Raw genomic sequence first — 222,500 nt, forward strand, 5'->3', positions numbered from 1 at the left:
AGGTTCATAAACTCGCAAAAAAAGAACGAGGCCAATATCCAGCCATCTTGACCGAACAAGCTTGGTCAATAAAGGATTTATTATATCGCTGTTGCGGAAATTTTCCTTGCGGGACACGGCGGGTAGTCCCGAGCGGGCAAGATAGCTCCATCTTGCCCGCTCGGGTAGCCAATCACAGCGCAGGATTTGATTCATCTTGCCCGCTCACGGAGCTAGCCATATAATAAGGGACAATAATTCTATTTTTAGAACAAATTGCGCCATCACCTGCGGCACACGCGCGTACATGCTGCGAGGATTTCTGCGGATGTCGCGCGGGGGAAATGGCGTCCGAAATTCCGAAATGTTTCATGTTTTTGCCCCACAACTCAACGCGTTTACGTCTGTTGGAATTTTGCTTAAGTATTTTCGTCGTAAGCTGCTCCAGTTTGAGTGAAGTAAGACAGTGTCGAATTTAGGTATGTTCCGCTGTAAGCTTATATATATCGCTGACCAAGTTGTGTTCCGACGGATGCTTCTTTTACATGAACTGTACATCATTCCACTTTAAATTTCACATATGTTGAAGATTAACAGCTTTTCCATTACACAGCAAAAAACTAGCTGGATATATTTAGATATAGCAGAGCTTCAGGACTTCATAGTTTCCTAGGTCCTCTTGCCACACGCTTGCGAGGAATTTGCCAGTCTATCGCGACCGAAAAGTAAAACAAAATAATTGCTAGTTTGAGTTTCGCTTGAATTGTAAGCAACACTTGATGTTTCACTGGCATCAAGGTCCAATAACTTTACGTCCGTAGATACTGCTAAGTTTTACTCGTGTAAAAATCCAGTAAATTCTGTGTTGTCGATGAATGAGAGCGCCCGCCGATGCGTGTTTTGTACGATCAGTAAACATGACAAATTGTACTTCCGCCGCAATTTCGTGTGAAAGCGTACATCGAACTCAAACAATAACTCTATAGTTTTTAAATATGTTTAAGATTGATAAATGTTTGAGAACATATTAAAAGCTAAGCTGAAAATATGTGAATAAAGCAGAAATAATCAGCGAAGTTTCGATGACGCTTTCTTTAATCAACTTCGAATAACGATTTCGATTTCATTGATCGAGTTATCAAAACTCGTTGTCTATTTTCATTTTTCGCTGTATAAAACTTCACTATGCTTATGTTGAAGAACACACATGATGTTAGTAGCCTTTTTTGCGTTCGTGAAATTTGTCGAAGCATCTCAGCACAAAAGATAACGAAAGAAATCTTTGTCAAGATTTGTTGACAACTGAAAACACCGACTCGGACTTGAAAGTGCACGAGCTGCACTATGCAAATGAGCTAATTGTACGCGTCAGACTTTCCTTTCAAAAACTTTTGCAAACTCACCAAACAAGCAGAAGTTAAACAATAAGAAACCATCAAAACAGGTTTTGGTTATGATTAACCATTGTCTGAGAAACTCACAAATTAACTCGATACCAGAGTAGAGAGTTTTCTTGCTATATTCTTAAGTCAAAACAAACGCAAAAGTATACGCGTAAGCTTACAACTAGCAGATAACTAACAGATCTTATTATTCATTCCCAGCGCGAGATTGAAGTCTTGTTTTCGACCCTGAAAAACCCACCTTTTCCGTTAGCTCAGAGCATAAAACTACATATAAGCGCCCTGGTTCGTATTCGCTGCCTTATCCCCTGCCATCGCTGTGAAAAATACGTAAGATAATCTTTCAAGGTCTCTCAACTCTCACCATTTGATCACGCAACGTGACAGCATCCACACGAGAGCCCCCGACATGTGCGTGGATCCGCGCGGATATATGACGTCAGGATGGCGCAATTTGTTCTAAAAATAGAAAAATTGTCCCATATCATAGGTACGCGCGAATCCCGAGACTTACGGTCTCCGTCCCCGATTATGGCTCCTGATGTAAATGAATACAGATTTAATTATGGCCAGGTCATCATGGACATTTTTGGGAGAAATCCGGAGCACCCTTCAAGGTGCCACTTCCGGTTGCCTTATGACCCCGCTGTCAAAACGAAAAGAAACATCCCGCTATAAACTTGGCACTCTCTCCTCCGCAGAGGTTCCCAATGGGGCTTTCGTTGTAAAAATCCGCTGGGCAAGGTGGGTGCAGGCGCAAAAGAACGGGATCCACTGAGCGGGGGGCAGAGGCTCTCGCGGCCGCTCTCGCCATTTTATTACGCCTGCACTCACTACGTACAGCGGACTCTCCCCACCTAAAACCTGTCAGAGCCTCTGCGGAGGAGAGAGAACTTGGCATACTTATTGCCATATTCCCACGCCCTTCTGGACATACCAATCATAGTCACCAAACAGGAGAAGCTTTGGTTGATCATGCCTGGGCAAAACGTTTTGTGTAGCTTCCCAGACTTACAAAATTTAACTTCTACTTCCACTTGAGCAATTCAGCAATGGTTACCAATTTTGGAGTTGAAACCTTCTGAAAAGGAATAATCTTTTATGGAATCACCCTACCCCTCCCTAGCCAGTGGTTGGGAAGCGACCTAAATTGGCTATGATCGTCATAGGCGACGAGTGCGTCGGTGTGTATCGAAATGGTAAGCCCTCTTACGTTTAGCTGACCTTTTTTCTTAGCAAAAAGTGTGCTTTAAATTTGAAAGTTACCACTACTCCTTCAATGAAGTATGAACCAAGGCAACGCAAAGTGGCTTGCTTGCTCGAAAAGCCGATTTATGTTGGCATTTTTCTTTCAGACTTCTGTCTATCTCCAAATGAATTTCAGTAGTTTACATTACAATCACGAAAGTGAAACATAATGTTCCTTCGAGCACGAGCTATATATTGTATATCTGAATGATCTGGCTATTTTCACGGTTTTAAAGGTGTATTCCGGTATTAACCAAGAAAAAAATGGCCGGTGACTTTGAGTATCAGAAGTATGTTGATTTCAAATTCATTTTGACAGCTCACAATCTCAGAGTGCAATAATGTTAACATGTCTTTGTCTTGTAACTTACGTAGAAAACGTCCGCGGGATAGTTTTGAAGCCATTAAAAATTTAATGCTTCTCAAATCGCAGCTAATCTAGCGTTCTTTACTTGAAATGTACAGGCCTACGTATCGACAGACGCTGTTGGAAATGGTTCAACTCTTCGTCAGAGTGGAGGTGGCTTAGTCAAGATTCCGTATCGTATTTTTGTCGGTGGAATTGCGTTTAATGTAAGTAGCTGAAGCTCTTTTTTAAAACCTAGTTTAAATATTTCCTTGCAGATGTGACAAGATCGGGCTTTTGCGAAATGCGACGCTTTCCAAATAAAAGTGGAGTTTAACGAACCGGCGCGCAATTTTAGCAGCAACGGTCGCGGTTTCTTTAACTTACAGTTAACAGCTGAGTTTGTGTCGCTTTGTTGCTGTTTGTTTTTTAGACTACGAAAGAAGAACTCAAAGAGTTCTTCAGCAGATATGGAGCTGTTCGAGACACCAAAATTATCAGAGACCAGGAAGGATTAAGTAAGGGGTAAGTCCTTTTAAAGTACTTGTGGCTTTGAAAAAGAAACTTTTGTCAATCACAGTATGTCGAAGTGTTTGTGGGCTTCTTCCTACGCGCGTACCGGTTAGAAAACAGCCCGTTTTCTTTTCTTATCACTGCGATCTCATTGTGTATGAATTGCAGCAAAAACTTCTAAACTAACTATATACCACTCAATCAATTACTTAATCTCTGAATTCTCTGAACTCTGACAATGGGTTCAAACTTTAATTGTACTTTACATCTCTTACCACTAAACAGCAATAAACCTTAAACGACTTTCTAACCAACAAAACAGAAGTTTTTTCCTTTGCGTGCAGCTGTTTACAAGTTACAAATAATGACCGCTTTTTTAGAATGTAGATAAGTGACACGTTTTACAAATCAGCTGTGATTAGAATCGCCATTGCTGCCCGCAATACTTGAGGGCAAGTGTCAAGTGTCTGCCCCGAAAAAAACTCATTATTAAACTTCCTTAATGGTAAGTTAAAGTTAAAACGCAGCAGTTGTTGCTTGTATAGCCTGAAATCTAATTACTAGAGAAAACAAACTGGCACGGAAAAACCGTAAAAGAACCTATCAAAGTGGGTATTATAAATCAAGGCTGGTCTGAAACTTTCAATATCTGTCAATGTTTAATTCCGTAGATACGGTTTTGTAACATTTTACCGAGAAGAAGACGCCCAAAAAGTAATGAATATGGTAAGCTACTTGAGTGTAAAGGTTTTGAGAACGAGTCGGCCCCAGCGGGGATGATGACAATTTATCAATTATTCCGATCTTTTTAGTTTCCGATGTTTGTTTATTTTTATTTCTCAGTCAGTGGGGGAATGCCATTGCTCGAAAGACCTGCTCACATTATCCTGGAAAGCCTGGGCAACGTACCAAGCATGGATAGAAAAATTCAACACTCTTTTTTATTCTCTCTTTCTAAAACTTTCTGCTCTCCAGAATAGTCGAAACAAGTCAAATTTTCTTTATGTCTGTAATGAAGGCAGATAGTATCACTTGCTTCTTTTCTTTACTTGTCAATAAACCAATTGTACTTGCCACACGTGATTAAGGTAAAATCCCTAACCTTTTTGAAGGATTGAACTGACTAGTGTACCACCCTCCCAAAGCGCGTAAGTCTGCAAAAAAACCCGAGGTCTAACTTGCTTTTACTGCTAATAAACGAAGTAAAAACGCAACGCTGATTAAACGGGAAGGAAACTTGGTCTAATGGTTTGAACCCAGCAGTATCGCGATTTCTAGTTTGGTCCTTCAGATGAAGATAGTTCTGAAAAGAACTTTGTTCCGAAAAAAAGCCAGCTGCGTTCGGAAGTCATCTACAGAGTCAAGTAAAGAGCCTGCGGAATAAAGGTCATGCCTTTTTGTTATATGATTTCCATGCCGTTTAAAATCAGCACCTTCTTCTTCTGCTGCTGCTGCTGCTGCTACTTGCCTACTACTAGATTCGGCATCCTTGATGAGAGAAGCCAAAAATAAGGGAGAGAGGAAAATGGCAACGCTCATTGATGTGCCAAAACACGAGTGAGTAGGAAGCTTGCCTACTCATTCATTTTCTTCTCTTTCATATTTTAGGGAACAATTTTTTTCAAAGAGAAAAGGCTGAATATATCAGAGGCTTACCGGAAACATGCATTGGTAAGTTTTAACAGGTGCACGAGATCAAGTTCGGGCGTGAGACCCAGGCAAATCGTCGAACTTCGCGTGAGACGAACTAAATTGCAGTTTGAGTCAATCCAAACGGGTAAAGCTCCACCGTTGGGTCAAACGTCCACGTTCTATCAGTCTGCTTCAGACGGATAAATTTAGATCGTTGGTCGATCTAAATACACTCGAACAACTCAGTCGAACAACTCAGTCGAATTAAACGTCCAACATGAACTTAATTCGCTCAGTTAAGTTCGTCTCATGTGAAGTTTGACGTTTGGCCTGGGCCTGAGCCTCCTTAGCCCGTTCCAGGCGTTTAGTTAGTTTGGGCGCAGCGTGAAATGGCGCACCATAAAAATGGCTGGGGAGTTCGCTCCTCGCAATATTAGACTCAAACACCTAGAAGAGTCTATAACCCCTTGTCACGCAACCTTTTCTCCCCAGTTCCTTGGGCATGAAAGATTGCGTAACAAGCCATAAGAACGTCTGCGTGGGAGGCTGTCGTGTTATTAGCTTTTTGTGTACATTTGAAGTTACTGCCAGACCTTGTAGAAATGCTTTATCGAAAAGCAACCAGCGCGCCGATTTTTGAGGCAAAGTACTTAGTGTAAAATTGCGACTACAAAGCAATGTTCCATTGTACTGTCTATTCAGACTGTTCCTAAGCAAAAAAAAAACAAAAAGGAATTTACCGAGTTAATATTGTGTTTATTCTTTAACTAGACATAAGGGAGCTGTGGCCGGCTGCGGTTTCATTCTAATCTTCCAAGGGACAGATTAGATCTGATATTCGAACGAGCAGCGTCTACAAGCAGTGTCTGTGTTTTTTTTCTCTTTATCAGTCAAACGTTACGCGAAATCCCTCTCCTCTGCGTCCCTCGAGCGTGACGTGAAATAACGCGTGAAAGGAATTCGCCGTCAGTAATAAACGAGCGGCAATCTAGGTACGATTTGCAAGCGTAAGTGCCTTTATGAATCGTTTGGACAGACAGCCAATATTGCAGAAGAAGGCGAAACAGTACCCGCGGAAGATACATTGAAGGTTGCTCTGACTGAAAAAGATATAACTGGTGCAAAACGTCCTCTCAAAACTGTAGAGCAATGCAGTGTTGTGCAATTAAAAACTTGGTGTTCGTTCGTGTGACGCTCAAGGAACTCGGAGGGAAAAAGAGGTGCTGCTCGTAATCTAATGCGACCAGGAATGTTCCATTCAGTACGCGCAGAAGTATGTATAGAGCTGGGGTACTGTCTCTTCTCGGTTTTTGCTCGGATGTAAACTTTGGTGCGTAAATAATCACCCTGCACTAATTTCTGTGCGGCTCACGATACGGAAATAAGCGGCAGTAACTGAGCATATTCTTACCGGCCGAAGGGAATGGTTGGGTTAAAGAAAAATAATTAATAACGGTGGTTTGCTCTTTTGTATGTACTCTACCATGAGACGCTAAAGAAAAGAAATGATTTGTTTTATATTTTCAGCCAAATCAACAGGTAGTGACGATGCCTATGGCAGGTGAGATGTTTGACAAAAAAAATACTGAATAATAAATGAAATAACTGCCAGTAAAGTAACTACTTTTTGTGCGCACTGAACTTATATTGATCAACGTCCCACAGTGTGCATTCTGTTTCAATTATTCCAAACTTTTAGCTATCCCAGGACTGTAAAATATTTCTTTGATTCGTAAATACTTTATATGTGCAATTTGAAATAGACAGACATTTTCCCTGAGAAGTCCGGAGAGGTTTTAACAAAGCACTTTATAAACACTTGTTTGAGGGGCCAATTCATATTATCATTAAGTCATACCTTTAGATGTGTTGATTTGGCGCCTTGTTTCTTCTTTCTCAGCTCCTACCTCTTGGACATCTGCCTCTAGTACTCCAGTGTATTACACTACCCTAAACCAGGTACGTGCACGCTAATGACCCATAGAGCTAGGCTCACTCTATAGATGTCAACAAACTCTGCGACCATGACGTACTACGTACTTTCCACAACTCTGCTGAATCTGCTGAACAGCGAAACATGAAATTCATTTGCGGGCTTTAACTGTGCTAAAATCGTGTATGTGCTCGTTTTGTAGTTTTAGTCGTTCAAAAGCGATCCAAACTTATTCACTTATTACAATAGCGGAGCTCCTGCGCGTCGAAGGCGCGCGAGCGGAGCCCCATACCTTAGAAAATTTGGTAAGCGATCGATCTGAAAAATTTTGGCTGTCACGTGAGTGTCCGTACGTACGTACGTACGTCCGTCCGTCCCTCCGCACGCCAAAACCTTGAGAAAACTGAGAGAGTAGCACCATTACTATAGCTACATCTTTGAATTTGGGCGTCCACGCTATTGTTGATTGACAGCTGTCACAACAAGCTATCTGCTGATCAGTATCAAGACTATATCGCGGGCTCAGGTTTAGACAAGCAATAGACTGCAAGGCTGATACTACGTGAAAAACATTTAGAGACACCAACATGACAAGAACCGATAAAGTAGGATCGCAACAGTGGACAGCTGTTTGGCCCTTGTTGGGGCTCGTCAGCACTGTATAGCGAAGATATGTAACGCCAGCGCAAAAGCCAACGCACGTAAATTGCAAAATGACCCCTGCACTATATCAAGTTCCGTACCTTGAACTCACTTGCGCCCCGAAACACGCGTTGCCACATCACGTGTTTCGGCGCGCAAGGAGACAAAGTGTCAAAATTGGTGTCTCGAACAGCAAAAGCCGGAATAAATGTGGCTGGACATGGCCAGCCTAAACATTTAAACATTCAACCGCATGGCCAGTACCATGCTTAAAAAACGCAGCATATCGGATATACGTATCCGTTTAGGCTGGCCTTGTCCAGCCACATTTATTCTTTTGCTTTTCGAGACACCAATCTTGACACTTTGTCTCCTTGCGCGCCGAAACATGGTCTATTGCTTGTCTTCATACATTTTTTTGGCTGATCAGATCTCTTGTAGATCCTACGTTGGCAGCCTGGTTTCTCAGGTTTAGAGCTCATCGAGGTTGTGTGTTTTTTAAAGTTGACCGCTGACCAGTTACTGGTTTACCGATTGGATCGCGGGCTCAAGTCACGTTATTTTTCTGGGAAAGAAGGAAGGATTACTCGCAAAGGCAAAATTTCGGCGCGAATTAACCCCTGGCACGTTGTCGACTTTTCTTCTGACTTATTGCTGGTTTTCAGTGTCACGCAATTCAAAATAGTTCAAAATAAAAATCAAAACCGGTCAATAGATAAAGTCCAGAATCTGGGAGATGAAAGAAGGTAAATATGCAGACTCTCGCCAAAATTCTGGTCACAGCAACTTTTCTTATGCGAGATATGCGGAGAAATTTTTTACCCAAATTCATAGAGATTTGTATGGAGACGCCATGCTGGTGCCCATCTGTATGGGCACCAACATGGCGGCTGGAAACCAACAGAAACATCTGTCACTGAGTTTTGCTACAAAAGCGTGAATTTATCCCTCGAGGAACTCTAAAACATTGAAATAACACTTTCTCGAAGACATGAACTGTTCAGATAGCCAAGTTCCCCTAAATAAGTCACCTTTTAACCATCGTGACAGCTCTCTAGGCCGTCATGTAAATGCAGCGTCACGCAAAAGCTTAGAAATTCAAGCGTAGTATATCGCAAAACCAAGAACCCATTCGGAGCGAAAATTTGTATGAATATTAGTTTTCAACCGCTCTTGTACATCGTTTTAGTCAAATCTCCGGAAGATCAATAGTTCTGTAGTTCGAATTTTAGTGACGTCATTTCAGAACCAGCTATTCCTGGTACAATCGTCTCTTGGAAAGTCCCTGATATATTGCATACGTAATTTCTACAATCTTGGTTAGGCTTGTTGGGTATAGTTTGTTGAACAATTACATGCTCAAAATTGATCGTTTTTTGAGTTTCTGATCCAAGAAAAATAATCCTCTTTTTCCTTTATCGTCAGTTATTGCTATCAGGAGCTCCGCTTTTAGGCTTGGCTAAATCTACATATTATTTATAGAGAGAATTTGACAATTGTTAGGCCCCGTTCTTCGAAAAACGTTAATCTGGGATTGAAAGCCTGAGTTAAACAGTTTAGTCCGGCTTATTATCATTTTAACAACAACTTGATCGCAGTCTTTGGCGTCACACATAGAGGAGACTGCTATCCTTTTTGAAACTATGGGATTTCTTTCCTTTGCAGGCACCCCAGATACCAACGATACAGTTACCTTCCGCGAGAGCTTTGTCCTTGGTACCAGGAGGAGTAACAGTCGCTCATCAGCCTGCCGAGATCGCGCCACAGTATTATTATTTATATTATTAGTGTTGTACTTATCACGCGGTATTGCGGGACGTGCAATAAAAACGTCTGCATTGCTACAACCGATGACCGAAGTAATTAGGACGGTTCGTAAAATCTCGATACGAGAAATACATTTTAATTTTAACTAAACTAACGCCACGCATGAGGTTTTGTTGTTTTGCCCCAATCCCCCGTATCAATGTGTATGATCTACTGAACAATACGGTGTTACGAAGTCTTTGGTAAGCCACAAGATCGAGTAAGAAGGAAGGGGAGGGGAGGTTAGGCCTTCTTAACACTTTTGTCGTTGGTTGTAGTTAAAAACCAAGGGTTGAGTACTGAAAGAGAAAAAAGCTTGGCCGTTTTTTCACCATTTCTGTCACTTTTTGGTCTGTCGTTATTGGACTACAAACTGAGCGGAATTTCAGCTCGCATTAGATATTCTTGCACCTCTTTACAGCTTAACTCTCTTTCCTTTACAGACGATAATAGAAAAAGGCGTACCGTGTAGTTATAGAAATGTCAGTCACTTGGCTCTCTTCGTAAAAAAAAAAATTATTGAACTAGACCGAGAGATGTAGTTTTTTCACAAGGGGGTTCTTGCCCAACAAAAATTAAAAAAGACTCGAGGAGAGCGAGATTTTACTCAGTTGCAACCATCGACTCCATCGTATTATTTTCGGCCGGGACGTATGAAACGTCAATTTTTCACAGCTAAAATCTCCGTTTATTCTTCGCGTTATCTGAGTCTCTTTCTGTTATCAGACGTTATAAGAGACATTGATTTCGCGCAAGCCCTGCCGGTGAAGTTCGTCTAGGTGCAGATGACCTACATTCGGTCTACAGGGTTCTCGCCAAAGCCCTGTAACTGAATTTAGTAGATGGAGTTATTTCAACCCATCGCTAGACACCAGTAAGTGGAGATCTATAACGTCAAACTGGAGGAGAAAACTGTAAATAAAAAGCCACCAAAAAAACTATCGTATGTTTGACTGAGCAACATTAAAGGGGCAGAGATACATTCAGTAGAAATGTTCCAACGTGTGTCCCTCTTCCCCATAGACCTTCTAACATTGTCAAAAGTTACATTTGGTACTGTCCTTGTAACTTTATCCTAAGGATACTATGATATTGGTAGTATACTGATGTTGTAAGCTTAAACTTAATGAAATTTTCTTTTACACAATCTAGACAACGACATACATGTTTGTGTGTTCCGCAATACGTTGCTACGTTTTTTATTGGTCTTGTAATGCGAAAGGTTTCCATAAAAAATGTGATTTATCTCATGGTAGAAGTATCGTAAGGTAGTTGTAGGTAGGATCTGTAAATAGGATTATGAAGATGATTTTTAGCCGTTATTCAGTGTATATACAGACTACTACTTTGCTTAGCTCCTTCAAGTCGCTTGAGATGCAAGGTTCGTTTGGTTGCCTTTTTTGTTTTAAAGAAGACTTAATAAAGGTACAGATATTTTTGTAACACGCAAGTTCTGTTGTTATTAACGAACCCTACCTTTCCCAGGTTATCCAGGACCAATTCTCTCTCATGAAATGTCAAATTTCCTCAGTTGCGAAAAATACTTAGAAGTATTTAGTATGAAGTCGATGATACGACGGAGTCTTTCTGGCAATACCTCGGCTTAGTCCCTCATCGCTCTTCGCTCAGGGCTCTATTTAGTGCTCTTTCGTCAGCGGCCAGCCGCAACCAGGGTCTTTCTCCTAACGATAAGGCAGAGGAGAGAGAGCCTGGGAACGAGGTTGTGACGTCTCCCGATAAAGTGTGTGTTCGTCGGGCATAACTTGCAACATCAGGCGTTCTCTTTCAAGTTGATGGGAGCCGGAGGGCATAATTGCGAGCGTTAGCTCGCCCTGAGTCGTTCATGATACGTGTTTTTCTCGCGTAACTGCCTTCTAGGGTTCTGCGGTGATAAACATGGCAATAAAACGCATGTTAAAAAAAACAAAGTTCATTTACTTGACGTTTCGTATGTTTCAACATACATCTTCAGAAGTGACCACTTTGATGTATTAGCAAAAGGTCGAACAGGTACACATCGCAAGATAAAAGAGACTCTTCTAATAAGGGAATTAAAACCTGCCCTGAATGATAATGTAAGCAGCGAAAAGCTTTATCTTTATTAGTTTGCATTGTTTATATGCAAATTTTTCTCAGCTTCTGTCATTGTTATTGTTAATTAGTTACTTATTTTAAAATATCAAAAACGTGTAATGGACGTCTTTATCTGGGCATGGTTTTCAAGTAGTTTAAGGCCTGGGTCAAAGGTTTTTACTGGTGAAAATAATTTATTAGTTATATTTCTGAAGGTATAAATGGCAATGGAACCAGATATAGCACACAGTTAGGTTTACGTTTTGACGTCCTGAACATTTTAAAGTAGAATTGGTACTTCTGACAGGTCACGTGACATCACGTTTAGCGGAAAATAGCCATTATTTGAGGAATTAGTGGCGGTTTTTAGTAATAGCATTCTGCAAAAATGCATTTTAGATGCAGGTCAATTATTTCCATCCTCTCACGTTTGGAATGACCGTCCCTCTTTTCACAGAAAAACTTTATAGGGTGAAAGGTCCCTTTTTTCAACAAAATTCGACTTTTGACCATTTATATCTTCTATAAACGAAATCAAGGTAAGAGAGATCATTCTAAACGTAGCAAGCTAGGTAATTTAAATTTGCATCACAAACGCTCATTTATTGATCAATAGAATGAAAATTCGCCAGCAATTCGCCGATTTACCAAATTTTAGCAAAATAATCACGTGACAAGTCACGTGGTCAAAATAATATGTTAAGGCAAGGCAGGACTTCGAGTTTTATAATCAGGAAAAAGTTCAGCTTGGTAAAACAAATGTAACAAGAGATATAGCTGCCCAACCATAATTCTACTTCACCTGACCCAGGCCTTAAACTACTTGGGTTCAGCAACGCGGTTTTCGAAAACGTTCTAAGAAAACGAAAGCTGATTCCGTGAGGTCCTTTTCGATGAAATTCGCTGTAGCTGTCGGCTGTAGGCACTAAGACATTTCCTGAATTCTAATTTGGCAGAGTGTTCGCGGAAACGATTTCCACCAGTGAAAGGTCGTCATCAGGTTCGTCTCTCATTTTGAAGACTTGAGGAAGTAGAGACAAATGACTTGCGACAGAACGTTACTTATATATATGGGCGGGGCCATAGCAAACGAGCCTGCGGTCAGCGAGGAACACAAATGAAAGCTTCTCTTGAACAGACCTTTATCACAGACCCTTTATCTCGCTGGTGAGTTTGACAGTAAGAGGACCGTGGAGTAGGAGGAGTTTTCCCGTAAAATAGCATTTGGACGTATTTTGCGGAAAGACGTACATGCGGTTACAAACTTTCGAATTCATTAGTGGGTTAGTCCGGATTTTCGACGCCAGGGAAACATGCAGCTTCTCCCTTTTTCTTTTCAACCAATACGCTAGAAAATCCGATGTGAACTACGATCAAAATGGCGAGTCAGATCATTCGGTTTCTTGGTGGTATTCAACCTACCAACCCAGAGTAAAGAGGTTTTTCGATTTTCCAATCAACCTGAAAACGTAGCTAATTTTTCTCGTTTATCTCTTGAAAAAAAAAAAAAAAGAACAGATTACTTAAGGCAACTTGACAACATGGTTTTTCGTTTCTCCAGAAAGATAGGTAACCGTAAGCCATCAAGAGACTATGATCTATGATCAAGATCATCGTTTTTTGAAGCCATATTGTTACCTCTATACAGGAGACCATGATCATTTTCTCTTGCTCTAGACTGTTAGATATTAGAACCAGATTTTTACCCGTCGATTTCAATATGGGTCGCACGATTTGTTCTTGATGAGCCTAAATCTATGGATAAGACTGGCTAGCGCGGCCCATCATAAAGTACGTACCTGTAGTTCACGGGAAAAGAATGTAAAAGATTACATCTTTGTTCCGGACATCGTTTTCTGGTCTACCCCTCCCTAGCACATGTCCGGTTTAGTTCCTCCACAGTTGCTTTGCATCATGGGAAGTCTCAATCAGGTGGGAATATATTTATTGTCCGATCCTGCTAAAGCGAAGTTCTGCGACCGACCCAGAAATTAGAGGATTTTTTCGCCACTTCCATCATGATTTAGCCGAAAACAAAGCGTTTATAGGTAGTAAAAACTATTATTCAAGATGTCTAGTCATACAAAGACGAAAAAGAAGAAGAGATTCAGGGTTATGAGCCAGAAAGTGAAAGTCTTTCGCTCCAAAAATCCGCTTCTCAGCGTGTTGATGTGGGGAGTCAGTCATTCGGTAAGCATGATTTCTGCGTTTGTTTTTTTCGACAAACTATTTTGATTTTAGCCTTAAGCTAGTGGCTTGGTGCTTTTTGTAGATCAACGAGCTCTCGCATGTGAACAATCCAGCCATGTTAATGCCTGATGACTTCAAAGCGTTCACAAAACTTCGCGTGGACAATCACCTCTTCAACAAGTAAGTGTTTTGAAGAATTACCGTGTGTTTATGTTTGGATCCTGTTATATTTTAGCATCATTATTGGTAGTGTAGGCGTTGTATATCTTACTTGGCAATGCTTGGATCGTAATTTTTGCGTTTCCGTTTCGTTTTCATGACTTTCTTTGTTGTAAAGTGCGGCTTGAAAATCGGATTAACACCGAGCTTCTGCGCGAGACGTGCGTGCAAAAAAGTGTCAGATTTTGAGCTCAATTCCAGAGCTCGTGGCTTTGCGTATTCTTTCTCCGGATGGAAAATAAAAATTTTGTTAACATCCTCGAAAAAGTGACTTAAATGTGACAATCTTTTGGGTTGTATAACACTGCTGTCCAACTTAAACTGTCGAAAAGGTTCTTCGTTTAAGTTTAATTCGGCCTAGGTTTCTGTCACCTGCAAAGCCAGGCATGAATTTCATTAGCCTTCATAATTGTGCGAGCTTTATCGGCTTTCAAAGCCTATCTTCATTGAAATCTTTATCTGAAAGGTGAATGTTACTGGTAGAAGCTGGCGAGATAAGATTTTAATTCTCTCATCATGCAAATTTTTAGTGTGAGCATTTATTGAAATTTTACTCTATATATTGAATTGCTGAATAATTAAGTTGCGGTAGAGAGTTTTCCCCCTGCTTGGAAAGTCTCTTAATTTTTAACAACAGTAATTTTTATGCATTCAAAGAGGGCAGTTGTAAGATTTATTTTAAGAAATTACTGCCCAAAAATCCCTTGTTGACATAATTATGCACTTTTCCAGCTTGAGTAATGTGTCTACTGCTAACTATAGATAGAAGCGGCGGTTTAAGATGTGTGCAATATTCATTATTTTCCTTTCATAGATTTGATTGATGTGCTCAGTAATAAATTTTGTTTCTTAAGGGCCTCACACTGTTCTAAGATAATGAGATGTGTAATTGAGTCAATTTTCTGGTTGAGTAGCAGGATATAAATATTGTACCTGTTTCAATGCTGCTGTTACAAAAAGTTGTCAGTTCTCTTTTTTCACACACCTAATCCAAAGCTGACAATACTTTGAATCCGTAAGGCTACTCCTAGAAATTAAAAGCTGATTTGTCAAAAACAGTCAGCTACATACTACAGTAGATTTGTTGGCACTGAATGTAATTTTCAAAAATGCTTTTCAGAAATAAGTGAAGCTCCAGATTGTTACTGTACCTAATAGTGAATACAGAAGCCACATACATGTATAGCAGTTCTCAAAACCTTTGTAGAGCTTCCAGAACACAAGATCTAAATATGTTTACAGAGTGGGCATTGAAAAGAAATATGACTTTGCCTTGGTAGGTTAAGTCAACCAATCTTGCTAAGGTCAAGAGATTTTTATCTTATAAGTATGAAATACTCTGATGTTATCGGAGAGCTAGTAGCACAGGGAGTTTTACAATAGCACTTTAAATTAAGTAGACACAAAGACTCTAGACACAACTTGAATTGTGGATGGCATTGAGGTGAATGCACTGAGCTTAGCTCTCAACCATAGACTATTACAGTGTGCTATTCTAGTACCTTCTTATGCACTGTCTGTTTCTTTTATGGTCAGAATTTCCTTCTGTTGTTAACATAATTTGTCTGTTGGCATATTTTATTAAATTCTCTCGCTGTACAGTTATTTATGTTTGGAACTTGATGATTGTGTACATTTGTATATTTTTTAGAAATCAACTTACTATTTTCTAGTCATTTATTTTTATATATATCTATATATACTGAAAATCTTAAGATTCATCTACCATACTCTGTTAAAAACACACACAAAGTACATAAGTTAAGTACAAACTGCTATGTGTTAGCTAAATTGTTTATGCCAACTGTGCAATCAACACTGGTACACTGGGGCATGCTATTGTAAGGCAAGCCCTATTATTTAAGTTTAGTTTTAATGAAGGAAAGCTAATGTTGTAGTCTTAATCCTGTCTAAAGACACTTGGCCAATAGTTTTAAATTTAATGGTTTTATTTAATGACACAGCCATTGGATGAAGATAGTGAACAGAGCTTTTGAACCTGAGTGGTGCTACACCACAGTATGTCTTTGGACTGGATAGTATTTTTCATGTGTCCTCCCAAACAGGACATACTGTGAATACTATAAATGTTCACATGGTCATTCTTTCTCTCTGGATATCCTAAACTGAGCTGTTGAATGGAGCCGAACGAGGCCAATAATAACATTTTTAGATGTTGTGTTTGTTATGTAGATCCAAGTTGTGTTTGGTAATGGGATGCATATTTCATTTTCAACATTTTAAGATCTTCTAGGGGTCACATACAAAGACATAGACTATGAGTCCTTAGTCCTCTTGCTTAGTCCATCATGCATGAAGCAAAAGAAGACCGTGAGGAAAAAATGGATATGCATCCTGGAGGCAAGATTGAAGCATGTGAAAGGAGCACACTTCTTGTCCCTGGGATTTTGCACTGCCATTTTTTCCTCGCGGTTTATTTACAGTCATGCTCAACAGACCAATGGAAAGAGGGACTACTCAAAGATTAACAACAATGTAGAGGCTAGAGGCATTATGTTTTCACTTTAATATATAGCCTACTTACCACTCCCTGTAGGGAAAAAAAAGTCTTACACTGAACGTTGACTATAGAGAATCTGCATTTGTGATAAATGTCTGTCTAAAACAATCTTACATGTACAACCATGACTTATAACAACTGGAAGTCAGTGCTGTTATCTCTGATCCTTGTCTGGAGTTAGATTTTTGTGATGGAGGATGATTGATGAATCACATAATATGGGATCCACAGACTTGACGTTCTCTTGTTTCACTTACTTGAGACAGACGGCTCTTTAATAGTCTTGATCACTAGCTGCCAAGCTGACAGCACCCTAAATCTGCTAATTTACATTTGGTTTTAAAACCACATTGAAATAACTTTATCGTGAAAAGATAAAGATGATTCCAATTCCATGTTTTGGGATGACAAGAACTTTTGTCGCTAGATTGCTCTCTAAGATGTAAACAAAATTCAAAGTTGTAAACTGATGCACAGAATAACTTTGCAATGAAGCCAAAACAGTATTTAGTTTCAAGCATCTTCCAAACTAATTTTTAATTTCCATAGATTTCAAGGTAGTTGTTGGTGTGCAGTAAGCCTGGATTTCCATGCTTTAAATGATTTTAATTTGAATTCCTGGTGCGGAGTGTTGACGTCAAGTTATCCAAATGAATGGAAATGGCATTATTTATTGATCAGCAAAATTTTATTGTATGGCAAATAGAACAGCAGGGGTCAATATGCCAAGATGTCTGCTTCCATCTCATGAAAAATTAAGTTTCGTATCCTTTTTAAAATTATTTTACAAATTTGTGTTGGCAGATACTGAATCATAATTCTGGTTCATTGTCATCTCATTCATCAGCATAGTAGGGTTCACCTAACCTGCAGGGTATCTTACATGTAATTTATACCTGATAGGTGCTTCCAAAGCTAATTGTGGCCTTAATTTAAACAATAATTCTAATGTATCAAGATTAAAATGCCTAAGGTTACTATATTTTTTGTAGCAACTTGCATTGTAATGTGGTGGACTTAAGGAAATTTGCTACTAAATTGTTTCTGTTTACTCACTGAATTTATAAAATTCAGGTAAGAACACCAGGATCACCTGGATAACAAATGTGTAAAATTACTAGTAGAATTTTCTTCTATTGTAGGCAAAATTGTAAACCAATTAGTCAAAAATAAATTGTTATTATTATTTTCTTTTTAAAGTACTAGTAAGAAGTAACAAGTTTTTTTGAAATCAAATTTTGAATTTTTTGGGCTTTTATTGAGCTTGTTTCCTACATTGTACATTTGCATGTATATGACTTCCAGACAGTTGGATTGTCAGTCCAAAAAATTCTGTTTCGTAGTGGAAACATACCTGTAGAGTTCTTTGCTTGATCCACAGCAGTCTTCTGTGAACACTGTCATGCAATCACAGAAAAACAACCATGCCCAATTTTCTGGAATCACCAGAGATTATTTAGAAAACAGGTTTTCCAAGGATCAACTTTTTTTTTTTGCAAAACAATCCTTTGATTCCAATTCTAATTCTAATTAATTTTGTCAAAATTCTTTTCCCCTTGCAACCCTTGTCTTGAATACATTTTTGCACTTTAGCATTATTTAAAAGAAAAAGTTTGTTAAAAGTAATTTCACTTTTTAAGATGACCATTGTGACATGACATGACCATCAGTATGTTTTCCTTCATAGAGAAAATTTCCCAAGCCATTTCAAGTTCAAAGAATATTGCCCTTTAGTCTTCAGACAGCTTAGAGAACGTTTTGGTATTGATGATAACCAATATGCAGTAAGTAGCTAATTTGTCATACTGTAATGTTTCTGATTGGTTTTCTGTGAAATGGTACATCTCATAACTGAGAAGTAAACAACTGGGGATGTTACCTTGATATGTACATTGTACCACTAAGTTTTTCGAATCCACTGTAAGAAAAATGATGGTAACTGGTACTTTTGTCCATAATTCTCAGTGCACAAAAACTTTAACAGCGCTCATAAATGTACAGAAAAGTTTTAAAACCTTCAAACCTAATATACACAGTGTCATTAGTACCAGGACAAATATTGCAAAAATAAGGCTTTCCATGTACTTCATGGGCTGTGGAAGGCTCACATGGTATATAATACCTTTTGTGGTAAAATGTACAGCCATCACTTTTCTTTAAACAGAGGACTGTACATGTATTTATGTCAGTCTGTAAACCAGGGAAACTTTGTGTAAATCAGGCTACTTTTTATTCATGTTGATTTTTTGCAAGTAATTTTATTGTCTTTTTGCTTATTCTTCCCACTCGCCACATTTTTCATACTGAATTTTCTTTCCTTGGTTTATGTCAACACCTTGTACCTGTGTAATTATATAATGATCCTAAAATCCTGAACAAGTGCTTTTCTGGTATGTTGCAGGCATCTTTTCAGTCATCACCTTTGGTCATTCCCTCACCTGGTCGCAGTGGTGCAAAGTTTTTTATCTCCAAAAACAGGAAGTTCTATGTCAAAACAATAGAAGGTGAAGATATTGAAAGACTTCACAACATTCTTCCACAGTATCACCATGTGAGTTGATCAATGTTGTTACAAACGGGAGAAGGCAGATGTAGTCCTAAATTCTGTTAGTAACTTTGAAGTAAATTTGCATTTTCCTCCCTCTTGTAATTCTATACATTGTCACATACACTATAAATGTTTTTTTAGCGTTGAAAGTTTGAACCAGTAATATGAATAAATTATCAACTTTAATTAAGAAATAGAAACATATGCTTTGTTTCTATTGAGGTGGGAATTTGGGAGAACAAGTAGTACTGTGGGGACATGAGCCAATAGATGAGTGTTTCCACGGATTTTGGGAGTTTTCCCAAACTTTCACAAGTGTTTCCATAACACAAAGAAAATGTTATATACTGTATCTTTTTTTAGAAAGCAGCCCACAGAAAATAGCAAACAATGTGACTACTGTACTACAACTTGTCTGTGTTTCTATATATAGATTGAAACAGGATTTTTAACCAATCAGCGCACCTATTTTCTTGGGGCTATTTTTTTAAAAAATTATACTCCAGTACATAAGTATACCTGTATTCTCTTTCAGTACATTGTAGAAAAACATGCAAAGACACTGTTACCACAGTACTTGGGTGTGTATCGGATTACTGTGGACAACAAGGAGACCTACCTTTTAGTAATGAAGAGTGTATTCAGCTCTAAGTTCAAGATACACAAGAAGTACGACTTGAAGGGCTCAACAGTAGACAGACAAGCCAGCTCCAAGGAAAAGGTGGGATTGTCTGTTAAGTGTCCATAATATTTGCTTTGATTTTAAAAATAATTCAGGGTAAGTTTGGGTAACTTACCCAGAAGATGACCTAGTGTCGAAAATGTTTGATGTTTTTTACTTTTTAACTTTTTTAGCCTTGTAAATACAAATTGTTTTATATGTTAAGTGTTTGCAAACAAAATACCATTGATTGGTTACTGAATATAAATCACAAAGCCTGTATCAGAGTTAGATGTCACATGGAAAATCTCATTCATTTGGTGCTTGACTTTGGTTTCTCAGAGCTCAAAGTTCAGACTACAAGTGCTCGTCTCCCTGGTTGATAGTCCAACCCTTTGAAATGTAGTGTCTGAATAAAAACTGTGTTTAAATAAATATCTAAGTCTGGTGATTATTTGAAAATTGCCCTTAGTGATCCATTCCAGTAAATCAAAAGGTGAGTTTGTCGGAAGGGGCTGGGAGCAGAATAATCTGTATGAAAACCAAAGAGAATTGGCCTGTCGTGTGTCACACTTTCAGGGGTTTAATTCATTAACATTTTCAGCAGGAGGGTAACTGGTTTTCACAGGCGGGCAAAAGAAATGATCTTAAATTCTTCATAAGAAAAACTTTCCACCAGGTGGTCAAAATCATCTTCACAGCCTGTCAATTTGCTTGGTGCCAGGCCCTTAATGAAATGGGCGTCCAGGCATCCTGTGGACGGCCACGTTTCAAAGAAACTTGTTTAATTTTTGATATGTTGCTTTATAAATTGCTCCTTTGAGCAGGCCCTATAGCACATTTTGGACACCCACTTTTCCAATCCCGGCTAAAAGCCTGTCTTTACATGTGTACCCACAAGTGAGTAATATGATCTAATTAATACAAACTTATGGGAGGACATCAAAAGTGTGCTATTGATGTGTAGTACTGTTTTAAAACTTGTTTTGGCTTTTTTCAGACAAAGGAGAATCCTACCTTCAAGGACAATGATTTCACAAAGGACAATGCAAAGCTACGCATTGGTGATGATGTCAAGAAAGACTTGCTACAAAGAGTCAAGGATGACGTAGAGGTGAGCTTACTTGTCGTTTAAACTGTTAGTGTTATGATACAGCTACAGTGTATGTCTTCTTGTACACAAGGGAGGTTGTACACTAAACACAACATGGTTATCTGAACTTGCTCCATATGCTTCCTTCCTGGTGTACACTCATCAGGCAACTTTTGCCGAGATGTTAACGGCAAGAAAAATAACCAGACTATAACTCAAAAGCTTTGTTGTTGTTGTTGTTGTTGTTGTTTCTTTCATGCAGTTTTTAACAAGTCTAAACATAATGGACTACAGCCTACTGGTGGGCATTCACGATGCTGAAGCTGGGAATGATGTTGACGACGTCTTAGAGGGTATAGACAGTAATGAAGACAGCGAACCTGAGTCTCCTCGTGAGGCTGACTCACCCCAAGAATCCGACTCCCCCGGAGAGGCTGAGATGCCGCTATCTGATACCCCTCCCACTACCCCTCCCGCTAATTTTAATGGTGCACGTGAGAGAAATATCAGTTTTGGCAGTAATGAGCTTGATGAGAGGGAGGATGATGATGATACAGAAGGCTTTCAAAGCATAGATGGTAGGTTTAATAAGTTGCTGGTAGGAATAAACAGTGACTCTGGCTTTCTGTCACAAATGGGTGTCCTGTGGACATTTATATTTGGAGATTCTTTATTGAAGAATAATAAGCAAATCAGAAATCTTCAACTGGATTTGCACTCAAAGCTGCAAAAATTTCTACTCTGCATTCTTCAATTTGCAAATTTTTTTAGTAGTACACCTCCACAACCCCGATAGGATGATAAAGTTTTAGATCCCATATGATATTTTGTAACCGCACTTTTCAAATCCTGCAGAAAATGTAAATATTTATGTATAAACCCTTGGGTGACAACGATTATGGGGGAACCGTAAATATAAACCTCCTCTTAAACTCCCTCTGGTTGCAAAAGAAGAGAAAAATGTTCCAATCCTGATTTAATCTTCCATTGCAGAAAATAGACGAGAGTTATATTACCTTGGAATCATAGATGTGTTGACATTTTATGGAGCTGGAAAAAAGGCTGCACATGCCGCTAAAACAGTGAAACATGGGGTGAGTACCAGTTTTCTCCCAGTGTGGCTCAATATGTGTAAAAACATATTTACAGCAGAGTCTGAGGTAATGATAGTGGTCATACCACTACATAATTTACTGGATAATTAACTCAGAATTTTGTCAGAGACCTTACATCACCCACCCGTGCTTACCCCTTCCCTTCTGCCCCAACCTCAAAGCAAGGTGTTCAGTATTCAGAGGGGGTTGGAAATTGGGAAGGGGTGTCAAGAAACAAGAGAATCTTTTGGAGCACTTTGGTTTTGCAAATAAGTAATGCCTGTCAAATCCTTGCTGAATGAGGTAAGCCAGCTGTTCTTAACTCGGTTGAAATTGAATTTTGGAGTGAATCTGATTTTGAGTAATATTGAACTCTTTATTTGTTAATTATTTTTGAGACTTGAAAGTACACTTCAATATTTCAGCTATATAATAAGACCAAACTATTGCTTGAGCACCATTTTGGTTATGTTCACTTGCCAGATGATTATTGTACAGGGTTATACATACATACATACAAACTTTTGATGCTCCCTAAGTGGGTTTTTCAGATCAGTACAATTACAATATTAAGTCAATTAAGTCAGTTATAAAATTCCACAAGATTTAGTTGTCATTCCTGGATTGTCCAGTCTTTCAATATTTGGTGATTGACCTTCTGGCAAAGTGGTTAAAACTTTGATGAACTGAATTTCTAGAATGTTTCATCCAATTTATTTGAAGTTGCTTTTCCACAATCTAAGTATTTTACCTTTGAGATATTGAGATACTGAGAAATACAATGTATAGTGTTATGTCCAAAAGCCCTGTAGGGACAAGAAGTGTTAGTTCAGTTTTGACCTGTCTCAGGGTTGACGGCTTAATGGTTCTTGCACTGGACTCCAGATCAAACAGTCTGCATTCGAGCCATGGCCAGGGACATTGTGTTGTGTTCTTGGGCAAGACACTTTACTCTCATTGCTGTGCTCCATCCAGGTGTATAGATGGGTACCAGCAAATTTAGTGCAGGGGGTAACCCTGTGATGCTAACTGTCTCGGGGTTGACGGCTTAATGGTTCTTGCACTGGACTCCAGATCAAACAGTCTTGGTTTGAACCACGGCCAGGGACATTGTGTCGTGTTCTTGGGTAAGACACTTAACTCTCATTGCTGCTCTCCATCCAGGCGTATAAATGGGTACCAGCAAATCTAATACAGGGGGTAACCCTGTGTTGGAATAGCATCCAAACCAGGGAGGAGCAGAAATACTCCTAGTTGCTTCATGTTACAGATGGGCCACTGGGCTTCATTGCCAACTTTACCTTACATTTGCCTTACCTCCCAAACTAACCAAATTTTGTTTTATGTGGTAAATGTAAAAATGATTGATAGAGGTAAAGTCTGCATACGAGCCAAGTGGCCCATCAGGCTGGAGCTTATCCCAGTTTCTGTAGCATGAAGCGACTAGGAGTATTTCTACTCCCCCTTGTATGGGATGCAAGTCCATCGCAGGGTTACCCCCAGCATTAAGTTCGCCGGTACCCATTTATACACCTGGGTGGAGAGAGGCACTGTGAGAGTAAAGTGTCTTACCCAAGAACACAACACAATGTCCCCGGCCAGGGCTCGAACCCGGACCACTCGATCCGGTGATGAGCGCACTAACCATGAGGCCACCGCATAGATGTAGATGTAGTGAATAAAATTGGAAATGGTTAAAAAACATTAAATGCATGTATTAAAATGTTAAAGCTCTCAGTGAATCAGCAAGCACTAAAAGCTAGCACTTAACATAATGCAAAAACATTTGTAGTAATATTATTGTTCACACTTGTTAGTAAACCTAATTTAATTCAGACTTTCTAGTGATAATCAGCTACTCTGCAAGAAATTTAATCCTTGGCGAATATGTGAATCGATAAGTTTGACTAGCTATGTTTTTCCTGTGCCATGTCACTTCTTGCTTTCATTCGTGCACTAAAATATATGCTTAAAATACTTGCACATGTTTTTCTTGAGCAGCATCGAGTTCTAAGTGTCGAGAATAACTTTACTGTAACTTATACTTGTTAACCTGGCATTTTGATAATCCGCCATGTCATGATTGAAGTGACATTCCCTGCCTTAGATTGCCGCAGTTCAGTGGCGTGTGAGTGTGAGGCAAATGACGGGGATTGCCGAGCAACCTGAGAATTCCTGGCTAACATCTCCTAGGGTAACTTGATCTCTTTCGAAATCTTACTAACTTAAATTTTCTTTCATCTGGTCTGGTGCCTAAGACTTTTTCTTTAATATCTTATTGATGTAATGTTTCTTTTCTTTTATGTGAGAGCATATAAATTTGTGTGGTTAAACACGTAATAGTAAACCTCAATAAAGGTCAAGGTTGACATTTTAATGATGTGATACACTTTTGTTGATATGGATCTTAACACCAAACTCTTATAATTAAAATATAATTAACAGTAAGTAATTTAACTAGTCTTTTACAGTGGGGACACTCAAACCGTGATCACTTGGTATTTGTTTGTACATTTTTTAGTGACTATGAGTGCATGCTCTTCCTTTTAACCCATTGACTCCTGTGCCCTAACCAGCTGTGATGAGCCTTGGCCTTTCTTCCACTTGTGATGTCATCACCCTTGACCAAAATTGGCATCATCTATGCTCAACTTCTGCAGGAGGAAAAGATCTTTCCAGTGATACCCAGATCATAGTGATCGGCCCAATGGAGCCCGAGATATGTACAAAAACGCTCAAAAAGTTGAGTGAAAAACTCAGAGCAAAATTTCCTGCCACTGCACATGGCTACTCCATGGCAAAAACTGCCTGTCTCGATGATGCTTTCTCAGAATGTTTTAAACTGGAAGCAAGCCCAGTAGAAGGTCAATCACTGCAGCAAAAAGAAAAGAAAAGAAGAAAAAGGAAAGGCAAAAAAAAAAAATTAAAAAATCGAAAAGCCTAAAGACGTAGGTCACTTTCTCGTCCAAAAAATTTTGATTTCTGAGCATGCCCGAGCAAAAATGTTGTAGAACACAATGCTAGTGGAAAGAAAGGCATGCTGTCATGTTGCAAATGTCTTTTTGGTAGATTGGAGCTAATTTGGCCCATATCCAGCCTGAAAATCGCCAAAATGTTCCAAAAAAATGCATTTTTGGCAAAAAGCTCCAGGAGTCAATGGGTCAACAAGAGTGTTTGTTTGGTGTTTTTACACTCTAAAAATGCTGACATTACACATTACATGGAGAGCCATCATGGGAGCCATCACAAGAGTCATCACAACAAAATGTACAAAATTTATGTCAAGTGTTCATGGTTCAAGTGTCCTCTATGTAAACTGACAATAAATATGTCACACAACTATATATTTTTTTAATCTTTACTCACTCCAACTCAGGAGGGGGGTACTCCCATTAAAACAGTGCTTTAGTTACTTAAATATTGACAGTTGAGGTGGCATGCTCAGTAGAACAAAAGTAATAACAGCTCACTGTTTAAATGCTAGCATACTGCATGAGCAAAGCTATTGTACCAGCAAGCCTTAACCATTATTGACAGCTACACATACACTGTAGCTGGACTGCTATGCAGAATAACAGCTGACGCAGGTTCTTTTCAGGCTGAGCAAAGTGCAATCACAGTGAACTAAAAACTCCACAATTTAATTAGCATTTGTTACCTACATGTACATGTGCAGATAGAATGTTGTTTGTTTTATAGCGTGTGACACCACTAAAAGTAACCAAAACTGGAAGCTGATTTGGAAGGTGGGGGGTGGACTGGGGGGTGTTTACCACTGGATCCTAGAATTTCTTATCCAGGACTGCACAGTAATTATTATAATTACTTTACAACCTGGTAAATTAATGCCTTTGTCTTGACTGAGTATGTCTGAGTTCTCTTATCCTGTTCTTGCTTTGCTCATATATAGGGAGAACGCTTACCAGATACGAAATTTCTGTTATGATGTCAAATGCTACCTTAACAAGACTGAAACCAGCATCTCTTCTCCAGAGTTTATGATATACCAGACAAATTTTGAAATTCCCTAGATTAAAATGCCCCAAAACCCTGCTCTGTCCAGCAACACATAAGTATATTAACTGGAAAGCTTCTAAGCTGATAGTTGTGAGCTATTTTGCACAATAGAAAGTAACGTAGAGTAACTTTCTGCAGCACTTATGATTGTTTTGTTTTCTTATTTTCTAGGCCGGGGCTGAAATTTCAACGATAAAACCGGAGAATTATGCCAAGAGATTCCTGGATTTAATGGAAAGAATATTTGCATAGATGTATTTACAGGAATTTTAGAGTATACAGTATGCATTTAAATGTACAATTTACATTGTTGAACATCACACGCTAACCCTTTGAAATGCCAAAGCTGAAAAAACATGTACATTGAATGACACTGTCATTATGAATTAATGTTAATTATTATTTTTAATTTGAGACTGCATGAGCATAGTCAGGATTATTTCAAATTCTTTATTCCTGTTGATGTTTTTGACTTTTCTTTGACACCGTTACTTAAATTCATTAGAAGCAGTTTCTAGCTGCTAGGAAGTGAAGTTGTCTTAATGATATTTGTCCCTTCTTAAAAAACACTTGCTTTCACAATATCTTGCGTGCTAGTAGAACAGCTTTTATCGTGTTTGACAACTTTTATTGTATTGTTTTCTTGTAAACGCAAACATTTTGTGAATATATTTCTCTCCAGAAGACACAAATAATGTTACCCACTAAATTTTCAACTTTTTTAAAGAATGCCCTTATCTTCTAAATCTGTTTAATATTAATTTATTTCATCGTGGATGTTACAAATTTTTTGAAAGGAAAGTAATCCATAATAAGGAAGCCTTAACTGTGTTAACATTAAAACATTTTGTTTTTCTAGACAGTAAGCTTTCTTTGTTTATTTCAATCTTTGAATTAGTAGTCGATTAATTTCTCTTAATATTTGTAAAGGAAAATAGTTTTTGATTATTTTTCAGGGTTTCAAGGGTAGTGGCATCTTAATGCTTATATATTACGGCTAAAATTAATGATGTTAAGTCATGGAATTGCTATCTTGGCTTGGCAGGTTGAGTAGTCTTTGCCAGTCACTCAATGTGTGCGGTTTCTTTGTAAGTTGTAGTTTTTTGAAGGCCTGCCAGGGAAATGGATATCTGTGTTTTGTTCCTGTTTGCATTGATTGTTACAGTTTTGCAAATGTTGTAAATTGACAGGTTCAGTGGGAAATTAGATGCAGTTTTGTTGACGGTTTACAGTTCATGTTAGGCCTAGTGTCCCAGGTGCTCAGTATAATCGTTGCTTGTTCCAATCCATTTTACCCTGGCAGTGTACCTTACGGCTCTCTAACAGATTGCAGATATTAACAGCCTAGTTCAACTTTTTTTGAAACAGTAATGTATTGTGATTGTAACTTATAAATCAAGTTGTGAAGCTTTTGAATTAGATAATACTAATAGGAAGTACTTTGTACACATGGAGCTATTAGCCCTACTTGAAGAACTTGAAAAGGGAGATTTTGTTTTAGATATAAATGTTAGGTACCCCACCCCACCTTACCCCACATAAAGTAAGTCAAACTGTCAAGACTCACTTATCAACGTATATTTGCTTGTTACCAAAGGAAGTATTGTCATGGTCTCTTTTTAGAACCCATTTTTCCCTACTAATTTGGTTTAGTGCCAATAAGTGCCTCTTCCCCACTTTAACATAAGCACCCTATTCCAACTGGCACCCCTCTAGTCAATAGCACCTCTATAAATATGCAACTAAGCCAACTATTTTTAAATTACAGCATCTTCAGAAGGCATTGAGGCCATCGGTTTGATTCATCTTTCCTCCGAACGGCTCTCCTCATGCCTGCATTACAATGCAACCATCCAATTTCCATGTAAAGGAAGATCCCATTTTCATTTTATGCACTTTCCTGTTAATGTCAAAAATGAAATAAGCTCCTTATCCCTTAAAAGTGCCCCTCCCTCTTGGCCCACAAAATAAATAACTGGCTAGGCATTAAATTGAATTATTCAGGTATATGGAAAACTTAAACATGTTAGGTAGTTTCATTTCATTGTATTTCTACATATGGGAATATTAAATTCTTTGTCAACATCTATGTGTGAGCCAACCATTACTTTTTTGCTCTGCTTAACTTTCAAGAAAGCTGAGTTAGATAATCACAGCAGTTGCCTGAGATACTAGCCTGCTAAGCAGATGTCCTTATGGCGTCTCACGCAATTTTGCTCCCTCATTTGGAAGGAGAGATTGTCTGATGAGCTATAAGGAGATTTGCATTTGAGTTTTCTGAGAAACAGGGTTTTCCTTCATTTTTCTATGGTAATTTCAACCCTTTCACTTCTAGTGTTCAGTGTTAAATTACGTGCTTACATAACGTTTATGTTTTAGCTGTGAACGCTGTGTGTGAGCATTCAAATGAAAGCTGTTGAACAGTAGGTTATTTGGTGCTGTTTGCTTTTCAACATTCTGCAATATTTGATTTTATCTTTTTAAAAAAACACAGTCTTAAGCACTTTTGTAAAAATGTGTGAGTGAAAGGGTTTTTGCCCATGAACAGGACCAACATCCCTTTTAACAATCATTCTAATGCTTTGTATGAAAAGTTCATTTACAAAATCTCCCTTTTAGCAAGCAAGACCTTTTGCTAAGGGTTTTAGTCTATAACTTAACAAGGGAAGGTTTCTGCAACTTGACTTTCAAAATTCTTAACTTTTTTAAGAAGTCGAAGAACATTTCCACTTATCTACTAGTAAGAAAGTTATCACTATTGAATACAGCTATAAAATTTGCCATTGTTAATAAATGTAAAAACATGTTGTATTGTAAGTGATGATGCTTGTAAACCCTTCATTAAAATTTGTTGTAATATGAAGTTCTAGAGTTATTCATTTTAAGTTTGGAAACCCTAAACATACATGTAGTCATTAGAGGGAATGGTTATGAAACCTGGCAAAGTTCTTTGTTGTATGTTTTTGTTGCTATTTTGGGGGTTTACCCTGCACAAAACCTGGCAAAATACAAAAGGTGGTCATGTGTGCCCAAAAAAACTAACCAATTACTAGAAGCATTGCAATAATTATGTAATTCATGCATAGTCAATGAGTATAAGAAAAAAGATGTGCAGGGTCAAGGACCTTCCAACATAAATTTTAGCCTGTTTGTTTGCTCCTTTGCTGGGCTTCTTAACCATTTCCTTCTATTAACTATGCCCTAAAGAAATGGAAAACCAAAACTTAGAGTTGAAAAACTTTGTGGCTATATATGATTATTAGTTAGTTTTAATGATACAATTTTTTTAATTTATCATGTGTGGTGAGAAACTATTAATTTTAGGCACTGATGCTAATAAATTATTGTGATGTGTATCAGCTGTTACCAATCTTGAGAGTTTCATGGTAACAGAAGTAAACATGTAGGGTCTGAGCAAACATGATGTAAATGAGACATCAGTATAGTAAAACAAATTCCTGTATCGGTTTGAGCCATGCCTGGAAAACAGGATTCTGATACTGTTCAGGTTTGCTTATTTCATATTCCTGCCGATCACCCAGTAGCTTTTCTATGCCAGGGAGCCCCTTGCCTCTCGGCATTTGATCCCTGTGGATTCTGTGAGAGAGGTCTTACATCAATTTTAATAAAAACGGGTCTTATTATATGGCTAGCTCTGTGAGCGGGCAAGATGGAGCTATCTTGCCTGGTCGGGACTAGCCGCCATGACGCGCAAGAAAAATTTCCCCGAAAGCCATATAATAAATCCATTATTGACCAAGCTTGTTCGGTCAAGATGGCTTGATATTGGCCTTGTTCTTTTTTTGCGAGTTTATGAACCTCGACCCCATCTCAGCCCATAAACACGGTAAAAAAAGAATTTGGCCAATATCCAGCCATCTTGACCTCACACTTGGTCAAGTAACGCATACCTCTTACTCTAATGTGCTATATCTAGCCACTTCATTCTGTCTACTTGTCTTGTTACACAGATCTGTAGTTATGCTACCAAGCAGTTTGTAAGGTTTCTGGTTCACTAGATTCCATGGTGGGTGTGCCCAAAATAAAATCGTGACAAAAACATGATTTGCTAATCTTGTGACAAAAAAATATTTGCTTACTCCAGGCAACTAGAAGCTCACCATCTCTGACATAGCATATTTAAGCTTTTTTCTTTGTGCTCACTCCAGGGGAATTAATTTTCACATGATTCATGAATATTCAATAGGAAATGTCTCATCTGTTTTTGAGGAGCTGTCAGAATAAATGATATAACCATGCAGCCCAGGGGGGGATTCCAAGTATATTAGAAATGGGCAGGGACAGGGTTGTTTGTCATACCTTTTTGGTGTGAAAAGAGCAGCCTTGGTACCTCTGGCTATTCAGCCTCCAAAGGTCCACAGCAGAAGATTTTGCGGTACCTTTTAGGGTACCGAGTCGTAAAAAAAGGATAGGGTATGTGTTGTTTTAGAATTGGTACCACTTAGGAGTAAGAAAATTTCAAGCCACGCTCTTAGTTCCTCTTAGGGTTTTTTTTTCAAAATTTCCAACAAGGACCACAGTTCTATCTATATGGGAGTCCACCCTCTGGTCATGCAGTCATACTGACCAGTTTATCAGTGCAGTAATCCGTGGCTCATTAACCAATCATATCTGCCCACAGTACAGTATTGTTATTTTAGTTTACTTCAAAGTGCCTGTTTTGTGGTCATACATACCTTTTTTCTGTTGCTTGATGAGTGAAGACGAAAACAACTGCACACAACCAATGTAAGTCATTGTACCTCTTTAAAAAGCCTTGATGACATGGTGACTGGGTATTACAGGTCAGTTGCATAAGTGACTCAGTTCCATACAAGTTAAGTGGAGTATTTCATTTTTTATTAAATATATATACAAATTGTGACATTTAAAACAAAGGATATACTTTGCAGGTACAACTAATTCAGACATTTTGATTAAAATAATATATTATTTCAATTCATTAATGACCTCTTAACATAGCTACCTCTTGCTAAAGCCAAAAGAGTCAGGAGCAATGAAAGGCAGCTAGATTCCCAGGCAAATAACTTAGTACATTCTCAGAATTGCTTTACATTATCAATACCCTTTGTTTACCCAATGAAAACGTTTCAGCCTGGTTTGCCAAGTTACTCTAATTACAATGCAACATGCCAAAATATGATAAATATGCATGAATACATTTTCTATTTCTTAATTATGGTAACTTAAGCATTTTCATACAACCCTTATTTACATTTCAAACAGTTCTACAGCAAGAAACTCTCCAGTATACATGTTACACAAAACAGTGATTCAATAATGAAAATATGCCAAATGCAAGGAATAACAAGGAACAATGATTCCCAAATAAAAGTTTTCTGCCATATTCACTTTATGTCTGCAATTGTAGCAAAGATGTTAGGAAGTACATTGAACTTCTTGCACTGCAAGAATCTCTATCTTCCTTTGTTGCTCAAACATAAACCGCTTCATAGAGTTTAAATTCAATGCCAAACATCTCTGTGGACCTGCCGCTCCAACATTTTCTGGAACCCGCCAGAAAATTCCACACGGGCATTGACATTTAACTTAAAAATATTTTTCATAGACTGTGATTATAATCTTCACAATTCTTCACTGATTGCACTAGTAACTTTTTTGTTGAAAACCTCTAAAATAGACCAGTTGTCACAACATCTTTGCTAGCCAATATTAACAGATTCAACTTTATGGGCAGTAAACATTTTAAAGCAAAATATATATATATATATGCCATAATGATACTAAGATTCATCTTTGACAGAACACTACAGATACAATCTAAATTACATTTATATACCTTAATTTCTAACATGCATATACATTTTTACAAGACTCTAAAAGACTTAATTAAAAGCTTGAAACTCAATTATGTCACTTAATTGATATTTATAATACATCAAAAGTACCATCAAGAGAGGAGAGATACCCCAAAGGCCAAAATTAAAACAAAAATTGTCCAAAGACAATTTCTTGTCCAAGGATTTCCCCAATACATACTCCGACAAAAGTTCTGTAAAATATTTATACAACAAATCCCTGTCAGTTAGATAGCAAATGCAAAATACTTTCTTCTCTTGTTGCTGGCGAATAAAATGCAGCATTATATATTATTTCCTCTTCCCATTTCCCAGTTGAGTAAGACTTGAAAGACTTGAAAGTTAGACTTCTTCCTCTTGTTTTCTACAAGCAAAAAGTGAATCGGCACAGCCTTTTCCACCCATAGAAAACAGATGACTGCTTATGGGTAGAAATTTTCATCTTGTTTTAAATTTCCAAAAATATTCTACGCAACTTTGCGAGCTTTGGTCAACATATTGCAACTTTTAAATCTGCCTGGCTATGAACCAAGCTCTCAATGTGTAGTTCCAGAAAATATCCATACCTCCCCCACGGAAGGGATTTTTTCTAATAACCCCCAACCCCTCTGGAAATTCCAATAAAGCTTCACAGATTTCTTTAAATTTTTTGGTCTTACCGAACCCCCCACCCCCCAGGAAATTCCAATCCCTTCTGTGGGGAGAGTATGGATATTTTCTAGACCTACACAATGGTATTTTAAGCATCATTTCTTAAAAGTAACAGAAAAACCGTATATAATAATTTTAATGTCACTTTTAACAAGTTTCACTGCTGGACAGACCTTTTCCTTACTTAGAAGAACACATGTCCTTTCAAATCTCTACTTTGGCCAGACATAATAATTTTTACATTTTAGTGTATCCATCTATTTATGATTTTCCATATGTTTCAAAACACACATGGTTTGTCAATTAGATAACCACAATAGAAAGTGAAGTCATTTTCCACTGGTACTTGGATGTGATGTCTAACCACACTGTAAAATTAGGTGGATAATTTCAAAATCAAGTCAGACATTGACCAATTCATGACCAACTGTTATTTCCAGCAGTGGTCATGAATTGGACTGATATTAATTATTAATATCAGTCAATAGTTTGGACTATAACTTGCAGTGTGACCTTGCGATCTCCTTGAATTTCAATACCGCATAACAACACAACTATATTCAACGATATACTACAGACCATGGCACTTAGTCTAACCATTTTTACACTGCTATTTCTTCAATACAGTTCTATAATTTTTAACACCGTCCATATTTCAAAGGGAATGTTCTTCTTTTGATGCCTGCTTTGAGCATCTCGTCTGGACTACATAACCATTTTCTTAGTCCACATGTTCTTTACTTCTTCCAAAGTTGTATTCAATCTGTAGGGGATTGACAAAACACTAGTTATAAATATTGTTTTAAATAAGATATTTCTACATTCTCACAAACTTCTGTACTAATTGGACAGTTTCCTGTTTCTCTGGCTCACATTTTTAAAATCAGAAAAGCAAGACCTAATCCTTCTGTCATTAGTATTACAAAAACAAAACAAAAAGAAAACACTATGTAAATCACAGAAAATCATGCACAATTTGAGAACAAATAATTTCTCTACAAGTTCTTTTATTTGTTGCCTGTGTCACGCAAAGACAGACATCAATAATTTAATCCAATTAACATTAAGGTTTTAGATCAAGTTTCATTTTCAATAGAAAAACAATTGCCACTAAATAGGAATTAGCAGTTGCAGTTCCTACAGAGTGTCCGGTTCACTGTTTCCAGATGAAATTGGAATTTACAAATTTTGGAATTTGTGGAGGGAAAAAACTGGAGAACCCAGAGAAAAACCCTAGGAGCAAGGACAAAAACCAACATAAGAAACAGAGATCTATGTGTACAATGCTTGGTCCAGGATTCCAACCCAAGACAATGGTTTTAGACAAGCCCTCTGACCAATGTGCTATCTGAAGTTTTTGAATGGGATTTTGAAAGGAAAATTAAATTGAATTGCTGCTTTTATCTTTATTACTGAGAGGAATGTTGACTTAAAGGAGGTTAAACAACAGGAAACTCATACCATGGCCAGCTGTCTTCCAATGGTTCCAAATGTTACAACACCAGAGAAAAAGAACCACGGAATCCATGTTCTAGCATATAGGAAATCTGGTTCACCATTTCTACAGAGAAAATCATGGAAACATGCATGACAATTATGTTAACTTTCATTGATAATTTACTACACAGAATTAAAAAAAAACACAATTTTGTTTGCTGATCAAATACTTTACTCTAGTTTTCTTAAACCTTTCACTTGCAAGATCTGAAAGTTAATTTTCCTAACTTATACCACTCATTTCTTTGTTGGTTTCATGTACATAATAACAAGACCACATCCCCTAGTTGATCAATTCCCCCATTCTCCTTGACAATGTATTAAAAATGTCATGAGAATTTACAAACCAATCACTCCTGGAAATCAAAATTATGGTTTCAAGAAGAAAGCTCACAGATGTACATGTATACAATGCAACAAAATTTTCAAATTTCCATAATTTTTTCAAACTACATACAGTATGCAGGGTTGTTGCTAAGCACCGGCTGCCAGAGAAATAGGCCGGCAGAGAAAGAGTAGATCGCCGACTGGATTTTGGCGGGCGATCACTCGGTAAAGGACAACTCGCGGTTTTTAGGTTACGCACGTACAATCATTCAATATCTGAACCATATTGAACCATCTAAATGAAAAGTCTGGAATAAATTCCTGACTATCTTGAGTATCAGTTCCACTATATAACAAGTAAAGTAAATGAAATATAATCCTTTTTGTTTAGAGTGTTCTCTTTCTGTGTACTGCATCTGTCATCTTGTAAATGCAAAGCTTGGTAGCCCCACATTCAAGGTGTTGTGAAAGACTGGGGACGAAAATTTTGTTCCAGGTCTTGCATGAAAAATGGTGACTGACTCAATGAAAATCTTAGCCGAGAGACTATTTTCTTCGCTACAACCCTGCAGATGTGTATGACATAGAAAATTAACAGGTTAAGACTACATTGGACTAAGTGATCTATCCCAACAGTTTTTCTGTAGCTTTAATTGACTGGTAGTATTTCTGCTCTCCCTCTGATTAAGAAGCCAATCTATCTCTGGACTCCAGATTCAATGGACTCAGAGTTTGGCAATGAGCTCTTACTAGGTGGGGCAAGATTCACATACATGTATTATCAACTCTCACAATGCATCTCTCCCACCTAGGTATATATGGCTAACCACAAATTTAATGTTGGGCAATAGCCGTTTGATAGAGGATTCTATTCAAGGAGAATAAAAAACATTCATAGTTGCTTAATGGGTTGGGGAAACTTAGATGGACTCTTCCAGTATGCCGGACTTTGGCCTGATGGTGTCTGCTATTCTTTTGGCTAGACTATGCTGACTACTCAATTATGTGACATGGGTTTTGTAAAAATATGACCTAGTGCATGAAAAATAGGGAGGCGCGGCAGCCTCATGGTTAGTGTGCTCGCCTCCAGATTGAGCAGTCCAGGTTCGAGTCATGGTCGGGGACACTGTGTTGTTCTTGGAAAAGACACTTAACTCTCACAGTGCCTCTCTCCACCCACATGTATAAATGGGTACTAGCAATTTTAATTTGGGGGTAACTCTGCAATGGACTAGCATCACATCCAGGGGCAGGGGGGGGGGCGGGGAGGGGGGGAGGAAGAGAAGCACTGCACCTAGTCGCTTCATGCTACTAAAACCGGAGATAAGCGCTGGCCTGATGGGCCACTTGGCTCATACACATACTTCACCTCCTCCTACCTACATGAAAAATTAAACTTGCAACAAACAATGACACAATGTAAATCTAAGTCAAAGGACATGAAGCCATTTACCTGTACACTCCAAGATATATCAAGGACTGTAGAAGAGCACAAGCACAAAATGTTATAAGCACAGCAAGTCCAAGGCCATTTTTTGATCGGTCAAATAACCACCAAAGAATTAACGAAGCTATGGCCATGAAGAGGGAAAAATTTGTTGGGCTGTTGAAAGAAATTTTCTACCAAAATGTCAAGGATGACTCAACAATTTAGAAAAGTTAACAAAATTTAACAATTTTTTGTTCAATATACTTAACATGTACTTATCACCCAATCACATTTATGACTAGTTTACCACTGTACATCTACATGTAAAACAATTCAACTAAGACTTGCCCAGGGCAAGCAAAATGAGAGAGCTGGCTGTCTGAAAGGGCAAGCTGAAATTCTAGATGTTTTCAAGCCCTGATAATGAGCACTGGAAACGAGCCAAATCTCTTGCAATATCATTTCAGATATTACATAACATAGTAACGCACCTGTAATTGCACATGTACTAACAGTAGTTGCTTCTTTTTAGAGAGTCGATGGCAGTTCTACTGAAATATTAACAATATCGCCTAATCCTTGAGTTTCATACTGTTTTCACACTGTGATTTAGACATAATTATATGCATATTTTATATAAAAAATAGGCAGTACCTATATTCTTCCAGCAACAAAAACACTTTTTCCTAAATTAAGAACCTGTTTGCAAACCTAGATAACCTAATTTCCCAGTAAACACCAATTATATAAGAACCTTTTAAAGCTAACTTGGAAAATGCATGTAGGTTTTTGCTGTACCTCATAACTTAGATAGTTTTTCCTCACAAATAAGTTTGGCAGTTTATCTTAATTACCAGCTGTATTTTGCATTGTGGCATAGACAGCATATAATTGGACTTAAAAATTTTGAAACTGAAATTTATAGAGGTTATTACTAAAAATTGCATTTTTTGGCATGTAAAATACACAGCAAGAGGCCACATTTGATATATCAAATATTCTAACATGAACCTGAGGCTTTCAAGGACAAAATTGCAAATTTGCTGAAGTTTCCTTTGACCCTCAATTCCCAAGAGACTTGAATACAAAGAAAACACAACCAAATATAGAGGTTTCTCCTGAAAGCCTTGCAGCCATGTTAGAATTTCAATATATCGAACATGGCCTATGCGAAACAATATTCTTCATAAAAATTTGCTTATCAAATAATTAGCCACAATGAATTACATTGCTAATTGAACATATTGTAATTTTGCTGCCATAAAAACAGGTTTAAACTGGTTTAAGATGCAGGCCAAGTGCTTGTATATTTCAGAATTGTCACAAAGGTATTAAAGTAGGGGGCTCCATTTTTAGAACAATTATGTCAAAAGTGACAAATAGGTATTATTCAGGCAACCCTGAAATTTGTGTTCAACTTCACTAGCACGCTATGTTGACTTTAAAGTATCAGTCATTTTACAAAACAGAAGTCAAATCTAACTATAGATTGATAGCTATTCCATATCTCGGGTTTTACATCAATTTATTATTTTATGTATATCTTGAAACAAGTTCTAAACTGTTAGCCTTTAGTCCTGCAGTATGAAGACAGTAAGAAAATTACCTCTGTCCTCCATTAACTTCCTGCCAGTCTGCCCTCAAATAAGACTCAAAAAATTACGTCAACGATTTCATTTTCACGAAACGGTACACTGATTACGAAGACGAAGGAAAGTTCTCGCGAAAAAAAATCCCTTTGTGACGTCAACCTTACAAATATGCACGCAAAAACAGAGTGAAACAAATATTGAACTAGCAAACTACAGCTTAGTGCCATTTTTCCCAACAAAGGCAAATTGTTTGCGCGAGCAGAAGTAAACAATATTTGGCGAATTAATAGTAGGGCTATATCTTTTAAAATGTTTTCCCTTTGCTTTGTTGCAATCGAGCGGAAAGCGTCAGAGTGACCGGAAATGAACCAGGGCGCAGAGCAAATCGCTCTCCACGTAAGCTTATACGCAAGATAAATATAAGCCTTAAATTCTTCAGGCATTAGATTACTCTTACAGACACGCAGCCACACGGTACAAAGGATACAGCACAAGCGTGGCTTATTCCAAGAAAGAACGCCACACATTTGAAAACACTTGACCATTCTCTTTCAAGTTTGTGAGGTTTTCCAAGTCGAATGTCGGTGCAAGGGTACATAATTCCCACTAAGGCAGCCGCTGTTCCCGAAGACGGAGCGATCCACCACACAGCACTGAACAAGTTTGCAATTATTCCAAAGTCTACAGCTTGAATTCGCTTTCTCCTCGCTTCAGGTAGCACGGAAAACATGAACAAAACCAAAGCAAAGAAAGCGCCGAGAATGAACAACACCATACCACGAACGAAAACATTGACGACTGATGGAGCGATTCGACGGCAAAAGTTCAGGAAAAATTGCCCACTCGAAGGAGAGCGCCTTCCACAAAGTAAACACTGCATTGTGAATCCCATCAGGCGATGTATAAGAAGAAGACTTTTCAAAATGTTCGTAGAATTTATACGACAAACCGTTTCAAGTGAGCTGTTGTCGATGGCCTGTGAGTGGCCTGACGAAAATTGACCAATCACAGGCCTCCAAATATCTGGTGGGCAAAGGTAGAAATCAGATGACATTTTGCCACGTATGAGCCAATCAGAACGCGTTTTGCAACCCGCCCCTCTTGCTTCCGACTGACAAAATGTTGAAATTGATTCATTTTTTACACCTTCTCTCTGCTGTTAATCAAAACACTATTAAAATACTCGCTCACAGCATTTACAAAACACCTACAAACCGTACAAAATTTCAACAGTAGGTTGCAGTTTTTTGTTGCTTTTTAAAGCGGATATGGGTCAACTTCACAACATACAATTTTGACTGGTAAAACAAGAAACATTTTGTTTGTTTTGATTTGGTTTACATACAAGTTAACGAGTTAATGGATTTTTAACAAGCTATCGATAGAAGACTTGATAACATTACGCTTGGAAAAATTGCTTTTGTTTTCCAGCAATATCAATCGAGGGATTGTGAATTGCGCTCACCCAGGTTGTGTCGGTGTTAATTTAAAAGGTTTTAGAACAATTTCAATCACTTGCCGGTTGATGTTTAGTTCTCAAAACAAACGATGTTTCGGTTTACAGGGTCATTTGATCCGCCGGTAGGTAGCATGTTGCATGTTTTTCTCCTAGTGATCCCAATTGCCTAATACATCTGCTGATGTCTTTTTAAATCAGGCCAGACCTGAGATCTAACTACGACCACTGTCACTATCGGATGACGGCTTCCAGATCAGTCCAAACGATGTTAACCTGAGTTTAGAGTACATAAGCAAAGTTCGAAGTTTACTTGTGCTCTACATGTGATTTCTCTATAGCATCGCGGGAGGGAAATTTTCTCTTAAAGGCATTTCAGAATTCTATATTTGAATCGAGATGTAAGGTTCTGACTTACATCAATCACGCCTGCGAATCGATCATTTGTTGAGAAAGGGGGTTCTTTCGAGGCAGATGAATTTTTCTTGGAGGGGTTTTGTGGAGCCATTAGAATGACTAGGCTAGTTTAAAAGGCCTTTCAAGGGTATGCTTATGTGGGGCTTGGGTTCAATCTCGTTACCCAGCATCCTCGGAGACTCAGGGGCAGCTAGTCGGGACGATGCGATATTTTTGGGCGAAAGTTTAAATCAAGAGCGGGAGAGGCCCTAGCTGCCCCTGGGTCCCCCAGAGGCCAGCAACCTCGTTTCCACGATCCCGTGATACTTCAAGGGAAAAGCCCTGGGAACGAAGTTGTGAAAGCAGAGGAACCCAATAGGGTCAAATAAACTCCTGCCACAGGGAGCCCTCACCTTTATCGCGCGTGTTTTGTGTTTTGTGGCGACCATTTTAAATTTTTAATACGCGCGCGGTGTGCTAGTGCGAGGTCTGGAACCGAAATTACGGACGTCTGGGACGGGCGGGAAAATTCGCAAATTCTCGGAGGTAGCCGATCGCTCACCGAGGATAATAAAGTGATAAGTTGTCATTTTCTTAGAGCTCCGAGCAGACTCCGAGCGATTTTCCGTAATTTCGGTTCCAGACCTCGCACTAGCACACCGCGCGCGTATTAAAAATTCAAAATGGCCGCCACAAAACACAAAACACGCGCGATAAAGGTAGGTTCATCTTTTATTCATGTTCTAAACGGATGTGAGGGCTCCCTGTGTCCTGCTGAAACTATTTCTAGGGGCCACGTCAGCGTAGAGGAGGTAGATCTCTTTTATATGAACTAAATAGTCTCCCTGCCAAGTTAGGCTTTTATCACATCAAAACTGGCTTATAGATAACCTTGACGCATACCAGATGCTGATTCAACTACATCAATGTATGGCTATTATATCACGTCTGATAAAATTTTTATTAATCTTTCAATTCCTTCCATCCATCTCACCCGCACTGCCTAACCTTTGGTTATTACTACTATATGAACTAAAAAGGCATATGTAGCACCAGAGTAAATGGTTTTTGAGCCTTATTGATTTGAAATAGGTTACAGACTTCCACTATATGCATTATAGTCTGTAAAGAGTGTGATTTGTGCGTACTAGTTAGCAGGTAAGTTAGGTATAATTCTTTGAAGAAACTATTTTTAAGTCGCTATTTATTTCTTGAGAAGTGGATTAAATTAACATTAGAAATCTCAAATGCTTGCGAATATCGATTTTTTTTTTTCGAATTTTTAATTCTCAATTTCCAGGGGCCGAATTTCTCAATTTTCGGATTTATCAAATTTTTCTGGCTCAGGTCTAAAATAAGGTGGAGAAAATCGAAGTTCGATACTGTTTCCTCTACATATTGAGCCACACGTGTTACTGCGGAATCATCCTGACAGCGGACACGCATTCAGGGTAATGGAGGACAGGTTTGAACCAATGAGTGGGAAGCAAAATGGAGAGTCGTATTGAACTCTGATCTGTTTTGTTACAATGTTCCAACTGGATAGCATGTCTGATCCAGCGGAAAGTGTCATTCATCTTTCCATCCAACTGGGGCCTAATGTCTATAAGGATCATGTGAATTGTAAGCAAGAATTTCCGGATACTATTGTGAGGCCCCACTAAGGGGAAGGGGGTCTGAGTATACAATATCCCGTTAATTTTTGGACAAAATTTCCCGTATCCCGTTACCTTAACAATTCAAACATCTTAACCAGTTTTCCTACTCCATATCCCAGGATATCTGCTCTAAATATAATATCCCATTGAAGTTTTCCTCTAAATATCCTGTGTCCTGTTATCACGTTTCCCGTAAACCCCTAATAGAGCCTCTACTGTATATCAATGTCTTTTACAACCGTTATCCCAGGCCGTCGATCTCTCCTTTCCTGTTTCTTTCTCACCAAACTCATCAATAATTCATCAAGTTAAAACAAAGAAAATCACAACCGTGGCAAATTTACTTCTCCGTTTACTCCTTGCTTTTAGTTTCGATTGAGAAGATATATCAAACACTCGAATTTCGTCAAAAATACTCCGCTGCGCGTCGTATTTTCAACTCTCTTCTCGGTGTTTGGATATCCCTTTCTCAAACCATTAATAATTCATTAAGTTTAAACAAAGGAAATCATGACCGTGACGGTGTTTGGATATCTGATCTTAATTGGCATAAATTTCTACGATTTCATTTCTCCGTTTCCTCCTTGGTTTTAGTTTCGATTGAGAAGATATATCAAACACTCAAGACATTGTTTGACCACATTTCCAAACACCTCGAAGTTCGTCAAAAATACTCCGCTACGCGTCGCATTTTCAACTCTCTTCTCGGTGTTTGGAAATGTTGTCAAACACGATCTTTGTTTTATATATTACATGAGACACTGTCTCTCGTGTTTGATATATTACGTCGTCTTCTCCTCCCAACAGCCGGATCTGGAGACAACTAATTTGATTGTTTCCATAGTCACCTTTCCTTCGTGCCATGCCACACCAGCTAAGAGGGAAAAGTAGCTCTGGGTACGAGGATGTACCATTGTCGTCGACCAAGGGAGGACTGGGAAAGAGAGCCCGGGATTGAATTTTAGGCCTCACGAATGGTATGCAGTACATCAGTAGGAAAAAATTTATGACATGCGCAGTTGAACCGTTTCTCGGAAACACTTGCTCCAGTCAAATTATTGTAAACTTTTTGGCTGAATATCGTCTTCCGACGCGAAGTTTTTGGCCCATAGACGTGCAAAGAAGGAAGAATGGGACACGGCTGAAAGTTCTACCGTTTTAATTTTTTCTCTTTCGTCGCGTAAGTGGCAGAAATACGTATTTTTTTACTTTTTTGCCGTCCTCAGCGGGCAGAGGCGGTGATATCGAAAAACCGAAACGGTGAAATTGGAGATTTGCCTTCTAGTTTCCTGGATAATGAAGGTCTGGAGGCCTAGACTGATTGCTCTTGAAGTTATTTCAACTTTTTCCCCGCGCGCCCAAGATATTGTAGTGAAATAAATATTGAATGCACTACGCGCACGGAGACAGCTTGGGAGATGTTAAATTCGAGGCTACGAGAGGTGAGTTCACGCTCCATTCTTTCAGGTAAATGCAAATAGTTACCCCCTGCTAGTATTGATTAGTAAGCCACAACAACTGTTTGGTATTCCAGTAATGATTTTTTTCCAGCATGATAGGCACTTTCATTTTTAATGATCTGAATAAAGGTGGTCTTGTTTAGACATCCCGCTGTTGATAACATTTTCATATCTTGGGAGGGAATAAAATTATTCAGTCTGTTGTGCGTTTTATCAGTTACATAAGGTTTTAATAAACACTGTTCTGCTTTACATTCCACTATATTAGGCTACTTTCGATTCCTTTCAACCTTGTTTTTTCTCTCATGCAACATGGTACCTCATGTACATTAGTACACTGCTTTATGTTATTTTATCTTATACAAGCTACACTCTTGTGTAATTTTAAGCAAACTTTACGTTAAAAATTACCAATACTTACATTTTTACTGTAAAAATTATGCGGCTTACTTATCATGCTAGTTTTAAACAACTGCCCCATATGAATGATAATGAAAAACAATTATGTATGTTCAAATCCATTGTAAACTGCCGACTGTACAACTTTACAGCAATCATGCATTATAATCACTCAGAAGTATTTTTATATTCACATTCACTGTAAACTGCTGACTGTACAACTCTACAGTAATCATACATTACATTATAATCACTCAGAAGTATTTTGATATTTATGATCACTATTATTTACACTGCAACAATTTGTATTTTACAAATGGGTAAGACTCCCCACAAACTAATTACTTTATCTGAATCTCAGATAGAACATAGTTGAAGCGCATTTGTTTAGTATGAAATTGATACAATTGAAAATAATCTTTTTGTGAAAGTACCTTTTTAGAAAGAGCCACCCCATATTTGACTTTCATTCTTCTTGCATAGGTAACTGGGTGGTATACATGTCCAAAGTGGATGGAAGATCAATGTTCAAAGACTGTACAATGTTTGGCAGGTTTTGTACGAAGAACTGGCATTCTCTTGGTAAGTCATGTGTTGAAAGTTCCTGTCCATAACCCCATACCTCAGTAGCTGCAAGTTGCATTAGAGATGGAACCTTTCCAGCTGTTCTGAATTCTGTAATGACAGTTGGCCGGAATGACCTCTGGTTTTCCAATTGTGATGTGCCTTTGGTGGAAGCTTTCCACTGCAGTTCAAGTTTGCGGCCTTCAGCTTTGAGGGACTGGATCATGCTTGATGTGTTGCTATTTAATTTCCTTGCTTCCCAAGCTTTGGGATATACATCTTTTGCAGTCAGTGGCCCATGGTTTTCACATTTTCGGATCATATTTAACTTCTTTCTTGCCTCTTGCAAAAGGTCTGAGGTCAGCATGTTTGCATATGCCTTCATTCTCTCTTCATGTACTTCTCTTGCTGCTTCAGTGGTGCGGTTGTTGTTTTTTCCACTGTGAAGTATGTTCTCAACAAATGTTATCGAGGCTTGTTTTGACAGCTCTGACATGTTGTTTTGAAGATAAAGTTGTGAAAGGTTGAACTGCCTTTCAGCAATTACATTGTTCACAGGAATACTGAAAATGTGTTTGGCATAGAACTCAAAAAGGTGGGGGTTAGCTTCTTTACTGATGAGACTACTCTGTGGTGATGTTGCAACTCTTTTGATATCATTCAGTAGTTTTGGTTCCTTCAAGTTCCAGATTTCTGCCCATTTAACTAAACCAGTTCTGTCCTTACAAACCAATGTGTGAAGATTTTGTCCGTGGACATAGAAATTTTGCACTGACCTGCTTTCTTTTTCTCTTTCAGTTGGCAGCATGACAGGAATTTCAAGAGCCTTCAAAACAGAATACCAGAAAGAACTTTGGTATCTTGGATCAGCTCCAATTCCAAATAACTTGGGGAAGGACAACCACTCTGATCCATGGTCTTTAACAACTTTAAGTGCTTCTTGCAACATTGGCCTCTGCACTTCCTGACGAAAGTGGTTGATGGCTGCAGGATCCTTCAGTGACATCTTCATCTGCTGTTCAGTTAAAGGGAAATATGCTGATGGAGACATCAACATTTTACTTAATGTTTCATGATGTTTAAGGACAGTTGCTGGCCATAATCGTGCCAGGTATCCACTGGAGAAGCCAAGTTCTTGATCTGTTGCTTGTGATGCATTGAGAGATGGAATAAGAAACTTGTCAAGAAACTCGTACAGAAACTTAATTTCCACTTGAATCATTGGACAGGAGCTCAACTTGATAACATTCTGCCACACTGTGTAGTGGCTGTCTGACTTTGGCATTCTTTCCAGGACACTCTCTCCAAGTTGTAGACAGGCTTTACCATACTTCAAGTGCCATTGAAGTGTCTCATAGTAGTATGTCCACCTCGTGTCAATAAAGGACTGGGGAAGGGGTGGCTCTTTACTTAAGATTCCTAGTGATACATACATTGATTTGTACTGACTTGGCCGTTCATGATGAAGCCAAGATACCTTATAAAGTAGTTGCAATACATGGTTGTTATTCATGTCACCCTTGGCCCCAAACCCAGCTTGGCACATCCTTCTTAACATAATGTTCAGGACGTGGGGGTAACATCCAACAAAGAACATGTCCTTTTCAAAAACCCTTGAATTATTTGCTATTAAACCATTAGCCTTCCCCTTCTGGGTTGAGGCATTATCCCCAACCAAACCTGAAACATTAGTTATGCCATATTCATCATGAACAACATGATATTCTACATCAGACTGGTGTTTTCCTGACCCACTCGCTGTCAAACTGTTACCAAGGACATATGCCCTGGGTTCATTGATCTCTGGGCACCAGGTGTGGACACCTACAATGTGCCGCTCTTCACCACCTTTGTTGGAGTCATCACTCCATACATGGAAATCATATTGGCTACTTGCAAATCTTTTGCGTAATATCAGTTTATCGGCCTCCCCTAATAGGATATTCCAGTCTGCCAGTGTGGATGGCGAGACAACAACATTTGTTGGGGGGCTACAGTTGAATAAAATACTGAAAATTAGATGTAATGCAATGGGTGTCTTTTGGCTAGAAAGCAAACATGCATGCTGTAAATATCTCATGCAGGCCATAAACATGACTGTTCTACGATTTGTTCCATTTTTGCCATGAGAAAATGTGTCCACAAGGGAATACCTAGGTTTCTTTACATTTTCATCATTTTCCTTTAATTGTCTTTTCAGCTTTGTGGAAGCAGATTTTGTCCCTCGTAGTTTGTTACCGACTTGTTTCGTTTTCAATTCAGTAGACTTCAAAGTTCTTTCACGCTTCTTTGCTTCACTTTGTAACTTCAAGACATCTTTCCTTAGGTCATTGTTAATTCTTCTCAAAAATACTGTAAATATGAAAATGTCATAATTAAAAACTGTTCCTTACTATGATAAATAGGGCCTTACAAGTTTTACTTGTATTTTGTTTTTTTTAAATAATAAATTTAAGGATAGAAAAACTAAAGTATACAGTGTACTTGTGTGGATTTCTGAAAGTTGCTGTTTCCTCAGCGGTCCGCTTATATCGAGTCGAGATGTTGACTTGCTAATTTACAAAACGAAAGGCAGACAAACCCTTTGGAGAAAAATTGCATTCTCACAAAATTTACGACTAGACTAAAATTTGTCGGTCGCTTTTGGTTAAAAGGCTGTTAACATGAACCTACGAAAGTACCTGAAGTACTGGCGTAATACACGAAAGCCGGCCGGCCACAGAAAATTAAAAATAACCTAAATATCTATCTAATTTTGAACATTTTGCAATGGTTCGAGCAAGCAGACTTTTTTAAAAGAGCATTTAGCTGCGATTCAAATCTTGTTTACTGCGTACCCAGCTATGAAGGAGCCCTTTTTTTGCGAAGCGGTGATATCCAGTCCAGAGTATGTTATTAAATTTTTGTCTGCGTCGGAACTCGGTGTCCAACTCGATCGCTAAAATCGCCGCTTCAAGTTTGGTATTTTGACACAGCCGTGTCCTATGTGACCATACCATTTAGTTTGCTTCATTTTAAAAACTTTTTAAAACTATTTTCGTTTTAAGTATTCCTTGACCCCTTGTAGTGGTAATATATTATTACGTTAAATAAGTTTGAGTTTAAAAAATTTAGTGACAACATCGAAACTCGCATTAATTGACATCGCCACGAATTTTTAATGTATTTGTGGGAAAGCGGCTTTTACTGGTAATTCAGAAGCTTTAAGAAACACTTTTTAGGAGATTTATAGACGGCTTGATGACTACTTGAGCAGACACTTACCTATACTTCGTCGTAGCGTTTGTATTGTCCTCTTCAGGCCGGCACTTTCACACTGTAGGCGTTTACAGTCTCGCTCGAGTTTGTCGATTTTTTCCTTGCTCGACAGGTTTTTCAATTCTACTCGGACACTGCTTGCAGCTATTTTTTTCACGTTTTCATCGGTAATTTCTTTCTTCTTCTTTACTGACGGTTGATTTAACCGGGAAAAATGACTGCCGTGAACTCTTTTTCGTCCCATCTGCTCGACATTTTGTTGCAATTTTAAAATAATTTGCTTGAGTGAGCTTGAATGTAAACATTAGCGAGTTGAGCCCGCGTATCCATACGAACAGCAGTTTCCCAAAAAAAAGTACTCTGCGCATGTCACAAAAAATTGGGCATCAGGGGTCCAAGGGGTAGGATACCGTTCCGTGAGGCCTAAATTTGATCAGATCGGTCAATACGAAGAGGACACCCCACAACTCTGCAATATGTAACTGCAGTTTGTGATAAAGAAAAACGTTTATTCTCATGGTATGAGTTTCCGAAATTTCAATATTTGGTGCTAAAAATCGACCTAGAATATATTAGCTTAAGTACGTTTTAACGTGAGGAAATAAAAGTTTTCCTTTTCATTTAAATAGGACTAGGAACAACTAATGTCATATTCCCTTTGTCTGCTAATTCAAAAGCTAGTCACATAAAATATACCGTCCTATGTAACAAACAAACGCTCATAAATCCAACATTGACGCTTCCCACTAAAAAGATAAAGTAATTAAGTCGATAGCGAAAGAGCAGAGTTGATCAGTTCATGTAGAAAACTTTCAGTTATTTTTAGTTGTCTGTTAGCACACCGAAAGTTTTTACGCAAAATTGTTGCCCTCGGGACACGTCATCTGTTTTGGTCAGTAATGCTTGTGGCTAAAATATCAGTCCTCCACAGAATAAAACTGCAACATATTGGCATTTATGCAATAAAAGTCCTGCAGTTTCATGTAGGTTGACTAAGAGCCGCTGTTTCGGGAAATGAGCCCGCGCTTACCCCGACCCGAGGGAGCAGCGGAAATCGAGCCTATATTTGATTTACATGTTTAACTAGCTGGTAACCCTGGGATAAACACACAAAAATCGATCGTCTCCAACGGAAAACTAAACAAGAGGTTTAGTCAACATCAGCCTAGATCTTTCTTAGATCTTATATTTTAGATCTTAAAAGATTTTAGATCTTTTTACCTGTATTTGTGTAAATACCCTATTTTTTTATTCTGTTTGTGTCCTCAATTAGCATGCACGTGTAATAATTAGCTAGATTTTTTTACCTTTTAGATTTTTCTACTTGTGTATGTGTAAATGTCTTAATTTTAATGTATCCACTTAAGATTTTATTAGTGTCCCCAATTAGTTTGTCAAAAGCTACTGAAACACCTCGACACTTAAATAAAGCCCTTCTACTGCTACTACTACTACTACTACTAGCCAGCAAAAAAAAGAACGCGGGTTCTAAGTTGCTCCTCTCTGATTGGTCAGAGCGAAGACGCGATGTAAATTGGAAGACATTCGAAACTTGTTCCATATTGTACTTAATTTGGTGTAATATAAATATTGCTTTTAAAGCTAAAGTACTCCTTTTTATGATGCTATTTAACGGGAATTGCCTTATTTTGGATGGTATAAGTTTGAACTGAGGCGGTGTTGGTCGAATGACGCACGAGCAGCTCTTTTTACCATCTCCTTCAAAGGCAACTGGCCGGCTTTAGCTTCCAGCAGACGAGCAAAGTTACTTGTAAAACTTGCTTCACGCTGCCTGCTGCTGAATGGAAAGAAAGAAAGAAAACAAAAATATTAAAACCATTATCGCGATCTTTAAAGTACCTTGGATGTAATGAAGAGTTATGAATTTCGCAAGTGAAAATACGAAAGATCATATATTTGAATTGCGGAGAAAGATATGAAGACATCAATGATCAACGCAGTTATATACGCAACTTAAGCAGCTGTGAAATTAAAGCCTGAAAAAAATTTAGGCCTGAACGGGATTCAAGCCCATAACCTCTGCGATACGGGTGCAGTGAATTGTTTTCAGGCTTTATGATTTCTCAGCTGCTAAAATGAGTATACAACTGCGATGATCATTGATGTCTTTATCATAGTTAAGGATTCTGTTATTGATTTTGTTCGATTTTGTTCGATGTTCCGCAAGTGCATTACAAGACTGAAATTACGTCCCTAAGTGCCAGCAAGGTGGTGTCAAGACATTTTGTAAGACAGAAAATAGAAATCACGTTTTACATTCAAACCAAGTGAAGCGTACCCCTCAAGATTACATTAATGAATTGATTATTTGAATATTGAACTCGCTTGTCATTTCAAAAATCAATATTAAATTGATTTTTTTGAACATTAAACCCATTAGCTGTATCCTTGGAACGACTAGTGGGCTCAATTTTCCAATAATCAGCTCATTATTGTATTCTTGAAAGGACTAGCGGGTTCAATATTCAAATAATCAATTCATTAATGTAATCTTGAGGGGTACGCTTCACTTGGATTGACTGTAATACGGAGCCAGTTACTTCGACTTTAAAAAAGATGAAAGACGGAACAACAACCAAGTTAAGCTAAAGTAAATAAGTACAAAACTGAAAACCGAAAATAGTAGAACTTATTGTTCAAGAGGGTTTTTGATGAACGTATTTTCGGTGAAGCTCATCATCGGGCTGCAAAAGTCTGCGTTCCCAGCACATGTTTTCAGATTATTCATTGGATGAAACCACATAACTTCACAGCTCTTTTACAAGAAAAAAAGCATGTTGTGTGAGGCTGGAATTGACCTTTCTCTAACATTTATCTGATATTTTTCATCTACCTTGATAGGTCATATCACAATTGATCATGAATATGAAAACATGCACTGCACATAGTTTCAGTCCTGTTTCAGTCCTGATTTAGTCATTTTCAGACCTGTTTCAGTGCTTTCTCAGTCCTGTTTTAGTCATTTTCGTCCTGTTCAGTCCTGTTTCAGTCTGTCTCAGTCCTGTTTCAGCCTCATTTTCCAATGAAATTCACGAACCTGGAATTAGGGTCGCTTCGGGCTCCTTTGGGTAAGCTAATCATGACGTCCAGCGGTGCACTCATTTCCGCCAGGCCTTCTGTACTGGATGTATTCAGATCATCGACTATCAAAATCTTTTTCTGCAAAAGAAAATATATTGTCATGTCTGACGTCGTGCACTCCGATACGAGAACTTTCCCTCCTCCACCCAGGACGGGAGGTGTTAAATCTGCGCCTTGGGGAGACCGCGCAGAAAATGTGCAACACTGATACCTTCAAATCAAGCTTTTCTGTGTACCATTCAACTCCTTCGTACAAGGGATCGTTTCCATGAACTTACCAATCTTAGTCTACGTTGCAGGCGTACAGGGAAGGAGTAGGAAGGCAAAAAAACGCAAGAAGGGGAAGGATGAAGGAACCTCCTCTCTTCCACAGTCCCTCCTTCTATCCCTGCTCTCCCTCTTCCTCTCCAGATCCCCTGTTTTACGCCTGCTACTCAGGCTAACTAATCTGGTACGACTACACAAACTTCTCGATCGTTCTGGGGCAAAATTCCTACCACACGAGCTAGCTCACGTTTTAACAAACACGTGCGAGCGGTGTTTACACGTTCTCTTGTGGGTTTGTCGCTCGCGCGCGTGATGCTATAAAATGAGCACCAGTTCCTAGGTTACGGAATTCCTCGTCCACTCAAATAACAGCAACGTAGGGAGGATATACCAGCACAAGTGAGAAAAAACAAACGGTATAAGTAGATAAGGAGCGAGGATCTTGAAAGCCGGATCTTTCAAAGAAACAACAACAACTAAAGGAAATTACTTACACCAATCAGTTTTTCACACATGAGATCCAACGCCCACTGAAGGGGTACACTCGAGCGGAGAGGTTCAGCTGCAAAAGCCGTGAAATCACTTCCAAAGAAATAGTTAATGTCCATTATCTGACAAAAATAAAAAGAAAGAAAATGCATTGCATAAATGCGTTTCTGTAACAAAAGATTGGAAGTTATTGGGTCTCAATCGCCAACTGCATACAGTTCACCTACTGCATACAAGTAAGTTCAAGACTGAAAAAACCGAGCACTTCCGCTAGTCAGAGAACTAACAGCACTGACTTTATTTACTACCTTACAAGCAAAACAAACCTTGACATGCATTAAGGAGTTCTTTGCTCCGCGGCGGCGAAAAAAGAACGCATAATCTCAGATTATACAAGCTCAGCTTTAGCGTTCCTTCGGGGAAGATCCGGAACAACATTTATGATCGAAGAGCATTCGGCTCATGGCATGTCAACGGTAATCGATAAATTCCCGCTGGACAAGGATTGATCGGTTCCTCTGATGTACCATGGTCCGAGTAATCTTCGATTACAGATCCTGATCGGGTTCTTCCCAAAGGAAACGTAGCCAATGATACAAAGCATGATAGTTGTATTTATCAAAAGAAATAAGCCGTCCAGTCTCAGCAAGGTGAGAAGCGCGAGGGGTGATGGGAAGGGGCAAGTATTCCCCTCTTTCCCAGCTCTTTACCTCAGCTTGCGCTCCCACATCGCGCCCGGGCCGTGCGATGTATGAAGAAGACTGGGGACAAGTCAGCTCGAAGTTGAGCACGTGATCAGACAGACTCGCGCGAATTTCGACTGAGAATGAGTAGTAATGTCCTCTTCGCTTTGTTTTAAAATTTGTAGCTAAGGTGAGTTCAGCACCTTAAATATTGGCTTTAAAAGATTTCCTCGGCAATAAGCGAATTCATTTCAACTGAGATAAAGCTGGTACTTTGCTTGTGGAGGACCAAAAACGCGCTGAAAATATCTAAATTGGGTCGAGCCGGCCAAGTCCACGTAAGTTGGTACACGTTGTTTTATATTGTTTTATTTTATTTGCTCCTGACGATATAGGAACCTAAATGAAACAGAATCAAACATGGGAATTTTCATTAAGATTTGACATAAATGATAAAACGAGTCGCATTTCAATTGTTACTTGCTCAAATGTGGGGGGAGGGGGGGGGGGCATTGCGCGAATGTCCATGTTACGAAAAACATACCATTTTAGTATAGCCCATGAAATAGACCATCACAACTCTTTTCTGGTCATCAGCCAACTTGTTTATAGCCTTCCTCAGCTCTTCAATGATAACTTTTGCTGGTTTATCACAAGCCTCTAGCTCTGTTAAGATAGAAAGTAAGAAGAAATGAGGCTTGATTCAGACTCAGCTCAAAATGATACCTCTCCTAACTTGTTGATAATTTATTTCCTCTATATAAGTTCTGAGAATTTAGCGTCCATCAAGACTACAAATCATAGTTGATCATTTTGCTCACTTTCATTACCTACCTACTTAGCAATGTTTTGTAAGGAGAGAATAGAAGTTGACCTAATTATCAAAATACATTTCCATCAAGAACATTGATTTAACAAGCCTTTATATAAAATGGACAGAATAGTTTCCGCTCCAAGTTTCATATTTTTCGCCTATTTCACGTTTTCTAACATGTGTAATAAATTGTAATTGTATTTTTAGTTGAAGCTAAGGTTAATTTTCCATTACTTGGAAATAAGCATTGATTCACTGCTTATTTCCACTAAATCTTGATGACCAACTTATACATGAAGTTTAATGGGTACTAAAGTCACTTAACTGCTCTGAATGGGGTCACTCATTGTGGTGGGGCAGGGTGCATGTCTTTATGACAACTCTTAGAGCTATGTCAACAGGAGTTTTGCACTTCTCATAAGGTCACCCATGTCGAAGGGTAGACACCAGACAAAGAGTGATCTCCTGGTCCTCCAGGTTGGGGTATTGGGCACAGAGCTAATGACCCGGGGGAGGGGGGGAAAGACTCCATATGAAAAGGTCGGGGATGCTACTTATCTCGCTTGAGGGTTTAAATCAAGGATTTTGGTCTCACTTAGAGTGCTCAGGACAAAACACCACTATTTTAGCTGTCAAAGTATCCTTTAGGGTGCATTTGAGATAACAATTAAAAAACACTCTCATTTCCATTTTTAGGCTCAAAGTCTCCTCCCCCCAGAAACTGGAGACATAACCTTAGTTGCAAGATGAGTGGAGTTGATGATGATGAAAGTCATTAGAACTTTGCTTTAACATGTCAGTCAGCATTTGGCCAACAACCATCTAACAAATGGCCAAGCCCCAATTGTTTGAAGGGTGGATAATGCTATCCACCAGATAAATCACTATCCAGTTAATAGCATGGTTTGTTTTGTTAACACTTATCCGCTAGATGGCGATTTATCTGGTGGATAGGGTCATCCAACCTTCAAACAACCGGGGCCTGAACTCCACTGACAGCTAAATACCAAATAGTTAACTACGGAGGTGAGTACAATTTTCCTTTAAAACATACCACATTTCCATCCATTTTTTAACAGTGCCATTCGAAGTTGTTCTCGGTCCTTGATGCACTGCTTTGTGTCAACGGTGCGTCCCTCATAATTGGCGTTTGCAACTATTATTGCATGGTAAGTTGTTCCTTCAGAGGAATCCACATGAAGACCTACAGATTTAGAATGAGAAAAAAAAAAGAAGGCAGGATGTGAGCATGGGGATGTGCTGCCAACCAGTAGTTTATTATGCAGATGTTCTTATGGCTGAGCATGCCAGGGCATGTTTAAGACACAAAATGGCAACATGACGAAATGGTGCTACGGGCAAGAGTCAATGTGGGATACAGGTGCCTGTAAGGGTTGACGCTTACAATTATTGAGAGCTAACAACTGACGAGTCAGTGATATTTAGGCTAACTCGAGTGCTATTCAGGCTAACCATAGTATGGGGTACCATTTCGTCATTTTGCCATTTCGTGTTTTAAATAGCCTGCTTGTCATATGCACTCCTTGAGAGCATGATGAGCCTAAAGGATGTCTCATAGGATCAGATGGTTTAACTATCAGGTTACTGCACCACCAACTAGACATGTAATCATAATGTACAATAAGGCATTGATCATGTAGGAACGGATTAGTAAAATTCAGAATCTTTTCTCTTGCAGAATAACTCACTGACCTTGCATATCCTCTGGATTGACACAGATTGGTAGTGGAGATGTGGTGCGAGAAAATTCCACAGGAGAGCTGACAGACTGACTTGCCAAATCTACTCGCACTTTCTCAAAAAGATCAGCTAACATCATGTTTGACTCCTCCTTCAAGTTTTTCACCACACTTTTTACATAGGCTCTAAGAAATAAAATAGAAGGCCCAATACATAAAATGTGCCAAGAGAGGTTTGTTTTCCAATTAACATTCTAATAATAAAAGTGATATGTTATATGTTCTTAGAATATATGCTCTCCATTTAAAGAGCTTTCCACTTGAACACTTATGATTACTTTAATTCATGAAATATATTGGTGTCAGTTTTGTTTCTGATGTAAAGTATATATGAAATAATTCACATTTGAACTGCGGTTGTAGATGAAAGTGAAGAATGATCATCGCAGTAAATTTTCCAATTCAAGCAGTTGGAAAGAAGAAGCCTTCTTTCTGTTTCACCTATTGTTAAAAGTAGCAAGCAGATCCAGCCACTTAAACATCTTTGATATACAGCTAATATACTACTGAAAAGATTACAAGGTAAAAAGCTCTTAAAACTATGTACATCAATTGAATCTTTTCAATCAAATTGAGATCACAGTTTATCATCAATAAGAAGTTAGAGCAATCAACTAAAAAGTGAAACCAGCGAGAAAAAGTAATGGCAACAAATCAAAAAATAAGAAAAATTGGCAGCTTCGTGTATTAATTCGATCAAAAGCAGGAATAAGCAAAAGCCAAGTTAATAAACAAGAAAATGCGAGGCCAGGCAATCAAAATGTTTCACTAACATGCAGTTTCATTCATATTTGGTGATGTAAAGACTGCACTGTGTCATGAAGTATATTAACTGCTGATATATTCATACATGATACTTACAGTCTTTCTTGCTCTGGACGGATAGTTCCTGGAGGACATGGAAAAGCAATGATTCCATTTGGGGGTGGCTGAATTGGGGCCAATCCTTGGAGAACGCCATTCAAGTTAAGGTCTTTCACACTATTCTCATGAGCCCCATCTACAATTACTACTTGCATCTGGAAAACAAACAAACAGTGAATGCAAGGTAAGGTATGTGTTGTTTACAACTGAGAAGGAAGTACTTCTCAGAAACATTAAGCCCCAAAAGTGATGGCCATCTCTTTGCTACCCTTAATTATAATACTTATTATAACACTGAGAGGTGTTGTTGTAAGGGAGGATGCATTGCATGTAGTGCATTAAGTATAAGTAGTGTGAGAAGTAAGTATATGTATAGCATAAGTATATCTGTAAGTATAACAGAAGTGCTGTGTATAGTGTAAGTGTTAATGCTGTAAATAAAGTCGCATAGAAAAAATGAAAAAAATAAAAAAGTAAGGGAGGATGATTTTTCGAATCTCCAGAGGGAAATGAAGACTGGTTTGAAAATTCGGTATTTCGATAACTTGGGGTAAAACTGTGTTTGACCTGGGTAGGGAAACAACTTTTAGTCATCTTGACTAGATTTTCAGAGGTTTGAAAAATCAAGGGATAGAGAAATTGGGGTCCCACTCTGACTACTACTAATAAATATGAACTAGGTGATTATTCAAAGATCAGAAATGTAGTACGAACATAATTTTCACACAGCTGTTTCACTAGCCAGTTGATGTTCAAGGAACTGTGCATGAGATCAGCTCGAGAAGAAGGACTCTTGAGGTCAGATGGAAGCAGGTAATTCTCACCATTTATCTGCAAGAGAAGCACCATCCAACGATTACAATATTATACTAATCGTGTCTAGAACTGTTTTTGTCATGAAATCATTGCACAATCACATGGGTGTCCAACTACAGGTTTCCAATTCCAACTTTTTGTAATTGGATACTTATATGCAATTTGCATGTCAACTACCTAGTATGCTTTAATGGCTAATCCCTGTTAATGCATCTTATGGTTTTTAATTTTAAAACATTTGGACAGCATTACTGACTTTTATGCTCAGTAATTCTAAAAAGACTTTTCCAAACTCCAATTTTTTTATTGATACGATTAATTAGTAATTGAATCTTGTGTTTTACAATTCAGAGAGTAATCATGCTAACCTTGTACTTTGAAATTGGCCTCGCAGTGCACACTTCTCCGATTTTGAAATTTAACTTTCATGATTAAACCCTGAATTGCACTCCACTTGGTCCAGTTACTATTAACAATATTACATGTATATCATTTCTGGAACTTTTTACTGTTTACCACTCCACATTCAATCAGTCAGATATATTTCAAGCAAATGTTAGCTAAATGTGGAGTCCCAATTTGATAATAAATTATTCTTACCTGCACTGTAGGACCTGCCAGGTAAACAAAGGAGACAATTTTTCCAGACTCTCCAGGATTCATCAAAAATGAGTGCACAGTTTGGATCAAATTTGACACTTTGCACTTGGCTTGGCGTTTCACTGCAAAATTTAAAATGTGCATACACTATTCAACTGCAGTAACAGTGAGTACCAACTTACGATAATTATTTTGTTGATAATTATTTGTTGGCATGGGTATCCCACGTGTGGATGCACTCTGCACACAGGCCAGCAGTACTGGTATGGGTGTCAAGTCTTAATTTGCTCAAGACCGATCCTTGCCCAACCAGTGGCATTACAGGTTATAAGACATTAAGAGTCCAAGCACCTATGTGTGCTCATTCCTGTCAATTACAAAGGCATGAACTAATTTTGTTACACCTCCCAACTCAAATACGTTTTTTGATTGGAGAAGAACATGTCACATGTTGTGGTTCAAAACTCACTAACTTCCTAGAACAAACAAAACTCACTAACTCCCTAGCGAAACATTACAACTTGAACTTGTGACTCAAGTGTGATCAGGTCGTGCACCTTGAAACCAGGGCGATTTTGTTATGCCAGGTGGCATCAAGTAAATCATTTTTTCACAGTTTTTTCCCATTTTTTCTTTGAGTTGGAAGGTATAACCAAACACTTCATGACTGGCCCTAATGGAAACAATGAGTTATTGTTTCCCCTCAACTTCAATGTTACTCAAGGCTTTGCCTCAGTGAACATTGAGGGTCTTGAGAAACAAAACTCACCATTTCCCTTGGGGCCAGTCATTAATTAAGTGCTTAATGACTTGCACTGGTGGTGAAATATAAGTGCAAAGTCCAAGCAATGGCATGGGTGGCCTACATTTAAGTGTGGATGCCCACCCTCACCAGTTACCGGTGGGCTCCCAAGTCTTGATGCACTTGTATGGGTACTTGGTCATGATATGCCAATGCCCAAGCAATGGGATAGGTTGAGCCTCAATGGTATGGATATACATGTAGCTGTGTGCTACTTTCTAGCACTAGCATGAAATTAATGTGAGTACGGTACCATCTGTACCCATATCAAGGTAATGGGGCAGGCGATTTGCCTAGATGCCAGTATATTAGCCCATATATGAGGACAATCTTGCAAATCATACCAGGATGTAACAGGAATGAATTTGCATAATGATTACTGAAACCTGTGGCTTAGTCAAACCTAAATCTGATATTTTCCCTGATGTTCCTATGCAAATATAATGAAAAGTGACAACCTTCATTATACACATAATTAGATCATTAATTTATTTTATGTTTTTCTGTGACAGTCTAATGAGATTACACTTGCCTACATCCCAGGAGTCTTCAAGCTCCTCTTCCAAATTTCTCAGTTCAATGTCATGTTTTTTGTCCTCTTTGTCATTTCCAGTACTGCAGCTGATTAAAAGCGCATGGAATTGCTTTTTCACATAATCTGTTAATTAAACAGACATTACAGTTAAATCACTGACCCAGAATATGGTCAGAGGTACACTTATGCTAGTCAAAATAACTGTTTGTGCATTTAACTTGACTTCTTTAATTCCTCATTCAATCATCTCACTCTGTTGAAGGATTTCTTTGATTGCTGTTTTCCCTTCGATACTCCATTTTTATATGCCGGTAATGCTGATATGAATGACCAAAGAACATCTCTTGGATCATGTGTACTAAAGGCATCGGCGGTCAAGTGTTGATTGACATCTAGATCAAAACTTGATCAACATCTTAATTGACACTTGACGGACATCTCAACTGATACTCGGCTGACACTCAGTCGACTTGATCAATGTCTTGATCGACACTCAATCAACACTCAATTGACAGTATATCGACAGTCAGCTGAGTGTCAACTGACTCATATATATTGATCAACACTCAGTAGCATCTCTGCAAAAATTAGTTGACTCTCAACCAAAATGTCGATCAAGTCTTGATTGACATTTCGGGTGATTTCTGAGGTGTTGATCGAGTACTGATCAAGTGTTGATCAAGAGTCTATTGAGGGTACCGATCAAGGATATCAATCGACACCTGACTGCGGATGCCTTTAGTACACATGATCCCAATTCTCTGTTGTCTGCAATTTTTTTTCCCATGCTGGTTCCTGCAACCCTAGCTTATCTGGAAATTAGCCACTTAAGGCTCTTAGTCGCTACACAGATACCAGTGGTGGATCTACCCCTTATTTTGGGTAAAAAAAGAAGAAATCATGGAAGAGAGAAAAGCCAGTAGGGCAAGCAAAACAATCCCCCCCCCCCCCCCAACCTTAGCTCAAGGTCTGGATCTGCCACTGGATACCATCTGTTGACTGAAAAAATAATTAGCCCTGAGAGATCTCAAGGTCACATTCTAATATCATCTCTAAATACATGCCTAATAGATAGTTCTGATGTTATTAGCCTATAATAATGAAACAAAGCTAATGCGAACCTAATTTTACTATACTAGATCAACAACATTGGACAATATATGTTATTAAAAGAGTTATCAAATAATGGATAAACAGTGAAGGAAGTGATAAGTATGGAAGACAAAAAAGAGAAAGACTTTCAGGAAAAACTACCTTTACAATCCCAAGTTAAGCTTGGGATCAGGACAAATTATCAATACAGAACACCAACCGGAGTTTCAATTTTTGAACTCACTGTCAGTGTCAATAATATACCTGTGGAGTCAAACACATCGTCATCATTAGCAGCAATGCTGCTACTCCCCTCCTCCTGGCTGGGCTTCCGATAATCTGGTTTGCTGTCAATATCTAGATCATCCATCTGACTTGTTACACTCAAGTCTTGTTCCGCATGAAGCTTTGTTTGTCCTCCAATTGCTTTTGGATCGTCATCAGATTCTACCTGACTGGGGACGCGAGCATCTGGCTTTCTATCAATTTTCTGAGGATTTTGACTGCATTCTTGTTGTGGAATTCTCATTGACTTGGATTTTGTTTCTGGGCTGCTGGTTTCTTCAGCTGAAGACACCACTGCTGTAGCAACTGGAGAAAAAGGTGCTCAAATTACTATTATTTCGACAGCTGAGGAATAATGGGTGGCATATTCAATGAAAACCTCATTTTTGCACAGAGGGAATCATGCCTTAATAGGTGTGTTTGGGAGAGGGGTGGGGAGGGAGGGTTATGTGGCATGATATATACCTTCTGACTCAGTTGGATTTTTGAGGATTGAGCCATGACAACCAAAAAATCCAAAAATTATGCGAGGAAAATCAAATGGAATGCAAATTTCTGGTAATTAATTTCTGAAACCTTGTGAGGTTGTCCTGTCCTCTTTTCCGGAAATTCTGGAAAATGCTGTTCCATATGGACCCTTAAATTTTTCGAAAATTTAAGGTGGCTCTGAACCCCATGTACAGAGTTTTTTTGTCATACTGTTGCTATGGTAACCTATTGTGTCACAAAAATGATAACAACTTGTTCACCAATGATTGCGCAGTTTTTTGATTCCATGATTATAGCATCAAGTGAGAAAGAGTGGTTATAATGACCCATCAAAATCTAAGTGTTGGAAACTGTTTTGAGCCACCTTAACAGAGGTGTCCACTGAATGCAGGTTTATTTTACAGCAAATATGGGAAGAAAATTCAGGGACTCAAGGTGGTGTCCACTTAATAGAGGGTGTCTGCTTAACATGGGGTCAGCTTAACACAGGTTTCATAGACTGTAATTAGTTTGTCAATTCATGATAGAATGTTTTGAAAATTGATATTCAGTAAAAACAGATATCACTATGAAGATGGGGAACAGGGATGGCGCACTAATGAGAGTGCTCGCCTCCCATCAATGTGGCCTGGGTTCGATTACGGCCTGGTGCCAAATGCAGGTTGAGTTTGTTATTGGTCCTCGCCTTGCTCCAAGGGTTTTTTCTCTGTTCTCCAGTTTTCCTCCCTTCCACAAAAACCAACATCTCCAAATTCCAATTTGACCAGGATGGAGGACCTGCATGAAAACCAGCTAAGGCTGATGTGGCTTCCTGTCTAGATATCGTTATCTATTTATTTTTATTTATTTATTTATTTTATGGCATAACTTTAAACAGGTCAAAATAGCCTATTAAAACAGACAACAAAAAGAAGCAAACCTGATTCCTGGTCTTCAGAGCTTTCATTATCTTCTATCATCAGCTCGGAAATGCGATGACTCTCCTTTTTTATTTCATCTATCACGTCCAATCTCTGTACATCAGGATGCTTCAACCACCCCAAGAGATCATTAACAGTCTTGTGTCTTTGTATCATCCTTTCAACAAGTCCTTTCATTTTCCCATTTTCTCGGGCATTCTCCAGTTGTCTTACTTCTTCGGTATTCAGGTCCATGACAGATGCCATTCCCCGCCAGTCATGATGATTTGCATCTGGTGGATCTAACAGCATCTCAATCTTGTTGCGCAGACGGTAGGGAATGTCCCTGATAAGAGTGCCTGAATTTATGGTGAAAAGAAGCACAAAGTGAAAATATCATGTTAATCCTCTCTGACCCATAAAGGGTAATGAATCTTGTAATATAATTAGTAGACATAAAAAAAGACGCACAAGTTTGGGGCAAAAACACAATTTAATGACAACCAAGGCAATGAATGGAAACTAGGGAGCCAGTAGGGAGGGTAAAACTAGCGAGAATAGACTGCCAATGACCTTTGAGATGATGCTAAACTTGATATGATCAGGGAGAAACCTGATGCAAGTGCCAAGAGACAATGGCACGTGAGGAAGGTGTCACTAATTAAGCATTTCAATAAGGCCAAAACAACCAGGTTGGTTCTTAATATGATCCAGATTTTCCTATCCATGCACACAGTCACAGTAATGTACACGTGTTATGTGTGGAAAAGATCAACCATTACAAACATGAATTGAGAGAGAGGAAAAAAGAAATAAATTCTTTACCGGCTGAGGGTTGGTCTTTATAATGAAAAAACTGTGACCTTGGACTTGCAAATGCTCCCAGGCTTTGGGCAGCACTTTCTAGACTTGACCAGTCATAGTTTTTCACTATACAAATGTTCTAGCTGGCAAAGAAAAACTAAGATATTATTTTATCTTAGTTTTGACTAACAATATTCAGGACAAAACCTATTGAAACAAATGTAAATTCTCTTTAACTTTCGTAATATCGGATAAATTACATCCTCTCCCTCCTCCCCTTGCTTGTTGTTGTCTTCTCTGGGCTAAAAAATGGTTTCACAGAAACAACATTTTACAAACAACACTGATTACAGGAGGGAGGGGAGGGAGGGAGTGGAGCTACATCTGTTTCATCGTCACGGCCACAGTGAAATTAGTGCGTCTGTATAAACAGCATTCTGTCCTGTATTTGTAACTCCCTCAAGCCTTCTAAAGCTCGGCGGTTAGGTGTCCATTGTATATCCGTTGGAACTTTTTTAGCAGCTGTCACTATGTTGGTGAACTCTATTAACTTGGCCGCCAACAGTTGTCAAAACCTGATTAATTCTCAATGGGCTTGTAAGAATTAAATTTGCTTTACCCTCAGTGAGGAGCACCTCTGGATTATCTTGATTGCTCATTTCTGGAATCGAGGGCTGTTTATAAATGTTCCTAGCCCCTTGTCCATGACTGTTGTTGAATCTTCCATAGCCATTTCCTGCATTGTAGCTTTGCACAGCTGGTGCTGAATATGGAGGGGGTGGGGAACAGGCCTCTGCATCACCATATGGTTCCACAGGTTCAGCAGATGTTGGAAGACTTTGTGCCCTTCGCATCGGTGGCTCTACCAGAACAGAAAATGTAAAAACAATATATCATCCTTTTTACATTGTATTTTAATGTCTTACTATATTTTAAATTACTGAAGTTCTAATTAGTATATTTTAGGTAATTCTTATTAATAGCATATATTCTGAATTTTCATTTTTAATATACTGTGTCCCAAATTAGCTCCTTGTCACTCAGGAGCTAGATCCTCTACTGACACATAAATAAAGTGTCTTCTTCTTCATCCAGTTTGGTACATCACAAGTTCTGCTTGGTAGAGACATGCATACTCTGTGGCCTCTGACCAACCTTATAAGGCTGGGTTGAATGTCATAAGCAGCAAACTGGAGTTTTAAGACCCTCTAGGTATATTTTTAGCTCTGGATGAATTGTTACTGGTTTTTATGTTTATAAAGGTCATACTGTGGCCCTAGATGTACAACGTTCCTTTGGTCACAGTGCTCCCCACCTCCGCCCGCTGGGGAATTTGATTCAAATTGTGGGGAGGGTATATGAACCATGAATAATCATATATCTATGGAAACCACCAGGGTTCACTATAGTTATACTACTTTGGCACAATTGCTTTCATAACATTTAGGAAATTGTCTAAATATATTTTGATAGGAATCGCGTCATTTTTGTGGATAGGAGCTGGAAGTCTGCGAAAATGAAGGAAATCTTCTGCAGGCCAAACTAACAATTAAACATGGCGTGACTGTAATTTGAGATTTCGATCGCGTTCAAAGTGATTAGACACAGAAGAAATACCTGTCTTCCCTCGCAGTTTACTCTCTTCGTCCTCCAGCTCATCTGCTAGATCGTCTAGACGAATGTCAGGACTTCGCAAAACCTCTACAAAAAGCCCGTAAGCTTTGGGTCCTCTCTTTTCCAGTATACTCAGCATAGTCTGTGTTCCATGAATGGCCCCCTTCTGAGCTTCTTTCGCTGCAATTTCTTCTACGTCCGAGGGACTAAATATGTCCCTAAGATATCCCGAAAAAACTCTCGGACTGGAAATCCTTCCCATGATTTTGAATGTCATCTTTCCCAACACTTCCCTATGAATTTTATCCATTGTAGCAAATTTTAGCGGAAAATGCTGATTTGAAACAACTCGATGTCTGTTTGTCCTTACTCCCACGAGCTAAAACAAGATGTAAGAAGTAGTCGACCCACGCACAGGTAGAAATAATGCTCAAAACTTTGTCAAAAGCTAAAAATACAACCTGGGATTTCTCCCAATGATTAAAACTTCCATTCGGAGGTTCACACTTCCGGCTGCTTTCCGCGAAACGCGGGAAATCCTTAGTACCGAGAACTGGTTTCGTTTGTTTTTATGGGTTTCTCATTGGTTTATTTCCACCGGAAAAAGTTCGTGATATATTCGGATATCGTTTCGCTTTCCGATGACACTCGATTAGTTTTCAGTCCTTTCCGCTTTTCGACTCTCACTTGGGAGCGAGGCGCTAGCAAATCGTCGAGCGAAATATATAAGCTTTTTTCGGACGGATGTGTGCATCGCGGTTTCTATTGCTGTAAATGCGGAAATTTCCACAGTGTCAGGTCCTCGATTGTGCAAAGCTCCAACCGAAACCAATGTATGTGGTTTTTGACGTAAAACGTGATTGTTTTGCGTGGTAATATTGTTCTTGGACGTTTGAGAACATGGGCCTATTTCCTTGGATGTCGTCTCTGGTTTAAGGTGCTTGAATGACTATTTTATGGTTTTGTGGAAAGCAAGCGTAGTAAACTTCAGCTAATTCATTCATCGAAAGGTCTCTAAACACTACTGGAAGAATTGCGTGAAAGCGCTGCTGTCAACATGGCGCTACCATCTTCAATAACATAGGAGAAGTCCTTAACTTTTCAGGGTCTTGTAAGCTTATAGTTGTCGAAAACCAGCGAATGAGTTTACGTTGAGGAGGAAAGCATTTCTACAAAGGCCTCACCATGGCTAATGGGACAGTTGAAGCTCTATATCCCTATTCTTACGAAGCTGGAGACGGACGAACCATTACGTTTTCTACTGGAGACCGTTTCACGTTACTAAACAAGACAAACGGTGATTGGTGGCAGGTTAGGAAGGGTTCAGAGAAGCCCATGTACGTTCCAGCGTCGTACATGAGGGAAATTGTCGAGAGAAACACTACCCCAATTTACGAAAATGTCGAAAATTTTGAAACCCACCGCCCGTGCAATGGTGAATCCGTGATTATGGAGGAAAATGGCTCGGAGAGCCGCGAGGAGGAAAACAGTTCGAACGAAGAGAATTCGATACCAAATGGTGACAATCACTTCGATCATCAAAATAACGAAGGAGTTGAAAATCTAGAGGGAAGCTCACCCAGGAATTCAACTGAATCTCCTCGTTTTAGAAGTGCCTCATCCAGTGTCAAGTCGCTGGCGAAGTCACTGGAATTGGTGAGTATAATAAACTTATAAGTAAGCTTATATGTACATCTATTTTGGTTTGAATTCGACTTGATACAAGCTTGGCCTTTGTCTGATCTTGTGTTGTGATTGGGAATCAAAGCAAATTTAACTTGTTTGTAACCCTGTTTTATAAATCAACAATATCGCTAGATAAGATTACAAAACAAAAGTTCTACCAGTTAGATTCGCGAAACCAGAGCTAAAACATTTATATAATACGACATTGAACAATTTGTACGGTTCACGATTCGATACTTCGATCGCCAGGGAAATCTTATTGTTCTTACTGTAAACGGTATAAAGAGGTCGACAAGAGCTATTGCATTTTGTGATCATTCAGAACACAACACTGTGGTTTCGCTCCTCAAAACCAGCTTTTGACTCTACACAAAGATACTTGACAATAAAAACTTGTCATTTGTTTGTGTGTCGTTAAGGATTTTATTTAAAGCATAAATACCGATATCTTTTCGTCATTTGCCAGACAATAGTATTAACCAAACCATAACAGTGTAAACAATACATCGATAAACTAGAGCTTTCCTCATTGTACTGGATGGAAATTTCGAGGATGTAGATGGAAAGATCGAGGTCATAATTTGTTGCTCTTGGCTATAAATTATTTCCCACTTAGATATGACAAATGAATAGATTCATGCAATAATTTGACTTGTCAGCTTCTCAGCTTTATGATGGTTTCCAAATGCTCACAAATAGCTGCTCTGTCAGCACGTTGTCTGCGTCCAAGAACATGTACTTTTTTTTTATTTTTACAGCTTTAAACTGTAGTTGAGAGGTCTTGTTTGTGTGACGGAAACTCCTACACGTGAACCTGTAAAACGACCTGCCTTCAGTGCCCCAATAAATAAGCTGTCAAGAACCCATTTCAGTAGCAACTTTGTTACAATAATGTAATTATGATGTCTGATACAAACAACTAATAATTGTATAGCAGGTCAAAGTCAACCTTGGAAATTGCAAAAATGAATTTCTTTCCAAAGTCTGCTTGTCTATGAATGTCTGCCTATTTTGAAAAGTACTTTATTCCTTGAATTACAAGTTATCCTTGAAACTGAAATTTTTTCAGACTGGACAAGTGCAGTGTACAAATAGAATAAAATTTAGAATTTTACTTTCCAAAGTCACTCTGTTCAATATGTATGTTGCAGGTCAAAATGAAATTCAGGTTAAAATGAAATTCCTTTGTCTCTTAATCCTAATTATTCATGGATCATGAATGATATTGTCAGGGTTAGAAGACAAAGGAAATTGAGAATCAAACTAGGTTAAAATCATTTTAACCTGAATTTTATTTTGACCTGCAATGTGTATACATGTGATCAGTACATATGCCATTATTTCAAGCTACCTTAATAGAAACAGATCCACCCAGTGAAGCATCAGCATTGTTTTCTTTTAATTTTATTGCTTATTCACATCACTTACCCATACAAGCATGTAACACAGAGCTTTTTTTGCAATACAGAGCTGGCATTCCAATACTTAAGTAGACACCCTTACAAATGCCACTTAATTTTGTTGCATTAAAGTACTTCATAGGAAGGGAAAATTACTAGAGTTTCATTACAGTAATAACAGAATGACTGACGAAACCTATAATAATAATGATTGAGTGTCCAGTAGATTTGGAACATAGAAATGCAGACAAGCTCCCAGCCTATTATAGCTATCATCCCTTAAAAAAAATCAGAGGGAGTCAATTTTTCTCGAGAGTTGACCATAGAGACTACCATGGAACTTTGTTACACCTTGTGAGTGAGGTTTAAATTTAGAAAATTAAGACAGGCCAACAGATGTAATCAGCATTTTATGACAAGAAAATTATTTTGTGAGTGGTCTATTTTTATGTGTGAACTTGCAAGTCATTAACTATCTCATGCAAAGATCACATGCAGAGAGCAAGTTCCATAGTTGTCTCTGCTTGTCACATCAGCTGTTAACTCACTGGAATGGTTTTATGCATGGATAACAATTATTTATGCAAGGCACAAGATTATCAATGCCAACACAAAGTCTATCCAATTTTTTCTTTCAGGGGAGGGTGGCTGTGTCTACTGTTTTTAACTGGTTAATGCCTGCTTCAGCTGCACTCCGTTATATACATCTAGTTAAGAAATAATAATAAAAAAAAAACATGCTCTTTGTTTCTGTTGAGTTAAGGAAGCCCAAGTGGAAGTTTGGGAGAATGAGAAATGCTTTGGGAACACTAGTGAAAAAAAGAACAAAGAGAGAAAAAACAAAACAGCTTGTTTAATTTGATCATCAAAATGTAAATTCTCTTTGCTCACGCCATCATGTCAACATCTTGTGCTAGTTCTGTGTTTCTATTGAGTTTTAAAATTAATCCTCTATTGTTCTATCATGAATGCCATTCTCTGATTGGCTAAGTTACTCCCTATCTATTTTGTTGTAGATAGTGAGTAGCTTAGCAGTGTGTGTTTGTTACCAAAATGACAGCCACTTCTTTACGTGTATGAGGTGTCTGTGAAGAGGATTTTGATAAAGTTATGAATGACTAGTTGATTTATAGTAAAAGAATTAAATTTAATATTGCTCTTGATTTCTGTACATGATAGTTGACTCCGGCTTCGCCCTCATCAACTATCCAGTGCGAATAATATAATTGATTAACAGAAACATGAGTTTTAACAATTAGCATGCATATTTCCTAACTGGGCTGTTTTCTTTAGTTAATAACAATTATTGATTTCACTTGTTTGTTTAGTCCGGTGCCCGTCCAGGAGGAAGTTTTTCATTGCCAAGACCTGAGCGACCTAAATCACAGTCGCTTCCAGTTGGTTGGGTTTTGATGCATGATGAAGCAAGTGGTCGCCCATGCTATGTCAACACCAAGACTAGTGAGACAAGCTGGAAACCCCCCAGAGTATCACGGTCCAGGACTCCTCCCTCAAGCCCTGGGGTAAGCTGTACCTGATAAGATATATTATTTCTACAATGTACCTGGATATGGGAGAGACCTCCAGGTTAAAGTTAGATAACAAGTGCAAGTGGAAGTTCTGGAGTGGTTTTCATTTGAGTGTCAAAAGATATTTAGTTTTGGGCCAACTAAGCTGCACAATTGGCCTAAACAACTTGTGCCACTTTTTCATCCAATCAGAAGTTTAACAAAAACCAATTGTGATTCACTCGCACTCATTTTGCCAGGCTTCACATCAGCTACAAGTAACTACTTTGGGTTTTGATTGATTCAGTACATATTGTCTGTGTCCTTTCTGATTGGAGCTAGAGTGATAACTTTGGTTTTGGTTTCACAACACTCATTTGAAAACCGTTCTATTTTCAAACCAATTGAACTCAGTCCCAGGGTTCTTGATCTTCTTTGTCCTTTGAACTGTTAGAATGGTCAATTCCCTCTATCAGATGCACCTGCAAGGAGTCATGGTAGTTGTATTCATCAAAACAAACATCCAGTCCAAGATGATGATTCCCTGCTAGTGCATCTCATAGACAGAATTAGCCATTGACAACCTCATTCCTAGGGTTTCTCTTCCTCTTTTATTTCTCTTTGGCTTCATTTCATGAACACATTAAAGGAAGAGCAGACAAATGGTATAGTCCAGCTGAGAGTGAACCAGAAGGTTCATTGGAATTATACAGTCATGTACACTGTACTGTATGCATAATATTTCACTTTTTATAGTTAACACATTTTCCATCATGAATCATTTTGGCAATGAATGACCCTTGCAAAAAGTGTTTTTAGTAAATTCCCATTTATCCTGGTTTACTTACAAATCCCTTGTATTAGTTATTTCTGAAGTTTGTACTGCATTCAAGTAATTTCCTGTGATTTTTCATCATGAATACCTGTGTTATGAAAATCTCCATTTACATAATGCATGTAGCTTCATGCAATACTGGGCAACTTTATGTGGTGAGTTATGTTTCATCAATACCTCTTGCTAATTGAGTTCGAGGTCCGTACTGTAAGTTATGGACCGAGTTTTTTCCCCTTCGATTTATGGCCCAAGCGCAAAGTGCATGGGTCATAAATTGAAGGGGAAAAAATGAGGATTTGTAACTTACAGTACGGACCGAGAAGATGAGGTTAGTAAGATATTTATTATATCTCTACTGTGTGCCTGATGGGTTCGGAAACGATTTCTATTCACGCAGACTCGGAAAGCGTCAAATTTCTGACACCTCGAAAGCAAAACAAGTCAGTTTGAAACTGTTTTTAAGTTGTTAGCACGCTTTACTACATAATTTAGAGTATAAGATTGTTTTAAACTTTCACTCGCTATAAAAGTTAAGAACACTTATCGATAAATCACGAAACAGTTTGGCAACAAAACCAACTTTAAATTTTAGCGGGGCATACAAGAGAGTACGGCCTGCTAAATTGACCAATCACAACGCGTGTACTAACTGAGAGATAATAAGCTACAATAGACCTTTTTTGACTGGGTGGTTTGTTGTCCCATTTCAGACCGTATGATGATACTCTTGAGAATTCTTCCTTTCAAATTTTCAAATAGTTGCGTGTATATGAATAAGTAATTTTTAGATTGATGAAAGAACAATTCTCTAGAGAATATCACATGGTCTGTAAAGGGAAAACATATATCTTATTAGATGTTTTGGTGTGTAGTATCGCTGTTTATTATTACTATTATTATTATTACTATTATTATTATTATTATTATTATGATTAGATACGGAAACATGTTTTACAGGTTTAACAGACATCAAATTATGTAAATATCATAGCATTTTGTAAAGCTTAGCTCTAGTTTTTGTCACAATAAACACTCCTTTTCATTAAAAAAAAAAAATATTATTATTATTATATTTTTACGAGTTGTGCCGTATTTTGACGAGCCCGTAGGGTGAGTCAAAATACAAACAACAAGCATTTTGTAAAGCTTAGCTCTAGTTTTTGTCACAATAAACACTCCTTTCAATTAAAAAAAAAAATTATTATTATTATTATTATATTTTTACGAGTTGTGCCGTATTTTGACGAGCCCCTAGGGTGAGTCAAAATACAAACAACGAGTAAAAATATACAGAGATACTACACACCAAAACATCTAATAAGAGATTTATTATCCGACTGCTGTAGTCAATAAATTTATCAGTGAAAGAGGGAGAGTGTGACAGTTTTGCGTGTGCATGGTGACCTGTCCAACAAACAGGTTTTCTACTGTACAAATAACTGTACAATATTGCTGTATATTTGTACTGTTATTTGGACGGTATTCACTACAGCTGGATAATAAAAACGAGTATTGATTATTGTTCCAGTGGCAGACACCTCCCTTGGGATGGCGCATCTCACGCAGCAGTTCAACTGATGAGCTTGTTTATGTAAATGAATATAATGAGGAAGAAGTGAGTATGCTTTTGGCTTATTTCCAAGAGTATAAAAGTTTTGATTTGACTCTGAGGAAAATAAATGATCTACATGTAGCTTGTAATAAAAAAACTAAAAAGAATTAATTATTAATTCTTTTTAGTTTTCAAGTAGCTTGTAAATTGCTTGTGTTAGTAGTTTACGTGCATATCCCTTGTATTGGTGATATCTGAAAATTGTCCAGCATTCAAATCATTTCCTGAGCAAAGTTAGTGGTTCTCTTTAGTAATTAAAATTGTCTGTGTAAGAAAAAACTTTGTTGCAACGTGTACAATGCGTGCACATGCAATAACTTTGACATCATAACTCTTTCTTGCCAATTAATAAGTTAACCATATTTCATCATCATTGTCATAGTCCTAGCTCTCCTGTGGAAGAATTAGGCCATAAAGTTAACCATATTTAATGCAATTATTATTTTACTGTTATATAAAATCTCTGTGTAATTATTTTTCAAGTGGATGCCTTCAAAAGACAATGAAGGACGAGTGTATTATTACCAAGTCAATGGAGAAGCATCTGCTTGGGAACTTCCAGAGGTAAATTATCAAGGGATAGATCCTAACTTCAATTATAGGTCTGTGCCAAAGAAATGGTGATAAGATGTGGTGATATATAGGCAGCAGTGGGATACCCCTCTACCTCAACTTTAGAACTGAAGTTCTGTTTTCTTTTTTTTTTCTTGGAGGAGGGGGGGGAGGGGGTTGCTATTTCACTGAACAGATTGTCTTTTCAACATACCTATCAACCAACTAACTCTGGAATAGTTTTTGGGACAGTTTGGGAGTGGTATCTTGTTGAACATAATTATTCTTGCCTGAAGGAAGGTGAGATGTCATTGCAATCTTACTTTTGAGCTCATCTGTGAGGAGTTTCACTGGTTTGTTTGCTTGCTATGAAATTTTGGACTGTATTTGGACTGCAACTGCTAGTTTCCAACCTGATTGTACACTACCAATCAGTGCTTTAGAAATGTAATTCTACTGCTCTCTTGTTAACTACAAATGTAGATTTGTCTGAAATTCGTGCTACTTACAGTGTATTTAGGAATTGCATGTTTACTCTGGATGTTGCCAGGGATTGTAAAGCATTCCCTTGTTCTGTATGGCATTTTCCTCCAGCTTAGCCTGTTAAATGTAACTAATGTTTATATAGATGCATTCACTGGCTTTCTGCAGGTGGAACCTGCTACACGACAGTCTTTCGAAGCACTGGATGTCACCTACAGAAGACGCTCTCCAAATCTCAGTCTTAGAAATTCCAAGTGTCAGTCTATGCTGACATCCAGTCCACGAAACTCGCAAACAAATCTCGCTGCCCCCACTCCTTTGTCTGCAGCTGCTTATGGCTTTCCCCCACCTCCCATGGTGAGTAGCTTCATAGGTGACATTCTAGCATTCACTTTGTCAGAACTGTTTTCTTCCGTTCATTTCATACAGGCTATGTTGCTTGTGTTTCTGCACATTTGGTCATACTTCTGACCTTGTACGTGCTTTGTCACTAATTATACTCAGCCACTGCTAACAGAATGTAATATGCAGGCCATTATTCACTTGTGTTTCTGCACAGTGGTTATCAATCTGTTATGCACCGTTACTACTGCTAATTGCCATGCTAACATGCAGGCCAAATTTGCTTGCATTCTGCATATTTTGGTCTTATACATGGTTTTGCGCCTTCATGCAAGTCACCTTCAAGTCACCTTTTAGGTGGAATGTTTTGCACATTTTGCTCATACACGTGCACTGTACATCTGCGTACATGTATGCTCAGTCATGTTGTGACAATTTCCTTATTGTTTCCACCATGCCTTATGCAGGCAGTCTTTACACTTGTGTTGTGTTTACTCAATCATACTTCATACTTACTCCCTCGTCATCATAACTGAGTTGGGGAAAAACAGATACAACTTCAAATGTTGTGAGGTCATTTATTTTGTTTTAAGTTTAGCAATCTCTAAGCCAGTTTATTAATTTTCCTTTAGTTCAGATTATACTTAGAGATGTTTGTATAAAAATTTCAAACTGGTGACTGATTAGAGCTGCAACATGTTATTACAATGCATATATTCCTATATCATGACTAAGTTTAGAGGAAAACAAATACACTTTTCTATTGTGATGTTAACTTTTAACAATCGATAAGCCAGTTTGATTGTTATTTTCTTTTGATTCAGATTAGTAATTACAATACTAAATATTTGTTTACCTCAAACTGAATTCCAGCTTAAGTCACAAGCTGTCAGTAGCAGTCTTAAATTGTGGTTGAAAAAGATAGTTGTCTGAAAACTGTTATTTTGGATATGGCTTAATTTAAATTTAGTTGAAAACCCATCCTTAAGGTAGGTTGTTCCTAGGACTGCTTACATTGTGAGCTCTTGGACTGGGCCACTTGGAACAAATTAACTAATCTAAATGATAATAGTCAGGAGAACAAAGAATGGGGAGCATTTTTGTAAACAAACCAATAAAGTTTAAGAATACACATAATAATTTTAACATTGATACCCAGAATATTTCTTCCTCAGTAAGCCTTATCTGTTAAGTAGTTTTTAACGGTTTCAGTGTGGTTTCACTAAATGCAAACTGAATTTTATGCCTCTAGATCTCATCTTTGACAGCAAATATCATAATTATTTTGATAATTTGCTGTCACAAATGGGAACTGTAGATTGTATTCACTACTGAGGAGTTGATAGTAAATGTAGACAAATTAAAGTAAAAACAGACCTTTTTTGCCTTTATTTGGTTCAGGTTTGGTTGCATCTGGATGCTTCCATGTCATCAGTCTGTTTAAGAAAAGGAGTGCCAACTATTGTTCACAGTTATCATTTTGACTTGTCAAGTTTCTACCAAAGTGGCCCAGTTTAAAGTGGCCGAACACAGTTTTCAAGTACCTATGCCTAATTCACCATTACTTTTAAACTATTTATGCTTTGGTGCCCGTTTTTGCAAGAGTCAAGGTTAAGCACAGAAGGGTTTATTCTCTCATTTTGGCTAAGGTGTGTGCTGTTGCCATGGCAATGGGGCTGGTTAAAAAAAGGCTTAAAAAATAATTTTTGTTTATTTAAAAAAAATCCAGTTGTTAGATTTTTTTCATCATTTGCCCACTATGAATTGATATTAAATCCCTTCTGTCAACACTGTTCTGATAAAATTTTGACTTAGATGATTTTTGTAATTCACAGTAAATCGTTTTCACTGCTTGTTCTGTATTATTAAAAATCCCCTATGTTAAAATTCAGATTTTTTGTGATAGATCATTCACGTGGTTTCTGAACTATTTTTTTGCCAAATTTCTTTCAATTTTATTTACTGGATCGTTAGAAATTGGCAAGCTTTTGCAAAAGCAATCGGTCTCAATTTTCGAGCAACTGCGCATGCGCTGCATTTAACTGGGTTCTTTCGGTAACAAAGAAAAAGCTGAGAATTGCTGGGTTCTTTGCATCGTTACCTTTTCTATTATAATTATTATCTTTGTAATAAAAGACTAAAGCCATCAATACATTGCATTCAAATATAGAGAAAAACAGCACAGTTAGTGCGGGTGTTGAGTAAATACAATGATAGCTGGATCACTCTATTGACAGCATATTTGTTGTTTCCAATCCTTGTGCGTGTGCTGAATTGCATCAGCAAAAGCACATGCAAAAACTGTGTTCGGCTACCTTAAGTGTTAGCAATGTAAGACATACTGATTGTATTGGAAACAACACATTCATAGTTAATTTGTTCGTAAAGTTTCTTGTTTGGGGAAATATTATTTCATCTACACATAACATTGCTATCTAAGAATGACAAAAGCTGGCTCGGCACAAAATTTCTGCTCATAAGTAATGTTATTTCTTTTATTAGTTTCATGAGCGATCTGCATCTGTACAATCTCGAGAGAGTGTCTCGTCTGGTGGGGAAGACTGGCCAGCACCTCCAACACCTACAACAGATTATAGCAATTTTGTAAGTATTGTGTATTGAAAGTTACATAGGGGTTGACATCTGCCTTTGTTAGTACAAACTGGGATAAGAGTGTTGAAGATCAGGGGATAAGAGTATTGAAGATCAGGTGCCTTAAATTTAAAGTAGAGGTGCTCAACATGACCAAAGACAGAGATCTCATAGCCTGACTCAATTGCCATCTGCAGCTGGGGGCTCCTTTCTCGAAAGTCCCAGTAACTTTACAGACCTGAAGCCATATTTTAAGATCTAAACCTAAGGAGTAAAAGTGCAGGTTTCAACTAAAAGACCAGTCCATCCTGTTTTGTTTCCTGGTATTTTTATTGTTTGAATTTCAAAACCATTAATATCTCAGGGTTAAAACTTGGCAGTCGCACGCTCGCCAGTGGCGATTAAGAAGAGCCCAGGGCCACTAAGAATTGAGGTTTGATCACCTGAAGGGCGACTACAATTTGAGAAGTACGCAAAGGATAACAACAAAGATGAAATAAAATGCTCTTTCCTTGGAGTACCTTTCTTTTCTTTCTGTTCTTTCCTGAACTCTAAGTTCATCAATCTGTAGTAAAAGTTAGTTCTAAAGTGCAAAATTTAAAGCCGTTCGTGATCGAGTTTTTAGATCACTCCGACATGTAGACGCCATTTTGATTTTATTGACACGTGACTCCAGACTTACCCAGAGGTCTGTGCGGTACATTTGGAAACACGAATATCGGCAAACTGCTCAAGTTTAGAATACAAAATGTGGAAATACCTCTCTGGATGTGAACAGCCGCCGCCGAAAAAAGCCAAAAGCAAGGACGATGTTCTGGAGAGTAACCAACTGTACGAGAAAATTTGAGGGCCACTTCATTTTGGCCTGGGCCACTAAGAGTTCAGGGATACTGGCCCGAGTGGCGACCAAGCACTGAAGTTAACTTTTAGCCCTGATATCTCGATCTTGAATGTAAATATGGCAAACAAAACAAACAGCTTTTCGGGACTGGTAACCACAGGGACTTGCCAGGCCTTTCTTGTCTAAAGGATAGATAATGCCAGTCATTGAATTATGTTGCTAGATATATTAATTCATCCTGTGGATACCATAATCTATTCTATGGATAACCAGAGCAAGTTACAATGAATTTAACAAAATATCAGTGGCCAGATTGATAACTCAACAACTTGTGCCTTGCATGAATATCTCATCATATTATTGTGACAATTTCAAGAGTCTTCCTTTTATCATGCTTTGCACAGGACTTGTAAAGTCCATAAAAATTGCATATCCTTGAAATGTCCCCTAAAATGAACAGATTAGGTTTTCTCCTTGAAAAGTCCTTGATTTTTCACCAGCAGTCCTTGTACTTTGTTGACAAGTCCTTGAATACTTGAGATTTGATACTTCAGAATGAAAAGCAGTATTGATAGGAATATAACAAACTGCAAGTCACAAAAAACATTCTGTCTCAAATAGTTCATCTTGATGAAGCAAGAATTAAGTGTATTATTTTGTTAAGTACTTACAACAGTGTAAGTAAGCGTTCAGTGGGGTCTTAAGTGAGTATTCTGTATTTGCCCCCCCCCCCCCCCTCTACCTAAACAAATTTTACTTGTGATTCTGAGGGAGATGAGTCCTTAAATATTGTCCTTAAAATGTCCTTGAGTAATTCTTGTAAGTACTTACATGTAGGTCTGACCTCTGAATTTAATCAACTTTAACTACCCAAGGTGAATATTTGTAAATCAAGGGAGGATTTGGTTTTTCTTCCAGTTTCAGGAGATAGAAAAACAAGGAGTACTAAATCGAAAGAAAATGATTGAGGGAGGTGGAAAGAAGGTCAAGTAAGTATTGACTTGATGATTGAAATTTCCTAGAGTGTCATGAACAGAAACTTTGAAATTTACAAAGTGTCATTTCATACTCCTAAATTCTTAAAAGCAGTCAGAATAAAACTCTGATTCTGATAGCGATGTTTTTATAAGCGCTCAGGATCCTCCAGATGGATATTTTACACCATTATGATATATGGCATAGGCTGTATCAGGATTCGAAAAAAACTTGAATTCTAGCTTGCCCTTGAGACAAGTTGCTCTCAAATTTGCTTGCCTTGGGCAAGTCTTAGTTTGCTCTTTTAATGATTTAGTTGGCAGACGACTTGCCTGATCCCTTGCCCATTGGGCAAGTGAGAATGTCAAGTTACTTGTCCAGAAGGAAAATCTGCTTGTCTAGGACAATGGGAGAGCACTTTTTTTGAGTCCTGCTATATACTCATAGACAAATTCTTAACTGCAGAGCTTGAGAACTAGCATACTGGCTGGTTAAATCCCAGATTTTGCCGACCAAAACCATTATTTAAACTAGCCAGATTTCCACTAGTCAAGCCGTGGTGCAGTATATGTTTTGCATGCCTCACTACAATTCTTAAGATCTGGAATAGAAACTCTTAAAACTGTTGATATTCACTCAGGAGAGGGTAAATTAAACAACTTTGAGTGAAATTCAACTATGTCAATTAAATCATTACATGTGGTGTGATTTCAGAAAAGTGTCCTGGACCCCAACCTTTGTCATACTCTTTTCGGCAAATCTGGTGTTCTACAAGGACCAAAAAGCAGCTACTCCGGTACAGTTAATAGCTGATTATTCACACTAAAGGGTTTTGTTTTAGAGGTTGACATCCTGACTTGCCTGCCAATATTTTTGCTTTCTGCAGCAGCAACAAAGAATTTATCACAACATAGGTTAGCAGGGCTGTCATTAAGTTTTGAGTTACCTGTAGCCATAATCTTCACACCCCTAACAAACTTGTTAATTTATGGGTGAATTGTATCCACTAGAGGCAAGTTCACCCATAACATCAAGGGTCCATCAAACATACTCGGCTGTAGCAGGTGTTATGGGGTACAGCCCTTATTGACAGCCCTGGTTAGGATGTACAGCTGTACGTGTTATTTAATTAGTGTATTCGGAAAATATTGGTCATGTGCCGCACTGCAAAATTCAGAAGGCTTTGGCTACCAATCACTACTAATACTCCTTTTTGTCATGTACCAGTTTTGCTATACATTGAAATCTGTTTTCAGTGGACACGCTCTATTAAGTGGGAACCAGCTTGAGTCCCAAAATTTTCTTCTTACATAATTTACACTGAAATAAACCTGCATTCAGCAGACACCTCTGTTAAGTGGACAGGGACACCAATATAAGCCATTTTGTTGCACAAAACCTGCATTAAGTGGACACTTCAAGGGTCTTTTACTTCTAAAAGCTCAGTTCAGACTTCTTTAACATTGTTCAGTGATGTCATTTAATTTAAAGCAAAGTCTACAGATTATTCCAGATTGATGCATTGACTGATTGGACATTGTGCTATGAGCAGCCTTTGATCTTACACTGTGTTACACTGTGTTACAAAAGGGTTTTAATAACTAACTATTATTGTACAATATATTAGAACCTGCTTAGAGGAGACACCCTGTATTGAGCAGAAACTAGTGAGTGTCCCAAAGGTGTCCATTCACTGTAGAAAAAAACTGCTGTATCTTTTCTTCAGAGTTGCAAAGAAATTATGCAGAAAGAAAGTAAAATGCTTATGGGGAGATGATCAATGATGCCTTTAAAATGGTTATGTTGTAAACGTTATTTGGTTATGTTGTGTTTCCTGCTTATAGAAACCTGGTCTTCCACATGGCAAACCAGAAAGTAGCTGTGTTTTGCAAGGTGCTTCACTAGAGTGGGCTCCTTCTGCATCAACCAAGAAGAAAAATGCATTCCAGGTACTCTCAGTAGAGCTTACACTGTAGTCTCATTTCAAAAAGTAGTGAATGTGCATTATTTTATGGTTGCTCCCTTGAGAAACCTGTCTAGTTTTGACTTGTATAGCTACGCTCAATTCACAGATGATTATTGATATAATTTGTTTTGCACCAGCACTGCGACCAGAGGCAATTTCAGTGCATTTTGTGCATGGTGTTTACAGAAAATCTATGGGGTTTTGCAACAGACCATGCACACATTTCCTGTAAAGAATAATGGTGTTGTTGTTATAAATTTTAAACCCCTGTTGATATCACACTGAAATTACAACAGAGTCACATTGAAATCACAGCTGACATGCATTACAAAAACCACAATTGACCTCTTGATGAAAATAAAAAAATTATTGCACAAAAAATTGCTTGAGTGTGTAAAAAATGCCTTTAATTGACATAACTTATCAAAATTGTACATGAACAGGGTGACTGAAAAGAGTAAAAGCTCTGCTAGTTTGATAGCTATATTTAGATTGTGATAGGTTCCCTTTTTCTGAAGCTTTGAAAATATGGTTTAGTGTTTAGGGAAAACAACAAAAAGGACAGTGAGAATGGGGGCTGATACCTTAAACATGTTTTAAAAATAATGTTATATCTCGTTTCATGGTAAATACCACAATTATAAACGATTTGTAGAATTCACTTCCTGGAAGCAATAAATTGTGTTAAAGCCTTGCCAAGCCCTCTGCATGCGTGCATCAAAGTCATACTATCTAGTAAGAAAGTGTGATGTTATAATTCCCTCAACCATTCCTTTAAAATTTCACCTAAAAATAAACAAATTAACATTTGAGCTTTTAACAGCAGTGATCCTTGACCTTTTTAGATTGCAGATTTATAGAGTTTATATAAAGATTTATTTTTGTACATGATGAAGAATTTTTCCTTTTTTAATACCTATTTGCATTATAGATATTTCCAATTTTGTTTTCATTGTATTGTCACTGAAAAGGCCCACCAGGGAAGTGCCAATAAAGGAATTATATTGTATTGGAATTTCTTGCAGATACGAGCATTGTCTGGACTTGTGTTTCTCCTTCAACATGACCATCAAATGGAGGCAAACAACTGGTACAGTGCCATAGCTGCTGTCATCAAGAGACTGGTAAGAAACCCAACAAGATGACGTGGTGTCATTGATATTCCTTCTATGGAATCCTTTCATTGGAGCTAAATGGTCATCCTCGTTTTTTATTGGACCATATAAGGGGAGAAGAATGCTTTTGTAATTCACTTGAGTAGACACACCTAAATGCATGGTGGACACCCACCCACCCTTTTGAGGCAGATTTTATTGACTGTCCCTTTATATTGTGCATTTCCAGAAAGTATCCTTGTATGGAACCCATGGAAGTTTATTGGAAATTGTGAGGAAATGGATCTCAAATACTTAAAAAAAAATAGAGTATGAAGCTAAATTGGAACCTCTAAAGTTGCAGGGAGGAGGGAATTCAAACAAAAAACTATCCATGGGGGTATTTATATTCTATGGAACAACATATTCCTGCTTCTTGGAAAAGTGTATAGGAAAGTTGTTTTTCTTTTGTTACTTAGCTTGCAACAAAATACACAATGTTTGGGCAGAATTACATTGTTTTACAATATGTTTTGTCTCCATGCTTTATAGAATGAAGAAGAGCCACTGCCAGTACAATACCAGCCACCACAAGGCAATTATGATTATACTGACTTAATATGAATAACAAGAACCTTGCTGGTCATTCCTGTTTGACATTTGCAGCCATTATACAACTGAGCATTGCAAAGCTAAGGCAATTCTGAATTATTTGCAAACTGAATACTTAAGTACACGCTGGAAAAAATTGAAAAGTTTTCACTCTGAAAACGCATCAATTGTTTTCCATCCACATTGCGCCAGTGAAATTTGAAAATGCAACAATTGCCAGTTATTTTGGACTTGACAGAAGAAAATACACACAGGGAAATCACACAATTGTCGTGATGTCATAATTTTTGAAAGACTCCTTTTCAAAATGTTTTTCATCCATGTTAAAATGCAAAGCTGGTGTCTTCAAACTCCTCCAGTTTGAAGAGCATTTTTTAAAAGCTCCATTTTCGTGACGGATTAGGGTGGATGGTAGGCCTAACTGTAGAAATAAAGCAGTGTTTTCAAATTTCCCCGGCGTAGTGTTGATGGGGCCTTAGAAAACTTTTTTGGAAGGTTTATTGATTGTTTAATTCCTTGTTTTTCCGCTATTGTAGTTATTGACGATCCAGGGACACCAACAGAAGAGGAGCCAGGGACACCAAACACCTTACAGCCAGTAGAACTGATTCGCACTCGCAGTAGAAGAGGAGGTAGATATACCAATACATTCAGTGGCTGAACAACCTTGTACAGCATGAAAACAGCACCACATAATAACACTGCTTTTAATTATTACTTTCAGTTGACATCAGGTAACAAACTTGGGTTGTATCCGCTGTTGTAAAATTTATGACCACTTTGTACTGCATGCAATGTACAGTACCACATGAAAGTACTGCTTAATAGCTTTCATTTGAATGGTTCGCTAGACACAACTTGAATGTTAGAATCTCTGACAACAGGACTGGTACCTGGTAACTTGTATAGGCAGTAGCAAACAGTACCACACGAAAATACTGCTCAAAGGTTTATGGAGCTAAATGCCAGTGGTTTATCCGACGTGTTGACTTTTTTAAATCTACAACCAAAACTGACAGTCTTTGTGGAAACGGCCTGAAACAACAACAAAAAATCCATTTCAACAGGGATTTGGAATTAATAGTTAAAGTAATACGCATGTATTTTAACACAAAGTGTCGCCCTTGAAATCATTTCAGTGAGTGAAAGAGATGAGAACAAAACAAAAATCAAAGACAAGTTACGCAAGCTGATTTCAAAAAGACCTCCTATCGAGGAACTGGAGAAGAAAGGAATCATCAAAGGTAACTTATCTTTACAATGGTAGTTGTGTAGAGAATGTGATTTGTGTTTCTCTCGATTTTACACTACATCATGCAGGCAGGTGTCGAGAACAAAGGGTATTTTAACACCATTTTATTAAAATCAACGCAAGGATATTACATTCTGTAGTACTTCCACTTTCTTAAGTTTAGTTGGTTGATGGCAGGGAATTTCTGTGTATTTTATATACTACGTTCTCTTAATTTTTTATAAGTATTTCTAATAATTCCTTACTTTTTTACTCTTTCCTGTTTATTTTTAATTTTTAGTTTTCATTGTTCTGGGGGGAATATGCAAGGGTGTTCCACAAATGCTGTTCTCCAGTCTTCTTTGAAAATTATTCATTACCATGTTGCAATAAGTTTTTGTTTAAAGCCATTAGAATTGTTTTGACATTTGACAGCTTGTGGAGATCTAGTGAGCAAAGAATCTAGGCAGGAAAATAAGCCCCCTTGGCACTTGAAATTTCGCCCGGATATTTTCACTTCAAGCTTTATTATTTCTTGGTAAACTGTCTGTTACATAGAACAGAAGATATCTGTTGGAAAATGCCCATGCGTGTATTAGAGGTAACTCTTTTTGTTCAGCATGGAATTTTGAAGGTTTAAATTTACAGCAAAATCCCAAATGGTGTTGGCTGACACAAACTTTCTACAATGTAAACTCTGGATAACTGATGTGTTCAGGTTTTTGAACCAGCATACCATAGAAGATTACATAGGAACTCTTGTGTATGTTATGTCATTTCTCTTTTAAATTTTCAGAAAGTGTATTTGGTTGCCACATCGGACATCTGTGTGAAAGACAGAAAACTTCAGTGCCTGTCTTTGTCAGTTCATGCATTGCTGCTATTGAAAAGAGAGGTAGGCTTAATAACGCCAGATGAGTGGAGTATAATAATAAAAGTATTTCTCTACAGTGGTTTGACACGTAATTAATTGCTTCTATATGGAGGTTGTCTTTGTAAGAAGGTTCCAACATTGCATGTTGGTGGGCACAGAAATAACAAGTTTAAACGCCTGTGGAAAGGTGATGCAATTGGGAAAAGTGGATTTTATTAAAGGAGATAAACGTTTGGGGTTTAGTCGCACTTGAGTTAAGGTTTGTAGTGTTTGGTGCACATTTGGGACAAGGAAAACAGAGGTGGTAGGTGAGCTGTGACTGCGAATCACTTCTCTTATTACATGAAGTGAAGAATGATTCTTGCCTTTTCTTTAATCAAAGGCGTCACCATCTCTTTTCGTCAGTCTTGGTCCAAGATATTCGATAAACTTCTTTCCTTCTTCCCAAGACGTGTTCTTACAGTCGACTCCCGATAACTCGAAGCAATTTTCGTTTCCATTTAGGTCATTTTCTATATAATTTTACCCTCGATAACTCGAACCATGTAAACAAAATCAGTGTACAGTAGTCCAAAACATTAAATTTGTTTTGAAGGAACCGTGCGAAAAAACCTGTTCAGTTTACAGTTCCTCGACTTCTTCCTGCTGCTTTCTCTTGTTATATTTTTCACATTACGTTACGTTCCGATTTATACAGTAATTTAGAGATTGTATTATTTTCACTCAACTTCTCTATTCTGTAATTACGTTTAATTGTGCTTCTGTTTTGTCACCGGGTAAAGACTCTGTATCATTGACTGCTGTTTGCAGAATTTGTGCTAAGCTTTTTTGTTTTCCTTTTCGTGCAGGTCTGTCATATGATGGTTTATACAGAGTATGTGGAAATGTCTCTACAGTGCAGAAGCTCAGAATAATGGTTGACCAAGGTTTGTTTGGTTAACATTGTGTAATTGTTTAAAAGAAAGTTTGATCAATGACACTGTAATAAATATTCTAATAATCGTCTTTTAGTCGTTTATTAATATTTGAATATTGTTTGTTGTAGAGGAGAAAATAGTTCTTGGTGAGCCACCTTTTGATGATGTGCACGCACTAACTGGGTCTCTAAAGCTGTACTTCAGAGAACTCCCCGAGCCTCTTATTCCCTATGACTTCTTTAGTGGGTTTGTTGAGGCAATAAGTGAGTCATGGAACTTTTTATTGTTCATATCATTTTTAATAATGCACTGATTGTTTTGTTATACTTAGTTCTACTTTGCTTCTTAAGGATTACGCTCTAGCTTGTATTGCCATATGACAAGCTTTGTCTGCTTTTTCGACATTATCTTGTCGCAGACACGCATTGGATATCGCCTTGGTTATGTTGTGCATACGCGTGTTTCGCGTACCGTTTTGTTCTTTTATGAGGAAGAGCCGGTCATTTTTGTTGTTGTTGTTGTTGGGGGGGGGGGGGGTGGGGAGGGGGGACTTATTTTTAGGTACTCATAACGAAAGTAACCCATGATGTTAAGTTTGCCATGAGAAAAGTAGTCAATGAGGTGTAACTGAGTTGAGTATAGCTTGTGAATAAGTGAACAAGAGCACGAACTCTAAACAACTAGAGTTCTCACTCTTATAACGTGCTATATGATTTTCTGATAGAGCAATTTAAATTGGTCTATCAGAAAATCATATCGCACGTGATTTTTCCGAGGTACACCTTCAACCAAAGGGGGTGCACCTATGCTGCTCACACATACATGCACAGATATTCTCAGAATGAATACAAGACCTGATTTTCTCTAATTGTGTATCTTCACAGAACAAACCACACGGAAAGACAAGTTAACTGCAATGAGGTCACTGGCAGTTCAGATGCCAAAAGTCAATGGGGAAACTCTTAAATTATTGCTGCGTCATTTACGAAAGTAAGTTTTGCAATTTGGAACAAGTTTGGGTAAATTTTTCAAAGGCAGAATTGAACAATAACTAGTCAACGTAGATAGATTTTTTTCACTGTGTACTTTAATTTCGTCAAGTTTCTAAGGGGCATTTATTTCGCATTGTACGCCTGTTTCGAGAGAAACAAAATATGTGTCACTTCCAGTGGTCTACTAATTAGCAGCCAGTCCACTGTCCAATAAAGCAGTTAAATTGAATGTCATCCTTTTTTCTCAGAAAAAAATTGCGTTGATTAAACATCAGTATATACTCCGTGGATAAATTTCGTTTGTCATCTGCCAGTCATCAGGTTCATTAGATTTAGACCCGAAACTTTGTTTTTACTCTTTCAACTACTCCTCCCTTTTGGATCGTTAACTTGCGACACTCCCCCCCCCCCCCCCCCGAAAAAGAAGGCCTAGTGTAGAGGGAGTAATCCCAAACCTCTTTAAATTACTGGCTCGGGTGGATAACGTTATCCACTGGATAAATCACTATCCAGTGGATGGCGTGGTTTACTTATCCACTGGATAGCGTTATCCAGCCTTCGAGCCACTGGGGCCGGGTACATTGTTGGTTATTGATTTTATTATTGCAGATTGATGGATCAGAGTGAGGAAAACCGTATGACTGCACAGAATCTGGCCATTGTGTGGGGTCCGAATCTCATGTGGCCGCGCTATGATTCAGGCGACATAGCCGTCAATATGGTGCATCAAAACCAGATTATAGAATTCCTTCTTCTGGAATTTGATCACGTGTTTAAATAAGCTTAAACTAAAGAAAACAAGAAGGATGAAAGAAAAGTAATATACTTATACTGTATTTTTTCAGTGAATTAGTGGTGGTGATCAGATTATTAGTACTTTGTAGTATGTGAAATTCTTACGGTAGCTTTTGGTGGTAATAGTTTAAGGTTCTCGCTGTTTACCAGCCTCATCTTTATCGTAAATCTTGTCGGCTGTAAGAGGCAACTAATTGAAAAGTTTACTAGAAACTTTGGATAATTCTGTGCATTCACGAAGGAATAACTCAAGATGCTGTTAGTTAATTAGTTTTCATCTATTTAGTGAAGTTGTGGCAGTGTTTTAGCCGCTATTTGTACATAATGTTTCGAGACATATTTTGAGTGACGCATCCAAGTTGAATCAAATTTATATTGGCATACAACGTTTCAGTGATCAGTTGGAGAACAGTCTAAATTTGTCCGTAGTATGAGAAGGCGAAAGAAGCTGTTAATTTGATAAGGTAAAGGTTGAAATATTTTTTTCAGAGAACTTCGCTAAACCGTGAGAAAACTGGCATCTATGTAATTAACAATTAGACCCGTGGCCCTTAAGGGCGAAGGGTCTAATTGTTTTAGTATCATCCAACTAGTCGGACAGAAAAGGCAATAATAAAGTTGGCAAATGCAAGTTGAAGAAATATTTATTTGGGAATAAACCGAAAGAAAGCGTCACGCTCGATTGCGCCAAGTTCGCTACTCGAGGACTATTGCTAATAGCCCTCTAGTAGCGTAGCCGATTAAAATGCAGGATTTGCATTAGTCCACTAGTTGGGTGATACTAATAGCACTTTAGTAAGAGGGAAAACACCAAAGAGATAATAAAAATAAACCACGAAGGAACAGGGATGGTTAAGGATGGAGAACATTAACACGGATTACAAACGACGAACTTGAAAAATTTAGGCTAAACTTTTCAAAGCGCGCAAACCGTGGGTAAAGTCGAGGAATTTTGACAACTGATATCTGTGGCAACCGTGATGGCCTAGTTCTTCGGATTGTTCTTCTGATAGCTGATTACTCACACGCATCACGTCGTTAGCATGGAGTCCCAGACTTCACACGAGCGGGCAAGATTGGATCATTTCGGTGATACTGCGGCCAGTATGAATTCTGCAGTTTTAAATTGCTTTAGAAAACAGTCCTAAGAAAATACGCGCGCTGATTGGTTCGACATCGTGTTTCTATAACTCGATAGAAACACTGAACTAAGCACGAGGTGTTGACGTAATGATGGCGCGAGCAAAGAGAATTTACATTTTGATAATCAAAGTGAACAAGTTTTCCTTTTTTTCGTCGCGGTGTTTTCTAAAAGAAATAGAAAACATGTTGTCCGTGTTTCTGTCTAGTTGTAGAAACGCTCGTGAAAGTTTGGGAGAACTCGAAAGAGCTGTGGAAACACTCGCCTGCGGTTCGTGTTCCCACAGCATTTCTCGTTCTCCCAAACTCCCACTTGTGTTTCTATGACTCGACAGAAACACGGTACATGTTTTCTATTTCTTAATTAAGATAGGCGCTTTATTATGATGCTTTAGGCCCTGTAACGCATTCATCCCTAAAACATTGTATAGTTTCGAAAGAGTCTGCAAATCGCTAAACGAACCTATTTTTGTGTCTTGGGAGATAGTTTACACATGATTCCAGTAATACGCTTAGACTTTAGAAGGGTTCACCCCCGATGGTGCAAAATATGTTATCGTCAACATGTTTTTGCCGAAGATTTCAACTAGGATCATAACATATCGTCAAAACACGTGTAGACTATTGTAGACGACCACCTGGTTACAAGCAATTTTTGTGGGCAAAAATGAAATTGGTAATTAAAATGTGTATAGAAGGAAATAAATTTAATAGTTATAAATTTGCTGAGTCAGGCATTGGTTTAATAAATTTTAATAACGTTAAAAGATCTTGGCTTTGTTTGAAGAGGTTATCTTGCCATTAGTTTCAAAACTAAGCGTTGTATTCAAGGTTTGTGATTTTCAAGTTTAATAACTGTAGCAGAAATTATTTTTTCTAGAAAATGCAAGAGATTTTATCTGGAATCTCAGTATGGTAGCTTTATTACGCACGGGCTTTGCGCGAAAGATTGTGCAAAGAAAGACAGTGTTTGCTTAATTTTTTGCAGTCCAGGATTTAAGGGCCTGACAACCTTAGTCCACTCTACGCCGGAGGCGGAATTTGAAAACGGAGGTTTCGCTCTGAAAACGCATCAAATGATTTCCGTCCACACTACCCCAGAACGCAACAAAACAAAACAATCACCGCTGGATTCGTGTTTGAAGAAAACTTGGTCAGGGAAATCACATGATTAAAGCTCCGTTCTCAAAAAGTTTTCCGTCCACACGAAAACGAAAACCCGACGTTTACAAATTCCTCCGGCCGGTTTGAAGAGCGTTTTCGAAAAGCTCCGTTTTCGTGACGGATTCGTGTGGACGGTAGGCCTAACCGGAGAAATAAAGCTGCCTTTTTAACATTCCACCGGTTCAGTGTGCACGGGGCCTTATTACAAAGCTCATTGAATTCGGGAGAAGCGTGGCCACAACATATACTAGTTAAAGCTGCAGTCTTTTCTGGTGATACTATATTTACTCTGACGAAAGGCTTAGGTCCCTGTAAGACTCGATGTTGCATTAATCTACCTTACTTATTTTGCACTGACATTCTTGTGTAGTCAAAAATGTTTTCTTGTGCTTTCAAAATCGGTTTTCAATGTGTAATGTACAGCTCTCTGTAATTTGGGATATACGTAGTGCAGCTGCAGTGGAGGGAAATTGGAAAGGAAAATTGGAAAGTCTTGCCGCTGTTTTGTTTTAAATGTATCATAATTTTCAAGAGCTTATTTTAGAGACTGGTACACCATATTAAAACCATGTGAGGCGATGCTAAGAAAGTATGTATCCAACTTCCGAGAAAGGTACTACCCTAGCTGTCAGTTACTTGAAGTCGAGTGAGTAAACGAGTGATTTCGGTGACGTATCCGAAACGAACGTCCCGCCCTGGACCACGTGACTCGAAACGGTTGAGACAGTAACTTAGATAGGCCCTTCATTAATTTTGCCTATGGAAATGTTTAGGAGAAAAAAAGCGATAAACCTCAGACGTGTCGTCTGTCTTCATTTCCGCCGGAATTAGCACGATCTAACCAATTTTTCTGACCATGTTCCTCGATATAGTGCACTGTTCGTCGCCTAAAACAAGTGCAGAATTGTTTACTCAACTCTGTCAAATGGTGTGCAGTCATCCCTTCCTTTTGTTTCTGAAAAAAAAAAGTACTGTTCCATTTGACAGAAAATTCCCATTTGGCTTTTCCAAAGAGAAAGTTCTCGGTTATATCACAATCACGGCAAGATACGTCTCAGATCCAACGCAAAATTCGCGCGTCTTTTAAAGATGATTTCCAAGTCCGGGCAACGCAGTCTCAGCACCCTAATGTTTATAAACATTATAAATCTCACTCGATGGAATGCGAATCGATGTTATTCGTTACGAACCACATACCTCATCTTTGAGGCCTTTCAAATTATTTTTCCAACAGCTTCATTGATTTTTTACAGCTGGGAAGTTGTTTCATCAAGTGATATGAGAAAGAACGAAGCTTACTTTGCATCCATAATGGCGGTTGCTTTAAAACTGAATTTACTTTATGTAAGTAGTTGCGGAATGTTTACATTTTGTGATGTCTTACACGAAACAAAACAAAAAACGCAAACAAACTCTCGAGAGTGCGCAGTACGGACTGGAAATCATTTTAAAGCTTACTTTACAAAGCGTGTCGTTAAAAGAAGCTTTGGTGCGAAAGTATAAAATTCTCATAAATGTTTAAAGAACTTCATGACCATTCAAACTTCGCTTACTTTCTTCTTTTTGAAGCACGGGGCGTCCTTTCCTCGCTGACCACGAAATCATAATTTGTAGTGAATATCATTTTCATCAAGTCATCATACGAGCGTCCACCGAAAACCAACAACTCACGACTCATTATAATACCTGAAGCCATTGTGATTGTGATGTGATGCGCGCGCTGAAGCTGACGACACCCTGCTTTCAAATACAAAGAAAAGTAGTCATTGGTGGAGAAAATGCAGTCACGTGTTAATCATGTGATACGACCGTGTAGCGTTGGTCAGCTCCGCTGAAAACTCTGAATTGATATCTTACATCTGTTTTTTCAATCGTGATGGGAAAAAACATCGATCTTCTTCTAAAACTACTTCCTGGTTGTCAAGGTATTCTGCAGAAGAGCAAGTGCCTGGATTTCTAATTTCCTCTCCACGGGAAGTATTCTTGTGTTTGCTGCATTAAAACCTTTAGTCCAACATCAGAATCATGTTTTTTTATTTCTTAATTTACAAACGCTTGCCTAGATGTAATGACAATAATTTGGTAAGTGCAGCCTTACTTTAACAAAATATAATATTTTTCACATATCACTACTGCGCCTTGGTTGTCGAAGGATTTTTACGGAAGAACAAGTGTTTCACTTGCCTGCGGCTTGCGCTAAAACATTTCTGTACATACATGTGGTAAATGAAACATTTTTGTCTAACCAGCATCAGAAGCATGTTCTTTATTTTCTTAAAGTGCAAGACTGTTGCGGAAAATAGAAATTATTTTCTAGGCGACCTCTTTCGCGCCGCCTGTGATACTTTTAAAACCTACGGACGATGGTATCACCAAATTGTCAATCCCGCAAGTTTGTAATTAAGGAATTTGTCAGGGATCTATTATTCTATTGCTAAACGCTAATTTCGCTGTATTTCAAAACTAGATCGCTTAGTGAGAGCATGCAACAAAACTTTTAATAATTCGGTCGTTCTTATTTGTCCGTTGTATAACTATCCGAGTCCCATGCGTGCACACATCACTTTGTACTCACTCTAATCTAAACCGATCAAACCGGCAAACTACACGACAGTCCAGGCGCAATTTGTGCCACTAATTTAAAATCCAGCGCCTGTTTCCAGCTCTCTGCTCTTTTGTGCAAGGTCAAAGTAATCTGGGGCATTTAAAAACTTCCTTTCAACCGGTTCATGTATGGTGTATTCTAATAGATCAGCTCACAATTCACACAGTATACAACAAAACTTTATTATCCATTTCGTTACAAGGACTGGCGACTTTTCAAGATATTTACATGCTGCAAGTATATTACACAAGAATGCGATCGGGCAGCGACAGCGTTCATTTTATTATCGTTCACGATAAAAACTGGCTTCAGTCAATCGCAGGGTATTTGGGTTCAATTTGAGGGCAGAGTTCCACTGCAAAAATAGTAAATCTTTGAAATCAAATCCGCAGCTCGTCTATCACTAGGAAAACTAATAACATTGTAAATTATCCAGCATCGTACGTAAAAAATGTCAAAAAGAAATTTTTCTTATACTCTTGGTTCCATGTTTAATTAAGTTGTCTACAAAATAAGTATTAACTGGGCTGGTACTGGTCAACTCTTTGCAGCAATTTTTCAGCGTATCCAGGAGAATAGTATCTGAAAGGATAATAAAATCAATATTACAACTGGCCTAAGAAAGCTTTGGAAAATTCATGGTACGATGTGATTCCCACAGAAGAGCAGATTCCTTTGTAGAAATGTCATTTAGAGCGATTTGCTGACAACTGGTAAAACCAGTAAGTGTAATCTCATCTTGTCAATCGTCAAATGCGAGTAACATAGCGCGGCTTTCATTTGAATGTCGACAGGTTAACGGTGTTGCATCACTACGACACAAGATTGACTTAAAAAACAGCGCCAACCCTTTAAATCCAATCATAACTCGTTCCCACACGTTTTCCCGCGCTTTGGAACAAGTGCATGTAATGACTTCGAGTTTTGATTGGTTCATTGAATTGCCTGCATCTTTTGTGATTGGCTAGAATGATTACCCAATTGCAAACCGCTCTAATGAGCCAATTAGAACTGAACACGCAAATTGCACACACAGCGTTTATTCACCTGACAATTTCTTCAGGATAACAGTTGTTAATGGTGTTGATGTGCTCACTGAGCTCTGAATTCCTCTCTGCTTTGATCTCCTGCACCTTTCTCAGTCCTCCACTTGTCACAAACAGCCGGCGTGCTTTTGCGTCGTGCGGGAGTACCTTGGCAAACTGACTGACCACATGCTTCAAGATGTGTGGCGGTGCGTCGTTCAACAAGGGCTCTAGGGCTGGAAGGTGGACACACTTTTGAAGAATGTTCTTCAGAGCTTTCTTGGACTGAAAAATCAATCAAGGCAAGAAAGAAATAAATATCTGGTGTTGCGCGTTTCAAGATGCAAGACTTGATCACGTGCGAGTCAAAAGTTCAAATTGTTGTTTCCATAGGGAGTTAGTGAGTTCTGACCCATGACACGTGACACGTTCTCCGTATTTGAGTCGCGAGGTATAAGAAACGTCTTTCTATGGGAGTCTCCACACCCCCTCCCCCTTGAAAGAGAGGGAGAGATTGAGGCCTGAATAACGTTTGTAGATATCCGTGTGGGTTTTACGAGTAGATATGACCCAGATATTGCTCACACGAGGGAAATAACTACAGCAAAACTCAAAATGTTAGTTTGCTAACGAAAACAAACAAACAAACAAAGAAAACAGCTGGTTTTTCTCGTTTCCTGAAACTTTAACACGAATTTTCTCAAATGTTACTTCGTGTAAATCTTTTTGGCGACGTTTTGTTCGGTTTCCCTCACTGCTTTCTTCAAGCCTCGACTATAAGTAGGAGCAAACAGAGCTAAATTCTCGTTCACAAGATCAAGCAATGTTTCCAAACCACTTATTGCAGAATTTACAGTCTCTTTGTCGCTTTTAGGATTTTCACGTAAAACTTTGCACGACGCTTCTGATTAACGTTGCAAAGGAAAAAGTTTCAAACATGTATTAGCTGTAGTCATATGGTTACCTTAGCTTGCAGGTCTTCAGAACTAGCAGAGCTGAGAAAACAGAAGAGCAGTGACTGCAACACATTAGTGACTGCCACTGCCTTAGCATGCTCAGGCGTGTGTCTTCCAATTTGACCCAGGGCCCACGCAATAGCAGCCTGTTGATACAGTGACATTAACACAATCATTACGAATTACTATTTATAAATGTTTACATTATAATTTCTACCCTTAGTATCTTAAGGATTTATTAACTTTGTGTTCTATGGTCTTCTCTCTTAGTGGAACTGATATATTTTCATTGTGTAAACCTGCTCCACTCCTTATGGTCTTCACTTGCTTGGAACTCTCTACGTTAAAACATTAGAGCGAAGCCTACGTTAACTGGTTTCAAACGTCTGGTGAAAACAGTCTTCTTTCAGGCCTGATTGCTATTTTACAGTTCTAAATTACCTGTATGTGATCCTCCTCATTCCCTGATAACTCTCTCACTGACGTGATTCGCTGCATTTCAAGGTAGGAAAAAAAAACTTTCATTACTGGTAACCAAAAAAAAAAAATAAATGACACATTGGAAGATAAAAAATTAGGAGTGATCAAGAAGATTCATGTGCTCAGAATACTGCAGGGAAGGCGAAACAGTGAGAGTGTTCGCCTCTCATGATCAATGTGGCCCAGGTTCGATTCCAGCCAGCTGGTACTATGCATGGGTTGAGTTTGTTGTTGGTTCTTGCCTTGCTGCAAGGGTTTTTCTCCTGGTTCTCAGGTTTTCCTCCCTCCACAAAAACCAACATCTCCAAATTTCACTTCGACCAGGATGGAGGACCTGCATGAGACCCAGCTAAGGCAGATGTGGCTTTCCTGCTAAAAATTTTAATTTATTTATTTACATGTATCTATTGATTCATTATTACCAACATTAAAAAAAAAATACCACATACAGTACCTGCTGCAGGCCACCATCTTGATTTTCATGCCCTGAGAGAATTGCTGCTAACACTGTCACTCCCTACACAGGATAAACAATTATTATTAATTTAATTTTAACTTAATTTTTTTTTATTAAGCTTCGGCCTTCTATTACATATAAAGAAAAAGAAAAAGAAGAGGAAGCAAAACAAAAAACAAAAAAAAGAGAGACAGCAAAACAAAACAAAATGGCCAGGGGAGCCGCTACAGCTTAGCCAATTACAGCAGCCCCCTTAGATATAATTAAGAGACAAAATTATAAAATATATGTAAATCTAAATCTATTATAGAGAGCTTAAAAGCAGCAATGCAGTGGGCACGTTAAGGTCTTAGCGGTACTGCACTTTGGGCAAATTGTCCGCCACGTCCTTATATCTTCTTGATCAATAATTATTATCATTCAATGAATTTTTTTCCTTCCTTTTTATTGGCTGAGAGCCCTTCACGTGACCTGCAAATAACTGCAAGCCTACAAATAATGGTCTGGTCAATGTGGACGAGGTTGAGCAAAATATCTTGATTTGTCAGTGGCAAGTGGATAAACTATTCGTCTGAAGTCCAGGGCTGAGGCAAATAATAGGTATTGTTCTGTGAGACACTGACAAATCACGATATTTTTACGAGTTCAAAATTATAATTGATTCATCATTTGATCACCAAGTTTGTTTCAGCATTTAAAGACACGTACTCTCTGACAGTTCAGGGAAGCAATTATCTACCATTTTTCACACTGAAGTGTGGTTACAGTTACGCATGAGCAGAATTTTATCTGCAGCAAAAGACATTTGGATGGTATTACACATGACCAGACCATTATTTGTAGGTTTCCAGTTATTTGCAGGTCACGTGAAGGGCTCTCAGCCAATAAAAAGGAAGGAAAAAATGCATTGAATGATAATAATTACTTAGTTCCCAGGACCATACAACTAAACTAAAATTTGCAGCCTCTAGTAATGAATGCACACTTAAAAAACCACTACTCTTTGTTAACTTGTCCTCTTGATATAGTCTAAAAGGCTGGGTGCTTCAAGTTGGTCTCACTCAATGTATAGAGGACATTACACGGTGGCGAGAAGATATGAATTTTATGTTCGAGTGGCAAGAACAATCACTTGTGAGTGCTGTGAATGAGTGAGATATTGTTCTTGCCACAAGAACATCAAATTCATATCTTCGAGGTAACATGTAATGTTCTTACTATTATATATAGACATACTGATGACAGCGTTTTTGACAATTTTCTGAAGATTTTCGAAGATTCTCCCAAACTTGTCTGAAGGTCACACAAACATGATTGCTAAACATTTTCTGAAAATTTCCTAAGATTTCCGAAGATTACTGAAGACTTTCAAGAAAGACCTGAAGATGTTTCGATGATACACCAACGAATTTAAGTACAATTTAAGAGAAAAACTTGATATCAGTAAAATCATCGATATTTTCATTAGTGAGGATATGGAAAATACGCCACTCTAGTTCCAGTTGTGGTTTCGTATGAATTTTACGAGTGGTGTATTTTCCAGTAAAACACTCGTGTCTATATAATAAATCCTGACATACACCACCAGAGAATAAAAATACAAGCTTACATAATAATTTATCCCAGTGTATAATTATCACATTTTAAACCAATTTCTTTCCGGAATATCAATAAAACACGAGCACCATAAAAGTTGGTTGTTTGCAATCAGATGTTCAATTCATGACTTATAGTTTCATTAGTTCATACATGTAGCTTGGAAAAAATAGTACAATTTTCCAGGGAAAATTTTCACCCACAAAATAGAAGTGCAACCAGAAACTTTTCCTGCTATAAAAACCTCTGTACAAATGCACTGTCCTTCATACCTTAGAAACAATAACAGACATGGCAAGTGTTTCTGAGTGGGCTGCGACATAACCAAGCATCATGATTCCAGGCAGACGTACATTTCCTTTGGATTCTTTGATATAGTCTACCACAGCTCCAACCCCTCCAGCATTTGTAATCAACTGAGCAAGCTGATTGGAAAAGGTGAACGAAGTTTCATAGATAACTGTACATAATTTACAGGACGTACAAGGTTGTTAACAATTAAGTGTTGTGCGAGGTTTAAAGGGCCGAGAAACATTATACAAAAGTCACATCAGACGTTCAGGCACACAAAAATGAAAAAAAACAAATAAAATGATCCTCTAAAATAGGATGTAATCTGTAGGACACACAGTCACACACTCTCGAAATTTACAAACATAATACAAAGTTGAACCAGATAAGAAGTCTACATGTGTATCAAAAGGATTAAAAGTTTCTCAAGTTGAACTTACTATCGGGGAGGGGAGGGGGGGGTTTGGACTCTCATATGAAAAGGTAGAGGATGCTTGTCATCTTGCCTAACTAGGGGTATAAATCAAGGATTCTGGTCTCATGCAGGGTGTTGGTGACAAATCCCCACTATTTTTAGCTTTCAAAGTAGATTAGACCAGATTACAGTAGTTTCCTTTGGGCTTTTAATTAAATTTTCTGATGAGCATCCCTGACCTTTTCATGTAGGAGTCCCCAACCACCAGGCATACTGCCAAGTATTATAAACATTTCAGATCACCAAAAGTCCCCCAAGTGAATCTTTTCTCAAGGTTAGCCCCTCAGGAATTTTTTGTAGACCAGTGTGAAATGGTCGATAGTATCAGAAGATATATATTTCAAGTTTTAAGTAATCTTTTCATGTCTTTGTAGATCTCTTTAGTAGTAACATACCTCTGGTGTGTGCTTTGCTATTTCTCTAATGAGAGTTGCCACATTCTTTTTGACATATTCGTCTTCATCTATGATGAAAATGACAACAAACTTCTTTATTTGAATTTGAAACCAGCATGGTTTCAATAATTTAAGGATTTCATGCAAAAAGGGCGTATATCGCACCAAAAGCGATATACACACACCCTTTTTGCATGAAATCCTCCAATTATGATTTATTGTGCAGTTCCAGAAAGGTCCATACTCCCCCCAAAGAAGGGACTGAAATTCCCTGAGGGCAGGGGGCTCTCCAAGATCACTGGAATCTCCAAGGGGGTGGGGGGTCTTAGAAAAAAATCCATTCCGCGAGGGAGGTACGGATATTTTATGGACCTTACACATTATAAGACAATCATAGTTGTGTACAGGTTGACATTTTTTGACCTGATGACTGGTAAAAATCTATTGGAGATGCAGAGGTGGAGTCAATAATTAAAGTTGTAATTCCTGTTACAGTGTAAGCCCAACTGGCTTCTAGCTCTTGGAGCTTAACTGCAGTTTCTGTAGCACGAAGTAGCTAGGTGTATTATTGCTCCTTGCCCTGGATGTGATGCTAGTCCATCGCAGGGTTACCCAAAGCATTCTGTCAATTAAGTTACCCCAACAATTTACCAAGAACCCAATTTATACATCTGGGTGGAGAGAGGCACTGTTAGAGTGTCTTGCCCAAGAACACAACACAATGACCTCAGCCAGTGCTTGAATCCAGACTGCTTGACCCAGAGTATGACACACCCACCATTATGTCATTGTGCCAGTCTCCATGATATGATTAAAGTGCACCTAACCCCAAAATTTTTTTTTCGCTAAAACAAATCTAGACTTTATTTGAAGCATTTGGGCGAAGAAATTTTTGAATTTGGTTGAATCCTCGATTTTCTATGCCCTTTCAAAGTCGCGATTAAGTGTTTCACGACCGCATTTTAGGGAGTCTGGGGCGGCGGTACCTGATGACGTCTACCCAGGAACCAAACACAATAGTGCCTCAGTCAACTCACTGTATTTGCTCGAGAAAATAGAATGCAAAACTAATCGTTCCGATGTATTTTGGGACTAAAACGTCCAAGTTTTGTCTCAGAATCATTTCTTTTTCGTCACTGGAGTCAGAGTTAAGTTTCGATTTGGAAGGCTCCGAAATAAACTTCGATCGAGCACGTTCGACAACTGTGAACTCACCGCTTAGAGCTTTGAGAACAATTTGCAATATTTCAAGCGACGACGGGGAAGACGTCTTTGCGGACGAGCTGCTTGTATATTAGGAATGGAAAGCTAGATATGAAGTGGAGGAGCAGGCAAACGAACAGCAGGAAAGAAAACTCAAGGACTGCTTTGGATGGTAATTTCGTCAACTAAATATAAGATTCCCACGCGTGTTTATAGCCCGTTTACATTTGTCCTTACCGAGAATGTATTTTGTCAAGGTTCTGTTAAATCCAGTTTGTGTTTTACTTTCAGTTGAATGCTTCATGTTTATAAGAGCGACGTACGTGTTGCAGTTTTCGAGACTTGATGACCTCCAAAACATTGGCTTCGATCGATTGAAAATCGTATTGTTTGGACCTGTATTTTTGAAGCTGCGGGAAGCAAGGCGGAAGGAAACATTTCATACAATTACCGCTTTCACATTGTCACACGTTTTAAGTCGTAACTCCAAATAACCAATGTAAATTGTTCTCAAAGTTTGCAGTGAAATTCGTCGGATAAGCGAAAAGGATGTGTTCCCTAAGCGGTCCGCAGATAATGTTACGCGGTCATATTTTCGACGCTATTGCACAGAATCTTTGTCACACTGCTGATTTCCAAACCTTCGAAAAACTCTGTGAGTCTAACAATTTTGTTATCATGTAATTCTAGAGGATTAATCTTTGACTTTCATCTAAATCGAAAGAAAAATAAGTGTTGGTTGGCGGCGTACAGTTGCGATCTATTTACGTATCAGTATAACGCTTCTTGATCATGACCGGATCACACAACTTTGCCGGTTATGTTATAAATACTGCGGGATTGGAAGATATAGGTTGTCGGTGGTATTTCTACAAATTGCTGGTTAGCTTTAAGCAGAAAATTTATGAAAACAGCGTTCGAAAGTCTGCGGAACAAATTCCAGTGAGAGTTCTTCAATGGTTCTCACAGATTCAGTTCGCTTGTTTCGGTTTGACAAAATCAACCATCATTTACATCTTTATTGCACCATTAGCCGATCATCGCCAGTAAATTGTACAGTATACCTTTCTTTAAATCTGGAATATTGCTGCAACAGCCGATAGCACCTCTGGAAGGCGTTTCTGCGCACTTTTCGAAAGTGTATTGCACCATCTTGAAGGAGATGAGAGGAAATGAGATATCCAACCTTCCTGGGTAGACGTCACAAGAGCCCCTGGACCCATTCTCCTCAAACTCGGTCGTGAAACAAAATGGCGGTGTTTTGGAGCTATTTTCGAGATTTCGTCGTGGCACAGAAAATCGAGGATTTAACGGAATCCAATAATTTTTTCGCAGAACTATTTCAAATAATAAGTAGATTCGTTCTAGCGAAAAAAAATTTTTGGGGTTAGGTGCACTTTAAGTTATATATTTTACCATGTCAACTTAATTCACTGCCAAACAGCTTGGAGTGTGATTGGTCAAGATTGTGCATGACTTTTTACCTTTCAGACAGGCCAGAACAGCTGGAAATATTTCAGCCTCAACAACCATTTCAGCCAAGTCTACAGAATGCTTTGCAATCTGGCTCAATGCAGAAAATATGTGTCGCTGCCAAAAAAAATTAATAATTATAATAACATGTCTAATAATAAATAATAAATAAATAAATAAATAAATAAAAGGATTGAATTATTGACAGTCACACAAAAATGCACAAATTGAACTGCACTTGCACTAGTCTGATAACAGGGATTTCATTAACATTTTGAGCAGGAGGGCAACTGCATTTTACAGGCGGGCAAAACATTTGGACCTGGACTTCTTTTAATTGTTAGAAAAACTTTCTTCTAAATGGTCAAACCAGGTGGGTATAATTTTCCTCACAGCTGGTCAATTTGCCTGGTGTCCCGTCCTTAATAAAGCTCCTGACTGATAAACTCCTTAATTTATTTTTAAAAACTTGTAATAATATTCATAACACTTACCTTTAGTTTTGAATCTGGATTAAGAATCATCTGAGCAAGATGAGCAATTGCTCCTGCATCCACTACTGTTTGTGCCAGCTAAATGAAAGTGAAAATAGTCAAGCATCCATTGACCTTAAGTAATATGAAAAAGCCTGCTCTATAAATGTAGATAAAGCTGACTAGAAAATATGTAGCTATTGTTTCAGTCTGTGTTTTGCTGATCTAATGCCTATTAATTTAAAGTTGGATTAACTTGACGTATTTTTTAAACTAATTTTTAAATGGATTTATAAAAATGAAACACAATATTTATAGATTTCAGTGAGCTGTACATGTGTTATACATGTTTCATATTGTGAATAAAACACCACAAAAAACAAAGACACAAATTTTAAAATAACAATTACATTTGGCAGGAAGTCTATGCAAAATCTTGTCATGCCACATCCGTCTTTACATTTCTGACATTGCAATTGGCCAAAGGAAGTGAAAAACATAATTTATGACGTTGTATTCATAACAAAGTCAACAAATAGTCATGTGGTTTGTCAATCACATTGGATATCATTGGCTCTGTATAGCTTACCTCTGGAGAATGTTTACAAATGTCACTTAACGCTGATGCAGCTATTCTCTTAAGAGGCATTTCAGGTTCTTGAATACAAAGGACCAACAAAGGAACAGCTCCTGCATCAACTACAGCCTGAGAGAGCTCTGAAACAAGAATGCAGAAAATGTTTTAACAAATTTAGATAAGTTTAATGTGGTTTAATTGAAACAATGGGAGGTGTAGATATACAGAACACTTACATGTACATGTAAGGATAGCTGAAAGACTGTTTTAAGTGACAGTCATACTATTAGTTATTTCCTGGATTTAGCGAGGAAAATAATATCAGGATAAAAATGTAACTCATCCAAAAATTGCTAGACTTTGAGATTCCAATGTAAAAAAACCCTGAAATTTCAAGCTCAAAATTTTGAGATTCCCAATTAAAGGGCCAAGATTTTGGGACTTTAAAATTGTGTCATTTTTGACAGTAAACCATTTTACACCACCAACGTGTACTGTAGCTTTGCAAATTATGGCATCATTCAGCACTGCCTTCATGTACTAACCAGCATTGTGTCTAGCAATATAGCCAAGAGCCCAGGCTGCAGCTTCTTTGACTCCAGGGTCAAACTCTTCTAAACAGATAACAAGAGCATCCAAAGCACCACAGTCCACTACAGCCTAGAAATGAGCAATGAGTACCTGCTTAATAAACTGTTCTGCGTACAAGTAATAGCAGGGTCCATCTCATAAAACTGTTTCACTGGACGTTGTTGTGTTCTTTTCCATGGAACTCAAGTTTGGAGTCCGAACAATTGCAATTTCCTCGGGGTGGGGTGGGAGGGGGTTCTGTAATCCTTTTGTTAAAAAGTTTTAAAGGAATGTATGAAGCTTAATTGTAAAGAGGTGTGGGGGGTTCTTAAAAAAAACCCTGGAACTACTGTACACAAATATGTATTAAGACATGCATATTTTATTGCCAAAAATGCTGTTAAAATAGTATTAATAGACACAGTTTTTCATTTTCATGGGTTTTCCCTTTGTATAATCAATCACACAAAAGTAAGGACATTAAAAAATATCTAGCCAGACCCTCAGCTGGAGTGTTACAAATGTTGCAAGCCCAATATAACTGCCACATTATTTTTATGGATCAACAAATTAATATTGGGCTACACACAGGTAAACAGAACAGCCACTGACTTATCATACCTGTGCCAGCTGGGGAGAGTGTTTTGCTACAGCTCGAAGAACAAATGCAGCAGCCTTCTTGTAAAACCGCTGTGGACAAGAAAAGATTGTCGTTGGCTCATAGTTTCTTACAAGCTCAAACAAATTAGTAATAGTAATAGAAAAAAATTAGTATAAAGAATGAAATTGCTTTAATTACCAACAAACAAGAGGTTTGTCAGCATAAAAAGTTATCCCTCTTTTGTGATTTTGTTGAATGCATGGTTGCACTCATCAACAGAATTTGTCAAAGTTATCGCATACTCTCAAATCAAAGAAATCCAAATTTGAGTCCAACTGTAACGTTTGCTGTCATGTTTTCTGTTTGTGCAGGCACTTTAAAATATTTCCAGACATCTCTTCATGTCTAGCTTTACATGTCTAGACTTACATGTCTTTGAAGAGATACATGCAAGCTTGCATATATATATATGGAACCTCTCTGAGGATGGCCAAATAGTTTAAACTTTTGCCAGTCAAATAGACGTCTTTATAACTGTTATGTAAAACAGTTATAACACAATTACCTACTAAAGGCTATAGGCTTATAAGAACATTACATTTTGCTCTGCCAGAGAGTACACAAGCTGTGGCAGAATGTCTCCTTTCACAACAGCCTCTGCAAGGTCTTCATTGTAATTAGCCAGTCTGCCAAGAGCCAAGGCGGCTGTTTGTTGAATACTGGGTACAACATCAAGTAGAAGAGGTCTTAAAAGAGCCATTGCACCTTGAAATCAAACGTTACATGTATAATTAATCACATTATAATTATTAAGAGGAAAAAACAATCACTTTAACCAAGATGGTGACCGCCTGAATATAACAGCGAATATAATAATTAAATTCTGTCAGTTAGACTGAACGTATTAAGAATTATTTTCCCAGATTATATTGCGATTCCTTCCACAGAGATTGAACTTTAAACTGTGATTATGGAAAGGTAAGCTTCATCTATTGGAACAACTGATCGATTAGTAGTTTTGAACTATCGTAAATTTAAACAACATAATCAGATTGCATTTACTGACAGAAAATGTTTCTTTAGATGCCTAAATTGTGTGAAATGCTTGTTCACGTAAATAGTTTTTACCTCCATTCTGTAACGTTTCAATGTTCTCCGAATGATTTGCGAGATCCGCGACTTTCTGGACGAAAGCTGTCCTCTCTTTTTGATATCTTTCAAAGACTGCAAGGAGCAAAAATGAAATTTAACGAGTTGTTCTAGCATTGCAACTCGCCAAGTTCTACACATATTTCAAACACACCTTGCTGAACCTGTCTTGAACTCATATTCAACTATTTAATTCCAAGTTGCTACCATAAACAGCGATCTGTTTCACGTTCCTGTGGATGTGCCCTCCAAAAAGCTGTTTTGACTTCCCCGTTGCTACGTTACATTACCACCATGTTGAACGCGTGCGCAAAAATGTGAAGCCGCTGCCTTTCATTGGCTGACACGTGGGTGGAGAGGCGGAAGCGATACCGTGATTTGTTGGGCGCGGATGCAAGGTTCACAAACTCCCTTAAACTTTGTGAGAAACACATTTACATGACGGAAGATAGCTCGAGGTAAGTTTTCATCAAACTTACAAAGTATTGAGCGATTTCTCTGTGTATTACTAGTAGTAATCAAAGATCATGAGTGCGTTCGACACCGTCACTTTCATATACTGTCAGTATATACCTTAAATGAGTTAACTAGCTGACTTTCAACCTGTCTGTTGCTTAAATCAGCATTTTTCATGAACAACCGAGGTTGTACACAGACAGATATAGTGTCAAAGTCCATGCCAGTGAAGAGGTCCCCTGTATAGACTACGATGGCCGATTTGTTGTTCAAAACGTTGCGTGACGGCGCCAGTTCCCATAGACTCGCAAAAATAGCAGGCCTTCACAATTTCATGTTTTTACGTAAACTCGGCATGAATTCAAAACGTAAAGAAAAGAACAAGCTTAAACTCCGGCCTGTAAGCAATTTTAAAGCTCCCATTCGATTGGCATTCATGAAAATCTTCTCGTTTGCCGAAAGGGAAATTAGGTTTGGTTTGCACAATTTCATAATTCAGGCTTTGCATCTATGCCAAATTTTGTTTGTTATTTTTAATTTACTTTCAATGACCTGAGACTAAAAGGGGACCAGAACAACATAATCATTTACATTCATGTAAAATAAATTAACTGTTATTTACCTAAGCCGTTTAATTAACTGAACATTCTTTCTAGGTGTTTGTTCACATACCAACATTCTCTAGTTAAATGTGTAGCTTCTGTTTCCATTCATTTAACCCGCTATATATTTAACAAATAGATTCCATGTTGCCATGCATCTGTTCAGTAATAGATCACAGATGATGTCAAAATGTGGTAAGAACAAAAAAGTGACACACAAGGCAATAGCCGAGTGTGTCACTGATGTTCTTACCACATTTTGACATCTTCTGTGATCTATTACTGAACAGACGCACGGCAACATAGAATCTATTTGTTTTATATAATAACAAAACAAACTACTACAGATAAAGCTTTTTTTATTTCAAAATCTTTCAACGTAACTTGAAAGCCAGCCTTGGCCCACTTTGGCGAACACAAAAAAACATTTGACGTAATCTATTGTCTATACAAATTGAAGCAATCTCATTGGTTGCTATGCGTAGCAAAGAATTGTGATTGGTCCAGGAAAATCATGCCACTGTCAAACTTGACTCGAGCGTTGCTTCTCGTGGAATGAAAACTTACGGTGAAAGCAGAATTGAACTGCGAAATCAACAAATCTTAAAGAAAATACTGAATAAGTCAAGTCAGTTTCTGTCATCAGAGCAGCCCTGTGAGCCGAAAAGCTTGGAGGTTGCCTCAAATATTGCAGGAGTTGAAAAACTACGCTCAGAAAACTTGCGGCTGCGATCAACCTGGAGGCCATTCGATTTGAGTTCTGAATGAAAGGAGCGTTCGTGATGGTGGAAATTTGTGTCCTCTGTGGTTGGTGATTCTCAAATCAGTTTGAAATAGTGTCGGAGACACCTTTTAGCTGCAATACAGTTGGCCGTGAGCTGTAGTGAGCTATACTTTGCTCGCTGCTGTGCCCTGAAACGGACTGGAACGTTCGCATCGGAAAGCAAGGTTATGTGTTTCTTTTAACTGATTTTAAGAAGTGGTTTTGATGTTTCATTCCAGACAATCACTGTGTCAACAATTATTTTGAGACTGAGAAAAGTTCAATATTTTAAATAAATTAATCTCATAAACATTTTGTTTATTGGGTTTGTTAAATTCGAGATAAAGCAATGGTTCTCGGCTTACCAAGACTAATTTTGTGTTTCGTTTAGTCTCGCTTGACTGCCGACTGAGACTGCTCGAGTATTTTTTCTGAGTCATTTTCTAAAACAGAAAGGGCTTTATCTTTCTTCTTCCTGCTAGACTATGCTTCTGGTACCTGTTCAATGCAACTTATCCATAAATTATAACTCCTACCTTGAACTTTGATCCATGATATGGTGGAAAAACATGTTGTAAGGGGTATAGCAGCCAGGCCTTCAGAGGTTTACGCGGGAAAGTACTGGGTATGAAACTCACAAAGAGATGTAAAATGGCGATCAAAAAGTAACAAAAGTGATATCATAATGTATTTATTGCATTTTGAAAGGCTTTGATGGGAATTACTCAAGGTAAACATTTAATACTTGGATATCTATAATTTATTGTGCAAAATTGCTCATAAGTCAAGTGCTGTGGCCCGGTGGGCTTTTTCTAGAAATAAAACACCTGCCAGGTATTCTTTTCAACTTGTCCTGGGCATCTGGGCCTTATATTTGTCGGTCCCTGATTCAGTGAGGGATGTTCCAAAAGTATTTTGAGGTCCAGTATTTCCAATATTTTGCATAGCAAAACCCCTGCATTTTCATTTGGTAGGATGTTTTGCATCAAGTTCTGTTTCAAATTTAGTTTCCAAGGTTTCTGACATGGACAAACTGGTTTCATGTCCCCCAGTTGACTATGGTGCTTTGGGGCTTGAGGGATTGGATATGAGGACTTTGTAGATGAGCTCCCAGTTAAGGATCCAATCAGCGTGGAAAAGCAACACGACTGTTGCTCCTTGGCACATGAAATCCCAGCCGCAAATGCTGGTCACTTTCAAAAGCTGCATTTCTTGAAAATTATTTGGCGGTTAGCGCTCTGATGTTGAATGGATCTTCGATGGAATGCCACGAGAAGAAGCGTCAACCTTTCAGTTTATCTGGTTTGGATTTGAAAGTCAGGCGATTCTAATTTCCGAGTGAAAATTGGCTTGGCGCTGGAGCAGTCAAAAAATGAGCTTTCAACCTTTGTCTCCTTCTTATAACGTATAGTAACAGTCAACACAAAACCCACCAAATCACTCAAATTTGCCACTTTGAGCCGCAGAAACAACAATACACAACAACTGAGGTAGATTTACGTTTATTTTGAGCTTTAACATGGACATTACTTGATATCAGTTTACGATATTAAGACTCTTTAATATTCCCATACAGGCCTGATTCCCATACTTTATTTCAAACATACAAACAGACACGCAGCTTGTATGGGCTCCCTGTGGGTAACCATGCAGTCTTTTAACGAGGGAAGTCTGAGCACCAGAGAAGTACATGGATGCACTCTTCTTTGATCGGCTTAAAGAAAAAATTATAGAAAGCCTGGGCCAAGTCAGGTAGTAGACCGCAATCGGTAAACATCACGGAAATGTTCGTTTTTGCATCAGCTGTTCATGGATATCATGTTTATAAAGGCGTATTTTGACGGACCGGATGCACTCTTCTTTGATTGGCTAAAAACAAAACATTATAGAAAGCCTGGGCAGAGGCATGTAGTAGACTGCAATCAGTAAACAACACGGAAACAATCATTTTCGCATCAGCTGTGTGTGGATATCATGTTTATAAAGACAATTTGATGGGAGAAAAACTTGTTGCTAAACGAGAGTTTAACAACCGCATGGACAAACATGTGAAAGTAGTGAAGGGCAATGAAATGGTTGACCATTTGCCTCGTGAGTTCTCCCGAATAGTGTGGTAGTTTCTCACATGTAGTGGAGAAATCAGTGTTGAAGTGATTGGTTGCAGACGACATTGTAAGCAGCTGTGTGGAGGATTGGAGATTCCATGCCAGTTAGAGTTAAACAGCTCAAACAAAGTGCAAATGAAATGCTTGAAAGAACTACTGGCAAGCAAAATTCGGGTTTAGAATCTGAAGATGCAAACAAAGGCTCCTTAATGAGTCACCACTTCTATCAAAAGCGCTGATCAACGACAGGTTTCAATATGTTTAATCTTTATTTACTGAAGGGTTTCAGTTCAATTTGTGACCCCTACAAGCCAGTTTACTCCCTCTGAAAGCAATGGTCTTGTGTATAGGCTGCACCCGCATTTTTGGCCAAAAAATTTAGGCAAAAAGGTGTGGCTTACACATGAGTCTTAACAGTAAATTAAATTTGAGGCCATGTCCAAACGCTCCTGATCCTTGCGATTTTTTCTGATGCTTTCTTCAGTGACAGAGTTAAACCAAAAACAAACGCTCACAATGCATGCCGTTCGACAGAGAGTCTTTAACAAAACCAGGATCAATCAGATCAGGTTTGAATCAGAATGGATTAACATAATCCAGACCGAGTCTGATCTGACTGACAAAATCGGGTTAAAAAAGCCAAAAATCCCCTCTGAAAATTGTCAAGTTATGTCACACATTTAATTTGGTTCAGAGAGATATTTGGGTAAGACTAATCTGTGCAGCTGTGAACCTGTTGTTTTCTGTATTTCCCACATAATAGGCTACAACATCATCTGCAAAATTCACAGGTTAGGATTTTGATTGTCAGCAGAACTTGAGTGCAAATTTTGAGTCAGTACCCACCTTTCAATTCCCTTTTTTTTCACCAATGAGAAGAGTGAGTGCCCTTTGTGCTTATGCAGGTTTTCTTGATGATTCGTACCTGTCAACTCATGCCAATGGTTTAAGCTTAACATCCCCATCCCGAGATGGGACTCTCATATGAAAAGGTTGGGGGTGCTTTTCTCACTTAGGGTGTACAAGATGAAATGCCACTGTTTCTTGTAATCTAAGTATCTTTTAGGGTGCACACAAAAACAAATAATAACAATAACTATAGCAATAGCAATAGCAATAACAATAACAATAACAATAATAATAACAATAACAATAACAATAACAATAACAGTAGCAATAGCATAAGCAATAGCAATAGTAATAGTAATTGCGTTTGACAGAATGCAGTTCTAATGGCGTAATCCATAAAAATGCGAGATCTGTGTATGTATCTATCTGAGGACACTAGTTTGGCCCCCCCAAAAAATTCTTCAGGGGCGAATGACGTCGTCTCTTTGTTCATCCATGTGCTTTGTTTTGAGTGTTGTGCAATATTGTGGACTTTCGAGTGTCGAGGCAGCTTATTTTAGACTGTAGCGGATACTGAAGTTGGTTATTAAGTTTGAAGTCAGTGTTAAATGGCATTTAAAAACCTTGCAAACATGTCTTCACGAAATGTGTAAGACTTTTCGAGGCAGCTTATTGAAGACTGTAGCAGATAAGTTATTTATTTAAAGTTTGAAGTCAGTATTAAATGGCATTTAAAAAGCTTGCAGACATGTCTTCACGAAATGTGTACGACTTTTCGTACGAACAGAAAGCTGTAGTCTGGCTGCGTGTTGTGTACCCCTTTTCTCTTTGACAAACATAGGCACGCAAGGCGTGCAAGAGTTATTTTTTTTGTGAACTAAAAGTCTCGGAGATAGGAGCATTCAAGGAACTGTTTACAGTGATGATTTGGTTGATTTGACAAGTTTTTTTGGTTGCGATGTACAGCAAGAAAGAAACTGGGAGTTTATGATGTACATACGATGTTACATCGGTAATGGTAAGATAACTAAATAGTAAGCCATAAAATGTTTTACTGAACAAACTACAGTAATCTGACACGTCTCCAGATTAATGTAGATACCATCTTATTTTCTAACAGGTAGTTTTATTCGTTCTTTGATACAACCCACACTGCGATTGGTCTGACACACGCGCACATGCATAACTCCCTCACTCACCGATCATGTAGCCCTTCCCCCGGGGGGGGGGGGGGGGGGGACTCCCTTATATGGACTATATAGGTCTGTGCGGCCCCGAAGTGTATGGTTTTTCAGCTGTTTTAGTCATAAATAGGGTATCGATTTTAGCTGATTTTGGCCATTTTGGTCATAAATAGGGTACGGTTTTTGCACTCTAGCCTTGATATGGGTATGCTTTAACAAGAAGCCACTTTTTCATCATTATCGAAAAAAAAATCAACAAAAGCCCTTCACAAATTTATATGTTTACGGTAATTTAACATTGGTTTGAACTAGGGAGCTAATTATAACGCAGGTCTGAAACAGGGTTTTGATTTGAGGGTCAGGTCGTAAATAGGGTTTCGAATTTTTGGTCAGGTCATAAATAGGGTAAGGAATATCGCAGATTTTGGTCATAAATAGGGTAACGGTTTTGGGAAGCGGGCCGCACACCCCCAACCAATTTTTCTGGGAGTACCCCCCTCGGGAACCCTTTCAGCCCCCAAGAGGAATTTTTTGCTCAAAAATACTCAAGTTAAGAGAACTTTTCGCATTTTATACGAGTCGTAAGTTTACCCTTTTTACACAACACAACGCAACAACGCTACTTCACCGAAAATTCAAAGAAAGAGAAAAAAACTTCTCTGACACGTTGAAAGTCTGATTTAATTAAATTGCACTTTAACTTGGTGCCACACAGTCTTCAAAGAACATTTGAACAGTTTTCATACTTTTTACCTTTAAAAATATCGGACTGAAAAGAATGTCATAAAATGCCCATCAAATAAAAATATTAAACTGCTACTGCAGAGATGTAAAAACACTCTAGAAAGGAGAGCTTCTTTTTTGTTTAATATCCTGGGAACAATAGCCGATAACTTGTAAGCTCTAATTGAATTTACTCCCATATGAAAAACAAAAGTGTCGAGTTACCATTTGTAACTAAAAATAGCAAACATCTCGTGGGAACAAGTGGTGACGATTCGTCAGCTCTAATTGAATTTACTACCTTGTGAAAAACAAGAGTGTCAAATTACCCATTGTAACTAAAAAATAAAAATATCTCGTTATATTTGCATGCAAAAAGAACAAAACAATCGTTACCGCACTTACTATTGTAAACGTTAGAACTGCTTCAAATCTAAATAGTCTCGTCTCCTCTAAAACATGTCCTAAGAACTAGAACCGACGATTCGTGACCTCTAATTGAATTTACTCCTTGTGAAAAACAAAAGTATCAAGTTACCCTTTGTAATTAAAAATAAAAATATCTCGTGCCATTTGCCTACTACTCATGAACTGCTTCAAAGCTCAAGACTCATCTCGTTCATAACTAGCCACCATTACACTGAAAATTATGAACTCTAAAACAACCCAATGTACGTATGTAACTGTCACACTCCCCTCCAAACCGGACTAAAAATCACAAACCGGCAACATACACGTCACTCTTTATTTTTCAATTACCAAAGTCCTTGTGTTTAGACATACCTTGTGTTTCTCACGTACCATTTACCTTTACAACAAGAAATTTGATTGGCTGTTCATAGTAGATCCAATCTGATTGGTGTGACATACATACATCTCTCACTCACTCACTCACTCACTCACTCACCCATTGACCCGTCCATAACATACCCGACGTGCCGACTAAGAGGTATTTTTTTTACAAAAAAATAACTCAAAAACCAGTGCTGCTCTCTGCTGAATAAATCAAAGGAGGAAATGTGTAGTTTCACTTCTGTTTCCTAGATTTCTGTGCACCAAATGTGTAACATAAATCCAATGCATGAGAAAATTGTTTACATAGGAAAAGAGGTCAACTCCCACAGGATTGCTCTGGTACACCATCATGTCCTCCATTTCATTGTTTCGGAAGTGAAAATGCCCTGTAGCTGTAATTAAATTACCCCAAAGCCAAGGCGATTCAAAGTTGTGTTCGTAAACAAAATAATTGCCCTAGTTTTGGTATTAAAAGCACGTCGTCTCGCATACCGACAGAACAAGCATGATTGGTGTTGATTTACATGGTCAGTATAAAACACACACTGGGGACTGCGGACTTCGGACTGCTGACTGTGGACTATGGACTACGGACTACGGACTGGGTATAAAACATGAACGTAGGTATAAAACACGGACTAAACATTACGGACTGGGCATAAAATACAGACTCAGGTATAAAATGTGGACTGCGGACTAAATGTGGCCTAGCGACTGCAGTTCATGTATTTTACTGACCGGTCGTAACTAATATTACATAATACATGTATAAACCAGAACAAACTCTCATATGCATGTGATTCACCAATGAGAAGCGATCATTTCATTTATTTTCACCCCTGCTGAAGGGAGACCAATTTCACGCCTATCTAACAGCTCAGCACAAAATGCTGACCCTAGAATTTTTTATTTTTTTTTTTAACATACCAAACCTAGGAAAACTCGAATGCACTCTTTAAATTATGTACGATTACTACTAGTATTGATAGTAATAATAATAGCAATAGCCGTAGCCGTAGCAGTAGCAGTAGCAGTAGCAGTAGTAACAGTAACAGTAACAGTAACAGTAACAGTAACAGTAACAGTAACAGTAACAGTAACAGTAACAGTAACAGTAACAGTAACAGTAACAGTAACAGTAACAGTAACAGTAACAGTAACAGTAACAGTAACAGTAACAGTAACAGTAACAGTAACAGTAACAGTAACAGTAACAGTAACAGTAACAGTAACAGTAACAGTAACAGTAACAGTAACAGTAACAGTAACAGTAACAGTAACAGTAACAGTAACAGTAACAGTAACAGTAACAGTAACAGTAACAGTAACAGTAACAGTAACAGTAACAGTAATAGTAATATTAGTAACAACAACAACAACAAGAATAATAATAACGATAATAAAAACGCTCTTATTTCCATTTCGAGTCCATTTTGCTAACACGGGCTCGCTTCCTGAAAAGTGGCTGGTATTCCGTTTTAAGTGGTATCTTTCAGGGGTCAAATATAGCTTTCAAGACTCACTCCCAGATTGGTCTTGTTTAGGGGTTTAATTCAAAATTTTTGAAAAGCATCCCCAACCTTTTCACATAGGAGTCCCCCCCCCCCCCCTTAGGAGGCTTGTATGTACTTATGCTTGCATGCCCAACTGAAAGGTGTGAGCTATTACAGTCCTTGTACTGACAAACTTTCCAAATGGAAGCAAATGGAAAAAGAAAAGTCCATGTAAATTATGGTATGCTTCCCCAGTTCTCCAATTTTCTGGCAAGGAAAAAGCCTGGCAATGGCATTATAGTGGGCGACACACCTCCTGGGACTGGTGGTGAGAAATTTTCTACATTAGATTGGAATTTCTTCGGAATGTCCTTGGAAACCTCCAGACATCTGTGGTCAGTCTTCTTTAAAAATCCTAGCACTGTCACTCAGGATAAAAATCTTGTGCCTGTGGCATGTATATGATGACATGATATATATGCCATATGCTTGCTACAGAGCTTGAAATGATTTTCCTGCTGGTGCCGGTCAAGTTGTCCAGGCAAATCTATTTTTGCTTGGACAAGAAATGACTTTGGTTGGACAAATGCATGCTTAAATATCAATCAAGTACATTTAGTGGGCTTTTATTGTGAAGTAAAAGAACAGAATACACGTCACAACCACAAAGTTCATTAAAATCAATATAATTACACTTTTGCATACCACTATCGCTTCCTATCGCTTCTACTATTCAATTTGTATTGAAGCTTATAATAAGTGATGTGTTATTTCTAATTTCACCTTCATGTAAAGGCATTTTAAGACTTTTATATGGGAAGCAAAAGTTTTAAGATACACGTTAAAAGGCATCTGTTTCGCTTCCCACGTTAGATTGCAGTGGTACAATAAGGATTAAAGTCGACCCTCCCCACAACGGCCATCTTGGTGACAGAGGAAAGTGGCCATTGTAAAGAGGTGGCCATTATAGGGAGTTAGGGCTGTAACATGACTTTTTTTGGGGGTGCAACATTTTTTATCTTTAAAAATGCTTGTTTTAGCATGTAAATACATAACACTATCAAAATATATCTATAAAACAGAAACAGACTAAAGACGTGCTAAAAAATGAGATTTTGTATACACTTCTTGTCAGTCGTTGAACTGGCCATTGATGAAAGGCTATTTTCTGGCAGTTACGACGTGCTTTAATGGCTGTTGTGGATAGGTGGTCATTGTAGAGAGGGTAAAATAAGAGTGAATGCACTGTCTGCTGGGATGAAAAAGTTGCAGTGGTTGTTGTAGAGAAGTAGCTGTTTGTGAAAATTTGACTGTATTAGCATACACATACATAATGATAGACACGCTACTCTGGAAGACCTATCTTTCATTTGCTTTCTTTATTATTTTCTTTCACAAACGTGAATAATATACATGTATAACTTAATTTAGAACTAGCTCTGAATCAAATTTTCTTTTCAAGTGTAATCAACTGGTCAAAATGCCCAGTCATCCAACAATTTGACCGGAAAAAAACAATTTTTGACTGGACATTTTCCTTTGACCAGCCATTATTTCAAGCCCTGTTGCCACTCATTAAAATTTGACCAATCAAGGTGGGCACTAAATCAATTTGTTACAGTTTGTGGAGATTTTCATATCTTGCAATTGAAGTCAACTGATATTATATTGCTATTTTGAGACAATGAAATGGACAAAGACAATGTCAAAGAAGCTATCAGAAGGGAACTGGAAATGCCTGAATAGTTACTGATGTCACCATGAAAAATGAAGGAAAAATATAACACCTAAATTACTTTGGGATTTTCCCAGGTTATGATCCATCCAAGTACTAACCCTGCCCAGAAAGCCTTAACTTCGGCCAGTTTAGAGGAAACCAGTATGTGCTTTCATTGTGGTATGAGAGAAAACAGAACTTAGTCTGTTTAAAATGGGAAGTAAAAGTGGCACACAAACCAGTAGATAGAAGTTGGTTCAGTAAGTTTAATGCAGATGTCCACAATAACTGTTTTATTTCTTGCATGCTGATTGGCTCATTTTTATCATCCGTAGCCACTTTGACAATGTTATGACGTAATTTATCATCAATAAGAGGACAGATGCATAAAAAACTGACGTCAAGTTGTTAATGATATTTAGTCAGATCACTGAGGGTTCAAAGAATTCCCCGGTTTGAATGATTCTTTTACTTCCTGGCTTATTAAATGGAATTACCCTCTGAACATTGAGAAGCTACTCAGAAAAAGGCTTTCTGTGTTCTCCTGACAGGAGTTAACTTTTGAATGATGCTCTTGACTACCATTGAGTTACAGGAGATTTACTGGAGCTTGACTAGACATTGTGTACATTTAGATAAAAACTATGGGTTTAAATGTGACAAACCTTAGTTGATGGCCTAGCTCTGATCCCTAGTCTTTTGTTGCTCAATGGTGTAATGTAGAATGTTAAATCAGGGTCAGAGGTTCAACCCAGTTAGGAGAACCCAGAAAAATATCTTGCAGCTCTAATTGTGTTGATGAATTCAACTTAATATATGTATTTCTTGTAACTCAACCCAGCGTAACATATACCATGATCTGAGTCTCGTTCTAGCATAAATAATCTTATGTAATTTTCTTTATTGCCAGAAGGATATGAAAAGACTCTTGAAATAGTACCATAACTGGGCAAACAATGGCTTCTGGGAGAGAGAGTCGAACATCTGACAAACCTATGGATGAAAAACAGAGGAATATTATAAGAATTCGTAGGGTGGAGCTTGCGAGAGACATGGAACCCAGACAACTTATACATCATATGGCAGACGTTCTTACACCAACAGATGAAGAGGAAATAAAAGCCATTGCTACTCGATGGGGACAATGTGAAAAGTTGTTGGATGTATTACCTAGAAGAGGAGAGAAAGCATTTGACAGTTTTGTCAAGGCACTGAAGGAAGTTGGACAGCCATTTCTTGCTGATCTTCTAGTAGATGCTGGTGAGTGTACAGTAGCTAACATGCTGTTTTCTTATACATGTACATTGTTCCCTGTATCTCACATTTTGCCATGATGTAGATGACTGCAAAGATAAGTGCTAACTGCGCTTAGACTTTCTATCTACTAAATAAGATAATGTACATGGTTTTTGAGGGAACAAATAATACTGTCTAGTCTTGGGTAAATGTATTTTGAATGCACCAATCACGATTCTTTTTTTAGTGCATTAGTGTATTTCAGCTCCCTGATTATGTTTTTGTGCACTAAAGAAAGTTCTGCTTTGTCAAGCATGGCAGTTTTAAAACCAAGGGCCCTTGAAAACAAAATTTTGTTGTTTTACTTGTTAAAATGACAATTTTCTGCTCAATTGTTATGTGGGATTTTTTTTACTAAATGGTAAAATGGTATTACCACTCACATACTGTAGTTCTAGTCTCAAATTTTAATTGATAATTAGGATTAATGTGCATCATGGAAATCCTAGGAAGCTGTACTGCAGCAATTTCTTTCAAAATCCAATCCTGGAAATCCAATAGAAAAATGCCAAAAGCTTTGTTTTTAACTCCTAGCCTTCATTCTTCTCGATTGCTTGTTATGAATATTTTTAGGGTTTCTAAGGTCATATAAAGACAAAAGGATTTTGATTCAAAAAGTATAGGAAAAGTTATGGAAGTTAATTTGTGTAAAGAGCTACTGTAACAGTGACTGCCATTATTTCTTATATAGAGGCTATTGTTTCTTTTTGCTACTTGAGGACAGTGCAGCCTCATAACTGATGATCATCACTTGATGACATTTATTTTACTGTTTTGTCGTGGTAGAAATGAAGCCAAGAATGGAAGAAGAAAGTAGTGCACAGTGTCAATCAGGTCAGTTCAGCCACATTTAGGAAGTTGCACATTAATTACAGCATACTAACAGCAAGTGTTTTAACAGGATGACCCATCAGTGTATTAAACACTGTTATCAGAGGGGTCGTGTAAAAGAAACTATAGTAAACAAGTGTTAATATAATAAATAACTATTAATAAGTACATAACTTTTCCCAGTAGACTGTGATACCCACAATTTTTTCCCTGCGTTCAGAGTATTTCTTTATGCTGCAAGTTTGTTTCAAACCAAACAATTCGTTTCGAATGTAAAACGTGACTGGTTAGCAACAAACCTGTGACATCAAAAACGTTACTCTTAGAATTGAGGAAAAAAATTGTTGGTATCACAGTCTACTGGGAAGAGTAATTTTTTGAAAAAAACATGTTAGTTAACCTTCTCAATAGTTGTAAATACACTTTTGCAAAACGGCAAAATCTATGACCCATTCTCATTTTGTGCCCCGCAGGACAACTAAGGCCATTCAGAACAGCCCTCAATCTATCGCGGTTTCTCGCAGATGCTGTTGTTGCCCCCTATGAAGGGCTCAGCATGGTCTTGGTTTTGCTGGGGTTAATGGTAAGACCCAGTGCTTTACCTATGTTGTGAAGGTGGGATGTTGTTTCCTGGATATCACTGTGTCTGCTTGCTATGAGTGTGATATCATCCGCATAGTCCAGGTCTTATAGGACAGTGGTGAGTTTTTAATGCAGTCTTCTTCTTTTGTCAAGTGTTTTTCTCATGACCCACAACCCTGCTTCACACCGCTTCTCACTTCAAAGCAGTCTGATGTTCTTCTGCCCTTGAGGATGCAGCTTAAGTCCTAATCGTACAGGTCCCTGATTATGTTGATGTACATACTAGGGATGCTGTACTCTTGCATGATGACCCATAACTTCTCTCTGATGACACTATCAAATGCTTTCCTGAAGTCAACGAAGTCCACACAGATGGGGGCCTGCCATTTCATACAATGCTCAAGGATGTTTCTGAGTGTGAATATCTGTTCCATAGTTCCCCTTCCTTGTCTGAAGCCAGCCTGCTGCTGGCGCAGCCTCTCATCTACACCCGTCTTGATTCTTTCGATCAGAATTCTACAGAAGATGGTCGATGGCACTGATAAGAGGGGATATACCATGGTAGTTGTCACATATAGTCAGATTTTCCTTCTTAAGAATTTTCACAATGAACAATCTTCTCCAGTCTGATGGAACTTTCTGCTCAGCCATAATCTTATTAAAAAGCACATGAAGCTTCTTGATTGCGGCATCTTGCGTACATTTGAGCATTTCTGCGCTGATGGTATCCATTCCTGGGCTTTTTCCATTCTTTAATCTCAGTCACATCGGGCAGTTTTGTATCCAGTAATAGCAATTTCGTCATCAGAAATATCCTCACTTAGATGGGTTTTAGTTATGGCTAAAATGTCGAACTTTATTGAGAGTAGTAGTGTAATGGCACCTCTTATCTTGGTCTCTGAGATTTCTGATGTTGTTATCTCTGGTAGCTGCTGTGCAGCAACAGGTCAGTGCCATCTGGTAATTCATTCCCTGCAGAATCTACATTAAGCACTTCTTCAAAGTGCTCCTTCTATCTTTGTAGGATTTCCTCTTCATTCATTAACAGCTTCCCACACTTGTCTCTGACAGCTGTCACTGTGGTTGTGTTTGCCTGAACTATCTGCTTCATCAGTCAGTAGAGGTCACGGAAGTTATTGTTCCTTGCTGTGCTTTGTGCTTCTTCTTCAATTCTGTCTATCATTCTTCTCTTGTCAGCTCGTGCACTTGCTTTCACCTCCTTGTCCTTTCTTTTATACTCCTCTCTTTTCAGCTCTTTCAGTCGCTCAGATCTGACGCGCCCAAGCTTCTCTTTGATCTGCCTTCGCTCACCCATTCTGCTGTATGTTTGGGCACTAATCCAGTTGGACATGATCCTTCTCGTTTCTCCGAGAACAGCATCTGTACTCTCACAGTGTGTATTCTTCAATTGTAGCCAATCTGTTTTGGATCTCAATATGGAACTATTCCTTATCTGTCTGATCTCTGAGCTTTGCTGTGTTGTACAGTTTCCTTCCTCCCTTTTTCGCCTTCTTAGCCCTTCACAATTTCAGCTTCACCCTTGCCGATAGAAGGTGATGGTCACTGTTGGCATGTGCACCTCTCATCACTCTGGTGTTGATGTGGACAGGAAACTTCTTGTATTTTCCATTGATTATGCCGTGGTCAATCTGGTTACAGTCGGGGCCATTAGGTGAGGTCCATGCGAGCATGTGAATATCTCTGTGTTCAAACAAAGTTCCACCAATAATAAGGTCATTCAGTGCTCAATATTCTGCAAGCCTTTCTACATTCTCATTCACCCTTCCTATTCGTCGCCATCCCATCACTCTCTCCCAACCTAGGTTGTCTTGGCCAACTTTGGCATTCGCGTCCCCCATAATAATCATGCCTGGGTGATCTTTCCACTTCCTCTTTGCAGCTGTTCGTAAAATTCATCTTTGCCTCTCTTCTTCTTCATTGGTTGGTGCATGTTATCGCTGTTTCGCCATAGTATTAATCGAGTGAAAACCAAATTGGGTGTGAATTTCAAACATCCGATTAGTCTGGTTTCTTCCCTCTGACCTGCCCGGCATGATTGAATTTGCCAAGGAGATTGAACTCCCCGCCGGTATAGCTCTTGGGATCGTGGGAACACACAAGCTCCCCTACCACTGCAAGGCGACAGTCCACGAGGAGAGAAAACAGCTAATGAATCATACCAATTGGCACAGCACATACACGTATGTATGTAGCTTGAGATGTAGGAGAGTACCTACCCCCAGGGACGTTATCAATAAGCCTTACAGAAATTAAGTGTATGTATAACAGATCCTGATATAACGCTGTAGATTGATACTGCTTAGGCCTCCCACACTGTCTGTATAGTTAAGTTCCAGGTTTTCATAGAATTGTAAACTTAAAGTAACTAGACGCTTTGGTGCGTGTACCCAGGCGGTCGTTATACTGAGAAGTACTAGCTATATTGCAGTTGAGCTAAATGTTCTGCATTTGAAGTCGTACGAAATTCAATCGAATCGATGTGCTCAAGCTATTCTGCCTTTTATTGCATTTCTTGGAATCGATTGATAGCTTATTACTCGTTTGCAGGCCTTTAGGGCATGAATTGAGTCAAGGTCTTTATATCAGCCTATAAACGTTTCAATCTATTTTCCTTAGCCTTTGTCGTTGTTGTTGTTTGCGTTTCTCAAGCAAGCGAGACATTTTGAATTTCAGAGTTATGGCGGTGCATGACATAGAGCTACGAACGCGTTTGTCGAAAAACATATACTTATTTCGTGACTTTTAGCCTATTCAGAAGTTAAAGTAATAGGAAAAGTACTTATGTGAATGCTTGTTTGTTCAGTACAGATAATCAGTCGCCTAGATGGCCAAAGTAGTTCTAGATGTTTACACTATTTTCCGGCCGCAATGTTGGTGTACCGCGCAGGTACACCAACATGGCGGTTCCATACTGGGTTCTGTAAATTTGTGCAAAATACTTCGACGAATATCTGGGGTTTGGGAAAACGCACGGACTTAAAAATTAGAGAAGTGTCATTTATTAATCTCCTATAACATTACAATTTCTTGACTTTATCCAGTAAATGGTTTTCGAGTGTTTCTATAACTCGATATAAAGACGGAGAACATGTTTTCTATTTCTTTAGAGAACAATGCGACGAAAAAAAGGAAAACAACTTGTTAACTTTGATTATCAAAATGTAAATTCTCTTTGCACGCGCCATCATTACGTCAACAGCTCGTGCTAGTTCTGTGTTTCCACCGAGTTATAGAAAGACGATTTTTACCCAATCAGCGCGCGTATTTTCGTAGGGCTGTTTTCTAAATATATATATGTTACTGTTACTGTTATAAGTTACTGTGAGTCGTAGCACCACGTTGTACTCTGTTTTGTTGTTCATAAGAAATGTGGCATTATATTAAGTTAGAAATTTGTTACATTTCACTCCAGAATGTGATAGACAATAATTTTACATCTAAGCAATAGGCCACAAGTTTTTCTGGTTTATAGGTTGATAAACCACGCGAGATGTTGAAAGAACACGAGAAGAATTCGTAAATCAATTTACAAATTCTTCAAGTGTTATTCCAACATCCCAAGCGGTTTATCATGCCACTAAACCATAGAAACTTGTGGTCTATTGCCTTTGTATGATAATTCAGAAGACACGCGAAATTTCCATGAGTTTACTGGCACCATAGCTGATTGACCACTCAGAGCGCGCGCTTTCATTTGATTATTATATAAAATTATATAGTGACTGGTCTTTTTCGTCTGGTTGTAGTCCCTGAAGAGATAATCCTTCGAGGTCGTTCAGCCCGTCAAGTGTTTAATAAAGCGCTCCTAGAGGGGTCAAAGAAGCTAAAGAGGGTACCCATAATGATTGTTGGACAGGGCTGCTCAGGAAAGACTAGTCTTAAGAAATCCTTGAAGGGTGAGCCCTTTGACCCAGAGGAAAACAGTACTGTGATGATGGAGGTCGATCCTTCACATTGCAAAGTGACGACTGAAGTTTGGAAGATAGTGCGACCTAATCAAGCTGCAGATTCAGGCGACAACTCTCTAACTGTGCAAGATGTGTCAGATACAGCACAATTGACTGAGATGTTACAACAAGTACTAGGCAAGGATGACGACGACCAGGAAACCTATGCAACCTTGTGGGATTTTGGCGGACAGTCAGTGTACTATGCGACCAACTCACTTTTTCTGACCAGGAATGCAATCTATTTTCTGGTCTATAATCTAAGCCGTAACCCAGATGACAAAGCTATCCCTTGTGTAAGACAAGGGCTGTTCAAGGTTGTCCAGGACACATTCAGTAACACAACCAATATGCAATATCTTGACTTTTGGATGTCATCAATATCGTGTTTTGCTTCTCAAGATGAAGGTCCCCAAATGAGTGCAGCATCTCAGAAACTGCCACAGAAGTTGCCACCAGTCTTCTTTGTTTGTACTCATGCTGACAAGCCCTACAAGAGAGGCAGTCCTAGAGACCTAGCCCGTGAAATATATGGTAGTTTACGGGAGAAAACGTCTGGTTTGCATTTGCTTGAAGACTTCTTTGTGGTAGACAACACAAAGGCAGGAACTGCAGATGAGTGCCAAGAAGACATAAATCATTTGAAAACGGAAGTACTTGCAGTGGTTGAAGAACTTCCACATCTGAATCAAAGTTGTCCAAAAAAATGGTTCAAGTTTGAGGAGGCACTTGAGGTCATGCGTGAACGTGGCTGGAAGTGGATTCCCATTGGTGAAGCCAGGGAAGTTGCCCTCAAAGTATGCAACATTGTGAATGATAAAGAATTTGTTATACTAATGGCCATGTTGCATGACCAGAGAATTATACTTCACTTTACTGATACTCCTGAATTGCACAAGATGGTCGTCATAAACTTGCAGTGGTTGATTGATGTCTTTAGGAAGGTGATAACCATTGTGCCCTATGAAAGCAGAGAGGGAAAATTTGAAGAACTGTGGCGTAAACTTGAAACAACAGGAATTCTCGAGGAAAACCTTTTAGAACATATGTGGAACCGCACGGAAAGGAAGGCTTCTGAAGGTCTTCTTGCACTTATGGAGAGGTTTAGTTTGTTGTGCCGTTGGCCTTCATCCGATGCTAGCAGATCATGTGAATACCTTGTGCCATCCATGCTGATGTCACCTCCACCAGATGATGTCATGCAGCTGATTGCATCTGTGAAAATTCCTTCACTTTTCCTTAAGTTTGAGTCTGGCCAAGTGCCCCCAAGCCTGTTCCCCCGGCTAGTGGTACAGTTCTTTCAGTGGCTCACTAAAAAATGGCCTGGCCAACAACAGCCTCAGTTGTTCCTCAACTTTGCCAAGTTTTACACCCATCCAGCAGATGAATATTCTGTCATCCTTCTCTGTCATACATCTTCTATTGAGGTTGCTGTTCACAGGGCTCAACTTTCTTCAGATTCCCACAATGAAGGGTTTGATGTGAAGATTACCCGTGATGTGTGTAAACGTCTTAGGTTAATGCTTCAGGTCATGGGTCAGGAGTTAATCTGGATGAAGAACATGCAATTTGAAATGAGTGTCCTCTGCCCAGTGTGTTGTCCAACAGCTGGTACTACTGAAGCTTGCAAATCTCACCAGACAAAAGGGTGTAGGGAAGAGAAGTGTTTGCACTTCTTGTCAGAGTCAGAGCTACACTCTCCAAAACCCGTCATCTGCACCCCAGCCTTCGGTCTCCCTACCAGGGTCCAAGTTTCGTTGTTTAATCATTGGTTCCAACTTCTGGATGAAGAGGTATGTGGATTTTCATTGCATTTTTTAGATGCAATCTTCTCAGTTCTCGTACTTGTAATTTTCTGCATATACACCCCATTACATACATAATTATAACAACTGTGATATATGCTGCTATTTTACATTTTATATGTATTTGATATCTTTTAAGTTTTTATATCATGCTGAGTTCACGTTTCATTTATTTATTTATGTTTGTTTGTTTGTTTGTTTGTTTGTTTATATATATATATGTCTGGATTTATGAAAACGGTGTTAAAGACTGAATCAGGTGTTTTTTTGATTTTTTTTTTTTTTTCATTTCTTTGTTTTTTTTTTCTGCTTTCGCTATGACAGCAGCTTGTAAATCTTACCTAGCATGAAATGTAGGAACTCCTTGCCGCATGTTTCATTTATTTAGGTATTTTTTTCCTTATTTATCGACCCCCCCCCCCCCCCCCCTTTTTCAATTTGCGTTAAGTTTAGCCCAGGCTACACTCGTCTGAATTCAGTTCGCGCGGTGACTCTGACAAGGAGCGACCGATTAGCGTTCTGTATTTGCTGTCTAAAGGAAGTCTGCCCGAGGACATCATTAAGTCCAATGAAGGCCCAAGTCTAACGCTTTGCTAGTAAGCGTCGTCCATTATCGTACCTGAGGCGGGCCTGAGGACATGTGTAAACTGTACGGGTCACATTTAGTCCCGTAACAGAAGGCCGTTTGCCCTGTGGCGATAATGTTGTGCTTGCTTTAGACAGCAAAAATCTTTCGCCACATCAATTTAGGGCTTAGACGTGCAATGGACTAGACATTTCTAGCTGCTGTTGGCGTCATTTGCTTTGAACTTTGATGTAGCTAAAGACTTAGAAAAAAAAATCTGTTGAAATCTGGATGTGCCATTCCGCGCTCGACAAAATTGAAGTACATCCGGGACATTGCTATTTGCGAGCAAAACATGGCCACGAGGAGAGAGAAGAACATGAGTTCAAGCGCTGATCGTGAGTAGAATTTCCTTGTTTTATCAATTTTAGGCGTTCTCGGCTTAGCTAAGTATCAGAACTGTCTGTGATTCGCTAGCGCGGAAGAAATTTATTTGCGTGGCTTCCGGGCGATAATTGACGTAACGACAACATGTTGAGTGTTCGCTTACTGCTAACTATGGCCTAGTTTGTCTGAAGTTCAATCGATTCTCGATGTAGCAAGCTCTTGTTCAGTCCATTTAGGACGATGCAGGCCTTTAGAAAGCGATAGATTAGCTCTCCGCCGCGGTTTTGATATCTGTACGTTCGTGTTGATTTAGACTCCAATTTCATGTTAAAAGCACTCTTAATTAAATTGTACAATTCATGATTCAACGAAAAGACGGTGAATTTAGTCTTCCTGGCCTCAAAAGGCATACAGGAGAGTTATTTGCTGCTATTTGAGCTACGATAAGCCTCGTGGAAAGCTAGCTCTAGGACAGAATTGTAGCAAGTTAGATTATCAGTGACAAGTCAAATTCTATGGCTATGTTTTTGCGAATCCGGTCAGATATTGAAATGAAATGTCACGTAACGGCTACTTTTTGGCTGAAATATAGAGGTAAATAACCGATTCCACTGCTTACCATGCTCTTGTTAGCGTGACTGGCTAATTTAACCCACAGTAAAGACCTAGTGAGGTATTTAGGTGAAATCGCAGAGGTTAAGCCTGTCTAAATTAGTGCCGCGGCGAACCAAATGATCAATTTAAGCTCTAATTTAGTTTTGTTTGGCTCGTTCGACTCATTTGCAGCGACTTTAAAGGCTTGTATAGGCATGGTATGGACTCTATTAAGAGTACACGAGGTAGATAGCACTCTCGGTGCGACATGGCCATATTTATGTACATTTTCTAACCGTTTTTTCAAAAACATGCCCGCTATTTTGGTGCAAAGTCTTTAACACGGTTTTCATAAATTCAGACATATATATACATACATACATACACACACACACACATACATACACACACACACACACACACACACACACACACACACACATACATACATACATACATACATACATACATACATACATACATACATACATACATACATACATACATACATACATACATACATACATACATACATACATACATACATACATACATACATACATACATACATACATACATATATATTAACTAGAGGTTTTTTCGAATTAAATTCTAAATAATATTAACTTTGTGTAGTAAGGTATATTTTAATGTGTAAATAGTGTCCCCAATTAGTTTTTTCAAACTAAATACCATTGAATCTTAAATAAGGTCTTTCATTCTTTCATTCATTCATATATCGTAGCATCAGTGCCCACCCTACTGTGTGTTTGATGGGTTTACATTTTAACATGCTTCTTGAATTTAAGTGCAAGTAATACATTAACCGGTACGCATTTTGATTCCTTTTTATGCTTAAAAACAGTAAGTTTACCTTGTTCAATAACATGCATTAAGGGGTACCAAACTGGTAATAACTTTATTGATATTTTTTCAGGCATTATTTTTGCAACTACATGGCTTCCAGTGTTGCTTTCGTAACTGCGATGATCTTTCATGTTGCATATCATTCTCCCACAGTTCATATTTATGATATTAATTGTCATTTATTATATGGCTTTGGCTTGTGGTCGATATAACGCCCGCTCTGACTGGCTAAGAGTGAGATTTGAGCAGTCATTATGTTGCCGTAATGCTCATGGGCCGATTACGGATTATGCAAATTAGAAAGAGCGGCTCTGAAAATTCACGCGCATTGAAACGATGAAAGCCGATTAAAAACAGTAAGAGAAAGTAAATTTAATTCCGATTAAGTAAAAGTTGATTTTTCCTTAATAAAGTTTATATAGAATTCGTCTTTTACTTACCAGACTTAAGTGTGAAAAACAATCAAAGTTTGCCGCGTCTTAAGTAAAGCTAAAATCGCCAAGTGAAAAAGAGCATCGTCAGATCTGTCATGCATCCTGAGCAGAACACCACGAAGAAACTTATAAGTTATCATCTTAGTCCCAACAATTTACCGAAATATTGAACTCCGTCAGAGTTCTCATCAAATAGATTCCCTCGCTTGAACACACGCAAGTGTAAATCAGCTTCCAGGATCATCAGTAAACAATCGGGTGGTTTCTGTCGGTAGCAGTGTTTCTGATAACTGCAGGAAGTTTTAGACGTTCACGAGGCTTGAAAAGTTCATCCATAAATCCCAGAATGAAGAAGGCGAAGATATGTTGTCGAAAGCGAATGCGAAGATCGAGTTATTCTGAGCAGTGCGTTCTGAAGCATTAGTATTTTCTTTCCCCGAAAGATCGCCACAACAGTCAGCAAACTCCCCCATCAAGTTGTTGCAGCACGATACTAAACTACCTTTCTGAGGCTGTGACAATCATTTTTGCCGTAAAGAAATGTGCGTTTTTAACGGAATACGTACTTATACAGTGGTGAAGTTCACTGACTGTGTAGTTTTGCCTTGGGTTTGAGACGATGAATGAATCGGTAAACGCGCGCATCGCCGGATGTAAATTGACGACTTCCGCTCGAATAATTCTTTTTCTTTTCTTTAATTCATGAGCCATATAATAAAAAACTTAATAACCTCGACCGTTCGGTCGTTACGGGAAAATCTCAAACCTCGGCCTACCGTATTGACCTCGCTATCGCTCGGTCATTACGGCAAGGCCTCAGTTTGAGATTTTCCCGTAACGACCTCACTCTCGGTTATTATGTAGTTAATATTCATTTGGTTGTCTTCACCATCGATTCACTGGTATATTACGAACTCAGCACAAATTGACCAGCTCCCAGTTGGCTTGGTAGCTCAGTTGGTTGAGTGCTGAGCCATCATCAAAGAGGATCGAATCCCGTCCAAACCTATTTTTTCTGGCTTCATTTTGGCAACTGCCTTAGTTTATTTGCTTCAGTAAGTAACTATGATAGAGACCATGAAGCTCTTTCTAAAAGGAGAACAGAAAATATTTGCATATTTTTACGATGTTTGTCTGTCAATATTAGGTTGGAAGACCTAGGACACTCGTGGAAGGTATGCCATTATTATTACAGTTGAGTACTATCTGTTCATTAAATGAGTGTAGAATACTACTTGTAATATCAGAAGCTTATGATAATATATCAAGCACAAACACGTTACCTAAATGAGTTGCAATGCTTTATTTTTACCGTTTCAAAAGTAAATACATAGATACATACACGCATACATACATACATATCCTTTACTTAAACACGATAAGATTTAAAGCTCAAAGCTTGTGGGGTAGTGTAAAATTAATTACAAATGAATTAATTATAAGGATAACATTACTTACAAAATACACTCGCTAATGAATGAAAGCTAAATTAATGAAGCATTTTGACTTCCTTTGTCTGTGGTTCAGTCATCTGTTAATGCATACCATATAATGTTGGTCAATGTTCAGTGGAAACCATATTCGAAGTTAAGTAACTGTGTACTGTGACGTCTAAGATAGCTTATGCAAGCTATCGCCTTGAAAACTAATCTTAATTTGTCAACTTGCTTGTAAGAATAGCTCCGTATCCCTTTGACATAATCCGATTGATCAGGACAGTCGCCGTCCTGGCTACCCGAAGGTTCTATTTTTGTGTTCGAACAAAAGATGCAGCAGAAGTGATAACAAACATTGGTAACGTTTGCTACAACTCCACTTCAAAATTATTATTTCAAAAAGACGATGAGAATTATTAATCAATCTAATCATTTCTTCCAGTCTCGTGGAACGTATATCTCTTCATTAACTGCTTTGCCAAACAAAATTTGTGTTCCAGAAGTTGAAGAGAGCGCCGTTGCCCTCCCAGGTGAGCTGCTAAGAAGTCTTTTATCAAGAAACATTGAGGCAAAGGATGTTATAGCTCGACTACTAGACATTCTTCACTTAGAACAGGAATCACTGCAAATTCCGCAGCCTGGGACTAAGCGTCTTCTACGCAACTTGGCTAGAGTTGCTAAAGAAATGAACCGACTTGATGTGTTTGAATTTTTGAGGGAAATAACACCTGCTGGTACTACAGGTAATTTTTGTTCCATGCAAAGGTATTTAATCAACCCTTTATTTTGTTAATTTTGGGGGATAATCTCTGCGTTTAGTATGTACCACACAAGTGAATAGTGCTTTACACACGTTCTGATTGATTAACTCGGAGGTAGTTAGCAAAGCACTGTTTACCTCTGAGCGTCGCGCTCATTAAATATCCACCACTATTCACCTCAACCTCGGTAAATAATCATTAATTACTCCTTGGAATTCGGTGATTAACTGCTTTTCTGTAAGCCTCGAGAGAGCCCAGTTAGCTACAGTCATGAACAAAAGTGTTGACACATTTGAGGAAAACAAACGCTTTCTATCGGCGTCCTTCCGTAATTACAAAAAAACATATTTTTTGTCGATAGCCAACCCCCCCCCCCTCGCCCTTTTCAATGTTGAAATACGCTCCGTGGACACTGTCACGTGGTTAAAACATTGAAAAGGGGAGAGGGGGTCGAAATGTAAAAATTGGAGATTGAAAAACTCACGCGTTCAGCGAAACAGGTCTTTTTTGGGGAATGTCTCAACTGCTTTTGTCCATGATTGTAACTTTAAAATGTACTTGACCAGCCTGCAAGCAGGCTGTCGTAAGCTGCGGCACGAGCAAATAGGAGGCCTAATTTAAAAATGGTCCAACAATTGACGTTGTCTTTCCCAGCTTGTGTTGCAAAGAGGTGTGGAAAAGGTCAAGTGAGGACGTTTGAATAAATATCAAAAGAGAGTTTACCCTCGCATATCCTCAGGGGGTTCTCTAGCTTGGAATTTTGGGTAGGGGTGTGCCTTCTAGTACTTGAAATTCACGCCATATTTCATACCCAAATTAATAAAGTTTCGAACCCTAACAGAGCGGACCCCAGAACTTTTTGGCTTCCAAGCCAAAACATGAAAACAGTGGTTGTATACCCTAAGAGCTATTTTGCACTAGTTGACAGAACATTCTGCTATTTCAGACCAAAGTGGTAAAGTGGTCAAAATTCTTAAGTAAAAAACCATACTCTTTGTGCGACACATACCTATACACCCTGAAGGTAACTCGAGGCATTGTCTTTACCAACTCTTTTGTGTTTCTCGGTCCTAGAACTTAACAGTTGAATTCTTGCACAATCGGTGTATTCCGTTATTTCACAATAACAGACAGACTGGTACAAAATGACTTGCGAGGCGTCCATGTCTGCGTGATTTACGGCGCCATTTAACAAATTGACGTCAGTTTTTTATGCGTCTGTCCTCTTATTGATGATAAATTGCATCTTAACATTGTCAAGGTGGCTGTGGAACCACGAGCCGCAGGCCAGTGGTTCCGTAGTAAACTTTGACAATGTTATGACGAAATTTATGATTAATAAGAGGACAGACGCATAAAAAGCTGACGTCAATTTGTTTTTTACAATAACAAGACCCCAAAATGGTCAAATGCCGGGAATAAATGAGGGGAAAAGACGCCGTAAACTTGCCATAAACAAAGATATGTGAATTTTATTCAAAATGACGCGAGCATTGTCAATAGGTTTTCTCGCTTTTTGATTGGCTACTTAAAAAGTCCATAAAATCTCATTGGTTTAAAAGTTGACAGTTTGACAGCTGAAAATTGAACTTGAAAGCTTGCGTAAATTAAAATTTTATCCGTCTGTACTCTTATGATAAAAATGAGCCAATCAGCGCGCGAGAAATTGGACAGTTATTGTATTAAAACAATTTCTGGTATCGTCGACGATCTCCTCTTTCTTTTCTTAGATCGCTTCTTTTACTGTTTCTCTCCGTTGAAAGAAAAAAAAAGCTGAACATGAGAGCTTACAATTCGCTTTTTTCTGCACACGTGTATTCAAATTGTTCTGTCAATTACGGTGTGTACGACCAAGTGTTCTACTGTGGAGCTAACTATGCAGAAAGAATGACATCAGACGGAAAATGTTACTGAAAGGACCATTTTCGTTGAAGTCAACACATCCTCCTATCGAGAAATCTTCAGTTTACTTTTTCTTTTCGCTGAAAACAATGAAGCGGTTATAGCTTTACTAACAAAAGCTTCTATAAACAACATGGTCTTCAACCTGTTTGACTTCGGAGGCTAGGGCGGTGACACCCTATTTTGGGCGTTTCTGACATAAGATTCTGTATTATCTAAATTAATTCATCAAATTTAAAAACGTTCTTTTGTATTGCAATGTCCTACTGGCAGCTACCAGCTTCTACTTCTTAAGAGTGCCTGCCTGTAAAAATCAGACAAATTCTTAATTTCGCGGCAAGGGTCGAAAATTCGATTTCGCTCATATTCTTATGGTAGATAGGCTAGGGAATGACAAAAACTACTGGATAGTTTTTTTTGGCAAAATATCCTTTTATTTCAAAGAAATATGCAAATTACCAAATTCCGTTAAAATCGTCATTTGACGCACCATTTTATTAAACAAGTTTGAGAGCCTCGAATGCAAAACCACATCATTCTTCCGTCTTCAAAACACTCAAATATTTTTGTGCAATGTTTAAATGTGTACTGGGTTGATTTTAGGGAATGTGGCGTTGTCTTTTTGGGTGCACAATGATTAAATTTCGAAGACATGTATTTCATTCACTTAAAAGTACTTCGTGAATATAATTAATTTTCACCATGTGCGAAACCTTCAAATGGACCAAGCTTCTGGTGGTTGAATCGCAGAAGGATGGTCTACAGATTCCTGTAAAAATTTCTTTGGGCAAATGATTGTGAGCGACGCGAGAGCTTTTCAAAGTACGTCAAAAATGCAAATATTTGACCATCCGTCGTCAAATTTCAATTTACGAGTTAGACGTATTCGACCGTTAAATAAGTTGACAGTTGGCGATGTACATCGGACGTTATGTAAACAAAAGCAAACTTCTGCTTTTTGTGCGACGATTGGTGAGAGAAACACGTCAAATCGGCTTTGGACCTGCCTTTTACATCAAATGAGGTTAGAACATTTCGAAATTATCAGCTCTGTGTCTATTTCAGCTTAACATAGGTCAAGTCATGTGGCGCATGCTAAAATATACGTCTAACTCGTAAATTGAAATTTGACGACGGATGGTCAAATATTTGCATTTTTGACGTACTTTGAAAAGCTCTCGCGTCGCTCACAATCATTTGCCCAAAGAAATTTTTACAGGAATCTGTAGACCATCCTTCTGCGATTCAACCACCAGAAGCTTGGTCCATTTGAAGGTTTCGCACATGGTGAAAATTAATTATATTCACGAAGTACTTTTAAGTGAATGAAATACATGTCTTCGAAATTTAATTATTGTGCACCCAAAAGGACAACGCCACATTCCCTAAAATCAACCCAGTACACATTTAAACATTGCACAAAAATATTTGAGTGTTTTAAAGACGGAAGAATGATGTGGTTTTGCATGCGAGGCTCTCAAATTTGTTTAATAAAATGGTGCGTCAAATGACGATTTTAACGGAATTTGGTAATTTGCATATTTCTTTGAAATAAAAGGATATTTTGCCAAAAAAACTATCCAGTAGTTTTTGTCATTCCCTAGCCTATCTACCATGAGAATATGAGCGAAATCGAATTTTCGACCCTTGACGAGTTATTTTCCATTTTTATGGACAGGGACTCTTAACTGTTTCTTAAGTTGTTCGCTAAGTCGCGCCCAGGAGAAAAGGAAGTAGAAAAACCAGAAAAATAGAATATGATCTGAGGAAGGGAGTTCCAATTTATTGTAAATTGTAAGGTTTTATTTAATAGCCAATCGTAACTAGTCGCACTGTCATTTGCCAAGGTATTGACAGGCTGCCTGGCCAATTTTGGTTTTGTTATGAGCAGTACTGCCTTCAGCTACTTCTTCGTCACTCAGATGCAGACGGTATTTCAGTGTCGATCACGTGTTCTTGTTTGCAGTTCAAGGTGTTTTGTCCGCCAATGCATGAAATATTCCCCGTTATCTGTGCCTCTACGGCCTCACCCTTTGATTTTCTTTAGGTCCTGTGTTATCCGAACACCTTGCCGTGCAAGCATTACCGTCTTCCATTAAGAGGGGTATTACAGTTAATTTGAGTGGTGAGTGCTGCTTTTTTGTATGTGTAGAATAGTTGTCTTATGGTGGCATATCCTAAGGTGGTATAGGGAAATCGTTTGGGTGAGAGTAATTCTGAAAAGAGCTGCTGTCACAGAGTCGTTATAGTGCGACTTTGCTCACTGCTCAAGTCTACAGGTCTTATCTCTTTTGAACTCGCTCTCATTTATTCATTCCTTGATAATGGCGTCATGAGGTCGCCGAAACGTCGGGGCATTATATCGTTAGTTTTTACTTGTTTATGGACTTATGGGCTTAGTAAGAGGTATTTGTGTCTTTCTGTGTCACAGGCGGAGATGAATGGATGCGGGTTGCTGAGGCATTGGACTTGAAGCCGGCAGAGATTCGTTATTTAGACAAACGTGTTGTGAACCCAATGGACGCGGCTCTGACTTATGCTACTCAACAGTGCCCCATAACTGTGGGTGATCTGTACGACTTGTTAACCAGATGTGAAGTGCCTGTGATAGCTGACCTTCTGTAAGAAGGTGACTACAGACGTATTTCCGCTCGAAACCAGGAAAAGGTTTTTTTTTTTAACCAAAGGAGAGTATGAAGTCGCAGTCTTGAGTGTATCTCGATTCTTCGATGCGCCCATTTTATGTTTTTGTTAAGCTATGTTGCGATGCCATGTAATGTTTTAAGTGTCTAATTGTTCAAAACACGAGGCCGTAGGGCCTTTGTTTCGTCCTGATGTAAACACGCTACCACGTGTTTTCTCAGGTAATTCAGAGAAGAAACTCCAGCTGATGCAGTAAGGGAAATTTACACTGTATCTATAGAAGAAACCAAACGCAATTCTTTGCAGGTAGTTAAGTGCCTGGTGTTCAAGTACACTGGCAAATTGGACACAATAGTACATTCATTTATTCAAAAAGTAATCTGTTCCACCACATTTGGTCGGACAAAGCCGCAACTGAATATAAAAACCGTGCGAAGTGCTTTTATGACAAAATCGGACTACAAAGTCGTGGTAGGCCAACAAAAAGTAGAATTTTGTTTCAAAACGATAGAATTACAAGTAGGTGTAACGCCACCAGGGTTAGTCGAGACTGGTGATAACATATATCTAAATATAGTAGATGACATTTATTAAATTCAGGCAATGTTAAAAGATTAGTGGAGGTATTAGAACTTAGTTGTTTCCGATAGCCTTATACTGATAAGATATAAAAGACCAGAAATGACCCAAAAAGGGAAGTCATTAAAGTGATCCGTTTTTAGTAAGTTAACAAGGAGGTGATAATGTACAAGAATAAGCGTCCCCTCTTATTCTATAACAGAGAGTAGGTGTTCCCTTAAACTGTTGACTGTCCAAAGCATTCGTAGCTTTACTGGAAAAAGACTTCAATTAAAATATTGGTCAATCATTGCAGACTTGCCACAAGTCGACCTCATGAGTTTTACACACACTTTTACACACTTTACTTCAGTTACATTTAGAAATGAATAAAAGTGTAAGACTGATCCGCTAGTAGCATTAGGCTAATCTAGGCGGATCAGCTATTATCAGATTACTCATGTTATATTAGTTAAATAATGCATTAAAAACAACGAGAGTGACGAAAATAGAAAATATTAACGTTACTTTTCAATTAGTTCTACGCTAGATAAGTTAAAGAATATAGGGTAAAATAGCAAAGCGAGCTGCGAGGTTTTAGGCCGCGATGCGGGTCGAGGGAGCGACAAGAGGAAGGACTTTTCTGAAAGTCTAAAAATATTGCAACTGTCTGAGATAGGATAGGCATATTAAAACTGATTGATCTGCTGTTTTACTCTTTCGTTCGTTCGGTCGTTCGTTCGATCGTTCGATAGATTTATTAGCTTATAGTTAGAAATTGTCTCAAAATAAATTTGTTTTCAATTTCTATAATTTTCCGGGTAGCGTGTGAGGGAATGCATGTTAAAGTAGCATAGAACCCGTTTTTGAATGATCAGAATCTTCATTAATTTAAGTGAGTATTCGAGGGCTAATGTCACATGAAATTGTATCATGAATAAGGTACAGTTGATAAGAGAATTTGTAAAGTACACATGATGGGCGCCAACCGCGGGAAAGCGCATGTGACCAAGTTGTTTTTAGTGTTGGGTATCAGATCTATCGGTTAAATGGGCGAGTAAAGCAAAACCAAGGCAATTTCGGATTACGATCAACACAGGCCATATCCGTATTCTAGGTATTGGACTGGAACTAGCTTGCAATGGAGGCTCATGCGGAGGAATAGCATAGAAAAGAGATTTAAAATGTCATTTGCATCTGAACTTGACTGACGTAAGCGAATGAAAAAAATTGTGTTTACAGACCGAGGTAAACCGCCATTCACGGAATAAACGTTTACTCGCGAAAATACATGTTTCAATATCAAACCGGGTGCATTTTGTATGATTAATAGTTTAGAATTATCTTAAAAATCTATGGAATATATTTGCTCGTACGCGATTGGTCTAAACTCGTCACGTGACTGAATATGCCCAGCTAGAACTGGGGAACGTCCTAGTGATATTTCCCAATTTTCAAACGAACCCGCGTGTTGCGAAAAATATTTGAAGGATAATGAACACAATAGCCTCCATGTGGTGAGAAAATATGCCCGGGGTTTTTCCGCGGACATTTTCTGTGCTACAAAGCTCACAGTTCCCTCTTCGCTCTCGGAAAACTATGTTTCTCGGGACAATAATGTCCGCGGACAAATATCCGAGCATATGTTCTCGCCAAGTGGAGGCGCTTGTTTATACTCTCTAGTCTTCGATCGTTTTTGATAGTTTTATATAACAATATTTATATAAAGAATATTTGTTATATAAAAAAAATATTTGTTTATATTGTGTTTTATGCTTTTTTTCCATGTATTTGTGTTGTTAGTGTATTTTTGTCGCTCAAAGGAGCTCATTAAGGATCCACTTGAATAGAGCGTTTTCACACACGTGTCCAGCAGCCATGTAAATTTATTGGAACAAAAGTAAAAGTTTACATAAGTAAAAAGTTCCAACTCCCACAGGACTGGTTTGGTACACCAACATGGCCGCCGTTTCATTGTTTTGGAACACCAATATGGCTGCCATAACGTCATGTGAAAGCGCTCTATCGAATTGATAGTTGATGGAATTTCCTCGTTTCAAACTTCGTACTCTTACTAAGAGAAATTTGACAGGTTTTACGAGTCTTGCAAATCCAACGAACATCGGCGCTCTTTTCTTATTCTCGGCCCTCTTAATCACGGGCCTTTTATTCCATAATTAGCAATAGACCATTTTACAGTTGTCTGCTCGGTGACCGGGCCTTTGAATGGCAGCGAGACTGGAGGTGACCTTGCTTTGATAGAGACCCATGCTTTTGTCATGTAAATGCACCTAGTTAGCATTAGAACAACTTGATTTACACAACAAAAGCAGTGAGGTCTGTTAGGGCTTGCCACAAGTTGGTCGAGATTTCCCAAAAAGTTGCCCGGCATTTCTCAAATATTTGCTCAAAAGTTGCTCAAAAGTTGCTCCAAAAAAAGTAGAAGTTATTTTTTGTAACGAAAGTCGCTCAAAAATTGCTAAAAAAAAGCAAAAACTTTTTTTTTTTTGTTTCTCTCTTCTTTTATTTGGTCTGAAGCAAAAATATGTTATCTGTACAACAAAAGTAACATTTTTAAGCACTTTTGTGCAATTTTGCGTTGTAACCCGCGTCACTAAATAAATTTTTTCACAATACGTATGAGTAAATACTGCGCATCAATATCAATTTAACAATATTAATCTAGTAAAAATTCTATTATGAGCGAATAAAATTGTCGGAGGATCTGAATGACCTACGTGACCTAAAACACTCGAATCAGTGGAGTGTGAATCTTCGTCCGCCATTTTGTATTTTCTTTAAAAAACCGCTGACCTAGCAGCCCGGCTGCATGCATCTTTCGCCCATGATCTGCCCCAGGGGGGAGGAACTGCTGCTTTTTCACAGGAAATTCACACATTGTCTACTGAAACATTGTAACATATGGAAGCATGGTCAATTAAAGCACTAAAAGTTTCTCCGATATCTAGAAAACTAGAAATTGCTCAGAATGGAAAAACTTGCTCGAAACAAAAAAAGTGGCTCGAAATACGAAAAGTTTCCAAAAAGTTGCCAAAAAGTTGCCGAGCAACTGGGGTCACTTCCAGCCTCGCTGCCATCCAATGGCCAGGTCACTGAGCATACAACTGTAAAAGGGTCTATTACAAGGAAAGCCGTAAAACCGTCACATACCTGGCTCGTGACGTCGTACTTTAATCGATATCATTGAATGAAGGCTCATTTTGAATTTTTGAAAGCCTTGTTATTGAAAAAGTTTGCAGCGAGGAATGAAATCAAGTTCATTATTTTTAGGAGACCTATTTATGAACGCATGACTACCTGTAAGCACCTATCAATATATAGAGGATATTACACGGTAGCGAGAAGATATGAATTTTATGTTCGAGTGGCAAGAACAATATCTCACGAGTGAGCGAAGCGAACGAGTGAGATATTGTTCTTGTCACGAGAAACCAATTCAACAAAAGCAAAAGGCGGGAATCGTGACTTCATTGAACGATACAACACTCACAAAGGTGACATACGGAAAATACGCCACTCGGGTCCCGGATGAAGTGGCGTATGGAATCTACGAGTGGTTTAGTTCCCAGTAAAACACTCTTCTCCATATAATAAATATAGTTTTTCTCACCATGTTTCATTGGTATACATGTTATTCGTGCTTTTTGTCGGTTGGCTGTCTCTTTTTACCCTGCTAATGAGCTAATGACGCTTATCAGCATTGGACGTTTTCAAATAGTTTGACTTTCTGTCTCATTTTGCCACACTCGCTTGGTCGATTGAGAGTTCCCCGCACTGTGGAAATGAATTAGGATTATGGGAATAAACCAATCAATCAGTCACAATTTCCGGTCAAATTCGTCTTCAATCCGAATCCGCAAATCTTTTCTTTCCAAAAAAAAAAAAAATTAGCAAATTGACGTCAGTTTTTTATGCGTCTGCCCTCTTATTGATGATAAATTGCGTCATAACATTGTCAAAGTGGCTGTGGAACCAATAGCCGCAGGCGAGTGGTTCTGCAGTAAAATTTGACAATGTTATGACGAAATTTATCTTGTTTCATTATTTGGTTTCATTGGCCCTTAAAAGCCCCATTAGGGGAGCGGTCAATAGACCTCAGTACGAGGTTCTGGGGAATAACTACAGAGTTTGTGGGCTTTATTCCCCAGAGCCTCGTACTGAGGTCTATTGTTTAAGGCTGAATTTAAATATATCGAAATAGGTCTATTAAGATGTTTATTTTATTTTTTGTGTTTGTTACAGGATAATTATTGTCCCCAGAGCTCGTGCTCCTTTTGGTCAGCACCAAGAATCGCAACCTCTTGACAGGTCGTCCTCGATTCACGGACCTCCAGTCAAATCGGACAAATCTGATTAACAAAGAATACGAAACAAATACTCTGGGCAAGAAAATCGGGTCGGGCCACAATCTCGTTCCCATAGTCTTCGTTCCCCTTGACCAGCGGTCGGAAAACGAGAACTCTGGGAGCATCCATTTCAGGCGTGCGCGGCGTGCGCCATAGATGCAGACTGTGCAGTGAAACGGATGAGCAAAATTCGGTTATTTCAAAATGGTTGCTCCTAGAGCTCTCGTTTTCCGACCGCTGGTCAGGGGAACGAAGACTCTGGTAACGGGATTGGTCGGGCCAGAGATCGCAATTCTTGTTGCTGACCACTGCCAAAGCGGAAGGAGAATACAACATTATTGGTAGAGGTTGACAAAATGTATTATCAACCCAGGGGCCGTAACGGGGAAGATTGTAAGTGGTCAAGGGGCCTTAATCGGGGAGGCGTTAGTTGTGCCGGCGTTAAACTCCAGTTGCAATTCCACGGATGGAAAGCTTGCTGCCGGCGTCATTTCGTTAAATTTTCACCCAGGGCCCGAGAATGCGGTATAGTCCTTAGGCCCAGATCCTCGAAATGGGACATTTCATACCACTCAGAGGGACAAATGTTATCATCAATCTTCAATCGCAAATCCTTTGTTTTGCTAGACTAGTTAATGTTGGTATGTGATCGTAGTGGTATTTAACTGACAACTGAAATTGGCACCACCCCCATTCTTGGTCAAAATTTTAAAGGAAGAAAAAATACCATTTTTTTTATTCCAAATGGTAATACAGTGAAACCTCTATTAAGCGGACGAGGACACTAAAATATATTGTATTTGGCTAATTTACGTCCTTGAAATAATCGATTAAATAGTCGATTAAATGTACCCGTATTATCCTTGCTATATTGAAAGGGCATTATTACAAACAAATTAAAGTTGGTAATGAAAGCTGATTAACTTGAACTCTGGATAGCTTCGTTAACAACCTACAACTTTATTACAGTACAGAGGAACCGTTGAATGTTAATTGTCAATAAACATTGCGTAATTGTTATAAACTTTCATTAAGCGGCACCCTAGATTAAGCGGACACTTGGGAAAGTCCCGAGGGTGTCCGCTTAATAGAGGTTTCACTGTAACTGATTTAGTTCTTACTTCGTGGGATCCAGTGAGAAGATTAAAGACGGAATTTTTCATTCCGCCCTTTTCTCGTTAATTGCTTTGCCTAAGTCTGTTTGCGTTGCCCCAATAGAAGCGATCACTGAAAACCCGGGTGAGAGACGATCTTTCGTTTCTTTTTTTTTCGTCAGTTACGTACGTGCTCATGTCATGACAACAAGATCGTTTACCAAAACAACAGGCCAAAGGCTTCAGGCAAAATAGCACTTCACTGACACTTCAGACGACGCTTCCGTAGATATCTTATTTCGTCAGTGTTTAGTTCTACTTCCTTTTCGCAGCATGTTGAAACTGTTTTCCCACCTAAACTGAACTTGCAAATAACAGGTCTACCATCTTTCCCTTCATTTCTTACTCCTAAGTACATCTTCTTGGAGCGATCTCGGCCCTTGTAACTGTGATTTTCAGTTGGCTGACAGGGTGAATCTGTGCTCTAATTCCTTTGGGACAGCTACGGTTGCTGCAGTGAAATATTTTCAAAGGTTAGTGCTTTTTTTCTTCACAATTAATGCTTGTTCTACTGAGTTAGTTCAATAACTCAGCCTCAGCTCACGGTCTTTGTTTCAGCTGTGAAAAGTGTCTGTCTATTTACTCCCTCGTCTAGCGAACAAATGCGCACTCACAGTGTGAGGCAGCCATCTTGATAGTTTACTCATTTGTGTTACATGCGGTTAAAAAATGCATGTTAATTTATCTGTTGAAAACGACAGAGCACCACATGTTAAACCTTCCAATCGAGAAGGGCTGTGACGTTCGCATTCTTATTTCTATGTTGTGGTTAAAACACAAATGAAAACTGACTAAAATCTTCGCCGCGCTTTAAAAAAACAACAGACAGTGAATAATTCCGAAGTGAATCACATTTTACGCTATCAACGTTTGACACCTTCGAATTAATATTGCGTCCAACGGCTATGCCCTCGAACAAGAAATACTGCGGAGAAACATGTGAGATCGAAGAACGTTAACACTGATTTGCTGATGCCTATATATGAAGTTATAGAAAGGCCTGTTTAACTGTTTGACTGGAGTCCATTAATCTGACCTTTCAATGGTTGTTGTATTAAATCATTGGTGGTCACGATAAAACGGACATTTGATGTTCTGACCTGACGATTCGACGAAATGTAAAACCAAGACATGCAATTCTTTGTCTTTACCAGAAGCTGGAATATCGTCTCGGAATATGAGCGGAATATCGTATCAAGTTGATTCGAGCAATGTTTATAAATCCGAGTAATGTTTATAAATCTGAAAATCTGTATCTTAAACAATCATGGACGAAATAGTAATAAGAACAGAAACAACAGACACATTTTGGGGTTCCACCGGAAGTAGCAATGTGAAACCTTCCAGTCTTATTATTCCGCGAAAATGAATATCAATATCGCAGGCATTCATTGTTGAACGTAGATTAAAAATCTTTTCTCACGAAAAAAGAGAGCACAAAATAAGATATGAGCAAGATCAGATGCAAGACAAAGCTGACCGCGTTCATATCTAGCCAGCACTGAGCCTGCTTGTGGTTTGAGTGATAGAACTGGGCCGTTCGTGTAATAGAAAGTCAACATTTGTTTATTTCCTGCGCCGGCCTAAGACTTTTGAAAATCAATAAGATCAGGACATAAGTACAATTACGAGGACTTGTTTAGTTCCTTTACGACTTTCACAAGGCTATTACGGTCGATTCATTGCGGTGACGTAGCCGAGACGGACGGCCAGTTTTTCGCTCGGACCACGTCACGTAAACCGAAACCGATTGACCTCGGGGAATTGTCGAGGGCTAGGAACTAGACAATATGGGCTGTCCACAGTCTGCGCGGTAACTCTTTAGCAACTTTCTTATAATTCGAACAATTTTTTCCTCTCTTGGGTTTTAGATTCAGGCTATCCAGGAGGCAGGAAATTGTTAAGAGAAACTGCTTATACTGCCGTGACACTGCCAAGCCATGGTATGTAGCGGCCTTTTGGTGAACTTTCTTAACTTTCTTCCCCTAAGAAGATCTACTCGCAAGCTACATTGCACGTATAATGTTGGCGAGGCATAAGTAGTGCAGATCGCAAAGAGACTTATTGAGCGCGTAACTAAAAAGAATTTGAGTGTCACGTTCAACAAGCAATATTATATTTTTCAGCCAGCGTCTTATCAGCGTGCTCAGTCTCACACTAGTGGTACAAAAATAATGCCACCTCAGAAACTATTTTTAACTTTAACTCTGACCTACACTCTGTAAACAGGTTCCCCCCCAAACAACTTCTGAGATGGAAGACAAGCATCGGAAAATACTCACAGGGTGCCATGTGGTGCTTGTAAGAGATCTTGAGCCAAAGAACCTGTTTGCGCATTTAATACAGGAGGGAGTTATGACTCCAGATGACCAAGAAGAAATTAACAAAATACCCACACGGAGAAGCCAGAGTGAAGATTTCCTAAGAAAACTACCAACAAAGGGACCGCGTGCACATCAAGAGTTCGTTAAAGCCTTGGAAGAAAAACAATCATTTTTGGCCTGCATTCTTTTAATAGAAGGTAGGTATAATTTATCCCATCACTTGAGATGTCTGACATATGCTAATTTTAAATAAGTTCGAACGTACACAGATACGGAATTCTTTGCTCCAAGACCACACGATTTAGTCATTTTTCACTGCACGGCTTAAATTAACAAAACTGAAACTACCAATTTTAAGCTATAACGTCCAAAAAAAGCAATTTTAACAGGTTTTTCTGTTGAGCATGGAGCGAAAGAAAGTTTGACAATAAATTTGCCGCGCAAGAGTCTCGGCCTCGCGCAGGAATCGTTCTCTTCCCTTTTTTATACGTTACAATCGCGGGACTAAGAAAAAAGAGGAGCTGCTGGTAGTACGAAGTTAATAAATTAATCGCAACCGAAGCCGGATTTCAAGTGCGAAATCATGCCTGACTTCATAACAAATGAAAGAATATTGAAGTTCCTAAATGGAGAATGGGGTAAGCGGCCATACATATGCTGTGTCCTGAGGACAAAGATCATATAGCTATCTATTAAATGCCTGCTTTTTGGCTCACTTCACTTAATTACAATCGTGCTCCCTTCACTTCACACTCTAAACTTTATTATCTCCCTGATTCGCGGCAATTCACTGGTTGGACAAGGCAAGAACTAGTGCTGTGACAGCATGTCTTCTATTAACTTGCGGTTTTGGATTTTTCTCTAGAGCTTAAAATTGTTGAGGCTAAGTGCAAGGACTTAGAAAATCGTTTGGCGGAAAAACAGGAAGGTGAGGCTAGTAGGATTATCTACATTAAGTCGTTTTTGTTTTGAGAGGTTCGAGAAAAGGGAATCGCTCTGTAGTAATATTTAAACCACGGGTCTGGCGACAGTGTTTCATAGCATTTCCATATACCGAGAAGGGTGTGGCAAATTAACACGACCCACAGCGGAGTATTTTAGTCGCAATTCTAGATGTTTGAATACGAGATGTAGCATCGTCTTGAGTGTTTGATAAGTCTCCTTAATCGAAGTTAAAACTAGTTTAATGAACTCTCTGAGCCAACTTCTAAATACAGCAGCTGAATGAAACCATGGTTAATGTTCCAATCTGCACATAACTGTGCCTTTGAAAAGAGAGGATGAAAAGTAATAGAGTTTATCCCCCATACAGGCGTTATTCCCGAGTTAATCCCGACCGAGTTATTTTTAGATCACTGCTGATTTCGGATATCCCAGGGGGTCTAGAAATAGCCAATCATGTGAAGCAGATTTTGCTCACGTGAACAGCCCAGGCTCATCCTCCTCGACATCCACGCAGCTCTCTTAGCCGTAATCCTCTCTTGAGTTTGAGAATGAGAAATTCTCGGACCGGGAAAATTCAATTAAGCGTGCCTGAAATCGGGCAAAATTGTTTAATTTAATTGATAACCTTCCGAATAATCAAACGGCAAGACAAGACAGAATTACTAAAATGAAACAAAGATAGTCGGATTTAAAGCAACTAAAAAAAAAAACCCCTAGAGCAACACTGTCTTTTCGTAATTTTACGAATTGGATGCCTGGAGTGAGGTAATTTCTCCCTCGTTATAATTTTTCTCCGTTAGTTGCATATTTATTTCGTCAAAAATACTCCGCTGCGCGTCTTATTTCAACCAAATTTGGTAAAACATATTCTCTCGTTCATTTTGTGAATATATTACACAGCATGTGGTTTGGATTTATCACTAGAATTCGTGGCTGCTGAGACTGGAAGCAGGGAACAAGAAAGTCAATTCCAGGAAAATCGGGAAGGTAAGGCTAGAATTATTTTTTTTGTTTAAAATCGTTCCTGTCCCAGACTTGTGACGAACATGCCTCGTGCCACTGTGTTCAATTTGTAGACGTTTGTAACATGAGTGAGGAAAGAAATAACGCTTTTGGTCTATTTTGATTGAGCCCAATGAAAAAGATATTCATTAGATTTATAAAGGATACTACATGGCTCGCTCCTCGTGTTGAAAAATATTTCACAAGTGAAATATTTTTCAACACGAAAGGAGAAATTTCGTGTCTCCGCTCGGCCATATAATATATATCCACTCGTTTTTAAAACTTGGCAAGAGTCAACTCTTGTACATGCTTATCAAAATTAAATAACAAAAAATTGGGGGATCCGAATCGTTTTTGAGTTACGGATATATTTATACCGAGTATGAGAAGTTCTTTTCTGTTATAAAAAAGTTGGAACGTAAATTAAGGAACTCATTATTTGAGACCGGAAATAAGTTGAGCTCTCTTAATTCGACGTCAGCACCAAATTCAGAAAAATGCCAGAGAGCTGGGCTGCATCGAGAACAAGAATCGATCACTCACTTTTCCCTATGCTTTATAAATGCAACACAGGGTGAGATCAAGAGCAGTTTCCTTAATTTACGTTACAGAAGATCAGTTCGTATCTTCCACAAAAAATGTAGACTTAAAACGGCTGAAAAAGTTCGTAAGTTTTGCGCTTTGTAAGTTTTGTGCGAGTTCTTTGGTAGATAAATTTACGAATAAAATGTGCCATTCCTTCACAACGATGGTCTGAAAGAGTTCATTCAATCTAGATGACTCATGAAGACATGTAGAGGCACAGTGGTTAGTGCGCTCGACACCGGATCGAGCCGTACGGGTTCGAGCCCTGGTCGGGGAAATTGTTTTGTGTTCTTGGGCAAGACACTTAACTCTCACAGCGCCTCTCTCCACCCAAGTGTATAAATGGGTACCAGGGGCACTGGCGAATTTATTGTTGGGGTAACCCTGCAATGGACTAGCATCCCATCCAGGGGAGTAGAAATACTCCTAGTCGCTTCATGCTACAGAAACAGGGTTAAGCTCCGGCCTCGTATGCCTCGTATGCAGACGTTACTTTTACCTACCTACCTACCATGAAGACATGCATGTGTGTCGGCTTATCTTTGTTCCTTTTTTTATAGCTTTGAACAAATCCAGCATCAAACAGCCCCGCTGGAGGAAGACAAAGTGCACCAAGAAGACAAAGAATAAATCACGGGGAAACTTAGGTAACTCACTTTACACTTTTAACACACAATTAATGTGTGTGAGACAATCACAAATCAACGCAAGATAGTTAAAAAATACCAACTGGCTGGAGGCTTAGCAGCAACATCGAACCATGAATATGCCAAAAAAAATCATTTGAATCAGTTGAATCATTGCCGCAGGTAATGTAGCTGGAATGCTGGATTCATGCACTGTGGGTATCATCGTTTGGAACTTTGATTCAGGCAGTACCAGGAAACTGAAATCATTGGCAAACACTGATTGATGAGGTTGCAGCAGATAATCAGCCTAATATAAAGGATGACCAGCTGATAATTTTTTCAGGGTTGTAACAGCTGCGCAAGACCAGAAGCAAAGTGTGAAGAATACCTAGACTATTATGATCAGCTACATAAGTTCTTTCCCAGGAGATGATTACCATATACAATTACGCGACAACCCTGTTCTTGTTCCCACCTCCCCCTGCTCCAATTAAAGCACCGTCCCAATTCATATACTACTGTACTTTGCGAGAGCTAGGGCCCAATGTGACTCAAAAACCTTGTTCTTCTCCATTGTCAGCGAGAATATATGGGACCAGGTGGTTATACTGAACAAAGTGCTCAAAACCTCAGAACGTACCTTTAAAGCTTTCGTGGCACGAATATTTGATAATGTTAACTTCGGGTCGTACGCTGAGAAAGTATCTTAAACTTCTTATAAGAGCCCGCAGATACAAAAGGCAGTAACTCAACACAACTGATCTTATGCCTACCATACGTCCCCTCTGAGTACTATGCTAGTAACGAACGGTCTCTAACGCAAGAAATTACTCTAAAATTTATATCATTATGTTCTCCTTCTTTCTCTCACTTTCATCTTTAGGTACTATACCCATCAAAGTTGCTACTACTGGTGTTACTACCAAAAAAACTGCACAGAAACAAAATAGACAACAAGATCGCTTGAGACGCTATGCAACAATAGAAGTGGAGAATTTTCCTGTCACAACACAAAAACAACTACAAAACTTTTGTTCTCATTTAAGTTTAAAATTCAATGTAGAGTTAAGAGATAAAAGACAAGGCAGTTTAATAATGACAGTTCATTGTCGTACTCTGGAGATTCTTGAGCGGCTGTGGGAAGATTATTGCTCGGGTAACTTAGACACGTTAGCCGAGGAGTGCTTTCTTACAGACGAGACAACAAAGACCAAAGAGGAAATGGGAGAAAAGAGTGACGATGATGTGGATACCGTCGGTTTGGAAACAACTATCTTGAAAGAGGACTACTTGAGGTGCAAAAAGTTTTTAACAGAAATTTCTGGTAAGCTGAGTTCCCAGGGTGCAATTGAACGAGAGCGTGGCCTATCAAGATTAAAATAAACAACTTGAAAAATAAGTCAAATTGTGAGTGCATTTTCAAAAGGATGGCTTGTATAAACCATCCACAACAAATAAATTTGTAATCCTGGATCTCCGAGAGGATAGCATTTCTGACTTTGATAAAGTGACGTATTATCTTTGAAGTTTGCTGAAGTCATAATTAAGACGTGACTTATCTTCACAGGAACATAAACGAGAGCATTCTTATCGAGATTCAAACAAGCACCTTCAAAATTATGTCAAATTAATCACAGTTAATGTTACAAGAAATTCTCGCCTTATTTTGCGGAAGAAATGTACATTTTTTTGCATCATATTCATTAGTAGTCGGCGTATAGTCCCGTGAAAAAGACTTCAAAATACAAGTTTGACGCCTTCTAGAGCTTGTACACAATTTTGGATTTTGCATATTGATTTGATATGGTCCAAATCCTTCCTCACATAATTCGAGCTTCAAAAGAAGATAACCGGCCATCTATCTCCATGTAATCCGTTCTGTTCTTCCATGGTGTTTTGCGTATGAAATGGCCAACTACAGTCGTTACCTCTCCGTTCATAATGCCGAAATGACCATACTTTCAATTGATCATCTAGATGTACATCTTCAGTTGATAAGTCAAATGATTCTTGCCTTTTGATTGGTTCTTACTCACGATCAACTGGAGGACAGACGCATAGATGACGTCATTACCCTTTTTTTGTTTCTTTATTATATAAAATAGATAGATCCCATATTGTGGTGCGTCTTATCAGTAAGTGATCACAGACGATGTCAAAATTTGGTCTAGGTCAGTTCATATAGCGAAGAAACAGTGCTCCTGATCTCGAGTTCGGATCTTATCCAGTAAATAACATGTCTGTACTTTGATCTACACAGGTCTCACGAAAAGTTTAACAGACGAAGAAAATGTTGCTATGGAAAACATCAAATACAAGAACATCCTCTTGAAGTTCTATGTGCTGCTCCTGGAAAAGCTTGATCCAAACAAGGTTTCACTTCAATTGCTGACGACTGGTGTATTGACCTCTGACGATAAAGAGAAAATAGAGGAAAAACCCTCACAAAGAGAAAAGAATGAAGAGCTGTTGATGATGTTAGCTACGAAAGGACCGAGAGCATATGAGGAATTCGTGAAAGCCTTGGAAAAGGATCACTCTTTTTTGGCTTGCCAGCTCTTAAAAGAGGGTACGTATAGCGCAGACCAATTTAAAATGTGGCAAGTTAGTGCAGATAACCAATTACAAGTCGGTAAAATTATAGGTTTTTTTAAATTTCTTCTCAAAAGTGCAACATTTTGATTTGAAAACATAGAAGCCTGTAAATTTCGTGGGCCTATTTCTGTTTGAAAGGCTTTTGTGATAAGCACTTATCAATCTTTCTCGCGGAACTAATATTTTCAGGTGACTTATAAGCCCAACTAATTCTGTATTTGCCCTTTAAACATGGCTAAACCTTTGAGGTGAAAAAAAAATTCCCCATGAGAACTCAAGACATGAAAACTTTGATACTTCTATTTAAAACTCATATATTCTTGTTAGAATTCCAAATTATTAAGCATCACCTCGATAACTGCTTCATAATGTATTTATGCTTTTATTTCGTTCGTGAGCCTGAAAGAATAGGGTGAAGAGAGGCGGGGGGTGGAAGGTGAGTGGGGTGGGGGTGGGGGTGGGGGTGGGGGAATCTCCAGACTTTGACCCATTATTAGTCAGCTTTCACAGTTGGCACACAAAAATATTTCCTGCTGAATTTTAGAAAAATGTCACAAAGTTTGACTGCCATAGCTTGGGCGACAAAAGTTTGAATCAGCACGGGTACTGTGGCCCCCCCCGGCCCCCGGGCTAAATATGGTCAACCCAAGTTCTATGGTCGTGAAGTGGGCATTTATGGTGTCTGAGAATAACGTAGCGGCAAAGCTCTACAATAGCGATCAATGAGGTAAAGAACCAAATCTATAGGTCTGTTGGCTTGCATTCGCGGAGGTGGGTTTAAGTGGTCGTTTAAGGGTCGATCAGGATTTCCGTATGTTAGTTTCTGAGGGATTATTGTAGTAGGGAAATCAGTTTCTTCTTTTGTTAGCGTTTAAGTGCCTATGAAATAAAAAATAATTGCTGCTTAATTGAAAGGCGTTTCAAAGTTAAGAAGAATGGCATTTTCCTTTTTGGAATATTTTTTTTATTTTAGAGCTATTTATGCTTTTGTATTATGCAAATGTGGAAAATGATGACGTCATAAGTGATTCCACTAAAACAGGACAACACTCAATCAAGAATAACTCTAGAAATATTGAAGCAGTGTTCTTTAAACTTGGCACCAGAACTGTACATCACAAAAGAAACAAAATGACACCCGTCGTGCCGTTGCCATGACAACAGTTATGCCGCTGGTCCTGTTTTAATTAAGACTAAATTCCCAGATTTTATCTTAAACAAGGATCATCCACTCCCACCAATTTAATGGGGAGAGTTAAGACAGTATGGGAACCATGTGTGTTCCGAGCAAGACCCTCTGTCCCACTTTAAAAGGTTGCAAATGGGGATATTTTGTTTTTCACAGAAAGAAACTGGAGCCAAGGTGTCATTCTGTTTCTTTTGAGTTGTACATTTCTGGTGCCAAGTTTGAAGAACAGTGCTCCAAGATTTCTGGAGATATTTTTGATTCAGTATTTTACTGTTTAAGTACGTGGAACTATTTATGAGGTCATCACTTTCCTCATTTGCATAATACAAAAACGTGAATATCTCTAAAACGAAAAAAGATATTCCAAAAAGGAAAATGCCATTCTTCTATACTTTGAAAAGCCTTTAAAATAAGCAGCAGTTGTTTTTTTACTTCATAGGCACTTCAAATATTGACTAGAGTGTAATCAATCGCATTTCTAGTGTACAAATTGTTAAATTATTTAGTCGGTAAGGGAAGAGAGAAGTATTGTTAATACGCGTTTGTTTATTTGGCAGAAAAAGAAAATTTACGGTATGAAGTAAGGGAGGGAGAATGGCTACTGAATGAAACGAGGAATGAGCTGTGGCTTGAGAAAGAAAAAGCAACAACTGTTGCTAGCGAGAACGAAAAATTGAAGGCCCAGCTAGAGGAAGGTAAGACTTACAAAATATATAAAACTACTATTTAAACAATAGACCGCACTTTCTAATGGTTTAGCGGTGCAATAAAACCACGAGGGATGCGTGTTAATTAAGCTCCTGGACGCCATCTTGCATTTCTTTAACAGACTAGTGTCCCTCGTGGTCGATTGAGAATTTTCAAGATCTTCTTCTTCCTTCCAACGTGTTAAGTTTTTAGGTTTGATACTGATAAACCGATTTTCTCAAGCTTTTCATCCATAGTTTCTAGCTTTGAAAGGATGATTTCAGCTGTCGCCTCTGAAAATAAGTCGGCATTTGGAAGACTTTGGAGTTCCGTAACATCTGCCCCCGGGGGGGGGGGTACTTTGGGAATTTCTGGGTGGAGATGTGCCGCTGGGACCCTGGAACCCTTAGCCTATACCAGAGCTAGTTCAACTGAATTGTGCTAACCTATACTAGAATAAAATCCCCAAATCCCCCCATCTATCGACACTGTTGAGGCTGATTTGCGTAAATTTAAACTTGCCGATTTGATTTGTTTATATTTTTGAGTGGCAATTCCTGGTTTCCTTACTCTAGATAAAATCTTCAACCAACCGGTCAGTTTTGTGAAAAATGATACCCTATTCTAGACCCAAACGCTCTGACTTTTATACCCTATCCTAGAGTAAATTGCTTGAAAACCATACCCTTCACAGCGGCACATACCTATATAGCCCATATATGGCAGTGCCACCCCCGGGCATCTGCCTAACGTTTGAGTGAGGAGTTTGAACTTGAAAGTAATCAACTTGCTCCTTTCTCCACTGGCGAATTGCAGCAGGCACTCGAGTCACTGCCTTTCTAGCCTCTCTTTTATTTTCAACACAAAAATTAGCGAAAGAAATAAACGACGTGTCGACATCGTCGGATGTCATTTTCAAGTAAATGTGTAGGTTAGGGTTAGGGTTATAAGACAGCTATAAACGACATTGTAAGGAGACAACCACGAGATTTGAGCAATTAAATTGGAAAAACACTACAGCCAGTATTTACGAGTAGAAAAATTGAGGACGATGTTAAGATGCGCGAGGAAAAGCCAAGCGAAGCGTTTCTATTTATTCAAATGTGGCCTGTACGATGCAAGCTATGTCGGCTACACTCGTCGGCACCTATTTCAAAGTGTTGCCGAACATCAGAGCTCAGCCAGAATCGGAAACCACATCAAGGAGGAACATAACATGGAGCCAAGGAACCTCAAAGACCCTTTTACCATCTTAAAGAAATGCATGAGTAAACTTGACTGCCTGCTATATGAAATGTTATATATCAGAGATCTCAAGCCAGTACTTAAAACTCATTCACACTCAATCAGAACAAAATTGTTTCTTTAATTAACATAGTTTCCTAATAGTCATTTGTTCTTGTTTTCTCGTCACTTAACGTATTTTGCCACCTTATGCGTATAATTGTAGATCTATTTATAATGCAAAAACTAACCTGCATATTTACTTGACAATGACATTAGATGATGTCGAAACGTCATTTATTTCTTTCGCTAATTTTTGCGTTGAAAATCTTCCCTCAAGCCTTGCTTATTCGATCTCTTTTAATTATAGAAAAAATGGTTAAAAAAACACAACAAACTATGGGAGCGGTGAAGGAGTCCGATTTCAGTTTTCTAACTCGTGAAATCTCCAGGAAGCTGACAACTCAGTGATCTGCCTTAGAAGAGGAAGAGATGACAGATGATATCTGTTGCTGTTATTTCTGTTATTCCTTCTAGAGCGGTTTCCAATTGAGTGTCGTTAAACCAAAACCAAAGTAATCACTCTAGCCAATCACAAAGGACACAGACAATCCAGTGAACCAATCAAAACTCGAAGAAATTACATGTACCTGATGCAAAGCGAGGGAAAACGTGAAGGAGTCAACACTGATTTTGGTTTTACTTCTGACTGGATGAAAAAGTGGCGCGAGTCCTTTAAGCCAATCGTGTAGCGAATCGAAGTAAGGCAAAACCAATAACCTTTCGACACTCGAATGAAAACCTCTCAATGCATGACTGTAACACAGTATTTACATATGTTTTACGTATATAGCTAAAAACGCAGAGCCGCGAAAGAAGGCTATCTCTGTGGTGGAAATTGCTGGAATAATGAAAGACCTGGGAAGCGGTTGGGAAGAACTTGCAACAGAACTTGAGCTTGGAGAAGCAAACGTTCGCAAGATAAGGAAAGAGAACAAAACAGACCGAGAAAAGGCCTATTCTGTCCTCACGATGTGGACGGACAAGGAAGGAGAAGACGCAACATTGGAACGTCTGGTAGATACCCTTGAGAAAATAGCAGAAAGTATCCCTGTGGAAAAGATGCTTGGTATGTAAATGTGAAAGGTTTAGGTAGCAATTTTAAGTCACCCACAAAGTTCTCTACAAGTTACATGAAATATCAAATGACTACATATAAGTTAGGAGCCGAGAAGAAACCGGGAAGACTAAATAAGTAACTCCAAGAGAAAGCAAAGGCAATTGGAAAGATTGAGGCAATTAAGATTTTTCAATGAATTTGAAAAATTGAGGCCTAGTCCCTAGGATACTGTATGCCTTTCACCTTTGTTAGAGAAAGCTCTACCTATCTTTCCTAACGGAATGATATTCACATGTTACAATTACAGGAGTGCTTCGATGAATTTAACTTATTAATTTTTGAAACAAGAATTTTCTGTATTGATATTATGCCTGACGATCTTGTGAAAGATCCATGTAGTTCAGACATGCTTCATTTCGCAGAGTCAGAAAAAAGAGTCGATGACCAAGGGGAAGTGAACAGGCTTTTGAAGAAAGCTAAGGATGAAATTTCAATCGAGAATGGTGAAAAAGAAGCCAGTGGGGAGAGCAGTGAGGAAGCTGTGCTAAAGGAACTAGGCATTCAGTTGCCAGAAGGTAAAATTGCAGAGAAAGATGAAGATGACCAAAAGGAAGTAGCCAAGCTACTGAAGAAAGTTCATGATGAAATTTCGATTGAAAATCGCAGAAAAGAAGGAAGAAAAGAGACCAGTTTGGAGGCTGCCTCTAAGGAAGGTAAAATTGATTAAAAATGTCTGATAAAAGCTAGCTTAAAGCCAGGTTTAAGCCAGGTACTGATCAAGACAATTAAATATTTCGAAATATATATATTATAATAACCGGCATAGTTAACAGAGGGGAATGGTTATGAGGCCTGAGAAAAACCAAAGGGGCAATCAAAAAGGCCAAGATTTATTTTGGAAGGTCAACGACCGTGCACAATCGTTTGTTTTGCGTTCAAACACTGTACATAAATTACGAGACCAAAACGTTTATGTTGGCTAGCTGCTTGGTCAGAGATAACAACTATTGTGTTTTGGTTGAAAAAAAAAAAAAAGAAAAAAAAAATTTTACAAATTAAAGAACTTTTCCAGCCCGACGGGAGTGGGGAGGGGGGGTTGGGGTTGGGGGTGGGGAAGAGAACTCCCATATGAAAAGGTAGGGGATGCTCGTTAGCAAATTATAATTAAACCACCAAAGGATGTCAATCTGGGCTTGGCTCGAGCTTTATTTTTATCTATTAACTATGTGCCCGGGAACGACTCACTTCGTTGGTTGGTGACTTTCCTTACAACTGTCGACCCCTAATTTTCTTGTGGGGAAACACTCCTTTATCCTGTGAATCTTGTCGTCGGCATTTCGCTTTATCGATTTATTTCGGGCGAATCTCAACTCAAAAGACTGATTCGTAACAAAGAAATTCGACTTGTCATGAGACCCCGCCTACAGAGCCGGCTCATAACAAGAATTTCCCTCACCAGAATCAAATCAGGCTATGAGTAATCTTCGAGCAAACGTCTCAAGGATAAGCCGGCAGATGCGTTGAGAATTCGGAACAAAAAAAGCATTGGAAATGTCAAGAATTGAAACAAAGGATCTAACATTTCAAATCAATCTTAGATGAACAACCATCTAATTGACCTTTCAATTTGATAATGTAAGTATCATCGATAAAGTCGATAATTTGGTTCGAAAGTTATCGATATCAGCAATTCTTATCTGGTTTTCTTATTACAAATATTAATTTTTTCAATTTTTTTGCAGCTGCAAACTTTTATAATATATTTAATTGCACAAACCAATATATAGGCTTTGTTATTACATCAAAAAATCTTCAGTCTATTTATTTATGCTTTTTATATTGCAAAGGACGGCGACTACATGAATTCTTGCCTTTTTATTTTAGCTTCAAGCCGTGAAGAAAAGAACCCGAAGAAGAGAGGAAGCAAGAAAGAAGCTAAGCCTATGACTAGCTAGAGTTCAGAGATTAGTTCAAAGCACTTAAAGGGTTAGAGTTAGGGTTAGTGAACCAAAAATTAGACATTTTTTCATTTGAGTTCAATGTGTCCATTAAGCATGAAATAAACATATTCTGAAGTTTCAAACGAATTGGACGAAGCATTGCGGAGATATCGGAATATTAAAATCACTGCTTTTTATCCTTCATAATCGTAGAGCGGTCGGGAAATTGTCGGATAATTGTCGGAAAAAAACTTGTGACGTCACTGTTGGTGAGCTCAAGAAATGCGGGAAATTTGAAATTGTTTTGGTTGGCCGTTTTGGTTTCAAGTTCACGGTGAACTTCAGAGGAAAACCACTCTAAAACAAAAGTTAGCACTTTCAAGTTCTCCCAGGACCCAAAAATTAAAAGAGAATGGCTTATAAAAATCAAAAGAGAATGCTTCATGTCCTCGAAGCATTCGCGCGTTTGTGTAAAACACTTTACCGAAGATTTTTCGAACAAAATCTTGTAGTAAGGAGTTTGTTGCGACCCTCTTTCAAGCTTCGTCAACTTGTAGTCAAGAAAACGACGATTTTTAACTTCACTATGGAACGTTGCAAGCCGGCAATTGGACAAAAAACAACGAAAAACAAGCGAATAATGCCCGCCAAACAGCAGGCGAACTCCTCGACCATTTCCCAAGTAAAATAAGTTTGTATTTAGATCCAAAACCTTCCCCACGAAAGACTCATCGACACAGGAACGCAGCGATGGTCAAGACAACAATGACGTCACAAAGCAAACTTTCAGTTCCATTCCTCCATTAAAGTACGTGCGCGTTCATTTTGGAAGCGTTTTCGTGGCTCAGAAAGTAAAATTTCCGCATAAGTTTCCCTTTACATGTTTTTGTTTTAACATTTCGTCGCTATAAAATGGCTGAAGAAAAGATGTCTAAATTTTGATTCATTTGACCTTAAGGGACAATGTGAAGGGACGAAATGTACAAGGTAACAGAACATAAAGTATTTGCAGGTTCATCTTCGACACTGGCCCCAATAACTTCTCCTGAGTGCATACACTCCTGGAAGAAATTCTTTGTATTTAGCGCTTAGACCCTGCCAACCATTCCAGTATATCCCTCTAACAAACACAGGAGTCCAATATCAAGTATTCACGGACAAAAGTTGTTCAAAGATTTGAATATTGGAAGATTTCCACATAGTCGACTGGAATCCGGAGAGGCTGGACATAAGAAAGGTGCATAGCAAACCGACCAAGAAGATAAAATCAGAAACAACGATAGCATTATTACTTTAGTCCTTGCTATGGCATAAAGTGAGTGAATGAATGCTATAAAACTTCTGAGAAATTCCAAGCGAACAAAATAGAAAATTTCTCGATAGCGTACAGTTATCGCATCTAATCTCAGTGGAACTGAATTAGACAATACTTGGTGACATCCCTCCTAACATTATACGTGAAAACCGATTGTGTGTTAGATTTTCTCCTCGATGGAAAACCCCCGCAAGCGTTTTGTTGAAAGTCGCCCCCCTTTCTAGCGTTCGAAACCCAAAATGGTCAAATAACCATAAACCGAAGCACATACCAAAAGAATTTCTTTTGTGTTAAGACATTTTGTTATCCCACACATCTCGACCATATACAACGTCACTTTAGCCGGTGCGGATTTTTTTCTGCAGGCAGCACTCCGGGGGTCCCTGGGACAGCCCACCCTTAACCTACAGTACAAACTATTTTTAACGACTGACTCTGGAAAGCTGGTACGCTAACCTAGAACAAACGCCTCTTAACAGATGTCAACAACTACCGGCGCCTTACAAACGACTTATCCATGACGGAAACGAAACCGACAAACGGACTTCCAACCGACCGACTTAATTTGACTAACAATGGACGGACCAAAAACCGACCAATTTGACAAACGATAGGCGGATCGAAACCCACCAATGACTGATGACAAACTTTACACGAGTCTTTCAGCCAATACCATCATGGCTAAGCTGACCAATCATGTTCAACGGACCAGACTTATAACATCATCGACTGACAAACACTATTCACTTGACTCTGAAGATGACTTCCGCTCAGGTTGTCGAAACGTCAGTCACCACAACAGTTCTTTTCAGAACTGCCCTCACCCGGACGATCACACTATACTATCACACTATACGGCATATGCTTTATTTCAAAATACAAACATTATTTACAACATGGTATGTCTGTCAAGTACACATACAAACTACTTACAAAACCAAAAAACATTGCAATTAGTTCTATTTAAATCATCCAATATCATTATGTATACCACCTACGCAAGGGAAAAGAGATATCTACCCTTAAAACATTAAATCAATAAAACTAACTGATTAGACTAGAACGGTGCCCTTGAAGGAGCATCTTCTTTATGATATTTAACTATTAGATGAATTTTAATCTATGTTCTCAACGTTATATTTTGTGTTTAATTTATTGACAAAATCAGAGAGAGTAATTGATCTATTGTGGAGTTTGCTGGTGTATGTGTAATAGCGCATATACAACATGGTATAATTGAGTTTTCTTAACAGAGTTTTGTTTGCAATTGAAGAGGTGGGAAAAAGGCCAAATAAAGTTTCTTTAACAGACAGGTGTTGATTAATATAATTAACGTTATTGAACCATTGAATAACTCTTCGCTGGAAAGCTTTTGAAAATTGGCAGTTAATAAAGGTATGTTCGATGAAGTCTTCATTTCCACAATATAAACAATCACTATCTTGTTTGATACCTAAGCGGCATAATTCTTTCTTGGTGACTATAATTCTATGTAAGAATTTGTTATGGAATCCTTTTAATTTATTTTCTCTGCAAATCTATTTTGCCAAATTGAAGATATGTTGCCATTCACTGGAATTTAAATTCATACTATTACTCCATTTTTTCGGGCCAGTAGGAAATGAATAATTTACCTTTTTATTTAGTAGCCAGTAGAAATCCTTTGCCTTTGTTTTCTGTAAATCGATGGCAATATTTTCAGCTAATTGAATCTTAGTATTACGATTTCCTAAATAATTTTCTTTAAGAGGTTTGTCTTGATTACATGCCTTAGTTACTAATGCTTTCGGAATAGCATTAATTACTTGATAAAAATTTAGGAAATTAGTTCTTAAGTCATATTTGCTTTGAAACTCTTGAAAGGAAAGAAGTTGTCCATTTTCATTAAGTAAGTCCTTAATACAAATAATTGCTTTGGAAAACCATTCCCGAAGAAAGAAGGGTTTCCCTCCTATTAAAATAGTTTTATTGTTAAAAAGGATTGTTTCCTGCCCCTGTTCATACTTGTACTGAGATTTGATTTCAGAAAAAAAGGATAGAATGTCCTTGTAGAAAGCTGGCAATTTAGGATCTAAATATTTTGTGTCATAGTTACGTCTGAGCAGAGAATTTAATTCTCCAAGTTTTTTAAAAAAATAGTCTGGTATTGATTTCGAATTATGGCTGTCGGGATTTAAAAGTCTTCGGATCCAGGCAAGTCTTAATGCCTTTATCATTATATCGACATCAGTCATACGAATTCCGCCTTTATCATAGTCTTGATAAATACTTTCTCTCTTAATTTTGTATTTCTTGTTGTCCCAAAGGAAACCGAATAACTTATTTTTGATGGCACATCTGATTTCATTTGGGACATAGATTATAGACTATTTGTGATAGCCCGAGCGATTTAATGATCAAACCTTTTCCAAACAGGGTCAAATTTCTTGCTTTCCATAAATCCAGTTTTGTCTGCAATTTCTGAATTTTTAAATCGAAATTAAAGTGCTTGTTCTTGTTTTCATCATAGGAGAAGTATACCCCTAAGATTTTAACAGTTTGGTTTACCCATTCTAATTGTAATGAGTTGGTTTTGTTCGTTGACCACTTTCCTAACCATATCGCCTTAGTCTTTTTTACGTTTAATTTTAAACCAGAGATGGTACCAAATCTACTGACTGTGTTAAGAGTGTGTTCTACAGAAGTAGCACCTGCGAAGAATAAGTTAGTGTCATCTGCAAATTGACTTATTTTAACCTCGTTTCCAAATAAATTAATCCCTTTGATTTCGACTGTCTGACGAAGTCTGTTCGATAATATTTCGGCCCCAAGTATGAAGAGATACGGGGAAAGCGGACAGCCTTGTCTGACCCTCCTTGTTGGTTTAAACCAGTTGGTGGCGAAACCATATTAATTACAGTGCTTTCAATATTAGCATAAAAGATTCTAACCCACTTCTTGACATTCTCACCAAAATTGAAAAGCCCTAATATCTTCTTTACGAACTGCCATTCTAAAGTGTCAAAAGCTTTTTTAAAATCCAATGACACCAAAATTCCTCCTTTTTTCTCCGCCATGGTGTACTCCATTACATCGTTTATCAATCGTATATTCTCTCCAATATAACGACCTTTCATAAATCCAGTTTGATCAGAGTGCTCTAATTTTGGAAGTACAGTCTCTATTCTTTTAGCCAAAGTTTTAGATGCGATCTTATAATCTATGTTGAGTCAAGTTATAGGTCTCCAATTCTGTAGGTCTAATAAATTGGATTCTTCCTTGGGTATCATGTAATAACGCCTCTTCGCTGTGAAATGGAGAGTTCTCCAACTTCAAAGGCTTGGTTTAGACTGTTTATGAGATCAGTTCCTCCTAGATCGAAGAAGTGTTTATAGAACTCAGCGGTAAATCCATCTTCGGCTGGAGATTTATTGCCTTCGAATGTTTCTAACACCTTCTTACATTCTTCCAAAGTGAAAAGCCTTTCCAGTTCGCTCTTTTCTTCGTTACGAAGCTTTGGAATTTCGATATCCCCAATAAATTCATCAAAATCCACTTGGGACACCGTTGTTTTGGAGCTGTATAAATCTTGGTAAAATTTCTCTATTGTTTCTAAAATTTTGTCTTTGTCCTTTATTATTTCCTTATCGTCAGTCTGGAGTTCGGTAATTGTTTTCCTGTTGTAGTTTCGTTTTTCTAAATTGAAAAAGTATTTGGTCGGTCGCTATCCTTACTCTACCCATCGGCATCTAGATCGGAAGATAGCCGCGCGTCCTTTTTCTTCATATATTGTCCGCATTTCTATTTTAAAGCTCTCGTATTCATTTAAAATATCATCTATGTTTGATAAATTATCACTGTTACATATTTTATAATCAAGCTCTTCCAATTGTTTAGAAATTTCAGATTCCCGCTGAAAAGCATCTCTAGCTTTTCTTTTCGCGAAAGACACGGTGTGGTCGCAAATTTCCATTTTAATTAATTCCCATGCTAATCTTTTGTCCTTCAAAGACTCGTATTTCTCAAGTATTCGAGGAATTAATTCCCAGATTTCACCTGTGTAATTTTCGTCCTTCAATATGGTGCTATTGAACTTCCAAAATCCTGGCCCCCTTGGCGAGTTGTTTGGCCATGATAAACAAAGATGAACTGTTTTGTGATCCGGAGCTATTGAGGCCCTAATTCCGGTGCTTTTGACGTGTTTTGAAAGATTCTTTGCGATTAAAATAAAATCCAATCTAGACTTAACATTTAAAGCTTTGGACACGTAGGAATAAGTGTTCAAATTTGGGTAGCGAGCTCTTTGTATATCTATTAAATCAAAAATTTCCATTGTCATCAAGAGTAAATGCCTGAATTGTGTTGGTTTCCACAGTGTTCCACCTTTTTTATCTTTTTTTGTTAATGTGCAGTTCCAATCACCTTCAACAATGTGGTTGGTCAATTTAGATTTATCAATGATGCAATTATTCAGTTCTTGGATGAATTCTAATTGCTCCGATGGATTATTTGGTGCATAGATATTGCAGAATGAAACTTTCTGCCCATTTATATTGACTGTAATGAGAACAATTCTTCCTGAATTGTTACTATAAGAGTATTGTACATTATAGCTTATTGAAGGGTCTATTAATATGCAAGTGCCTTTGCTGTGTCGAGACCCATGGGAGAAATACATTTTGCCTCCCCATTCGTTTTGCCAAAATGTTTCGTCTTTTAATTGAGAGTAAGTTTCCTGAAGAAAGTAAATGCTTGCCTTTTGATCTTTTAAATATGAAAAGATGCTCCTTCTCTTCGCTTGATCGCGTATTCCCCTTACGTTGGGTGAGATGGCTTTGCACATTAAGTTATTTTGCATTGGAATGTAATTGTGTAGTTTGGAAAAACAGACACACACACAAAAAATAACAACAAACGCTAGTTCCACTAAATAAACTAAAGAAAAATTAAAAAGATTAAGCTTCTCGCTATGCTTTCTTAGACCACCTTGAGACTTCCCTCATTTATTACATAGTTCCAGTACTGGTGGCAACTTACCAGCAATCTATATTAACCTAAAGATTATTTAAATCATCCTCTGTATTAATTCGGATCGGCCTACCCTCGGGTGAAGTCTTGACAAAGATTTTTCCGTCTACAGTCCACACTCCTTTAAGTAATCCGTCTTCCTTCCTTCCGTTGACAATCCGCACCAGGTTTCGCCGGTATGTTGTCAAATTCTCGTTAATAAATATGCGGTTTGAAGAGGCCCTTGCTGCTGCAGGTGCGCTCGGGAAGAATTGCGAGAAACTGACAGTCCTTAGTTGAACTCGTTGCTTGTAGAGTGCCCTCTTAACTTTGTGGCTAATAAATCTTGCTATGATAGGCGTCGTCTTTTTTCTTTTGATCCTGTGAGAGATGTCGATATCTTCTCGCTTAACGTTGACGTTTAGGGCTTCTGCGATTTTCAAAACTGGATCTTCGTCGTTGCAAACATTTTCAGGAATGCCCTCAATCTCGAGGGAATTTTTTCTCTTATACTGTTCGAGCGTGTCCATATTTTCGTAAAGCTCGTCGATTTCTTCTTCCTGCTCTTTCACCCGTGCTTTAGTCGCTTTCAATTCCAATTTGAGTTCGTCGTTGTACTTGAGCGCTGCGTTTAGTGATTCTTTGGCAGTTCTTAGCTCAGATTCCTGTTGCTTGAAAGAGGTTTTTAGCTCCGTAACTTCATTAGAAAGTTTGTCCATTGATTTTAGAAGATCTTTCAGTAATGCATGGGTATCCGAGAGGTCGGGTTGGTCGTCTTTCCGCTCCACTGCATCTGCAGGCTGAAAGTCTGCGGACGCCATGTTGACACGTTTAGGATCTGCAATTTCGTCGTCGGTGGACCCTCGGACCAGACTTAAAACATCATCGACTGACAAACACTATTCACTTGACTACTCTGAAGATGACTGCCGCTCAGGTTGTCAAAACGTCAGTCACCGACAACAGTTCTTTTCAGAACTACCCTCACCCGGACGATCACACTATACGAACTAATAATCAGTGGATGCAAGCAAAAGAGTGACACTCAACAACAAAGTAACAGCAGCCCTACTATAAAAGAGAGACTACCTCATCAAGCTCGTACTTCCAGCAACAACTTCAGCACTATCAATAACTTCACAGGTACAATGAACTTTTACGGTGAGTTTCCTGGGTTTCCTGGGCCATCTAATGTGCAAATACCATCTTACCAAAGCACAGAACCTCAGCGTTCATGGAAAAGGTCAGAGCTCCTGTTCTCTCAGACTCAGACGAGGACTAGCTATTGTTGACTTTACATTTTTTTTGTACCTCAAATGGGTTTAATAGCATTATTGACGGTAATTTTGCCCTCTTTAATGTTTGCTTGTGTACATAATAATTTTTTTCTATTTATAGCTGCTTTCAGTATTGAATAATTTGAAAAGTAAAAAAAAAAAACAAAGATTTTTTTACACCTTCGAAATTTAATATTTTATTCCATTATTTTCTTATCATAAATTTCTCTACTCCTCATTCAATATTGCAAGTTTTCTATTGCTACAAACCCTATTTTATTCTATGTCATACTGGATATTTTGAAAATAATATTGTATATTTAAAAAATCCTTTGCTTTCACTTTACACTTTAATTTACAGTGTTCTTACAGTATTCTTATTTTCTTATTCTTATCTTCCATTATATTATTGTTATTCTGTGTGATTATGGCGTTCTATTCTGAATACATTGGCAATGAAAATAATTCACAATATTTTAGTTTGCCTTTCTTTAAGGATAATAGCTTGACTGAGGAATGCCCAATAACTGACTAGCTATATAATTAATAAGTAAGAGGACTACATCCTGTCTAATTTTGGAAATATTTGGATGAAAAAAATTCCTTTGACAGCCAAATTGGACTCGGCCTACCGCCTCGTCCAATTTTGGCTGTCCTCAGAATTTTTTTCATCCAATTATTTCCAAATTGGACAGCATGTAGTCCTATTACATATACTAATATAAGTTCTTAACGCTAATGACAATATATTTAATTATTAACATTAAGAACCGCTTCGACGAGTGCAATTTCAGCTTTTGGAAAACTCACAACTGCAAATTAATTCGAAATTGAACGAGAAAAACCGTATGATTGCTTATTAATAATATTAACATGAAAAAATTCGCATGAAGGAAATGCCGAAAGATCTTTCTTGAAGCCATTTTTTCTCATTCGAGAAAACTTTTTCAAAGTTTCTGCACAAAATTTCCTCATCATTCTACGTGATATCATTGGCTTAGAAAATTTCCTATTGTCTTTCAGCCAATTACAATCCAGAATTACGATGTGTAATTTGCACTTGAATTACACTTTTTGCACTGGTGTTACACTTGAACTGCACTGCTCTCAGCCAATCAGAATCGAGAAATTTTTTCATGAACATTATTAACAATAAAACAGGGAGGTTTAACTTCTGTGAATAGTTGCATGAAGACAACTTAAGAATTTTCAACTTTTGTGGGCGAAATTTTGAGCTTGCCTTTCCTCTTAGCAATAAAATATTCTATACGTTCAACGCCGGACAATGTACATAGTGTTAACTGCATTTATCGTCCCCCAATTGCATTCTGGATTTAGAATTTCACCCACAATTTTGTACTGATTAGTTTAGCTTTTTAGTTATTTTGGATGTCCCACTACTGTATGTACTGTATTATAACCTTGTAAATTCTTTTAGTTGTTTACAGTAGTAGAAAAATAAACTGTTGTCATGTTGTTGTCAAACTGTTGCTGATATAGCATTAATTGAACTTAAAATAAAATTTAGACGTCATCACTTTTCTCATTTGCATAATGCAAAAGCGTGAATATCTCTAAAACGAAAGAAGAAATTTCAAAAAGAAAGACGCCATTCTTCGTTATCTTGAGACGCCTTTCAAACAAGCAACAATTATTTTTACCTCATATACAGAGTCACTTTAACTAATCGAAATGGCTTTTAAACCAACTCGAGATATTTGAAACGGTCATGTGTCATGTAATACATTTGACAAGGGTGGCCAAAAGGATTTGAGGAGTTTGTATGTTGTGATTTATGAGAATAATTAATTTAGAAATAACCATTACGCTTATTTAGATCGATAGAACACTTGAGCTGTCTTGATCGTTGCGACTGTAATGAATTCTAACAAAAAACTGAATGTGTTCTATACACATACATTACTTTACAAATAAATAACTACATGTATAATCAACTTATTTTCTAGCAAAGGAGACCAAATCCACTCCTATCCTTTAGAATTCCAGGGCCATTCTGATATCGATGTTTCTGTCATTAGGACTTGAGTTATTACAAACATCTTTGTTTCTTCATTGCAGTAAAAAAAAATCCTTGAATTTTAGAGGATAGCAATTATTCTCACGACAGCACGACCCAAACTGACCAAAATGGCGATTCCGATCGCTAAAAGGTTTTAGAACTGCAAACCATGCGCTTTGTATTCAGATGACTTTTACGAGCACGAGTACGCGCCAAGGGATCTCCTGACCTCAGTGAAAAGTGAGGATGAAAAAACCCGTACACCAACAAAAATAGCCATGAATAAATGACATGGCCAGTAAAACAAGTAATTTGGTGAGCATATTGAGTGATTTCTAGCGGAAAACAATAACCATTTGAATTCGTAGTCGCTCGCTGTTGCTCGCTGTACAAATCTTTTAACCTTCTTTCGAGCCCACGTTAATCATCAATCGATCAGCAGTTTCGACCTAACAGTGATGCAACTAAGAGATGGTTTGCATTCATAGAGGGAAATAAAAATCTTCAAACAATAAAAGCAAAGTAATTACATATGGGAAAAAATGAGACGATTTGGAATTTCGTTATAATTCGCGGACACAGACGTTGTACATTAAACGAGTCCTGTCGAGGGAAAAGGTGACACCCCGTGCATCAGCCGTGCATAAACAGAGAGTTTAAACCCATCTGATAACACGTAGTATCCAAAACACGGTACATGAACACGGCAGGGCTAACACGCCTAAAAATTTCGAGGACCCTGACAATGCAAGACGCACTGGAACACTGACTATTCAGATGGTACCATCACTTCTACAAGAGAGACTTACAAGCAAACGGGATTAATCGAAGGTTCGTGTTAACTCAGACAATAAATATTTTAGAACTAAAGGACTAAAAATCACCGCTTGAAGTAATAATGTGAAAATGAAAGGCAGAGAAAAGCACTAAAAGGAAGTTTTGAAAGTGCAGAAGAAAAAAAGACTGACATTGCTGTGAATTTTTATATCGTCTACTTTGGTCTCTGGCTAACAAAAAACGAGATTAACATTGATATTCTATAATCAAACTAATAAAGACATATATCTCAGATGTTAAGAAAGAGAAAACTAATCATAAAACACATTATACTAATTATTCACGCTTATGGATTCTTACTTTCGTTTTTCTTAAGATTCTGGACTTGGATGTTCATCTGCTTACACTGCTTTAACATGTTTTTCAAGTCTTCATTATACTTTTGTTGCAAACTTCTCTCTTTTTCAGTGGCAACTGCTCTCAATTCTCTGACTTCCGCTAGCAGGCTAAATATGTCCTCCGCTTTTTTTTTGCTTTCAGTGGGTTGCTTCGACTGTACATCCTGACATAAGGCTAAAGAGAGAAGAAAACAAGTCATATATGACGCTGTTTCCATATGGTATCAGAGGCAATTTAAAGAAAATTATTTTATGATTGTTTTTGCATTTGACCTAACGATCAAATACAAACATGTTCAAAGGAAGCCAACTCCATACTACTGATTTCAAAACTGAAGTTGATCGATGAAATACAGGAAGCTGCTCTTATCTTTTTATCAAGCAATCAACTAGTGGTCAATGAAGCTACAGATTTACATCAGCAAATTGAACTCTGTGCTTTCACCATGCGCCATGCAATCTCATCGTTCGTGTGCTTCAAAATATGAAGCGAGAAGGGAACTTGCCTAGACTTGCTTGACTTAACATGCATTGAATGGTTGCCATCTTTGTTTGGGAAAACTAGCAATTGTGTATGTAAAAATTTTTAAAAAGAGCTTAAAGCTGCTATTGTATAATTCACCTGATAAAGTAATCTTACTCGAAACATTGATCTTAAATATTATGTAAGTAAAAACGCATTGCACCTCGGTAAACGAATGAAAAAAAGAAAAGAAAAAAAAAAAAAAGATTACCCTCCCCCCCCCCCCCCCGCCAAAAAAATAAATAAATAAGAAAACAACAAGAAAAAAAGTAATTTAAATGGTATCCATTGACGCTGCCAATCCGATTAGAACTAATTCTTAAATTCTTTGACGCAAGCATATTGAATTGTTATTAGGATGCACTTCTTAATTTTTGTTTGTTAACCATTTTCAGTCATTTTTCAGTTTTTAAGAATATATAAAAATTGTTTTTCTGAGTCAACGTTCATATTCCATGGTGAAGCTGATAAAGTAATCTTACTCAAAACATTGATCTTACATAATTTGAAAGTACAGCACTTTTTCAAACACCAGTTAACAATTATATAAGCTACATGATACTTGCTTTCATTTGCGTTTAGTTTACATTCTATAATCAAATTGAAAAAGTTATTTTACTCGAAACGTTGATCTAAAATACTTTGAATTCAAAATAAAAGCACTTTTGAAAACATGGAATGCGTATACCAATTATTTTAGCTAGTTGATACTTGCTTGCGTTTGTGTTAAGTATATCTTGGGATTGTCGTTTCATCTCTTCCCATTCTTCTATCATCTTTTTTTGCAACTCTTCACTCTCCTTCTCTTTTCTTTCTCGTTTATTAACGATTTTTCCCAATTTTTTAACTCCTGCTTGTAAGCTTAAAATGTCGTCTGTAAGTTTCCGTTCAATCGGTCGCTCAGACTCTTCTCCTTCCCTTCCATTCAGCTGCTCAGACTCTTCTCCTTCCCATTGAGTCGGTCGCTTAGACTTGTCACCTTTGTAAAATAGTTTGAAAAGAAAGAAGAGAGAAAAAAAAAAAGCAAAGGTAGCTAAAATGATACACATTGGTGCAGCCAATCTTATTAGAACTATTGAGGCAAGAAGGGCGCATTGGTATTGGGAAACACTGTTGAAAATCAAATTTACCAGTGGAGTTCTATACAAAACGTTGATCTAAGGGCCGATTTACACGGTACGACTTTGTCCCATGCGACAAGCTTACGACAGGCCTACGACCCAGTGACTTAGGACCATTTACACGCGCACGACATTTTCACTTACAAAATTAAATATACAAAAGTTTGCACCGGGATTTACGCAGCGAAAGTTCTAATTAACGGTAAAAAATATATTTAAGCTGTCCTGCGTTTTGAAAAAACTTTCTAACGAGATGTTTTTCGCTTTAAGCCGTTTAGTACTTTTCGAGAAACGACTTCATATGAATCAGTCCGCCCTTTTGACGCAAGAAACTTCACCTCCGCCCCTACTCAGTAGAAAGTTGTCACAAAATACATCATTTTCTATCGATTTCGACTACGCTTGTCGCAGCGTTTTAAAACATGTTTTAAAATCCTACGACACTTTTTTGACGTACACAACAGTCATAAACGAGTTGCTGGTTTGATTTACACGAAACAATTCATGTCGTAGGCCTGTCGTAAACTTGTCGCATGCGACAAAGTCGTACCGTGTAAATCGGCCCTAAGAAGACGGTAAGGGGCTCAATAATTATCTCATCAAACCTCTATGCTGTACGCCTTCCCGGCCAAGCCAATCAAGATAGAGATCAATACTCTAATACCACGTGTGTACTCCTACTCCAGGCGGAAGCGAAAAAGAGCTTCAATATTCTCTAGCAAGAGAATGTCAATGTAACTTATCTTAATCTCCCCGTGATTTTAGTACATGTGCTGTTCCTTATTTTAATTAATCCTGATCTATTCAAACGATGCATAATAACTCCCCTTCAAAATTGGATGAAACCTTAAGACAAAACGAAGTTTGTAAGTTTTTGGTATTTTTTGTTGAAATACTAAAAAGTCATATTGTTTGCTCAAAAGTCATTTCAACAACTTAAAGAAAAGCTAATATATCGAGACCTAAACCGTAGCTCTATCAACTGGGTAATTAGCAATTTTACGATAGCAAAAGACTTCACAGAGAAATGATTTACATACTGGTTTACATACCGAGGAGCCTCTTTGCAATCTCTTCTTTTCCAATGTCAAGAAGAGCACATGCAAGGCGGCCTACCGTAGCATTGTTTCCATTATCACCTATCCACATTTTTAAGACTTGATAAGCCCTTTCGCTGTCGAGGTTATAATTTTGTGTTAGACTGTCAAGTCTTCTTGGGTCAATTCCAAGTGGTATTCCAAGCTCTCGCCAGCAGACGCCTACGACGTTGCGGTGCTGTATTAACAGAATTTGCTCTGTTGTAAACGGCTCATTTCGCGTCTTAAGGAGTTCAGCTGTAGGAAAAAAATCCAAGAACAGTCTAATCTCCAACCAGCTGAAAGAATTATCAATCGCATACTGCTGAGAAAATGGTGTACTAACGGGACTAATTTAACCCCGTGAAAACTAAAACGGACCAATTCTTAGACAATACAGATGCACATTGCATCCACATGAGGGCATCGAGACGATTTACTATGTAAAGAGAAGTGTTTGATAATGAAGATGCAGGAAGACTGACATGGCCAATATTTAGCAGGGGCTTACTTGTCTTACACCGCCTATGCAGAAGTGAATAAAGGCAACTTCAGTGGCAGGTACCTTCTGGTCCGAACTGAAAGTTATCTTTTTTTTGCCATTTGCAATTAAGATTTACTGGACACGTGGACACTGGGTTCTAGTGTTGCAGGGACTAGAACTCCGTCTATTGATGTTCCATGTGCTTGTTTTTGAGATACAGTTGGCCTGTCAAGGAAATGCTATGTTTCGTTACGTTTACGGAATAAATCGCTGGAAACCACCTACTAAACGCTATTATTAAGATCTAACCGACAACAGGCTAACCTGAGCGTTATTCAGGCTAACATGAGCAATATTCAAGCTCTAAAGATCCCTAGCAATTAGCTTTCCCCAAGAAGAGAGTACAGTACTAGTAGTCTCGTTGGGGGAAATGAACAGACCGCCTTCGTGCAGTTTGTAGCATTGGTTGAAGGACTAAGATGGGGATGGCATTCTTTTGGTGGGTTGGTCGGAGGTTTACGGCATGATATTTCATATATTCACTTGTGATTAGAATATAAAAAGAAAAAGGGTGCAGCTCTGCACAGAAAAGTAACAGTAGAACGGTAGAACAGTAGCTACTTGGTCGAGGCATGCGGGGCAAGGAGATGTCTCCTTCGCCGCTCCCTATGGTTTCCGTTTTTTTAAACAATGTTTCGGCTGACTCAAACTGATTCAAGTGATTTTTGCAGTTCGCCAGCGGACACCAGATCAAGGTGGCTTCTTTCAAGCTCTAACCTCCCACCCGAACGTTTAGCAGATGTGAACTCGGCCGTTTCGAAAATGGCGACTAATTTAGAGTTTAATCTAGAAGTTGACATTATGCCCTTAAGGCTAGAAGATATTGATGAAAAGCTTCAGAACATGGTTCAGCAATGCCGAATCTGGAAGGAAAATAATAACCATTAGGAAGGAAGAAGAAAAGCTTGAAAATGCTTGATCGACCAAAAGGGAAACTGTTAAAGAAATGCAAGATTGTCTTCATGAGCTTAACGCTCAAGTTGATAAGGTTAGAACTGCCGGAGAGAAAGTAAGAGAACATGAAAACAAATGCAAAAGACCGGAAAACAAATATTATTATTGAACACCGACGTCTGACTGACTCAAGCAATCTGCGATTCTTTGCAATTGACGGGGTAGGAGAAAATGAGAATTGGCTGAGTGTGTTTAAATCCTTCGTAGCTGAGAAGTAATGTGGAGTATTTGTCACGCAAAATCAGTAAAATAGACATGCCGAAAACCGAAAAAATCCCGAAAATATCGTGTTTGCAGCCAAATTCATGTTACTATTCAAATTCTTAAGCAATCTTTTCTCTTTTCAATAATTATTTGCTGTTTGAATATCATATTGTTTATTTCTGGGTAATTTTTTATGTTTTTTTGTGTTCAGTTTAAACACCACTTGAAAATTGGTGTCATCGTCACCGTTCTAAGAAAAATCTGATTGAATATAGAGTTGCTCCACCAGACCTAAATTCTGGTCAGGATTGAGGATAACCGATTTTTTTCCATCCCTCCTGGCGATATAGATCTAGCCAAGCCTAAGAGCGGAGCTCCTGGGCCGGGTTGTTGAAAGCCTGATTATGCTAACCCAGGATAAGCGAGAATTTTGAATTGAGTTTTGTAACTTTGCGGTGAGGTTTTCTGTTTATATTGTTTGGCCTACATGACCTAAAAGAGTGAAAAACATTTGTATACAAGAAAAATTTATACGTCGGTTAGCTTTTGATCCTGCGTTAGCGGCTTCCGAACAGCCAAATTAACCTGACATGAGCCCGCGATCCAATCGAAAACCAGTACTTGGTCACATGACCTAAATGAGCTCTGAACCTGAACCCGCGATATTGGCACGTGATACTGGACTGCCGATACCTTGTTTTGACAAGTGTCAATTGACGATAACATGTTGCGCGACGCCGTCGTCGTTGGGCGCACGCGCCCGCGAACCATGCCACTAACCATGTTGACCATGAAAAAATAGTTGCATGGGTTTCTATTTCTATGCATGTAAGTGATCCTGTTCCTATAGTTATGGTGCTCCGCTTGGCGCCCCCTCGCGGCGCCGGAGGTCCGCTTTAAAAGCACGAAGGAATCAGTCATCACCGGCAGAACTGTGTTCGCACATCGAACTCGATGTTGTGAATCACGTGGGTAAAATTCAGTCGAAAAAGAATGGAAAAATGACGCCAACTTTACCTTATAAATCTTACCTTTTTGCATCTTGAGGTTGGTTATTGCTCTCTCTTCTTCAAGCTCGGCATTCAGTAGCCATTCTCTCTCCCTCACTTCAAAGAGTAAATTTTCTTTTTCTGTCAAATAAACGAATATGCATGTCAATGACTCTTCTCTCTTTCCTTACCGACTAAATAATTTAACAACTTGAACACTGGCAATATGATGAAACTGTAGTCTTGACGGGAACACGTTTTATAACGGGAAGAAGATAAGGATGGCTACAAGAAAGAAATTGTACTTATGTGTTTACAAACTACCTTCGCCGAGCATAATCCCTCGAAATCTAAGACGGAAATCCTGACCCTGCATGTGATAACAAACCCTACTGCAACCGAATGTAAGTAGGCCAACAAAGCTATAGATTTGGTTCTTTATGTTATTAATTGCTATTAAATCCCATTGTCGTAGAGCTTGCCTTGCATGAGTTTTATTGCCGCTACATTATGCTCTAGCACTATTAATGTCCATGTCACGACCACAGAATTTGTCTTAACCTTATTTAGCCTGGGGTGACACAGAGCCGAGCTGATTTCAAACTTTTGTAACAACTTTCAAGCTATTGCGGTCAAACTTTGTCATTTCCTCTAAAATTTGTCGGCAAATATTTTTGATGTGTCAGCTGTTCTGTCAACCAACTTTACGTTTCTATGGTAAGCATGTTCTCGAAGGTTGTTTCACCGAAATTTAGCGTGTTTTAAAGCTGAAACATCTCTTTTAGTTTTGGAGCTGTTGTCACGTTATTTTGTGAACGTTTTTCTAAATCAAAAAGATGGTCATTTTGAAATGCGACTTCATGATTGGCACATGGTTAGCCCTAAAGTTTATAAGTTTATAACCTTATAAACTTATAAACTTTTGATTACCATGAATCAAATGTTTTGGAAATTCTTGGGAGGAGTACAAAGACCCCCAGTTCATCACCATGAGGCCTGACTCTCCTCTGGGAGAATGGGGCCAGACCCCCAATTGATACATGCATAATCCACAAAATATTTACTAACTAGCACAGAAACAATTTCATGTTGGCCCGCGCTATACATACCTTCCTTCAAGAGCTGGCAAGCCAAAAAACAGTGATCCTTTTCCAAGGCTTTCACGAATTCCTCATATGCTCTCGGTCCTTTCGTGGCTAACGTCATCAACAGCTCTTCACTTTTTTCTCTTTGAGAGGGTTTTTCTTCTATTTTCTCGTTATCATCAGAGGTCAATACACCAGCCGACAGCAATCGAAGCGAAACCTCGTTTGCATCAAGTTTCTCTAGGAGCAGTTCACGGAACTTCAAGAGAATGTTCTTGCATTTGATGTTCTCCACAGCAGCATTTTCTTCGTCTTTTAAGTTTTTGAAATCTGCTTAAATCAAAGTGCATACAGGTTATTTGCTGGGCACGAACCGTTTCGCAGACCAAGGGAAAATTTTTTTTTGCTATATGCACAGACCAAGACCGAAAAATATTTTTTTCCTGCTTCTATTTGTTTAGTCAAAAAACATACAATAAGAATTGTTTCGATAAATACTTGGTGTGTACAAGGGTATTCAAAGTAGAGTTACGGCAAGAAAGAAGCGTAGGCTATTTGCTATACATGAGAACATGAAACAGCTTCACGTACATAAGATGCTGTAGTAAATCCATTTTTTATTCAAAGAGCCAGAAGTCAAAATGTTGGATTTTGATATCACTCATATTTGTAAGGACACATTTCTACAGATACTAAAGCCCCGTCCACACATATCCGGATATTTTTGAATCCGCAACTTTTTCTTTACCGATTCAAAAATTTCATCGTCCACACGTGGCGTATTCAAATCGAATTCGCCTGTCCACACGCATCCGATGGCATCCGAATTCACTCTAGAGAAACTAGAGAAAGTGTGCCGCCATATTGGTTTATTGTTCAGTAAGAGACTGGACACGATTTTGCTACGGCATCGGATTCGAAAATATACAGATTTACCGTCCACGCGTTATCGGATTCGTTGCGGATTAAATTTTTTTCCACTCTGGAGTGCGAATTAAAAGATATTCGGATTCGCTGCCGAATTCGACGGATGCGTGTGGACGGAGACCGTATCCGGAAAGCAAAAGTTGCGGATTAAAAAATATCCGGATACGTGTGGACGGGGCCTAAATAGGATTGGTGGACTTGTGCGAGATGTAACTAATTATAAGCGTCCAATCAAATTGCAGCTCAACTTTCATACTATAGCCTCAATACTGACGAACGAGCATGCTTTGGGAAAAGCACCGGAAAGCAATCGCGCTTTTTATGAATTCATGACATACAGAAATGTACAATAGCATGGTGATTCGAGACAGAAGAATAATATAAGTTAATAAAGATGGTGAATTTTAAGCTCGGTAATGAAATGTGAAGGTGAATTAATCAACATGACACGAGCGTGGGACAAAGAAAAATTCTGAGTCCCCGACATGAATCGAACCCATGACCTCCCGAACACCGGGCGGGCGCTCTATCCACTGAGCTACGAGAACTCATGGAGAGCAAGGTCATTTAACTGAGTTCATATATGATAGGTGTCCTGCATACTGCTAGGATCAACGCTATCGAATTCATCGAGAGTAGTGATAAGTTAAAATTCACCATCTTTTTTAACTTATCACTACTCTCGATGAATTCGATAGCGTTGATCCTAGCAGTATGCAGGACACCTATCATATATGAACTCAGTTAAATGACCTTGCTCTCCATGAGTTCTCGTAGCTCAGTGGATAGAGCGCCCGCCCGGTGTTCGGGAGCTCATGGGTTTGATTCCTGTCGGGGACTCAGAATTTTTCTTTGTCCCACGCTCGTGTCATGTTGATTAATTCACCTTCACAAGAATAATATAATGAAGACAACAAACAACAAGGGTGAAAATCAGCGCAACATTTTCCTGAGTTGACGCTGAAAATAAACAGCCTTAAAATGTTTCAATTAATCTAAAACTCTGGGATTACGTTGAATATGATGCATTAATCTCATCGAGGGCCAAATCTAAAAAAAAGATTCATCGTGCTTTTTAATTCCCCGGCAATTTAAAAATTGTGGGGGCAACTGTTGATAGAAGCAAAATAACACCCCGCACCAATTGGTATTCAAACCCATGTTTCTGAGAGTTAAACCGAGCGATTTTTCTCAGATTTTCAGTAGAGGTAATTAGATGTCATAAGATTCATTTAAGACCACAATACCATTTAGTTAAGTTTGCAATAACATTTTAAAACAGCGTTTTTTTTTGTATTTTGACATCTTGAAACTTCACTCGCAATTTTCTCGAACACGCTCTTATAGATTTTTTCAAAATTTTGCCATTGTTGAGACAACTGTGTCAAGTCCGAAATCCTGACGTCGTATTTCGAAAATTATCCCTGATGGCAAGTTATTCGGTCATATGTAAAATGAGGTATGGCGTCATCTTGTTGCTATGACAACTCAGATCCTGGTGAAATGTACCCCATTTGAAGCTTTCATCTTTCTCTAGTACACCAGTAACGTTTGATTTTCTGTTGAATTGGTTATGGTGGTGCTCTAGTGGCTCAAAGTTGAACGGTATCGTTACTCAAAAATTCGATCGAGCTACCTTACGCTGCAGTTTTAAAAGTGTATGTCAATAATCTGGGATATGATAGATGATTGATATATAAAAACCCTTACCGAGATTAGGTCCATATGCACAGTCCTAGACCAAAAAAGATGGTGTTTTCGTGTTTGTGTTTCGTATTTCAGATAGAGTCAATCGGTAAACTACAGCTTACCGTACCGTGGACTATACTGCCCGCTAAATTGACCAATCACATCGCGCGTAGTAACTGAGAAAACTCTGCATGCGAGGAGCTTATCCCGCTTTCTGTAGTATGAAGCGACTAGGAGTATTTCTACTCCCCCTGGATGGGATGCTAGTCCATCGCAGGGTTACCCCCAGCATTAAGTTCGCCGGTACCCATTTATACACCTGGGTGGAGAGAGGCACTGTGAGAGTAAAGTGTCTTGCCTAAGAACACAACACAATGTCCCCGTCCAGGGCTCGAACCCGGACTGCTCGATCCGGAGACGAGCGCACTAACCATGAGGCCACCGCGCCTCAGTAACTGAGAGCCCGAAGTCAAATTATTACATGTTATAAGTGGATATCAGCGTGTAAAGCCGTGACCAAAAATGATGCCCGTGAAGTGATATGGTATCATTTCAACGTTTTGAACTGTCCAATCAAATATCTCTTTATGAATGGCTTAAACCAATCAGATTGAACGTTATATTTTAGCTGAAGCCAACTTTGACAAGTACTTACAGTGCCCGGTTTTTCAAAGTGTGGCAGAAAAATTTGTAAAAAATAAATTTTCCAGTTTTCTTAATGAAATACCGGCTTTGGCGGGATTTATATTTTTAGTTTCGCAAGATGATATTGCCTGTTTTATTGACAACACCAGAACCAAAAATAACGCGCGGAAAACACATCAAGACTTTGGGCCGTTCAAGGCTTTTTTTGAGGCAGTCATGACGTCATAGACGTTTGAAGCATTTGGTATGAAAAACGTGACTTTTCTGCTCCTTAATTAATCTTGCTGACACTTTTGATCCCTCAGTAATCAGGTTTTTTCTTTAAGTAAACTGCGGACTTATTTCAGGACCTGAGTAAGCAATTACACCCTGGGAACTCAGCTTACCTGAAATTTCTGTTAAAAACTTCTTGCATCTCAAGTAGTCCTCTTTCGAGATAGTTGTTTCTACTGAGATGGTATCCACATCAGCTTTACTCTTTTCTCCCATTTCCTCTTTTGTCTTTGTTGTCTCGTCTGTAAGAAAGCATTCCTCGGCAACTTCGTCTAAGTGACCGGAGCAATAATCTTCCCACAGCTGTTCAAGAATCTCCAGAGTACGGCAATGAACTGTCAGTATTAAACTGCCTGTTTTTTTCTGTGATAACTCCAGATCAAGATTTTCTCTTAAATAATAACAAAACTGTTGTAGTTTTTGTTGTGTGGTGAGAGGAAAGCATTCCATTTCCTGTGTTGCAAGGCTTGTCAAGCACTCTCGCAATGCGTTATATTCCGGTGAATTTTTTTTGGAAGTAACACCTGTACTAGCAACTTTGATGGTCAAGGTGCCTAAAAATAAAAGAAAGAGAAAGAAGGAGAAAGCTGTGATATAAGTTTATCAACCTACGCCCCAAGCTGTCAAGATAAGGCTGAGTAATTTCTTGCGTTGAGGACCGTTCAGTACTAACATAGGAGGCAAGGGGAGGAGGTTGGTGGTGGGGAATGGAAGCATGATTAGCAATGGAGAAATGCATCTTTTCAAAACCAGTTGTGTTGAGTAATTAGTGTCTTTTGTATTTGAAGGTTCCAATAAGAAGTTGAAGATACTTTGTCATCGCACGACCTACACTTAATCAGTGTTTATCGCAGTAATTTCAATTTACTGCCTGCATCTAAATTCCAAACGATGGTACCCATACTGAATGACTCTGGTTACTTTACCCGCAGCTTAACATTGTGGTAGTGATAGAATTTATGGATATTCATGGTTGAAAATTGCTGCGTTAGGCCCCACCCAGCTGGTATTTTAAACTATTTGGTGTCGATTTGTGTTTGTTTCACATGCATTGGCCCAATATCTGCTGCCTCAACACAAAAGCCATGACGGTGTAAAGCGAGTTACCTAAAGTTCCCCTCTTGTCATTCTTTGTCTTCTTGCTCGAATTCCTCCTCCTCCCGCGGTGGTGTTTGTTCCTGGATTTGTTCAAAGCTATAAAAAAGAAAGAAACATAATCGACTCCACGCATCATCACCATTTAACCACTCGAAGCAAATTACTCTCTTCGTTTCTAGATGATATTTTCAGTCTTACCTCCCTGATTTTCCTGGAACTGATTTATCGGCTCCCTGCGTCCAGCCTCGGCAGCGACGACTTCTAGTGACAAATCCAATACCACATGTTATGCAATATATTCAGAGAACAAACGAGAGGAGGTATTTTACCACATTCCCAAACACCGAGAAGAGAGTTGAAATATGATGCGCAGCGGAGTATTTTCCAGGAATGTCGAGGTGTTAGGAAATGCGATGAAACGCTTTCTCGAGTGCTTATCTTCTTAATTAAAACTAAAACTAAGAAGAAAGCGGATAAATAAAAATTGAAAATCTATGCTCATTAATATGAGATATACATTCACCGTCACGGTTACCATTTCCTTTTCAGGATTCGAGATATCGGCAATAAAATTACACTGACGAACTCCAGAGGAAATGACTTTTGGTTCAAGTTATTGCGAAGTTTGAGAAAGCGGGAATGCACTAGACCTCACTTCATCCAATAAAACAGTGACTGACTTAATAAAACCGTTTACCGTTCACTTACTATCAACCGTAAGAACATCCTGGGCCCCCCTGCCTTTACTTCCGCGCATTACTGGAACGAACAGTGTTACGGAGCAATTACTCGAACCGGGCCGCTTAGAAGAAAGCTAGCCCGCAATTACTTCACTCTCCATTTAGGAATTAACCTCAGTGTTCTTTCATTTGGTACGATATCGCAATTGAACACCGGCTTCTGTTATTCTTGTTGTGATGAATCACTTTTTTTTCCTGGACTACAAGCAGCACCTCTCTGACGTAAAACAAAAAGAAATAGAAAAAATTGCCATGCGAGGGCCAGACCCTGGCGCGGCAGCCTTTCTCCCCATGCTTGACAGAGAAACCTGTTTAAATGGTTGTTTATGTAGTTATGGTGCAAAATTGGAAGTCGAGGTTTGCCGATTAAATTCGTTTTTAAAAGCCATCAGGTATGGTCCGTTCCAATCAGTGAAAATTGACTAAATCGTGCTGTCATGGAGCGCGTCATTTCATATGTGAGTACGATTTTGAACTTTAACGGTGATTAAAATTAGCATATACCATATAGACATGTTAGGCGATGGTGTAATATACCTACCCTCTCTTAGAAGAATGCAGGCCAAACATGGTTGTTTTCCTTCCAAGGCTTTCACGAACTCCTGATATGCACGCGGTCCCCTTGCTGGTAGTATGCTCAGGAACTCCTCACTCTGACGTTTCCGTTTGTCTATTTTGTTTATTCTTTCTTTGTCACCGGAAGTCATAATTCCTTCCTGCATTAAATAATGAAAGAGTTTCTCTGGTTCAAGATCTTCTACGAGCGACACATGGCACCTTCTGAGTATATTCCTGTGCTTCTCTTCCATCCCAGAAGTTTTTTGCGTTGTCTTGAGAACCTGTTAAATTATAGATAGACGGAAGTAGCATTATCTTAGTAACACCAGTGTGAGATTGAAAACCTGGAGGGAGGATCTTGGGCCTGCTGACGAAAAGCTGATTGAAAAATATACAGGGCGTTAAACACGACACTAATATTGTTCTTAGTTACGTGCTCAAAAAGTCTCTTTACAAGTAGGACTTAGTCCCGCAATGCCACTTTTAGAAATACCCTAACAATAGCGCGACGTAACAACATAGCAGTTCTCGACTTTTCGCGAATGGACCCTATTTGAGTTTTAGAATTGCCTTCTTTCAAGCTTTTCTGGGTGTTAGTAAAACAACAACAGAGAAGGCCTCGAAGAAGCGTTATGCATGATATTGTTGAAAATGGCTTCCAAATGTGTGCGTACTGGGGTTTTCGTTTCGATAGCTATGTCACGTTCTGTTTCCTTCTTTATGCCTTGATCGGCTTCAATGAGCTATTTTTAGGCCCCGAAAAAATTCAGGGACGTTCTACAGTCATTGCCTGAGGAGTATTTTTTAAAGTGTCAGATCTTGCAAAAGTGTTTTTTTTTTTAATTGTTCCAACACAGGTAGCCCGAGCTCGCAAAACGAGCGTCCGTATATTGAGGTTATTCAACAGTCGAAATATAAGGATTTGTATGAAATTAAACTTCTGCTACTCGTGTAATGTCTACAATGTGGAGTTATGAGTAGGCAAAACGACTTTCCTACGAGGCATTGCTATGAAATTTACGCCATATAACGAAAGTGAGGAGGACACGACTGACGTTTCAGTCTAGAGGTTTAAGAATCACTTTATACCTCGACAACATTGCGTGCAACGGGAGAGAGCTAAGGGAGCTTACCTACAGGCTACATGCAACGGCGTAGCATAACTTTCAACGATTTCCCGCCGGGGGGATAACCTGAATCTTTCTACTTAAAGCAAGAGTTACGCTTTTTCGTCTGTGGCAGATGATCAGGTAGCCTTTGCCCTTATTTAGGAACATGTCTCATCATTATCACAGACAGTGGTCTTAAGCCGTCTTTATTTAGCCCTCAGCTCACACGTTTTTTCTTAAATTAACTCGCTTATTAATACGAGCAACTCGACTCTTTAATAAGAATGACACTTTGTGAAAACGATCCATGAAAAAAAAATAGGGATAACCGAACGTCCAAGATCGTTAAATCCAGGCAAGGCTATACCAATGGCCATCTGCCCTATCATTGTTCATTTTATTACCTAGCGCGCGCTCTCATGCATGACATGGCGAGTGAATTTGCGTGCGCTGAAACAATTAGCGCAAACTTCTTTAAGTAATACCTTCCTCGAATGTCTTTGGCAAGCTTTGGAAATCTTCTTTCGTTCGGAACTGTTCGCTAGCCATTCTCAAAATGCAAATAGTTGCTCGTAGAGAAAACATAATGCTCAAAATATGAAAAGTTGTCAAAAAGTTGCCGAGCAGCTTGTGGACAACCTTAATTGAAATTGTTGCGCGGATATTGCCTAGTTCCCGGGTCTCGATATTTCCCCGCGGTCAATCGGTTTCGGATTCACGTGGTCTGAACGAATAATTGACCGTTCGGCTCGGTTACGTCACTGAAATGAATTGACCGTGATGGTCTGGCAGGAAGTCGTAATGTAACTAGGCAAGCACCCATAGTTGTTCCTCTAATAATACACATGAAAAAATTACTCGATTCTGATTGGCTAAGAGCAGTGCAGTTCAAGTGTAACACCAGTGCAAAAAGTGTAACACCAGTGCAAATTACACATCAAAATTCTGGATTATGATTGACTGAAAGATAATAGGAATTTTTCTAAGAAAATGATATCAGGTAAAATGATGACAAAAATTTTGTGTTGAAACTTTGAAAAAAGTTTTCTCAAATAAGAAAAAATGGCTCCAAGAAAGATCTTCCGGCACTTCCTCCGCGCGAATTTTTTCATGTTTATATTATTAATAGGTAATCATACGGTTTTTCTCGTTCAATTTGGAGTTAATTTGCACTTGTGAGTTTTTCAAAAAGCTGAAATTACACTCGCCGAAGCGGCTCGTGCAATTTCAGCTTTTTGAAAAACTCACTCGTGCAAATTAATTCCAAATTGAACTCGAAACCGTATGATTACCTATACATATCCCGATCTAACTGATTTTCAAAGATCTTAGGCTAGGGAAATGAAATAATTTTGACTTTCTACAGAATGAACCCCAGCTCTGTCACTGTCACTAGCCAATCAAACGAAATCAAGCTTCCAGCCCATTTTCTCTCGGCCCTTTATCCCACTAAGGCTCAGTGTTGACTGGATGTTAAAGAGGTTAGCTTCTTCCTGCATGATCGCGCTCGTATCTTTTCTCGTACTCTTTTCTCATGTACACTGTTATCGCTAGAAAAGGTTTTTAATCTTGATTTTACAATTAATTCCTGTAGTTGTGATGTTTATTTTCGTGATAGAGAAGTGAGACATATTTGCGGTTTACGAAATCATAAATGCAAATTTGTTTTACTAAAGCATTGTCTTCAAATGACAGGTTGGACAGTTCCAGTGACTGATTAGCCGGTCGATTGAATTGTTGCTAATATTATAATCTTCTTCTAGGGTACGGTTTTTCTACTGGTTTTCCTTCTTCCAATTCGAACTTCGAGAGACAACCCGCATGAAAAACCGGATACAACAGGGATGATGCACGACTTCCTCTCTAACTATTGATTTTCAGATTTATTAAAATGAAATAAATCTACGGACCGATCAAAACAATATTGTTAGACGATATTTCCATCTCCTGTCAAAGCAACAGAATTGTCATGGATATGTTTCTCGTCGAAAGGTCACGTCAAACATTGATTTATCATAGTCTTATGACTCGATGGTCCACTAAATTGTATTGTAAACGACGGGAAAAATAGACAAAATGTCAAAGACGAGCCAAGGGCCGAGTACTGCATGGCCAAAATAATGGACTCCATGCATTTAAGAGGAAACTAAGAAGCTGGTCTTCCATAACTTGGCATATTTATACACCGACAGATTATATGTTTTTACATATGTTCCTCTTCATCGTCACTTCTCTTCAAGCACAGCCTTGAGTGCCCGTCTTCTAGCAGAGGATGGATACTCAATAGAGCGATCTTTGCTGAAGTCCTTGTTTACATTCTTGTTCATTAACATACGACTGGCATCATACTTGGACACGAATTGCCTCTAAGCATTACAAGAGCTTGTGAAACTTAGTTACTGGTTAAATTTGTTGCTCCTTGGGTGTGAAATTGGAGAAGAAATTGGCTTTCAACAATGAAAAATTTCTGGGTGGGAAACGCGCTTGCGGACTCGTACCTTCATAGTATAATTTTGAGTTTTTAAACCCGCGTCGCACGAAAAGTATTAAATGCATCGCGCTTAAATTCCTTGGGACAGCTAATCGTGATATGCCATTTCAATATTCAGAAGTGTACGTTTTTTTTGCTTGATCTGAGACCGAATCGCTTATAATCGCTTATAATAAAAATTCCCCTAAACTTGAAGGCGTCTTATCAAACGCTGATCACCGTAAAATTTGATCCCCTTCCGAAATATTCCGCCTTCTGTTATACTTCGGGAAAAATTGTACCAATCAACTGTGTTTAAACACAACTAAGTTTGTGAACTTAACAACCCTTTTCGATTGGAAAGTTCAACACATGTGACGTTCTGTCGATTGCAGCTGATTAAACACGAATTGAGTAGTTTTCTGACTGTCACTAATGTGACTGAGTGATTGATTGTATTCTAAAAGATGAGAAAAATAGACAGATACTGTTCGCAACCGAAACAAAGACGAGCCGAGGTTGAGTTATTGAAGCAAATTAGTAAATCAAGCATTAGTTGTAAAAAAAAAAAAACATCGCACTAACCTTTAAGAAATATTTCACTGCAGCGATCTTTCCCAAAGGAAGAGCACTGATTCACCCTGTCAGCCAAGTTATCTTAAAATAAGTTCAAATAATTGCCAAATTATCTCAAATAAGCAGATCAGTTATCTCTCTGAAAATCACAGTTACAAGGGCACGACTTCGCGCCAAGATGTCGTGCACATCCTAGTTCTAAGGAGTGGAGGAAACGCAGTAAACCTGGTTTGATTGGCATTTCAGTTTAGCCGGAAAAGCATTTGTTCATCCGCCATCGTGCTACAAGGAAGTAAAACTGTGCACCGGATGAAATAAGACATCCACGTTGGCGTCATCTGAGGTTTCAGTGATATTATTTTTGGACTGCTTTTTTTTTTGTACCATGGCATGAGCACGTACCTGACCCAAATTCAAGACAATCGTTTTGCTTGTTGGTTTTCACTGATCGTTCAGTTCCGTTAACGCTTAGGCTTGTAACAAAAGACAAGTAACAAGAAAACAGCGGAATGAAGAATCTTGCCTCCTATTTTCTCACTGAGTCCCTTGGAGTGGAGATTAAAACAGCTTCATTTTGTTTGTTCACAGAATTGTATATTTTCCTTAAGAGCAAATGTTCAAAAATAGTTCGGTAATGCTTAAAAAATAGAATTGCTCTACTGTTGCATATAAGTAGGCCTTAGTAAAAGTAAATACGCTATGTAGTTTTTTTCTTCAAACGTCTTGGTATTTCCGAGAAAAAGGACATTATCGATTTCACGTCCAGACATCAATCTAACGAGTTCTAACTGGGCTGAAAATTGACCATTTTCATTCGATTCGCATTTCGCAGCTATTAAGCACAGAAAAGTTGTAATACAACCAACTTAATGCAGAACTATTCCTTGTCCAAGTCGGTGAAAACAATTGTCATTTTGACCATGTGCCATGTCTCGGAATTCCAAAAGATTCTAGAGTCTAACTATACTAGGATAGGTCTTTCAATATATGTAAAGTCTAGTTTGGGCAAATGATTAGGCACTCGTCAAAACATTATTCAGATCATACACAAAAAAAAATTAAAATCACGCCAGCAGTGGATGCGTGACCAAAAGTACTACCATTGTTTTTGTCATTGAATCACTTCAATTAGAAATATTACAGGAATATCAGCTCGACTTAAGGTTACAGTATACCTTCGGGTCGGCAATTTTCTTCATATTTGGATTTTTGGGTCAAAATAGTGGTCGAAGAATAATCTCTAACTTCTGAAAAAAATTTTTGAAAAAGGCTAAATATTGGCGGAGAAATGGCGGTTTTACGTTTTCACCGGAAGTAAAAGTTTACCTCTTGATTGACAGCCCTATGGCGCGTATGCAATCAACCGAGACGATTTTCGCGGGAATTACCTCTATGGATGTCACGAATTGACTACTCAGTTGATCAGGATTGTTGTTCTGACTACCCAGCATTTTTGGTATTAGGCGTGTCTCTATTAAGTTATAAGTAAACATAGGCCACGTTTAAACCATGGACCAGTTCGAAAAAGCGAAAACAGCGAAGAACGAATGAAAATACATCAATGAGTGAAGAAGCGAAAGTTCGCCACGTGGATGAAGCTATAGTTATCGTATAAGGCGGGCAAATATTTGTGGTAAGAGAAAAGAAAGGTTCTGTAAAAATTTCGGAACTTGACAGCAATAACAGGGATGCTGACAGAGACTCTTCTGATGAGTCCGATGTCGACGAATCGTCGGACTCATTGAGACCATTTGAAATATTATTCATGCACAGTTGCCCACACACAGTTGCTCTCCGCGCTTTCTTTTGTTTGTTTTCTTCGCTCAGCCACTCTAGCGTTCGTATCCTTTTTAGTCTTCCCCATTTTGCCAGACCAGCTTCAAGAAAACCGAGCTACAGAAAAATTCTCTCTCTGCCTTCGGTTCCTTGAGCGCATTGCGAAACACAAGAGTTTTTTAGAGATTCGCGCGTAAATTTCACCAGGAGGTTAACGGTAGTAAACACTATTTGAGTAAATTTCTGACTGTCACTAGGGTGACTGAGTGACTGTATTCTAAAAGATGAGAAAAATAAACAGACACTGTTCGCAACCGAAACAAAGACGAGCCGAGGCTGAGTTATTGAAACAAATTAGCAAAGCAAGCATTAGTTGTGAAAAACAATGGCACTAACCTTTAAGAGAGATTTCACTGCAGCAAATTTTTCCCAAAGGAAGAGCACTGATTCACCCTGTCAGCCAAGTTATCTAAAATAAGTTCAAATAAGTTCCAAATTATTTCAAATAATCAGGTCAGTTATCTCCCTGAAAATCACAGTTACAAGGGCACGAGTTCGCGCCAAGATGTCATGTACGTTCTAGCCGTAAGGAATGAAGGAAGCGCAGTATTAACCTGGTTTGATTTGGCAGTTCAGTTTAGCCGGAAGAGCATTTGTTCATCCGGCTTCATGCGACGAAGAAGTATAACTGTGCACCAGACGTGAAACTATTTTGCCTACTATTTTTGTGATACTATTTTCAGTGATACTATTTTGCCTGAAACCTTTGGACTGCATTTTTTTTGTAACATTACGTTGTTGTCATGGCATGAGCACGTATCTGACCCAAGTTAACGACCATCCTTTTGCTTCCTGGTTTTCACTGATCGTTCAGTTCCGCTAACGCTTAGGCTTGTAACAAAAAGGCAAGTAACAAGAAAACAGCGGAATGAAGAATCTTGCCTGTAATTTGCTCACTGAATCCCTTGGAGTGAACTGAGATTAAAACAGCTCCATTTTGTTTTCTCACAGAATTGTATATTTTCCTTAAAAAGTCGTCCATGATTTGGGACGGGGGACCGCAAATGTCAGTTTCGGTCACTTTTTTCCCTGTTGTCAGTTGCAAGTTAAATAGCACCTACGATCGCGTAACACGATAAGCTAGAAGAACACATATTATTTTTGGGAATTAATGGTAAGCATTTGCCCTCCAAGTTGTGAGAAATGTCCCATTTCAGGGGTCTCGATTTTAGGGCCATACCGCATTTCCGTTCTGAGAGTCCATCAAGGAAATTTCACAAAATGATGCCGGAATCAAGCTTCCCATTCACTAGATAGAAACTGGAGTTTAATTCTGGCCTGGGATATGAAGTTACTTAAGTACTTAAATCCGGTTCGAATGTAACAATTGAATTATTTCCCAAATTAAACCAGGAACAGCTTAATACTTTTAATATTAGTAAGGCTTTGATTGCGCTGCCTTTGTTCTTTTAGCATCGAACTATTTCGCACGACAATCACGTTTTCTCATTTTGGAAAAATGTTGGGCCATTCCTGCCGGATGAACCAAAGTCATAAACAACTCTCTCTTGAAAGCTGGAGTCGACATGGAACGACTTATATAAATAGATTCAAAATGATTGTTTCAACTGTAATGTCGATCGTTTTACTTCCGGGTTTTGACTGGTCGCTTCACTTCCGCTAACGCTAACAGCCTTATAACAAGAAGTAATTAACTAGAAAAAGGTGGAATGAAGAATTTCATCTGTAATTGTCTTACGTAACCCCTTGGAGTGAGCATAAATACGGTTGCAGTGGAACCCCGTTAACTGGGAGTATTAGTAATGACGACGCCTTGTAAAAAATGGATTTATATCTCATCCTCGAGTGTCGCAACTGTGTAGATCTGTTCAGTAGGCCTATCGGTCTAAACACCTACTCAGGCTAAATATGTAATGACAGCGTTCAGTTCCAAAGGAAGACACGAAAGTTAGCCATCGCGGTAAACGTTCTCCAAAATATCTACGACTTTGTCATTTCACGTTGTTGTTTTGAAGAGGACGGCAAAGAAATGCACAAAGATTCAAAACGCACGTGCAGAACCATTTTCCTGCACATTAAACCTTTTATTTGGCGACGTTCTCGTTGCCGTCGCCGTCGTGGTTTGTTAAAACTCTCTAATCTGGCCAACAACGGGTCACAAAAATCTGGCCGTATTAACGGGGTGGCCGTGTTAAAGGGGTTCGTTATGACTAGGTTTACGTACACTAGAGGAAATTCTTCCGGATCCTTGAGGAATCCGGAAAGTTTTAGTATCTGATTGATTTTGCCGTTTACACACAGTTGGACGAATCCGTAATAACATTTACCCGGTTTGGTCATGTTTCCGGAGATTTAGAGTCGTGAATTTAAAGTGGGAGCTTTAAATCGTAAAACTTTTGAATCCGGAGGGTTTTGTCGTGTAAACAATTTTCTCTCGAAGCCGGATAATTTTCCGCCTGCTATATTTTGAGTTTGCGCTAGAACCAAAATGGCGGATCTAGTAATGTTCACATTGATGACTATTGATGGTGGTCGCTGGCTGCCTCATTCTGTTACAGATGCATGCAGTCAATTTTACAATAGGTAATGCCATATTCCTTAGAAACCTAAATTATCGACGCAAACAATGTTGACTCTCTCCACACTTTATCGGAGACGACGACGATGGCACGATCGAAGACCCGGACGATTCTGGATAACACCAGAATAAATGCCTGGTGGGACAACGTGATGGGCAACAGTAACACGGTCAGCGAAAGGAAAGAAAACTTCAGACTGTCTCAATCCTCAACTACCCTTAGTCCTCTTTTTTTTTAGCCGTATTAGGAACTCTCCGTTTAGGTGGTTTTAGGTCCTTTCTCGACCTCTACTATATGGAAAGGATCTACAGGGGATATGTAGAGGACAAAGCAGTAAACTAAAAACCAATTAAATGGCGGTAAAAAATGGGTTCTACTGAACTTGCTTGGAGTGCCTGCCGTGTTTTGTGAAACGCACAATGGCTAAGTCTCGTAGTCAGGTTGCCCGACAAGTTGCTCGACATTCCTGGAGAGTTTGCTCGAAAGTCGTCAAAAAGTTGCTCAAGAAATTGACAAGGCTGCTTCTTTTTAGGAGTTTCTCTTTTTGGTATGTGCTGTTTAGTTAGAACATGAATGTGAGCTTTATAAGCATTTTGTGTTTATAGGCATTTATTGTATAAACCTGAGAGAACAATACAGTCTTTACCCTGTTGATTAGTAATATTGTAATATTTCTTGCTAAATAAGCCAAAAGTCGATATTAAGTCGAACATTTCTCAATCGAATGTCTGTCTCAAGCTTTGAAAATCTTCCTTTGTTCGGAACATGCTCATTGGCCTTCAGGAGAAAATCTTAAATTGCATGAAGTTGCTCGTGGAGAGAAAATTGCTCGAAGTATGAGAAGTTGCCAAAAACTGTGCCTAGCAGCTCGTGGACAACCGTACTGAAATTGCTGCGCGCGTATTCGTTTCTAAGCCTGGATATTTCCCCGCGGTCAATCGGTTTCAGATTGACGTGGTCTTAGCAAATAATTGACCGTTGGTCACGGTTACGTCACTGAAATGAATTGACCGTGATGGCCTGGCAGGAAGCCGTAAAGTTTCTAAGCAAAAGTACCCTTAGTTGTACCTCATGTCCTAATCTGATTGATTTTCAAATATCTTAGACTAGGAAAATTAAAAGAATGAACCCCAGCTCTGTCGCTAACCACAGCCAATCAAACGGAATCAAGCTTCTAGCCCATTTTCTTTCGACCTTTTATCCCACTAAGGCTCAGTGCTGACTGTATGTTAAAGAGGTTAGCTTCTTCCTGCAAGATCGTGCTAGTATCTTATTTCGTGCTCTTTTATCATGTATACTGTTATCGGGAGAAAAGGTTGTTAATCTTAGTTTTTACAATTAGTTCCTGTAGTATTGATAGCGGAGCTTCAGCGCACGAAGCGCGCCAGCGAAGCACCATGGGTAAATAAAATTGGTAACTCATCAAGCCGAGAAAATTTGGTTATGACGTCAGCGTACGAGCGAGCGAGCGAGCGAACGCCGTCCGTACAGACTCTGGGGGAGGGGAAGGGGCGTCTCGAGGTATCCCTCACAGGAAAGCTATGCAATGCTATCTGTTCTGGCCGGGAGTTTCCAGAAAAGTCAGGGAAAAAAAAAAAGAAACTTATTTCTATTTGTTATGTTAACAAACGACCGGAGGGGTTGATCTAACGTTTTCAAGATAGGGTTTAGTTGAAGCAGAACGTGAAAGATAACGGTAGAGAGCAAGGATTAACAGCCAACGAAGTGGCGAAGAAGATCGCGAAAGAGCGGGCCAGGGCTAGAAGGGAGGTGAGATAGTACTGAACAATGCTGTGAGTTAGATCGACTGAGGGCTAGAGAAAGGAGATGAAATAATACCGAACAATGCTGTGAGGCAGAGCAAACGACGGCTATAGAAAAGAGCTGGAATACCCGAAAAATTTACTCAGAAGACTACAGAACTTCGCGCGTCGAGATGTGCAGCCGTCCAAGAAGTACTAGTCACATGATTTCATCAGGTGATCAACAAGAGAAATCAAACGTGTTTCTTGTGTTTAGAGGAAAAAACACAGCGGGAAAAAAGTGGTTGATGCGTTGATCTATCGAAAAGATTAGATCAGTTCAGTCTTCGCAACTTTTGCTGGAAAGTTTTTGCCTATAGGATTCAAACTGAAGTGAACTGCCAAATTGTGGTAAGCGACTTTGTTACATAGAAACTTTCGCGTTTTCCATAAAAATGATGTAGTTGCTTCGGCGAGATAAGCTTAGAAGTTAAGCTTATATCTTCATTTTAAAGTCTCCCTGATTACCTGATTTGGAACCATACTGGGAGAAATTAGATAAATTTCAAACAATAAGACTTGAGTCGTTGTTGAATATAAAGTTGCATAAATTATTGTAAACAAACGAGCTTAGTTTTCTGTCGTTTTTCGCCGTATACCGATAACCTCACGTCTAAAAGTAAAAAAACTGTATTTGTAAATACTGCCAGGCGAGTTTTGAACTTTTCTTTGTGTTAGTAAGGACAGCCGCTTTGTAGACTGCTATAATTTCTTCTTCTGTTTACCGAAGTGATATGCATATTGTATTTAAGTAGTTTTCCTCGGTTTTGTTGTTGTTGTTGTTAAAATGTCGAGTGGATGATTAGTATTACACTAGGCTTGCTGATGCAGCAAGTATGGAACGTAATTTTCCAAAATACTAAATCCATACGCTCTTTTGAAACGTGGTAAATTGTTTATAGCACCTCCATATTCCCCTTTTGCACATGAACATGAACTATTTTTTCTACATCAATCAATGACCCTGCATGCAAAGAAAGCTCTACACGGAGATGATTCCATTGGTGCCACTGCATTTGGGGATACACGGTTCCTATTTTTCAATTTTTTTAAGGGGGTACGTGTTCAACTTTGGTGCATGTAGGATATATTTTTTATCCATTTAGCTGTAATTTTACTGATGTCTTAATTAAACATATCTTGGATTTGGCTGCCCAAATGCACATATGCATCAAAACCTCCGAGTGTGTTCAATTGTCTACATGTAGTGAAGGCAAAATATGTGTAGATGGTATACCTTACTTATAGCTTACTGATTAATTTTTGACATAATTTAATTACAAAATTATATATTTGATGGGGCCACCCAGTAGTTAACAGTCCCCGTAGTCCACAATCTTCGTGGAGAAAAAAAACAAAAAACACATCAATTATTGAAGTATAATTATATAATTATAATGGTAGCCTACATGCTGTAAGTGTTCATCCACAAAGTGTTATTTTTATCATTAATGCCAGGGGGATTTTTTCATTGTGAATGTTGCAATGTTGCAATTTTGCAGTAGGGAATGGATCTCATTATATTCCTGTGTGCTGTTCTTAATACTGTACAGCTGTCATACCTTTAACTGTATCTTTTTACAGTCACTTTTGGGAAGTGTCTGAAGGCTTATATGTAGAATTCCAGTATTTTTTAAAAGGTAGACAGTATTAATAGCATATTTTATGAAAAAAAAACTGAACTATTGATGGACGTATAGCATGAAGGCAAATAGCAATGCACAATTATGTTACAAAGTACATGTACAAATTCAAACCACCACTGAGTCAATTGGAAACATTGTAATATTTAGATTTAGCCAAACCTAAAAGTGAGCTCCTGGGCGGGGTTGCTCAAAGCCCAAGTAAGCTAACCCAGGATTTTGATGTGAGTTTTGTAACTTTGCATTGATGTTTTTTGTTTATAATGTCTGGCCTTCTGTTTTGAGTTTCAATAATCTCAAAGTACATAAAACATAAGCAGTGAAAAACATTAGTATACCTTCTGAACAACCCAGCCTTGATCAACAAGTTAACCTAGCTTGAGCCCACGATCCAATGGAAAACCAGTACTTTGTCAGCGGTCAACTTTTTGAAAAACATGTGACCTTGATGAGCTCTTAACCTGAGCCTGTGATATGGTCATATAATACTGGTCAGCAGATACCTTGTTTTGACAGCTGTCAATTGACCATGACATGGATGTCCAATATCATACATGTACGATTAAATTATAGCCACCATGTTCTGCAGCATTGGCTTCATTGGGCACAGCCGCCATGATCCACACTGCTAGCCATGTTGACCATGAAAAAATAGTGCTATGGTTTCCTATTTGTACGCGTGCATGTGGTTCTGTTTCTATAGTTATGGGGCTCTGCTTGGCAGCAGCCGCTGGGAGCTCCGCCATAAAGGTGGCTGTGTCATAAATTTTTTCACAAAAAATGGAAGGAAGCAATAAGTTCATGGTTTAAGGTTACTGTATACCTCGAAAGGTGTTTCGCATCCAAGAGAAGTAATGCTCCCCTTTTACACTGTAATGTAGATACCTAATGATCAAACGAGACCAAGAATTTTGAAATCAAATGAATCATCCGATAATCCAGGCCCCCTAATGGGAGTGTCCAAATCACCTTTAGAAAGCTGCAGGTCAATGCAATTTTTTTGCTAATTTAATATGTTAGTCAGGTTCTAGACCCAAAGTGCTTAAACAACATGTCTGCATTTTGCTATATTCAATTTCAGTGAAAATAAAAGTTACAGAACAATTTTGAAAAAGGATTTAAAAAAAATATATGAAGTGATTGTACAAGAATCACTCTTGGGAAAAAAAAAATTTCAAAATAAAATATCCCCTGACATGTTTTTGTTGTTTACATGTCAAATTAGCTACATCGCTTAGATGCATGACACTTCAAAAGGCATACGGTAACCCTAAAGACACAGCATTTACGACAGAGTGATTCTAAACTATACCCTTATTCTAGATCTAGACTACACAATTGTATCACTGTTACTCAAGACTGCATAACCTTCATGATCTAAAGGCAAGGACAAGATCAGATCTACTGACTTTTTCAAAAAGAGGAAGCTTGGGATTGCATAACCCCAGATATGCATGTTTGCCAAGATGACTTGACATCCCAATTTGTTTACATTTTTTTTTTTAACCAGCACATTCAATACAGACTAAGGACAACAAAAGAAAAGCCACTAACTGGAATGCAAACGGTTTTAAGACCTAAATGGAAGATCAAGATGTCTATAATTATTTGGACGAGGACAATAAACAAAGACTCAGAAGAAAGTTGAAGCCACTAGATGGAATGCAAACAATTTATAGACACTGCAAATGTGTTACTCTCTTCTTTTCAGTCCAGACTGAAGTGTCATCTTGTTCAAGATCATATATTTCATGAAAAGGTTACAAGGATCATATTTGAAATAATTTTCCTAATAGGCCTATTGCAATAGTGGACGACATCGCCTCAGCAAAGACAGGAAGATCTTCCAGTGTCATTTGTTGATTGTAATTATACAAAGTAAGTAAGAAAGATACCAAATTTACATTCTCTAGACCTGCTAATTAAACTTTGACAATCCTACCTGCAAGACAACTCAGAAGATTTGCATGAACTCTTCAGATCACATGAAATACATCAAATGAATGATTCTTGATCCTTCTCAAACAGTACTCAACAATAATATTAATGACACAAGATGCAACTATGGTCCTGACAAACATGATGCCTGTGCTGACCTTTCATGAAAGCATATACATTGCTGATGAAAACTTTAAGTAAGCATAAAAGCAAATGACTTTTAATTAATTAAATTAGGAAAAAAGTAAACATAGAGTTCTAGAGCTGGTATTCTTGGGTTGCACTGTCACACAAAAATTAATTCAAATTGACCATTCAGTGGATAAATTCAAGACATTGTGATGTTATAGGAGATAAATAAAGAAGACACCTTTCCAATTTTTAGCTCTACAGGCTGTGCATCTTCCCAAGCTTCAGATATTTGTTAAAATATTTTGGGCAAATTTACAGAGCCCAGTATGAAACTGCCATGTTGGTGTACCTCCATTGTACACCAACATTGCAGCAGGCAAATATTGTAAACATCTGGAAGTTACTTTGGATATCTAGGTGGCTGATTAACTGAACTGAACAAGCAAACATCTAAATATTAAGCACTTTTCCTAATACTTTAACTTCTAAAAAGGCTAAAAGTCACGAGATAAGTAAGTATTTTTCGACAAATGCTTTCGTAGCTTTATGTTACGCACCAACATAACTCTGAAATTCAAAATGTGCTTGTTTCCAAACAAAGCAAGCTATTAAGGCGAAAAGTTGTTAAAAGATATAAATTTATACCCCTCTTATGCCTGATGAGGATAAAAACTTTATCTGGTGGCTCTTTAGTTTTGGATTTTAGAAAATGATCATGTCACGTGCAAATGAAGATTATCCTTGAGGTCAGATTGGGTAAGATTTGAGTCCTAGATTGAATGGTTTTTTTAGCATGAACATCTCAATATTAATTTTATTTCAAACAAATTAGAACCTAGAAGTTCACTAAATAGCTTAATTATTTAAGTACCTGTACTGCCTGTAAGGCTTATCAGCCAAGGGAAAACAGCAAGTTCAACTCCTCCTACATGTACATGAAGGAGTTGTTTGACTCAAGAAAATAGCTTATAGTTTCTGAACTTATTAGCTTGCAAAGAAAGTCATGTCTGATGGCACAAAGCCTAGCAGTTCTTTGGGAAATTCTTTGAGGAAATTCAAACTACAGAAGTACTGTGAGAGATTAAATTTTGGGGGGCTAGTGAGAATGACTTTTAGGCAAGTACATCATAGTGACAGCTTACTGAGAGGATAGCCCAAAAAATTGGTTTTCATTTCTCCACATCCTGCTTATACTTAGCAATACTTTGGAAGATGGTGCAAACCATTCCAGCAGAAGTGAAGAGCACTAATTGTATCTTCAAGTTACAATAGATACAAAAATCTCCGACTTTACACAGGGGTATACTATTAACTTTTGATATTTTGGGGGAGATATGGTAGAGATTTAGGAACTGAGTAAACAAAGGATATACCGGTAATGATTAATTAAAATGCTGTCTTTCTGCTTAAGGAGGTAATAATGTCTCCAAGCACAGGAGATAGTTTTGTTACATGATCGAAATTTCCATTACATTGAAAATGCATGCTCTTTTGTCAATGATCAAATCTACAGGTGGATATATACGACTTCTCCCACTTCATATGAATGTCCTAAATATAATGAGTGACACCTTAGAATGTCTGAAAAATTAACTACCCTGAAAATTGATGCTTGAAGTACAAACAGCCCTGTGTATTTTAAGCTTCCTTGCCAAGAGGAGAGGAGTGATGTGAGTAAACAATTGATAATCTTTTATGTTGTACTATCTGGTTGTGACTCCTGTAAGTCAAAACTACATAAGACAGAAATACCACTAACAGCTTACTTGTTAGGGGTTCAAGCAAAGTTTCCCAATAATGTATCCTTAAACCACAGGAAACATTTTTCAAAGAAATACTTATTACAGTCAAACTCACAAAACCGTGAACACCTAAAATATGCCTGGAATGTTTATTGTGTAATAACCAATCACAAGTGAGATCTCAAACCACACAAACCACAGAACAAGGATGTATTGCATAGGTCACGGAACTATATATACATGTATAGTTTTGGTTTTAGCTTTGTCCCAAGATACACCCTCTGTCTTTATATATTACTGAAAGTCTAAATAATTGCTATCCTTTTGTATCAAGAACCACATCCAGTATTTAGTTTGTGTACTTTTACTCAAGTGAAGCGATGGTTAATTTGCCACAGCTATAAATAGGGATGAATAAAAATTTAAAATTTTGGTGGTTTTGCTAACCTTGGTATCATCTTTGGTTAAACTAGCAACTCAGTTTATTTTAGCAAACAATTACACTCCCTTGGGCCCAGTGGTTTGGTGATCTAAACACCCTGGAAAGATTGACCATGATAAATGCAAAGGTTTGCTAATTTTGCAATTAGTTGTGGCAAACAGTAAACACCTCACATTTTCCACTGTTTCTTCACAAATAAATTTGCCCTTGATTCACATATTACAAAATATAATGGAAGACTTCTATTTTCATCAATATCACTCCTCGCTTTTCATTGTCAAAATTATTATAATGAAACGAAATAATGAAAGTACTGATTTGGATCGTTTGCGCTTGAGTGATTCAACGGCCGCTAGTTGTGTTGGCCCAGAACATTGGTTTGTGAAAACAGTTTTCTCATGTTAAAAATATCCCAAACCCTCTTCACTAGTGTTTAAATAGCCTGTAACAGCAATTATCTTATGTCTTGTGTAACAGAAATAGAGGATTGATTTTGAGACTGGTCACAAAACAAATTTGTTCCATAACCGATTGTGAGTTACAAGGACAGAATATAGCAGGCCAAAAATCCAAGTAATCACATGCGTAGAGCAGTGCGTAGTGTTAAAACGAACTCGACAAGAACTTCTGACTACGATGTAAACAGAGTTTAATTGACAGAGATCAATGTTCCATACAGACTCAAATGAAACGAATCACGTGCCAAGACGAAGGTAGAATTAAACCACGTGCTGTAAGCTTAGCCGTAAGTCGATGTAAACCGTATGCCGGTTCGAACTGAAATACAATAACGAAAATAGGAGCTAACGTAACTAACATACCGAAGTATAAAGATAAAATAACACAAATGAAGAAACTATTGCTAACATTCTCAATAACGTCCGTAATATGGAAGTGTAACATAATCGGCACTTATACTGATCGTACGGAAGGCTGGAAAACGATTAATAGGCTACACGGTGTGTAACTTGGACGGTACCTTTATGGCAAAATAACCCTATATTGGAGATATGGACCTAATCAAGCGCGATTCCGAGCATACAGAACTAACTAACCGATTTAGTAACGATAAAAGGAAACTCAACCGAAACAAATAACAATAGAAAACCTAAGAACTAACCCTAAAGAACAAGGAATAGATTACTCACTTTGGTTTGCACACGCACTGAACTTGACTTGATAGAATAGACGAGTAACAGTGTATAGAGAAACTATGGCCCAATGCCGAGTAGAAGTTGACGCAGTGAAATCTGCACTTGAACTGACCTAACCGAGGAAAACCTCGTGGATATATCTAACCGGAGAACACGTACGCAAAACCTAGCGGTTATGACTATTTCCCTAACGGACATAGCAGCTGAAGGCTGGTCAACCACAGTAGATTAAGTAAGTAAGTAAGGCCTTGTTTGAAAGTGACAATTACTTGATAACATCTACGGTAAAGTAAGTTGCTGCGATCAAAAAACGAATTAACATCACGTTTCAAAACCAACATTCCGGCCCCTTAAAGGCGGTACTGCAGATAGCCTTTACAAGGAGATAGAAAAAAGGGTTTGAAACATGAGGTTGACTAAATGATAATATTATTACTTATATTAATTGGTAGATTATATTGTATTGTTCAAGAGAGTTCTTCAATCCACTGAAACTAATGCATTGTCGGTGTTCATAAGTTCCTTAATTCCTTGAAACAGCGGCTGCTTCCAGTAGCACAATCTTGTCGATTGGTCGCACGAGTTCCGATGTACTGGTCTTTAACTTGACGGAACGAACCAGTCCATCTCTACGGTTGGTATACACCTCCAGGATCCGACCGAGTGGCCAGGAGTTACGGGGCTTGTTGTCGTCAAAGACCAGGACGATGTCGTCTACTGCAAAATTCCTCCGCTGCTTGTGCCATTTCTGCCGTTGCTGCAGTGACGGGAGGTATTCTCTGACCCATCGCCGCCAAAATATGTCTGCTAGATACTGCACTTGACGCCATCTCCGATTGTAGTAGTTGTCATGGCTGGTAAAGTTTCCGGGTGGAACAGTAGGTCCTGAGCGCAGCAGCAGCAGGTGGTTGGGTGTCAGAGGTTCTAGGTCACGTGGATCGTCTGACAGCTTTGTGATAGGTCGTCCGTTGATTATTGCCTCCACTTCACACAACAGGGTGTTGAGACCCTCATCGTCTAGCACTTGCTCTTTCATCAGTGCCTTCATGACCTTGCGTACCGTCCGTATACACCTCTCCCATACTCCGCCATGGTGAGAGCCGGCTGGTGGGTTGAAGGTCCACTTGATATTCCGTTGGAGGAGAAAGTCATGAATCTGCGATTGATTCCATTCGTTGATTGCTTCCCGTAGCTCGCGCTCTCCCCTCACGAAGTTCCCGCCGTTGTCGGATCGCATCTCCTCAGGCTGACCTCTCCTTGCGATGAATCTGCGTAACGCGCTGATAAAGGACTCTGTGTCCAATGAGGAAGCCGCCTCTATGTGGACTGCACGTAGGGTGAGACATGTGAATATCACGCCATACCGCTTGACCCTTGTCCTTCCGCGTCGCACTTCGAATGGCCCGAAGCAGTCTACACCTGTGTAGGTGAACGGCGGTTTCGAAGGCGTTATTCGGTCTTCGGGAAGACTCGCCATCTTTTGTTGAGCTGTTGGCGCCTGGTGTTTACGGCAGCTGAAGCACTCGTTGAGAATGTTTCGCACGGCAGATCTTCCGTTTATTATCCAGTATCTCTGCCTAGTGAGCGACAAAGTGTACTCTAGGCCCGAATGACCAGCAACGTGGTGGTAATACTGGATGAGAAGCTTGACCACGTGGTGTTTCTTTGGCAGGATAACTGGATGCATTGCATCGGTGCTGATTGGCGCTCGTTGTAAACGACCACCAACTCGTATGAGACCATGAGTTAGGATTGGGTCAAGCTTGAAAATGTTGCTAGATTTCTTCAACACGTTCTGTCTGCTTGAAGTTGTCTGTTGGTCCACTTCCTTAAGACAACCGAGTTCCTCCTTGAAGCATTTGCTCTGGACGTGCTTGAGGATTTCGAATTCAGCGTTGTTCAGTTCCGCTATGGTGATGGGCGTGGTTGTGTCGGTTGACTGAATTGGACTCGTCACTCCTCTCCTTCGTTCCTTGCTAAGACGGGTGAGGTTTGACTTGTAACGGAGTATCCACGCTACTATCTTCTTGAGATAGGTCCAGGATGAAAACCGTTCAATGATTTCTAAAACGGGATCTCGAGTAGAAGCTTCGCTCATATGTACCACCGCGTCTTTCTTGACTTCTGGGTCATCATCGGGAATGGTAACGTTCATGTCAACAGGTCGTTGCGGCCATGTCTCAGTTGACTGAGTTAGGAATTCTGGGCCATGTATCCAGCGTTGGAGAGAGTCTGTTGACGCGCCTCTTGATGCGTCGTCCGCTGGATTGAATTGTGTATTTACGTATCGCCACTGAGAGGGAGAAGATGCGTCGTGTATCGTTGCGACCCGATTGGCAACGAAAGTCTGAAAGCGCCTGTCTTGGTTTTCTAGGTAACGCAGGACACAGGTGCTGTCTGTCCAGAAGAATGATTGACTGATCGGTAGACTCAACTCCCCTCGAGATATTTTCTCTAGTCTTGTTGCTACAACGGCTGCTGATAACTCCAGTCGGGGAATGGTAACTGGTTTGATTGGTGCAAGTCTGGATTTTCCCATGACAAACGAACATTTCACGTTTCCATCATGACCTGTGATTCTGAGGTATGTGACGGCTCCGTAACCCTGTTGTGACGCATCGGAGAAGTGGTGAAGCTGGCACGACGTGATCTCGCCGAGGTCTGGCGACTTGAAGCAACGGTCGATTGTTAGTTGCTCTAGTTTGGGTAGCTCTTGCAGCCATACTTGCCAGCGGTGCAGGAACTCATCTGGAATCTTGTCATCCCAGCCATACTTGTTACGACAAAGGTCTTGCAGGATCAGTTTCGCATTGAGAATAAATGGAGCGGCGAACCCCAGGGGGTCGTATACTGAGCTGATTACGGATAGTATACCTCTTCTTGTAGCAGGCCTGTCCTTAATGACAATACTAAAACCAAACTGATCGGAGGCTACGTTCCATTGTACACCAAGAGCTCGCTCCACTGGTAACTTGTCGAAGTCGAGGTTTTTGACTTGAGCTGCTCGTTCTGACTCTGGCAAGGACTCGATGACCTTTCTTGAATTAGACAGCCATTTCGTGAGCTTGAATCCGCCTCGTGCTAGGAGCTCGCGCAGTTGTCTTGCGAGTCGAATGGCGTCATCGTCTGATCCAACTGACTTGAGGCAGTCATCGACGTAGAAATTGCGTTTCACGGTTGAAATGGTTTGGGGGTCAAAATCTGCTTTGTTGTCTTCCGCTGTTTTCTTCAGTGCGAAGTTTGCGCAGCTTGGGGAAGACGCGCCTCCAAACAGATGGACTCTCATCTGGTACTCTTCTGGCTGATTGTCGAGATTTCCGTCTGGCCACCACAGGAAACTCAGAGCCTCGCAGTCACTTGGCCGGACGCGTACCTGGTGGAACATTGCTTCCACATCAGACATTAGGGCTATTTGATCCTCTCTGAATCTGGAGAGTACACCAACAAGAGAGTTAGTCAGGTCCGGCCCCTGTAAGAGCTGGTCGTTCAGTGAGGTTCCGTAATGCTTGGCTGAACAATCGAAGACTACTCTCACTTTACCGGGTTTCTGTGGGTTGAATACGGGATGATGGGGAAGGTACCAGCGGGTTCCTAGAGGGCCAGGGTCTTGACTGTTCACTTTCCTGGCGTAATCCTTAGATAGCAGATCGTCCATAAACCCTTTGTATTTCTGATGGACAAGTGGTTCTCTCAGCAGTCGCCTTTTCAGCTGGAGGAGTCGGCGCTCTGCTAGAGTTCTGTTGTTCTGTAGGCGTGGCGGGTAGGACTTCCAGGGTAAAGCCATTTCGTAATGACCGTTTTCTAGTTTAACTGTTTCTTCCATAATGTTCAGAGCCTTCCGGTCGTTGAGTGACATAGACGTTTTTGATTCATAGAAGGTGTCGCTAAATTCTAGGTTGCAAAACTCATGAAATTGTTCATCAAGGGTCTTGTTTCCTTGAACAAAGTTCGCAGTGGACACTTCAGTCGTGGCTGCTCTGCCCAACGGGCCGTTAAGCACCCAACCTAACACTGTTCGAGTTGCAAAGGGACCGCCATCCTCACTTGGTCTCATTTCTTTGGGTTGTAGAGCCTCCGGTACGTCGCTGCCGATTAGAAGGCCAATCTCAGCGTCTATGTGAGATATGTTGACGCCTTTCAAATATGGCCAGCGGTCGACATCCTCTTGCCGGGCGATAGCTTCAGGGGGAATAGGCAAGCTTGGCCTAGAGTAGACCTTTGGCAGCTGTACTGTCTTGTTCTCGCTTAGATCGAAAGCTTCCAAACTGACTAGGGAGCATTCAGTAGGCTCGCTTTCACCTTGCAGCGTTGTTAGTGACAGCTTCGTTTTAGTTCCCTTGAAGTTCAGCTTTTCCAAAAGGCTTTCGGTGCAAAACGACGTGTTTGAACCGGAGTCCAGGAATGCGTACGTTTCCACTATTTTACCATGACCCTTTGCCTTGACCCGGACTGGAAGAATCGCGAGCCCGGTTACTGAATTACTTGATGTGGAGTAACTGGACTTGATGTAACCATTGTTGGCAGAGTTAGAATTAACGGGCGGTGGCTCCACGCCTTTGCCTTGGCCCCCAGTTGGGCTTTCGGTTATGGTTGAAGCGGTTGACGCGTTTGTATTGCTTCTTGGATGTAGGAAGACACACCCGACACACCCTTGTACCCTGCAGAAGCTTTCCTTTGGGCAGTCGCGCACGAAGTGACCGGCTGTCAGGCAGTTACTGCAGAGTTTATGGTCGTCCACGAACCTTTGCCTTTCCTGGAGAGACTGTTTGCGAAACTTGTCGCAGCGTGATAGCCAGTGGCTAGAAGAACATGATGGACACTTGGGTTTTTCCTTTGAAGTTTTATCGGGTGGAGGTTTGCCTTGAGTTGAGAAGCCCCCTCCTCTTGGCGGTTTTCTCGACGATTTGCCGTTAACTTGCTTTCCCCTGTTTTCGTTTACTACCTTGCCGAAAATGGGATGGGTTGCAGCTCTTGCCTTAGCTGCCACAAAGGCCATGATATCTTTGACGGTGACGTCTCGGTTTTCCTTTTCTATGATACGGTCAACAGTATCGCGCCACTTCAATCTAATTCCAAATGGAAGCCGGTCGATTATCTTCTTGAGGTTGTCGGGATTGTCCAGCTTATTGACGTAACCAATTTCCTTCAACGTATTGACGCAGCTTGAAAGCTGGATGGAAAACTGCTCAAGCGCTGATCCGTCCTCAGGTTTAATCGATGGCCCCTCAATTAGTCGTTTAACATGCGCGGCAGCGATCTTGTAGCTCCGACCGTATCTTTCCTTCAGCAGCCTTCTCGCTTCCACGTAGCCTTCTTCTTCTCGCATGGAAAGACAACTCCTCATTAGTTCCTGGGCGGGACCAGAAGTATACTGCACTAGGTAGTACAGGCGAGAGCTTGAACTTGTGGTCTTCTGTTCCACGAGGTGTTCAAACGCGTGTATGAAGTCGCAATAATCGATGGGATCACCGCTGAAAACTTGCATACTCGGCTGCGGAAGAGTCAGTGCTGCTGTACTTTGCTGCTGATGACGTACAAGCTGCATAAGGGCTTGGTTATGTCGATCTTGCGTCTCCATTAGACGAACGAATGATGCATCGTGATGGCTACTGGGTTTGATGTCATATGGCAAACTTTCTTGGTTTGGTGTCATCCTATGGCGATATTCAGGTGCTTCGGGGTTCAGAGGATACTTAGATGGCTGTCGAGTTTCGTTTGGTTCATAGGGTTGCTTGCCTTGAGAACCAATTACTGTCTCGTCAATGACATTGCCTGGGGGGCCTCCTTCCATGGGCGTAGACGCAGACTTTACGGGTTTGAGTGCTGCTCTGACCGGCGTGACTTCATCCCGATGAAACAGCTCACGCTCGCGGTTTTCCTCGGCTTCTGCCTCCTCGAACACTTGTCTCTCGGCCTCAGCCTCTGCGATGTCGGCTTGCAGTTGGATTTCCGCTTTCCTTTGCTTGATTCTCAATTCTTCGATTTCGAGGTCGTGCAGTTTTTGAAGGGTAGCTGCCTTGACCTCTAACGCTGCCTTTTTTGCAGCAGACCTTGCCTTTGCACTAGGGGTACTGCTTGTGCGAGAACCAATAACAGATCGCGTGTGGAACGAATCACGCGATCCGGCGTTACTTACAGAATCCTCGGGGCCGACGAAAGCACTTTGAGCTGTCAACAATCTTTGAGCGTCTGGTTGCATGATCCATGAAGAGATTTCTCTCTCTAGTTCCGACGCTAGTTCTACAAGCGAGTCGTAATATTTTTCCGAATCTTGACGTTCTCTTTCGGTCTTAATTTGGCTATGATAAGCTTCATGAGCGATTTTGAATTCCTCTAGAACTTCGTTTAGCTCAATCTGGACTCTTTGAATGGCGTCGGCGGATTCGCGTGCGGACAATAACTCGTTAAGTCTATTGACCTTTCTTGTCACGTTTGTCTTCGCAAAACTGCGGGCGGCCTTTAGATCATCCGGTGATTGCGGTTTTGCGGAAGCCATTGTGAAACGTTAATCCTTGATAAATCCGATTAATTGCGGTAGATAAGAAAACGTCAATCGTGCGTTACACTGAATGACAAATTGCAGATAACACGGGGTTGAAGTGAGTTGGAGTGATTGACGTGCAAATTAGTCAGCGAATTCTTCGAATTCCTTCGCGGTGCACCAAATTCGAACTAAATGTGAGTTACAAGGACAGAATATAGCAGGCCAAAAATCCAAGTAATCACATGCGTAGAGCAGTGCGTAGTGTTAAAACGAACTCGACAAGAACTTCTGACTACGATGTAAACAGAGTTTAATTGACAGAGATCAATGTTCCATACAGACTCAAATGAAACGAATCACGTGCCAAGACGAAGGTAGAATTAAACCACGTGCTGTAAGCTTAGCCGTAAGTCGATGTAAACCGTATGCCGGTTCGAACTGAAATACAATAACGAAAATAGGAGCTAACGTAACTAACATACCGAAGTATAAAGATAAAATAACACAAATGAAGAAACTATTGCTAACATTCTCAATAACGTCCGTAATATGGAAGTGTAACATAATCGGCACTTATACTGATCGTACGGAAGGCTGGAAAACGATTAATAGGCTACACGGTGTGTAACTTGGACGGTACCTTTATGGCAAAATAACCCTATATTGGAGATATGGACCTAATCAAGCGCGATTCCGAGCATACAGAACTAACTAACCGATTTAGTAACGATAAAAGGAAACTCAACCGAAACAAATAACAATAGAAAACCTAAGAACTAACCCTAAAGAACAAGGAATAGATTACTCACTTTGGTTTGCACACGCACTGAACTTGACTTGATAGAATAGACGAGTAACAGTGTATAGAGAAACTATGGCCCAATGCCGAGTAGAAGTTGACGCAGTGAAATCTGCACTTGAACTGACCTAACCGAGGAAAACCTCGTGGATATATCTAACCGGAGAACACGTACGCAAAACCTAGCGGTTATGACTATTTCCCTAACGGACATAGCAGCTGAAGGCTGGTCAACCACAGTAGATTAAGTAAGTAAGTAAGGCCTTGTTTGAAAGTGACAATTACTTGATAACATCTACGGTAAAGTAAGTTGCTGCGATCAAAAAACGAATTAACATCACGTTTCAAAACCAACGCCGATAGAAATTCATCCGTTTCTGTGGTTTCTATGGTTGTAGATCTTGCTCATGATTGGTTATAACACAATAAACATTCCAGACATATTTTAGGTGTTCACAGTTTTGTGAGTTTGAGTGTAAGGCTCTCCAATAACTGTATAGGTACCATGCACTTCAATTGTACAATCTTATAACAGTGGTTGGCCTTTTTAGGGACTAAACATTATAGTACATTGGCCAAAATACAAATAGTCCAAAAATGAAGAACAGTCTAGAAAGTAAATTTAACAAAGCCTGCAATGATTACAGAATGATTAAGCCTTGTTATTGTTTTATTCAAGCAACACATACTTAGTATAAACTTTTGCTGACAAGGATAGTACAAATCTGGAACGATGTTCCCACAACTCTGGTTACTGTTGTACTCTCTAGTGAAACCACAACCTGCATGCCTCTTGTAAGATTTGTTTGTCAAATAGAACCAATAAAAGGAATCCATTTTAGCATTCTGCAAACAGAATATAAGTGGACATAAATAAATAAACAAATTAATTTTTCAAAATTATTCCATTAAATTACTGCAACTAACATAATAGCCACCTAATTTGTTATAAACTACAACTAGATTCTAACCTGGGACCTACAGAAATTTGATTAGCTATGATATTTTGAACTTCAACACCCAACATTTAAGTACATTGTATATTGGAGTAGACTCTTTTCCCTTTATGTTCTAAAGATACTAATTTATGCACTGCATCATTTACTCTGTACTGATGATACTGCTTACAACATTCCATCAGTTTAGCTGTTCTATATATTTAAATGATTCTGTGGTTATTTTATGAAAGGGCCTGTACGGTCGAATATTCTTTGATGGCCTATGTAATTTAGTAATATACAAAGATGTTCCGATTTCACTTCCACTTTGCTGGCTGTTACGTATATGGTTTGTCTTACCATATTTGGAGTAAACATGTGCGTTCTAGTTCTATGTAGCTTACATGAAGTACGCATTAAACGAGTTGAGTTGCATTGCAAATGGCGTCTTGTCGTGCCATCCGTAACATGGTGTCAGAAGTGTTTTGTTGATCTTATGGCGAGTTGCAGCGCTCAAGATTACGTCTTCTGGTTGATATTCAGTCAAAGCAGTTACTGAAGCGAAACGAAGCGACATTTCCTTGATTTAGGGTACGTACAGGAATTTCAACATCGACCACGTGCGTTGAAACCCAGCGAAACGATGTCAGACACCGAACAAGATCCTCCACCACCAGCTCCACCGCAAGCTCCACAGCCTACTCCGCCGCCTCAAGTCCTCAGTTTTCCTTCAAATTTTCCAGTACCAAGCGCTATGGTTTGTCGTGGAGATATCACGAGCAACTGGGAATTTTTTAAGCAACAATGGCAAGATTATGAGGTAGCAACGGGTTTGGATCAGAAGAGTCAATCGATCCGATTAGCAACCTTCCGTTCTGTTATGGGAAAGGAGTGTCTGCAAATTTTCCTGAATCTGAATTTTGGCACCGAAGTACTGACGATAACTTCAGCATTGAAGGCGCTGGAAAACTATTTCCTACCAAAGAGAAATGTCGTCTATGAGAGGTATGTCTTTAACTCTTGCATTCAAGTACCCGAAGAAACTGTTGATTGCTATGTCAATAGATTAAGAAAACTCGCAGCATCGTGTCAGTTTGGAGCACTTGCAGAAGAAATGATACGTGACAGGCTAGTTATTGGAATACAAGATAAGGGTACAAAAGCTAGATTGCTCAGAGAGAAAGATTTGTCTTTGGATAAAGCTCTTGACATGTGTAAATCAAGTGAAATAACGAATAAGCAGCTAAAGTCGATTCAAAAGGATGAGAAACAAAACAATGAGGAACTGAACTTAGTTCATGTGAAGCGTAAACCGATGCAAGGCAAGATGCCTCCTCATCCGAAGAAACCACCAAATCCAAAGAAACCTGACAAAAAATGGAAATGTAAATATTGTGGCCAACAAAAGAAGCATGCCAAGCAGACAGAATGTCCAGCTTATGGTCAACAATGTCGCAATTGTAAAAGAATGAACCACTTCGCCAAAGTGTGTCAGGCAGGCAAAGAGAAGGTTCATGTCGCTGAAGTGGCAGAAGGTTTTGAGTCTGAGGAATCATTATTGAAGATAGAAGAAATTACTGCAATTAATGGTAGTGGTAAACAGTTGACATCCAGTATTACCTTTGTGATAGAAGAGCAGTACAAAGAGCAACTAGTATGTCAGTTGGACACTGGTGCAACTTGTAATGTGATCAGTCACAGAAATTTAGTTCAGCTATTGCAGAATGGTGATCCCCCCTTGTCTAAGTCCAATGCCCAGCTAAAGCTATTTGATGGTAGCTTGATGAAGCCTGTAGGTGAGACCACACTCACAGCAGAGAGAAGGGGCAAGCGTCTGGACCTGAGATTCCAAGTTGTTGAGAGTTCTAACAAACCCCTCTTATCGGCTGAGGCTTGTGAGCAGTTGGGACTTCTCAAAGTGGATATAGATCCTGAAGAGTCCATTCATGTCCTGAAAAGCAGTAGTAACCTGACCAGAGATCAGATTCTTGTTCAGTACAAAGATGTTTTTGAAGGGTTAGGCCATATTGGTGATACAACCATTATCACAGACCCCAGCGTAAAACCAGTGCAGCATTCTCCGCGCCGAGTGCCAGTTCCCCTGCGTGATAAGGTCAAGGCCAAACTTGATGATCTGGAAAGGAAAGGAATCGTGGAGAAAGTCACAGTACCGACCGACTGGATTAGCAGTATGGTGGTTGTCACAACACCAAATAAGATTAGGATTTGTTTGGATCCTAAAGATCTTAACAAGGCAGTCATCCGTCCAAAGTACCAAATGCCTACTCTAGATGAGTTGTTGCCCAAGCTTAGCAATGCCAAAGTGTTTAGTACCTTAGATGCTAAAGATGGGTTTTACCAGGTTGGATTAGATGAGAGCAGCAGTCTCAAGACAACATTCTGGACTCCCTTTGGGCGTTACAAGTATTTGAGGCTACCCTTTGGTATCAACCTGGCTCCAGAAGAGTTCGAATGCAAATTGCATGAGAAGCTTGATAGTCTTCCCGGTGTAGAAGTGATAAGAGATGACATATTGGTCATGGGCTATGGAGAGAATGATGAAGAAGCAAATCGAAATCATGATGAGAACTTGATTCGTCTGCTAGAGCAAGCTCGAAAAGCCAATCTGCGTCTAAACAGCAGCAAGTTGAACCTCAAGAAGTCTGAAGTCAGATTCATGGGACACTTGATCACCAAAGATGGGTTACAGCCAGATCCTGAGAAAGTGAAGGCAGTTCAGGAAATGCCGAGGCCTACATCCAAGAAGGAACTCCTGAGTCTCTTAGGATTCGTTAATTACTTGGCAAAGTTTCTCCCTAGGTTATCAGAGGTCGCCCAGCCACTGAGAGAGATGACAGCAAAGAATGCAAAGTTCATCTGGTCCCAGCATCATGAGACAGCATTCCAGGAAGTGCGAGAGCTTGTAGTCAAACACCCTGTGCTCAAGTATTATGACCTTCAAGAAGAAGTCACAGTGCAATGTGATGCGAGTGAATACGGGTTAGGAGCAGCTTTATTACAAAACGGCCAGCCAGTTGCTTTTGCTTCACGGTCCCTATCACAGACTGAGAGGCAATACGCTCAAATCGAGAAAGAGTGTTTAGCGATTGTCTTCTCCTGCGAAAGGTTCAGTCAATACCTCGCCGGTCGTAAAAAGATAACAGTTGAGTCAGATCACAAACCCTTACAGTCCATTTTCCAGAAGTCAATCCTCTCTGCTCCATGTCGACTACAAAGAATGATGTTGAGGCTACAGCGCTTTAACCTAGAGGTTAAGTACAAGCCAGGTGCACAGATGTATGTTGCCGATCACTTGTCTCGAGCCTCGCTTGCTGTCAAGAAGGAGATGACAGACAACTTTCAAGTTTTCGCTCTTGAACTTGAAACACTTACTCCCTTTGATTCCATCAAAGTGGCTCCAGAAAGGTTAACTCAGCTGCAGAAGTGCACAGCACAAGACCTCGTCTTAGAGAGCCTGAAGACCACTATTCTAACAGGATGGCCTGAGAGAAGAGAGCAATGCCCAGTACAAGTTCGTGACTACTGGAACTACAGAGAAGAGATTTCACTCCACAATGGTATTCTATTTAAGAGTCAGAGAGTGATTGTCCCCAAAGCCATGAGGCCAGAGATGCTCTCAAGAATTCATTCAAGCCATCAAGGAGTCGCATCATGTCTAAGAAAGGCCAAAGACATCGTGTTCTGGCCTGGAATGAATTCAGAAGTCAAAGCCCTGGTTGAGAGATGTGCTGTCTGTGCCGAGTTTCAGGCTAGGAATGCTAGTCAGCCAATGCAGTCTCATCAACTTCCAGACAGACCTTGGAGTAAAGTGGCTACAGATTTGTTCACTGTTAGTGGAAAGAATTACCTCACAGTCGTTGACTATTACTCAGATTTTGTAGAAGTTAGTGAACTTGAAGATACCACCTCACATGCAGTTATACAAGTACTCAAAGAACAATTCAGTAGACATGGAATCCCGGACACTGTTGTCTCAGACAACGGACCACAGTATAGCAGTCAAGAATTTCACGAGTTCTCACTCAGCTGGGAATTTAACCATGTGACATCATCACCACACTACCCAAAGGCAAATGGGAAAGCAGAGTCTTCAGTGAAGACAGTTAAACTGCTATTTAAGAAAGCGGACCGAGATGGGAAAGATCCATGGCTATCGCTACTAGACTACAGGAACACACCTACTGAAGGTATAGGTGACAGCCCCGCCCAGAGGCTTATGTCGCGCCGAACACGAACTCTCTTACCAACAGCGTCAAGCCTTCTCCGTCCCAAAGTAAGCGCACATTCTACAGAGAAATTAGAGCGGAAAAGGCAAAAGGCGAAGTTCTACCATGACCGTCATGTGAAGCAGTTACCTGAATTAGAGATTGGACAAGAAGTCAGAAGTGCACCCCTGCGAAAGAACCAAACGTGGAAACCAGCTATTTGTGTCGAGAAACTGTCAGACAGGTCATATGTAGTCCAAGCAGGCAGTGAGACCCTCCGAAGAAACAGGCAGTTTCTGAGACCTGCAGCAGAATCCTCGACACCAGATAAGCAAAGCACCAAGGTTAGCTCACATGAGTCAGGAGTAAATCACAAGGAGATACCTAGAGTACCTGAGTTACCTGCTATACCTACTAGGCCTGACAAAGATTCCTTGAATGAAACTGTTGCTGAAGAGACTAATGTTCCATTGTTAGCACCTCAGAAGACAAGAACCCGGACTGTTCGTCCCCCTTCAAGATTTAAAGATTTTGACATGAAGCGTTAAGCAAAGGCTAGACTTTGAACACTTTAAGTTTGTTTTAGCAAGCTCGGATAAACTGATTTAGTTTGACATAGAACACTTTCAGAAACAAAGTGGATTTGTGTAAGTTTGTTTTAGGCTAGTTTTTGCCAGATATTTGTTTATTAGTTTTTCTTTTTTTAAAGAAAGGGAGATGTTACGTATATGGTTTGTCTTACCATATTTGGAGTAAACATGTGCGTTCTAGTTCTATGTAGCTTACATGAAGTACGCATTAAACGAGTTGAGTTGCATTGCAAATGGCGTCTTGTCGTGCCATCCGTAACACTGGCAATCAAATTGAAAATCGTCAGTGTAAAACGCAGACTGTGGACTGCAGACCGGGGTAAAATGCAGACTGAGAGTAAAATGCAGACTGCAGACTACAGACTTCATAAGTACATATCGTTTTATAATAATAGTATCAGGCACTGATCTTAAACATGATTATTCAGGCTAATTGCAGTGAAAGACTACACTCCGGTCAGCTGAGTCGCGCTCCGGTTAGACTGAATACCCTCCAGTTAGCCTGGATATCACTTAGGTTAGCCTAAAAAATGCTCCAGTTAGCCTGTTTTCGGTTAGGACTCAATGGTCAGTCTGCAGTTTAGTCTGTAGTTTGCGCTCCGCAGTCTGCGTTTTACACCGACCGAATCAAAAATCTAGTGTAAAATAAGTTTACTTACACTGTAAAACTGTAATCAACCCTAAGGCCTACCACTATCAACAATGAAAAATATCAGATGGCTCACCTCTTAATCTTTTCAAGAAAGTACCTATTCTTGTGTCAACATTTCATGGCGTTCAACTTCGATTTTTTTTGTTGCGGATCTTGTTAGATCTTTCGTAAACACGTTGCTTATGATCTGACATGTTTCTAACTGAGCATTAATTTTTCCGATACCTAATAAAGAGTAAAAATCACTTGAAACCTAAAAACTCTGATCAAAATGGTTAAATCTGACGTGTTTTGCAGGGTAAAGTAAGCTTGCCACGAGCGGCGAATTAATGTCTTGTTCCCAGTGTTCGTCGGCCTCCGGCGGCCCCTACGTGAAGGGCGACCCCTCCGAATTGACGAATTGACGAATAGCCTCAATTGTCAAAACCCAGTGAATTCACTCTAATCATCAATTTCAGTACTGGCTTCCCATGGTACCTCTTGTAACCGCCAGAACCGCTGAATGCAAGCTCTTAGTGCTTTTGGAGAAATCAAAATGGCGTTGTCAAGGTTAAAAAAGGCTACGAAAAAAGACGCCCAAACAGCGCTCCAAGAGGCCTTAGAGGAAGCAAATCAACTACTTGAGAATAGAAAAAAGCCGACAAAGAAGAAGCGTTTCCGTATTTTTCGGGATCCCTTGACTGGGAGAAGGAAAAGTCACTATCCGTACAAGCCCAGATTTCAAGACGATCGCAAGCGGCCAAGTTCAATTGGTATAATCATATTATTGGTTTATGATTATCATACTTCATGTCATTCGTTGCTGTTAAAATCATTATGTACTTCGAACTGTCTTTCCGGTAACAAAGTAAACCCTTTTGCATCTAGATCCAGCTCAAACTGCGGCTGATTCGGCGGATTCCGATGATTGCGACATTGGCGATCAACAGTACATGCCATCATCATCTAGCGTAGACGGTAACCTTTTTCTTATCCACATGAAACTGGTAGTCATAAATTGATGGTTGTAATTTTAAAATTTGTTGGTGTCCGCTATCAGGGAAAGAAAGCTAGAGTGTGTGACTCACCAGCTGGAAAAAGGTGATAGTTAAAGAACTGGTTTCTTTTGATGATTTGAAGTTTGCAAAAATATGATTTACATTTATTACCTTATTTTTCTTTTATGTGTTAGCAGCAATTGGAATTTTTCGCCAATAATCCCAGACATTCCTAACCTATGAAACTAGCAAGGATGAACATTTAGTTTTCCATAAAATTCTTTCTGCTAGTGCGAGAGAAATCTGTGATGCATAAAACATTTCTATCTTCCTAATAAATAATAATATAGTAATAATAATAATAGTAATAATAATAATAATAATAATAATAATAATAATAAAAATAATAGTAATAATTTATTTCCTGATATATCTAAGATGTAATTAACATAGATATGAATATTGTTCCACAGACAATCTCGAGGCTGCCTTGGCAAGATGTGATGAGTTTCTCAGCTCTACAAATAATCCATCTAAAAATTGGGAGACCAGAATGGTGAATTTGTCATCGAGCTGGGATAATAACAGAAAGCTGCTGCTAGAAGCTCTCCTTAATTGTGAGAGCCTCCCTTCACCTGATCATTGTCGGATATGTTTGGAAGAGAAAACACTTATAAGACGTCATGACTGCCCAAAGAAATTTTTCTGCTCTTCATGTGATGTAAATGTGCATTCTCTCTTGCCATTTCATAACAGAGATGGGTTTGTTGATGGTTTCTTTCAGGCTATTCCTCCAACTGTGATAATTGATGAAAATGGAGTAAAGCAAAACATAGGTAAGCAGATATCTAAAAGGAAGAACATCAGTCTGAAGACAGCCACTGTACATGTATTAAATTTGTGCTGACCATCATTGTTTTTCTTTGTTCGATGTTGTATTTGTGATATTAATTTTGTTATATTCTCAGGGTTCTTGTTGAGTCTTGCGAGAATATACATACATGTATGGATTGAAAACCAAGTAATGATAATTGTTGGTTTAGTGTTATATGGGTTGCTTTCTTTTAAGGTAGCTTACACTATACACGCATGTAGATTTTCAGTTTAATGATTATGAAATCCAGTCACTGGTTATTTACCAAAATGCTAGCTTTATTTATGTTATCAATAACCTGAACTGGTTTGTTCTGTCGTTTTCCTCGGCAAGTTAAGCCATTTCCATTCATCAGTTTGCCTGGGTACTGCCCAAGCTGTAAAGAGGCTGGGGTTTTACGCCAATTAACAACTTCAGGAGTGGTCATTGTTGTGAATGAGAAAGGTAGTGTTTAGACTGAATGAGTTACAAGTCATGTTCATAGAAATGAAAAATAATTTGCTCTAACTGTATCTTGATGGAACACCTTCCTGTGATCAGGAGCTATTGAGTTGTAAAACATAGTAGTGCATTTTTCTCACCCTTTTTTTTTTTTTTTTTTTTGCTGTTTTGCAAATGCTTATATATTTTCTTTGTTCCAGGATGATTTGATTTAAACAAGTCTACCATCCAATGTAGCCAGTGCAATTTTGTTTCTCCATCCTGGTCCCTAAGTGATGTTGTACATGCAGGGTATTGGCCTTGGCCAGGAAGCCCCACAGATACAAGTTATGTCTTTGATCAGCAGCTTTTTCATCTGTGGGATGCTTTTCAGAAGAGAATGCCTGGGACCTCAGAAAGCTCCTTTATCAGAGCGCTTGAGGATGTTTCTGTTATGAAAGGAAGGGTATGAGTCCACTTCTAAAATCAATAATAATCTCATTAATAATAATAATAATAATAATAATAATAATAATAATAAAAAAAGGGTGTTTAAAAATTATTATTTCAACAGGCACCAACCATTAATCATACCACATTCTCAAGGTCTTTTAAAGAGTGGAAGTTCTTGCAGTATGAGTTAGATTGTCTGCAAGGGCTTGACTGGATGAAGTGCCCTTCTTGTTCAATTTTTCAGCACTCCTGCCATGTCGATGGAAACATGAAACTTTATCGTTTCAAGACATCAGGAAGGTTCATATTCACTGTGTTTAGAGGTGTATTGCTCAAATTATGGGAAAATGCTGATTTTCATGATGTGGATTATAAGTATGCAATGAGCATAAATTCATATCAGTTTTCAGAACACTTTTTTCCAGTAATCTGTGGCAGTAATTCAACATTGAATCAAGGTCCTTAGCAGCAAATTTCTAAATTGTTTTACATACAATCTTTAAAACAATAAAACACCTCATTTATTAATCAAAGGGAATTCATAGTTTGCTTTCTGTTAGTAATATAATATGTAGACTAAATAAAAGTAGTATAAAAATTCAGAGATGATATTAATTAAAATTAAATTCCATTTTTGCATTTAATGCAATAATTTTGTTTTTAAATTGTCTCTCACATACTTAGTCAAAGAAGGCCATCATACTATGGAGACCTCTTCATTGCCAACAACCATGATGTAGACAGCCACATGAAGGCAGTTTATGCAAAGAAGTCCAAATCTAAGGTTTTTTGCTTTAGAATGCATTTTGTATGACATACATTTATGTCAATTGATGGCTTTTAGAGCTTATCTTCTTGACGTGATATTTGATGGGTGTTTTGCTTGACCACAGGATGTTGATAATAGATGTAGTGATTCACACTGGAGGGCCACAAACAACCATGGCAAAAAAGCAGCCAAACTTGATGAGACTGGACTTGAGATTGCAGGTTGAAATGAAATATATATTGTCATAAATGTATTAGGTCTGAAAATCTACAGCTGTATATGGAAGGGATGCATTTGTGTACTTATTGAAAATGTTATTTATACAATCATGTAGGTTGCAGGCATGGCTTGGCTCAGTGGGCAGTTAACATGTTTCAGGGAGAGCTGTATGGTTATGCAAACTTTATACATCAGAAAAAAATGATACCAGCCAGTGTCAATTATTTTTGGGAAGATATAGTTTGCAAATACTGGAAGTGGGCTGGAAAAGCTGGGGGGTTAGAAAACTGCGATATGAAACCAGCCTTGTCAGTAATGCATGCAAAAGCTCACAGTTGGACATGCCAGGTATAAATTATAATGGTTGTACATGTGTAGTTTCTTAAAGTTTGTAAATGAAAGCTAATTTGAATTATAAGTTACACAAATTTGAACAAGTTGCACAATAAGATCTACTACTATTATGTATGTTAAAACAGGTCATATGGGTTGGTCGATGGCAAGATGGAAGTGCCTGCTCCACTGGTGAGGAAGTGGAACAGATCAATTCTCACATGTCTCGTTGTGGAAACACTACAAAGTACATGCTTCCTGAGAGTAAGTGGAAACTTTAACCAGTGACGGAGTGTGAGTAAGAGTCTTATTTTTATTTTATTTATTTATTTTGTAAAGAAAAGAATTTTTCTGCTACAAATTGACTCATTTTTTTGTTACCCCCAAATACATGTATATTTAACAATATGTTATTGGATTTGAGATGTTCGTTAGCCAACAAGATGTTTTATGTTGTGTTGGCCATAAGTAGCCAACAAGGGTGAGTGGAATAATAATTTGCCAGTGAGGTAAACTATTACAATTTTAGGCAAATAATTATAATTGTTCTATTAAAAAAAATTGCCATATTTAATTTCACTGGCTGTCTCCATATAGTTACACCTACCATATTTGTGTTCCATGGTAAACAAGGTCTTACATGTACAATGGCCTGTAAATGAATAAAAACTCAGGAATTGCTATATACCAAGTCTAGTTTTTCAATAAACATGCATACAGTACAAAACTGTTGTAAAATCATTGATCTTATACTTGCTCATTACTATTTTTTTACCCTTTTGAAGATCGAGAAGAGCTTATTCCAGAGCATGCCCTGAGGTGGAACAAAAGAAAAATTATTGGTATGGCCCAAAGTCTTGCTCAGCGATATACTCGTGTGAGTATGCAACAGTGTACATTATTTGTTGAAACAGATAAAGACCTATATGTATTTCTCCTAGTATACCTCACAGCCAGTTTTAATTTTCATTAAAGAAGGAAAAGAGCTTTTGCCTTAAATTTCTGTCATTCCCTAATTTCAATTTTTTTTTTTCACTGCTATTTTTTAAAGGCTATTAAAATGCAGAATGAATCACTAAAAGACTTTAATGAAGCTCTTGATGAATATGGTGTATCATTGGATCAATTCAAATCAGATGACTGGAAGCTTGCTGTTGTTAGTCATGCACAAGGTAATAAAAATTTTGTGTATTTGGCATTACTTCATTCTGTAACTCATAATTGGAATAATACTAGACATTGGAATGAAAATCTACCCCGTTTTATAACACGTTCCTAACCTACCAAATATTGTTTTCTGTTAGTAAAAATGAACTGGAGAGTGTAAATGTTATCACCCTACCTTCTGAAGTACAAAGATGAAATAACAACTGTAACTGACTGATCTATTTACAAGTGATGCTTACTGGAAAGCAATGTTGATTTTTGAAATAGAAGTGGAATCCTGCAAGGGTACTTCCAGCAGTATTCAGCTTCAAGACGAAATAGAAATGTTGGTTTCAACCATAGAGCAGACTTCCCATTCCATGAACAAACTGGCTGGTATGTGTGGTCACACTATTTATTACTTATACTAAAATTGTAGTCAGGACTCATGATATTAAAAATACAGTCAATGTTTACAACTGGCTTCTTAAAAACATAGAAAACAACGCTTGGTTAAAACACTTGAATGACGTTTCCACCTAATATCTCAGGTCCTCATTGGTTTGGGTGGAATGAACAAGTGTAACAATGAATACAAAAGGTTCAAAAGTTATGCAAATATGCTAACGTGCGAGACAGCAAATGTTAATGGAGAGAACATTGACAATTGCTGTGTCCTTACGGATTCTTAATACATATATGTACTTGTTTGCTTGCATGCTTACTTGGTTGCTTATCTATCTATGTTTTTATTTATTTATTTACTTATTTATTTCTTCTCGTATTTTTAAGCTGTGATTATGTCTGTATTTTGAACGTCATTTATTACATTAATTACTTTATGATGATTTTGGGTCAAAATGTCTTTTTTACCTAATTAAATACCATTTAGAGTCATCCAAGCAGCGCACACGTTTGCGAAGTAAAATTTCTACAGAAAAGGCCAAACTTACCTCTCGAATACAGCTGTACAATGAGCAGACACAGAGTGACCAAGTTGCCAACCTTCAATCTGCATGTACTGTCTCTGAAGTCATGAAAGGAAACTTCCCCTGGGGAGGAAATACAGGTGAACTTTGAAAGATATCTAATACCCATTAAATTGATTTATTTGGATGTGGTTCATTAATACGTCTGCTAAATACATGTACTGATTGCTGTCCACGGCTGCTTATCGCTCAGCTACTCCGTCACTTGAATGCACCATTCAAACTGAGTGTTTTGCTACGCCGTGCTGACGAGGCCCAAATAGGCCGAAACAGCTGATTTTGACTGGAAGATTCGCGTATACTATTCTCATAGGTATCGCTTAATCGATGCTTACACAATTACTTTTATCATTTTATGACATGCCTAAAATACACTTTTTCATTAAACAACCAACTCATCTCACACTCTTATGTTTTATTGATCTCTTTATAAAGCTACGCCTATAAGGATTCAAAGAATCATCGTAGAAAAACACCAAATTTCCAGGAGATGGGACGAAGAAATTGCTCTTATCAAGAAGGAGATGACAGACTTCATAGCATTCTACTTGGAGGTTGTCCTTCCTCATCTTGAAAGGGAGATTGTGGATTTACAGGACAAGTTGGAGAGTGAGTGATTACTAAATGGCTTTAGTTTTTACAATTTCGATCGAAAATGTTTTTGGCAAGATTTTAAAAATGTTTTCCATTTTTCAAGATCCCGACTGCGACTCCAACATGCTCCTGGATGACAACTCAGAAATGGTGACCCTAGCTATCCAACCAGATTTGACGGTATAGTCTTCACGATTATAGTTACCGATTTTGTTAATTTTATCCTGGTTTTTGTAGCATGAAACAATTAGCTACCGTTTTGAAGGTCCCCTTTTCTATTGCTAAGAGATCCTAAGTCGAAGAAGGAACTTTGAAAGTCATATATTGTGGGTGTCATGAACAGGAAAACCTTTTCAGGGACCCCGACTCTGCTTAAGCTGCTAAGTGCTTACCCGTTAGATCATTGTGTCTTCTAATAAGAAACGTGCAGAATTACAATTAGTTGCTCGCTCGCTCGCTCACTCACTTAAAGACGTTCGGACGGATGGACATATAGACGGACGTCCCGACATCAGAGCAGTTGCCGTATAGTTTCATTAAGTATATATATATCTATTTTTTTACTCAGTGCACTTTCTTATTTTTGTTAATTTTGTTCATTACTCATGAAAATAGGAAACGAAGTACAAAACTACTTCAAAAAGTGCGCCGGTACTTCGAGGAAAAGTGAGCTTAGCAAAAAAGCGATTGCTTTCTGCAAGAGCCAAGTCTGTTGTGCAGCCACCAAATTTAAAGCTGCATTAACAGGGAGTGGATACGAAGAATGCCTCAACATTGAAGATAACGCAGAAAATGGTAACAAGGATGTTGATGATTATGACGATGACCATTCCGACAGCACCGGTGACTATTCCGATGATGATATGCCCACAAATTACCAGCCAACTCCAGAAGAAAATGTAGACGTTGTTGGCGAGAAAATTACCCAGTCTAACACATTTTCATGGAAATTTCTCCCTGAAATCAGCCAATCGACTCTACATGAACGAAACGGAAGTTCCGCTTGTAGCGTCATAGCTGTAATCTTTGCACACGGAGTATGGCACGAGCGCCTGGATCTTCAACCCTTGCGTTCACTATGCCCTCTGTGGGTTAAATTACTACTTGCATCCATCAGAGTGGGAAACCGGCTCTATGATCGCTGTCGACATAGCCTACCGCATCGCTTCCTGTCCGCTGCAGAGGCTGCTTCTGTCGCAAAGCAATGTGTCAGCGTGTCCATAGGATCACCTTTGGCTGTACGAGTTTGTGATGGACACGCACCAACAACGCTACAACACCAGTTATCTATTTTGTGCAATGGCCCCCACCCAACGAATGCTGCCTTGTTTATCGTGAACGAAAAAACTGTTCTATTTTTGGCGTTAGAAAGCGGTGGTATCGTCTTAGTTGACACTCATCGCCACGGAATGCATGGAGCCGAAATTTTGTTAGGTCAGGCTGGGAACTTATATCAATTTATAATTGAATGTCAGAAACTCCTTGATATGAGAGGTCACACTTATGGTAATCTGTCTTTCATTACTTTTTAATTCCGTATCGAAATTATGTCCAATGTATAAGAAGTATTTCAAGAATCTCCGTTTTCTTTTTAATTTTTTGGCCTTAAATCCTTTGGATCACTACCTTGCATTGATACATGTCTAATTTATTGCGTTCTACGTAAGGAAAACGCCAATTTTGTGCGATTGCTTGAAGAACAACTGAAATGTGTACTTGATGTTAAAATGATATCGAAAACTGACGACATAGAGAGCATTGCAGGGTTATCATCCAGGGAAGTTTACTCTTAGTCAGAGCCTAAACGTCGTAAGAACAGCAAACGAGTGAATTGTTTAGTAGTTAGGTAAACAACACTGTAAACAAGTGTCTCGTCTCAAGGACGTGATTGCTTACAAATTGTTAGCATTTACTCGTAATGCAAAGAGTGAGTAGAATAAGGATCATATTTGATTTATTACTTCTTTGATATATTGTTATTCGCATAAATTTTAGGCCTTTTGCGAGGAATCATTGTGTGCATTGAATGTTATGCATTAAGTGACAATTAATGAAAAGTTCACGTTTTAATACGCCTGTAGTTTTGAAATAATCAACAATGATTTAGATAAACATATACAGGCAAAAACAGACTCAGTTCGCGTTAAAGTCTTTGTCTAACCCATGCAAATTAGAAACTCTGAACTCTTAGTTACTCTTGAAATCGCATATTTAATTAGTTTCCCTTGACAATGGCGCCAAGATGTCGCCGAAACGTCGGATTTATCTATCGTTAGTTTTGAAATAATTTCTGGAATTTCAAATGAAAGGGAATGAATTCCTAATTGTTGTGAAGTTGTAGAAGTAGTGTAGTGCCTTAAAATAACAATTCAAGTGAAATAAATAAATATTTTTCGTGTAAATGGTAATTCTCTTTCAAATGGACTAATAGTTTCTGTTAGGGTTTCTTACTTTGGCAACTAAAATGCCTGTCAGTACATATCTGAAGAAAAATTTAGAAGGGTTAAAGGGAGGTTTCAGTAGAAAAAAAAATACCACTTACCAACAGGAGGGGGTCCTCCCATAGATCCGCCAATGTAAACAGTCAACCGTTCTCATTTTTGGCATGATTGATTTCCAGTTATATAAATTTGCGTCTCTTGTACAATGACGGCCATCTGACGCTTTACCCATCAAGACAAGCTACCTTTCATAATGCGTCGTTCAAGGTGCATTTCGTAAAGTAGCTCGTCTTGACAGGTAAAGCAAATGTTTGCCGAAACTCATCCAAACGGGTACCATGTCTCTAGTATTAAACCAGCCCATCTCGCTGGTATTGAAATGCAATTGACCTTAATTTGGGCTGCACGCTTGCAATCTGACATAAACGCGGTTAAGTATGGTGAAAAAAGAGAACAATTAGGCATAACGTTTTTAAGGTAATGCTGAATAAGAAACATTATTGCGCCACTTTACGATAAAAGGTCAAGAGAACTTGCAAATTATTATACGTTATTACACTGTAGGACAGGGCAAAAATACGGAAGGAAAGCGGAGCCACAAAATGGCTGGACTAAACGACCCCAACTTTGACTTATAATACTGGATTAATAATATTCAATGCTTTAACATGTAAGACGTGCCGACATTTTGTTCCTTGCTCAATAGGCAACTTGCAAAATGTCCGTCCGTATGATATGTTGAACCTTCAGATAAAGTGTATTTATTCCAACAAATCCCATCTGAAACGTCGTTATATGGGGAATGGTGAGAATAGAGGGTAATTTCGCATAACGCGTGGACGGCCGATTTTGATAATAGATTTGAATATGGACAACTATGTCACAAACTCACATGAGAAATCAGGAATAGCAAAAGAGGAGACAATTTTGCAAAACCAGTTAATTGTCGATTGCTATGAAAAATGCAAATTAGGACCAGTACTTTACCAAATCCCATCTCAAACGTTCACTGTTTATGTGGAATGGTAGAAATAGAGGACAATTTCGCAGGACGGGTGGAAGGTCGATTTTGATGAAATAGTTGAATGAGGACCGCCATTTCACCAAATCCCATTTCAAACGTAAATTGTTTATGTGGAATGGTAGACATAGAGGACAATTTCGCAGAACAAGTGGAAGGTCAAATTTGATAAAATAGTTGAATGAGGACCGCCATTTCACCACATCCCATCTCAAACGTTCATTGTTTATGTGGAATGGTAAAAATAGAGGACAATTTCGCACAACGGGTGGAAGGTCGATTTTGATGAAATAGGTGACTGAGGACCGCCATTTCACCAAATCCCATCTCAAACGTACGATGGTTATATGGAATGGTAGAAATAGAGAACAATTTCGCAGAACAGGTGGAAGGTCGAATTTGTTGAAATAGGTGAATAAGGACCGCCATTTCACCAAATCCCATCTCAAACGTACATTGGTTATATGGAATGGTAGAAATAGAGGACAATTTCGCAGGACGGGTGGAAGGTCGAATTTGATGAAATAGTTGAATAAGGACCGCCATTTCACCAAATCCCATCTCAAACGTATATTGGTTATATGGAATGGTAGAAATAGAGGACAATTTCGCAGGACGGGTGGAAGGTCGAATTTGATGAAATAGGTGAATAAGGACCGCCATTTCACCAAATCCCATCTCAAACGTACATTGGTTATATGGAATGGTAGAAATAGAGGACAATTTCGCAGGACGGGTGGAAGGTCGAATTTGAAGAAATAGTTGAATAAGGACCTCCATTTCACCAAATCCCATCTCAAAGGTACATTGGTTATATGGAATGGTAGATATAGACGACAATTTCGCAGAACGGGTGGAAGGTCGAATTTGATGAAATAGGTGAATAAGGACCGCCATTTCACCAAATCCCATCTCAAACGTATATTGGTTATATGGAATGGTAGAAATAGAGGACAATTTCGCAGGACGGGTGGAAGGTCGAATTTGATGAAATAGGTGAATGAGGACCGCCATTTCACCAAATCCCATCTCAAACGTACATTGGTTATATGGAATGGTAGAAATAGAGGACAATTTCGCAGGACGGGTGGAAGGTCGATTTTGATGAAATAGTTGAATGAGGACCGCCATTTCACCAAATCCCATCTCAAACGTACATTGTTTATGTGGAATGGTAAAAATAGAGGACAATTTCGCAGGACGGGTGGAAGGTCGATTTTGATGAAATAGTTGAATGAGGACCGCCATTTCACCAAATCCCATCTCAAACGTACATTGGTTATATGGAATGGTAGAAATAGAGGACAATTTCGCAGGACGGGTGGAAGGTCGAATTTGATTAAATAGTTGAATAAGGACCGCCATTTCACCAAATCCCATCTCAAACGTACATTGTTTATGTGGAATGGTAGAAATAGAGGACAATTTCGCAGAACGGGTGGAAGGTCGATTTTGATAAAATAGTTGAATGAGGACCGCCATTTCACCAAATCCCATCTCAAACGTACATTGGTTTATGTGGAATGGTAGAAATAGAGGACAATTTCGCACAACGGGTGGAACGTCGAATTTGATGAAATAGTTGAATAAGGACCGCCATTTCACCAAATCCCATCTCAAACGTTCATTGTTTATGTGGAATGGTAAAAATAGAGGACAATTTCGCAGGACGGGTGGAAAGTCGATTTTGATGAAATAGTTGAATGAGGACCGCCATTTCACCAAATCCCATCTCAAACGTACATGGTTTATGTGGAATGGTAGAAATAGAGAACAATTTCGCACAACGGGTGGAAGATCGAATTTGATGAAATAGTTGAATAAGGACCGCCATTTCACCAAATCCCATCTCAAACGTTCATTGTTTATGTGGAATGGTAAAAATAGAGGACAATTACGCACAACGGGTGGAAGGTCGATTTTGATGAAATAGTTGACTGAGGACCGCCATTTCACCAAATCCCATCTCAAACGTACATTGGTTATATGGAATGGTAGAAATAGACGACAATTTCGCAGAACAGGTGGAAGGTCGAATTTGATGAAATAGTTGAATAAGGACCGCCATTTCACCAAATCCCATCTCAAACGTACATTGGTTATATGGAATGGTAGAAATAGAGGACAATTTCGCACAACGGGTGGAAGGTCGATTTTGATGAAATAGTTGAATGAGGACCGCCATTTCACCAAATCCCATCTCAAACGTACATTGTTTATGTGGAATGGTAAAAATAGAGGACAATTTCGCAGGACGGGTGGAAGGTCGAATTTGATGAAATAGGTGAATAAGGACCGCCATTTCACCAAATCCCATCTCAAACGTACATTGGTTATATGGAATGGTAGAAATAGAGGACAATTTCGCAGAACGGGTGGAAGGTCGATTTTGATGAAATAGTTGACTGAGGACCGCCATTTCACCAAATCCCATCTCAAACGTACATTGTTTATGTGGAATGGTAGAAATAGAGGACAATTTCGCAGAACGGGTGGAAGGTCGATTTTGATAAAATAGTTGAATGAGGACCGCCATTTCACCAAATCCCATCTCAAACGTACATTGGTTTATGTGGAATGGTAGAAATAGAGGACAATTTCGCACAACGGGTGGAACGTCGAATTTGATGAAATAGTTGAATAAGGACCGCCATTTCACCAAATCCCATCTCAAACGTTCATTGTTTATGTGGAATGGTAAAAATAGAGGACAATTTCGCAGGACGGGTGGAAAGTCGATTTTGATGAAATAGTTGAATGAGGACCGCCATTTCACCAAATCCCATCTCAAACGTACATTGGTTATATGGAATGGTAGAAATAGAGGACAATTTCGCAGGACGGGTGGAAGGTCGATTTTGATGAAATAGTTGAATGAGGACCGCCATTTCACCAAATCCCATCTCAAACGTACATTGTTTATGTGGAATGGTAAAAATAGAGGACAATTTCGCAGGACGGGTGGAAGGTCGATTTTGATGAAATAGTTGAATGAGGACCGCCATTTCACCAAATCCCATCTCAAACGTACATTGGTTATATGGAATGGTAGAAATAGAGGACAATTTCGCAGGACGGGTGGAAGGTCGAATTTGATGAAATAGTTGAATAAGGACCGCCATCTCACCAAATCCCATCTCAAACGTACATGGTTTATGTGGAATGGTAAAAATAGAGGACAATTTCGCAGAACGGGTGGAAGGTCGATTTTGATAAAATAGTTGAATGAGGACCGCCATTTCACCAAATCCCATCTCAAACGTACATTGGTTTATGTTGAATGGTAGAAATAGAGGACAATTTCGCACAACGGGTGGAAGGTCGAATTTGATGAAATAGTTGAATGAGGACCGCCATTTCACCAAATCCCATCTCAAACGTTCATTGTTTATGTGGAATGGTAAAAATAGAGGACAATTTCGCACAACGGGTGGAAAGTCGATTTTGATGAAATAGTTGAATGAGGACCGCCATTTCACCAAATCCCATCTCAAACGTACATGGTTTATGTGGAATGGTAGAAATAGAGGACAATTTCGCAGAACAGGTGGAAGGTCGAATTTGATGAAATAGGTGAATAAGGACCGCCATCTCACCAAATCCCATCTCAAACGTTCATTGTTTATGTGGAATGGTAAAAATAGAGGACAATTTCGCACAACGGGTGGAAAGTCGATTTTGATGAAATAGTTGAATGAGGACCGCCATTTCACCAAATCCCATCTCAAACGTACATTGGTTATATGGAATGGTAGAAATAGACGACAATTTCGCAGAACAGGTGGAAGGTCGAATTTGATGAAATAGGTGAATAAGGACCGCCATTTCACCAAATCCCATCTCAAACGTACATTGGTTTATGTGGAATGGTAGAAATAGAGGACAATTTCGCACAACGGGTGGAAGGTCGATTTTGATGAAATAGTTGAATGAGGACCGCCATTTCACCAAATCCCATCTCAAACGTACATTGGTTTATGTTGAATGGTAGAAATAGAGGACAATTTCGCACAACGGGTGGAAGGTCGAATTTGATGAAATAGTTGAATGAGGACCGCCATTTCACCAAATCCCATCTCAAACGTTCATTGTTTATGTGGAATGGTAAAAATAGAGGACAATTTCGCACAACGGGTGGAAAGTCGATTTTGATGAAATAGTTGAATGAGGACCGCCATTTCACCAAATCCCATCTCAAACGTACATGGTTTATGTGGAATGGTAGAAATAGAGGACAATTTCGCAGAACAGGTGGAAGGTCGAATTTGATGAAATAGGTGAATAAGGACCGCCATTTCACCAAATCCCATCTCAAACGTTCATTGTTTATGTGGAATGGTAAAAATAGAGGACAATTTCGCACAACGGGTGGAAAGTCGATTTTGATGAAATAGTTGAATGAGGACCGCCATTTCACCAAATCCCATCTCAAACGTATATTGGTTATATGGAATGGTAGAAATAGACGACAATTTCGCAGAACAGGTGGAAGGTCGAATTTGATGAAATAGGTGAATAAGGACCGCCATTTCACCAAATCCCATCTCAAACGTACATTGGTTATATGGAATGGTAGAAATAGAGGACAATTTCGCAGGACGGGTGGAAGGTCGAATTTGATGAAATAGTTGAATGAGGACCGCCATCTCACCAAATCCCATCTCAAAGGTACATTGTTTATGTGGAATGGTAAAAATAGAGGACAATTTCGCACAACGGGTGGAAAGTCGATTTTGATGAAATAGTTGAATGAGGACCGCCATTTCACCAAATCCCATCTCAAACGTACATGGTTTATGTGGAATGGTAGAAATAGAGGACAATTTCGCAGAACAGGTGGAAGGTCGAATTTGATGAAATAGGTGAATAAGGACCGCCATCTCACCAAATCCCATCTCAAACGTTCATTGTTTATGTGGAATGGTAGAAATAGAGGACAATTTCGCACAACGGGTGGAAAGTCGATTTTGATGAAATAGTTGAATGAGGACCGCCATTTCACCAAATCCCATCTCAAACGTACATTGGTTATATGGAATGGTAGAAATAGACGACAATTTCGGAGAACAGGTGGAAGGTCGAATTTGATGAAATAGGTGAATAAGGACCGCCATTTCACCAAATCCCATCTCAAACGTACATGGTTTATGTGGAATGGTAGAAATAGAGGACAATTTCGCAGGACGGGTGGAAGGTCGATTTTGATGAAATAGTTGACTGAGGACCGCCATTTCACCAAATCCCATCTCAAACGTATATTGGTTATATGGAATGGTAGAAATAGAGGACAATTTCGCAGGACGGGTGGAAGGTCGAATTTGATGAAATAGTTGAATAAGGACCGCCATTTCACCAAATCCCATCTCAAACGTATATTGGTTATATGGAATGGTAAAAATAGAGGACAATTTCGCACAACGGGTGGAAAGTCGATTTTGATGAAATAGTTGAATGAGGACCGCCATTTCACCAAATCCCATCTCAAACGTATATTGGTTATATGGAATGGTAGAAATAGAGGACAATTTCGCAGGACGGGTGGAAGGTCGAATTTGATGAAATAGTTGAATAAGGACCGCCATTTCACCAAATCCCATCTCAAACGTATATTGGTTATATGGAATGGTAGAAATAGAGGACAATTTCGCAGGACGGGTGGAAGGTCGATTTTGATGAAATAGTTGGATGAGGACCGCCATTTCACCAAATCCCATCTCAAACGTATATTGGTTATATGGAATGGTAGAAATAGAGGACAATTTCGCAGGACGGGTGGAAGGTCGAATTTGAAGAAATAGGTGAATGAGGACCGCCATTTCACCAAATCCCATCTCAAACGTAGATTGTTTATGTTGAATGGTAGAAATAGAGGACAATTTCGCACAACGGGTGGAAGGTCGATTTTTTATGAAATATGCAAATAAGAACAACTATCTAGCAAACTCACATCTAAAACGTGCAATTCACCCGATTTGATTGCGCACGAGTCCCTCTATAATAGAGTACGGTTGAAGGTAACTCGGTAGCGTCCTTATTTTCTTCGTTCATTAGAAAACTAGCCGCTAACCCACAAAGAACATAATGCCTTAAGGTATGCTGTTGTATTCGGCTGCGTACATGGGTGTAATGACTTAATGGTAATAAAAGAATTTCCATACGAAAAGTTTGGAGTTTATATGTTTAAGTCTCTATTTAATAAGGATAAGAAGTTGCAAATTTGAAAATTAGTTCAATTCCCCAGATCCACACTCCTAAAACTAATTCTAAAAATGCATGATATTCCACTGAAGTTTGCCATTATAACAATTTCAATTGCACAGTCAATATTAACAAGCTTAAGGAAGAGTTCCGGATGCAGTACTTGTAATTAACAAATTGTTGATGTTACCAGAGTTTACGGGTTGTTCTGCCCACACAGCGGTCAAACGCACTGCGTGCGCAGTTCCAGCCAAAATTGCTCCTTATAAACATCTTAAATTTTTGAAATCTTCCGCTCACTCAAACGTTAAGCTTCGTACATCGCATACGCATTGGAAATTTAGTAATTTTTATACTCCAACTTTCAATGCTCAAAATATGGTTTCCCTGAGTTGTTCGTACAACATTTTCTTACATATGTCTTACACACTATCGGTATGAAACACTTAGAAAGTTGTTGGTAACATTGTCAACAAGTGGTAAAATTAAATCAGGTAGAACTTGAAATAGTGAAAAAATAATAAATTGAAAAAAATGAAAATTGCCAATCGCTCTGTTTCACTGAGGCAAATGTACTCAAGAAACATGCAAACTCTATTGGAAAGACCAGTTTTAAGCTTGGTATAGCAACTTAAGGTGACTGAACACAGTTGTCCAATCTTTGGAGTACCTACCCTTTATTTTGCCATTTTTGGCGACCGTGGGATCAAGGCTTTTGGAGAAAAAGGTGAATGAAACACAGGTATCGAAAACTGTGATCAGCCACCTTAAGTCGACATTAGGTACCGACGGCGTAAGGGGATAGTTTCACACTGTTTGTACTCTTTGAATACACGTAACTGAACGAGCGACTTACTGGCAGTGCGAAGAACATGCTGGTTTGAAGGAGAGAGTTCTCATCTTCATCTCCGAGAACAATTGGCGCTGGTATGTTGGGTCCGCTCGTCTGCGATACTTGAACACAGATACTGCCCTTAGGTATGGGTTTGCCGTGGATTACTTTGCGTGATTCCAACGGCACTCCAAGTGCCTGGACTGTGTTGGTCGCTACGTATGCCACTAGCTGCGTCTCTGCTTTCTGCACTGAAGCTGACGTGGAACTAGTCGTTGCTAGTGTAGACATCGAGGAGGGATGAACTGTTAATTTAGTAGAAACGCCAGAAGAAGATGATTGAGCCTGCACGTTTTTTCCACTACCCACCGAAGTTGATGGCAAAGGAGTGGAAAGGTAGTTAGGGTTAGAAGACACGACTGGAGATGAGAGTGAAGCGGTAGTGGCAACCAGAATGGGCGCAGAAATTGAGTTAATATCTGCGACGGGTGGCGAGGTAATGATAGGAGGTGACGATGATAGAATGGGATTGAGGGTAGGTGCAGTGGAGGATGCGGCGTGAGATGATGGGAGGTTAGTTGATAGCGTGGCAGTGGCTGAGGTAGTGGTTATGGCAGTGGAGGATGCGGGTGATGGTGGAAGGTTAGTTGATAGTGTGACACAGGCTGAGTTAGTGGTTATGGAATGTGTTTCTGTTGAGATAGAAGAAAGGGTGCTAGAACATACAGAGGTGGTAGCCGACGAAGTAGCAGTACCAGAGTCGCTGAGTTCATCTGTTGAACAGTAAAGAATGGTTTATTAAATTAAGATTTCACTTGTCATTACGCCAAAAAAAACAAAAAAAAAAACAAACAAACATTACGGTTGAATCCCTCCTAAAGGGATACCACTACAAGAGGGCGACAATTCTGCTATTAACATTTTCGATGACTTTTTTTTCGAAGTCATTTTTAAAAAAGCGTTCACTGATCAATCGCTTCTAAATAAGCACGAGAGGGATGCTTTCAAAGCCTGCTTACCGGGGACGTAATAACGATAACAAATTAAAATACCACTGCAAACCTTGTTAGTACGACCGATGAACTGAACAGTTATAAGTGATAGCCAGAGTTGGTTTTGCCAGACGTTTTATTTTATAGCATCAGAAACCCATATGTTTCCAAATGTTTCTGACAATGAACATGAGACATAATCGCTAGGATAAGCGGTTATGGAAATATATGTAATACTTACGATCTATAAAACGTTCAAAAAGATCCATTGCACGCTTTCCTGCCGAAGGCGCTTTCTCTTGACCGTCAGACAGATCAAGAAATTTGGCTGCATTGCCTGGTGTCCCATAAACTGAAATGGTGTCACCCACACCATGAGGGTGATAGTACAAAATGACAACATCCCATTTGTGTTTTTTGTACAAGATATTTGCCTAAAATTAAAGTAAGATACAGAGAACGTTGTTTTAGTGAGTTGCTCTAAATAGGGATGGACAAACAGATGACGAACAGACAGAGGGATGTATGGATGGATGGAAGAACATGAACTACATTTACAGACAGATTAAAGGAATGATTGTTTGAAGACTTAA

At 38.9% G+C, this 222,500-nt stretch overlaps 15 protein-coding genes, 3 long non-coding RNA genes and 1 pseudogene across 31 annotated transcripts in view; 9 read left to right on the plus strand and 10 right to left on the minus strand.

Moving 5' to 3' along the window:
* Positions 1-1,947: 1,947 nt before the first annotated feature.
* On the plus strand, positions 1,948-10,952 carry LOC110067078 (protein boule-like). Its single transcript, XM_089285710.1, has 9 exons — positions 1,948-2,126; positions 2,867-2,876; positions 3,096-3,203; positions 3,410-3,501; positions 4,161-4,215; positions 5,098-5,160; positions 6,649-6,682; positions 7,022-7,080; positions 9,362-10,952. Exons 1-9 carry the CDS (start codon positions 1,948-1,950, stop codon positions 9,482-9,484), a joined length of 723 nt encoding a protein of 240 aa, XP_089141836.1. The 3' UTR covers positions 9,485-10,952.
* A 2,523-nt stretch (positions 10,953-13,475) lies between these two features.
* On the plus strand, positions 13,476-28,781 carry LOC110067062 (phosphatidylinositol 5-phosphate 4-kinase type-2 alpha-like). 2 transcript variants are annotated; one of them, XM_020774340.2, is made up of 9 exons: positions 13,476-13,765; positions 13,848-13,945; positions 18,193-18,289; positions 18,907-19,056; positions 19,589-19,774; positions 20,715-20,828; positions 21,070-21,385; positions 21,801-21,901; positions 26,090-28,781. In XM_020774340.2, exons 1-9 carry the CDS (start codon positions 13,646-13,648, stop codon positions 26,168-26,170), a joined length of 1,263 nt encoding a protein of 420 aa, XP_020629999.1. In that variant the 5' UTR covers positions 13,476-13,645; the 3' UTR covers positions 26,171-28,781. The 2 variants fall into 2 exon arrangements, with proteins under 2 accessions (XP_020629999.1, XP_089142023.1); XM_089285897.1 differs by lacking the exon at positions 26,090-28,781 and adding an exon at positions 24,009-24,154.
* A 1,980-nt stretch (positions 28,782-30,761) lies between these two features.
* Positions 30,762-38,470, minus strand: LOC110067068 (insulin-induced gene 2 protein-like). Its single transcript, XM_020774359.2, has 4 exons — positions 37,742-38,470; positions 35,687-35,853; positions 33,871-33,970; positions 30,762-33,172 (listed from the first exon to the last, which is right to left on the minus strand). The coding sequence occupies exons 1-4, from the start codon at positions 38,306-38,308 to the stop codon at positions 33,131-33,133; spliced, it is 876 nt and encodes a 291-aa protein (XP_020630018.2). The 5' UTR covers positions 38,309-38,470; the 3' UTR covers positions 30,762-33,130.
* A 3,152-nt stretch (positions 38,471-41,622) lies between these two features.
* On the plus strand, positions 41,623-45,658 carry LOC149115649 (uncharacterized). The gene is made up of 2 exons (XR_016206249.1): positions 41,623-42,206; positions 43,107-45,658. It is a non-coding gene; the product is annotated as an uncharacterized LOC149115649 (long non-coding RNA).
* Positions 42,426-46,878, minus strand: LOC149115650 (uncharacterized). Its single transcript, XM_089285872.1, has 2 exons — positions 46,452-46,878; positions 42,426-45,539 (listed from the first exon to the last, which is right to left on the minus strand). The coding sequence occupies exons 1-2, from the start codon at positions 46,687-46,689 to the stop codon at positions 43,090-43,092; spliced, it is 2,688 nt and encodes an 895-aa protein (XP_089141998.1). The 5' UTR covers positions 46,690-46,878; the 3' UTR covers positions 42,426-43,089.
* Positions 46,879-46,933: 55 nt separating this feature from the next.
* Positions 46,934-62,901, minus strand: LOC110067051 (uncharacterized). 2 transcript variants are annotated; one of them, XM_020774328.2, is made up of 14 exons: positions 62,364-62,901; positions 61,366-61,608; positions 59,963-60,301; positions 58,534-58,860; positions 57,175-57,300; positions 55,841-55,962; positions 55,139-55,255; positions 54,422-54,579; positions 53,514-53,686; positions 52,855-53,004; positions 51,531-51,652; positions 50,309-50,425; positions 49,504-49,625; positions 46,934-48,240 (listed from the first exon to the last, which is right to left on the minus strand). In XM_020774328.2, the coding sequence occupies exons 1-14, from the start codon at positions 62,668-62,670 to the stop codon at positions 48,090-48,092; spliced, it is 2,574 nt and encodes an 857-aa protein (XP_020629987.2). In that variant the 5' UTR covers positions 62,671-62,901; the 3' UTR covers positions 46,934-48,089. The 2 variants fall into 2 exon arrangements, with proteins under 2 accessions (XP_020629987.2, XP_020629986.2); XM_020774327.2 differs by having other exon boundaries at positions 46,934-48,243; positions 62,364-62,900.
* A 144-nt stretch (positions 62,902-63,045) lies between these two features.
* Positions 63,046-85,576, plus strand: LOC110067052 (rho GTPase-activating protein 15-like). Of its 2 annotated transcripts, XM_089285877.1 has the most exons (18): positions 63,046-64,016; positions 66,775-66,969; positions 69,318-69,404; positions 69,885-69,965; positions 70,605-70,793; positions 73,281-73,382; positions 75,130-75,200; positions 75,901-75,982; positions 77,031-77,135; positions 78,178-78,276; positions 78,799-78,841; positions 79,395-79,490; positions 79,998-80,102; positions 80,886-80,984; positions 81,812-81,889; positions 82,009-82,143; positions 82,765-82,870; positions 83,482-85,576. In XM_089285877.1, exons 1-18 carry the CDS (start codon positions 63,546-63,548, stop codon positions 83,651-83,653), a joined length of 2,316 nt encoding a protein of 771 aa, XP_089142003.1. In that variant the 5' UTR covers positions 63,046-63,545; the 3' UTR covers positions 83,654-85,576. The 2 variants fall into 2 exon arrangements, with proteins under 2 accessions (XP_089142003.1, XP_089142004.1); XM_089285878.1 differs by lacking the exon at positions 70,605-70,793.
* Positions 85,577-88,737: 3,161 nt separating this feature from the next.
* On the minus strand, positions 88,738-100,572 carry LOC110067070 (sperm-associated antigen 6-like). Its single transcript, XM_089285892.1, has 15 exons — positions 100,452-100,572; positions 100,277-100,372; positions 99,747-99,913; positions 99,169-99,237; positions 98,523-98,637; positions 97,990-98,117; positions 97,422-97,499; positions 96,939-97,044; positions 94,252-94,319; positions 93,363-93,515; positions 91,492-91,554; positions 90,999-91,049; positions 90,566-90,703; positions 89,624-89,886; positions 88,738-89,158 (listed from the first exon to the last, which is right to left on the minus strand). The coding sequence occupies exons 1-15, from the start codon at positions 100,474-100,476 to the stop codon at positions 89,095-89,097; spliced, it is 1,584 nt and encodes a 527-aa protein (XP_089142018.1). The 5' UTR covers positions 100,477-100,572; the 3' UTR covers positions 88,738-89,094.
* LOC149115651 (uncharacterized) lies at positions 95,069-96,355 on the plus strand. The gene is made up of 2 exons (XR_016206256.1): positions 95,069-95,626; positions 95,746-96,355. It is a non-coding gene; the product is annotated as an uncharacterized LOC149115651 (long non-coding RNA).
* A 56-nt stretch (positions 100,573-100,628) lies between the features above and the next one.
* LOC110051345 (uncharacterized) lies at positions 100,629-130,920 on the plus strand. Of its 3 annotated transcripts, none has more exons than XM_089285859.1 (8): positions 100,629-100,755; positions 111,895-112,244; positions 113,067-113,114; positions 117,461-119,454; positions 123,461-123,488; positions 124,250-124,492; positions 128,460-128,537; positions 128,844-130,920. In XM_089285859.1, exons 2-8 carry the CDS (start codon positions 111,941-111,943, stop codon positions 129,035-129,037), a joined length of 2,889 nt encoding a protein of 962 aa, XP_089141985.1. In that variant the 5' UTR covers positions 100,629-100,755; positions 111,895-111,940; the 3' UTR covers positions 129,038-130,920. The 3 variants fall into 3 exon arrangements, with proteins under 3 accessions (XP_089141985.1, XP_089141986.1, XP_089141987.1); XM_089285860.1 differs by having other exon boundaries at positions 111,898-112,244; XM_089285861.1 differs by lacking the exons at positions 100,629-100,755; positions 111,895-112,244; positions 113,067-113,114 and adding an exon at positions 113,727-113,811.
* Positions 130,921-135,329: 4,409 nt separating this feature from the next.
* LOC110067069 (uncharacterized) lies at positions 135,330-152,004 on the plus strand. Of its 2 annotated transcripts, XM_089285884.1 has the most exons (12): positions 135,330-135,607; positions 137,006-137,077; positions 137,364-137,655; positions 138,324-138,386; positions 139,328-139,390; positions 140,554-140,640; positions 141,506-141,946; positions 142,883-143,191; positions 144,964-145,101; positions 147,171-147,446; positions 147,860-148,150; positions 149,322-152,004. In XM_089285884.1, exons 2-12 carry the CDS (start codon positions 137,075-137,077, stop codon positions 149,390-149,392), a joined length of 2,034 nt encoding a protein of 677 aa, XP_089142010.1. In that variant the 5' UTR covers positions 135,330-135,607; positions 137,006-137,074; the 3' UTR covers positions 149,393-152,004. The 2 variants fall into 2 exon arrangements, with proteins under 2 accessions (XP_089142010.1, XP_089142011.1); XM_089285885.1 differs by lacking the exon at positions 137,006-137,077.
* LOC110067050 (uncharacterized) lies at positions 151,538-157,033 on the minus strand. The gene has a single exon (XM_089285911.1). It carries the CDS (start codon positions 156,497-156,499, stop codon positions 155,726-155,728), a length of 774 nt encoding a protein of 257 aa, XP_089142037.1. The 5' UTR covers positions 156,500-157,033; the 3' UTR covers positions 151,538-155,725.
* Positions 157,034-157,124: 91 nt separating this feature from the next.
* LOC110067049 (uncharacterized) lies at positions 157,125-179,275 on the minus strand. 4 transcript variants are annotated; one of them, XM_089285880.1, is made up of 11 exons: positions 179,122-179,275; positions 178,904-178,976; positions 172,560-172,857; positions 171,477-171,539; positions 171,288-171,374; positions 170,294-170,734; positions 166,671-166,979; positions 165,604-165,702; positions 162,847-163,128; positions 161,389-161,652; positions 157,125-160,325 (listed from the first exon to the last, which is right to left on the minus strand). In XM_089285880.1, exons 3-11 carry the CDS (start codon positions 172,825-172,827, stop codon positions 160,099-160,101), a joined length of 2,040 nt encoding a protein of 679 aa, XP_089142006.1. In that variant the 5' UTR covers positions 172,828-172,857; positions 178,904-178,976; positions 179,122-179,275; the 3' UTR covers positions 157,125-160,098. The 4 variants fall into 4 exon arrangements, with proteins under 4 accessions (XP_089142006.1, XP_089142009.1, XP_089142008.1 ...); XM_089285883.1 differs by lacking the exon at positions 179,122-179,275 and having other exon boundaries at positions 171,477-171,536; positions 178,904-179,112; XM_089285882.1 differs by lacking the exon at positions 179,122-179,275 and having other exon boundaries at positions 166,671-166,976; positions 178,904-179,112.
* Positions 179,276-189,438: 10,163 nt separating this feature from the next.
* Positions 189,439-197,595, minus strand: LOC149115652 (uncharacterized). The gene is made up of 3 exons (XM_089285711.1): positions 197,254-197,595; positions 189,955-196,882; positions 189,439-189,583 (listed from the first exon to the last, which is right to left on the minus strand). Exon 2 carries the CDS (start codon positions 196,454-196,456, stop codon positions 190,484-190,486), a length of 5,973 nt encoding a protein of 1,990 aa, XP_089141837.1. The 5' UTR covers positions 196,457-196,882; positions 197,254-197,595; the 3' UTR covers positions 189,439-189,583; positions 189,955-190,483.
* A 258-nt stretch (positions 197,596-197,853) lies between these two features.
* On the minus strand, positions 197,854-203,847 carry LOC149115653 (uncharacterized). Its single transcript, XR_016206250.1, has 2 exons — positions 203,723-203,847; positions 197,854-198,089 (listed from the first exon to the last, which is right to left on the minus strand). It is a non-coding gene; the product is annotated as an uncharacterized LOC149115653 (long non-coding RNA).
* Positions 203,848-204,006: 159 nt separating this feature from the next.
* On the plus strand, positions 204,007-206,416 carry LOC149115654 (uncharacterized). Of its 4 annotated transcripts, none has more exons than XM_089285907.1 (5): positions 204,007-204,401; positions 204,517-204,606; positions 205,100-205,462; positions 205,834-205,944; positions 206,142-206,416. In XM_089285907.1, exons 1-5 carry the CDS (start codon positions 204,152-204,154, stop codon positions 206,144-206,146), a joined length of 819 nt encoding a protein of 272 aa, XP_089142033.1. In that variant the 5' UTR covers positions 204,007-204,151; the 3' UTR covers positions 206,147-206,416. The 4 variants fall into 4 exon arrangements, with proteins under 4 accessions (XP_089142033.1, XP_089142035.1, XP_089142034.1 ...); XM_089285909.1 differs by having other exon boundaries at positions 205,100-205,347; XM_089285908.1 differs by lacking the exon at positions 205,834-205,944.
* On the plus strand, positions 206,262-212,825 carry LOC149115655 (uncharacterized; annotated as a pseudogene). Its single transcript, XR_016206245.1, has 13 exons — positions 206,262-206,386; positions 206,495-206,673; positions 207,058-207,157; positions 207,267-207,363; positions 207,477-207,709; positions 207,841-207,958; positions 208,480-208,571; positions 208,746-208,866; positions 209,129-209,236; positions 209,733-209,909; positions 210,265-210,438; positions 210,527-210,603; positions 211,039-212,825. The product of XR_016206245.1 is annotated as an uncharacterized LOC149115655 (transcript).
* Positions 212,826-220,056: 7,231 nt separating this feature from the next.
* Positions 220,057-222,320, minus strand: LOC149115656 (uncharacterized). The gene is made up of 2 exons (XM_089285922.1): positions 222,149-222,320; positions 220,057-221,688 (listed from the first exon to the last, which is right to left on the minus strand). The coding sequence occupies exons 1-2, from the start codon at positions 222,174-222,176 to the stop codon at positions 220,862-220,864; spliced, it is 855 nt and encodes a 284-aa protein (XP_089142048.1). The 5' UTR covers positions 222,177-222,320; the 3' UTR covers positions 220,057-220,861.
* A 19-nt stretch (positions 222,321-222,339) lies between these two features.
* Positions 222,340-222,500, minus strand: part of LOC149115657 (uncharacterized) — a 10,076-nt gene continuing 9,915 nt past the window's right edge. The window contains exon 3 of the mRNA XM_089285925.1: positions 222,340-222,500. This exon is cut by the window's right edge and continues 311 nt beyond it. Coding sequence (XP_089142051.1) covers positions 222,497-222,500 — 4 coding nt within the window. The 3' untranslated portion in view covers positions 222,340-222,496.

Source organism: Orbicella faveolata, unplaced genomic scaffold (assembly GCF_042242905.1).
Source record: "Orbicella faveolata isolate gen_17 unplaced genomic scaffold, um_ofav_v1 contig_13, whole genome shotgun sequence".
NCBI classification, from domain to species: domain Eukaryota; kingdom Metazoa; phylum Cnidaria; class Anthozoa; order Scleractinia; family Merulinidae; genus Orbicella; species Orbicella faveolata.

What these genes read in the sequence shown, in the direction of transcription:
- LOC110067078 (XM_089285710.1), top strand. Translation starts at nt 1,948, where the DNA reads ATGGCCAGGTCATCATGGACATTTTTGGGAGAAATCCGGAGCACCCTT. An exon ending in AGTGACGATGCCTATGGCAG is followed by an intron (nt 6,683 to 7,021) that starts GTGAGATGTTTG and finishes CTTCTTTCTCAG; the next exon opens with CTCCTACCTCTTGGACATCT. An exon ending in ATTACACTACCCTAAACCAG is followed by an intron (nt 7,081 to 9,361) that starts GTACGTGCACGC and finishes TTTCCTTTGCAG; the next exon opens with GCACCCCAGATACCAACGAT.
- LOC110067062 (XM_089285897.1), top strand. Translation starts at nt 13,646, where the DNA reads ATGTCTAGTCATACAAAGACGAAAAAGAAGAAGAGATTCAGGGTTATG. An exon ending in AAGCCAGCTCCAAGGAAAAG is followed by an intron (nt 19,775 to 20,714) that starts GTGGGATTGTCT and finishes GGCTTTTTTCAG; the next exon opens with ACAAAGGAGAATCCTACCTT. An exon ending in GAGTCAAGGATGACGTAGAG is followed by an intron (nt 20,829 to 21,069) that starts GTGAGCTTACTT and finishes TCTTTCATGCAG; the next exon opens with TTTTTAACAAGTCTAAACAT.
- LOC110067068 (XM_020774359.2), bottom strand. Translation starts at nt 38,308, where the DNA reads ATGTCATCTGATTTCTACCTTTGCCCACCAGATATTTGGAGGCCTGTG. An exon ending in GAATAAGCCACGCTTGTGCT is followed by an intron (nt 35,854 to 37,741) that starts GTATCCTTTGTA and finishes ACATTTTGGTAG; the next exon opens with AAAATTTCTTTCAACAGCCC. An exon ending in ATATATCTTGGAGTGTACAG is followed by an intron (nt 33,971 to 35,686) that starts GTAAATGGCTTC and finishes TTTTCTCTGTAG; the next exon opens with AAATGGTGAACCAGATTTCC.
- LOC149115650 (XM_089285872.1), bottom strand. Translation starts at nt 46,689, where the DNA reads ATGGGACGAAAAAGAGTTCACGGCAGTCATTTTTCCCGGTTAAATCAA. An exon ending in AACGCTACGACGAAGTATAG is followed by an intron (nt 45,540 to 46,451) that starts GTAAGTGTCTGC and finishes TCATATTTACAG; the next exon opens with TATTTTTGAGAAGAATTAAC.
- LOC110067051 (XM_020774327.2), bottom strand. Translation starts at nt 62,670, where the DNA reads ATGGATAAAATTCATAGGGAAGTGTTGGGAAAGATGACATTCAAAATC. An exon ending in TGGCAGGTCCTACAGTGCAG is followed by an intron (nt 55,256 to 55,840) that starts GTAAGAATAATT and finishes CTTCTCTTGCAG; the next exon opens with ATAAATGGTGAGAATTACCT. An exon ending in TCATGGGCTATACTAAAATG is followed by an intron (nt 50,426 to 51,530) that starts GTATGTTTTTCG and finishes TATTTTTGTCAG; the next exon opens with ATAATGGACATTAACTATTT.
- LOC110067052 (XM_089285877.1), top strand. Translation starts at nt 63,546, where the DNA reads ATGGCTAATGGGACAGTTGAAGCTCTATATCCCTATTCTTACGAAGCT. An exon ending in CTGCTTGGGAACTTCCAGAG is followed by an intron (nt 69,966 to 70,604) that starts GTAAATTATCAA and finishes GGCTTTCTGCAG; the next exon opens with GTGGAACCTGCTACACGACA. An exon ending in ACAATACCAGCCACCACAAG is followed by an intron (nt 78,842 to 79,394) that starts GCAATTATGATT and finishes CCGCTATTGTAG; the next exon opens with TTATTGACGATCCAGGGACA.
- LOC110067070 (XM_089285892.1), bottom strand. Translation starts at nt 100,476, where the DNA reads ATGAGTTCAAGACAGGTTCAGCAAG. An exon ending in TTCAAGACAGGTTCAGCAAG is followed by an intron (nt 100,373 to 100,451) that starts GTGTGTTTGAAA and finishes TGCTCCTTGCAG; the next exon opens with TCTTTGAAAGATATCAAAAA. An exon ending in ATCCAGATTCAAAACTAAAG is followed by an intron (nt 97,045 to 97,421) that starts GTAAGTGTTATG and finishes TTTTTTTGGCAG; the next exon opens with CGACACATATTTTCTGCATT.
- LOC110051345 (XM_089285859.1), top strand. Translation starts at nt 111,941, where the DNA reads ATGGCTTCTGGGAGAGAGAGTCGAACATCTGACAAACCTATGGATGAA. An exon ending in ACCTAGGACACTCGTGGAAG is followed by an intron (nt 123,489 to 124,249) that starts GTATGCCATTAT and finishes TTTGTGTTCCAG; the next exon opens with AAGTTGAAGAGAGCGCCGTT. An exon ending in AACACCTGCTGGTACTACAG is followed by an intron (nt 124,493 to 128,459) that starts GTAATTTTTGTT and finishes GATTTTCTTTAG; the next exon opens with GTCCTGTGTTATCCGAACAC.
- LOC110067069 (XM_089285884.1), top strand. An exon ending in GTTTTTAACAGAAATTTCTG is followed by an intron (nt 141,947 to 142,882) that starts GTAAGCTGAGTT and finishes TGATCTACACAG; the next exon opens with GTCTCACGAAAAGTTTAACA. An exon ending in GAAGGCCCAGCTAGAGGAAG is followed by an intron (nt 145,102 to 147,170) that starts GTAAGACTTACA and finishes TTACGTATATAG; the next exon opens with CTAAAAACGCAGAGCCGCGA.
- LOC110067050 (XM_089285911.1), bottom strand. Translation starts at nt 156,499, where the DNA reads ATGGCGTCCGCAGACTTTCAGCCTGCAGATGCAGTGGAGCGGAAAGAC.
- LOC110067049 (XM_089285880.1), bottom strand. Translation starts at nt 172,827, where the DNA reads ATGGAAGAGAAGCACAGGAATATACTCAGAAGGTGCCATGTGTCGCTC. An exon ending in TGACAAGAGGGGAACTTTAG is followed by an intron (nt 170,735 to 171,287) that starts GTAACTCGCTTT and finishes TTTTATTTTTAG; the next exon opens with GCACCTTGACCATCAAAGTT. An exon ending in GTTTTTAACAGAAATTTCAG is followed by an intron (nt 166,980 to 170,293) that starts GTAAGCTGAGTT and finishes CTTTGATTTAAG; the next exon opens with CAGATTTCAAAAACTTAAAA.
- LOC149115652 (XM_089285711.1), bottom strand. Translation starts at nt 196,456, where the DNA reads ATGGCTTCCGCAAAACCGCAATCACCGGATGATCTAAAGGCCGCCCGC.
- LOC149115654 (XM_089285906.1), top strand. Translation starts at nt 204,152, where the DNA reads ATGCAAGCTCTTAGTGCTTTTGGAGAAATCAAAATGGCGTTGTCAAGG. An exon ending in CAAGCGGCCAAGTTCAATTG is followed by an intron (nt 204,402 to 204,516) that starts GTATAATCATAT and finishes TTTTGCATCTAG; the next exon opens with ATCCAGCTCAAACTGCGGCT. An exon ending in TGGAGTAAAGCAAAACATAG is followed by an intron (nt 205,463 to 205,833) that starts GTAAGCAGATAT and finishes TTCCTCGGCAAG; the next exon opens with TTAAGCCATTTCCATTCATC.
- LOC149115656 (XM_089285922.1), bottom strand. Translation starts at nt 222,176, where the DNA reads ATGGATCTTTTTGAACGTTTTATAGATC. An exon ending in TTTTGAACGTTTTATAGATC is followed by an intron (nt 221,689 to 222,148) that starts GTAAGTATTACA and finishes ACTGTTCAACAG; the next exon opens with ATGAACTCAGCGACTCTGGT.